Genomic DNA, 256,917 nt, shown 5'->3' with positions numbered 1-256,917 from the left:
TTTTTACAGCACCTTGTGCTTCTTGGGGCCCTATTAAGACGTGTTAACAGACGATTCACGCCAGTAAAGCGTCTGACAACTATACGCCCTACGGAACAATGGGGGGTCCAAAGTTGACCGAGTGCCCTCTCTCCTATTCGGCAAACTAGCTCTTCCTTTTTTTACCTTTGGTATGCTGATGTGGTCGACATGTCAGGCTGGCTTTATTGATTGTTCCTGGTAAAGAAGACTTCCTTGAGTTATGCACTGGTTTGTTTCAAAATGTCCCATAGTTGTCCTCAACTACTGTAAATCCTTTGTCTGCGACAGGCCTGAGACATTGATCTGTCGCCACTTTTTCGGTTCTCTATTCTGAGCATGAACTTATTCCTGCTGAAGGCAAACACGGGCCCCTAGTCAAGTGTAAATGAGGTCGTAATACAATAAGACATGGGGCCTCTGTAATGGGATGCCTGTAGTCTGGGAGAATTTGTAACATAGTCTGTGAATCTAACAGGTTACACTTAACTGTGTGTGTACAGTACTATTATCTATGATATTGAGAAAAGAAAATTACATATGTGAGTTTGTGTGAGTTAAAGAAACGGGAGCAGCCTGGCACACCTACAGTACATGAACATAGCACATCATTTCAAAAGCCCACAGCTGATGCTGTTTTTCATTTAGTCTTTAATTTAACATGTGATAGTGCAGCTAACATTGTAACTAACATGCATACACATTATAGTTACATTCTATTTTTTTGTTGGGTTTATAATCCTGTTCTCGCTCCTTTTAGGGCAATTGTGACGGACTATAATAATAATGATAATAATGTAATAATGTGAAACCGTGATATATTCAGAGATAACCTTGAACATCTCACCATTACAACTCCGTAAGTAAGTGTTGTGGAATGTGGAATTAATAACTTGAAAGCTGCCCTACATGGCACATTAAAATGATTTATTATTAACTAAAAGTAGGTAACAATTATGAAAAAATAATGTGTGTCTTTAAATGAAATACAATAGAATACATTACATCAATAACGTCACTTAAGTCACAACACTAACTCTTGTGCAAATGAACCCTATCGCTTCCTGGTTTATAACGAGGGAGACCGCAGGGTTTGAATGGGACACACGGATGTATGTATTCCAGCCCAGTCCGTCCTCCTGCGTTTCTTCTCATGTCTCCCCGCTTTTGAGCGCAGCTGACGGCGTTCGGCCAATGATATGAGTCCACATGCAGCGAAAGAGGGGCAGCAGTGAGGCGCTTTGATAAAAAGACAGACCGGCAGCACCGTGCGGAGCCACTCGAGAGCTGCGCCACGGTGAGACACGGTAACATCGGCGGACCTCGACCGGGTGAATGCAGTCCTCAACGCAACGCACACTGCTGCTGACACTCGCACACTCCATTCTCTGGAGATAAGAGGACGCTGAGGGAAATCTTCCCCCGCACAGAGAAAACAGGAGTTTGGCTCACCGCAACATTTTTCTTTTCTTTCTTCGTAAATTCGCGTGAAGAAAATCGTAAGTGGACGGGAGACACGTTAGACCGCGGTGAATAGCTGACGATAGCTATCCCGAGTGTGACTGCACAGCTCTGCTGATTAATTAGGAAGCACCGACAGATTTAAAAGAGGAAACGTTCAGGCAGCGTGTGTTTTTTGTGTGGGAAGGAGCCGTCTGTCCGCAATGGAGAACGCTCACACGAAGAGTGTGGAAGAAGTTTACAGTCATTTCTGCGTCAATGAGAGCACAGGACTTTCCCTGGACGAGGTGAAGCGACTGAAGGAGAAATGGGGCCTAAACGGTACGACACATTTACACTTCAGTGAATGAGACTTATGTTTTTTTTTTTTTTTTAAAAGAGGAAAAAAAACGTCTTGTCATTGTAACGTGGATCCAGGATATGGGGTAAAAGTCACCACCGGCATCGTGCTGGTGTTACCCGGCTCCATAAAGTCACCGGGCTGACGTCACCACCTGTGACCTCGAGGGTTTCCTACGAATGAGCAGATGAATCATTGCTTATAGGACGTATTGTAACATTGTTGGGTATTGTAACAACACTGTGGGTTGATTCCGTGTGATCGTGATTCAACTTAAACCTCACTGTGACATTGTGGACTGGCTGTGAAATACGGAGACATTGTTGGCCACAGTGACCTTTATTTTGCTGGCCAGCGGACCACTGTAGTAACGTTATCCATCAAGTTAATCTCTCTTGTTCCAGGCTTAAACAGCTGTTTTTATATTAATATCACCCTGGGAGGTCATGGAGGGTGTACCTCCCTCCCTTTAAATCACTTTGACCTTTACATTGATTGGACTTTTCCTGTTTTCTTTTGTTCCTATTGTGTAATAAAGGTTAAGGGAGTGGACTCTTAGTACTGTAAACTGAATATAGGAATCCTGGAAAGAAACATTTGATGTTGCTTATTCATTTTAGTGAATTAACATATTGTTTAACGGTCAAAAGGATCCACACACTCACTACTTTATTATATGGGTTCGATACAAAATCCGCCGTCTTTTAACAATAATAATAATAATACATTTTATTTATATATCGCTTTAAAAGGTAGTCAAAGACACTTTACGTGGTAGAAACGGAAACAATAGAAGTAATTACAATAAGAACAAAATAGATGACATAACAGTAAAGAACACGAAAAAGAAAAACATACATAACTGACTTTACAGGTTAAAAGCGGATTTAATTCGATGAGTTTTAAGTGCATGTAGAGTCTGTTTGACGACTATATTATCAAAATGTGAAGAATCTGGAAACATTGTGTTTTGAGCTCAGAGCCCGGCATCTACTGGTCTACTGTCTGAGATTTAGCTCTTCAAGCTAGCACTCTTCTAGCGGAATAAGTTCCCCATCATGAAACAGGAACTGCATGTCTCCAAATGTCAATTATTTAGTTATTAAAAGAAAAGAAAAGTATTCATACATTCTTACTGTCTTTTTCTTTTCTTTCTGGTCTGTTTCCTGCGCGGTCCCTGGTTTGACTCTCACATATCCACACGCACAGAGTTACCAGCGGAGGAAGGTAAGCACTACCGTCACCGATATCCTTACTGTCGTCTTGTGATAACACGGTCCTGTGATGGATTATTATTTGAACTCTCTTTTCCGCAGGGAAATCTTTGTTGGACCTTGTCCTTGAACAATTTGAAGATTTACTTGTTCGTATTCTTCTGCTGGCTGCATGTATATCTTTTGTAAGTATTTCACCACATTTTCTTGCGCTGTTTGATGAAATGCTATTTTATTATTTTGTTATTCCCAGTATTGCTCCCGTCTCTTACTCTACAACCTGTTGAGAGAGAATCAAACAAGTTGAGGGATTCTCAGGACAAGGCAACGCTTCCTACAAATAGCGTTCCCGCGCCACCTCCAGTGCGTTCATGTGAAGTCAAAAGTGTAGACGGAATTATTATTAAGCCCTGCGTGTTGACTGGCAGGGGGGGTGATTTATGCCGCGCATGGTGCCGAAGTGTGAACGTCTTCAGTTTGTTTGACCCGGCTGGGGTTACACTCGCACATTAGAAGGCTAAACAGCTGAGAAGGCTTTAGCGACCCATCTGAGGAATGGTGACAACAGCAGTAGCGGCATTGAGTTGCCATCACCATGTGCCAAGTAAGACATTTGAGTCGTCAAGCATGACTGCTGTGTAATGACTTACCCCGGCCTCCCTCGGGCCTCTGACTTTGAGTGCTAGACAGATAAAAGTTTAACGGCCATTATGAAATGGCATCATCAGCCTGCGTCAAAGCGCTTTCTGAAGCTAAGTCAAACGTACATTTCCACGTAGTAGTAACACTGTTTATTGTTGTGATGTCATGTGGAAAGACGAGGTTTTATGTACAACAAATATTTATTTTTGCAAAGTTTGGTTTCTCCAAATTAAGTTGAAAAACACAAATTTTTATGGGAAAATACAACCCTCAAATAGCATGTTTTACACCTTCTTTGACTCGCCAGCACAGTAGATTAACAGATAGCTGAAGGGTGTGTGTGTGTGTGTGTGTGTGTGTGTGTGTGTGTGTGTGTGTGTGTGTGTGTGTGTGTGTGTGTGTGTGTGTGTGTGTGTGTGTGTGTGTGTGTGTGTGTGTGTGTGTGTGTGTGTGTGTGTGTGTGTGTGTGTGTGTGTGTGTGTGTGTGTGTGTGTGTGTGTGTGTGTGTGTGTGTGTGTGTGTGTGTGTGTGTGTGTGTGAGTGAGAGAGCTGATATGTAGCATGCAGAGTCCGGTCAGGTGATACAGAGGTGTCAGTGGCTGCTGTCTGACGGGGGAACAGAGCACCACTCAAGACCAAATTTGGGCCCTCACCCCTCAGTGGGAGGGCTCTTATCAGACCAATGCTCACACCACCCTCAGCAGCGGATGAATCCCACCCATACTTTGATGGCTAATTCAAATCAGAACCGTTTGCTAACTGTTGAAGTTGTTCGTCAAACTTAATCTCTGAACGAGTCGACATGTTCAGTTTACGTGACTCAAGTTGGTGTTTAGGGCAAAAAAAAAGTCTGAATAGAAGTCTATGAGAAAATGACCCCAATTCTCTCTTGATTTATTCCCTCAGTAAACATTGTAAGCATGAGTTTATGGTCTCAATCGCTAGTTTCAGGTTTTCTTCTCTACAGCATGATGTTCATTTAGTGACTGATGGCCCCATTCAGAGTAAAATAGACGATAAAGCAGAGTATGCTTCAGAGTGCGGCTACCTTGTGATTGACAGGTTGTTACCACGGCGATGTCCGGTCTGGGAGTTGTCTGTGTTGTCGTCTTACAACTTTTACTCTTTCAGTTCGTGACGATTCATTTTAACCTTTTTGGTGACCTACAAATGTCTTAGTCAGCATTTTGTTGTACTTCGCTCCACCCTCTCGTGTTTAAAAAGCAAACAAGATGAAGACGGACAAAATGACGAACTCGAGTCTTTAGAACCGTCGTCCACAAACCAGTGGGTGACGTTACACACTGTCCACGTCCACTTAATAGTCTATGGTTGTTGTAAAATCATTATTTTGGGGTTTTGGACTGTTGGTAAGTCAATTATTAGGACTGCCTCATCTCAGTCAGTTCGTAGACTAATTGATCGAAGTTGTTTTTCATGCTATTTTCAATAGACCTCTGATTAAATCAACTAATTGATCAGTCTACAAAATCATACGAGCATTAGTTGACGAAGGATTTCTTTGGTTGATGACGCATTGATTATTTGAAAATGATCGATAGAATCTCTTGGCGGTGTTATGACGTACAGTAGAGCCCTACTGAGCGGTGTGCTTCTGTATTAAACTGCTATTAAGAGTTACACTTGTCATTCCAGGTCTGCCATTTAATGTCTTTGGCATCTCCCACAGCCAGATACTTAGGTCTTACTGAGGCCGACTGCTTTATTACATTATGTTACATTAACTCCTTCCATATGACGCACAGAGTCATTTCAGTGCGGCTTTCTCAGGAACAACAAGCGAAATGAGACTCCAGCTCAGAATATAGTTTATGTTCTGGCAGTAAGAGGTTCTAATATAGAGGATAGATGTCCAAGTGTGTTAATCAGAGTTGCTACAGTCTTCTCGATGGCTGACATGTTTTCATTTTTTAATCAAATGCCTGTCGAGAAGTTTGAATTCCAATTCAAAAGGGCTGAGCAGTATCGTCAGTTAAGAAACTAGAACATAATTGAATTGAAACAATGAATAGAATAAATGCACTTAAATGCAAACAGAAGGTTCTTATATTCAAAATGTTTTGCTTGATCACAAGCAATTCTGAAGTGTGTTTAGGTGCGGTTCTATTAACAATCTCTGTGTTTGATGCCAAGCTTCTGGCTACGGACAAATAGTGAAACCGTATTGTCATTATTATCATTGGAATGAAACACTGCCGTCACCATCTCTCTTTCACAGATTTAAAAACCAGTCCAGTTCATTTAATTTAAACAACTACTCTGTGATGTATCCACCCATCAGAGAGGAGACTCTTCAGTATTTATTCTGTCATGAACAGTTTAGTTCGTTCTGTTTACAGTTGTGTCCTTTACTCTGATCGTTGTTATCTAATTCCTCTTCTGTGAAATGACTTTTTATACAAATAATGACGTGTTTCTCAAACTGTTTTCAGGTCCTGGCCTGGTTCGAGGAGGGAGAGGAAACTATCACAGCCTTCGTGGAGCCTTTTGTCATTTTACTCATTCTTATAGCCAACGCCATCGTCGGCGTGTGGCAGGTGAGACACTTTAAGCATCCGGGGAAGTCGCTGTATTTATATCGCACTCCATCTCCTTTGTATCTAGGGAATAGGTCTAGAAATTATTGAAATGAATATTCTAGTTTCATTGTCTGAATCTAATCGAATGTGTTTTTGTTCAAGTGAATCACATTTCATCCTGCAGCAGAATGATGACTTTACTGTCAAATAGTTGCACATGTTACCAGCTTTTCTAAATGGATTGAAACCTAGCTTTCAAGACAGAAAACATTGTGATTTATGTTCCCATTTTCAAACGCTTCACAACCTAAATGTCTCCAGCCAAAACCTGATGAAAATACACATCCAGCATATAAAATCCAGTGCCTGCTCAAAGGGAAATGCTCTCGTAGCGTGTAGTCCAGCAGAGCCAAGAGCATGCATGTCTGCGCTAAGAGAAACTCAGAAACCTTTGGCACCGACTCTCCTTTTCTCCCCGACAGGAACGTAATGCAGAGGATGCCATCGAGGCGCTAAAGGAGTACGAGCCTGAGATGGGGAAAGTGTACCGGCAGGACAGGAAAACCGTGCAGAGGATCAAGGCCAGAGACATCGTGCCCGGTGACGTTGTGGAGATTGCCGGTAGGTTGAGCTGCTCTCGCCCTCGTGCGTATTTAAACGCACGCGGCTTTGTTGCTATGATTGTTGTCGTTGTATGCGTTGCTTAGACTAGAGCATCAGATATCCAGCCAGGAGGCAACATCGCATGAACCTTGAAAGTCACAGAAAATTGGCAATTTAACGCCTCTGCAGCTTCCATCAATATATATTTCTTTGTTTCCCCGTGAAAGAGACTTTTTTTTTTTTTCCCACATGTTGCTTTTTAAAGATTAAAGAAAAGATCTGGTGTTTTTAATATGATGCTGCTGTCCGGCTCTGCCTTCGGGTGAAGCCTACTGATCGAATCAGTCCACCTATGGTCATGGATCACATTTAGCACAAGCTTGAGTTGAACCCCCCCCTCCCCCCCCCCCCCCATCCCCCCCCCCCCCCCCCCCCATCCCCATGTGCCACTGCAGAGGTGACTCACCCTGCAAGAGTGATGTATTTTGAGATGCTCTTATTAACCCATTGTCTCAAAGGGCTGGGCACGTATGCTATCAAGGCCCACTTTTATCGCACACACATTTTGAGCTCGCTCTCGTAACACCGTCCTGTGCATCCTCACCGCTCGTCCCAAACTCAACAGATCCCCTCCATGCAGCATGAAGTGATCCACGCTGCATGAAGTGATCCACGCTGCATGAAGTGATCCACGCTGCATGAAGTGATCCACGCTGCATGAAGTGATCCACGCGGCATGAAGTGATCCACGCGGCATGAAGTGATCCACGCGGCATGAAGTGATCCACGCTGCATGAAGTGATCCACGCTGCATGAAGTGATCCACGCGGCATGAAGTGATCCACGCGGCATGAAGTGATCCACGCGGCATGAAGTGATCCACGCGGCATGAAGTGATCCACGCTGCATGAAGTGATCCACGCTGCATGAAGTGATCCACGCTGCATGAAGTGATCCACGCGGCATGAAGTGATCCACGCGGCATGAAGTGATTCACGCGGCATGAAGTGATCCACGCGGCATGAAGTGATCCACGCTGCATGAAGTGATCCACGCGGCATGAAGTGATTCACGCGGCATGAAGTGATCCACGCGGCATGAAGTGATCCACGCTGCATGAAGTGATCCACGCTGCATGAAGTGATCCACGCGGCATGAAGTGATTCACGCGGCATGAAGTGATCCACGCGGCATGAAGTGATCCACGCGGCATGAAGTGATCCACGCTGCATGAAGTGATCCACGCTGCATGAAGTGATCCACGCGGCATGAAGTGATCCACGCTGCATGAAGTGATTCATGCTGCTGGGTTCCAGTCAGCATATTTCAGCAGCAGAAATCCTTAAGGATGTAAAGCTTTGAGTGCTGTTTCCCCCCCGCGGCGGCACACACACACACACACACACACAGTTCTGCAGAGGGATGATCAGACGGATGTGTTGAGGAATGCTGATGTCCTTAAAGCGCGAGTCTTATCTTGATACTCTCTTTAACCCGTAGCGTTTTCTGAGCGGTAGGTTTTATTTTTAGCCGTCATAGGCCGTTTAGATTTGGGAATGCTGTATTTATAGAGGCAGTGACAGTCGTGAGGATGAGAGGTGTCTGGTCCCACCCTGTGAGCGGCGCCCCACCCGTCCGGCTCTGGGCAGCATTGCTACAGCGGGTGACGCGGTACAGTGTTCAGCGGGACTCCTGGGTAACCTTGACAAAGGACGAATGGAGAAGGAGCGTCCTGGGATTTTAAATGTATCATGTATCTGGTGTCATACGGCGTGCTGTGTATAATTTGGTTTAGGTTGACGGTGCTAATTATGCCATTTTTGATTCTGTGAAGCAGAGTGTGGAAAGCTTAATTATTTGGCCACGGTTTAAAAGGGTAATCTGTGAGTCAGATGGCTCCCTCTTGCATATAAGAGACCTGGTTACTGAACACTCTCGATGAAGGAAGCTGCAGGCTTTGTTGTCAGCAGCTTGGGACTTTCTCAAAAAAATGCAGCCCAGCAGGCAGCAAAACCGGATGTTTTATCCTGCAGTCAGAAGAAGCTCATCAGCTTAGCTTACTACCCAAATCTGCCATATATCTTTTACAAAGGTTCCTGTCAGGCTTTCTTTTTTTTTCTTCCTGCATAATATCTCGCTGGAGCCCCAAAGTGACCGCTGCCATGCAGAGGAGGAGCGGGATGACGCACGCAGATGCCGGCTGCATGTCTTCTGGGGCCGAGGTAGAGGACACGGAGACGAGCCCTCTGTGAGGAGAACAGGCGGCAGCCAATCTGTGCGGCTCTCTGTCGGGGTGCTGCTGTGGGTTTTAAACGCTGCCTCCTACTCGCACCTCATCGCTTATCAGTCACACACCGACTGAAATGAGTTTAATGGTGTGTGTGTCATGCGTTTCTTGGACTTTTCTCTGAGCTAGATTAATTGCTGGTCTTCCCTGTCCAGTCTGCTGTCCTGTTGATGATGAAAGACTTGTTCACATCAATGTTTGGCTCAACCGAATGATGCCGTGGTACATAGATAGAAAACTAACCCCTGACTTGTTCCAGAAATTTTTTATTATAATGTAGATTTGCAGTCATTTTAGGATGATAAATGAAGTGGCAGTAGCTCAAATCTGATTCCCATGCCCCACGTCACTAACGTCAGCTGATGGTAACACGTGGAGTTCACTTGCTCCTTCCTGTGTATTTAAGTCCTCTTCATAACACAGCGCACACCGTTTGTTGCCAGTTTGCAGTTTGGTGTCGAGGGCTTGTGAATTTGGACGTTGGTCTTTTCCTCGGAGCAGCAGAACTCAGCTGGTTTGTTCTCTGCTGCCTGTGGAGTCTGGTAGAGACGGGGGCTCATGTGAGCAGCAGTATGGGGGGGGGTCTTTCATCTGCTCCTATTGTGCTTGAGAGAGAGATGACCTTATAGGGAAGCACGCTTCGCCAGATAGCGGTCCCACCCCCACCGTGCTCGACGCACAGCGACCCTGCCCGTCAGCACCCGCACACTGCACACAGATTCCAGACACCATGGATATAGTGATGTGGCATTTAATGTGGTCTGGCAAGCATCCATTGTCACAGAGGGACGTTTTTGGCAAATGTTCCAGACTTGTCAGCGAGACTGAAAGAACACGGTCTCATCTTGCCGACCAGGAGGGCTGGCTTTAGAAACGCCAAAAGAACCCTCATGTGTGGTGAAGTCCTGCAGAAGGGCACAGAGGTTTTTTCTGGAGCCAAACCAGGGAAATCGGCAGGCGCAGAGCTTAGTTGGAGAGTACTCATGTGAGGTTCTGCGTAAACTATATGTGTGACCACGCTGATCAAAACGTTTTGGTGTTATCCATGAATCTAAAGTATCGCCTTTTGCACCAGTAATTCTCCGTTATTAAAGCTGGCTTCGAGTCTTTTTAAACGATTGTATTAACCGTGAGTCATCCTGTACTGACTGCTGGGACTCCATGCTCTGCTGTGTGGTTAAAGATGGGACAGTGAGAGGTCAGACTTTAACCCTGTGAGGCTTTAATGAGGGGCGACGACTGAAAGTGTTGACTTCAGGACACGAGGAGAATTTACCTTTTTGACCTGTTGTCAAAGAAAATGGTCTGTCCTTAAACTGATGCCAGGTTTTCACATTGACATGTTGGTGTCTTACAAGTTGTGTTGTTTGATGTTTAAATGACATTCAGTCTGCTCGTAGATGTTCTGCTCTCTCGATACCTTTTAAACATTCGTGTAGCAGTTGATCTTGACATGGATTTGACTTCAGATTTCATTTTGTCCCGGGTAATAGACATGTCATTCCTGCCAGGCTCCATTTAAAAACCATGATTTTATTTTTGTTTAACCGGAGGGAAGCACTAAAATGTTCCCAGTGCTGGGATGAGCTTTGTCACTATGGCAACGGAAGCAGTTGCCCCGCTGCTGCTTAACATTCATAACAAACGGCCGGAGTGAAGCAGAGAAAGTGTCGAGATGATGCTTACGTAACTGAGGTCCGAGGTGAGGATCAACTCCAAAGTCACCTGACGCGTGACGACGGGAAAATAATATTGGTTTGTGTCTCGTATCGGCCACTGCTCACTAAACATCACTTACTCCGCTCTTGTTTGATGATAAAATAGTTGAACTCGTGATGTTTACCAAGTGCAAACGGAGGGCAAGACATTGTTATTTTACTGTAGCGGCCACCTTTACATGCACACCATAGTGCACTACAGTGTGGTTTAAGGTAGCGCCCGTGTAAACAATGCATTTGCAACAAGATTATCAGTTTTATTTCCTTCCAATGCATTTCCTTCCTGTGCTGAGTCATGGTTACACAGTCTCCCTAGTGCACCTGACTGCCAAAGGTGAGAAAGGAGAATCTCCATTGAGCAGATAAAGAGTGAAACGTTATAATTATAAACTGTTTATTTGATAACGCATCCAGCTGGATAAAGTATTTGCATAATTGTGCACATGTAAATGTGGCTGGTGAGAGCTGTGATGGAAAGTCGCCGGACGCTTCGCCTGTTGACGGTTCTGAAATGGCTCCACTCAACCAGACATGCGGTCACCCTTTTGTTCAGCTGCCATCGGCACATGCGGCCCCCCGGCTGGCCCTGAAGACAGTCGGCCATCCGAACCACGCGCTGGCAGAGGCAGGTGCCAGTCACAGCGAACCACTTCGGCTCAGCCACTGCCCCGCCCTGCTGTTGAAAGGTCTGTTTTTTTCAAAAGGCACCTCGAGGAGTCCCGCCGGGTGCAATGCATCACCGACGAGTCTCAGCTTTTGTCACTCTGACATTTGTGGATTCTGGGACCTGTTGGTAAGCACAAAGGTGAAAATGCGGGCATGCCTGAGGAGCTACTTGGACTGCAACCAAGTAGGATGTTGACACTAGATGACAGCTGATATACACACACACTTCATCAGAGCAGGTCTGCAGTTTTTATGTTTTTATATATATTTTTTCGTCGCTGGTTTCTTTCAAGGATAATTGTTGTCATGCTACATATTTCATGGGAACTACCGGCTGCAGCATGCGCTAGTGCCACTGATAGAAGCCCATCATCCTAGCCATGCTTCTTGGCTCAGCACTCTCTCTTAGAATTGTCAGACGATGACACAGGAAGTGTTGCACAACCGTGTGATTTTAAAGCTTTTTGTCTTCTATGGAAAAGTTTGTTGGGAATCCCTTTAATCTCTTCCAGGAAGATGGGATCATTTCTCTTCAGAAAGTAAAGTGCAGCTATGAAAAGGGTTCCTCTATTCAACATGCATTAAGGTTATTGGTGTTTGCCATCAGGAAGTTAACTGCAGTCTCGGTTTGTAGGGTGAACTCACCGCTAGCCGGCAGAGCAACGCCTATGAGCCCGGTTGTGTGACCTTTACTCTGTCGATCCAGGTTCAGGTGGTTTAAAGATGCATTTTAGTCCTCAGAAAAGCTGTCGCTGACGGATCAGAGTTCCTGGCTCCGCTGTCGGGACATCTAATCAGTTGACCATCGTCCAGCTTCAGCTGCCATTATATGGCCACATGTAAACCTGATCAGCACATGTTCTTTTCTTTATTTATTTAAAAGGGACCATGTACAGTTTAAACATAAATGTCACCATTTGATGCACTGTACCAGATTGTAGCTTAAGCTAATTAGCATATGCAGTCCCTTGGCACGTCAACAAGGACAAGACATTGGGGAACATATATAAATGCTTTTTCCATTTTTGGCCGCACGCATTGTTGTCCCGTTGCTATTCCCCCCCCCCCCCCCCCCCCCTCCCTCCCTAAAGGTCATGAGGGGTTTTGGATTACGATACGTGTCTCCCTCAGATGGTAATCTGGATTTTGGTGCATTTAGTGAAATCTCTTTACTGTGCAACAGTTTTGGTTTTCACTTTAACTTAGTCTTATTCTGTGTCTATTGTCTTGGCTCTAACATTACTGTTTTTAATTGTATTGGCATGTATTTTGAGACTGTTTCATATAAAGCTGTGTACTGGGCCTCATTGATGGACCGCCTACTCGACTGCCGTCCTCTAGTGAGCAGAATTACGTCTCATTCGCCGGTGGAGATATATTACGAGTGCGTCAAACATCTTGGCCGATTGGGTTTGCCTGCAACGCGCCGATGAATTGACCGAGTCTATTTGTTTTGATTTCTTCTTCTTCTTTTAATGTGCACGTGGAGAAGCATTTTCATGCCTGGTGGGAACTGAAGAACACCCAAGACGCATGTCAATGCCAGCTCTGAACAGGACCGTAGATATTTGGCAGGCTTGTGTGGGCTCCTGGTTTCTAACTATAATAAGACATGGAGTCTTTTGTAACAATCTGACATAATTAGCATTTTTAACTTAGTAGGGCCTATATGTAGACTACGCCCACAGAACTGTGCCGTAGCCTGAGCCATTGCCCTAGTTTCCATTGCCTTTATGTACCATTAGGAAGTTGAACTGGGTCACCGCAATTCCAATGTACCCAAATTGGCCTTTTCCTTTGAGACGGGCCTTTTATGGCTCACAGGTCTTTCATTTCCTCCTCTTTCTTCGGCTCTCCGTCTCTTTCCCTGCAGCGATGGCAACACTGCTCTGCTGCTTGGTGGCACAGCAACCTGCCTGTAATGAGCATCAGTTTAGTTTACGCTAATGCTGAGCTACTGCCTGCAGAAAATAGACAACAGCTCATCTGTTGAATCTTCGTTCAGCGAGTACACACACACACACACACACACACACACACACACCGCATTGGACCAGGAGTGTATGGGTGCTTTAGTGGAGCTATCATATCTGATGTCATTACAATTTCATATGAGCCTTCAGATGCAGACTTAATTTAAAAATATTTATCTGCCTGCTTATGCTCCTCATGCTTTTGTATTTTTGTTTGTGCATTTTCTGTAATCGAGGATCTTTTTGGTTATAGTTGGAGACAAGGTGCCCGCTGACATCCGTATATGTTCAATCAAATCAACTACTCTGAGGGTGGACCAGTCCATTCTGACCGGTAAGACGTGTTTGCTGATAATATCGCAGCCATCAAATTATTTTCCTTCAGCCGTTTCTATCAATTAAGTTCTCAGTCTCTCCTGATTACATGGGTATTATTAAATCTAAATCTGCTACAAATGTTATTGATTTGAATACATATTGTATATCATTTTGCTCTCTTTTTAATTGCTGTCCTGTATGTGTTCTTATGTTTACTGTTTTTCTAATTGCACACTAATATTTTTAGCACAGCATCAAGCCTATGCTATCCTGCATTTCACTGCACACATTTAAACTAGGGCTGGGCGATATGGCCTAAAAAAAAAATCTCCGATTTTTTTACAAAAAATCCGATTCACGATTTAAATCGATTTTTTTCCCCCAAAATTTTTTGCAGATGACAGAAGCTGTTGAAAACAATTTTTTCTTTTATTTTGTGATGATTTTCCCAAGTAGGTTGATAAAAATAAAGTGCAAACAAAACCTGAACATTGTAGAAAGGTGCCTGTAGTATACAAAAAGTATTTGGTCACTCTTTTGTTTGCCTGAATCATTTAAATATAAAATTAAATTAAACATAACATTAAATGGCATTAAATAGTAGCCTTCCATTGTAAACAACTGTGCAAATGTAACTTTTTACAGTAAGCTTTTCTAACTGAATACACTGATACAAACACAGCATGAAATAAAATGTATATGACCCTTTAACATTCACATTTTCAAAAGTGCAACATCTGATCTAACATCAACATAACATATTTTGCACAGTAAATAAGTGCATGTAAACAAAATCAAGTGCATTCACAACATAACCAACAGTATTAAACAGTAGTGCATGTTTTTTCTAAATATTTTTTGCCAGGAAGACAAGCCTGTCTACTACCTCTGGCTTCAGGCATGCACGGTGGCATGTAACAATGCCCCCCCCACACACTGAAAAGCCTCTCAGAGGGGGCACTTGTAGCTGGCACAGAGAGGTATTTCTTTGCTAAAGTACTTAGCCTTGGAAAGTTAAGTTGGTGACGCTTCCACCAGTCAAGTGGATCGGTGTCTGGGTCAACCTGCTGGACCACAGGTCAGTTGTTGCGGAGTAGAATGACATCCCCTCCAGCTCCGCAGAGATCCTTTGGCGTGTACTATTGTACAGCCGAGGCAAGGCAACGTCAGAAAAATGTTTACGGCTTGGTAGCACGTACCTGGGGTCCAAAGCTTTGAGACGGTGAATAAACCCCGGCTTTTCCACGGTGTATATGGGCACCATATCTTTTGCGATATACATCGCGACTGCATCCGTGATGGCTTTCCACCGGGCACTCTTCTTCTCATGCGGAGTACAGTTGGTGAATGTCTCCAAAATGCTGGGTTGTTGTTGTGAGGTGGCGGCGGCGGCGGCCAGCAGTGAAGCTGCTGGCCGCCATTGTTTTAGTTTGTAAACAATGCGCGCGCACTCTACTACGGGAACCCAACGGGGGGGAGGGGTGGGGGCGATTTTCTCGATTTTCAATAAAACACATCGCCTTAAAGCACACATTCGAATTAATCGATTAAATCGATTTATCGCCCAGCCCTAATTTAAACCTTTGAGTAATAAATACAAAGTCACATTTTCATACAAAGGCTTAATTATTACCACCCAGCGCTTTAAGTAGTGTATACTTTATTAGTGAATTTGTTTTGATAGAGTTCAGTCAGCTGTTTCATTCTAGGCTACAGTCGGGTTTCATTTTGTAGTTCTGTTTTAGCTACACTGACACTCCTTTATTTCAAAATAAGAGTGCAAAGATAACCTCATCCAAGATAAATCGCTCCATCCTACACTTTCCTTTGAAGAGAATATAAATCATTTGAGCTGGCTGCAGAATGAGCCCAGAGATGTATCATGACATGGTTTACAATAAACATGTTTGCTTCTGAACTGAAACATTCATGAGCATGTAAAAGATCAGTGAGGCAACATGAATGAGCTCTCTGTCTAGACAATTGGCTGCTTTTGTTTCTTAGATCATTTGCGAGACAAACTGATCTTTCTGTTGTTTTTGTAGGTGAATCCATCTCCGTCATCAAACACACCGACCCTGTGCCTGACCCTCGTGCTGTCAATCAGGACAAGAAGAACATGCTCTTCTCTGTAAACTCAACTCTTCACCAGTTATCACACTTCCTGTTGATGTGCTTCGACTTTGTGTTTGTTTAGTTTCTGTTAACTTCCTGTAAAGAAAAACTTGCGTCAAGATGTCCGAGATGATATCAGAGGTACTCGAGCCAACGTGTCGTACTTGTTGTCATTTCAGGGCACTAACATTGCAGCTGGGAAGGCGGTGGGAGTGGTCGTGGCCACTGGCATCAACACGGAGATCGGTAAGATCCGCGACGAGATGGCGGCCACCGAGCAGGAGAAGACGCCCCTGCAGCAGAAGCTGGACGAGTTCGGCGAGCAGCTGTCCAAGGTCATCTCCCTCATCTGCATCGCCGTGTGGATCATCAACATCGGCCACTTCAGCGACCCCGTCCACGGAGGCTCCTGGATCCGCGGGGCCGTCTACTACTTCAAGATCGCTGTGGCGCTGGCCGTGGCCGCCATCCCCGAGGGTCTCCCGGCCGTCATCACCACCTGCCTGGCCCTGGGCACCCGCCGCATGGCCAAGAAGAACGCCATCGTCCGCAGCCTGCCGTCCGTGGAGACCCTGGGCTGCACCTCTGTCATCTGCTCGGACAAGACGGGAACCCTGACCACCAACCAGATGTCCGTCTGCAGAGTGAGTCCCACACACGCACACTGCTGGCAGGTTTATTCAGTTCGGTGCTTTGTCGTCTTTGTTGGTTGCCTGGTGTTTGATTGAGGTGACTGCAGTTCGAGGAGCAGTGACCGCATACGTTTGTCAGCTAAAATGCTAATTGTCGCGGTGCAAACAGAGAGAGTGAAGTGTTCCTTTTGATCGGGTATCCGGCTCTGAAACGAGAAGGCAACATGCTGTCAGCCGCTCCTCTAATCTACATTGAGCCGTTGGATGACTTGCAGCGCTCCTGTTGCATAACTGACGTTGCGTCACCACGCTGCCGGTAGTTCCTTTCGCTCTCTGTGTCTGTGAGTGGCACCCCAGCACTACTTGCCCCACATTAAGACATTTCGTTATTTATTGAAGTTGAATCCTCTTTCGTTGCCTGTTCAGTGATTACTCAGAACTTTTGGCACAGCCCTGAAATTAAACTTTGGCGTTAATTTACAGTTATTTATCAAACCGTTGTTTAGCCCTCTGTATTGTTTGGGCCACATGTTTTACTGGTCATGATTAAGTAGCCTTTTTATTCTTATTTCATCGTGTACACACCGACCTTTCAGAGAATTAGTTTGCACGGGCCATGATCAATCTTGAAAGCAATACTTGTTTCTTTCAGTACACACTGCAGCTGCTCCTATAAAGTACATTCTGTTGCATTAAATTGGGACATACTACTTCGTCATGACATTGGACCTTGAACTTTGACCCTCTTGCTTATATATCTGCTGTGCAGAGGATTGTAGCCAGAAAAGCATGCTGTGCTTGTGTTCTGCAAAATGTTTCGGGAAGGCGGTAGGCCATCTGGCATGCTGTATTTGACATACTATGTATTGGGACATTCACCTTTTTTTTTCTGGCATCGGTAGTAGTATCGGTATTGGAACGCTAAGTCTTTACCTATTTGTCAAATCATCAGACGGCAGCAGACGTTTGAGGAGGGCTTGACTGATTGTCATTGGCACTGTTATGATATAACCTGTGTGTGTGTGTGTGTGTGTGTGTGTGGAGATGAAAGCGTCTTGCAGGAGGAGGCCTGGCACTGCGGTTTCTTCCTTTTGGGCACAGCGTCTGTCTTTACTGGCTCCCTGGCGATCTCTTCTGTTTACTTTATGGAGAGAAACCAAACACCCTTTTCTCACATTAGTCAGCGGGCCAGCTAGCCTGGCCCTCACACAAACGCACTCTGTAACACTGCAGGCTAATCTACTGTCTAAAAAAAGAGATCTCACTCCTCGGTCCGCCTGAGAGTTCTGTGGTTTCTGCTGCCACCTGCTGCGTCAGTCGATTAAAACACTGGCCGAATTAAATGGAGTCTGTTTGAAAAAACTCATATTTGCTGTTGTCCCACCTGCTCTCTTGTCCTCCAGATGTTCGTTGTCAACAAAGCCGATGGCGACAGCTGTGATCTGTCAGAGTTCACCATCACAGGTTCTACCTACGCACCCGAGGGAGAAGTGTGAGTCCTTTACAGCTGACTCCATAACAAAAGATCTCGGGGGAAATATCTCATTGATTGACTTTAGTTGTAGGTTAAATGGAGTTCAAGTTGGGTGTTTAAAAATATTGAATGTTCTTGTTGTTGTATGAGCTGTAATGCACAGGTTAATACTCTACTTTACCCTCAGGTACCAGGATGATAAACAGGTGAAATCCTCCCAGTATGATGCCCTGGTTGAACTGGCTACCATCTGTGCCCTGTGTAACGACTCCTCTCTGGACTTCAACGAGGTCTGAACCCTGCCTGCGTCGAACACAAAACCTACATCTCCACACATACTAACATATACTTATGTACATGTCTACATACACTCATAGACCGATATGCATCTAAATGCACATTCTCCATGTGCAGGGAGGGGTCAGTGGATTAATCTGAGGAGCAGGTGTTACACCCAAAGAGCGCAGGCTGCCTCAAGGAAGTGATAATAATATTCACGGGTGTTAAAGTGACATTTACCCACCTGAAGATAGACGGGCATGAACAGATCATATTTGTAAACTGTCGATTTCATTGTTTTCCTTCTTTATCTCTGGGTTGGAGGGAAATGACCTCCATGTGCGAACTTAAAATCTCTACACCGGTGTGAAATTGAACATGAATGTTTGTGATGTGTCAGGGGAAGGGTGTGTACGAGAAGGTCGGTGAAGCCACGGAGACCGCGCTCACCTGTTTGGTGGAGAAGATGAACGTTTTCGACACCGACGTTAACGACCTGTCCAAGATTGACCGAGCCAACGCCTGCAACTCTGTGAGTGACGCCGGCTCCCTCACCTGCACACGCTGCAGACTTCCACTGCTGCCACTCGGCAGGGTTTCTTTTCCTCACTCGTTCTGTCCCGTTTGCCTGAGCAGGTGATCAAGCAGCTGATGAAGAAGGAGTTCACCCTGGAGTTCTCCAGAGACAGGAAGTCCATGTCCGTCTACTGCACCCCCAACAAGTCTCGCTCCTCCATTGGCAAGATGTTTATCAAGGTACACTGAAAGCAAGCATGAGCGGAGGACCTTTGGATGGTTTCGCTTTTGATGTCTTTGATGTGAATGTTTTATTCCTCTGCTCTACCAACAGGGGGCCCCGGAGGGAGTTATTGATCGGTGCACTCACGTCAGAGTTGGTAACAGCAAAGTTCCCCTCACCAAAAGCATCAAGGAAAAGATCCTGTCTGTGATCCGTGAGTACGGGACAGGTCGGGACACCCTTAGGTGCCTGGCTCTGGCCACACGAGACAGCCCGCCCAAGAAGGAGAACATGATACTGTCGGACTGCACCAAATTTGTGACGTACGAGGTGAGTTCCTTTCACCGATCTTCTTGTACAGTTGTTTTGGATGTTTTAATAGACTTGGCCGTATTCGGTGTGCACTTCTTCAGAAGCATTCACTCTCGTCTCTCCGCGTCCAGTGCGACCTGACCTTCGTCGGCTGCGTCGGCATGCTGGACCCTCCCAGGCAGGAGGTGGCCGCCTCCATCAAGCTGTGCCGCCAGGCCGGCATCCGCGTCATCATGATCACGGGAGACAACAAGGGCACAGCCGTGGCCATCTGCCGCCGCATCGGCATCCTGGGCGAGGACGACGACATTGAGCGCATGGCCTTCACCGGGCGAGAGTTTGACGAGCTGTCGCTCCACGATCAGCGCGAGGCCGTGACTCACGGTCGCTGCTTCGCCCGCGTCGAGCCGTCCCACAAGTCCAAGATTATTGAGATCCTGCAAGGATTCAACGAGATCACCGCTATGGTGTGAATTCTGAAATGTTTCTTACTGATCATCAGTGTTTCACAAGTGTTTTGTTTCTTTAATTTGGTTGTGAAGTTGGTCTTGATTCCATCTCTGGAAAAGATGGCAACATGGTCCGATCCGTCTTTGTGGGCTTTGGAAATGTCATTTCCAAAAGCTTGATTTGCTTGTGTTGCTAATTACTCCTCCGAATCATTTCTCCACAGACGGGCGATGGAGTGAACGATGCCCCGGCCTTGAAGAAGGCAGAGATTGGCATCGCCATGGGCTCTGGCACTGCCGTGGCTAAGTCGGCCTCTGAGATGGTCCTCGCCGATGACAACTTTTCCTCCATCGTGGCCGCCGTTGAAGAAGGAAGAGCCATTTACAACAACATGAAGCAGTTCATCAGATACCTCATCTCATCCAACGTTGGGGAGGTCGTCTGGTGAGTCCTCAGGAGCAGATTGTATTTACGTTCAGACGTAACTCCAGCATGTCGGTGGAGTTCTCTAACTGGAGTTGTTTCTCCTGACAGCATCTTCCTCACTGCGGCGCTGGGCTTCCCCGAGGCTCTGATCCCGGTCCAGCTGCTCTGGGTCAACCTGGTGACCGATGGCCTCCCAGCCACCGCGCTGGGCTTCAACCCCCCCGACCTGGACATCATGGAGAAGCCTCCTCGTAATGCCAAGGAGCCCCTCATCTCTGGCTGGCTCTTCTTCAGATACCTGGCCATCGGATGTAGGGATAATGTTTTTTTCCCATGTTATCAGAAGAATGTTTGATTTCTCCTCATGCAGTGTAGTCATTTGTGTTTGGTGTGTTTGCTCTTAGGCTATGTGGGTGCAGCCACAGTGGGAGCTGCTGCCTGGTGGTTTACGGTCTCTGAAGATGGACCTCAGATCACTCTGTACCAACTGGTAAGTCCGCCTGTCTGAGTGCTCAGCCTTCAGCTCCCCTCCGCTCGTTTCCTCCCCCCCTCACTCATCTGTCTCTTCCTCCCCACAGAGCCACTTCCTCCAGTGCGCCCCAGAGAACCCAGACTTTGACGGCCTGGACTGCCACGTGTTTGAGTCGCCCTACCCGATGACCATGGCCCTGTCCGTGCTCGTCACCATTGAGATGTGCAATGCTCTCAACAGGTAAAGAAGTTTCTCTCACAAAGACTGAAGCTCATCTGAGGACCATTTGCACTCTGGGAAGGAAGGGAGGAAGGAAGGAAGGAAGGAAGGAAGGAAGATTAATGAATGACTCTGTGTGTTCTCTTCTGCCCAGTCTGTCGGAGAACCAGTCTCTCCTGCGGATGCCTCCCTGGGAAAATGTTTGGCTCTTGGGGGCCATCTGCCTCTCCATGTCCCTCCACTTCCTCATCCTCTATGTGGAACCTCTGCCTGTGAGTGTTACAAAGCCAGTTCTTTCAATGATGACTTGATGGCGCTGCCATTTAAAAGCAAAACTCAGAAAAGAGCTTCTTGATGGTCCAGTCAGCCACTGCAGGACACAGGTTGAGTTTCAGGAGTTATGTGGCTGTAAGGCTTTCATTACAGACATGCAATGGAAGCTGATACATTAGATGGTTGCAAATGCAGTGTTTTGCTGTGATGTAACATGATGAATGTTGTGGCGTTCTCTCTCAGGTCATCTTCCAGATCACCCCTCTGGATTTGACCCAGTGGATGATGGTGCTGAAGATCTCCCTGCCCGTCATCCTGCTGGACGAGGTGCTAAAGTTCGTGGCCAGGAACTACTTGGACTTTGGTAATCAGCTGGAGAAGCCGGCCAGCAAAGGCTGCTCTCTGTCTGCATGTGCCGAGGGCATCTCCTGGCCCTTCGTGGCCGTCTCCCTGCCCCTGGTGCTGTGGATCTACAGCACAGACACTAACGTGTCCGCCATGTTGTGGCCCTGACTGACTTCACTACACTACCCTCCCTGTGCACCAGTGTGAAGTGGACATTAACACACATCTAACGCAGTTACTTTAACCCAGAACAACTTACAGTCAACACTTGAGGGGGGGGGGGGGGGGGGTTAGTCATATTTGAATGACTTTGTCCGTGTGTTTTCTTTTACCATCACGCGTTTCCTCTCTTTTGATCTCGTTTTGAACAGTTAGGGATGCCCACTGGGTCGGAGCTGTGTTTGAGCTGTACAGAGAATTTACACTATTTTATGATAATTAATATTTTCTAATTTTTGGGAGGGGTTGCGGGCACGAGAATGTTGGGTGTGAATGGATGTAATTCTAAGGACCGTATAGTAAAATACAAATTTTTGGAGCAAAGAGTTGAATATATTTGCCCTGGCATGAACCTCTGTGGTCACTTTTGAGCTCTATGCGGCGTCATTCATCATTGTTTCTGCGTTAGGCAGAGCACAGCTACCTCAATGCTGTTAATATGATTATTACTACCCATTTGTCGTAACAACCATTTCATAGATTATCAGTTGAAGTGTTGAGGTAAGCATCAATTTGTTTTGCAGTAGACCCGAAGCCCTCACACACACATGTTAATGCTGTTTTTTTTTTTAGTACGGTATATTTTTCTTTTCTCTGTTGTTGGAGGGAAGCGAGGACAGAGATATGTTACCAGTTTGATTCAGAGCTATTTTTTTTGATAAAGTGTTAAATTTGTTGACTTGAAAAAACAACATTTTTCTTGATTTTATAAGGGTGTTTTTTTTGAGATTCTGTCTCAACTTTCAGTCTTAATTTTGCATCTTAATTACAGTTATCTTTATAATGTATGTATAATGTGCACATACTGTACTTGAACATGTAAAAAGGCACCAAGAAGCTGTTAGTCTTATCAACTGAGCACAATGTGGATGACTGGTCATTGGAAGAGTCTGTATATCTGTACATACCACACAAAGTAGAATCTCTGTATAGATTATTCTTGTTGTTGTTGTTGTTGTTGCTGTCAAAATGCTCCATACATTTACACTAGTTTACTTAAGCCTGGTCTAAGCCTTTCTGCATGCCTGCTCCAATAATACCAGGCCACTGTGTGCTTTTGAGTATTTTTTTAGCTTTACAGCTAACTGTTGTTTCTTCCAATGCCTTCCACCTGTTTACCTGCAGAGTGAGTACACCTTGACCTGCATGCCAACTGGCGCTCTCTCATCTTCTCTGTGGTTGAACTCGCAGCTTTGCCGTCTGTCGTTGCTCGTGTGAAAGACGGCAACGACGGCTCCTCATATCTTTTGATAGCATTATCAGTTTTATACTTTTAAATGGTACAAAAGGAGGAACAATTTTTTGTTTGAAAAAAAAAAAAAATGCCTTCAATGTCACCAAGTGCCAGGAGCTTTTTGCATTTTGAAGTCAGATGGCGTCGCTGGTGCAGGTTAGTTTTTGACTGGCAGCAGCATGTTTTGGCAACTGGCAAAGACGCTGACATTTAAGTGCCCCAACACCATTACAGGATATGGTGGTGTTGTTTTTTTTATTTATACATGTCTTTTTATTTGCGTTTGTCTTGTGATCTAATCTTCTGCTTGCCCATAGCATGGCCTTAATATATTTGCTCTTTTTATTAAAATAAGTATTGTTTGATTTAAATTATTTGCTGCTCGGATGTTTTTTTTACTTTGGCCTGTGATTCTTTGTGTCCACTGATTTGATTCTTCTTCTCTCTCTGCTTCTTCTTCTTTTCTTTGCAGCAAAGGCCGAGTAAGCCCACCTCTACTCTAGATTCCTTGCAGAAACTTTGGTTTTATTTTTGTGTTGTGCATGTGTGTTCTGGGCAGCATCTCTTTCAAGAGCTGCATGCCAGTTAAATAATATGAAGACAGAGGCTCATAAAGTTCATACATCACTTTTAGACTGGCCATAAATAAATGTCTGATTAAAAACTAGCCAATCCAACATCTCAGACCCCCCCCCCCCCATCCTCCTGCATGAAGAGCCTTAGATGATACAATTCTCATGCCATCTTTTTAGACAGATCTGCGTACCGTGTACAGTAAATTGTACAATATTCCATTGTGCGTGTCCAACGAATCGGCCATCTGTTTTACCAGACTTGTGTAATAGACAATGTATAGTATTGGTAAATAGAATAGACATTTGTTAGATGGTACAAATAGCTAAAAAAAAACAGTTCATCTTTCCTAAGGAAATACTTTTATGGAATATTTAAAAACCAAACAGCCTTTTTGCTTTGCACCGAGACGTGCGTCATGTTTGGAGCAGATGTTGCCATGTCTGGGACGGTGGCCGTGCAGCTGTGCAGCGATGCACGCGTTCTACCATGAGAACGACAGGCAGTCCCTACACTGGCATTTTTTATTTATTTTTGCCAAACTGCTGTTCTTTATTTTCCAAGATGAATGTACACATGAACTGGTTTTAGGTAAATAAAAGTGTCATACATGAAGAGTTTACACACTGTGGGTCCTGGTGTCATTAGGATTCATTTCAACAACAAGTGTAATGAGAAATACTACTCCATTCAGGCCAGGTGAGGATTTCATTCTTTTATTATACACTTTAAAAATATGTACAAAATACTATAGACATTTATATTGAAGTAGTTACGAAACACTTTAGTCAGTTGTAGGGTTATTTGTTTTTTTTGACACAGAGGCAGACTCAGACACACACGAAAATAATAAAGCCTGTACATTACATGACACATTCTTGTGACAAAATTCAAATGTAGATTATATATTTTAAAGAGCAGCAGGAAATATGATACATAGTCACTTTTTATCACAGACCTGTTTGCCCGTCAGAGATGTAGAGTTGTGGCAAACTCACAACCTTCAGTATGTTCTGCAGCAAACAAGTGTCCGTTAGGCTCAAACTAAACAATGAATTACTGTCTTACAGTCTCTCCTGTAAGACACGTGAAGGATAACTCCAGCCAAAATCTCCCATCACACCAATTGACTGACAATTACTTCTGTCTAAATGTCCCAGTACTACCCGGAAACAGTCCTCCAGTATACTGAACTCAACCCCAAATCCAATGCAGGTCTTTTTTTTTCTTCTTTTTTTTTTAAACACCGATGCTCACTTGAGTATATTTAACTTGAAGTTGTACTTTGCACTATTTGGGACGGTATTGCATTTATGCAGACTGCCAGCAAAGAAGTGCTGAAGAAATAGCCTGAAGTAGAGTCAGCGATAGGACTTCATATTTTACAAATGTTGAGAAATCAAGGTGTTGAACAGCAGATCTCTATGTTCTCTGGGGTCCAGTGTCTGCTGCTGCAAGGCTGAATTGGTATCTGTATGGACGAGCTAACGAGGCTCGCATAGCTCCAGGGTGACGTGATTAATAAGGTTGTCAGAATGTTGGGGGAAAATAGCATCAGTGGCCACGGTGTGCTGTTTGACGACCTTCGATGGCCAAAAGCTTCCGGCGGACTGCAGTGTGTGTGTGTGTGTGTGTGTGTGTGTGTGTGTGTGTGTGGGGGGCTGTGTGTCCTCCGGTGGCCGAGGTCACTGCATCCCAAACCACTGTTCCTGATCAGCCCACTGGGCCGCTTCGCTGTCGCTGCCCTCCAGATCCCCGTCCTCTCCGCTGCCCTCCATGTCGTCACCGTCAAGCTCCACCGTGGCATCGGTGGGACTCTCCTCCTTCTCCATCTTCTGCATGCCTTCTAAAGACTTCTGGTCATTGGGATCCAGGCTATGGAAAGAAAGAAAAAAATAAATATGTAAAACGCACAAAAGAACAATTATGCTTGGATTGGCAATTTATTCTCCGAGATTAGAAGTAGCAATCAGTGGTTACCTTAGCGCTATGCTGTACTGATCCATGGCTTCTTGGTAATCGTTGACGGCCACTAGGAAATCTCCCAGCATTCTGTGCAGGACGCAATCGCTCTGATTGGCCAGGGCGTTCCTGAGGAGAGCGATCCCTTCTTCATATTTCTGTTCCCGACCTTCACAAGAAAACAGGACACCGTCATTTCTACACAAACTACTTAAGAGGACATGTTCATGTGAAAAGTAATCGTATAGTAGAAACTGTTTTATGTACTGAGCAGTTCAGCCTTCTTGACCACAGCCTTGGTGTAGTCGGGTCTCTGGGCCAGAGCTTTGTCCAGCAGGGTTTTGGCTTTCTCCTGAGTCACCGGGTCTTCCAGGCACACCGTGGCGAGGATGGTCAGAGTTTGTGCGTTGGCCCCCAGAGTCTTATAGATGTTATTGGCCATCCCCATAGCCTCTCGGATCCCATTGGATGCCAGGTAACAGTCGATCAGACCTGTGAATGGACAAGTCACTGATGGTTAAAAAGGTCAATGCATATGGGAACAGAAATGTAATCTGGGAAGAACATAGAGACAGTACAAACATGCCTTCATAGCAGTCGAGTCTGCAGGGAGCCAAGCGCATGGCCTCCCTGAAGTGGATGATGGCTTCCTGAACGCGGCCCATGTTTCTCAGCGCCGCCCCCTTCAGGAGGAGAGCCTGCACGCTGTTGCTGTTCAGCTGGATGGCCTTCGCTCCCAGGTACAGGGCTCTGGAGTAACGCTTGCTATAAAAGCTGTGACAACTGAACAACAGAGACGGATTCAAAAGGAATGCAAAAACCACGACAATGATATTTCATGAAGCAGGATGAAAAAAAAGAGAGTAACCGTTACTACTTAGAGACTCACCCAGAGATCACCCAGGGTTCTGCGTGCTGGTCTGAGATATTAAATAACCTTCCTCCCAGGACTTCAACATCCTCCAAGTGTCCTTCACGGGCCATCAGGTAGCCATAAACATCCATTCCTGCAAATAAAAACAACATAACTGACTTTTTAACAAGACAGCAAAACGTCTCATGTCTTGTTTAGGGTTATCGTTAAGCTGGTGCAAGCGTCCCGAGCTTTTTATTACAGATAATAACTGTGAAGATAAATTAGGCTTTACTGAAATAAACATTTGAGCAGTTTGGGACAGTTTGCTAGGTCAATCAATCAATAAATAAAACCTGCAGCACACCTTTGATGAGGTATGGGTCCAGCATCTGGGCTTGTTCAAATTTGAGGATGGCGTTCTTGGTGTCCCCTGCCCTGAAGTAGACATCTGCCAGGCTCACCAGGAGATCCACGTTGTCCCGCAACAGAGACTTCTTCTCCAGAGAGCTGAGACGAGACGAGTCAAATAAAACAAGTCTGTCGCAATAAAAAAAAAACAGGAACAGTAAGATTCAAAACATTACTGCTCTGCTCACCAAATAGTGTTGATGGCTCTTTGATTGTCCCCCGCATGTATGAAGGCATACGCTTTGATCCACACAGAGAGCCAGTCCAGGTTGGGGATACTCTGGATCACATCCATAGTCATGGACGCCACTTCAGCTCCTTTGACTGATAAAGAGAGAAGACCTATGAGGGAAAAATAAAGTAGAAAAGATTATTCAAAGAGCAGCAGGAGCAAGTGATTCATTAAGTCCAAGCTGAGATATTGTGTGTGTGCGCGTGTGTATGTGTGTAAGCATATAAGAGCTACATGTGTGAAGAGTGCAGATAGACTTGAGCAGGAGAGTCTCAGCAGGTTAACATTTGGCTGAAGGAGTCTCTGCGATCATGCCTACCAATGATTGCATCCAGGGCGACGGGACACTGTCTGAGGACCTCTTTGTAGCTCGTCACTGCAGAGCGCTCCTGACCGGCTTTCCTGTACAGGTTAGCCAGCATCATGTTGATCTGAGACGAGAAACAACAGCAACATCCATCATAATCAATTGTTGTGCTTCACATTGTGGTCATGAGAATTTCTCGGATTATTGTCCTTTCAACAGTTTTGATGAATTTGATGAAACAGCCTTGATGAATTGTGCAGCACCTGTGAGTTAACAGATATAAGGCCTGTGTAATTGAAAAAGGAACATAAAGCATGTAGGAAACCGCTTATTACAATAACTATGAGACCAGCAGCCTACCTTTGGAGTCCTCTGTCTGGAGGGGATCCCATCGAGCACGGCAATGGCATCTTTGTCCAGCTTCAAGATGGTGTAGCATTCAGCGATCTTGTACTTTACCTCAATTTCTGAGGGCAAACTCTGAAAGACAACATTATGTATAATTGTCATTTTTTTCTATTTTCATTCATGCCAATTGACCAAGTCAGTAGTGCACAATATTGTATGACACTATAATGGTGCAGTCTGTAATGAATCTGGTCGGACACACCGAGTTGTGTTGCAGCATCAGACAAAACTTAAAGTGTTATTGAACACACCTGTGCCTGTAGGTTAGATGCAGCTCCACCAGCAGAAGTACGAACTTTAGATGTTTTGCTGAGCACCTTCTTCTGTTGCAGTGCCATGCTGTACTTGCAGGCAGCATTACGGTACTCCTTATCATGGAAGATGGCATCGGCGTGGTAAACCAACAGCTGGTACTTCTGGGCCGGTGAGAAAAGCTCTCTGGAATCAAAGCGATATAAAAAAATGTTTAAGTAATTATAAAGAGTATGGACACACCATAGAAAACATGTCTCTTTTGCACACATAACACAATGTGTTCAATGAAATGCTCATAGCACAAAGACACAAAATGTCTCATTAAATGCGCAACAATACAAAGACGAAATATAAGGAAATTTGTAGAAAATCAAGTTGATAAAACCAAACTGATGACAAATATTCTCAAATTTGAAAAAAAACAACACTGACGCTCCTATAACTTCAAAAGCACATAGCCACTGTATTTAAATCAATCACTATATTTTCAACACAGTGAATGGGAAATATGCATGTTATCAACAATATATGTGACAAGTCCTCCTATTCACAACTCGCTGATCGGCTGAACTCACAAGCTAACGGCTAATAACTGCAGGCACAATTAACTGTAGGAGACTCTTCATATGACTATTTCTTGGAAAATAATAAAATTGTAGTCGTATTGACGTGGTTACGTGGTGTGCGTATCTTGCGGGTATCTGGTGCTGCTTTACGGCTACGATCAATGATGTTTCCTGTTGTTGGCCAGTTAGCTTTCGGGCGGCCAAAACACAATACGATGATGTAGAAAAAGGCACTCTCCAGGAAATAGACGCACCCCGCTCGGACATTACTTACGGGTTGTTATTACTCATCGTCAGCAACAAACTGCTCAATATCCGGACATTAGAGTGAAGGCCGGCGGCGGCCATGTCCCGTACATGATCTATTACATTCATTTTACGATTACGTTGAGGGCTGGCTTTAGGTTTCCGTCTCAAGTTAAAAGTTTGGGCTTGTAAACAGCTAATGCTAGCTAGCTTGTGACGTGTTAAATATGGCGCCGATCAACCTTCCGTCCGCATAATGCTGCCTTTAGGGACTCTTCACAAACTCGTACTTTTAATAACACAAGTAAATATCATATTGCGTCTTTAGCGAGCAAACGCAGTTTTATTAATATTATTTAATTTTTTTAAACAATAAGTGAAAACGTGTAGAGTGGAAATCAAAGTTTTACATATTATTGTAGTTTTTCGTATTAAATCTCCTCCTCATTAAGTCGGGTTGGTGATGCAGACATATCTCCGATAGTTTTGAACGCAGCTTGTGTATTTGCTGCAGCAATATATTTTTATTCAGTAAATTCATGCAAAGCTACATAATAGCAGCCGTAAATAACAGTGTAAGTATTTTGATCTAAAAGATGAATATTGTAAAATAAATGATGTGCAAAGGTACAATACCATTTGGAGTGGTACATTTACAATGGCAAAATGCTTATTGTTAGTAGTATTCCTTGTGCTACAGTTCCTAATAAAACCATAATGTTTCTCTGTTTTACACCACAAATCAATCAAGGATTGTTTTAACAGGTGTCAGCAAAAATAATTATCATCAATAAACTTGCCAAATCAATAACAATGCAATACTAAGACCATTCTTTATATATTTTTTTTCTTGTTTATTGTAAATTTGTGTATGTACATTGAGAGCGGAGTGGAAACCAGAGACAAATTCCATGCCAAATTCCAGCCAATAAAGCTGATTCTGATTATGATTCAGATTTTACAAACTCAAACAATAAGATTAGTTCTTCTCACCTCTGCATGTATGAGATAATAAGACAGGTAGAGGCCCAAACTAAAACACTTTCTAGGCCAGACATTTTTACAAAACAAATAACAATAACCACAATAAAAGTCCATGTAGTAAACAACAACAAATGAATCGGCAAGTCAGTATCATCATCATCATACACACCAATTGTTCTGGATTTCTCAAAAGACAACAAAGCATTGATTTCAGGTGACGTTCTAGCTGCGACTTATAGGACAGTATTTTTATGATGCAGATAGGTTGCCTTGAACACAGGCAAAGTGTAGACGCGCATGCGCACAGCTAAAGCCAGCAGCTGAACCGTGTGTCAAAACACAGAGGGAAATCAGCAGCAGGCAGCGCAAGATCTCACCTCGATTTCGGCTTTAGCTCTATATTTTGGGGGAAAGTATTTGTCGACACAAAGTGATTTCCATTTACGTCTGCGTACCATGACCGAACAATCAGCATTACTTCTTCGAAAACAACTGGCAGGTAATATGAATATAAAACACTGTAAACACATACAGCCGCTATAGAAGCTACCTACATAGCAGCTAACGTTAGCTACGCAAAGCTATGTTTACGGCATAGGAGTGAGCTGAGGAAAGCTAACCCAAGCAACACAATGGGCTCCTTTTATCACTGCAGTTCAGTGTGTGGCTAAGCTACCTTGATTAGCTTATCTCTGGTGGGGGAAATAAAGATACATATTTACACGTTTGCGTGGCTCAATAACACCAACACTTAACGGCAACCTTGCTAACGGGCTAGCAAGTTGGGCATTAGTTAGCGGACGGAACAAAGGAATAATCAATCCAGGGACTAATCTGCTCTGATGACTTTCGTATTGCTAATGCTAGCTGTGTGTATTCTCAGCCTTTTAAAGACCCATATGCTGCTATTTAGATTAGAATTACAAACTGGCCACCGAGCTCTTATTAGATCAATATCTAACGTTTCTGATGTCAAATCTGGCTCCTTTAGTGAGGACACGCATCTCAGTGTTACAGCCCTCAGTAATGAGTTCTCCTGTTGGGTTCATTGGGGAAATATCAATATTAATACTGGCTGTTCTTTCCTCGTTAATGCCAGATACAAGGACTGTACAAAACACTGAGATACTAATACCTCTTATGTGCAGCTGACCTGACAGTCCAGCGCAGTGTGTGTGTCACAGATACAAATGTCAATATTAATTTTGCCCAACTGCAAAAATCAAATAAGGTCATAAAACTGTAATGCAGCATTCAATATTATAAATATATATATATTAAGCTGAACAATTGTATGAGGGTCAACATCCCAGACTATGGAGACTAGATCTTGTCATTTTGTGCCCGGGGAGCAGTTAGGGGTTCAGTGTCTTGCTCAGGGACACTTCGACACAGGACACGTAGCAGCCAAGGATCGAACCTTGCGGTTACCGGACGACCCTCTCTACCCAGTGAGCCACAGTCATAACATTTATATTATGTTCCCAGTTGTACATGGCCAAAGTCACCTACTTTTATATCGTTGGAACTACTGTGATAACGTACTGTAGAGTCAGGGTGTACAGTCTGTGGCCCTGAATAACAGCATCCATCCATCCAGCACCGCATCCACTGATTTATTATCCCAGCCATGACTGATTTACTTTGGTTTCTCTGCGTGTGCGGTTGTGAATCACTGACTTGACGGTGGTTGACTCAATTCACTTCTTCTAGTCGGTGATTCACTTCAACGGGGATAATTATTTTTGGAAACCACGATTTGATTCAGCGAACATTAGCCCAAACTGTTGACTTATTGAATCAACTTGCAATGGTGTGAGACTGCGACTTATTCTCTCCACTCTTAAATGGAGAGACACGAAAAGTAACATTTCTATTACTTCACTAAATATTCTGATACGATGCCAAACTCTGTAAAACTAAATATCTCCGATACAGATTAAATCAAAGTCATAATAGAGGGATGTTTTAAACAAATGAATCACTGTCAGTGCTGGGAATTCTGTGTCAGAAAGTAATGGTGTTAATCAAAGGGGTTAATACAGCACTTACTACGTATTCACGCTGATCAGCAGCTGCTAACCTACTTCGTATCATCAATACAAACTCAACCTCTCCTGCAGCTGCTTCACAGTTAACAAAAGGGAATAAACCAAACATGCAGCTCAGCGTAGATGTATTTGTTCCTTCCATCAGAGGAGGCTCGTCATTGTCGACGCACATTCATTACGGCTGTTCCGCATCGTCATTGTTCTCTCAAGGTGTTCACTGTGTACTGTTTCTTGTGGTGTTGAGGGTTATTACAAAATCAATTCATGTCCCAGTTCTGTGGTAAAAAGAAAAGTAATCGTTTTTATTGCATTACGAGTTAAATATCAGGCATTTGTGTTTCACTTCACCATGTAAAGAGTTTTGGTTCCAAAGCTTTGTTCTGATATTCACCAAATTCTTGATTACTGTTACGATACGTTTAACACTCTTTATAAAGAGGTTGTAATGTAATATTGTGTGCTAATTTGTCAAATTATACCAATTGTCTTATTAAATGATTATCTATTTCTTCGTTGTATTAAAAAGACCGGCTGCCTCTTTTGTTTCCCAGAGCTCAACAAGAACCCCGTAGAGGGCTTTTCAGCTGGTCTGATAGATGATGATGACATCTATAAATGGGAAGTTGTGATCATTGGTCCACAAGACACCCTTTTGTAAGTGACAACATATTTGGACGATCATGTCTGTGGTTGAGAAATCTATAAATTACTTTTTTAAATCCATCATTTCTCATCTGTTCACGCTCTGTTCTTTGTATTGCAGCGAGGGAGGGTTTTTCAAAGCGTACCTAACGTTTCCCTATGATTATCCTCTACGGCCTCCAAAGATGAAGTTCATCACTGAAATCTGGCACCCAAACGGTAAATATGTTCGGCAGATTCTCTAAAGTTTTCATTGGATCATTTTAAAGGTTTTTGTGATTCAAGCTTTGAGTTCAATTTTAATGAAGGCTGTCGTCACATCGTTTTTCGCTGCATTTAAATCCGTGCTCCCCGGTCTTCACAGTGGCAAAGAACGGAGACGTTTGCATCTCAATTCTGCACGAGCCAGGAGAAGATAAGTTTGGTTATGAGAAGCCCGAGGAGCGCTGGCTTCCGATCCACACGGTAGAGACAATCATGATTAGTGTTATCTCCATGCTGGCGGACCCCAACAGCGACTCACCAGCTAATGTGGATGCGGCGGTGAGTTACACTACTCATGCCCGTCCCCCGACACTAAAATAAACCTCTCTTTTCCTTAATGTTATCACGGCAACTACAAGTCGATTGAGGATGTGTGTCACTGAAAGAAAATCTACTGTTGCTCCAACAGAAAGAGTGGAGGGAGGACCCGAACGGTGAGTTCAAGAGGAAGGTGGCTCGCTGTGTAAGAAAAAGTCAAGAGATGGCTTTTGATTAGGAGTCAGTTATAAATTCCAGGGTAAGTAAATCGAGTTTCAGCTGAGTAAGAGTCATTTGTGGACCCTTGTACTAGAAGTAATTATGATGTTCTTTTGTTTCTTTTGTTTGTTTTGCAGTTAAAGGAAATGCCTTCAGAGGGAAAATTTCAACAAAAGGCTTTTGCACCCCTTGTTTTGCCAGTCAAAGGAATCGGTTGAGCTTCAACCACGTTTCTGTGAACGGTTGTCGTTTTCCACAAGATGAGCCAATTTGAGAATCCTACCAGCGAAATTAACCCCGTTTCCTACCTGGAGTTGTATATTTAATTTTATTTATTTTGAACAAAAAATTAATGATGTAAGATATGTCACGACTGTAAATTAACTTGCTTTTTTTATCTGCTGCTGAACAGTTTCTACTTTATACCAGGTTTCTTATGCAATTTAGTGAGTCAAGATTGTGTAAAACAAAACACCTGTCACCATTAGGTCGTCACTCGTCCTCCCTGCTGAATACTTGGCACCAGATTAATGTCGGCCCAAACAACTCTCTGTCCATAGATGTGATTATTGTCAACACACTCATTGAATCACTGCTGCCTTTAGTGGGCTTCACTTCCTCACAGTCTGCTTGTTGTTTAGAGGGACCGCTTGAGAACTTTTAGAGTGTTTTTCCGTACCGTCTTTATTTCCTGAGAAACGGCTTCCTGCTAGCATTTTCTTCTCGCGCTAGCGCACGTCTAAGAGGTATAAAACCACGACTCTCAAATCTGCATGATCCCCCCCCCCCCTCAAACAGCTCCGTCATGTCTTGTCGCTCGATGTAAATGGAATGGCTTACTCTGTGATTTAAGAGTCGTGGTTTTACAATATGTTGACTTGCACAAGCATAGCTAATGGTAACAGAAGGTTTGTGCCAACTTCTCAGGATTAAACTAGACGACTAAATTAGGCTCTCGATGAGCAAACCTCTCATATTCCTGAGCCGTTCCTTTTTTTTAACAAGTGGCCCTCCCGGTCAACGACCATATCTATTCACTATCACGCAGTCTGATGTCTCTTCGCAACGTTATTATAAATCACGGACAACCAAATACAGTCCACGCGTGTACTGGTTAACTGGCATCTGAGCGTACCTCAATTTGAAAGGTTCATATATTTGACGAGGATTATGGTCGTTTGAGTTCTTAATCTACAAAGAAGGCTGATTTTAGGGGCTCCATGGTAGACTTAGGCGTTCTTACTTTTGCTGCGGCACATTTTGGCTTTCGATCAGCGTGTGGGTGAAGGATGGTGTGTGCAAGTCACAGGACTTCGGGTAGATTGTCGAGCTCTTTAATTCTATCAACGTCTTGAGTTGTGATTGTTTCATACCTAGATAATATTTATCACCTTTTACTTAATCACTGAATTTGGGTTGGAATTCTTGATAGACTTGAAGTGAACTCACCACTTAGCAGAGAGTATAAATAAAAGTGTTCTGATGGGGGAAAATGAACACAAATCCTGCATCTAGCTTTTATTTTTTTGAAGAATATACACAGTCGTGTTCGGGTGGAGTCTGGAAACCATCGGCTTAATTTGTTGACTTTCATCGATGGTGTTGCCGACCGTTGAGCCATTATGGCATCTATTCTGAATTATGTTATACATGATTATGGTCTGTGACTGACATTGGGGGAAAAAAAATCTTTTGGCGCATGCAATCAGGTTTGAAGGAGTTTGGTATGTCAAGATATGACACCGTTTGTTAGTACATTCTGGGTGAATGTGATGTGCACAGTTAGTAGACTTCTGTAGACTTTATGATCACATAACTGCTGTTGACATTACCTTTTGAAGTCAGAATTTTCTAACCTACCATGACCTCCTCTGACCGGTGTTCACTGTATTTGCACAGATTCGGTGCGTTTGAAATGTCATTAAGCAATACGCTCTGAAAATGGTGTGTCCAGGTAATCCACCCTAACGCCATTATTAGTTGTTTTTTGTTTTGTTTTTTTCATTTTGTGTCAATGCAATGTATATTGGACTTGATGCTCAATAAAGTGTGTCAACAGATTGGCCTGTATCTTTGTTTGTGTTCTACATTTTAGATGAGAACACACTGGGTTCAAGTATATTAGACCCCTGCTCTGTAATTGGAACCCAGGGAATGGTGTCAGATTTCAGAGCCGGCTTCATTTCAGGATCTTCTGGCTGCAACACCTGCTGAGCTGATAAAAAGATGCTCGCAACCTCTCCGACTTATCTACGGGAAATATCAGGCTTGTAAGTAACGATGAGAAAGCGGGTTACATTTGTTGAGCAGCTGAAAAAAGAAAACCTGTTAAACAATGGAAGTGGTCACAACTCAATGAGGTAAGACCACAATGTGAGTTTTAGATTTTAATGGATGAATTCAGAGGATGCATTTATTGCTTTATTCCATTTTTTAGGTCTGCAGAGTCTAACCAGAGATGCCCACAGGGTGAGTCATATATTCCCTTTAAATGCTTGCTTGTCGTGAAAAAATTGTTTTCATGATGTAATTACAAAATTGATTATATGAATGCAAATGATGTCTAAAATATAAAGTAGATGTTTGCTGTCAAGTTGGTGACTCATCTAAACCACACTGTCTCAGTCGTGATCTGCTTTCGTTACTTCTGGCGGCCTTTCAATAAAAGTATAAAGGAACTATGAGCAAATTTAAAAGTAATTGTTTTGCAGATTGGCCCCTTTTTTATATTACTGTACATATATAACTACTTTATACAGTTGTACATGTTGGGTAGTTTATAACAAATCATATTTTAGAGGCCTAGACAATTTGTAGGTGGAATATTCTGAAAAATAACTCGTAACTGTCTGAAATAGCTCTGAAGTAATGCAGTAGCAGCATAAGAAGTATACGAACCTCAAAATGTTAGAGTATATATGTGCTATGTTGCTCAATGGTAATTGTTTTGTAAATTCACATCCCAGAAACAAAGGGCTCATGTGGATGCACAACCGAGAAACTTGCTTTAAAAGTATAAAATGTGCTGCTTCAGTAACACCACAGATCTGTGATAAAGCGTTGTTTTGCTGCATGTTGCCGTCGGCAGGCTTTGAAAGTCGACCTAGTCAGCAAGTGAGAGAGATGTGCAGAGGAACACACGGGAACGCTTCTGCAGGCGGCCAGCACATGAAGACGATACTCATTCCCAAATCCATGATGTCTGCACCCTTCTTACAGGTAACCACATAACACTGAAACATATGCTGAAGTTAGTCTTTTTGGTATTTTTTTTCTGTCACAGGCATTTAGATGGTTTGAATTAAAGTGATTGTAATATCACTAACTTAGTAACAAGGTTACTGTCATTCTGCCACATATAATCAGATCAGGTCTTGTTTCCGTCTCAGCATCCAGCCCTCACATCTGGACAGAGACGCTACCTTTGCAGTATAGCAAACGTGTACAGTACAGCGCACATGAGGCAGCAGATGAAGCAGCGCTATCTCAACGTGCTGCACACGTGCGTGCAACCAGGTGTGTATCTAAATGTCTCTCAAACGCAGCCTTTGACCACAACCGCTCATCTCATGTTGTGTTTTGTATTTTTCCAGGTCAGAATCCGTCCTGCAGAAGGAATTTTGGGATTCACCAGCACAGAGAAGATAGTACGCTCTCAAAGGGTGCAGAGAAGGACGTGGCGAGGGCGAAGCCTCAAGGGCAGAGGAAAAGCAGAAGCAGCAGCGCAGCTAATTCTGATGTCTTACTTCCAAAAATAGTCAACAGATGACCGAAATGGTTCCACTATTTTGAGTGCACGAATGACCTTTGAGCCTTTATGTTAATCTCAGCATCAATACCTGGTGTGTTATTTCACACATTTTCAAACATGACATTAAGCGTCCCTAACCAAGAACCGTGTGCAGTCTTATTTACTTAGATATAAACATATTATAGACCCCACTGCATATAGAGCTATAGTTTCATATTGTTCAGTTAGTTGAATCTCTATTTGTCATTGATCATTAAGTGTACTTGTAAGAACACATGAATAAATATTGTATGGGATATTCTGTTACCCCCGAGTTTCGACTTTATATACGTTTTTTTTTTTTTAATGATCTATCTTTTATTTATCAAATTCAAAAAAAACATCACTTCTTATAGAACTTAAGACTTGTGTATTTTCATTTAGGAAGTATTTTCCATTATTTAGTGAGGCCAGTTGGAAGCTGAGATCAATATGATTAGGGATTTGTATTATTTTGCACCTGACAATATAACATTATTATTTTTATAATTTTATGTTAAATATGTTTTTTAGCTGTCTCTGTGAAATAAAGCAATAAACAAACCTTATAGTAACTAAGTATCTTAAGGACATTTTCTTTTAGCGTAAAAATTAAATCTTAATTGTTGTGGAGGAACCTCTTGAAGCCAATTTTGCCCTTATATGGTCACTACGGTACTGTCTTTTAGCTTAACTAATTAACATACTTCATGTTAGCATTGACCGCTCGCGCTGTTAGTCTCGTGACGAACTCGAACCAGCTCGTTAGCTGTTAACGTGACATCAGCGAATATGAACTGTGTTCTCGAAGGACGTGGTGTAAAAGGTAATAGTAAACAAGGCTAGCGATATATTTAATTTGTGTTGAAGAATTAAAAAAATATAAGTCGTAGCAGCTCAAGTTATGACGAAAGACATATGCTAGCTTGAATGTAGCTTCTAACAAACTAGCTAACTTAGCAGCTATTTCCGGGTTGACCCACTTTTATATTGAAAGAAAAAGCTAAGTTAGTTTGTAATATTTAACGTTATGTTGTTAGCCTTATTAAACTCTGGTGACGCTTTGTTGTGTTGCAGCATTTGGAAAGGCGGTTCATGCCCTGTCACGGATTGGAGATGAGCTGTGGTTGGACCCCATGACCAGAGGGGTGAGCAGCACACAGTCCTGTTTACTTTATGGTATCAATCCCATATTCATGACCTACCAGGAGAGTAGCAAGGATTACTGACTCTCTAGTGTTGTTGCTTTTCCCTCCTCTCTTAATTTTTCAATTAAATGAATGTTTTCTTTACAGGAGGCCTCTGTTTTGGTCTCCTTTCTCCCTTCAGGCAATGGCAGCATATTCATCTAATATATTCTCTCTCTCTTTTTTTTAAAGCTGTCTCTGATATCAGTGAATTCTGCTCATTCTGCATATGGCTGCTTCCTCTTCTCGCCGCTGTTCTTCCAGCACTACAGCCTGGGATCAGAGCAGGGCCGGAAAACAATTAATTGCAAACTGATCATGAAGGTAAATCAGGGATGTTGATTGTGGAGACATCACAGCTCTCACTGCACAGGACACATTTTCAGGATATAGGAGACAGTAGTGGAAGCCTAAAACATGTCTTTTTGTTTTTAAGTCAGTTCTACCTCTTTTCCGCTGTTTGACTTCCATTGAGCGTAATGTGGAGCGATGCCGGATATCAATCGGCACTCCAGATGACCGAGTGGTGATCCAGTTTTTCTGCAGGCATGGTAAACATTCAGGATTTGTTCAAAATGACCTCATTCAAGGTGCTGCAGACGCTGAATTGCATATTGTCAGCACTAGGTGGCAGTGTGCTCCAAAGATCTCGTTTCTGCTTTTTGTGATAGGCATCACTAAGACCCACAACCTATGTTTCCAGGAAAGTGAAGCTCTGCAGGCAGTGTTTGTCTCACACCTCTGTCCCAATGTGCTCAAAGCTCCTTCCAGGTTAGCAGCTCAGTATCCTGTTATAAAGTCAGAACCTCAGCTTTCTATTACATACAACAAATACAACTTCAGGAGTGTTTTTATACTTTTAATGCAAACTAAATCTTAGTTATCTTAACGCATAGAAATCCATTTTTTTTAGGCTCTCTCTCATGATTTACTGTAAACATGAATTAGGTTTACGGTAGCTGCAAGTCTATTTTAATTGGAAAGAGAATGGGTGTTAACAATGTTTTTACTCTCAGCTGGCTCTGGGCAAACACACACAACCCGATTGGCACAGACGCGATCATTAATACCCAAAGTATCATCCATCAGCAGCACGGTGTGGACACGAGGCTCTCTGCTCAATGCTGAGGTTGATTTGTTTTGCTCTACGCCTGCAGGCTTCTTGGTGATATGGTGATGCATTTCCCAGTGTCCCAGGAGGAAATCACTCTCTCCATGACTCCTCTGAGAGTCAGTCTGAGAAATCACTACGAGGGAGGAGACGGTGAGCTGTTACGCTGTGATTTGGCTCAGGCCCACGACAACACTGTGTGTGAGAGATGCCGCATGTGTTCAAAAGTCTGCAGACGTAATTCTTCAACAAACACTAAAAATGTTACGCAGATGCTATTTGACTTGGATCTACGTCCGTCACAGATCACATGAAGAATATGTACACCGAGATGTCCTTACACCCAGACGAGTTTGACTACTTTCAGATCGGAGTGGAGTCGGATATAACCTTCTGTCTGAAGGAGTTGAGGGTAACAAAATGTATTTTTGGAGGCTCCTTTTATCCTGTCACAGCAGAACATTGTGTGTATCTTTGTGTGTGTGTGTGCAAATAGTAAGTGTGTGTAACTGGCTCCAGGAGTGTTTCATGTCCTAGAGAGGTCACGTTTCTGGTCATAAAAAGCGACTGTACCTGGCTCTCTGCATCGTCACCGTGTGAACTTTCCCCTCAGTGTTGCATCTCATCTTTATAGCAAAAGTAGTGTGACCTAAGTATTATATACACAGCTACATAGAGACAATAATTGAAATTATAGGCCACACATTGCTTGGTTTGTTGTGAAATGTGTAACTTTTAAGCCAAGGAGGAATGTGTTTGTATTTTGAGGGCTGGCTCAACTTGTGTCGATCTTAATCTGGTTTATATTTTCAGTCACAACATTGGATCGGAGAGAACTGTAATGTAATTTTCCAGAGTAGCGTGCTCAGTAATCCGAAGTGATTTGTTACAGCTGAACGAACACGCCCCAATTTCATTTGCTTTCTTCTGTAGTGGCTTGAAAACAAAGTAAATGGACTTAACAGTCCTTGTGTTGGTCCGGTTAATGAGACTTGACCTGCATTAACACCCACAGCTCTTGTCCCCAATGTCTTGGAATGTGTCTCGGACTCCCCGCTGTGAAGCGCCTCATTAGCCAGCCTAGTCTCCTTGTTCCTGTCGCTTTTGAAAAATCTGGTTTTGGATGGATTAAAGGCCAGGCTCTTGAGTTTTAGTCGGCCTCAGTTTACTCGAGCGTTTATAGTTTTTATTCAGCCTGATCATTGTACACATGCCGTAACGCTATTCTCCAAACGATTAGCTGTTAAAATGCCAGTATTGACACGGATGCACACAAGCGCATATCCGTTTCTGACAGTGAATTGCTGCTGTTCTGTTTTCTTTTTTTTTAGGGTTTACTGTCCTTTGCAGAGTCACATTGCCTTCCGGTGTCTGTCCACTCCGGCGCTGCAGGAAAGTAAGTCTGTTGGCCATCGTGATCAGTCGTATCTCAAGTTTCAAAGACCAATGTCAGCGTGTGTGCTGCTGCACCGCAGACACTCTGTACTGAGCGTGTCACTAACACCAGATACTCTCACAATGCACTCAACTATTTAGTCAGTGGCTTGTGAGCCATTTGTACCATGTGACCAGTTATGGTGAGTTCTTCTAGTGAAACAGTGAATTATACTGGTGCTTTTGAAAGCGGAGATTATGCAGTTGGATTTCTGTCACTGTTTGATGTCTGTCAGTGTGTCCTGGGTGTTGTTGGCAGGCCTGTGTGCTTCTCTGTGAAGGACTTGGTGCTGGAGGCCAATGTGGTGCTGGCTACTGTGATGGGCTCTGAAAACAGGGGCCCCTCTCAGCCGACGGAGACGCCGGCCCCTACTACACCCAGGTAACAAAACCACTTTGCCCTCATTGGCTGTTTTTAGCTTCCTAAGAGAGCATCGTATTACAGCAGACGGCCTTGTGTCTGTAGCGGAGATGAACGGGGCAAGTGCAGGACATGTGGGGTTAGAGGCCTGTCAGTCGGACAGTCTGTAATCCTCTCAGCTCCTCTATGCTAGCCTAGCTCTCTCTGTTGCTCTGTGTTCTGGGTGGATCCGGTCTGTTGAACATCTGGGTCATGTGTGGCTTGGTTTGCTTGTGTGCACTGCCGGGAGTCTGCAGCGACATCGCTAACCTAATGAGCAGGCAGCTCTGCAGTGCTCAGGAATTCAACGACAACCTGCACTCAAGCTTTATTTTTTATATGAATCACTCAGGCTACAATTTTAAAACTCATATTTGTGGCATGCTCGTAACAAAACGTGCTTGTCTGCTACCTCGGGCCTTTTCGAAGTAGAACTAAAAGAGCCCGAGGGTGTCTGGAGACTCGTCTTCCTGCAGTGCTCCTCTTTGCACTTTTGGTCTGGCTGCTTCTCTGAGGTTGACGACATGTGCTGTGGTCACATGCAAAGGGTTTTGTTACCGGGCATAAAGCCACATTCAGTAACTACAGACAGAGCTACACACCCTGTTCACGAATGTCTTGGTAAAGAGGAATACACACAATGTTCCCGAACATTCAAACCCCTTAAGGTGATAATGATGGCATGTTTGTGATCCTCGTTATTCTATTTCACTGTTTGTGTCAAAGAATAACCGAATATCTTAGTTGTTGAATATGTTTTACGGTGACTTCACGTCTGCACAGGGACGTAATTGTTACTTTGCTGCTATAAAACATGGCGCTGTACACCGCAATAACAACAGCGTCAACTATTTTTGCCCGCATAGGAAGTGATTATGAGGTTGGACTGCTGGCCACAGAGATCAGTGTGCCGTGTGTGTTTTCCTCAGGTGTGCTGGTGGTCTACCTGTGGGTTCACGTGAGGCCGACAGCAGGAAGCCTCAGGGTACTCCTGCTGTGATGGAGCTGATAGCCTCCAGCCAGGGCAGCCCCATCACCAACCCATCGGCTCTGATGCTGCTTCTGCATCAGACAGACGACTCCAACAAGCTGGTAGCTGATGAGGCCTGTGTCAGTGCCACCACGACGCCGGCTTCCTCCACGGTAACAAGAGCTTCCTGTTGGGTCGTCATGTTGACTTAGCACTGGAGCTTGTTCTGAGGCTGGTTGGCTTTACACTTGACAGGATGGGTGTCGTTATGAAGTGCCTCAAGTGTTTTACTTCAACCTCGATTGGAAGTGTGCCCAGAGTGCCTTACCATACATTTCCAGTTTCCAGAGATCTGATGCAGCACTCATTTCGTTTTATATTGCATTAAGCGCATTTACATTAACTCAAGTTACAAGAAATAGAAATGTGACGCACTGAAATATTGTTTGAAGAAGACTGTACATCAAGGAGGGGTACTCACTCAAGTTGCACTCACGCAGAGACTTGAACTTCAAAAAAAATGACTGAGCATCTCTGGGTTTGAGAGCTTACGCTACGGAATAATGAGATGTACCAGTAACTATTTGGAGAACCAGTGTAATTATACGATACGGTTACACTGTTGAAAGATAGGTTAGTTCTTATTGCAGGCCTAATGTAGCAATATCTTCCTGTTACCCTGAGAATTATTTGTCTATATCCATTTTTATGGGTGAAATACTTAACTAAATATTGCAATAGCCTGTTGACAGTGATCATATACCAAACAACTAATCAAGGCTGATGCTGTATGCTACTAGATAAGACACTTGTTGTCTCTATTGCCTCTAGATCTGCTCCCTCCTGTTCAGAGCCTTGTCGTCTGAGCAGGACGATGACAACAGACTGCCTGTTCTAGCATGTTACAGTGACGAAGAGGAGACGAGGAGCCCTACACTCTGAGAACAGCTGTTACTCACGACTACGTTGCTCACCTCATGTTTGGTCTTACCTGTTAAAGGTAGGCCGCAACATTCAGCTGCACGCAGAATGAAAGGATCTAAATTTGTATTGTATCTACTTTGAATGAGAGCGATTTATAGCGCAGACAAGTTGCTTCGCTTGTTTGCAAAGTGTTACGGTTCCCCACAAGAGAATGTTTATAATTATTTATTGAAATACATAAATTTATTTATTTTGGCATCTTCAGCGTGTGAAATATGTTTCTCCTAACATGTAAGGAAAAAAGACTATTTGGTCTTCTGTCGGTTGATGGTACCTGGTAGTATGCCCGACATCTGAGGAATGTGGGGGTTCACACACAGTAAGTACAAGGCGTCCTTAAGATTAATATTTTCTGGCTTGCACAACAGTCTAGAAGAGAAAATAGAACCCTGGAGGCCTCTGCAGCATGTGGTTTAGATAGAGTCCTGTTCTAAAACTAACAGCAAGTCCATGCTCATATCAAGGCCAGCAAACACAACAGGATAATAATAAATACTACTCTTTATTTAAATATTGTACAGGTTTTCCCACAGAGCTTAGATATTCATTGAACTGTACACCCAAAATATATACAGACACACTCTCTGGTTGTAACAAAGGGTTTGTAGGAGGAGGGGGGAGGGGGCGTGTACAAGTCAGGAAGTACCAGCTGATTGGGAGAATTGCTTTGTAATGTTAAGGCTGCTTGGATTGTCCTCGGTGCTAGAAAACTAACATTTTGACCACTCACCAATGGCACCTGACACTGCAGTCAGTCCTCCAGCGGGAACTTGTCAGATTAAGTAACGAAACAGCCCATTAGTGCCGATTGTAAACGGGGATCTGAAGATCCACAGGGAGGTTTTCTAAGCGTGCAATGGCTTCATCACTATGGAGTGGTCTCGTGTGACGTCACAGTTTAGCTGTCGGCCATGTTGGAGTACACACAAAGCCACTGGCATGCACGGCTGAGTCGCATAAGCTATCGATCATGGTGAACTTTTGTGCTGTCTTTGGTTGTGGCAGCAGAGCTGATAGACAAGAAATCATTCTTTCGTTTGCCAGCGGTCATTACACATCAAGGAAATGACACGAAGGAGCTATCCAAGCGACGTCGCGAGAAATGGCTGTCATGCATCTCTCGAGATATAAAGGAATGGAATTTGGCGTACACTAGAGTATGTGCGGATCACTTTATAAGTGGTCAGTGATTTTATTTACAAATTCGTTTGTGAACAGTATTTAATAAAGGAAATATAAATTAAACTTTTACATGAGAAGGTTACCGAAGCTTCATCGGCCCGTGACAGCAGTCGGTGGCAGAGACGTGTCGAGCGTGTACAACAGGCGAAACACAGATATGCAGCCTCAGCATTGCTTGATATGAGTTTAACGTCAGATCATATATATATATATGTATATATATATATATATATATATATATATATATATATATATATATATATATGTGTGTGGGGGGGGGGGATGAAGTTAGGAGTTAGTTGAAAGTGAATTCCTACACACACGCACACAATGACATGCATGTACAATGTAAACAAACACACGTGTCTGTTTGCGCTGAGTAAACATTGAATATTGCTAAATATCGGACCAGATCTGTATATATTTACCCTCCCACTGACGAGATGAGAATTCTCGACGACCGTTGCTTTGACGTCTCGGATCCATCCACTGACAAACTGATTATAAGCGTCGAGCCCTTTGTAGCACGCCAACTCGTCTTTCGTGTAAGGACTGGGGGTGTTCACGAGATACGCGTAGATGTTGGCGTAGTTTACCGATGGAAGATAAGTAGGATCGGCACTGAAACCATCTGCACTCATCGTATAGGGATCCAAGTTACCAATAACCTTCAATTTGGCCAGGTAGCGAACCTTTGATGCACTATCCAGTGATTCAAAGTTTGGTATTTTCGCCGCACTTCCTTGTTTACGCGCCGCCATGTAGGATCTGTCTGTACTCCAACATGGCCGACCGACCTCGTAACTAAGGAGATCGTGACGTCGGTGAGACCACTCCATACCTGAAGTCCCGACTGAGTGCAGAGGAGCACATTCAGGAGATAAAAGGAAACGTCTAAGTGTTAAGACAGCAGGGCGTGATGGGGAAGCCGCTTGGACTCTTATGGCTACGCAACGCTCAACACCTGGCACATCGAGGAGTTATGGACCTTTATCCAGTATCAACGACACCCGATACAAGGCACATCATTAGAACATTACACAAAGTTGGTAGTAGATGCAGAGTGCAAATCTGTAGTGATGTAATGGAAACATGAAACCTGCAGTGACCGACTTCTGAACGTGCCACCGGAGCGCTACAGCAGGAGGGAGACAAGAAGAAAAGGAAACTGATTGTGAACAGTCTCTTGAGCTACTCTGATGCGGCGATCAGTCCAAAAATATTTAAACAATCCCACCGAACAATGAAGTTACAAAAATACATTTGGTCACCTGAACAACCTCCACTTGTGTTGATCGTTCTCAGATATGCTTATTAAGATTTGTGCGTTTAAGGCCGCGACACCGATCAGCCCAGACGCTAGTAATTACGTCATATCGGCAGACTCACTGACGAGCATTCATCTCACACATTCACATCACATGTGATCAAGACTTCAGTGGCAGCTGTGAGATTAAAGGGAGGGCATCAGTTTGACACAATAGAGCTCAACTATGAAATCCTTTTAACAGCCACGCAGTAACAAAGACTTGAATTGGTTTAGAAAAGACGGCCGCTGCTCTTCTTCATGAAACCTTATTGGATCAACCTGCCAAGAAACTAACCACAGACGTGTATAAATGTCATACACTTTTTTTTTGCAAATATTTATCTAAACATCCCACCGGTGATTCCCTACTACCAAACACAAGGTTCCAGGCCCTTTGACGGAGGTTTCCTTCTACCAACATTAGGAATGTCTTCTTGCACAAAGCAGTCCATTTATTGAGCCCAAATGCTGCCATCTCGACACTCACTACTCATGGACTGAATCTTCCTCTTCCAGGTGCTCAGCATGGGGCTGCTTTAACAGTCTTAACACCTCCCGTCTCCCCCCCCCCCCCCGGATCAGAGAAAGATGACTTATCCTTGTCCGACATAGTCACCAATGACTGCTTATCCCTGTAAATGGGATTATCCGGTGAACACTGGAACGCTGCAAAGATGCCAACACTGCAGCCCGGCCAGGATGACGCGTCAGCCCTCCAGTCCCCTTCATTCAGCCGCTCTCTAGTGCACACAACCACAGAGAAGTGGGCATGTAGGCCTTTTTTTGGGGGGGGGGGGGGGGGGGGTGAGGCAGAGTAGAGCATCCCACATCAGTCCTTCATCCTGGCCAGCAGGAATCAAAGCAGTCCACCACCTGCAGAGTCACAACCCCACACCTAGTCTGTGTATTCGGCCACTATAGACAGCAGCACTGTGATGTCATCTGGCTTTCCTCCTGCACCAAAAAAAAGAAGGAAAAAAAGAGAACAATATCCTGTTAGGATGGAGCTAAGAGATTGTATTGTTTTCAACATTTCACCCTAGAAAATCTTCACATCATGTCCCACTTAAAGCATCTTCACATTCTAGTCGGTCCGAGTCGAGCGAGACACGAACCTCTAACATTCAGTCCGTTGTCACAGGCAAACTGGGCAAAAGGCGACATGTAGTTGGGGTCGTACGCCAGGACGTGGGCCTGCTCTGCGATGCTCCGGGCCGTCTGCTGGATGCTCTCGTAGTTTGAGTTCTACGACGCAAAAACAAAAGGGGGCACGGAGGTCGTAATCCAGACATACTGTACGTGTGATTCCATCAAGCCTGTCCGGGCCTCAGTGGGACTCACCTTGAGTTTCTTCAGCTCCTGCAGGATCATGCAGTCGGGCATGTTGTCGAAGAGCCCGTCGGTGGCGGTGAGGATGATGTCGCCCAGCTGGACGTCGAAGGAGGAGCTGTCTGCTGCGTCGGGGCTGCCGGCACCAACACAGTTAAGTCAGGCAGAGAACACCGACCGCAATGATCCGCTCGGTCATTTAAGCGATACGGGATTTAAAATGAGTTTCCTCTCACAGCGAAAAACAAAAAATACGAAACTTAACGCAAGATTGTGACCGCATTAATTCAGCCACTTTAAGCTTCTTCCATCCCTTTTACACACGTCTCTTCCAGAAGTACACGGCGTCAGTCTCCTTTGGCATGTCAACATGCTCCAAATCCTCTTTTAATGAACCTTTTTTTTTATTTTGCCGTCAAAGGAATATTGTTAGAGATCTTCAGTTTTGACTCTTGCACCCTTTTCAGTTAGTTGCCATGTTAGTGATCTAGCGTTGGAAAGCTTAATCTGCTGCTGCACTCAGTGTTAATCCCGCCGAGGAAATCCTTCAACTAAATGACTAAAAACGCACAAATTTAAACAGGAAGCGTCATTTTAAGAACCGCATTGAATGCAAAACAACTAGAAACGACGAGACTGTATTAAGGTTTAAAACTAAGTCAAATAAAACACTAATTGACGTGCGTTTCAGGTTCATTTGACTTCCGTTCTTTCAGAAATGCTTTTTAAGAGGCTCAATGTAATCCGAGTTCTAGACGGAATGAGTGAAACGGTGGCTGAGCTGCTGCTGCAGGATTGGCTGTGGACTCTTCGCTCGGCAAACACCCAGCGCTCGCCCCTCACTCTACCGACGTGGCCCCCCGACGGCCCCTCCGAGCGTCTCACCTGTCATTGAGGACGGCTCCCTCGGCTCCCGGCGGGGCGATGGACAGCTGGAAGGGCGTGTTGAAGTAGTGCTGCTGCTCGTCGGAGCGGTGGACCACCTCCCCGCCGCGGACCACCAGGAAGCCAGAGTCGCCCAAGTTGGCCGTGTGCAGCCGGTGGCTCTGCCGGTCCAGAACCACAATGCAGGCCGTGCTGCTGCCTGCAGACACACATTTATTTTTAATATAAATGCAAATGCTTAGCAAAGAAAAACGCAAATACGGTCTGCACCTTCAGCTGGGTCGAGGTAAATGCAACTACACCACAGAGCATTCATAACAAAACCAAATAGTATTGCGTGGGTATTTTGAAGTTGCTGAAATAAATAAATAAATAATTTTCTTAATGCCTAAATGAAAGCTAAGCTGCACCCACCCTAAAAACAACCTCTTCCTTCCTCCTGACTTTACTCAGCTACACCGCTTAGGAGATCCTCTCCCTTTATGGAAAGACACCGTCTGAAGTGTGTTTTTAAGAGACTGATTAATGAGGCCAGCCCGACGACACAAACGTGATGTAACACAATCAGCGTAGAGCTTTTAAGAACTCTTTGGACTTCCACCAACTGGGAGAAGGGGAAACATGAGCTGCGGGAGCGGGAGGACAGCCACACCCTGCTGGTGATTCATCCGGCACACCGAAAATATGCAGCAAGGATCAACCTTGAAAAACCCCTCGCGCACTGTGACTCACTCACTCCTTACCCCACCCACCCACCCACACCCACACACACACACCCACCCACACCCACACACACAAACACACACACACACACACGAAGAACATTCCCTCTTCCGTGAAGGAACAGCACAATGCGGTGTTGTTTTCCCTGCTGCACATGTGATAAAAGGGTGGAAAAGTACTGACACTCGCAGAGATCAAAACATCCATTCAGTGACATCAGTGATTCAGTTTCACATTTGTGCTTTGTTGTCTGGAAGCGGTGCAGAGGAGGACAAAGACTGTGGAAGTAAGCGGGTCGGGACTCAGGACATTCCAGCGACTTTCTAGATGGGATCTGGCTGCTCTGACTCATGATTTCCATCCAGCCACCAGGCAGAAACAAACAGCCTAACCCTAAACAGTGTACTCGCATCCAAACCACATGGAAAATGTGGTTTGCCTTTACTCTCTCTATCCAGCGGCTTTACTGCGCTCACCCAGCAGCGGCACTTTGTTCTGCAGCAGCTCGTAGTAGCTGTTCGTGAGGACTCCCACTGGGTTGCTGGGGACAAAGCGTCCTTCCTTCACCAGCCTCTCGCACGTCTTCATCAGCGTCCCTGAAAACTGAGACGGGTCTACTCCGTAGTCCCTCCAGCCACCTACTCCATCTGCTACACCTAGAACAAACAAATTCACAACATTCACCTTCGCATTAGTTCAACGACTCACACTTCCATCACTAATGTACGTGTTCTGTATCGGTGCATAATGCTGCTTTTTTAAACCCTCGAAAGGGAACTATTTTTCTAAATAAACAAGTTAAGAAACATGGTAATCAATCCTGATGTGGCTCAGACTCGTTCCACAAGTGAGGATAAGCTAGAACGATGCCGTGCAGTTGCACAATAAAAGAAACACAATGGGTACTTTCACCAAGATGCAGAAAAGGGACAAGTGTGCACACAGTGTTCAAGAAATCAAGGAAACGTCACAGAATGTACAAAGTCACAAGTTCATCTTTGAACCGTCACTGTTTCAGTTATTGCCGATTATGCAAAACGGGTCCATCTGATCGTCTACAGCAGTTAAATAACTATTTTGAACAATTAAACATAGATAGATGTTATATATACACTGTTCAGTGGATTTTAGACCCACTGATGGTATATTGTGGCTCTCATAACATAAAAACATTTTGTCTTTCTATGGAAACATGATCTCTTTTGTAGGTTCAGAAGAGCACTTGTTCCCTGAGGAGCATTTGGTAAGGCCACAGACTTTCCTCGACAGGAAACTTTAGTCCTCCGAGGACTGACCATACAAGGATGGCCCTCGGGTCTCCTCTGTGCCAGAACAGAGAGGACCAGGCCCGCTGAACGCAAACAACTTTACAACCAATCAAATATAAAACAATAACTTGGGAGGGTGAAAAGATGTCCTGAGTTTACTTTGCGTGTCTTTGTTTGACTGACACAGCTCCACAGGTGTTAAATAACAGGTTTGTTTATATAGGATCCAAGGTCTTTGTGCTGAAGAGCCGTTTTAAAGAATGAATTCTCCACACAATATGAACCCAGTGGAGGTTCAAGTAGAGTAAATAAAGATGCAGCAGTGCGTCGCAGGTAATCAATACAGAACACAGCAGATAAAGTGATGGGATGTTAGCAGCGGAAAAGCCTTTCGTGAGAACACCCAATGGTATCCCTGTGTGCACTTTAAGCAGTTTAATATAGTTATTGTTCGCACGTGCAAGCCAATCCGTAGCCTTCCGATAAAGCGGATAACCTCTGACCTCCCAATTCACCTCACAGACAATACGATGGTTGGATGTTTTTCGACGGGAAAACAAAAGCAGACGGCTCACCCAAAACATCTGCGGATCTGTGCCGGGCGATGAAGCACGCGTCGTCCCCGTAACACATCCCTTTCTTCAGGATGCCTTTGCAGAAGTCCTTGCCGAAGCCGCAGCTCGCAGTCACCAGGCTGTAGTCGCGGCCGTCCGTCTGAGAGAGTCCGCCGATGACAGCTCTGGCAACCAGTCTACCGTAAGACAGCACGGACAACATCACCTACACACGCTGCAGCTCCCAGCTGGAGAAACCACGGCCAAGCTAGCTCCCCCCCCCCTTAGCTATCTTACCGGCGGTGTGAGCGCACAGTGTAGACTTGCTAACGAGGCTGGCGATGTGGCGATAACTGCGGGGATCCAAGCGCGCGCACACCCGGGGGGAGTCTTTGTGTTGTTGTTTTTACAGAAAACAGACGCTTCTTCTGCTCCAGAAGACCCGCAAGTGTTGGTTCTCCGCGGCCATGGTGTCAGTGTTGTGCCTCTGTAGATGCTACATAACAGAGTGAGGACCAGCCGTCCTGTGTCCTCACTCACTCCGCAAGCGAGGTCTTGTGACTGCTCTGACGTCAGACAGCGTTACGCAATCTGCGTTTCCTAATAAGGAAATGTCACTTTCAGACAGCTTCTATCTCATTCATACGTAATACAACTGTTTTATGGATAGATTGAAAAATAAAAATGAACCTACAATGGCTGTTTCAAGCATAAGAATAACGCAGCATGATAATACATAGAAAAATAATCAGCAAAAAAGCCAATTTATTATTTTTTTTAAATAAATGCTGACACTTCACGTATGCAATATTTCACACATTTTGGACAACGTGCCCAGCTCCCTCACCAAATTGGATTTTGCACTATATTCTGTCACCCCCTTGTGGGTGTTGTCCGGTTATTTATGAGGTGTCCTAAATTAATAACATGCATTGAAATGTGCAGTTGTATTTCAGTTTGTATTGTCATGATTAATCAGCAAAAACGCTCAAGGAACAAATGACATCCAGATACCAATTCCTCCTTAAAATACACTCAAAGTTTATTAGAAAGGTTTAGATGTTACAAGAGTGCTTCCTTATTCATTTATTTTAGCACAAGACTTGTTTAAAAATGTGATGATGCAGTGTAAGTCAATACCTCATGATACCGACCGTGAATTAACTGTAAATATAGTTTTACAGAAGTAAACAGGTGTTTGTGACTCATCCCCATTGCTTTTTATAGCCATTAATACTCATTACTGAAATGAATAGGACAATAAAGAAACTGGAAAAATTGTGCACAGCTTCAAAACAAGGCATTCCTGTGCATAAGTAGCCGTATTGTTACATTTTTCCTGATTGAACAGTCATATGTGGCAAAGACTAGCTGCAAAATGGAGTGCAAAACACCTGAGGTTTTCATGGTGACACATCAATTTACCCCTGTGGACAAAATAACGAAACATTTTGCTTTCATCAGGTAGGAGTGAGCATCTTTTCATTATTGGCAGCATGAAGGACGACCCTTCATATGCAGAAGACGAAAGCAGAACAGAGAAGCGAGAGTCCGGCCGTTTGTGTCCCCCCCCACACAGACTCATTTCTTGGCTTGCTTGGTGACCATGTTGCGGGGGGGAGTCACGGGACGGCTGCCGTTGGGCTTCTTCTTCTCAGCTGGCTTCAAAATCTATAAAAACAATATATAGATGGCTGTCACACAAACTCCTTCTGCAGGTGATGTTCACCCAGCACAATTTCAGATTAAAAGAAACATTTGGGGATTTTTGTGATGGCTGTTTTTCATTATTTTTACATTTTCAATTCATTAAAATCAATAAATAATAGATTTTTGAAAAGAAGAAAAAAATAGAATACTATTAGGCACCATTTCTACTTCTTTACGATTAAGTACCTACACATTAAACACTTGGTACTAACAAACTATTTGTGTGTAGTTAATTGTTGTTCAATTGAGCAGTATGTTCAGTGTGTCAAAGTTAAGTGCAAATCATATCGTCCTAAAATATTTAACGCACAAGCTGACTTTCGTTTGAACCTTACCTGGAAAGAGCACATGAGGGTCTCGTCCACACTCATCATGGCACCAGCATTGTCAAACTCTCCACAATAGTTGGGCGCTGAGAACAAAGTGACAAGCTGCCTCTTTGCGAAGAATTCATAGCCATCCTCAACAACCTGCAAGTGGGATAATAATAATAACACTAATAGACACTTGAAAAAAAGAATAAAAAAGTGTTATGAAGAGTGTTAGACAGTCTTGTGCACTGGTTCCTGATGGGTCGGGCCTAAATCTTTTTCAAAGAAAACAGAATCTTCAGTTGAACTGTTTGACAACCACGAGACAGACGTATGCAACCAGAGATCAGGGGTCACAATAAGACATTGGGAATCATTGTGCCCATTCTGTGTACAGCACATGCTGTACTGCACTCCTTGTGTATCAAGTGTATTCAGCATACCTGCCAATATACAGTGACGTCACATTGCTGTTGATAATGACGGGAGGTCTGTGTGATTACCTGATGGGCCCGACAGATGAGATCCAGGTCGTGCTTGTGCAGGAACTTGGCCACCACCTCTGAGCCGAAGGTAAATGACACCCCTCTGTCATTCTCCCCCCAGCCCAAAACGTCCTTGTCTGGATCTGACCACAGCAAATCACACAGCAGACCCTGGTCGGGCACGTCAGTGGGGCGCATGATGCGTCTGATCTGCTCCATGGACTGAAGGTCAGGTGACAGTCCTAGACAGAGCGGTAAAAGCACAAATAAACACACTAATAGAGAGGTCAACACAAGGACGGTCCACCCCAGTTGACAAACAGCATTGCTTCAGGACAAATGAGCGTGGCTGACATACTTTGGGCATTCTGCAAAGCTAAAACCAAAGTGAGGATTAAGGAAACTATACGAGACAAACAATATTGGTTTTAGTTCAAATTCAGAAATAACACCCACCTCCGTGGCAACAAAAGATCTTCTCATCAACAATGGCGGCGATAGGGAGGCAGTTAAAACAATCTGTGAAGGTCTTCCAGAGTTTGATGTTGTACCTTCTTTTACCTAAAATGTTCAGGAAGAAAAGATTTCAATATCAAAGCAATAGCAACACTTCTGTTGCTGCAACAGTTGCAAAACTCCACCAAAGACATCAACCACTTACACCATGTGACAAGACTAAAAAGAAATAATGAAGTATAATTGTTACTGGGCACGGAGGTACGATACTCACACTCATCGTAGAAACCATATATTCTGTTGATTGAAGCACACTCGTGGTTTCCCCTCAGCAGGAAGAAGTTCTCTGGGTATTTGATTTTGTAGGCCAGCAGAAGGCAGATGGTCTCCAGAGACTGCTTCCCTCGGTCCACATAGTCGCCCAGAAACAGATAGTTGCTTTCTGGAGGGAAGCCTCCGTACTCAAACAGCCTCAGCAGATCATAGTATTGCCCGTGGATATCACCTGCAGGACAGCGGTGCAACCAAGGTGAAATTAGAAAATGATGCTATTCATGAGACCAATCTGATCGATACACATTCAAATCTTACTCACCACAAATCTTGAGAGGGGCCTCCAGCTCCAGAAGAATGGGTTGACTGAGAAAAATCTCCCTAGACTTCAGGCATAATCCACGAATCTCGATCTCCTGCAGCTGCACGTTCTTGCCAGGCTTTGCCCCTCTGACTGCAACAAGAAAACATAAACAAAAAGGTCAGCAAAAAACAATGGATGGTAACGGTTTCACACACGAGCTGGTCACGCCTGTTATGGTATATCTATACTCCGGTTGTGTGGGACAAAAGGGTGACCATATGTGTGACAACGTGTAGTGTTTGTGTGAGAGATACAGTGTGTGGGACCAAGTACCGGTAACGTGAACGTTACATGTAGTTTCGTGCCCTCCATACAGTAACATTCTCAACGCAGACACAAATGAGGTAATACCTGAAGTTTAGCCGCACAGAGTGACTAATAACCGGTAGCTAATCTTAGCTAGTACGGCTAGTTATTGTTCAAGATGTTGAAAAACATCTGCTAAAGCTAGCCGCGTTTCTAGCTAACGTTACTCTCATCGTTCGTCACATCATGCGGATAACTGAAGTAGCTAGGTTAGCTAATGATGTATAGGTCGTATTTTCAGCCTTTCCTTACCTTCTAAAAGACGCTGGATGATACTGTCTATGTTGAGCTTGTCAACATCAGCCATTGTAGCGTTGGTGTTAATAAAAACCGATTCAGTCAAATGTAATTATTGGCGTTTACACGCTCGAAAGCTAGCCCGCTAGCTATCCTAGCATTAGCTACCTAACGTTAGCTTCGCTTATTTTCCGACTAAATATGTTGGTGTGACCCTGTTTCTGTTGAGCTGCTCGTTGACACCTTTGACAATCTATTACGCTAATCCCACGTGGCAGTTTAAAAAAAAGAAAAATATCGACATCTAACGGTTGGCTTTTTGGTATGAAACAGGGACTAAAAAAAATAAACGTCAACCGCACTAGCTGCGATGGTGCCCCGTCTCTGTTTTCCTCTGCCGCACCTTGTACTGCTAGCCAGCTGCTTCGAGGAGGCTGCTGCTGCTCGCTGCTGTGCTGCTGCTGCCCCCTAGTGGGCGGGATGAGAACGAGCCTTTAACCCAGATACAGCTGGGCTTTTTGGAGGGTAAAAATACAGGGAAATAACACATCAACTTGATTATCAAGTAGATATTATGAGCAGGGTTCACTTTGAAGACAGAAACGTAGAGTGAAAAATTCATTTGCACTATCACCGTATCGGTTTATGTTCAGATAAATATATACTTTGGGATTTATATTGTATATCGTCGTTAAATGTTTATGCTTACATCTGTTCTACTTTTTTTGCTGTCCTTGTTTTTTATTTTTTGTATTTTTCCTGTTTATTTGTAAATTCTGTGTATGTACGTGGAGAGCAAATGAAAAACTGGAGTCAAATTCCTTTACATGGCCAATAAAGCTGATTCTCTCTCATATATAAACAAAGATAGGTAGGATATTGTTTGTATAGTTAATCCATGGCCCTTAATAAGATTTGTCAGAATAATAGCCAACTAGGACATCAATGTTTTAAAGCAACATAATTGCATAGTATTGTTTTTTAAAATTATAATTAGCATATTTGAGAAAAAACGCTATTATTTGTTACTACAGCATAATGTTAGGTGCAGTGATTCTCTCAAATGTATTCGTAAAGCATTTAAAATCAATCTAAGTCTAGTTAAGGTACCAACAACAACATATTTGTAGCTCATTGCTGTTCAATTGAGTACTATTTTTAAATTACACAATATGTTAAATTAAAGTGAAAATCATGTTGTCCTAAAATACTTGATGCACAGATGGAAGCCACTCACCTGGGAATAGCGCGAGTAGTTTAGTATTTCACAGTGAGTTAGTGCCATTAGAAGATCGACAGCAGCTTGTTACAGGGTAATTATACGGCAGCTCAATCACTGCTAAGTCCTAAGCAATCATATAGTTGCATTGGTAATAACATAGTGCTGGAAAGTATTTACCAGGTAATTATGCAGCAATTTGGGGAACAAAGGGATAATGAGCAGTGATGGATGCGGTAATTATTATTCAGCAGCATGTATATGCCAATTTTGTTGAAAAAATTAAAACACAGGTTTATATTTTGACAGTGTGGTTGCTAAAAATCAGATGAGAACGAGCCATTCTGACCTCTCGGGTGTTTTGATGATACATTGACAGGGAACACATTCATACAATTCCTGCTGTTATTGAGAGACACTGCTCAAACAGACAGATATCGTAAAACACTGCTGCAAGATAACTATATCCAGCTAATTAATAAATATCACGACTGGAACAGCTTCTCTGCTGCAACAATGGGAAGCAAAGCTGCAACACAAATCTATCTCCCTTCAGCCAAATGGAAAAGAATAATAGTTGTTTCTCACACTGGGATTATAGCTGACGTCCTCACGGGCCTGCATGTTTAACCTTCTGACCACACACACACACACACACACACACACACACACACACACACACACACACACACACACACACACACACACACACACACACACACACACACACACACACACACACACCATCAGTGGATCTTTGCAACATGTCTTCTTCAGCAAAAACATCTCATAGCATGTGATGTCAACACACAGTAAACACTTCCTTTCTGTGGTCACTTTTAATTTGACCGATTACATACAGGAGATCACATGTACATAGCAGCAGTAATACAACTATACACACTAACTTATAATGCTTGATACATTCATGCAAAATGATGTGATTCATGTAAATGAATGTTTATTTTGTATTTCTGCTGTGTTATATTTCAGCACAGGGGGAGGCACCTCAGGCTAAAACATCGTTTTTCATGCACTTGTCAATTTTGAGATTTCGGGCTATTTTCTCGTCCTTCAGACAAGTGGAAAGAAAACATCCAAAATACACATTTAGGTGTTTATTTTACTACTTTGTCTATTTGCGTCTGTAGATTTCTCCTAAATTCACCAAAAGTTAGCATAAGATAATGCCTCATATGCATATTTAAACATTTCAGAAAACTTTGGCTTTAATGTAAGTAATCAACTGGGAAAGTTGCATGGTGATATCTATTAGTTCAATGTTTTGACGCTATTTGACGCAATTCCAGAGTGAGATCTCAGGAATCCTCTACTCTTGGTCTTTCTCTTCACCGTGTGTGATGACGTAGACCAGGTTGTTGTAGTCCAGGTTTCCTGCTACATCTGGTGGGAAAGCGGCAAACATCTCTTCCATCTATGGGGGGGAAAAAAACAACGAGATTAATATTTGGAGTGAAGAATTTCTTGAATGAAAACCCAACAATGTCATATATACTTTTCCGGGGTGGAGCTCTCACCTCTTCAGGGGAGAACCTGTCGGCCTGAGTCGTCAACATGTCGGTCACACTGTAAAGAGAAGCAGCTGTGATGAGCAGACTGGGACGTTCACACCTCGTTCAGCAACAGAGCACCTTGTTACTCACAAATCTTTCTTTAACGTTCCTGTCCCCTCAGGATCAAAGACTTTGAAAGCGTTGAGGATGGTCTCCTCCGGGTCAGCACCTGGAGATGAACAGTGGCAGTTGATGAAAAGTTAAGGAAACATCGTTTTCTTTCTTCTTTTTTTTTTTTTTACCAAGAATTGCCATGCATACATTTCTATTGTTGCAATCAGCCCCCCCCCTTCACCTTTTAGTTTCTCTCCAAACATGGTGAGAAAGACTGTGAAATTAATCGGTCCTGCTGCCTCCTTCAGCATCTCATCAATCTCTTCTTGCTTGACATTTAAACGGCCTAGAGAGAGACAGACAGCGGATGAGGGTGGAATCAGGTTTAGAGCTTGATCAATCTGACTATTGTTTTCTCGATTGATTGATTGATGAATCCTCTGGTCAACAAAGTGAAAAATGCCTGTCGTACTATTACAGCTTCACTTCACCACATTGCTTGTTTTGTCTGAGCAACAGTCCAAAGACACAGATATTCAGTTTACATCACATAAGACAAAGACATTCTAACATTTGAGAAGCAGGAGAGTGTTTGGGCATTTTTTGTTTAAAAAAAACTACGTAAAAATGTTTTTCTCGACATATCGCTTCAGCTCCAACAATGCTGACAACTGGGTATACTTCTATAGAATGTAACAACTTGGAATAACACAACAGACACACAGGTGGTCCATACCTAAAGCGGCGAAAGTGTCTCTCAGGTCATTCTTGTCAATGAAACCGTCTCTGTTTTGATCCATGATGGTAAAAGCCTGCAGAAGCGTTATGGTTACACGCAGTGTCAGAGTGAAAGTGCTGAGATTCAATGTGAAATGAAACATTTCGGCAGAGCACTGACCTCTTTGAACTCCTGGATCTGGGCCTGTTCAAACATGGCGAACACGTTGGAGCCGCCTCCATCTGACCTCTTCTTCGCTTTCTTGGGTGCCTGCAGGGTTGTTGTTGTTGTTTTGACAATGACACTCGAATTAGATTCAACACTAATGGCGCGATCATCACCTGGCTTTCTCACTCATTATCGGTTTTTACTGTGACACGTGCGCTTATGATAACGAGCCAAAACCAAGTGTGGGGGCATTAATTGTACACCAGGTTATAGGTTCGTGTTACTGGCGCGCGCATTTCATTATAGGACGGATTACAAACACCGACAGTTTGTTAAATATTTACTCATGCCTCCCGATTCTGCGAGAATGCAGAGGGGGGGGGGGTTATGCTATAGGGCCTGGGTGATGACAGGATGGTACACTGAGCCCTGTTTGATCAGAAATCCCTGTGAGGCAAGGATTATGTCGAGCTATTTACACGACTGCCAAGGGGAAAAAAAGAGTGTGAGGGAATGCAGCGCGATGACATCATACTGCTCGGATTCACGGGCCTCTCGACAGCTGCTGTCTAACCCTTGTTGTGGATTAACTCGAGCATTTATATCTCTCTGGTGGACGGGACCTCTGGCGCTCAGCTTATTTCTTTCTTTTTTTTGTTTTTAAGAGGATTCTTGCTCATATGGGACGCGAGGCGGAATGTGCGGATTCTTGTCGCAGGAACGTGATTGAACGAAATGATACGTTTAATTGTTCTTGACCCCTTTGTGTCCTGCACCTGCTGCTCTTCTCCTTTCCTTTCCTCCTTTCTCATCACCTCTCCTCCCCTGTGAACTATACTTTTCCCTCATCTCCTCCGTTTTGCTCTCCGCTCCTTGTTTGTCCACTCCTTTCCTCTCCTCTTGTCTCCTCTCCTCCTCGTTTCTCTCTTCCCCTTTTGACAGAGTCCGTTAGAGGAAAAAGGACGCAACATTTACTCTCATCTCATTCCCCCCACCTCTCTGTATATACTTTTTACAAAAATCAATTAAAAAAATAGATAAAAATAATCAACAAATCATCAATAGGACAGCACTCTGGTTTTCCTATTGATGATTTATTGATTATTTGTATCTATTTTTTTAAAGTATATAGATCTTTTTTGTTGATCTATTCAGTGCCCATGCTCATATTGACATGGGCTCTATTGATTCATCATCACTGGTGTGAGCAGAAGAAGATGTATAATTCATCACATGACAGTATATGATATAAATACACAATATAATATAATATAAAACACATGCAGCATGAAACAGAATGTCTCCTCACAGTCCGGTGGTACTTTAAACAAGATTGACTGCAATGACAATGAAATCTGTGTCCACTCACCATGTTCCGGTGGTAGCTGATGAGGAGCAGTGTCCTTTATGATCGGGCGGCACACAAGACAATGGGTAGATATACTGACCCCTCTCCCCTACATAATGGGCCACGCTGGGCTATAAATACTCCACGCCTTCTTTAGTCAGAGGCCCAGGTAAAGAAGACCAGTCCCTCGCCGCCGCCAACCCATTGTCAGAGTTCATGAGATTTAGGGATAACAGCCAAACGCACATGCCCCATTACCGAGACCCCAGAATAACAATAGGACATAACTTTGGCTCAGGAAGGACAGTTGTTTGTGACAGTTGCACTTGATGGGATCTATCATCCAGCTGTCCCGTCAGAGCTCCACGGGGACCACAACCAAGTTATGATGAGAGCGGTTTCTTGGCAGCACAATACAGGGAACTGTTAGCCGAAGCGTCCTGAGCCCCAATAAGACTTGCTCATAAAGAGCATGTCATGCTGTGGAAAACATTAGCAGGACGCCTTGTTTATACCATGTGTTGCATGAACAACATTGTTGTTCTCTTACAACAATGTTGGGCAGTGATCCATTGTTACACTGCTCTGTGTCCTTGAACAGTTGTGATACAATGTCTCATACATTAGTTGTAAGGTGGGTAAAATGTATCCTTTTGTGTGATGATAGAGTGCAAGTTAAGTGGATTTTAAGTGGAAAGACAAAACGCAGAGAAGGTAAATATGAATGTATTGTTATTTACTTATTTATAGTGCAGCATCAATCATCGCACACTCACAGTGAACACTTTAAAGACCTCCTCGCTGTGTGTGTGCAGTGTTTGACACCAGAAGGCTGTTTTTCCATTCGTCTGCTGAAGGAGGAAAGGTTCTCTGTGCCTTCCTTAAATCACATGTTTAACAGCAGGATTGTGTGACATCACAACTAGTTTGGAAACCAAAGTTGGTCCAGAATGCAACTTAAACAAGAGTGTGATGTGGAAACATGAGACCTCCAGTGCACCAACACTGAGAGTGGACTTTGCAGGGAAGTCAGAGACGTCTTGTGTCCAGCAGGTAAACCTCGGAAATGAACAATATTTGCATATTCACAGATTCGAGACGTTTTAATCAGAACGATGGAACCGATTTTAAGAATTTTTAACAATACCTTTTTTTGACAAGCCGCATCAGACAGGAATTATTATTCAAATCACAGTATTTTATATGTCTTAAGACCTGCTGGAGGAGATCTTTAAGTGTCACAAGGATACGTTTAATGACTTCTCCCAACATTAAGACGTCATGTGTTTTGAATTCTTAATTCTTTGAACTATGAACTGATACAATGGTAGTTGTTTGAGGACTGCAGACCTGGATTCCGTATCGTCTGAATTGAAAAGTGCTTGGAAGAGAGTTTCATGGAAGGTCTGTAGTGTTTGATATAAGGGTTGAATTAAAGGGTTGGTTCACCCAAATTACAGAACTTAATATAATCTTTAATTTTGGATGAACTGACCCTTTGAGCATTTACTGCAGACTAAAACTACACAGGCTCATTTGGATGTAAAATAGTTGAATAGCTTTCATGGAGATCATTAGAATTTAGTTTTATTCAAGTTTTTAAAATGTGCTGTTTTCAAATCATTTCTTGAAAGTTACATGTTCATTCACGTTCTTGTGGCTGAAATACGTCTTTTTCAAAGCAGATATTTTGACATCACTGCATGAAAAGCACAGTTGTAATTCGTAAAGTCAAGGCTGCATAGCAGTTAGATGTTCCTGTTATTGTACATAATGGATCTCAGGCATGACAAAGGTCTCGAGGCTGACCTGCAGAAATAAAGACAAATGCTTGAAATGCTCAGTGACGGTTTCTAAGCTTGTACTAAAGCATGAAAACAGTGACTGGGGATAAAGTTGAACCCTACGACGATCATTTCGGACAGTTTGAGTGGAGATGATGTCTTCCAACTGCAGACTCCTTTATTTCTTTGACCAGTCACTTCCCTCTCTTGTCCAGTGGGTAGTGCTAGCAACCCACAGCATTCAGCATCGAAACCACACAAATCTGATCCTAAGTCAGCTGCACTGAGTCAACTCACTGTTGTGCATCTGATTTGAACCTTTATAGCCCTAGCCCTATTATTGTATGCGTACAAATACTCGACGCATACAATGTAGTTTTAGCTCCAATAAAATCACTTTCATTAAATTGCGTCATGCACCAAATGAGGTATTTCATTATGTTGATTATGATTTCTATTCATAAAAATTGCAAGACATTATCACATTTTCTAATGAATATTTAAATAAACCTTCATCTGGTCCACTAATCACCCACCCAGTAAAAAAAAAAAAAAGTCCTTTTAATACAGTCAAAGTGCAGATGCATACAGCCTTCATCAATACAGGCAAGACCAATCGAGCATTGATCGGTTCACGTATGGATGGATGGTGGGTGTTGTGAACTGTGAGCAGCTCTGCAGCCCTTCAGGAGAGGTGCAGACTCCACTCTCGTTGTTTTTTAGGGGGAAAAACAGGTTTAAAGCTCAATAATAGACGACTGGAACGCATATCATTATAGTTTCAACGCTCCTGCTAAGAATCATAATAGCATACTGTTGCTCTCGTGAACCGGCTCAGTCAAAGCAGAGACCTCTCACATGTTTTTGGCAGACCGTCACTCTCTTTCTCTTTGATCCCCCCCTTGTTTGGTTCAATAAAGGTTGCTATGGTAGCCAAGGAAATAATTGCTGAAGAAGTAACAAAACATTGTGAACATTAACACACACAAGGTAGAATAATCCCACCATAGTGGCTGATGAGCACAGCGTGTAATGGTTTAGGTGCTGCAAGCTCAAAGGAACTTCCGTCACTCAGAGATAGTTTGTCTTTTCATTAACTGTCATCATGTCCGCACTGATGTCCGGCCATTCTTCCCGGGAAACACAGTCGTTTTAAGTCCCTCGTCCACTGACCTCATCAAAACAATGGTTTTCTAGCTCTTGGATGATTTCCCTTCTGTGCACACAGTCCTCATTTTAAGTAAGTGTGCATTACTTTTTAGATTAGCCTTAAGAGGCCCGTGGTGCTTTGTTGATGACAGCGGTGAATGTGAGGTCAAGATTATGTTCAGAACTAATTGAGGTTATGAGTTTTCAGGTATATTTTTAAATGTGGAATCAGGGAGCCCTACGGACAAAGCATCAGCCTCTGGAGGGGGGGGGGGGGGGGGTTGTGGGTTTTGGTCCCACCCGGGTCCCCACAGAGCCGTGGGTGCTCGACAGTCCCGTTGAGCCATGAGAGCACAGCGTTCCTATCTCGACATGTCTGTGTGATTACAAACACTTTAGCTTGACCTGCTGGTGACACAGAGTTTTTGTGAGCAGGGTGTGCTGCTGTCGGGCACGGAGACAAATGTCACCTGAGAAAACAGTATAGGTGTATATACGTGTCCTGACCCGGAGCTTCAGCCGGTTTCGCCCAGCTGACCCTCTGCTGAAGTGTGTCTGGGAGAGAAATAGTTCATTACAAAATGTGTTGTCTACTGATCAGATCCTCCAATGTCAAGTTGCATGAATGCTTCATTTTAAACAATGGATGTTTCAAAAATGAATTCAGGAAATCACAAGATTTCAGACAAATTAGCTTTTTCTTCAATGTACTCAAATTCTCGTTCACATTTCATAATTTGTTAGAATTAGAAGCTGTCTTCCGCAGCTCGATAGTGAATACTGGTTTTCTTATACAGCACTATCCTCATTATTTATGAATCTTGCATTTCAGCCTCACCCCTAGAGCCACAAATAAAGTGCAATAAGCAAAACTTTTAATAATCTTCCCTCTCCTTCCCCCCGCAGGTGTTTGTCTATGGCAGAGGAATATGTCATTGTCCCCCGCGGTGCTAAAAATATGACCCATGAGGATATTATTTTCTATTTGAGACTGATTTTCATATCGGCTGGAAGCTACTGCACACTGCGAGGCTGCTGCACGGTGACCAGGAGGTGGAACGTGGACTAAAACCATTGGTTTTGATGGATACCTTCGCTCAGTGATAAAAGGTATAATTAATGGAGGAAATCACAAAGTGCTCATCTGCACACAACCCGGCTCCTATAACACTGTGGTGTCAGCAGGGGGAGCACCTGGCACCAGTGCTGGAGCTCTACAGCAGCCTGACCAGAGGAATGACTCCCTTTTGTAGACAAAGAGCACCCTCATGCTTTATTAAGTTAGACAAAGTAAAACACCTGACAGTTTATATCTGTTCAGAATGCTGCTGTCATCACAATTATTAAGATAATTGTCGATTTCATAAAGACAATCTGTTTTTATTCCAATGTAAAAGCACATGTTTATTCTCTGACTGCATGCACGCATACTTGTACATTCTCATTATTTTTTATGAATATGAATGCAGAATTGAACAACAATGATGAATGTAGGCACACAGATTTTGACAATCTATGCAAAATCACTCACATAAATAGTAAAAAAACCCATAATCACAACATATAAAATGTTAAATATTAATAAATGTGGGCTTAAACTATTACTAAGATATTTTTTCACAGGGAGTAATGTCTAACTATAGGAAAAATGGGTTTTAAAGAAAAAAATACGATAACAACCCAACCCATACCTCAAGAATAAAGATATGCGTGCAATGTCAATGCATCACTCTAAAATATTGATTTAAAAGTGCAGCTCATTAACAGTATATGTGTTAAGTTGTCTCTTAAAATACGGACGTAGAGATACACTGATATATTTTGTGTGATTTGCATGATGAGAATGTGACATTCTAATAATATTTGGACTACATATGTCAATAATGTAGCTTCATTTCCAACACTGCCTCTAATTGTAGGCTACACTGTCCCGTATGCTCCAGTAATAAACACTGTAAAAAAAAAAAAAGTGGGCTTGGCTAAATTCCCTGAACTCTACTAATCGACACATCATCTCCTTCCCTTTTCCAGACGGTATTGATCAACCACGGGCTGTACGTCAGTATTGATAACTTTGCCAAAGCAAAATCAAGAGCAATTGTCCAGTTAATGTCGGGAACGGAGGCGCGGACACACTTTGCTCTTTACTTTTCAAAGACCCGGGCAGAAAAAAAAAGAAGAAATCCTCTACTTTTCTTTTTTCTCTCCTCACTGTTACTTCCACAAAAAACATGTTGGCACACTTGTCAAACATATCGGCGGAGTCTCGTGTTAAGTCAGTGGGCTGTTTTTTTCTAAAAGTGGGACCGGTGACCGTAAACGTTGTTTAACGAGTGGGGAATCCAGCCCACATATTTATTGCAGCCGCTGAAAAAAAATCTCCTCAATATCCCCCAAGATGGCCGCCGATGTAGGATCGATGTTTCAATATTGGAAGAAATTTGATCTACGGCGGCTTCAGGTTAGTGCTATTCTCACCTTTCTCTGCTTATTTTTCCAGCGGTATGTCTCGTGACTGTTCTCCGGGGTGTGTTGTCTCGTTTTGGGGCGAGCGCGCGGCGAAAGCCGGCGGTGTTTGCATTGATAGTTATTAGAAATTGATCTCTCTTCTGCCTTTGTTCAGTTCAATCATTGATCCGCGGTGGAGCGACCGTGGAGCAGCACAGCCTCTGTTAGCCACACCGATCTGGGATCAGCACCGCGGACAGCACTGATGTTTACATGCATTAGCTTTTTTCTGCCTTTTTTTTTTACTCTTTATTGTCCGCGACAAGCACCACCGGCGTACTTACGTGCACGGAAACTTTTAATGCGCCCCTGAGTCTCTGTTCGTGGACATAGGCTGTAACTTTTTCACCCAGCTTTAATGTTTTATGCGGTTTGTGTCGACGGCCGTTGCGTTGCTGCTGCATCTTTCAGTAGGCTAATAGTACTATTCTTGTGATTTTACATATTTTTATTTTTATGTGTGTCTTGAAGAATTTGCATGTTTGGGGAAGTTTCATTTGTGATTGTGGGAAAGTTTATTTTGTGCACATTAGACATTTAATGCAAAAAAAAAAAAAAAAAAAAAATGTTCCGTTTTTTTTGTGGACTGTACATTTTGGAAACGTTATCTGTCAGCGACAGTGCAACAAAAAACCGGTTAGTTGTTGGGAAAAAAGACGAGCTTTTTTTTTTTAAAGACGCCGGACCGTTATGTCGCCGGCACAAATGTTTGTAATTACTCGCGGGGAGAATGTGTCAGGTGAGCGGTTTGTTTGTGTCACAGCTCCGTAACGCTCCCTGCACGGTCCAATTTCAAGAGCATGTCAGCTCCGTGTAGCCTATCGCTTAACCCGCTGAGCTCAAAGTTGCATTTATAAGCTACAATGCTGACCGGCTTATGCGTTTAGTATTTCTGCAAGCAAAACGTTGCATTTTTAGGATGTGAAAGCTAAACGCTGTTTGCAGTGTCCACTCCCCCCCCCCCCCCACCACCACCACCACCCCTCTTCCTCCCACCACCACCACCACCACCCCTCTTCCTCCCACCACCACCACCACCACCACCACCCCTCTTCCTCCCACCACCACCACCACCACCACCACCCCTCCTCTCCTCTCTCCTGAAGCCGCATAGGGCTGCTCGGCCAGGGGGGCTGTGTAATTGTATTCCCCGCTAATGTTTGGAAATCAGCCTCGGCTCCTGCGCAAGGGCAGCGTTCTCTGTGCCGTTTGACTGATGTTCTGTAACATGAGGACTGACAGGAGCGCGGTGGAGACCGTGTGCCTCTGAAAAAAAAAGCCTACCGAGGAGGAGAAATCAGATCTGGTGGCTCTCGGTTGTCTGGTGTTTGGCCCGAGTGTTGTTCCAGCTCCCGGTCGCTGGACCTCTCTCTCTCTCTCTCTCTCATCCAGGCTCGGATCCAGAGGGGCAGAAGGGAGCTATTGTTGCTGCGGCTTCACGTATAGCGCCTCTCTCTCTCTCTCTCGCCCTCTCTCTCTCTCTCTCTCTCTCTCTCTCTCTCTCTCTCTCTCTCTCTCTCGCCCTCTCTCTCTCTCTCTCTCTCTCTCTCTCTCTCTCTCTCTCTCTCTCTCTCTCTCTCTCGCCCTCTCTCTCTCTCTCTCTCTCTCTCTCTCTCTCTCTCTCTGCGGGCTCTCATGCTGATTCACCCCGGCTCCAGAGGACCGTGCAAGCATTTATGATAGATGTATACATTCAAGGTTTTTTCATTAAATATGACTGAGTTGCCTAGGAGCTAAATCTGAACTGCCCCTTAAGGATGCCCGAGCCATTACCTAGTGTCATGAGCAGTGATGTAGTGGTATATAATAAAAAGGGTATAGCCTCCAGTCTGTGACCATCATCATAAGGCACACAGCCATTTATATATATATAAAAAGAATGATACCTGGCAGAAAAGTATTAGTTCATGCTTGTGTTCCCTCATGGAAATTAACTTTGATGTGGAGCAGTAGGCCTGTATGCCTGCAGATGGGTTATTGGCAGTTTATAAAGGTGGCAAAGTCAATAATGAGGAACTGGTGGAAGGTGGATGGAATGAATTTACATCTGCACCATCCCTGGTTTTAGGCTTTTTGGATTATATTCCCATAGTCCAGGTGATATTGGGAAGAAAACACTGTTAAGTACATGGATAATTGTGCAAAGAGGTTATTTTATGTGTTAGTCCACATCGTCTCAGTCGTCATGATTAAATAAGATAAAATGCACATATTGGCTTGAATTATAGCATCTATGAATAGCACGCATTGACTTTATCTTTAATGTCTGGAAAACGGCCCTTTGTATGATGCTTCTCAACCGCTATGTTCACCAGGTGAAGTTCAGGTGTTGGTAACGATCATGTGACAGTTGACAAAGAGCCAAACGCATGCATGTGCTGAAAGTGTGCGGTTTCATTCTCCACGGAAATGATGTTCCTCGCACGCCGAAACATTTCACGTTTCACAGGACCTGATCACATTATCTTATCGTCAGCAGCTCCGGTAAATATTCTCACAAGCCTCTCTGCTCGCGAGCATGCCCGTAGCTTAAATGTGACATCCTCTGCAACATATGTCAGAAATCAATTAATTCACTTATTTCTGATTCAGTCATGGTTGGAGCCGGTCCTGGCAGTGTAAAGTCATTACAGCAGTTTCCCCCAGCTAACCCCATATGGTAGTCTCGCTACACATCCGAGGACATCTACGAGCTATTTATGTGAGCAGTTCACGCTGGAACATTTCATTTCTCATTCCGATGTTATTATATCCGTAAACTGAGTGTGCATTTTTCTTTCTCTCTCTCCCCGGTGTTAGTGCGGTAGCTTCGTGCCTCCGAGTTGTACAGGATGAATAATTCACCTGCAGGCTGATGAAAGGAGGGCAGGGAAAGTGCGAAGCGCTGAGGTGGAGTGACCTTGGTTCCTGCTGGCTGCAGGTCACCCGGCCGTTGCTGTGGTAATCATTCACACCAGCCAGATGGCATTTCCGTGGGCGAGCATGAAAAGGACGGGTCAGGGTCTGTCCTGCCAGGTCCTGCCAGGCCCAAAAACAACTCTGGGCCAACACAGTACCTGGAGAGGGAGAGGGAGAGAGAGAGAGAGAGAGAGCATTGGGCCGGTAGGAAGACTTTGCACAGGTGATGAGAATGTGTGATCAAACCATGAAGAAAATATACAGTATCCTCTCAGCTGAAATGTTGCATTAATGTATTACACCTTTAATTGTCCCCGAAGCGCTCAGAGAAAGGATATCATCAAAGCAGACAAAAAACAGACGTGTATTTGATTTAACTTTAGAAGACTTTGGCTCCACGCCGAAGCCTTTTACTCCCAGTTACTTTTATCCCTCTGTTGTTGTTTTTTAACGATATGTCGCAATGCTGCGCTCATACGGCGAAATAACGCTCCGCTTATTTGTTACCGTTTTCAGAGCCTTGTTTCCATTCTCTCTTCCATCAATCTAAGAGGCAGTGGGGTTTTAGATCAGGAACAAAAGCTTGTGATTGTACTACATTTAGCATGACTCAGTTGCTCTGGTGTCAGCTCTAATCCGCACACAGAGACAACAGCATTGCCAAACAGTGAAATTGCTTTGCAGCCTGCGAGCCTGGCTGCCTCCGCTGCCAGCCTGCTCTGTGTGCTGTTTGCCAGTAGCTCACACACACACACACATGGACACACACACACACACACACACACACACACACACACACACACACACACACACACATGGACACACACACACACGCACCAACCCAGCAATCTTAAATTGGCTGTGAAAATCGGTCTCTGTCTCCATTTCATTCATGCTTTCATATATTTGTTTGCTGATATTGTTAATGTCACATGCATCGGTATAATCTCATTGTGGTGGAGAATAAGTGAGTCCAAAGTGTCTCAGATCTTGTATTATTTATCATAATGACTGCATCATTCCATTCATACGCTGTGATAGACTTTTGTTGTCAGGTCTTTCAAATCTTCAGCAGATTAAGTGCTGCGTTTGAATGCAAAAAGCTGCCCCATCATCATCATCATCATCATCATCATCATCATCATCAGCAGTGGTTTGAGCATGCCTCACGTATAAACATTCCTTAAAACACGCTTTCATGATTACCACTTCTGCAAGCGGATGGGTGGGGCATGTCTGTCACGGTCCCGCATCCTTCGGGTTGCCCCCTCGCTTCCTTTTTGACAGTGACAACAAAGCAAATGAAGAAAGAGAGCAGCTTTGTACGCGACTATCTGGGGCAAATTGAGATGTGAAATCCAGGAGCCATAACCCCGGTACATAAAACGCAGGGAACATTAGAGAGCGAGAGGAGTGGAACAGACTTCAGCATTAAGCTGTTTAACCTCTCTGTGTAGCATTAGTGGTAGAGACTTCAAAGCAGATGCTTCAGCTTTGGAAGCTGGAATGACAAATGGGTTTAGAGACAGCTCCGATGAGCATTCTCACAGGAAGAGGCCCGTCATTAATGTCAGCTTAATCACTTTGACCTTCCTTCAAGTAGATTTCCATACCTATCCAATCATTTTGCCTTGCTTGTGCTCCTGTCTGCACACGGCTGTATGTGCTGGCGCTGGATAAGCCCGGCTGTGATGACGTTACTGCCTGTATCAGCAATTGTATACTTGAAATGTCCCGAAAGCTCTGGTGTTAAAAGGATTGCTTCACGCAAAATACACACATTTCTTTCTCACTTTGCTTTAGCCATGCAATTAGCTTTGGTTTTATTTTCCCCCAGCTATTTGACACGTACGTCTCTGAGATCCCAGATGCGATGGTGGTGAATGTAATTTCCTCTCCGTATAGTTCACAGCTTTCACGAAACTACAGCTGCGGCTCGTGTCTTTCAAGACAGCGCCATGCTACGTATCTCTGCATCAGCATCTCGCTAAATCCGACGTTTCAGTCCCCGATTGGCTCGTAAGATGAGTTACGGGAAGAATTCTAGTGAAATGTAACATAAATATGACATTAGCTGGGTCCAGAGTAACACCAATAAAACATGAGAGGTCTTCCATACGAACCTTGTACAATCAAAGATAGAAGCTATGTAAACAAAGCGCAGGATGCCTTGAAGGTCGACGATTCCGAACCAAAAACACGTCTCGTGATGGTTAAGGTTGAGGCAACAAAACTACTTGGTTAAGGTCAGAAAAAACATGGTTTATGTTGAAATAATGACGTAACAAGGTAGCTAGCTAAATAAATAACTGGCCTCAGCGGACATTCTACGTAACAAGCGCAAATTCACTTTTAATTTACTTTTGGTCTCACATGGGACATGAACAGCGACATCCTGTGTTTGTAACCTCGCCCCCCCCCCCCCCCCCCCCCATGTGATAGGTTGCTAAGAAGATTGCTTACCGCCAGCTGAGCTTTCAAACATTTCATCCCGTAAACAACCTTTGTGAGCGGCTCTGTGACTGAAATGTCTGAAATCTAGGAGATGGAGACGCAGGACCGTGATACGTAGGAAGGTTGTGGATCGGGGCTGGAATCCACAGAACGGTTCTCATTTCAACCAGTTTCTACCGAAGCATTCGTCTCTACAAAAACTGCTGACAGCATGTCCTGTTGGATTTGTATCGAGAAACAGGGACATTGTTGAGGAAAGAGATGTTACGATGAAATGTTGGCAACGCTGTGAGCACCTCAAGCGCAATTTTATTCTTTATTATTATTATTTAAAAACTCACAGACTCAAAACCTTCTTGACTAGATACCACTGTGACTCAATGTTTTTTGTAATTCGGCTAACGTGACCTTTTAAACTTCCGTCTGGATCAGAGCAGCTACACTTATGGTGATCAGGGCTGGGCGACATTACATATCTCGATAATGATACACATCACAATATAGCATTGTTTTCTGGTAATTCAACAAATAGCCGATATGAAATAACCACACGGTAAAGCCTTTACTCCTGTGTGAAGTATTTCCTCATTTAACTCAGAACTTTAATGCAAAAATCATTAGTTTCAAGTGAAATTATGAAAATAAACAGATATCTCCAGCTATGTTTGTGTATCACGACATTTCGGTTTATGATTTCATCACGATCTGATTCCACTGAAAGACAAAGATGTATCATATTGAATCATCACCCAGCCCTACTGTGCACATGCAAACTCTCAGTATTGATCACTAATTGCTGTGGCTAATGAGCGCATTAGAGTTAATGTCACATTTTGCCCGAATATCTCCGTTTTTGGAGGCTTGCTGCTGTCTCTTACGAAGCGCTGTGTGCCAAGAAAAGCAATGCCCCCCCCCCAATGTTTCAGCAGGAACGCCCCCTTGGGTAGTTGACGGTGCTTCACAGTGAGAGACGCCAGATTCTTCATAGCAGCGCGTTCTCCGTTTCTGCTGCCCCGAGGCTGCAGCAATTGCTTTGCAGGAGTAAATAACCAGCTTTAACAAAACTTCAGGGACACATTAGTCTGCTGGCGGACGGCCGCATGGCGGTGGGGCAGCCTCTTCCTCCCTCACAGCGAGCCGGGCGGAGGCGTCCGGAGGGGGGGAGGTAATGGCTTTTGGGTATAAAGCTGTGTGACAGTCCCATGCCAGGCAAGATCACATTGAGCAGCGCCTCGTGCTTTATTTGTTTTGAGTGTCTGACGCCACAGCAGACGTATCGAGCACCGGTCCTTTCTTGTTCATGTCACTGGGCTCCCACTGCCTGTCTCTCCCTGTCTCTCCCTGTCTCTCCCTGTCCCTCCCTGTCTCTCCCTGTCTCTCCCTGTCTCTCCCTGTCTCTCACTGTCTCTCCCTGTCTCTCCCTCTCTACCGAGCAAGCCTCAGCTGTATTTGGCAGACTTCCACTTGCTCTATTTCATTCCTCGGTTGTCCATTTCGTCCCTCATGACCAAAACAGAAAAAGACGCCTTTGTTTCTTCTTCTTCCAAATGTGCAAGTGCCAAGCGTCTGTACTGTGTGTGTTCTGATGTCGGGTTGTCATGTAGCGTGGTGTGAAGGGTGCTCCTGCAGGCCCAGAGCGCTCATGAGATCAATGCTTCACTTACCTTCTCCAGGTTGTCTTCGGGGATCTCAGCCTCTCTCATGATGTGCCACTGCTGAGTGTGTGTTTACCAGACTGGAGGAATACTAGTCCTGTGCATGCCACCCATTCGTAAAGCCCATTTGTCCTCATTTAAGTGGGAAGGGAGGAGACCCGGGGAAAGACGGCCTCTTGTTGGCCTTTTGAGTATTAAACCGGCGTTTGTTATTACTAAGCAGACGCGCTGTTATTTATCAAAATAATACAAAAGGTGTGTTGTAGCAAAAGCAGATGGATCAGGCTTGTTGTGTAAGCCGTTCTTGTCTTTGTGCAGCTGCTACCCCCACACAGTTAATTACTCTCTTATTCATCCCCAACAATGGGAGGCGATAGAATAAATCTGAGCCGCGCGCTCTCGCTTCTTCACCGGGAAGGTGCAGACTGGGACCCTAAAGCGAGCGAGTGGCTTCAAGAGGTACAGTTTATCATTTTTAATGGAGAGGAACAGGAAGTGGAGACGTGAAGCTGGGCTCCGTGATTTATACACCACCTCAGTCGTTGGGGGGAGAGAAGAGCAAGTCTATCTCCCTGTCCACACCTCTGGTTCGCGGTCGCTCCTGCTTGACTCATACCGCCCTTTGGCGTTCTCCTCTTCAACACCACCAACATCCGGGGAAATAACAGAACTGGAGAATTTTTGCCGACCTAACCGTGAGATTTTGTAAAAAAAGAAAGAAAGAAACATAAGTATTGCCCTCTTCATTTATTATCCATTATTAATGTCAGCAATTATAGATGTTAACACGTGTGGTCTAATTAGTTATTGCTGGTGTGGGGTACAGTGTCATCCCAAAATCCTGCCTCTCTTCATCTGGTGCTGTTGTTCCCTGAAAATCCCAGTGATGTCATGCCTCCATTGTCACCTGTTCATTTGCTTTGGTAGTGGAGGGCATCGGGGTATTGATTGGGTTTGCAACTGTGTTAGCGGCTCTGCCGGTGTGTAATATAGGCCTTGAGGCGATTCTGCCTCTCCGTTCAGTCTCACGAGTGCTTTCCAGACCTTGTAATCTTAATTAAATATGCAACTTTTGATCGCAACAGGGTCACTATTTATTTATTTTTTGCATTGAAATGTGGTCACAGACTCACTCAACAAATGAGAGAAAAAGCTGACATTTTGAATCGTAATGCAAAACAAGGGAGAAAAGAACAAAGAACTGAATTGAGTCGCTCCTTTTTCAATTTCCCTTGTTAGCCTCCTGCTGCATTCCCCCTATAGTTTTTATTTTTTCCAGAAGAATTTTATGATATTTTTTCCTTCCCCTCCCCACCTCTCTCCCTCTTCCTCTCCTCCCTCTCACTCCTTGGCAGTTTTCCCCAGACAGGTTCCACAGTGTTTTAGAGGGGATGGATTTAATTGCTCTGTGGGGATTGGTTGGCTGTGCCGGGCTCGGCTGTTTAATTAGTGTACCCTGCCGGGATTGGTTTAATGCTTCACGATCTTGAAATTGTCTGATTGTTCAGCCCCCTGGGGAGTCGCTCTGCCTACGTAGGCCAGCAGGTTTAGCTAAACATTGCTCCAGGCTCCCGCTGTATGCGAGAGGAGGAAGAGTACGCCTGAGGAACAAAAATTTGGTCGAGGTTGTGTGTGTGTGTGTGTGTGTGTGTGTTGGGGGGGTGGGGGGGGGGGTCAACTTCTACGACAAACCAGAGGACGTGCTTGTGAAGTGGACAGGCTTCTGGGTCCTCCTGAGTACTCGACTGCAGGAGGGAATGTTCATCGTCACAATGTCCCAACTCAGCTTGATGCTGTGTGGAAACGATCCAATCGACTATTAATGCAGTACCAATATTTAGTGTTTCTTTATGATAAGCGAGCACGTGAGAGCAAAGAATAACCGGTGACGCATGTGGTTCTCCGCTTGGCCCGCACACATTCTCGCTTGGATGTCTGAATATTTCTGAATCAAGCTTTTTTTTCTCCTGCTGACCCTGTTTTGCATGTGGGAGAATCTCCGCTGCGATGAGGCCACCAGGATCATTCCGGCGTGGATCTCTGAGTGATGCGCTTGGTCACCTTGAGTGAGAGGAGCTGGGGAAATTACTTTTGTGTAAATGGGCGGAGGGTGTGTCTGTGTCCCTCCTGTAGCCCTGCACGGGACGCCCTTGGTTTGGTTCAATCATGGCAGCGGTGTTGACCTCAACAGTAAATGTGCTTGGCATCAGATCCCCGGATAAGGGAAGAGCGTGATGTTGTGGCGGCGGCGGCGGCGCAGTCCGGCACAGATACCCATTGAAGGCTAAACTCATTCCGCTTCATCAGACGTATCGAGCCCACTCACTCAAAGAACTCAACCTTCAAGTGCATAAATCTCCAGTGGATGATAATGGGAAATACCTTCCTCTGCCTCTCTGCCTGGACTTTATAATGCGTTTGTCCTCACAGTGAATGATGACTGAGTGTTCTGGTGCAACAATGATTACTTTTAGTCTGAGAGCCGTCAGTAGAAGGAATCCTCCTGATAGATGCCACACAGATCACGCATTCTGCTTTTTTCTTGACTGCATCGTCTGCGCTGCACCTCATGCTTGTCCTTACGCCTCTGTACCCGCTGCTGTGTTTACAGATGCACAATCACCAAGGTGATAGACCACATGGCAACCAAAAGCGAGTCCCACATGAGAGTCGCACCCTGGGCTTCATCCCCTTTCTCTATGGGGGAGATGCCCTGATTACTGAGTGACTTTGTGCTGGCGTTGAGGGCCCTCTCCAGTTGTTGGGATTGTTTGTGCAGTGATGATGAGGGGTTGTGAGTAATCACAGACGGGTTGTGTAGACAATCTGTTAATCTCTCCAACGTTTCAGCTATGTTGGGAACAATTTTATTCATTTGTGATAAATGTTACTTCCTGCGCGTCCTCCTAAAATAATAGATGTACTGCTGGAATATAACACGCTGTGGTCGTATCGGTGGATCGGAGATATTCATTGTGTTATTTTTAAGGGGTCAATTGTGGATCATGGTCAAAGTCAACAATGCTGCTCTTTCATAAATGCACCCCAAGATTTAATATGGCAGAGCTCGTTCTCTTTCAAAGATACAAAATATTATTGCATCCCAACGCCATCCCCCACTGCCTTTTGGGCGGGGTGTGAGTCCGGCGTTCGTCTAGACGTGCGGCATCATTAACCTGCCACGACCTCGGCCCCTGATGAATTCACTCTCACATCCCCTGCAGCCTGGCGTTAGCAGCCCTTTCCTGCAGTCCACTGGGAACTGGGGCTCCTCTGGACCGGCCATTAGAGCCACATAGCCTCCACTGGCAGGCATTAATAGGCCAAGTGGCCGGAGCCTCTCTCAGACTGCTGAATAATTCAGACCGTCTGGGCCGTGTCTAGTCCCGGGGCGCAGGGGGGGGGGGGGGGAGGATGTGAACTGGGGAAGCAAGGTGCAGGGGGGGGTCTGCATGGAGGTGCAGGGGTTAATAACAGGTCTGCCTCTCTGTGTCAGCAGCTGCTCAACCCCCTCAACCCCCAACCCCACCCCATGTATGAAAGAATCCTATCCAGTTGATTAGATTTTTTTCAAAATGGATCAATTTTTAATCAGCGGAGCATCTGACTACGGTCAATACCATTGTCGCTGGGAAGACAGTTGTTGGACAGCCGTCTTTATTTACAGGAATGTTTGTTTTTTACTGTATGCAGATGGAGAGGCAGGAAATGGCTCAGATCACTGCACCACTGCAGTCCCTGGCCTGTCCAGGCAGGGGTCTGGCCTCATCATGCATGTCTGCAACAACAACAACACCACCACCACCACCACCAAGGCTGCAGCAAATCCAGCGCTCCCTGATCCTGCCCTTTTGGATGTTTAGTCGTGAATATTTATTCACATCAGAGCAGGAAAGGTGGATTAGTCTAATGTCTTTTCCTGTGCGAATGTGGGTCTGTCCGGAGAGACTTCTCTTACCATTTTGCATCTCCATAAGTAGTGAGTAGGAGTGAGGAGCCAACAAACTAGCTGTAATACCGCCATCAAAATTTCATTGGGCTGTGGGGAGACCCTAACATGTTAAATAATGAGGAGCGCATAAACTTAATGTTCAGAACCTCTCCGCAACTGCTGACGACGTCTGGTTATGACTCGATACGTAGGCAGAATTATGAGGAGATAATCCTTCAGACTGCTCCTCATTTTTTGCACATCTGGTTCTTAAACACCACAATCCCCCCCCCCCCCCCTACATGTTATTTGTGTGATCACTCTGAGGAGCCTTCAGTGTGTAAAGATCAGAGGGAAGTACGTTTTATGAAATCTAAATACTGTCCTGTACGTCTATTTCAATGACATATAGTAGAAGTAAGGCCACCATTGTACAGGTAAACATGAATAAATAATTTAATTTATTAATAAAATAGCATATATATATATATATATATATATGTATATATATATATATGTATATATATATATGTATATATATATATATATACATTGAAATAGACGCCTTCACAGTCTCCTTATTAAACAGTGAAATGTTTCAGTAATCAAGGTCAGATGGTGCGATGTGCTGTAGAATCAATAATGTTCTGTCCTGATGGGGTTACATCAATATATTCAAGTCAAAAAGATCAATCGATAATGTCACCAACATGGACACACTTAAAAGTGCAAATAAATGATTTCGCATTCACTCCACGCTGTCGCTAGGAAATATGATCATGTAGGCTCACCCAAATAATTAAGAAAAGATATCAGTGAAAGAAGAGCACTAAAAATGACAATTAGCCGAGCTGTAGAATGCCAGACGTCATCCCGCTGTGCCTGTGACAATGTCTCACCTCATAAACTGTCACGAAAAAGTGACTTTAATCACCCGAACACAAAACTAAGCAGAGGCAATAGTGTTTTGTTCTACTGTTCCAACTAATCGTATTCACTTCAATTGAAATAATGCAGATATTAAAAAGCAGCTCCCATAAAAGGAACAATTAAAACTGCATGGTTGACAGTAAAAGCCACACGCAGTCAAAAGGGTAGGTAGTCCCAAAACACCGTCGATAACGCTGAGGCGACGGAGCATAAAGATGATGCATGCCTCAGTGATTTAGGAAGGTGACGGCAAAAAGTAGGTTCTTCTGGAAATTGCTACAATTACTATAACAATGCAAATTAGTTTGCTTCTGTAAACTTAGAAATCTTGTTGAAAATGAGGAGAAAAATGTAGAAGTGTTGGTTGGACTGATCCAGACACATTGAGGAGGCAGACGACCGACAATGACGCAAAACACAACGCCTGTGCATGGATCCCCGATAATAACCGTAATTACGGTTTGATATTGTATGTATGTAGCTTTCTTGTTATTCAAAACAAGCTCCGGAGCACTTCATAGTGATGAGAGATAAAAGAGTGAGCAGATGAAAGACATCAATACGACAGAAGGACACCGAGGCAGTGATGGAAAACTTGAAATAAGATAAAGGAAAGGTTTCAGCTACAAGGATATTAAGACAATATGCTGTAGTCAGGAGGAATACATATAAACGAAGATCACAGGAGGACATGGCAGTCTTGATATTTAGTATATATGCACAGTGTCAAACAACACGGGACACTATACAACAGGAGCAGTATTTGACTGTATCTGCTAACGGAACTGGCATATTGAGTGTAGTGTGCGACATCACGACGTCTTGAATGATACATTTGCATATTGACATAATAACAAATTGGCAAATGACACCGGCGTGAATTCTGACCCTGCGATATAGCAACATGTTTGCATATAAACAAGATGGCGTTAGCGTAGCATAATGGCATGCGGGCATATTGACACATAAATAACGTCGGCACGTTGCAGACCGCCGCTTATTACCAGCGTAATTACTTTCCCCGGTTTCCTCTGTTCAAGCGCGCTCCTATGAACTTTTTGAGTAGACTGGTAGATATTTATTAACCTCAGTGGAAAGATGTTGTGAGTTTATATTACAGATGCACCGATCCGATTCTTTGAGTACCGATACGGATACCTGGGCTCCAGTCATCGGCTGATACAGAGTACCAAACCGATACCAGTGTATCATTTATGAGATGCCTCACTGTGTGGAAGTCTATAAAATGTCCATCCCAGTTTCTCAAAGTCCAAAGTCCCTTGAATCGAGACTACAGCAATCTGAAAAATGTCTCATTAATAAAAATGACCATATTTTCAGGAATGAAGCAAATCAGAAATTACAATTATCTATTGTAGCTTTATTCATGCTTCATATGTCTGGTGCTCCGGTTTCTGACTGACAATGGAACAACAAGAATACAAATGAGCCGGTGTAACGAGTAAGACAGTTCAGCCTGAACATAAAACCCCCTGTCTGTCCTCCATCCAATCTTCCTTCTTAAACATCAAACTTATGCAAAAAGAAGCGATGCCTTCACTAAGGACTCCTTCTTTTTCGCTCACTAATGAAAATGTTTTGAATCTCTCTGCTGCGGCGCCAATGGCGTTTGTTTCCTTCTTTGCTCTCTGATTATAGAACTGTATAAACTGGGCGAGATTTTGAATTCTTAGCTGATTGCACGCCTGTAGCCCTGCGCTCTCTCTGCTTTCCTTTCCAGACCTCTTTCTCCTGATCGCCTCCTTTCTTCTTCTTTTTTTCTGGCACAGAGAGATGCAGTGCACTTTATATGCAGTTATGCTGAATAGGTGCTGATGTATGTTGAAAACAGTTTTGCAGGTGCCTTGTCAAAATTTGCAGTGGATCGGCAGCAACACAATTCTGTTTAATATGCTATCAATCAGCCAGTGGGTTCCCATTTGTACATACGGTATTATGAGTCTACTGTTCCCCCGACTATCGCGGCGCTGCTGGTGTTTAGCTGCTTCTTGTGTCCTCCAACAGTGTGTCCCTATTGTCAGTTTGTCTGTTTAATATGCAAAGGCGGTCATTCGGGGAGTCATTTTGGACCAGTGTAAACGAATCGGCAACAATGATGAGCTGGTGCTGCAGAGGAAGTGCCCATCATTGTGTTAGTGCATTTGGAGACCGTCGCTCCTCCCTCAGGTCATCTCGCCACTGCTCTCTCAGCCTCGCGGAGGGAGGACGCTCTCCGAGAAACACCCCAACAAGCTCCACAGTAAATACACTGTAAGTGGAGGTACTTAATGGGAGATTTTGCATGCTTAATTGCAAGTATGGATTGAAGGTCCATTAAAAGACATCAGTGTCTTGCAGTCCGGCATACAGTTTGAATATACTTGAAATGGATTGATCCATTGACTTCCTGGCTTTTGTATTTGAGAGAAGTAATTAGAAACAACGAGGGCCAAAGCCATCTGAAAAACAAGAAATAAAAAAACATTGTACAGCATCCAGACGGTCCTTGCTTCGGATGCTGGACATTTTGTTGTTTGTTCAGTGTATGCAAGCATGCTTCAGGGTGGCACCGTGGACGTCCGGAGGGAAATATCAGGCTTATTTATTGGAGCCTTTTTAGCCCCACCTCAATAGCAGCAGTCTGATGGCCGGGTTACAGAGGGACTATCTGGCAGGGGAGGAGGTGGAGGAGGAGCTCAGCCCCATTGACAAGCTCTTATTTACCGTCCAGATCTATGACTCATTTTATGTACCTAATCGTAAAGCACTGAGATTTATGTGAGGTAACGGGACAGTAGGGAATACCCCAGGATCCAGCCCCCCCCCGCCCTCTGGCCCCTGCTCCCCTCACTGGGCTTCAGGTTCACTCTACCTGGACAGGAACGCCAACACCTTCCAGGAGGAAGAGTGTTTGAGCCCAGATGAGGGAGTCCATATTTCTGCCAGATATGGACAGCTGATAGCACATCTAATAAAGAAGAAGGTCGTAAAAATTGGATGGGCTAATGGATGACTCTGTAAGGATTAATAACAGCTTATTGGTCAGGTGCAGTGACCTCTTGCGGAGCTAACAATGCAGCGGCCAACTGGGCAGCTAGATGACCAGACCAATAAACAGTGTCCGGGGGGGCAGGGAAATTAAAAGCGCTCTTATCATTTTTGAGTTCTACTGTACGGTTTGTTATGTGTAGTTGCATTTTGTTGGTTTATAAATAATGTATTAACTTCAGGGAGGAAAAGAAAATCTAAAGGTTGACATCCTCACTTACTATCATTTCTTTCTCATGTCTGCCACTCCAGCAATGGCAAAGGGGGAAGTCAAAACAAGAAGGTATTGTAAAACTGCCTTTGTTCTGACAGCAGCGCTCTCAGGGCCTGTTTTATGCCGAAAATTAAAATTAAACTTTCATTGTTGTGCATGCTGTTTAATCCAATAACGATCTGATGTAACAAAGTGGCGTAATATCGCTCAGCATACTTAATCGGAGCGGACTTAGCCCTGTCACTTTATATTAACCTCTGCTGCAACAGGAGAAGGGCTTCACTAATCTGCCATTGTTGGGTTTGGCAGTCTGTAGCTGCTGCAAAACAGATTTGGCAGTCAGCGCGAAAGTAAAGGCTTTATAATGACAGCGGGGCCTCTCTGCTATTTCAGCTAATAATGTCAAAATCTAATAATGCTGTGGCCCTCGGAATTAGATGGGAGGTGAATGGGTGGCAACAGTGGCGGTGTGGAAAAGGATTTATTTTGGAGGGGGGGATAGGCTCAGCTATCCCACCTCTTCTCATTATGTCACCCACGTTTTAGGCTGCAAATTGGCAAACAATTTAATCCCGAATGACCTTTTAAATTATCTGTGTGTGTGAATGGTTGCTTTGTATTCTGTTAAATCTGTGTAGTCCAGAGGAAGTCGTGTGAAATAGTGGACCGTCCTGACATCTGACATCATAGTTAGATCGCCATTGTGTTAACAGGATATTAGGTTCGCCGGGAAGCATCTGAGCGAGGGACCTGACGAGTCTCTGCTGACAGAGTGACCTCACACAACTCAGCTCAGCAGCATCTGCAGCGTCATCGAAGCACTTGACTCGTGTGCCCCCGCCTCCCCCATCCCCTCCCCCGCCTGAACGCAGCCTTGTAACTTAAAACAAAAAGCTGATTGGCTGCTCTCTCAGCCTCCCCTCATCCCCTCCTCTGTGGAAGAGGTCTCAGCCCGGGAGATCAAATAGTAGTTATTTCTCATGTGCTCTGCCATTTTGTCAGTTTGACTGTTCCACTTATTCAGTGTTTTTTGACTTGTGTGAGCTTGAGGGGATGCGAGTGCCATTTCGCAGCCAGATCTGAGTTGTGTTGATTGAATTAGACAAAGTCTGAAGATAATTAAGAACCGCAAGGCGCTGCAAAACTGTCTGCTTCCAAACTGGTGAAAATGAGACGCTGCCACATCAATGAGCTAGCTGGCTCTGCTTGATGTCAGTGGTGGGTTATATCAGTTGACACCCTTACCTCCTAGTGCTGGAGCCAGTTTCCCCCTTTCCCTTTAATGTTTCTCCAAATATGATTAATCACAAGCCGTAAAACCGTTGCTTCTGACAGTGCACCACGCTTGCACAGCTTTGTTTGTTTCTTTCACGGTAGTAATATGATCCTCAGCTGCCAAGTGTAGTTTATGGCATAAACATAACCCCAAAGAGGTGTGTCTGGGAGTCAAATGGGAATTGCAGCTTGGCCCAGAACGTCTCTAATGCTTAACTCGTGATTTAGTATGTCTGCAGTGTTGTTCCATCTATGTTTTTTTTAACATCACAGTATTTTGTCTAAAACACAGTATGATCTGCACTACATTTAAATCCCTTCCAACTTTCCTGTACTGTTAAGCCAGAAGGTGAGGCACAGTGAACTACTTTCCGAAAACAAAACAAAAAACATTGAATGTATGTAAAGTATTTGGAGAGACATCATTTCTTCCCCAGAAAGTCATTCATGGATTGTGAGACGGAGGGCTCAGGCAGTTGACTCTGTCTGATAATGTGCTGCCAGCTCATGTGCATTCAGGCACTTTCTCAGCCTCTCTCTTTCTACCTCACCCATTTTATTTTGGTACCCTATTTTATGGATGTTGGCCATGTTGGTGCTTCTGTTTCTTCATTGCTGGATAGGTAATGTAGCCGTGAGGTTAATGTTGAGAATCGTATAGCTCTGGCACAATAAAATTGACAACGTGAGACCTAGAGAGGTATGATTATGGTATAGCGCCAACTATGTGTGCGTGCCTTTTTGTGTTTGTGTGAGCCTGAATGTGAAGGGGGTTTCGAAGCCCCAAAGGAGCTGGACTGTAGGCTGGGGAGGTGGGAGCGCAGAGGAACACGGGGTGTCAAAGGCTAATTTTCAAAGCCACTCACGGGCGCTCATCTCTCACCGTGAAGTGGCAAGCGTGGCAAGTGGCTTGCACGTTGTCATGGATACTAAAGCATGGGACCCCAGAGATGGGGGAGCGGGGGACGAATGGCTGCCCCGTCTATAGGATTCCTGTCAGCTGTGGCCTGATAGATGGCATTGACGGATCATTTGTCATACTGTAATTGTTCGCAGCAAACACAGAATACCCACTAGTATAAACAGCAGTGTGTGCCGCTGGGCTAATAAAGCAGGAAAATGGAAAGGGATTCACTGATCCACTGCCTCTTTCACTTAAAGAGACAATGGCTCTGTTGTCCGGCACAAGGCGGCCTGATTAGAGCCGTGAGGGCTGAGAAAAAGCTTCGGCCGAGAGAATAAAACAGGGCAATCATAAAGCAAACGGCAGTCACTTCTCTGTATCGATGTGGCTAGGCGGGGGTGAAGTCTGTGAGAAGTGTTGACAGCTGAGGGAACAACGGGAGTAGGTCTAGGGAGTGATTCGTTTTCTCCCCCTTCTCTATTTGGCCACTGAAACGGTGACGGAGAATGCTTGTCCAAGATAACAAATACAGCACAAGTGCAGATGCATGGCTGGGACTCGGAGCTCTATCTGCCACAGGGCTCTGAGATAGCCAGATGCCTGAGTTGGGTACAAATGACTCTGGGTACAAAGGTACTATTTGTTCTCCCTTGTTTTGGTATGGGCTCTGTGTCTTTGCTATTACTGTTGGGATTGACCTAGCGCCATCTCTCTGCTTGGAATGCTCTCTCTTTGTCTGGGTATAGAGGCGCTCAGACAGGCGTGACTGTCGAGGTATGTACGATACATGACCCGGGGTTTCTAATGTGAACTGGAATTGGCTGAAAACCACTTTCATCAGTTGGGATTCTGGGGGAAAAAAGTTCCAGATTAATGGTGACGGTGGAGTGTCAGGGCACCAGCCGGACACGATACTTCACAATACTCACCACAAGTTCAACATTAGTCATCCAATCCGGGAGGTGATCAGGATTGTGTCGTATGCTGACGTATGTTTGCTCACTCTTCTGCTCACGTCATACTTATCCAGGGAGCGTGTTTCTCTGCTGCCACATGCTCTGTTGTCTGTAAGCATTTTTAGAGATGCACCGATCGATCGACCATTAACGTTGACCCGCTGGCCAGTTTCATATTTTTGAATTTTGATATCGATATATATTTTAACATAAGCTGTGGAAGAACAACCTTAGAAAACGTAGTCAGACACTTATATTGTAGTTCAACAGCTAACAGCTAACAGCTAACGTTTACGGGGTTGCATTGACTTGCATGATGATGCGTTCAAGCTCTACACAGTAAAAATATATAGAGTATAGAGAAGGCCATTTATAATGATTTCATGATGTGTAAATATAATCTCGTAAAAAAAAGAAGTTTTTGGCAAGAAACTTGAATAAATGTAGGTGTTTGATGGAAATGTTTTCACAGCCATATAAAGTAGATATTAGAGCGGGAATATGGGTCCGTGCATGAAGTATAATTCATCTGCCATTGTTCACGTTGTGTAATGAAGAAAGTCAGATTTGGGGTGTTGCCTAATTTCTTTTGCCTTCTTGTGCTCAAGCAAATGTATTCTGATGCGTGTGAGTTCGTTCTTCGATAGCCGATGCTGCCTAAACGCGGTTAACGCTTTGCCTGTTTCACTTTTCAATTCGCTTGACTTTTAAAAAATGAAAAATGTTTTTTTTCATGTGCCTGCAGCTCGTTGGTATTATGGTGACATGAATTTCAGGCCAACCAATCAGCTCCTTCCCATCTTAAAACTTAATTTTTACTCTTTTGTCATCTATTATTAAGTTGTACGAATCATTATTATTGACGCTTCCTTGTTAAATAGAAAGAGACATCGACTCTTTCTACAGTCAGACTCATCACACGTCTCAACACTATAGCCGGCATCAATTACCCAAATAGTCGAAGAAGCCTTAATTCAATTTATACATTTACACACACAAAATAATTGAAGGAATCATTATATACAGATAATTCCAGTGTTTGTGCCCATTGGCGAATTCAAAATTGGAAGAAATATGACTCTATAACTGTTTGTTTATTTAATGAATTTAGCGCCCCTCAAATTGCTCGCTGGAGCAAAAACATTCAAAAATTGGCAACTTTTACTTTGTCTGTCTCTGTTTCCGGCTCTTGACTTCCTTCACTCAATTTCCACTGATAATGTTAAATTCTTAAAACGGCCAAGAAAATTGCTATCGGCGCTTCTCTAATTTTGAATGCAGGAGGCAGCTGGTAGTTGCATGATGTGTTGACTGAATGTGTGTGTTGGGGGGAGGCCCGTGTCCTGCTGCCTGCCAATGTAGTGTGCCGAAGCGAGCGCTGCTGGCACTCCTCGTGGAGCACTTCACCCCTCCGACTGTACCCTGACAAACTGTGACGCCTGGAGCACTTTAGGCTGACCCGGCTCCTCACCTCCTGCCTGATGGACAGATTAAAGGACCATTAAGCATAATTACTGTTTTAGTTGGAGAGGCCAACTCATCCTGTCAGAAATAGTTACAAATTGCTGCACCTCTGGCCCCTGTACGGTTCTTAAATACTGAATTTTATTACATTTGTCTACTTTCTTATCATCAACAAGTTTGGGCTTTGACAATAAGAAAAGATCGGAAAAGCAAAACGGCGACTAATGGAAATAAGCATCATGTATATTTTTGACGTTCTGCCATTGCGATAGGTCTTTCAGTTTTTGTGAATACGTGGCTCCGAGCCAACCGGAGTGAGTCTGGTGGCAGCGGAGAGGAACGTGACAGGTAGTTGATGTGATCTGGAGTGGAGCGGTGCGAGTGTGTGGTCTGATGCGCTGTCGGTCTGATTATGTAAAATGCGGTGAGATGGTGTAACATTGGCTGGCTGTTGCAGTGGTTTGCCAGCTCCAGAGGGCCTGTTGCCAGTTTTACACGAGACTATGCAGCGGCGCCTCGTAATGTTTTCCTCTCTGTATCCATAAGAAAACCCACACTGCCGCCCAAGGGAAATTGGTCGATACCATCAACCCAGCTGGAGGCCCAGGCGGCAGTCGGGAGTTTTCCCATTTTTTACATCAGCTCTGATGTTTATTATGAGATCTCCCTTCACTGTAACCTGCCCCTCTTGCGCCCCTTCTCTTCCTCATTTGGCCGATTATTACACCCATGGTGAGAACAAACAGTTTCCCTACTTAATAATTCACATCACTTTCATCTGATACTCAGTTACCATGGGCAATTTAGTAGTTGAATAATTTTGTGAAAAATTAATTTATTATCGCTGTGCGTTATGAATCTGGAGTGGTGGAGGATTTTAAATTGCGTCTGTGGAGCGAGGGATCCAAGGGTAGGTAATGTGTTCTAATGTTCTCAGCCATATGCATTGTTTTCAGGGCTCATCGGTTTTACATCGATTCCCACTGAAGTGTTTAATTGCATCATGAATATGATCTAATTCTGTCCTTTTCACTGGAACTGGAGCACTCTCTGTAAATGATGTACGGCCTTGACAGCACCACATCAGGATGTATTTTATATGGAATGTAAATTGTAGTGTTAAATTAGCCTGGAAAGATAACTAGCTGGCACGGGGGAATGGACTCAACAGTTTAATTTAGTGTCAAAAGGCCGTGAAGGGATAAATCACCTCTCTCTCCCCTCTCCACTATGCCATATTAGGCTTTAATCATTCTCCTTTTCTTGTAATATCACTCGTTTCTCACTGCTGCCTAAGGAATTCTTGAGAACTACACTGCATTTCCCACAGCGTCAGTTGGTTACTTGTAAATGCTTCAATTTCCGCACATGGAAGACAGTGTTGGCCTCTTTTTTAATTTTACCCTTTTTTCTCTTTTTTAATGCTGTACACTTTCTCCGGCGATCCAAAATCCTCTTGAAGATCTGGAATTCACTTTTTTTGTTTTTTCCGAGTTCCGAGCTCCGAGTTAAGTACAAAAGCAGGTGAAGAGGTGCTAGGCTTCAAGCCGTGAGGTTTGGTTTATAAGAAGGACCTGTCCTCAATGCCATTATCTGAACTTACCCTCCTTGACTCCAATAGGCCACTGTGCCTGGGAGCAGGCCTGTCTCAGCCTGGTCTGTCTGCTGCCATTGTGTTCTCGACAACAACTAGAAGAAACCACCTGGCCAAGATCTGGGCTTTAACGTGAGAACTCACTTGCATTTGTGTTCCCAGAGTCATTGCATGGGAAGTGACTTTCACTTTGATTCAGGCAGAGAGAGAGAGAGAGAGAGAGAGAGAGAGAGAGAGAGAGAGAGAGAGAGAGAGAGAGAGAGAGAGAGAGAGAGAGAGAGAGAGAGAGAGAGAGAGAGAGAGAGAGAGAGAGAGAGAGAGAGAGAGAGAGAGAGAGAGAGAGAGAGAGAGAGAGAGGCCGGATGACACCCTCCGGGTGACGTAAACACCTTAGCACCTTCATGAGTGTACTACCTGGTTAGTAGTAGTTTTACGAACATGGATATCTGAACCCGACTACTCACCGCTAGACAACCAGGGCACCTCCCGCTGCACTGCCAATTTTGACAGCTCTCTGGAGAGAAGGGCCCTTAAATTAAGTGGGGCTGTAGTTGTTTTCCTTGTTGTTTTCATCCCTTAGGAGGGGGCAGGGGGGGCTTTGGGGAGAAATTGGTATGTTAAATGAGCTATGGGAGGTCTGCTGAGGCTTTTTTCTTTTTTTTTGACGAGAATTGCTGCGTTGGGCGTTTGCGGCAGCTGTGTGAAGTCATTTTCCGGGAGTGCAAGCGGGAGAGAGGTGCGGATTAGGCAGCGCCTCTGAGCCGGAACAAGTCTGTCTGGGAAGGGATGAAGGCTACAAACCATAGATCTAATTCCCGCTCACGCTGCTAGACAGCAGAGACACTCACACACAGCCAGTGTGAATTAGGCCCATTTGCTCCCCTCAGTCTGAAGCGAGCGAACACAGGAGCAGACAGGGAGAAGTTGACAGACTCCTCACATCCTGCCCTCTCTCCGACTCCCCGCGCTGCTTCCAGCCCACCTCCAAAAGCTGTCTCCAGCTCACTCTCCTTTTTTTATTTTTTTTATTGTTTCTTGTGCTGCAGGTCTTTATTATTGCTGACATTAACATGAACAACAGTGCAAAAACAGGTTCCACTCTAATCCTGGGAGGGGTTAAAAAAAGAAAAAAGAAAAAGAAGGGCATTCCACTGGCAGTGCAGAAAATGTTTGCACCTGTGGACCCATTGATTGCGTGCTTGAAGCTGCAATGCTCAGAAGCCCATGTCTTTTTAATGTGTGTAATGCTTCGCCTCGGGTCATGCATTTGCCCCGAGGTTAAGAAAGGTTCACGAGGCCGTGTGCAGCGGTGGATGAGCCCGATTCGCCGATCCTTCTTCTCCTCCTCCGCTCTGCCCTCACATGCACCCGAACCAAACCTTTGGCGCCCTCTCGTCCGAACCTGACCCCAGAGCCGTGCAGTGGAGGGCCGGGATCAATGGGGCTGACCCAGATACACTGTTCCCCCTGCCTCTGTGTGATTGGACACAGTTTTGCTTGTGGGTCAACCCCAGTTTTGGAGCGGCAGGAGGGGAAGTTACGATGTAGACCTGAATTAACCTCTGAATGCTATCCATCATGTAACTAGTGATGGTCCACAGGCCCGCGGGCTCTGTGGCAATCTCGCTAAAAGTGTTAACAGCAGTCCTGCTTTCCCCCCTCAATTCCACCAGACTTATTTCAGAAGAACCTCCAAAAATCAATCGGATTGCTTTCGTTATTTAAGGCTGGTTTTAGAGCTGTTAGTGGTGAGGAAAGATGGAGATGTTGGTGTGAGGGCTTCCCCCCCGCTCTCTCCCCACTGCATGCCCAGTAATGAGTTGTATTACATGCTCTGTGGTGAGCATGTCTTGTGTTAGGAGGCTGCATTCAATCTTTGTACCGTGAATGGAGGGGAAGGCTCTTTGTGTGTCTTTGACGGGCACTGAATTGAAACGGTGTGCACCGAGTGAAGCTGATGAGGAGCGAGCGAGTCCTGAGAGCAGCATGCGGACGGCTGGCAGGCAGCAAAACATTGTAGCATGTGTGCGTGCGCTTGTGCGTAGACATGCATCTAACATTGTGTCTGCCAGTGCTCTCTGTGTGTTCACTGCAGAGCCAGGCGGCTTTTCCAAGGAAAACGTGCCGCCGAGCTGGACGTAAGTCGAATTAGCCGTAGTTCCACGGTTTACTTATCCCACATTCTCAAGCCTGCCAAGAGGTAGCGTATATCGCGTGAATGAAAATCTACCCCAGTCGACTCATTCATCACTTGAGCCTCTCATTGTGACCCTTTTACAAGGACTGGCGAGGGGCCTCGCTGTGGGCTAAGTGATTTTATGAGGCGACATCATCGGGCTTCGGCCTTTTTCCTTTTTGTAGGAATGCATTTCCTACTTAGATGGCAACAAACTGCATTTGCACTTAAAACATATTCTGTAATCTTCTGTTATTTTACATACAAATTGCATCCCGGGCGATGCATTCATCATTGCTCATATCCAGCCCACTCCTAAATGAAAAATGTATCCGAGATGAATAATGGATCCCTCCATAGTATAATTTTGTGTTTCTTGAATATAGGCGAGAGTTCCTCCTCTGCGTTATCCTCAACATTTTGCCACCTTGCCTTGGATGAAGTTTTAGAGGGAGATATGAAGAAAAATGACTTATTTACTGCGGTTATTGTTTACCTGAGAATTTTTACAATATGAAGCTTCCTCCACACACATAATATGTGGAAGATGCCGTCCCAAAAAAAATAAATAAAAGCACACGGCCCTTGCAATTCACGGTGTAGCGACTTCAGGACACATTCTAACGCCAATCAATCACGCTCATGTGCCGTGCAGTATCCTATGTGTTCAGTCTGTGGAACAGTTGGTTGCGAGATGATAGGGTTTGCAGCTATAGCGAGCGTACACACAGGTGCCGCTGTAGTGCCAGTGTTGAGGGGTTCCTCTGGGGGCTATGGGTGGGCAGCCTTGTGTGAAGCCGGGAGAATTGAGGTTGAGTAGCTGAGCCCTCTGTCTTTATCTCTAATTACATGGTGAAGCTCGGGGAGATTGGGCAGAACTGTAAAGCCCCCACAGATAGCTCGGTACACCCCCTCCTCTTCCTGTAACACAGCAGGGTCTGGGAATGTGAAGCAGAACCAGGTCTGTTGGGGCTCTAATCCCACCACAGACGTTCTCCCCGGGGAGTCCCCGCTGTTCTTTCCTCTCCACAGTCTGCCACATTGCAACCCGCCACTGGCGGAGAAGCACGCCGAGGCTCCGGCAGCCCACTCTGTCGTGCTCTACTTGCTCCTGTCGTTTTTTTGTCGTCCCCAAAGTTTCCCAGCCCGTCCTGGGAGACATCCTGACACCGAGTTGCAGATGGGAAGCGGTGGACCGAGGCAGCTGGTGTCACAACGTGGATTGGAATTCACAGTTGGGATAAAATATGAAACAAATATGTCATTGTACATCTGTTTTCCACAGTTTGTTCATCCAGCTGTTTCCTCGCTCAGTCCCCCCCCTCGCTCCCCTTTGCCTCGCCATGCCGTGATACTAATCCATTATTTATCCCCTTGTGCCCAGTTCTTCTCAAGAGCGGGTCCAGCCACTTTTAAGCGTTTTCCTCTGTAGCTGATCACGCTGCTGGATCACTCGTAAGAACTCTGTCTTCTGGATTTGAATGTTTTCACTTTGTTGTTTTGATGATATGAGGCAGAACTATCACAGGAGAGCGCAGAACATACTTCAGTACAAATGAGAAAAAGCAGAATTATTCCCAGGCAGTTAAGTGTCCTTTGATTCCTTTGCAAGTTTAATCTGCGGAAATCGATAAATGGATGCATGTTGGGCTTGGGAGTCAACAGCAGCCGTGTTTGATGGGTAAACGGACAACCAGATGGATGATGTGGGGGAGCATTCATCTTTCTTTAGGCAAATTGGGCCGCTAGGTCCTGACTAATTGATTGATTGCATGACTTGCTGATACAATCAAAGCCTGGCCTGATTTATGGCGATAAATCGATTGATTAATACGCTTTCCTGTGCAGAGGTGGATCCGTGATGGTGGTGAGAAGTGTGTGTGTGTGTGTGTGTGTGTGGGTGGAAGACACCTCCAAGTCACACATCCGTCTTGGAGCCGTCAGCCTTGTTGGTTTAGTGTGGTAATAAGGAAGGCCCGGATCTCCCAGCTGACATTTACAAAGAGCCGGTCGGCTGTGACCCGCTCCCTAGATTAACCTCCACTTGTTCTCATAAGCACCACTGATATTAAAGGATGGGCAGCAGCAGCAGCAGCAGCAGCAGCCGGGGGGAAAAAAAATGAAGTGTGACTTTTTTTTTCAGTGCACCGTTTGCATACATCATTAGGAGGGGAACAACGGAAATCAATTGCACATTCCAGAATAAATAAAAACAAATATCTGGAGCAGCGTAATGCGAGGGCCTCTTGTTGACTCTTTCCAGATTACATTTAGCCGGGTGTTTAAACGCTGATTTACAGCAAGATGGAGTCCATTCCCCTGCACTCGCCTGCCTGTCTGCCTGGCCTGCTCAGAATATGAAATGGAAGTTAAACACTGAATCTCCAGTGTGGGGAGGAGGGATCTGGACGTGTGGGCAGTGTAGCATCAAATAGATTGTGTTTCCTCCCGTGTAAACGCCTAATGTGTGCCGAGTGCTCTGACACAGATGAATGTAAGGAATTTGCTGTAAAGACTTTACGGCCCTTTTGAGAGACGTGGCTGGGAACCGGCAGTGTGGAACCTGCTCCACGCCCCCCCCCCCCCCCCCCCCCCCCCCCCGATGCACGTACACACTCGTGCGCTTGCACAAGTGCTTACACATGCACACATGTCAAGGCGCACAGCCCTCCGAGGAGAGCAGCTACATCAAACTGCTACGGCTGGCGCGGACATCGGGGATGCTTTTTTATTTGCTTTGGGTCAGAAATGGCGGCCCTGATGGTGTGATGCGAATCGCTCTCACGGACCTGCTGCACACTTTGTGCTCTGCTATGGCGAGAAAGTAATCCCGGCGTTTCTCCTGCTATGTACGGGAGCTACCTCCTGCTGCAGAACAGGGCGAATTATAAAGTCATTCATGTATAAACTGCCCTTTCAAGTGACTGCTCCCATTCTGCGGCAACGGAAACTCGTCTGCCAGATCTCGGAGCCTTTGTGACGGCGCTCAAAGCTCCCGGCTGCTTGTTGTCAGCGCCGGTTTTATTCCCACTCTCACCGCTCTATTTAGATCCATTTATTTTTGGTTCAAATGCTGTGAAAATGAAAGTGCGTCGGAGAGAAGGAGGGTAAAGGAGCGTTCCCGCGCTCTCAGACAGGTGGCCCCGGTTTATGTCGCCAGGCCCCAGGGGCCCCCGCTAACCGCGTCTGAGCGAGAGGAGGGACCGTCTCTCAGCGCTACACAGGTGGTGTGAAACGCAGCCCTCTCCTCCACACCTGAAATATTCAGATTCTTCCAGCGGCGTCGCTTTGATCTCGCTGCAATCGACAAGGGAACACGGAGGGAGTAGGGGGGGAGAAAACAACAAAAACAAGAGGAAGAGCAGCACACCTGAGAGCGAACAGACTGACTTTTCTTAAGAGAGAATAAACGCAGGTTAGCAGCGTTGCATCGCTCAGGCTCGTCGTTTCAGGTGAAAAGTGGGGCATCGCGGTGATGGCTGCATCTTCGGGAGCCTTCCTCCTCTCCCACTAACTGACCTCGATGGTGAAGCTTCACAGAGACAAATCCCCCGCAGTGCACTCCTCTTCCCCACTTTGACAGAAGCAGGAAAGCAAACCTTGTTTAAGTTCGTACCAATCTCTGCTCTGCTCCTTTTTTAAATGCGTCCCTGTTAAAAAAAAGAACAAAAAACTTCAATGGCTGTTTTTCTTGTTCTTGTCTGTGGTGGAACCTCCCCGTCGCTCTTCCACATTCACGTCTCCATTCGTGCCGATCGTTTGGCCGACTGAGGTTATCATGTCTTCGCTCAGGTTTCAGCCCACTAGTCTGCTAATGAATCATAGGACTGTGCAATTAGTCACCCTGCATGTACCACACAATGACAATAGACACCCTGATTGTAACCACAGAGTTGGAAAGGAGCAGAACAATGGTCGCCCTTAATGATGATACATAAGGTGTTGTAATTGGCCTTCGTTTGGATCAGTCAGTCATGGATTGTAATTTGAAGTTTCTAATTGGAGAACATTTAAAGTTATTCATTGGATTCGGAGTGGATACAAGGTCGTTTTGAGAGGGCTGTATTGAGATGTTTCCATGGTACCTCTTGATACTATTTTTAATAAGACTTTGCAATAAATGGAAATAGAGCCTCCCTGATCGTACTAAGATGTGTTACCAGTATATCAGTGAAAAATAAGAGATATATGTGTGTGTGTGTGTGTGTATTTAAGTGTGCATGTTGGAATTAAAGAGAGCGAAGTGTTGACAAGTAGGCTGTGCTCTGCTGCATCAGGCGCCAAAAACTCTCGAAATGAAGCAGGGTATGACGAATAATGGCTGACAACACCAGTCACACCTCTTGCTGATGGTTGTAACGCTCACAGGCTTCTCCTTCCGGTGTAAGATTTAGCATATGCTGTTTGAAGACAGCCTGACTGACTGGGGATTAATTATTTTGGATGATTTATCAGATTTACCAGTCCAGAGTTTAGAGAGGTGTCAAAATTAAATGTGATTTTCCTCGTTGGAAAGTCCTCACAATCTATACGCTCCCTCCATATTTCTGCACTGTGCCGTCAGTGTGGCTGCTGCCGAGTGGACAGTTGCAGAATGTGCAGGTAATTCGTTGGGCAGGGATTTCCAACCTGGGGTTTGGGACCCCACAAGGGGGTCGTACGATCTGCCTGAGGGGTCACGAGACAATCATCATGATAGGAAACCAGAATAAAAACATTTGCTATAAAGTATTGTATGTTTTTACGTATTATTTACTTAACGACTGACAATGTTGTTATTGGCTTTGCTTAATGGCAAAGGAAATATTGGACATTTTGGGAAATACGCTTCATTGCTGTGTGGCCGAGAGTTAAAATTGACAAAAAGATATATCTGTTAAATTTGCATAAAGTGCCACGCAACAGTTAGCTTAGCATTAGCTTAGCAGAGAGACTGGAAATAAGGGAAAACAGCTGCCCGTTGTGTTAACGCCCGCAACTTTGTTTTTCCTTGGACGGCGAAGGCGTGACCCGCCCTACTCTGCTTTTGATTGGCTAGTACTTGTTGCCTTCGTTGTTGGAGCGGTTAGGTTTAGGCGTGAGGAGTGAGATTGGTCAGGGTCAATTAGGGCTGGGCGATATGGCCTAAAAAAAAAATCTCCGATTTTTTTACAAAAAATCCGATTCACGATTTAAATCGATTTTTTTCCCCCAAAATTTTTTGCAGATGACAGAAGCTGTTGAAAACAATTTTTTCTTTTATTTTGTGATGATTTTCCCAAGTAGGTTGATAAAAATAAAGTGCAAACAAAACCTGAACATTGTAGAAAGGTGCCTGTAGTATACAAAAAGTATTTGGTCACTCTTTTGTTTGCCTGAATCATTTAAATATAAAATTAAATTAAACATAACATTAAATGGCATTAAATAGTAGCCTTCCATTGTAAACAACTGTGCAAATGTAACTTTTTACAGTAAGCTTTTCTAACTGAATACACTGATACAAACACAGCATGAAATAAAATGTATATGACCCTTTAACATTCACATTTTCAAAAGTGCAACATCTGATCTAACATCAACATAACATATTTTGCACAGTAAATAAGTGCATGTAAACAAAATCAAGTGCATTCACAACATAACCAACAGTATTAAACAGTAGTGCATGTTTTTTCTAAATATTTTTTGCCAGGAAGACAAGCCTGTCTACTACCTCTGGCTTCAGGCATGCACGGTGGCATGTAACAATGCCCCCCCCACACACTGAAAAGCCTCTCAGAGGGGGCACTTGTAGCTGGCACAGAGAGGTATTTCTTTGCTAAAGTACTTAGCCTTGGAAAGTTAAGTTGGTGACGCTTCCACCAGTCAAGTGGATCGGTGTCTGGGTCAACCTGCTGGACCACAGGTCAGTTGTTGCGGAGTAGAATGACATCCCCTCCAGCTCCGCAGAGATCCTTTGGCGTGTACTATTGTACAGCCGAGGCAAGGCAACGTCAGAAAAATGTTTACGGCTTGGTAGCACGTACCTGGGGTCCAAAGCTTTGAGACGGTGAATAAACCCCGGCTTTTCCACGGTGTATATGGGCACCATATCTTTTGCGATATACATCGCGACTGCATCCGTGATGGCTTTCCACCGGGCACTCTTCTTCTCATGCGGAGTACAGTTGGTGAATGTCTCCAAAATGCTGGGTTGTTGTTGTGAGGTGGCGGCGGCGGCGGCCAGCAGTGAAGCTGCTGGCCGCCATTGTTTTAGTTTGTAAACAATGCGCGCGCACTCTACTACGGGAACCCAACGGGGGGGAGGGGTGGGGGCGATTTTCTCGATTTTCAATAAAACACATCGCCTTAAAGCACACATTCGAATTAATCGATTAAATCGATTTATCGCCCAGCCCTAGGGTCAATCATAGGCAGAGTAGGGCGGGTCATGGCCATAGCTTCATAGCTAGCAGACGGACGTGAGAGTGGTATCAATCTAACCATGTTTGGGTGTCAGTTCCTTTGCGATTGATAGCAGACCTTTTCTGAATCATAATAGGGTCAAGTCCACCTGTCACCTCGCAGCAGGTTATCACAAACTCTCAGGATTATATGCAAATAGTATTTGACCCATGTTTGATTTGGCGATGGCGGTGTGGATCGGAGCAGCTCTAGTTAAGCTGACGGAGAGTAAAAGTGAAGGAGCAGCAGTCGGTGGTAAACAGATGGAGGGAGATGCCAGGTGATAGCGCCCCCCCAGTGTCTCCCTGTCAGAGGCCGCGAGCTCAGCTCACGTTCCTGGCACCGGGTCACAGAGGTTAGAGGCTCCTCCCGCCCAGCTCCTTCTGTCTGGACGGTCCAGCGACACACACACACACACACACACACACACACACACACACACACACACACACACACACACACACACACACACACACACACACACACACACACACACACACACACACACACTGCTCAAGGAGGCCAGATAAGAGTTCATTTTGGATCTTTCATATGGACAGGCGCCAATGTGCGCTCCTCCATCCCCCCCACCATACGGCTCCCTCCTCCCTCAGTGACTGGGGGTTGGTGGGGGTGGGGGGGGGGGGTTGCCAGTAATAATGTTGAGGCCAGACTAGACTGCAGTGATTGGGGCCATTGATTGTGGTGATTTGATTTATTGATCAGTCCCCCCCCCCCCCCCCTCTCAAATGTGGCGTCTGAGATGCGGGGCTAATCTGAGGCAGCTATGGACGATCTTTTGCCTCACAGGCGAAAAGCAATGCATGAAAGGAAACTACACTTATCTTAATCACACACTGGTCCCTGCTCTGCCTTTGCTGCAGCCTCTTGTGTGCGGATGTCAGCGCACATGTGCCTCCGTGCACGCATGTGCGCCCACCCGCTCTTTTGTGCCGAGACCTTGCGTGCGAGCGTGTGTGTGTGTGTGTGTGTGTGTTTGCGTCGGTGTGCGTATGCGGTGGGGGGTTGTGAGGCAGTACAGTCACCAGGCAGAACAGAGTGGATCTATAAATTGATGGAATTCAAAGCCTCCAGCATCGATTACCATTATAACAAACAGCAGCACACAGAATGTCTGATTATTTTTAGACAAAGATTCTGTGCTCTCAGCAGCTATTCTGCTGATGCTGTCACACTTTCAGACATCTGCCTATGATTGCAATTAGATGGCATACAAAAAGAAAAATAATACCCCATCTGCATTTCCCCCTCTCTCCTCCTCCCCATTTGTTTCCTCTTTAATTTGTGCTGCCCGAGCCCAGTGCACACAATAGTGATTTTAACTCAGTCTACCTCATTGCGGCACCTTGGTAGTTTTTTTCCCAGTTGTCAACATTTTCCACCATGGGCTGTCTTTGTGAAAGGCAAGAAAATAGCTTACGACTACAGATGTAATCAAGACGAGCTGGCTTTAATGAATCAATGTCAAATCTACTCCAACATAATACATTAGTGAGTCCCACATTTTACCTAAAACATTCGCACTTGGACAGATTGTTACTGTACATCTCTCTCTGCTCCCGTTTTCGTCAAGAGCTATTGTCTTTGCCGGATTGGGTTATTAGACTTTTTTACTCTCTGTTCGTTGCCTACAATCGGCGTAACTTCGTTCCCATCTTTTAAATAAAGCATAACACACTTGACAACCAGCTTACGTTATGATCCTCAGTGCTTTGTCTTTGCATAGATTTGTTGCCACCGCTGGCCTCCATTCTTCTTGCTTGGTTTATCTCTCACCCAATAGAGTCTGAAGGGACCACTCCCTGCAGTCTTTGCTGCAACACACTTGCATAAACCTGAGACCTCTTAACGCAGTGTGAACAGTTGCCTGTCAGATCATGTGAGGGCTCCGCCACAGACGCGACAGCATCCATCTTTGGTCAGTGTCAGAGGGGCCGAGCCCACATTGGTAAGCTAAAGGACATGTGAGGCTTCCCCCCCCCCCCTGTTGTTCAGCAGTTCATTGAGCTTCAAGTCCATTTACCGACTGCCAACACGCTGCAGGTCTATCCTGTTAAAGCCAATAAGCTTCTTGTTTCTTGGTCTTTGCTTTTAAGTCAGAAGTCACCAATTGCTTTCCCCCTCGCAGATTGACTTGAACACGCCAGGACCGGGTCCTGGCTACAAAATCCCTCCTTCTCGTCCCTCCAGCCCCAATGACAGCTCCGCCCTCCCCAGGGGAAACTCATCAATTATAGCTGGATGTTTGACTGGCAGAAGCTTAATGACAGGAGCTCTGTATTGACCCAGACTGCCATACGCTGAACATTTTTGTCCCAATCGTCCTTTTCAAAACCTGTCAAATGATTACAGAGAAACTCCTTGAGTTGAACTCGGCTTTTCCCCTTTTTAAGACATCGGAGGTATCTGCGTGTTCATGCAAATGATTCAGATAAGTGAATTTTTATCGGGGATCTCAAAGGTGCCCTGGTTGTAGGTTGAATCGGATCACATCTGATTAGGAAGCAGAGGAAAAATCTTCTTTGGTGTCTCTTGTCTCCCAAGATAGCATTGCGAAACACTACATCGTGGAGTTCCTCCCATCATCAATCTGAGCAAGACGACCAAAGTAGCAAACAGTCTGTTCTGCTTCACTTCCTTCCAGTGGGATTCATTTGATGGGCTGTTGCCCAGGCTCCCCGCCCTCGTAATGGTCTAGAAACTGTGGGGGTGCTTTCAAAATAACCATGCCATTATGGTACCACTGTTCGGCTTGCATACAGGATGAGTATTCACCATTCTCATCAGCTGAGCGGCAATAAAAAGTGAATCCAGCTCTACAGCGACGGAGAATCACCACACTGTTATGTCTTAAGTACTTATAAAATCCACTCAAAGTCACTTCTCGAGGAATTTTCTCTTGGCAAGATTAGCCGGTCTGGGGCCATTTGAATCTGTTGGAGGTTGGCCGGCTTCAGAACGCTCTCTAATCTCCAGGAAGGCTCATCCCAATGGACTGTAAGGACTAACAGGAATTTACAAAGTCCTGTCGCCTTATGCTTTACAGCCACGGCATTTTTTCAGTGACAGTATGTTTTACCTGGAATGACACATTTCCCACTAACCAAATGCATCCTAAATATTTGGATACTTTCTGAAGTGGAGACCATTTATTTTATATTTGTTCTGCACATATTAGTGCACCATGAAGGACAATTCAAAAAGATTCACAATCAGAACACAACTATTTCCACAATCCATGACCGAAAGGAAGAGGGAGAAGAAGAACATGTTATTTTGCCTGCCTCTAACTCAAAATAAAACGAGATGGTTTGTCAATTTGTTCCTTAACAACAACTTAATACATGAGAAAAAGAAAAATCCAGCCATACACATTCATTTAAACAACTAAGGACACAAGTTACGTGGTGCGTCGTATTGTCTCGTTATTCTTTCTTGATACATTTTCTGGAACTTAATAATATTCATATATCCCTTTAAGTCATTGTGTAGAGAGAATTCCACAGTTTGACACAGACTACGGAACTACTGACTACCGCGCAGTCTCTTGGGCTTGGTGAGACTATCCACTCTAGAGAAACGGTAGCGTTGGTAAATTAGGATTCTGTAACAAGGTCACTGTGACTGTTGACAGGAGGAGCTGGGGATCGAACTGCCGACCCTGTGATCCCTGGACAAATCCCATTAAAAGACCAAAACCAACAATAGATTGATTCTAATAACAAGTATTAGCTGTGGGGCCAAAGCCTCATACGGCTTATTTCTCACTTCTGGAGACTTTTTGTTGTCACAGAGAGTTTAGGAGGCAATCAGTGGAGAAAGTCACTGCACTCGGCTGAGAAATAGTTCAAGCATGTTACTCTCTAAAACAACAATGTGTTGTTTTTACTCTTTAGTTGTTCGAATTAAAAGCCTAAAATTAGCTTTAAAGGTGTTTGGTAGCTAAGTTTCCCACTGCCTCTAGTCTTTATGCTAAGCTAAGCTAATTGCCTGTTAGCTGTAGATTTAGTGTACAAGAGCGGTATCAATCTTCTCATCAAACTGTCGGTAAGAAAGTACAATAACAACAGTATTTCCCAAAATGTCAAATTATCCCGGTTGGCGTGTTCCATCATTAAGATGAACACAGACATTTATTTTGAATTAATTGCATGTACACCGTCCTGGTGCCATAAATAAGCACTATTGCACCAACTGTGTATCGATCAGTGGTTGAAAATAGTTTCCATCAAATGCAATATTTATTGATGTTTTGTAAAAACTACAGTGTCCCTCCATTGTTGTCAGTAGAATTGTATTACTGTTAATGAATTGTCCACAGCAGCACGGTGTCACTGTTCCTGCCCAGGTGATATAAGCCTCGCTCACAGACACACGTTGTGGTGTTGTAGTCTAGCATCTCAGCTTATTGCGTTTCCTCTAAGCTCAGTCCAACTTTAACCACTCTCTGACTCGTCAATCCAGGGACTTGAACCAGCAGCCCTTCAATTAACGGCCTACTTCTCTGACCGACGGGCTGCCATCGTCCCGCGTGGCCGCCGCATCCTTCCATTTTCCCTCTTTTTTCTTTTTTCCTTGTGTGATGATTTATTAAATTGCCTTTAAGTAAGACTGCAGATTAATTAAAACACAGTCAATTTCATTTCCCGGCGTCATATATAAATTCACAGTGGTAATTGAATCCCCCCCCACTTCACTTTTTACACTGTAACGCAGAAGTTACAAGAGAAGATCCTCATCAATTACTGACAATCGCAGTCAGTATGAAGAGGAGGTGAATATACAGTTACCGGCTGCTCAGTTCAGGAGAGTAGAGTTTGAATCTGCCCCCCCCCCTCCCTCCTGTTTGCTGAAAGAGCCGGGAATTGGATGACTGATCGATAATATCGGATTTGTGGATGGCATGTGGTGCAGCTGAGTCCAGCATGAATGCAAGGATCTGATGAAATGCTTGCTGCACAGACGGCTTTGAATAGTGGATCAGACATGTTGTCGGGGTGGAGCTCTCATTTTCGCACATCAGAGACATGCAGAGAGGAAGAAGATGTGCATGGACATGAATGGAATAGCCATCAAGGCTGTTGTTGCAGCAAAAGGGTAATTTGGTTAAAGCTATGGAGGCTGCTGTCATGCATTGAAAATCGGTGCCGGATCAATATAAAGACCGGTGCAGGTGATGGGAGACGGATTGAATGGAGGGTGAACATAGATCTGACCTGTGGTAATTACGACAACAAGCGAGGCGTTTGTATGTTTGAATCGGGTCTTGGCCGGGCTTAAGAAACAGCCCTTCATTTCAGGAGGAAGCTCTATTTGTTTGCAAGAGTGTATGTCAGGTTATTGGGTCTCTACACGTGACTCCACCCCCCCCCCCCACCACCCCTCCGCTGTCTCTCTCTCTCTCACTCTCACTCTCTCCCCTCCCTCTCGCCCCGCTCCCTCACTGGCGCTCTATAGCTGTTGCAAGCGTATTGATTATTTCAAATACTGATTATCTAAAAGGCCTTCTGCTACTGTAGGCATTGGATTTATTTTGGCTTAATTATTTATGGGCCAGGGCTAGCTGTAAGTATTACTGCTGTGAGATCATGAAGGATTACATTGTTAATATTCAGCAGTGTATTTTTATTTATGTACACTCTAAGCTTTACTGGATGAGCGTTGGCAGGCTCCCTAAAGTGCCGTCTCTCTCTACTCTCCCCCCCTCTCACTGTTCCCCTCTCTCTTTTGTGTGTTTTGTAGAGGGAGCTAAACTCTGTAGCGTCTGAGCTGGCTGGTCGACAAGAGGAGAGCGAACATTCCCACAAGCACCTGGTAGAGCTGAGCAGGGAGTTCAAGAGAAATGTCCCCGAGGTGAGTCTAGCCTCCCCCATTCTCTTAACTCCATGTGTTTTTCCTCATCTTCACTTCAGCAGCAGCTGACACCGGCTGTGTCACTGCCGCTACTCGAGCCCCCGCATACACCTTTGTGCAGGGAATTATTTATTTATTTAGTAAAATCTGCATTAGTGTATATTATCGACGCACAGCACTTGAGATGTCAGGGTTAGCCCACTCGTCCTCTTCCAGTAGCTCCGATAATATTTAAATGCTGCGGCCTTGCAGTAGTGCCGGCCTCTGGCTGGGTGTGATGAGGGGCCACGGGGCTCATTAACTAAAGGTAAGCACAACTTCGCTGCTTACCTTCAACCCTCGAAGCGAAAGCGGCAGCTGATATTGACATGTCTAACACAAACTGTATCTGCTGCTTTTTAAAAAATATATATTTTATTGAAGACAAATCCACAGAAGAAAATGAGTAAAAAGAGAAGAAACATTTTAAGGGATAGGTTGATATTTTTGACATTTTTTTATTCCAATGAAAGAGATGAGGCACAACATCCACACTCCTCGCTCTTTGCAAACATACATTCTAAAGTTCAGCCCAAGCTAATTTGAGGCTTCAGCTGTCTGAGTTGGTCAAATTAAGTGGAGGTCTCTTTAGTAAAAAACGTGTTATTTCCCTCTGCTCCAGCTTAGAAAAGAAACCTTGTTTCACTCCGAATCTTTTCTTCAGCTGAACTCTATATTAGCACAGAATGCGTTCTGTGGATTTTGTCTCTTTCTGTCTCTTTGTGACCAGTATGAACAGGACAATTACAGCAACCTTCAACTCTATCAGCGTACATATGGGCATGTGAATACTGTACTTTAATATTCTCCACTACCTTTTTTTACACACCCCTGAATCTGATCAGCAATGCACATGTTTAAATATTACAAAAACATAGATTTGTCCAACATAAATGGCAGATTGAACTGATAACAACAACTAGACATGCAACTGGTGCTGCTTCGGTCACTATCCTTCTGTACTCGACCTCCCTGAGCAGGACTCATCACCAAAGTTTATACTGAACTTCAAGGTTCAGCTGGAAACTTGTATAAAAAATAACTTTTTGTCGTATTTACTGAAACTGTCACTTTATCCTGATAGTAGTGCATGAGACAGATAATCTGTGAAAACATCAGGTTCCTCTGCCTCACCTTAGGCATTTGCAAGATGTCACGGCGCCTGAAAGGAAAACAACAAATCAGAGCCGAGGAGCCTCGAACGCGGCTGTCAATCACTGCTCGTGAGGCTCGTGAACTCTGATCAAACTGTAAAACCAGGCAGCGCTGATCAAATATGAGTCAAGGTTCTGTGACTGTGTTGACTATTTCTCACCTCAAATGTTTTCAGAAACAGATTTCAAGAGGACCGTAAATCTGTCAAATGGGAAACGTTTGCTGCGGCCGGTGGGCGGTGCTTGGTTTTGTGTCGACTGTTTTCAACATGGCGGCCGGGTCACAAACTTAAACATTTTACAATAAAACAGTAATATATGTTTCTGAAAACATTTGCGGCGAGAAATAGGCCATGCAGTGATATAATCAGAATTTATATTTGATCAGCGCTGCCTAGTTTGACAGAATCCACGAAAATTCTGATCAACCTAGATCAGAGACGGCTCTGATTGGTTGTTTTGGAATTTTGGAATCTTGCAAATGCCATTAGGAGCACTAAGAGGAGGCAGAGGAACCTGATTTTTGCCACAGATGATCCGTCTCATGCACTATTGTCGGGATATAGGGACAGTTTGAGCAAAGATGACAAAGTTCACATTTTTATCTTTACTACATCAGTGATAATACAATGCTACTAAACTACAGTTTGCCAAATTGTATCTGTCATTATTAATTATTTGATGTACCTCAAAGGGAATTGTATTTTATGTTTGATGCTTTTTTTTCCGTTTTCTTGTGCATTACATTTAAAATGAGACTTCATTCCACTTTACTTTTGTAAGGCAAAATGGCAATTTAAGGTGGATTGTACTGAATACACGAAAAGCTAAATCTATGAATGATACAGATGTCATTTGTGTCCTTTTTAAAAATTAAAATATCATCTTCTTTGAGATGATCATCCATTGACATGTAAGCTGAAGTGAAAGAGAATATTTTTATATTTCAGGCTATTTGCTGTGGCTATGCTGCCCGTCTGCCTCAGCCTGAGTATGTAGTGTGGTGCTGTGATCTTGTCAGTATAATACAGGCGTTTAAGACAGGATCAGGCTGTCACCACTGGCAGCACAATCCCCTTACCTTAGGCTGTGGGAGCTCGCACAAGTCTGGATCTCTGAGCTCTAACGCAAGCTCCTGGAAAGCCCCACTTTTCAAACATGCCCGCTCAAACCCTTTAGGTTTAACCATAATACCCACACCCCATAGCAACATACCTCACTCACACACACACACACACACATGCCGTGTTAAAAGCAGCTATCGAGAGAATCCATTTACATTAAAGCTCTTCAGTCCTCTTTCTTCTGGAGCTCACTGGGGCCAATCTGATTCCGAAACAGGTGGCGCATCTGCACTCCAGAAAATGCTGAGACTGAGTTTGCTTTTTTTGGTCTGTGCACAGGAAGTCCGGGAGATGGTGGCACCTGTTCTCAAGAGTTTCCAGGCCCAGGTGAGTCACATGGCCCTTTACAGATGCAAGGAACATTTACAGGTTCTGCAGAATGAAACATAGAATGTCTAGAAACCACTAAGTCACATTTTTATTGATGATTTCCTCAGCTTCCCCCTCCCCCCTCCTGCTTCACATTCTAATTTACTGACACAAGAGATACCCCTGCTGGATATTATATGCACACTGACCAGTGCAGGTCAGCGTGCCTCTGGAATGAATGATTCGATCAGGGCGAGGAATCCATGACATGCTTTCCGTGTTGCTGCTCATCTGGTGCTTATTGACTGATGCCTTTTCTGTCAAAGTGAAGTAGCATCTATCTGCCATTAGATGATCAGATATCTGGCTTCTCGTATTTTCTTGGCTGAGACAAGCCCTCATTTCCTGTTGTGATGGTGCATTCACCGTGCCCCCTCTGACGTCGCCATATTGAAAAAGTCATCTGATACCTACCAAGACTCTGCTCCACGCCATTAAACCAAGGCCATAAATCACATTTGTGAGCTGCGTTATGGTCCGCAAAGCAAAGGCTTATGGAAATGATACCACAAATATGTTTTCAGTCTCGCTCTTCCCTCTAAACTCCCGCTCAGCGCTAACCTGAAAGCCCCATCGTCGGTAAACACGAGAACACTCAGCATGGATTGTTCATTTCTCTTGGAAGTGATTATTGGCAGATTCTTTTTAATGCTTTATAATTGACTATGCCCATGCAACCGTGTTCCCTGGCAGGAGCTATCACATTCTTCAACACTACACTCCGCACGACTACTGTGGTTGATTTGTGTGCTAATTCAATTACTCGAACTGTAGAGTCGCACAAATATCAGAAGCACCCTTCCATGTCTTTATTGTGCAACAGGAACCCACAGGATTCATTTAAGCACCATTGATGTCTGACAACTGGGAGTCTGGAGATGTTTCATAGTAGATAAAATAGATGGCTGATAATGAGCGATGCTTTTTTTTCTTGCTAGCTGCAGGCCTGTCTGGGTTCCTCTCGGTCTCTCTTGTGTACCTTTCACAAGCTTATGTTCTGCACGTTGATAAGTAAGCTTCCTGCGAAAAGAAAAAAAGAAGCCTCAGCTATTTTTTTTTTGATCTCGAGGTGCAGCGAGCAACTCGGCACACCATAATAATATAATCCTCTGGTGTTTTCTGATACACTTTGACCTTATTGGTAATGTCAAACAGCTTGCGGAGGCTTGTGAACTTTACCCAGCGGTAGTCTGCGCGACCTCGGTGTAAGCTGTGGGACCTGGACCTGCTGCTGCAGGGGGAGAATGTGACGAGAAGGTGGAGTTGGATGTGCTTGTTTGGCTGTGTGGTTTGGGAGAGACTAAAGCTTCCCTGCAGCTGCACTGTACAGGTGGTGAACGATAGTCCTGGTGTGTGTGTGTGTGTGTGTGTGTGTAAGGGTGCATACATGTGAGAAAGAAATGGGTCCTTACTTCCACACCCCCCCTCCTCCTCCTCCTCCTCCCAGTATGGAGGCCCAGAGGAGTGCCTCATGGTATTTGGACCCTCATCCTGCCACTTCTAAAGGAGAAGTCGGCTCCTTTGAAGTGTTTGCGACATGACAGGTTCTCTTTCTTTTCTTTTTCATTTCAATGTTCTCCACCCACTTTCTCTCTCATCTCCCGTCCAATCTCGCCTACTAATTATCGCTAACCAGGCGACTGATTAGAAACACGTTGCCGACCTAGTTTTTTTTTCCGAGGAGCTGGAGGAGGAGAAAGGGTTAATCCCAGAGCTGGTGGCTGTCATTGGTCGCTTCCCTCCTTCTTCTCCTCTTTTTCGTTCTGCTCTCCTCTTTCTTTCCCTGGAAGTTTGCTAATGAGGTCCCGTCAGAGCTGAGGAGAGGTGTTAATTTGGCCTTGTGAAGTAGGAAGGAGATTAAGGACAGTGAGGAGCTGAGTTTACGGCTTAAAATACACCGCTGTCCTTATTAATCCACAGGGCCCTGGGAGACCGGCGTTTTTGGTTTTATAATGAACACTGTCTTATGATGAAGGTAATTTTAATAAAAATTTACGGAGGAGAAGAAGAGGAGATGGTACATGTCTCCGTGGTCTCAGGCACACCTTTGGGGCTGAGGGATATGACAGTTATTTCTCAAATAACTGCTCGCTGGAGAGAGACGGGCCCCGTTGGACCACACTGTTCACACAACCTTCACACGCGCTGCCGTCTGAACGTTCAGAACGCAGTCTGCTCCAAGTCTCACCAAGACTACGAGCTTCTACATACAATTTACACCTCCCTCTCACTTTAGAGTGTAAACTCCCCTCGGGGTAAACCTTTGTGAGGCGGAAAGAAGAAGAACAGTGACAGATTTCTCGTTTGTATTTGTCTTTTTTTTAATGTTCTTCGGGAGAGGCGGATTCCTCCTCACATCCGGCCTGCACCAATGTGACTATCAGGCCAAAATGAACCAGTCATTCTATTTTCCTCCTCTCCTCTTGATGTCGTTTGGTGCTCTCCGAAAAAGAAAACAGCAGTACGGGTCCCTAATTACTGAAACTTGCTTTTCAATGATAATCCGTGGAGTAATTTAGCGTGCACAATGAGTTGTGGTGCTTGCGCAGATGGAGATTCTGATAAATAGTTTGTAACGTGTAATTAGCAGCTCTGCTGGTTACATACCATTAAACCCTCGAGCTCAGGAATCATTATTGGCCCTCATTATCAAGCAGCAAGGTACGATCGAGCTGACTAGACATCAAAAACATCAAACAGCTATTAAAGTGCTGCCAACTGGGGGCCGGTGGACACCTGTTTGAGTCTAACTGTGCCATTTCTTCCCCTGAGGTTGGGAAGTGATGATGTGGGGGAAGACAATGTTTTTGTGTGCGTTGTTGTTGCGTGTTTTCCACGAGAGCACGGGAGGTATTCTGACTGTACAGCAGCTTTTCAACTCCATGAAACTTGAGTAAAGAAATCCCAAAATGGCTGCTGCTTCTCACCTATATGACTCACTTTTCACATTCAGGAAGTCAAGACATTTTGTGAGCTTTTATGTTACTTCGGGTTTTATCATCGCCGTCGTCAGAACGTCCATCTGCCTCTCATTGATCAGAAACATCTGCAGCTGTGTTTTCGAACCTAAACCCGGTCGTGTAAAGCATCTTGCAGATGATTTGACCAGCGTCGTGGAGGAGCAGAGCGTTGCAGAGTCTTGCCCTGAGCTCGCCCGCCTTGCAGCGAGGTAGGCAAACACCGCCTTTGATCATCCATCGAGACACGACCAGTTCTTCCTCCTTTTGATTAATTCCTGAAGGAAATGATAATTTCTCTTGAATGTATGAATATGTTATGAATAGTGGAATGAATCAAAGAGTAAAAGATGATAATTAATTACAGCGCTATGATAAAAGGCTGTGGGTGTTATGACGCAAGCTTCCTCCGTGTCATTATGAGAGGCTCCGTAATTACCTTTCTGCACGAGCCAGCGCTCCTGGCGGCGCTGGCGGTGAGAGTGCCGCTCACTGAGTGAGTCTAACGGTCATAAAGCTTTTCCCTGCCTAATTGTCTGAGGGGCTCTATGGCACTTTCATAGATGAGGGACTGCGCCGTTAAGAAAAATGCTCGGCGACGCTACAGCTTTTCCAGCTCAATGAAGACAGATCTTCATCACGGGCTAAACCTTGCGGTTATTAGGTACAGATTGCTTGAGTGGATGGCTAACTTGGGAAGATGGGGTCGGAACAAGCGAGCGGCAGAGTCACATGGCGTGATATGAAAGCCGCTTCTACACCACACACCGTTTTAAAAACAAGCTGGTGTTGATTTCTGTGTGTATTGTACATTATAGGCCCATATTCCTGCCAATAAAGTGAGATCCTGCCTCACAGTTACCTCTGAATATTCCCTTTGTGTTATTATTCATGCCCTACCTTATGTAAGGGGCATTTACGACACCCTGCTACCGCTCTCACTCAATCCCGCTCTCCCATCCTCCCCCCCGGCTATGGCCAGACTGCTCCATTCTGGGCTGACGAGGTATCTCTAATGCCTGTCTCCTGCCCGGTTGTCTGAGGCTCATTGAGCAGCAGGCCATGCCCAGGATCTCCAGGCCATTACCTATTCACAGCACGTCCAGGCCTCCAGCCTATTGTGGGGAACATAATGGGCTCCAGGGCCATGTAAACCACCGGCTCTCTGCCCCTGGTTTATCACTTGTGTCCTCTTCATACTAAGGAGAGGGAAGGAAGGTGGGAGGCAAGACGAGGGAGAGGAGATGGAGACAGAGCACAGGGGAAGGGATGTGGGGGTGGGGGGGGTGTAATTGGACATTAGATAGTACCTTCCTTGAGTCTTTTACGTTCTTTGCATCTCCAGAGGGTGAATGTCCTCGTCTGAAAAGCCGCTTTGACCCAAGCTCAATACACTTCTGTTTGCTTACTGTTTCGGTCTTTATTACTTTAAAGTTGACTGTAATTAATTATGATTAGTCAAAGACAAACAAGCTTACGTGTGGATATTGGATCACATATTGTACGGCTGTCCGTCTTACCTCTGATACTTCTTCTCATCTCATGCCAAATGAACAAATAGCCCGTCAAAGGCTTTATTTCCCGGCTTATTTCGAAGGCAGTGCTGCTTTTTGGGAGGCAGGCTCATTTTATTTCATAGATCCATTTCAGAAACCCATTGACAATTAGCTCCTTTTTTGTGTTCAGTTAGTTACTTGTCATAGCAACTGTTCATTGGCCTAGTTTGTTGTACACTTTTGAAGTGAGCCAATGCAACGTTTGGTTGAACAGTGGCCACTGTGGCCACAAAATGACAATTACAGAATAATAATGAATGCTAAAACGTAGCGCAGACTGAACACAAAGTGAATCTTAAAGGTGGTGAGATTGCCTATAAATGAAATGCACACGAGCAAAGTTGCTCTGCGCAGGACAAATTGAGACAAAGATGCTTTAGCAGTGATTGCACATTATCTCGAAGCTGTATGACTCTGAATGCACAAAGAAAAACAGAAAAAGAGGGAAACTGGACTAAATAAGAGAAGTAATAATTTGAGAGTGTTTTTGGACACAGCTTGGACACAATAGTCAGCACGTATGTTGCTAGCTAGCTACTGTACAGCTTAAAGATGAAAAGTTGGTGCATTGCCTGTTTTCGATGAGTAACAGTTGTCAAATTTATAATTTGTCAGCAAACATAATATCAGCCATTGACGATTTTTAAGAAGCGGATGTAGTCATTACGGTATCACCCAGTGGTTGGTCGACTGCTGTTTTGAAGCCTTGAGTTCAGCATTTTTGCCGTCGCCATCTTGGTTTTTCGCCATCTCGTGTCACTTCCGGTTGCGTTTTCTGCAACCAGAAGTAACACAAGACCAAAACGTTACAATTAACTTTCATGAACTGAAAACACACAACCGTGAAACGGTTCAAATTCTAACACGAAAACACGCACAACACCCAGACCGCACAGCGCCGTGGTAGTGACCTGTCAACCACAAAGTAGCCACGCCCTAAAGCGTACCCTGCTTTATTGTCTATTTCACTCAAATGGGACCGCAGTTCACTAAATCAGTATCATGCTGTTTCGAAGAAGCCTTGAAACAAGCGAGACCATAAACTCATGTTTGCAATGAAACCTTTTCAGAACTGGAGGTTGCTGCCTGGTCATAGCAAATAAATCTGTAGCAGTAAAACCCGACAACGTGTTGAATTGAGCAAAAAATGTTCTCATGAATTTGACTTTTATTATGTAAGAGGAGGAATGTGCTGTTCTTTTCTTTCAAAAGTGACATGCAGTAATCTCGCTTTAAAGCTGTACATGTAGATGATATCTATGACAATACAATAACGACGAGCATTTCTGAACAAGAAATACCTTTTTTTGTCTCCAGCGCATGCAAACATCATGCAATTTCAGACTGTCTCTCAGAAGCTCAGAGAGTAACTTTTAAAACGAAACGTCATCAATTCAAGTCAATGGCAACATTTGAAAAAAACTGAATTTGGGTGGCAGTGTTTCAGCCGTGGTGCGCCATATTTCAGCTCCAGATTGGGCCTTTTGAAGAAGTTTAATATATCTGACTGCCCCTGTTTGTTTCCTTTGTGGTGACTGATTGCTGTGATTCTGCTGGGTGTTTTTATGCTGAGACGCCTCAACCTTTCCATCAGCCTTCCCAGTGTCAGTCTTATCCCTCCTCTGCTGATCTGATGGCGTGTGTGTGTGTTGGCGTGTTTGTTTTCCTGTCCTGACTGATGCCCTGTCGGAGCATCCCAGTTGGGTGTATTCATCATTATGGATGCGTGTTTAGAGCCAGGGATGCACACCAGGTAAAGAAGAGAGAGAGAGGGGGGGGGGGTATGTTATAAATAGGCACTTGGCTCTCGAGCCATGTGGAATTGATGAGTTTCAGCACATTCTGCTCTGCAGTGCCAGGTTTAATTTCTACCGTCCTGACAGCACAAACCTCAGAGCCCGGAGACGTCACGCCTGACTGCCGCTGCTGTGCAAATGTTAGCCGTGTTTGAGGATGGACGCACGCACAGCGCCGACTGCACCGCTCCTATTGGGCGTCTGACTGGGTGTACATCCGCTCCTCTAAACCCCTGTCACCTTAAGAGACAGGCAATCACATTCCCCTGCTGACCCCTCACCAAACAGACACTCACCGGCAGCAGACAGTAACTAATCTAAGAGGCGGTTTCTTAGATAGATGGCCTCAGTCTAACATGGTCAACTACTTGTTATGAGACAGGTGAGAGCCTCCCCCCCCCTGTCCGCTCCCTGCAGGCATCCTAAGTCAGAGAGCAGCAACAGCAGCAGTAGGTCTGTCTCCGGGATTCTCCGACTCCTGGCTCACGCTCAGCTGCTGGCAAGAGCACAGTCAAATTAGCCAATACAAATGTGTGAAATCGGTGGCTCAGCGCCGGTGAGGACATGCCAGGAGAAATAAACATCAGCGCTCGTACAACCAGGAAAAGCTCATGCGAGGAGGAAGAGGCGGAACGGGAGAGCTGCTCCGCCAATTCTACGGCGAGACTCTCTGATTTCAGGCAGAGAATCAGAGCTGCACGGACACAGTCAGACAGCAAAGTTGTTTCTCCGCTCCATTGAGCGCCGAGGCCCAGCCTCAGATCAAGCCAGTGGCAGCACAAGTCAAAAGAGCATGAGCTTCTGTCAGAGGATACACAGCCCGCATGTTGCCGAAGTGATTGAATGGCCTCTGTTCATCTGAGGTGTTTCCTGAAGGAATACCAGTCTTTATTTCACATGATGCTCGGCTGTGAAGTTTAATTTCAGCGCAATCTAAACACGCTAATTAAATATAACTTTCTGAAGAAGGTTCTTGTTAAGGCACCTGAAATTTTAATTTAGACTTCAAAAGAGCAAAGACTTTAAAGCAAATCTATTGTTTTTCATTTAGACTGGCAATTTTCTTTTCTCTGCAGTGCTGCAGGACGTAGTTATGATTGATCTGGTAATTAAAATATGCAGAGAGGGAAAAATATTAACTGCTCCTTTTTCACTTTTCTTTTTTTTTTGTTTTAGAAAACAGCCGACACATTTTCCGTCTCTTTCCAGCACAGATAATTAAATTTTGCACATTGATGTTCTTTACACAGCATTCATCGGCCTCATTATTTTTCCATTTTCATCTTTCTGGTGAGAGATCGATAGATTGATAAAATGATGCAGCCTATCTTAAATAATGCAAGCGGAGAAAAGTTACACTTACTTTGCTGCTGTTTGAAGTGTTTGAACTTTTATTCTTCTTTCAAATTGTATTTAATATCCCATGAAGGTAGATCTCACTGTATTACCTGATGCTGTGAATCATTTATTCACATTTTTGCTGTCGTTCTGCAAAAAAGAAAGAAAGATGCCGCTCCTCTCCACATTTAGTGGGCCGATATGGGATGATGCTTGTCATGGCGAATATCCTAAATGATACAGAAACTGGCAATTCAAAGAAAGACAGCGTAAAGTAGGCCAATTAGTACCTAGGGAACATTTTGCTAGGAGAGATAGCAGCTCCAAATGTCACATGCGCGAACATTAGGACCAATTGTTTATAATATGACCTGACAGTTTGGGTCTCTGTAATATGGGATTAACTACAATACTAATTAACATGTGGCTCTATTAAAAAACAAGCAGCTGCAAGTGAAATAACTCTCTAACCAGGGAGGGGCTCATCCCTTCTGAGGTACACGCCACATTAAAGAGTTGCCTCTCCACAACAAATCAAATGTGTTTTTACACTTAAGAGATCTGCTTGTTTTATTCTTATTTTACACTGGAAGTACGGCGTCCTACATCAGACCCACACGCCCTTAAATATATATGAGCCCACACATCAGAGGGGTCTTTGCCTTTGTCACAAACAGATATATGTTTTAAAGTCCCACTGCAGGGCTCTCTGTTTCATTTGAGACATTAAGTGGCCACAGTGGCCGGAGGAGAGCATTAAACACGTCCTCAATTAAAGCAAAGTAACTTTGCATCTCCATGCGATTCCTCCTGCAGTCCCTGTAATTGGGTCTCGGTGGATTTTAGAGCTCCAGCTCTTCTTCTGGAGGGAAGGACCCAGCCTGGAGCGAGTGGGGCCGAGGAGACGGCCAAAGGGAAAAAAGCTGCTGGTCACCAGGGCCTGGGCGCCAGCAGTTGGCAGAAAGCAGCAAGAGTCAGCTGCAGCCATGTGGAGTCGGGGAGCTCGAGCATGCTTCAGTCCGGACAGAGAGGCACTGTTAGTTCGTTACAGGAGACATGGAGCTCCAAGAACTCTCCGGGGGGAAACTAACATGCAGGATTTTGTCGCACTGAGTTAGAAGCGGTGGGAAGTAACCAAGTACCGTTTTGAGGTGCATCCTACTTTAGACTTCAGTACTCCACAACCTGTCAGAGGGATTGTGTTGTTACTTCACTACGTTTATCTGACTGCATATAGGTGCTAACTACATTTCATATTAAGATTTTACATTAAAACATATAATAAGCTTGTATAGTACAACAGATTGGTAGAGATTAAATCAGTGGTTTCCAACCTCTTTGGCTTCGAGTTGTTAGCATTTCCGCTAAAGTGCGATTGTCCCTTCAAAATTCTCAGACGTTTTCTCTGAAACACATGATTAAAGGTAATCAGTACGTTTTTAGACTTTTTATAATATCAATTCATGTAAATTCCTGAGAAAGAAGCAGGTGAAGATAACAGAAGCAGACAAGGGTTTTGGACTTAATTTATATTGAATAATAATAATAAACTTTATTTATACAGCACTTTTTAAAACAAAGTTCTGATAAGTGCTTTAGTACAATACAATCGGACAATGTGTATGTTAAATTCACGTGCAGTTAAGTCTCGTTAAAATAAACTGAAAAAGCAATATTTGTTTCAAGGTCTTCTTCAAAATAGCAAACCTTGGTGACTTCCTTGGGTTGCCTGTGTGTGTGTGTGTGTGTGTGTGGGCGTGTGTCTTCTTCTAGCGAGACATGTGAAGGACAGCCGAAGGTGCGGTGATGGGCTCGTTTTATTACATCTCATATTGAGACCAATCTCTGTCCGTTCACCTGAAGGACAGCCAGCTATTCCCTCACTAAATTAGCCAGCCGCTGTGGTGTGAGAGGCCCTCCACAGGCACACTCTGACCAACACACCCAATCACTTTTACACACACACACACACCCACACAACCACACACACACGCACGCACACACACACACACACACAATCACTGATGCTGGTTCAGGCAGTCACGCAATTGTGTGTCATTCTTTCTCCCCCCTTCTCTCTCGTGTAAGAAGTCACACGTACATGCATAATCGCATGTCCCGTCCCTCACAGCCCCCCTCTCACACTTGCACACTGTCCCCTGTTGTGGATGTGCTGTAGTTGCAGTTATTGTGGCAGGTTTACGTGTTTGTGCCCTGCAGACCTCCTCCCTGTGGGACCGTGTGACACATCTATAGGCACTGTCTCATACTTGGTCACGTGTGTGTGTGTGTGTGTGTGTGTGTGTCACGATGCATCTACCTTTCAATGCAGCAATGCATGGAGTTTTAGCCCATGAACGCACCGGTGGCTGGGAGGGTGAACATGAATAGAACGTTCATGCTCTCTCCTCCCTGATGAAATGTCTTTTGTAAAGTCAGTTTTTTCTTTTTCTTTTTTTTGTTCTCTCACGGCGGATGTTCTAATGAGGCAGAGCCTGAAATAGCAGTGGGGCTAGCACTGCAGAACTATGACATCCCATGTGAGAACTTGCCCGAATCACTGTGGCTGCAGCCGTGCGTCAGGTTTCTTTATTTATAACCCGGACGGAATTGTCCTACACTCTGAGCATATGGAGGGTTATGTAACGCTCAGCATCCAATGGATAACCACTAAAGTCAGGTCCTTTACATATAAAGCTTGCTGAAGAGTTGTTTCTGAGGCTGCTTGCGATTGAGTTGGCATGTCTGCATTTCAACGATATCACAACAAGAGTGGTTATTGTGAGGCAAACATGTCAAATGACACGTGTATCTCTCACTACTCTAGTGGAGTCCAACTATGGTATTAGTTGTGTTGTATTTTCTCAGGAGATTTCTGTCTCCACCTCAATACAAGGAATGTGAAATGAATTTTGGCAGTGGTGCTCACATCAGTGAAAAATACATTTATTTGTTTAAAATTCAGAAACAGCATGTGTCTCAAGAATCAATAAAACACATTTTTATTATCTGGCTTTTAACTCACCATGAGAGTTGCTTCTCTATGAAGTATTTCAGGAATGAGTCCCAAAATCCAAAGATTACTTTGCATTTTTGCACTTCCAGTTAACTCGTCTTGAGTTCAAAGTGAATGTGTTTGTGGTCAGACGGCTGAAGTCAAGTCAGCGGTGAACACGCGCTGAAGAGATTTTTCATGTTTTTTTTCTGTGATATAAAATACATCAGTAAATACCCCTTTTGTTCATTTTGAAATACGTCGTAAGTCATTTTGTCTTTCATCTTTTAAACATGTCTTTTGTTTTGTTTACGGTGTTTTTATAGTTTACGTTACATGTGGTCATCTGTTGTTGTTTTTAGATGTGCTTCATGAATAAACTTGGATTTGAATTAATGGCCTCTAAAAGATACTCAAATGAATCAGTCTTTGAAATAACTCTCGGATAGATCTGCTCACAGCTATTGAGACATAACAATATCTCAAAACCTGCACAAAATAGAAGCAAAACTGAATACCATGAAAGGTATCAACATTGTTATGTCATTTTGCTAAACTGAGCCGTTACGAAATGTTGACAGAGACACTTTCACTGCTGTCATTTTAACAGCAGTTGCTCAGATGTGCATTTGAGAACAACATCAGCTCTTTTTGTCACAGGAATCTCATCAGATTAGCCTTCGTTCACTCAAATTGAAATACCACCTCGCGCCTGCCACATTGTATACGAGTCATCAGGCAGGAAAGCCGGTCATTACAATCATGACATCAAATGCCTGGCAGCAGAGGTCAATCAGTGTACATTAACCAAACAGAGCTCATTTGTTTTACAGCTTTTAGTGGCGTGTTGGCACCAGCGGACATGAGCTTTAGGCTGGCATCCAGCGGGCACAGAGGGCCTCCCAGCAGAGCGGGAGCGAGATGGGCCTCGGCCAGCCCGCTAACGGACGAATATAGTTACAGAGTCTCCAGGCCTGGTACCTGGGCTTTGGTTATTGATTAAAATAATGGTGTACAATACCAGATCGGCCTGTTGTTACACATGCCTATACAGCTATTCATGTCAGTGTCGGACCGATCTCATTGTCGGTATTGATGCATCCCAAAATCATGTGTCCCCTCCCCCCAGTGGTCAACCACTCAGCTGGTTTAAGCAGCCAAAATTAATTTCTTTACACTGGACATTCATGAAAACCTCAATTTTATTTTAATGATGGTCAGGTCACTGCCAGAAAGACACTATGCTGTATTGTTTGTGTAAAAATGATTTGGGGGAAAACCCTTGGTCTCCGGTCCAGTCTCCTCTTTCCTCTCTCTGTTTGGCCACTACACTTTTTAAACTCCGGGTGCCGGCACGTCATCACACTGATGCATTAGTGTGTGAGTTGGTGTGCATAGACACACATTGCCAAAGATCACTCTTCGCCCTCACCTGGTGCTAATTATAGCAGGTGAAGGCACACTTCGGTGGCAGTCTGGTGATCCGTCATCGACAGGCCCTCTCTAGTCTTCCTGGGAGTGATATCTCTCTGTAAAATATGTATGACATCAAAAAGCCTTAAAGGTTATTACAAATGAATAATGAGTAGTGGGCCGAGAGCAGTAAAAAATAGCCTTCCCTTGGTGTCGTGTTTAAATGTTTAATTCAACGTGCTCCAGTGTAGATGTGGACTGCCTCCCAGCGACATGTGGCGGGCCACGAGGCCTCGCCACACTGCCAAAGGTCTGGAGCAGACAGACCCAGACCACCAGGCTCACATGTATTGAGATCGACATTCAGATTAGAATGATTCATGCAGACGCGAATGATCATCCGTCTGGAGCCGTCGACTGTTATCTTGAAAAGTGCCGTGCTCAAACGGCATACGGAATTATAAAAACACTAAAGGAAGCAGTTTCACTCGCATCGAGCGCAAATTCTCTGTAGACTCAGAAAAGCTCTTTCTGAGTGTTTCTCTGAAGCAAGTCGAGTCAGTGGCCCTGAACCCCCCTCACAGTAATGTCTGAAGACACTGTACAAAATTGCCTTATTTATGCCTGTAATGTAAGCTGTCTGTTCTGGTGTCGCTCATTCTCTGTGGAACCGATGACGGTGGCAGCCGAGTCTGGAGTGAATTTGCCGGGCGACTACCTGGGAAACATCAACAGTCATTAATTATGTAAAACTCTTCTCACAGTGGGAGCAGGGAGAGCTGCATACAACTGCAGCGCCCGCTCCTATTAGACTCAATGTACTCTACAATGAGCCCCCACTGCCTGGGGGGGGGGGGGGGGGGGGGGGATTATCAGCCTACTGCCACGACCCCCCGTAGAAAGACACACGCTGTACAGTGCACACACACACACACACTTACACACACCGAATGTGACGTTCTATTAAGTTCTGCACCAATGTGTGCTTGTGTTTAGCCGAAGAGAATAACAGGAATCTCTGTGCTGTCTCTCCTCCCTAGTCACCCCATCATTCACTTCTCTCCTCCGCGGGTCCCGTTAGGTCTTTTTTCTCTCTCCCCGCCAATTGTCTTGCTTTCCGGCTTTCTCGCTAAAATGAATGAAATCGGCAAATCTGACAGGACAAATGATATGCCATGTTCGTAAGGAACGCCGGGGTAAGGGGGCTGTATCATTGTTGATAGTGCTGCCACCAACGCGGCGCTGGTCTCTGCAACTTGAAACCAAATTACCTACAGAGCCGCCCAACGCGGGCCCTATACCTGAGCTCTTCCTCCGAGCCACTGCCATTGACAACGGCAGATTTATCAAGCAAATAATGGACCTAATTTCCGCACCATGTGTTTGCTATCCATCTTCTGTGGGCAACAGACGCAGGCTTGTTTGGCAGACTTCAAGTCGTCTGCACAGCGCGCCGCTCCTCCATCAGCTGCACGCTTCTCGCCGCTCGTTCATCAGTGCTGCTCCTTTTAGCGGATGCGGCTTTGGCATGATGTTCCTCCATGCTGAAACAAAGGCAGCGCTGACACCTGTAATTAATTAGGCTATTATGCATTCCGCAATGATAATTGCCTCACTGGAAAGTCACCAGCCTTCTAAGAGGGAGAGAGAGGAGAGGTGGATGGAGAGCGCTATCCATCATAGTGGAGGGCTCTCTCTCTCTTTCTCCCTCCCTCCCTCTCGCTCTCTCTCTCTCTCTCTCTCCCCTCATGTCATGGTGTCTCACCTTGACTAGTGTATGCAGGGCTAGAGAAACATTGTCAACATGTGTCTGAGGGCGAGATATGCAGCTGTGCTTCCCCCTTGCCAGCGCTGCTCCACCAGCGGCCTGCCAGGGTCCATCCACTCCAGGGCTTTGGCTCGCATCGGCACAGTTACCCATGACACCCCATCTGTTGTAGCTTTGTTCACTAGGGCAGTGCAGCACCAGGATAATGGGGGCACTTTATTTTTATAATTAGCCCTTACCTACACTTCTCCTCTCTCCTCTGCTCTTAACAGTTCTCCCAGCTCTGAAATAATTTAGTCCAGGTGCACTCATTGCTACTTTTCACAGCCCTCTCAGCACATCAACCGGTGCCTTCATCTTAGCCTCAGCACGCCCCCGCCCCCCCCCCCCCCCCTCCCATCGCGCCGCGATGGCTACGTTTTCAGCAGACACACTTTCCTCAAGGTTTAGGTCATTCGCTGCATCAAACGTTTGAAAGCGCGAGCTCAAAGAAAATGACAACTCCTGTCTTTTGAACTACAAAGACATTCAAAAAAGATTTGTTTTTTTGCCCCCGTTTTTTCTCTCAGCGGCTCTTGACTTTGCCGTGACTTTGAGGTGTTGGCGGCGAGGCTGGTGCTTTTGAGTTTTGTCGAGAGGGCGGGCAACACGGCGCTTCTGCCGCCTGTTGATGGCGAGGAGGACCCAGAAGGCACCTGCTGTGTGCTGGAGACAGCCGGTCCTTTGATCTGGGTTTAATGTCGTGCCATGTTTTGTCTCTGATGCGGCTCTGTGTGCCACGTCCGCCGGGATTACGTCAGCTACACCTTGATCTATGGAGATCTGCTCTCCTCTCAGCCTGGGTCATTGTCATTGTTGATGGATTGCCATGAAATGACGTACAGACATTCATGGTCCCCAGAGGATGAATCTTCATGACTTTGGTGTCTTGCTTGTCATATAGCATCACCATAAGGTTGGCATTTGCAGATTTCTGCACATTCATGACCCCTCAGGATGAATTGTAACAAATTTGGTGATTCTTTTCATCTTGCCCGTTTCCAATATTTGCAAATACCTGCATAATCTCATGCCATCCCAGCAGCCTCAGTTGTGCTTTGTGTTTAGTGCTAATGTGCTAACACACTTAACTAAAATGGTGAAGATGGTGAACATTATATACCTGCTAAATATTAGCATGTTAGCATTTGTTACTGTGAGTTTATTGCCATGCTGACATTAGCGTTTAGCTCAAAGCACCACAGCAGATACAGCCTCACAATGCAGCTAGCATGGCTGTAGACTCATGTTCATGTGTGTTGGCTGCTAATGCAATATGAAAATCCTTCCTTTAAAGCCTATGTCGCTTTACTTTACACTGTACAATGTCCTACTCTACTTCCATTTAAATTCCGATGAGCCTCTCCCACAAGGCTTCCATATGTCAAGCTGTGTTTTCACTCTCGTTTTTGTCACTGCATCGTTTACATTAGGACTGGTTAAGTGCTACAAAAGAATACTGGTCAGCTTGGGCCAGTGATTTGGCTGAGACGGCAGCTCTGCAGTGGCGGTGGTGTCAGTCCGTTGTCGGCGCAGCGCGTTGACTGACAGCCACCACTGATTGGAATTGACGTGGCGACGAGATGTGTGTCAGTGCTCTGACTGCTCATCTCGCCGGGCAGCCAGACACGACCACAGCCACCGCCATGCTGCTACCACTACTCTGAGATGGGTGTCACCATGATTAAATCTGCCTTCAAACCAAGTCTGTGTGTAGTGTGCATCTGCGTGAGTACGACTTGATGTGTGTGTGTGTGTTTGCATGTGTCCAAGTTCAAATGCGTGTGTGTGTGTGTGTTGCGTGGGAGTGCTTGTGTGGGTGTACATGGTTCTCTCACCGTCCAGACTGTATTGCAACAGTGTTTACCTCTGCCCCTCTCCTCCGCCCACTCATCAGTCACTCCGCACCAACTCATCTCTCTCCTCTGAACTCAACGCAAAACAAACGTCAGCAGTGACAGCTGCAAAAGTGCTGGGTGGCGCCGCTAAAATATGATCTTTTCTGTGCTTCTGAAGGGAAAATGATGGTTTTCATCTGCTTCAATAAAAAAAACAGAAACATACAGATCACATTTAAAGGAGAGTGAAAGCACGTACCTTTCGGATTGTAAGTTTCTTCCTCAAATTGTTTATACAATGTTAAATTCACCAAATATTGTTGTCATCAATGATTAATGCATGAATTCCTGTGGCCAGTCAGCCATTTAAAATGATTTATTTTGATTTGCTTCAAAATTGTATTCCAATGCAGGTCAGTTTTAAATGTTAAACTTTTAAGAGCTCTTCATGAAGACATTAGAAGACTATGTTGGGCGAGATATGGGATCATGAAACGTGAGTTTGAAGAGAACCAATATTTTCTTATCATTTTGAAAATCGAAACACTGGTTTTTACAGGAAGTAAAGGCACTTCCACCTGACCATTGGCTTAGCTTGAGCTTTTCATTATCAGACCTATTAAAGAAATATTATTTATGGTGATTTCATGAACACATATATTTGTGGACCTGCAAGGCTCAAAATGGCGACACTGAAAATGGAAGGACGTTTGAAGTAGAAACCGGATGTTGTACCAATAAAGATTAGATTGGAAAAAAAAAACACTCCCAGCTGAAGAAGTGCACATTAACACAGCACAATAGTAGAACTTTGACCATATTTTGCCTCATTTTCTTATATTAACAACAAGGACCGGACGTTTGTTCGGGAATCCGGTGGACTCTTCTGGAAGCTGTTGTGACAAGTGGTGTTGCAGTGGCGGTGGACTTCCCACTGTTTTGTTCTAATAAGCATGGAGCGGGACCGGGGTTGTTGTGACATCCTGTCAGCCTGTGGGCCGGACTGGCGCTCAGTGAGCAGCACAGTAGGATGGACTCCCTATGATTGTGCACTGACCTTTGCATCATGGGGAAGATGACAGGTAATTTAGAGGCCTCAGGGACTGTGGAACCATACATTTTGCCGTCCCCATACCACCCACAGCACCAACCACATTCACCTTGAGATGGGAACAGTGTATCCATGAACACTGCATGTACACACACACACACACAAATATGCCAACAAATCTCAACAGAGAATTCAATCACATGTTGTGTACACTCTGGCACAGTTGCATATGCAGACATGCTCCAAGCATTCACACACTTATTTGCACACACACACACACACACACACACACACACACAGACACACACAGTCCAAGATCTGCCTTTACACCCGCCCCGACACCCCCATCATCGTCACACACTCTAATCACCTGCATCATCACAACCCCTCCTCAAACAACCAAATCACAGGGGGTGGCAAACTGGTAAGGCAGAGGGGGAAAACGATGATTTAGAGTGATAATTGCATAATCACCAGTTGTGATAATTGTAATTGATGACTGCATAATTGCTAATTGCGCTCTTTATGGGAACCCCTCTTTTCCGTTGTCTCTCTGTCTCTCTCTGTGCGTCGCTCAGTTGCCCTTCACTCTGCTTCCTCTGCTTCTTTCTACGTTTGTTCTCTCCCTCTTCATTTACTCCTCATGCTAGCTTGTTCTCACACACTCTCAGCAGCACACAGTAGCGGGCACTGTACGTAGTCTCACAGGCTTATCGGTAAGTATTTCCCAGCAGCCTTGTCCCAGAGGCTGTGTTCTGCCCACTCGGTTGCTGCTTGAAGAGTTATGGAGGAGCGCTAACAGGTTTCCTTTGTCTCTTGCTACTCTTGCCCCAGGCTTTACTCCCTGCTTGTAAAAGCAACCTGTGGCCGAACCCATTCCCTCGGTAGCCGTATCCTTTATCACAAATCGGGTGAAAACAAAGAATGCGCTGTGAGTCGGAGCCCGGACCAGAGCCATACCTCGCATCCAAAAAAGAGAAAGAGGAGATTCTCCAGTTGTAGTCCTTCCTCGAGTTGTACCTCTCTGTACAAGCACCCTCTCTGCTCGTCTCTGTCAGCATGAGACTTCAGGCTCTGAAATCCCATGTGCTTGGCTGGAGGTGGATTACCATGGAGATGATACGATCAGCCCGTATTATGCACGACACCTCAGAGTGCTTTGATGATAGCAAGGGTTGTGGTTGGGAGGGGGGGGGGGGTGTATCTGTACGCATAGCGGGGCGCTAACGTGAGAAGGCATCAGGCAGGCGTGTGATTGATGTCTCTGCTGGTGTCTGTAGGCAGGTTAATGGTGTGATTGTGGAGGTAATCTCCGTGTTCTCTCGTTAAAGGATGATGGAGGGCCAGGAGACCCCCGCGCGTCTCTGGAAGATGGAGCCCTATAGCTGTTGCCTTCACAGGATCTCAGGCTTTTTACTCGTGCAGTTGGGAGCCTCGTTTGATGTATATGCGTCAGAGGAAGCCGGGGCCAGCCAAGCAGACTGTCAGTGAAAAGTAGATGACTAGCAGTGGGTTCAGCCACCCTGCTCTAGTGGCCATGTAGTTCAGTTGTAAACTAAAGGTTGTTAAAAGTTTGTCTGGATGTCACAAAGCGCAGTTGGAGCTTTGCTCATTGTCACCTTGAAGAGCGGAGGGTTGTTATTGGCTAGTGGGGGTCGCAAAATTGCTCCTGCTCATAGAGAAAACGAAGCAAACATAAAAACCGACTCTCATCAGTGGGGTTCAAGCAAACCTTAGCCGAGCCAACACCAGTTGTCGATGGACTCAGAACACCACATATGAAGCTGGAAACAGTGTTTATGGGGCCAGCGTGCTTCACACATTCTCACAGTTTGTGAACCGCCATGCCAACATTAACGTCATGTCCTGGAAGGAGAGGGGAGATGAGTGGGGGGCAGATGGAGGTTGGTGTATCGGTGTGTGTGTGTGTGTGTGTGTGTGTGGGGGGGGGGGGGGGGTAAATTGGGGCATAGCTGAGTGAAACAACAGCATAGTGTAGCAGGGAGCTGGCTGAGAGCTCCAGACTATTGCATCTGTATTGATTCGGCTCCAGCCTTTTCCATTTTCCATGAACTCCTCTGAGCTGCTCCAAGTGGGAGTGATGGGGGAGATTTGCTTGATCTTTATGATATTTTCTTTAAACATGATGCTGTCGTTATGCCTCCCCAGGGAAGACGCCAGCCATTTCCAGCAAATCAAAGGCTTTCCGTCCCTCACTGTGTTCCACACACCTTATTTATAACCCCACTAAACAGCCCCAACACACCAGCGCCATACTCATAAGGGTTGTCAGCCTCAGCAAAATGAACGGCTTTTCAAGTGTGGTCTTACCGATGATGAGCAGCCTGGCTCAGCCATACCGCGCACTTGACCCTCTCGATGTGGAGTCCATTGAGCGGATCCGACAAATGCTGTAATCAACAGTGACAGAAATGACATAGACAATAGATGACAATAATTTGAAGTCCGTCTGCTTATGGAGTGGGGGGGGTGGGCCTGATCTGATTTAGTGTTGCGGAGCAGAGGACGTCGAGAGGCAGCCACAGCGCGTCCTCTGACTCACAAACAGGGCCGAGGTCTTACTGGGAGCTGGGAGCAGGGTAACCCACATAGCCACTAGTGCAGGTGCCCTCTCCATGGGGCCAGGTGGTGGCTAATTTGCTTTCTTTGTCCCTCCTAATGAATCGTTAATTGGTTTGCATCACCCGCCGAGCCGAGGATAGCAGGTGCCGAGTGCTGCTGCTGATGGAGGCCACCGTCGTCACTGGCGAGCCTTCTCGTGTACGCGGACACCTTTGTTTAACAGGCCAAATGTCACCTCGTAACATGCAGCAGAGCTTGGCAGTTAAACAGGCCGGACATCGTCATAGTTTACGTCTTGTTTCTCTAGCTGCCAGTGCTTATGTTAAAAAAACTGCCTATGAGTTGGTCAATCTTTGCACAACTTCAATGAAATGAACTGCACAGTATTCCTCCGTTATATGTTCTGAAGATGCAATACATATAGGCATGCAGGACTGTTTGTTTCATTTATTGGAAGGATGCTGTGAGGCTGACCTTTGCTCTCGTCACCAATGAAGGGTTTTCTGCTCTCTGTAAAAATCAATGAAATGCCTGAAATGTAAATATTCTGTGCAGTGTGAGCCAGACATGTGCCAGGATATAATCAGTTGATGTTTACCTTAATGGCATCTTCTCTGCTGCAGGTGGTTGCTCTGAACAAGCGCAGCAAGGAGGCCGAGTCTGCGTTCCTGGGAGTCTACAAACAGCTTATCGAGGCCCCAGGTGAGTCTCCCACTAAGACCAGAGATGTGCATCTTCGCAAACAGCAGCAGCAGCAATATAAACATCACACTCGCACACATTACTCCTGGAATTATCTTTCAAAGATCGCTTCCCGGAGATCAACCCATCAAACCTCTATCACTGGACCAGCCCTATAAGTACACACACAGTGACATATCATGTTTATATGAATACACCCAAACCCAAAAGTCATTTTCTTGCCACAGATAGATATGGTGCAACAGCACATGGATATAAGATACATAAAACCCTCTACCCTGTGGCTCTTATCTATTTTTCAAAGTCTGTGCTCTCAGAGTGGTTTCCAAAACGCTGCGTGAGGCCACTTCAAAACCCAGCACTGGTCCTCGAGTGTAGCCTGGCTGAGGAGCGAACACATCCTTGAGGAGCTCTGCTGTTGATTGTGGAGGGCCAATTAAAATCCCTACTGAAGTCTGGCTTCATGTGGAATGCAGGCCCGATGAGGCCAATGGGGGAAAAGTGAGAGAGGGGCAAAGACAGTATGTTAGAGCCAAGGAAAGACCAATGTTTATTCAGTTGTTATTTCAGTGCCGTATTGCTCTTTGTTGCAGGAGACGGCGGCAAAACGCAGCCCAATCTCAGTCTAGATCAGAGAAACACTTGTGGCAGGAGTAGAGAATGCTGTTTACAGATTCAATGAATACAAGATAAAAGTCTGCGTCACAGACATAGCGAGCAAGTGACTTTTAAAGGTCTCCGCTTTTCCTTGAAGTCCCCTGCTTGATATTGCACCACCACCACGCACACAAGCACAGACACACACACACACTTTGAATGGAGTTATTTTCTTGATAAGAAATACCGTTCTTTGAAGATATATTCAGTTTGATTTTTTGACCTATACCTTTTATATGGAGGCCTTAATTCAAGCCCAGGGGCGTCTTGCGGGATATATTTAGTCATAAACCCCCCTCAAGTAGAGAACAGTCAACTAAGAGTTGTTGTGTGCAAGAACAAAGACTTTAACTTCAGAAGAAAGGCCCCTGTCACCATGAACTCTTATGTGTAAATAAAAAACTAAAGTAGTGTTTTCAAGGTACCTAATATTTTGTCCTTTCTGTCTCTTTATATACAGCGTGTATGTGTGGTCATTCTTTTGAGTATACAGTAGTGGACCTTCCTGTGTCAGGTTGCATCAGGTGACGTAACACAACGAGCCTCCTACCTCCATCTAACCTTACCTTTACAAAGGGAGTCTGTTTCACCGCATCACTGGGAAGAAAAGGAAGCCGGTTGTTTTCTTTCTCAGTCAGAGATTGCTAAACAGTGCTGGGCAACAGAATAAATGAATCTTTACTCAAAGAAAGGGATCGTTTTACTTTGATAATGAACTTCATCATAATTACTCAATGCTATTTGGTATTTGGTTTAACAATGACTCAACAGCAGATGTAGTTACATTAGTTGTAGCCTACATTACTTTTCTCGTATATTGGATTACCATTTGCAAACCTGCATGCGAAGAAGACACAACATGTGAACGGTGTATTCTTCCCTTTTGGAAGTGCCTTAAACCTGCTTTCTTTCTGACGGCCATCAGGGGGCCACTCTTTGGTTGAAAAAATAAGTTTAATTGTATAGAAGTCGATGAGAAAATGACGCTCCTTCTCACTTGATTTATTACCTCAGTAATTATTATAAACACGAGTTTATGGCCTCAATCACTTGTTTCAAGTATTCATCAAAATGATGACCCATTCAGAGTAAAATTGACGATAAAGCAGGCAAGCTTCAGGGCTGGCTACCTGACGGCGTCGTGCGGTCTGGGAGTTGTCTTTGTTTTCGTTGTACAACTTTAACCCTTTCACATTGTGTTATCAATCCGTGAAAGTTAATTGTAAATTTGTAAAAATGTCTTATTCAGTAATACGCTGCTATGTGTCGTATGTCTTCTCTGTGCTCTGGACTAATTGGGAACGTGATGGTAACAGGGTAAATTCACGCCGTGTGGAGTGGAGGAGGTCAGTCGGGGCCCAAGTGCAATGTTTTGCTCCCCTCCTTTCAATGTCAAAGTAGCTTCAGTGGCCCAATAAAGGCTCAACGGGACATCTCACTATTTCCCGACAAAAAGACTGTCGTGTCAGATTCCTCTTGCCTCCTCTCGGCTAGTTTCCACACTTCTACAACACGTCCTGTGACGTTGACCCAAAGCGGCACTTTTCGTCGTGAAAAGATGACAAGCTACTATTGGCCAGGGTCCAACTCGTGGTCCTTGTCTTCCAGCCAAGTCACAGCAACAATTCAATGTTGATTGCCTAATCTGACACAGATTGCATCACGAAAGGCATAACTATAGCATTGGCCGATCCCGACATTTGTTTCTTTCATAGCCCCCCCCCCCCCTCTTCTCTGGCTGCAGCCAAACCGAGGTCAGACCACTGAGAGTATTTCTGTGTCCGGCCCAAGCAGCCTCTGCCATCTGTGAGGAGGGCCTACAGTACCCTGTGCCTGTTTGTCACTGTACATCTTGCCGCTGGTGTCCAAGGTCACAACTCCCCCCCCTCTCCTGCCCACCCCTCGCTAGAATGATGACTCCAGGTACACCGGAGGACAGTCATTTGGCTGTGGCCCCACTTCATTTCTCTCTGCCCCTCAAAACACAACAGCCAGCGTTCCCAGCGTTCCCCCCCAACAAATGCTACAGCTCATGTATTTTTAATCTTTTGACAGATGCAATTATTGTTTACACGCCGTGCTCGTTAATCTTAATGCAGTTATTACTATTCATTGCAGGACGTTTTTCCCCTCGTATTATTTCATTTGAAAGTGCCTCTCTCTCTGCGCGTGTGTGTGCGTGCTCGTTTGTGTGCCGACGTTGAGGCCTTCGGTCCAATCAGAGCGGGCCAACAGCGGAGTTAATGAATGCAAGAGGCGAACAAGGAAAGAGGCTCAATATGTGACCTGTTGTATCTGGCTATCATTAACATCTGGTCACATATCAGTCATCCACTTTGCCGTGCCCACTATTGAATACAAATAACGTATCCGATACATTTGTGAGATTCCAGCACGATAATGTTCCCCTTTGTGAATGCAAGATAACGCTGCTGTTCAATGGCAACTCCAACGCAACAGTAAACTCGGAACAGAAATAACTTCTTGATGCAAGTGATTGAAGTGATTTCTTGCCTTTTATGAGGCCCCTAAGCCGAGATGTCAATCCACTGGAGTGTTTCATTAGCGCTGTATATTTTGATTTACACGTGACATCTCCCCATGCTGTGCGCTGTAACTCCGACCCAGTCTGGGGCTTGAAAGAGGCCCGTTAACAGAGTTTCCCTAACAATGTTTACATCACCTCCGCACGGTTTTGATCAGTGCAGATAAACAAGTCCTGATCACTGAACACCGAAAAACAGTGGCAGCTTCTGCCCGAATTCATCGGTTTCCCAGAGATGCACCGAGCTCCCTCCCTCTCTCTCTCTCTTTCTTCCTCTCCTCCTCGCCGTCTCGCTCTGCTCTTCTCTGCTGGAGTGTGCGAGTGTGTGCGTGGCGTTTGAACGTCTGCGTTTGTCCCCACCTCTGTGAGAGCAGCGAGGCCCCGTCGCCAGGGGCGTAGCCTTGAGACTGACGCTCCAGGTGTTTGCTCTTCCTCGCCTCCTCTCAGTGCACACACACTCATCCCTTAGGATCCACCTCACTCCCTCTCTCCTTTAGAACACAGCTCCTTTTATCTGAGCGGGGAGCTCACTGAGAGTTTGTGAAGATTCCGATCTGAATACACCCCTCTAAGTATGCGTGCGTGTGTGTGTGTGTGTGCCAGGGCCCAAGGCATGTCTGCCGTGTTTGAGTCTTTATGTATGTATGTGTGTGTGTGCGTGCGAAATGTTATGACAACAGTGCTTGCTAGTGGTGACCACCGGTACTGCGGAGCACAGCACAAGTGCAAGCAGCCTTTTGTCACATTAGGTCGCACGTCTTGTTGTGAAATGAGATGGTTATAAGTGCCTTACATATTCACATCAGATGTTTCCCTCGGCTATGAGATTATCAGCGCAGAACTCACTGACCTTAGTAATTCAGAGTCATTCAAATGCACAAAGAATAGTTGTCCCTCCTCAACCTTTCATGTACATAAGCAAGCACCAGCGAGAGAGGCCTGCAAGGCACAGCAAGCTGCTTTTATTGTAATTTTGCAGCTGAGTACCTACAGTCAGGATGAGAGGGAAGAGGGAGCGCAGAGTGTGGCAGTCTGTCGGAGAATAAGGACGTATAAAAGCTGATGGAAAATGAAAGCTCTCTGGGCGGGACGAGATTATGCACAAGTGATTAATAAGAGCAGTAATAAACAAAGGCCCAGGAGATGTTTGAGGTGCTTAATAATGCATTATGTTCATAAAAGAGCTGGGCCTCTCCAACTGATCCCTGTGGAGTAGGAGACCCCAGAGGGACCAGGAGAGTGTGCTCTTAAAAGAAAGCAACTGTGTGTGTGTGTGTGCAGGAATGTCTGTGTGTGTGTGTGTGTGTGTGTGTGTGTGTGTGTGTGTGTGTGTGTGTGTGTGTGTGTGTGTGTGTGTGTGTGTGTGTGTGTGTGTGTGTGTGTGTGTGTGCCTGGGAGCAGATAAGATGTAACCTTGGGATTCAAAAATGTAAAGACTATAGACTGGTGTATTTCTGAGGTTAATATATTGTGATTTGTCTTACTTTTCTCATAAATAAGAGACGTTTTATTAAAGAAAAAACATCGACTGAAGTTTGGTTCGCATGTCATCGGCACTTATTTTTTCACGGCGGCATCTGGTGTTCATTTTAAATGCTACCGAGCTCTGACGCCGCTCTTTGTTCCGAGCTTTAAAAAATGTCTCTGTATTGATCTCATTCCTTCTCCGTCCTTCAGTCTGTCAAACAAAGACATGGAACAGCAGCTGAAGAGAACAGGTTAAAAAGTTTCTCTTTCAGCTTTGTTTTGTTCACACACAAAAGCCGCCGCTTCCCGCAATCATTTCCTTCTTTCCACCTATCTTCTTATTTTTGTATATTCCCACTCCTCCTCCCACATCAAGGTAAAGCGGCACTTCACTTTGCTATCTGAATATCAAATGTTCGTTGGTTTAAAATGCACCGCAAACAGTAAAGTCATGTTTATGAATTTGTTCCAAGCATTTTCTTTTCTCTAATCGAAACGAATCCTTGACAGGCAGCAAAAAGAGGCAGCAATTTATCATACACACCTTGTATCGCTTTACATTGTCTGTGAAGGTGAAAATAAAGACTTAGTGTTCTCTCAGCCTAGGTTTGGTTCTTGACAACAATATTACAGCAGTGTTACTGTTTGTTGCAGCAGCGGCAGAGCGTGTTTATGGACCTTGAAGTCCACTCAGAGGGGAAAAAAAGACTGTTTTGAATGAAAAGAAAAAACCTTGGAGCACAGCCTTGTAAATTAATTTGTTCGTGTTGTATGATGGGAACACAGCTGGCCTCATTAACATGCGCACAACAAATAATTATAGCGTTTTTTCTCTCTCTCTTCAGCCAGCCAATGCTTGGCTAATGGGCTTGCTGGGTTAATTATGTCAGAGCGTAATTACACAGGGCCCAGGGAGACATAATGGTGCACCCTGCTGCGCCCACACCGCCTAATGATGGTGTATCGCTGACAGGGCCAAGACGGACCGCCCCGACACACCTGCTTGTCTTGGCGCACACCACCCTGGTCCACCCCCACCCACCGAGAAACACATCCTGAACCTGTGCACCGTCCTCTCCGGTGCCACCTGCAGTCCGCTGAGCCGTCCGGCTTCTGACAGGCTTTGGCTCCTGCTCGCTCTGGACTGAAGGCTCATCCAGAGACAGTAACTACCTCCCGCTTGGAGAAGTGCAATAGCGTGGCAACGCAGTGACCACAAGGAAGCAGCTACAGGGTGGCAGCCTCATTATAGCTCAGTCGAAGTGATGAAACTCAATATGAATGCGGCTGAGAATGTGCAAAAACAATTAAAAAACTCATGTTGTTGGCTCTTAGAAAGTCAGGGTTTATCACAACTTGGCTCTTATTTTGTACTTCTCTTGATACTTATAACATTATCATTTCTAACTTTGAGGACACACACACACAGCAAGCTGCAGACCAGTATGCGAATAACAAAACACCTCCAGTACACCATGCTTACATCGTACTTTATAACTTTGTAAATTGCTCGTTAGCACATATATTATTTTTTTCTCAACCCTTCAATGGGTAAGAAGGTTGAATCTCAAGCAACTCTACACTACAAAGGTTATTGTTCAAACTATTTTTTTAAATCACAGTCTAGTCCGTCTTCTAACTCTTGATTATCGACGTACTGGGACTGAAATTCAGCACTGGACTTTCAGATGAAGAGGCCTGCGGTGTGAGCAAAATGTTGGCAGCAATTTAAACAGTAATGCAGTTTTATTGTGGTACAAAGAGATTCTAATGATGCTGAAGACCTTCAACATATTTTTCCAATGTCCTGCCTCCTCATTCTGTATCAGCACGCCACCACTGCACTGAGTCTAAACAAGACCAGCCAGGCAAAGCAACATGAGTCACAGTTTGTCATGTTCACCATGAAGATGACTGAGCCAAATCAGACTTCAACAAAAACGTTGATCGGTCCAGTTTGGGAGGGGCCGCTCGTCTCCCCGCTCATTATTGCAAGTAGTAGCTTGGCCCAGGCTGGCAGGCAGCGTTCTGCCCTGTGATGTCTGCGGCTGCGAGGGCCAGGCCGGGCAATGCCACATACATTAACTACTGACATCAGAAAATAATAAAAACTCTATGAAGACCGGCCAGTTCGGCCTGGAATGGATCGGCCTTTCGGGAGTCTTCCTGAACTTTCCGATGGCCGGTCCACCGCTGTGGATAACTTAAACTCATTTCAGTCAATGGTGTATCTCAACCCATCCACCCTATTTCCTGATTTGTACGTCCATTTAAAATCTTCTTGTAAATTTAAATGAGCAGTCAGACGATCAGACAGACGATTATTTGGAGTAAATAAAGGTGAACAGCAAAATCATTCCATAAACTGCCTGTTTTTAGACTGTTGGTTTCTTTTTTCATTCCTTATGTACAGTATGGACCATAGTTGCAATGAGGGATTTGAGTGTGCATACTTTCCAACAACACGTCTGATTGAGTGACTGCTTGAGTCTCTTGCCCCAATTGGACTTCGCTTCAGCATCGTCACCGTGTTCCCAGATCTCAGACGCTACTATGAGCGAGTGCGATGTTGTTATAACTTGATAGACGTGAAGGTCAGAAGTACAATAAATATGACTCAAGTTGTAACAAACCAGAAACATCCTTTAGTCTCAGGCTCATTGTTGAACCTCACCATGCCATTCTGCTCTTCTCAGTGGCTTCTTCCTTGTGTTCGCCAGAGAACATGATGTACGAAATGTCCCGTGATTTACGAGTTAAAACGAGCTGCTGTTGCCCGATCAGTTATCATGACCTCGGAGCAGACATCCAATCATCTATAATTAAGATAAGGGATGAATTCAAAATTGATCCGTTTATTTTGCCGCAAGAGGGATGTGACTGACCTGATGTAGGCAATGCCTTCGTCAGCTGTGCTGTGTGTCTCTTGATGAACAGGAATGTGAGCGGTTGGGTTAATGCTGAATTCCTCTTCCATTCTCGGGTTTATTTGGTGGATTTACCATCAGAGCTGCTCTAAAAAGTGCTTCTTATTAGCCACATCAATTATCTCTACTTTCCAAAGTTATCAGCAGTCTTTCTGGACTCCTTCAGTAACTGTAGATCCCGGGCCCTCAGAGAGAGTATCCCTGCTGCTCTTCTTTGACGGGGGTTAATTTTGTATACAGACTTAAGTTCTATCCCTTCACTTTACTTTACTCCCCTGCCACTGATTGATAATCCCGGCTTGTCCATGTGTGAGAGATCCCTTCCTATAATCTCTGTCCTTTGATCATTAGAAGTTGAAAGGATATATGGGAAAGAGGCTGATAAAGTGATTTCTGTGACAGTGGGTCGATGGAATAGCAGTGCTTTAAGTCATCCTGTTTGTCTTAGAAGATCGCTGCTCTTAATAGTGATGTCCCTTGTGACTGATGCAATATCTCCACGGCTGGTGTAACAATGAATGCAGACAATGTTTGACTGTAAACGGTCCTGGGAAAAATAGCTTGATCAATTAAATGGCCCAACATGTTTGTCTGATGAAAATGTAGATATGACGAGTTGCAATGTACGGCCAGGATTTCAACAAATTGCACATTTTGTTTTGGCTCTCTCTGATGAGCATTCTTTTTTTTTTTTGTGCCCTGCCGCCTCAGAGTTTGCATTCTCTCTGTGGCATCTGGCAAAGTTTAAACGTCTGTGGCTCCAACTTCTTATGAAAAGTCACTTCAGTCAGTGCCCAAACTGAAGAAGGGATCCAATTGGGTTCCACACAGAAGTCTAAGATGAGTGGATGAAAGCTGTGGCAGAAAAGTTTGTGCAGCAAAGCAGCGATTTTCCTCCTCTTTTAGAGTTTTGAAGGGCTCCGGTGTGTGTGTGTGTGTGTGTGTGCACGCGCTTGGCTCTACATCTTGCCTCCCCCCTTGTCAAGGAGCTCCCCTGAGCTTCCCTCTCTGTGCTTTGGCACTAGAAGTCACCTCCTTTGGTGTTCGGCAGGCAGGTACACAACAGGAGCAGCTCTCTCTCTCTGAGCTGTTGAACTTTTCGGGAGGGGAAGAAAGGGAAGGGGAAGATTAAAAACAGCCCTGTGATGTGGAGTGCCGAGCTGCCTCCTGAGAATTCCTGGCATAATAATTTAAATGATCAAATGATACAGAGGAGACTTGTTAGCTGAGAAACAGCCTCCTAGTTGGCCCCATGGGCCCGGTGCTGCCACGCATGCATTGCAAAACAGCTCCTCTGTTGTGCTGAAGAATCCCGCTTTTTTTTCTGCCCCCTTTTCAGGAGCAGACTTTTTCTACACTTTGCCTAGGTGTGTACTTGGGACTTGAGACTCCTTCACATATTCATGGCAATCTTTTTTGTCTTCTTTTCCATTCATCAGCACATGAGAAGACTCATTAGAGTTGATTCCTGTACATGTGAAGGGTTGGAACGACACTTGTGTCATTAGGTCCAGCCTGTGAAATTTTCAAAGGCGACTGAGTGGGGAAAGTGTAAGAGTCACTCTTTGGAAACAAGTCTCAGTGGAATAGTGTGTCTCTGTTGAAACTGCGATGCAGGAAAGCTCTGTAAAGTGCTTTACACGCAGCGCACACAGTAAAACAGCTCTTTTTCTTCTTCTTTTTTAAAAGATCGTGTATAGATATCACGTGAATCTTGGGAGCTGTTTCTGCAGAGATTTGTTTGTGTCTGTTCTCACAGATCCAGCACCTGTGCTGGAGGCCTCACACACCCTGGAGGAAAGGCTGCAGCACCTTCACAGTTCGGCCCCAGACAGCGAGGCCCTGGTACGAGAGATCAGCGGGCACTGGAAGAAACACCTGGAGTGCCTTGAAAAGACAGGTCAGGCCAAAATGATCTACATCAAGGAGCAGTCCCACTTGAATGCAATTTCTATGACTGCAGCACTGAAGTGGCTGCTACTGTACAGAAAGTGCTGGGAAGTTAATTTAAATGTACCAGATCTTAGGAAGGCTGCAAATTGCACCAGCATATCTTGGAGAAATGTGAAAAATGGTCTGAAGCTGTGAGCAGTTTCATGTAGGCACTTTAAATAAAATAATAAAATAAAATAGTCCCGATAAATAAACTGCTCACAACAAGGTCTGAGGATTATCCTGAGTAAGCGGATCATGATGTCTAATAAGAGATATGGCTGTAGAGTTTTTCAAATCTATTGTTTTGTTGCTTTGAGCACCACAAGCCGAGTACCATTCTAGAGGCATCGCGACGGCCAATATCTCCAAAACTAGACAACTCACACCAAAACAGTCTAAATAGATAAACAGCCCTACAGGTAAGAGGAAACATGTGTATTTTTGATTTGTAAGGCGACTATTTCAAATTTCACATTTACCCGTTAGTGTCAGATCACGCAGCTGATGTTGGAGAACTAATGCCGGCCTTTCTCCTCCACACAGAGCCGTCAGAAGACAGTCCAGCAGTCTCAGGGGCAGCAGTGACAGAGGGGGCCCCAGAATCCAGCTCTCCAGCCTCCCTGATGACGCCCAACAGCACACCGGCCCCCGGGGCCACAGGCTCCCCGCAGCAGAACTACCAGGACCGAGCTGAGAACCGAGGGTGAGAACCAGAATCACTCCCTGCCTTTTCACTGACAATCATTAGTGATTTATATTAGGCTTATACATCCAAAATCTAACGACACGAGTGAACCCCCTTAAAGGTTCAGTAGGTAACTTTAGTCACTATATCCTATTCTATTCAAGATACCTACTGAACCTTTAATGCCTAAACAATCCCTACAGCACAGAGCACTGACATTTGATTCAGATATTATTTTTCGTTGAATATGAAAGATTGCCAAGGATAACCTTCGTTCCAAACCTCTCAATGCAGAGACGTTGTCAATCCATGTCAGTGCTGTTTAAGGCAAAAATACTCCATTTTTAATGATGTAAGAAAAATTACGAGGATAATTTGTCTTCTATCTGTAACCCTGTACAAACATGCATCAATGTCCCCCATTCAGCTGGTCCTGGGGACATGTTGGCTTGTAGCAACATTGAAAGGTTTTTAAAATCTGTCTTTGTGAACTTTGTCACACTTGCTGTTTCTAGCTGGTAGAAGGGTGGGATTAATACGGTGTTTTCTGTCTCATGGCATTAAGGTGCATGTTCTGGCTTTAAATACGTGGCCGTGATGTAGAGAAACTAGAAAATGCATTTCCTGCTGAAAATGCGCTGGAATGCTGAAAGCTGAAATTAATTGTGAAAAAATTGCTGAAAATTAAGAAATGGGAGACGACCTGTCTAAAAATGTTGAAGCCCGAAAGCATTTAAACTGCACTGCTGAAAACCCTTCTCGTTGAAATGTCTAACTATGGTGTCTGTAGCTGAAAGTATGAGAAGAAGAAGGCTTTGAAAGTTGAAGAAGTTTAACAGGATTTGAAGATTTTCTCCATAGAGATCCCATTCAAAAATAAATTGCAAAAAGCTTAATTCAAAAAGTTTAAAGATTAAAAATATGAAAAGTCAAAGCACCCCTCTCCTGAAAGAGCTGAACATTTTGATATTTGAACAATTTCTGTAGCTTAAACAAATTTCAGAAGTAGTGATATTTGTTGTAATAGTAGTAGAAGTTGTAGTTGTAGTAGAAGTATTAGTAGCAGTAGTGATATTTGTAATAGTAGTGGTAGAAGTTGTAGAAGTATCATTAGTCGTCGAAGTATTAGTAATTAGAAGAAGTAGTAGTAGCAGTAGTGATATTTGTAATAGTAGTGGTAGAAGTTGTAGAAGTATCATTAGTCGTCGAAGTATTAGTAATTAGAAGAAGAAGTAGTAGAAGTAGTAGTATCAGTAGTCGTAGTAATAGCTGTATTAGTGGTCATAGTATATAATATAACAGTAGTAGTAGTAGAATAAGTAGTAGTAGTAGTAGTAATAGTAATGTCAGTTTTTGAAGTAGCAGTAGCAGTAGTAGTAGTAGCAGTCATACTAATAGCTGTAGTAGTATTAGTACTGTTAGTAGCAGGAATAGCAGTAGTAGCAGTTGTGGTATAAATAATAATAGTAGTGGTAGTGGTAGTAATAGGCACGTGCACAGATAGACCCCTAGTGGTGCTCAAGCACCTGCCCTTTTGCCCTGGATGAGAAAAGTGCCCTTTCTGCTGGTGCCCAATTTTTTATACATATAATAAAATAAAAATGACTTTTTCTGTCATCAATTCCCCCCAAATGTGTTTCGATATCTGACGGGGCATTTATTTGAGTTCTTGTGAGAATTTCGCCCCGACATGCACCGCGGCGCCCACAAGCGTCCCACGCGCCCCTCCCTCCTCCTCCTTCACTTACTGCCTACTGCGCGTGCAGTGCTGAGCGTCAGGCTAAACGGCTGAAGCCAACTTCTTCTCTGACCCGGAGCATCAGACAGACAGGTAATGACAGTGCAATACCCCGACGTTGTTTGGTGATAAATTAACAACAACAATTAGCGCCGCTGAAAACATTACGTCGCAACTGGTCCGACGTTTGCTAAAAAACAAACAAAAAAAACCCTCACGAAATCCATGATTTAAAAGCCTTGCCCAGTTGTTTTACTGACGTTTGTCATGTTTAATGAAGAGAGAGGGGAGAGAGGCAGGCAGACATTAATTATTTTAATTATTAAAAAGAAAGGTAGGTCTTAAGTTGAGCTACATGACAGTCTGGTGAGGTATTGTGGTAGGCTATAGGCTATTATTAGTGTAATGCTGCTTATGCTTCAACTGTCAGAAAACAGTAAAAACATGGGTGTGTACTGTGTTGTCAGCTTTAGAGAGATATGTAATGTCTTGATTATTATGCACAACATTGATTTATGTCATTTAAAAAAAATTGCAGCATAATGCCAAGAAAAGAGAGACTACAAAATCAGAAGGACAGGGAAAAGCAGCAAGCAGAGAAATCTGGAAGCTATAATGATGCTCCTCAATGAGATCTGCGAAAGACATCCACCTGACCTGGCCCTAGGGGATGCAAAAATGTACAAAAATGCGATTAACTTCGCATTCATTCTCTGCATGGAAATCACCACCCCAGCATTTGAAGTCACTGCTCTTGCATCAAATGCCATCAGCCCGTCTTTGTTTTGTCTTTGTTTTTGTCTGGCCTTGTTTTTGCCTATTATTCATTTATTTATTCAATTTGATAATTTGAGTTAGTATTGGTTGCGTTAACAAAAATAAATATATACGTTGAAAATATCCGACTGTGTTATTTATTTATTTATCATTATTTTAATTTCATGTATAATTTTGGCGATGGGTGCCCTTTTTTTTGCTTGAGCACCTGCCCCCCAAAATGTCTGTGCACGTGCCTGGTAATAGCAGTAGTGGTAGTAATAATATTTATGGTAGCAGTAGTAGTAATAGTAGCAACAGCAAAAGTTGAAGTAGTAGTAGTAGTAATACTAGAAATATTAGCAGTAGTAGTAGTAGTAGCAGTATTAGTAAAAGCATTCATTATTTCAACAAAAAAGCCTAATTTTGAGCTTAATGTTTAAATACAGTTAATCCATGCCCTCTAAAGATTCCTAAGACTGTATGAGAGACACACAGAGAGATAGAGGGAGAGGAGTGTATGTGCGCGTGAGTCTGTGTGTTTATCAACATCACTAATTGGCTCAATCGCGAACACCTGTGTCCTTGCAGCCTTTTCATGGAGATTAAACAGGGAAACACCTCTCAAACAAATCATCAAAACTCCCATAACCGTAGCTCCTATTGCTCCGATATTAATAAATGAGAGGAAGGCTGAGTTTACAGATCCTGTAAAAATTGTGTCTGTAGTGTAAAAAATGTGGCTTAACTGGCGATCTAGAAATGGGGTACCGTGTTCTGTGGAAGATGTTTTTGAAGCTAAATTTAACATTGGTCTCTATGGAGCAGAACGTTGGTTTTCCTCTCAATTAACGGCTTCTGTGTCAAATGTGGAAATCTGTGGGATTCTGTGGGATTGTTGGAATGCTTAACATTGTTGGAATGCTTAACAGCATTCCAACAATAACAGTTTTTGTTTTTCTCCCAGGGAGGAGGAGAGCGCCAATGTTGGTTTGTCTGACAGACTATCAGAGGCCGAGGAGAAGATCAAGGTTCTGCATTCATGTAAGTGGTTTAAACACTGACACGTGCTGTAGCTGTTACATTTAATTTCGACCTCAGCCAGTATGTGTGCGCTTACTGTGAACTGAAACGCAGAAGCACTCGCTGCTTTGTTGACAAAGGTTCAAACTGACACATCTATGAATTCAATTTTGTTTTCATCATGTGCAACAGTTTAACATCCTCTTTCAATGAATTCTTTGACTGTTCATGGTGACCCACGTCGGCAGTGTTTGAAGTAAGATTGACTTGTATTTTGAAAAGACTGGAGCGCGTTCAATACGCAATGTGCTCATTGCTTGGCCTTCGATATGGCTGCTTGCAGTTGTTTTTTAAAACGACTCATCCAAACAACTTCAAACACAAGACTGCACTTCCTTGGGTCATCAGCAATACACCCGCCAAGTGTGAAGTCAATCCGATGAACGGTTATCAAGACAATTCGGAGGACAGCCAACAATTATATCGGCGAATGTATTCAGTAATGTAGCTTTAAGGTCATGGTTCATGTGTTTTCTGTCAGTTAATATCTCACGTTTCCTGCTGTCTGCCTCTCACCAGCTTTGGACACTGCACAGACAGAGCTGCTGGACCTGCGGTGTAAATACAACCAGGAGATGACGAACAAGTAAGAGTCTGCCTCCGATGTTACATTACCGGTATGCGTCGACGTGACCGTACCACATGTTTCTGACAAACTTTTATACACGTCTTCGCCCCTCCCTCATGTCGTCGTGGGCACTGCCATCCTCTGTGGCCTTCCTCGCTGGCGCTCGTTGTAGCATTTCAAGTCTTCTTTGTTTTGCCGACATGAACTCATGTCCAGTGTAGAGCTGAGGAATGCCATTGTAAAGGCAGAGAGTGACTCAGCCACTAGTGCAGGTCGATGAGAGAGTTCTTGTGTTTGCCTTCACTGGCAGCTGGGCCATGACAGGCCTCAAGAAGAATTGCTCCATTTAAAGATTGCTTCAGAAAACACTCTACCTTGTCCTGGTCTTTGAGCGCAATGTATCCACCGCACACCTGAAATGAATCTGAGCTTGTATGAAGGATGTCGATAGACATTCAAAGTAAACACTCCTTTGTTTGGGTTGTGCTCCAGAGCACAGTCAGCCGCTGCTAATGGATTTTCTCCCAGGCTTAATCCATGGCGCAATTGAACTGATGTTTCTAGACCCACTGCCATCCATTTTGTTGGATTGGACACATTTTCAGTTTGGGCTTACCTTTTCGTGTGCCGCCGCAGTTTGAAAGACCATCTCTGTTACGTTGTGTGTCATACAGTGTGTGTGTGTGTGTGTGTGTTTGCGTTGTCCTGGTAAATTTCCTCCGTGCCCGACCCCTGAGCCTCTGAACGCCGGGCCGCCCTTTATTACTCTCACTGACTGTTTCCTCAATGTTGATAAGAAAGACAATTTGTCTGCTTCGGCTTGAGTAGCTGAGCAGGTAATCAATACAAAACATTTTCCGTACTGCACAAGTTCATTAAACGTGGAGCTGACACCTGTTAGTGCTTGCTGTCAGCGGGGCGCCATCTCTTCTGGCCTTATTGATGGGACCGGGGCAGCGCCGAGACCCTCTGAAACCAGGGCTGCTCCACACAACACTGAGAATCATTAATGCGAGCAGGTTTGGCTTGAGACTGATTGCACATGTCGCTGTAGATATAGTATTGTCTTTTTCTTTTTTGATCGCAATGATTCCATTGGATCACTAATACTCCAGGTAATTATGCAGCCTGATGTGAGACAATAAGAGCAGTCAAGTGCAAACATGAAGGATGATGAAGGTCCGGCTGAATGTGGGTTCTTTAATGTGGATTTAAAAAAGTCGAATATGTTCTTTGAACACATTTTTCTTTTGGTGAAAAGGACTACTGTGTCCCGAATCTCGAGAAAAACATATGTACATATATTTAAATCAATCACAGCATCGTCGTTAATTCATCCCGATCTACCTTTTGAAAAGCTGGTCCCACGTGTGCACAATGAAACTGTTGAACTTCAAACAAACCTCATGAATAATCCTGCTGAGCTTCTGTTTAAATTAGACGATGGTTGTGGGATGTACGAGTTCTGAGGATATGAATCATACGTACTGTACATCTATGGAGAGACATATGATGAAGGACACGGGTCATTTCATCTGTGCTGTTCCTAAGTATCTGTGATTTCCAGTGACCTGTAGGACTTTATAATCAACCATTACACACAAATTACATGATATTTGTTATACTCAATATCTTAATGTGATTTTAGTTTTTGTGTTTAATATTTCTTTACCAGAGTTTTCCTAATATTTTGTACAAAGCTTTGAAATCCTGTAGGGTGATAAGTACAATTGAACAGTTCAATGAACTGTTTTAAATATACACTTTTTTTGGAGGCTGGTAAAATGTTTCCCATGGAGGTGTGTGTGGTTGCACTGCAGGAATTTGGACTTATGACCTCATTATTTCTTAAGTCCTGGCTACAGTTCCGCTGTATGTTACTGAAGTGTCAACAAAGGGGCAGTGATATTATTATTTGCCACTTTATTAGGTACACCTAAAACTAATGCAACAGTCCCACACTGAATATTTTAGTTTTGGTTTAAAATAACAGAGGTGTTGATTCAACTGTTTGGCCACTTTGGAGGCTGTGTAACTGTACACTGTTATACTGTGAGGTTTTTATTTACCCTCGTTGATATAAATGTGGTGGATAAAATATTAGAAACACCTCTGAGTTTAACATTTGCATATGTCTGAGATTATGGTGAGTGGTGTAAGATGACCTGTTTAACAAGAAGAAGAAAAAGTCTTTTATCAACAAAAGTTGTGATAATATAATAGCTGTGAACATGGCTCAGTAATCCCGCGGCTATCTGACCGGCTGTGTTTGTTCCAGGGCGGAGGAGGTCGACGCCATCATGGCAAATCTTGAGAAAGCAAACCAGGTGAGTACAGTCTTCCTCTGCACTTCTCTGATTGAGATGCTCCTTCGTTAAGTAATCACTCCTGTAATCAAGCCTCGGCTTTAATTAGACACCCTCCGTCCTGTGTCCCCCTCCCTCCTCTTCTTCCTCCCACCTACACCTCCCCTCCCATGAGTGTGTGATTAGCGAGTGTAAACCTGAGCCCCTGTCGGTGGGCGCTATGGCAGCACGGCTCCACTCAGCAGAGAACAGCAGACTGCCGAGCGCGATTGATGCCGGAGCGCCAAACGCCAGGGTTCTTAGTTATCTCACTGCCTTGATTGCTTCCTTTCCTGGTGATACCGCTTTTCTTCTGCTCCTTTCTTCTCCCCTCTGCTTTCCTCTCGTGCTCTTTTTCTCCGTCTGCTGTTCTTTGCCAGCAGCTCCTAGATAAATGTTCTCAAAATGAATCATTAATTAGCAGGCCGGGTGTGACAGAGCAGGTAAACAGTTTGGGGAATAAAGTGGGCTGACTAAACAGCCCCCTCAGCAGAATAAACCGAGTGGCTGCACTCGTCTGCGCGGGCCCCTGTACTCGGGTTTTTCACTCGGCTCTAAAATCTCAGAGCAAGGACGCCCTCTTTGATCTATGTGCACGCTCTCACCTTGATCATCTCATTGGCCAATTGATGCGGCCGGTCTACGAAAACGGTAACGCTGTGATGCCATGTCTGTGCACAGAGGGCAGAAAAGGCCCAGAGGGAAGTGGAGAGGCTAAAGGAGCAGATAGCCAGTGGCCAGAGAGCCACGACAGGAAGCTGCCGTCCAGCAGAGGGCACTAGCAGGGTAAGAACCACCTGACTCCATTATTGATGTTTGACCACATGTATTCTATGGTGGAATGTAACTGAACCTACTCAAGTACTGCAGCTTCGTACAGTTATAGGATACTTTACTTTGCTTTATTACTTCCATCTTATGCTACTTTGTGATTCTACTTCTCTACGTTTCAGAGACATCATTGAACTTTTACTCCACTATATTTATCTGACATCTGAGTTACTTGTTACTTTTCAGATTTTACAATAACACGACCAGCTGCAACGTTAAAATTCTGCTTACATGTTAATGCATCGCTGATGATAATACCATATATATATTGTATCATAATATAATCTTTCATAACATAATACAAACAAGGGCCATTTTCCTGCATTATGTGTACTTTTGATACTTTAAGGACATTTGGATAATAATACTTCATACCTTTACGTCACACACTTCTGCACATAATGGAGTGTTTATAAATTGTGATGATGCTACTTTTACTTAAGTAGAGGATCTAAGATGCTTGTTTTCATGCCTCCGTGCCGGCAACAGCCGTGGCCAGAGGTTGTGTTTTTTCGGGTTGTCCCTCCGTCTGCCGTGAATGCGATATCTCAGGAACACCTGGAGGGAATATCGTCATATTGGCACAAGCATCCACTTGGACTCAAGGATGAACTGACTAGATTTAGTCAGTGTGAACTCACACAAGACATTTTTTGGCAATAACTCAAAAATTAAAATGCTAATTATGACAATTTCAGTGTCAAAGTGTCTAATAGGATAAAATGATGACATTTTGAGACGGACTTGGCTGACGGAGGCAGAGAACCGCAAGGCTGTTGTTCTAGATTCTTATTTTTGACAGCTTTTAGGACACTACACATCATTGTTTCTGCCACTTTGTAGTTTACTTCCTCAGTCAACACTATGCATGTCCCCTCAGGTTATATTTTGAAGTTTAAGGTGTTGCTGTTATTGAAAATATAGATTTAGTTTTAGACTGAGACTTCGAGTTTATTCGACAATGACTCCTCAAGGACCAATATAGACATGGATTCACATGTGCAAAAGTAAATAACAGCAACACCCACTGCCCAGTACAGGACAAATACAACACAAGAAAAAAATATATAAACGAAAAATCTGTCAGATTTTGAATAGCGTCATGAACCTAGTCATTATAATTTTTAAGAAACTGAACAAGATTGGTGAACTTAACTGATATTAAACATATAGTTTAAGGTCTTAAAACATCATAAATATCTCCTCTTTGAAATTGACAAACTACGACTAACACACCTAAACGTAGACAGATTTCTTGTGTACAACTCATGGGATTAAAATGTCAGCGGTATAAACATGTTGCATCGACCACCCTTCAGGTACAGTCACGATAGAAAAATTGAAATGCAGTATTAATGGTTACTTGAAGTGAAATTCTCTCACTTTCCAACTGCCGGAATTATATCAACACTGCAGAGGTTTTGATTCACCGGCTGGCCCTCTCACCTTTTCTCCCACCTACACTCCTTTTATCACTTTGTTTCCCCTCCCTCGCTCACGCTTTGTCTCCTTCTCACCCTGTCAGGAGAAGAGCGAGAACGGCGAGGTGTTGCCCTCCCAGCTGGAGGCTGCCTTGCTGGCTAAAGACCGCGAAATCCTCCGACTTCTAGAAAACATTCAGCGGCTGCAGTTCACGCTACAGGAAGTCCAAGAGACCTCGGCCAATCAGATCCTAGAGCTGGAGCGCCAGCTTGCCTATAAGACGGAAGCTATCGAGGTGAGTGGCTGCGACACGTGAGAGGTGACAGAACACGGCCAACACCTTCCACAGTCCTCTGATAACTAATGAGACCCTCATTAACATGAATTAAAACACGCTGCTTCTGTTTTCCCATTTCAGAGATTAGAAGCTAAACTGCAATCCCAGATGGACTATGAAGAGATTAAAACTGAACTCAGGTGATCATTTTAGGCTGAATGTGTTTAAGTCATTCACAATAATGTGACATTTAGTCCCAAAAAAATGACTTTCTCTGCACGTTTGCTTCTGTCCGTAGCATCCTAAAGGTCATGAAGATGGCTTCAGCAAATGGCAGCTCGTCCCAGGTATATATTTATATATATATATATATATATGCTCCTGCACCATTTCAGTTTTAACCAGACTAGTCTCTCTCTTAGACCTTTGGTTTCTTCTTAATGTTCTCTTGGTGTCGGGGAAGAAAAACTACAGCAGTGCCATTGAATGCTCCACTGATCGCCATCCATTATAAGGATATCTACAGCTGCTGCAATTGATTAATCGAAAATTAATAGCTTTTGTTCTTGTGTGTGTTTTTGTGTGTGTATAGGATTCTTCCAAGGCTGTAGAGGCAATTTTGCTGCATAAAGAGGCCTTTCTTCCGTCTCACAAATACCTGGTGGATAAGGCCCGCATTTTGCACAGAATTGGTAAACTAAATGGCTCTCTAAATGGTTTTGATTTTTAAATGTAGTTTAAATAGATAACCCAACAATTCTTAACGAAAAAGAAGCAAGTTTTCTAAAAACCATAATTCAATGACTGCTTGGTTCTCATTGGTCAGTCTCAATCAATTCTGGACTCAATGCTTAAATGTCTTTGCATGAACTGAGCCTGCAAGATGTACTACGGTAGTTTGCGCTTGCAAGGATAGAAAGCAAGTGAGTCAATTAATGAAACATCTTGGAGCGCCTTAGTAGCCGAGTGGTTACAGTGCATGCCATATAACAGCAATGTCCCGGGTCAGATCCCAGCATTGGGACGTATGTTGCATGTTATACCCTTCTCTCCCCTAAAATCTACTGAATTAATGAAATATCTGCTATCAGCTGATTACTAGGTTTGTTTACACTTGTACTAACCAGCATGTGTTATACTTGTTTTCTGTCACCAGATGACGACCATTCTGAGGATGCAGGTAGGGAGACTGGCAGGCCGCCCGGCTCCCACTCGTCCTCCTCTCATGCGGATGACCGTCCCTCCCCCAGCCCCGTTCTCCCCACGCTGGACGGCTCCTCCTCCAGCCACGATCTGCCCCGTCCATTTTCCGTGTCGCCGTGCTCCGGGGACAGACTGTCAGGAGACCACATCCTTCACAAGCAGCTCCTCTCCCCACACTTTAAAAAGGAGGGCCTCGTGGCTTTTCCCACCGCCCTCTATGCAGCCAAAGTCATGTCAGCCACCCAAGGCTCCGTGGGGTCGGGCAGCGTCGACGCCGGCCTGCCCAGCGACCAGTCAGAAAGTGGCAGCTCAACTGCGGGAGACGATGACCAAGTGGACACGGCAGAGATCGCCTTCCAGGTGAAGGAGCAGCTGCTGAAGCATAACATCGGCCAGCGTGTGTTTGGCCACTACGTGCTGGGCCTCTCCCAGGGCTCGGTCAGCGAGATCCTGGCAAGGCCCAAACCCTGGAGGAAGCTGACTGTGAAAGGCAAAGAACCTTTCATTAAGATGAAGCAGTTCATCTCCGATGAACAGAACATCCTGGCACTTAGGACCATCCAGGTCCGACAGAGAGGTGAGTGGAAAAGACAGTGACAGAAAATGTATGCAGGTTCAGGTGAGAATGAAAACGCTCTATTTGCATTGGTAGCCTGAGCAATAAAGATTTTAAACATTTCTAAACCATTGTTTTGGAAGTGTGAATGAAATGTCATTCATATTCACCCACTGCATTTACAATGACAGTTAAAGGATGAGGCTGGTGATATTCTATATATTTCTTAATGCCAACAAATCCATGAAGAGACTAAAACCAACAATGAATTTATCTGACTAAGAAGTATTGTGTGTGTGTAGCCAAAGCCTGATAAATCTCCTTCCTCTGTGCTCCATTGTTGTCCACAAACACATCCCTGAGCCACACTGCTGCACTGGATGACAGGTTCCTTCATTGTCAAACACATGGGCTCTGTAGTTTATTTTGAGTCAATCCCACATACAGAGTCCTGCTGCTGGAAATACTCACGAGAACAACAAATATGCATTCATCCGCAGCTGAATATAGTCCCCAACAAATAAAATATTTACTCTTGTTTGAGCAACGTTTGCTAAAATCTATAGTGCCCAGCTGTTGGAAGATAGCCTTTTCTGAGAAATGAAAGTATATACTTGTGACCCTTTAAAAAAATGAACATCTTGAGAGAATGTATGTACTTGGCTTTGGTCGTGTCATGGCATTTGTTGGCAATAAGAAAAATGTAGACTCATGCTTTATACTTTAGGTGGAGTTAAAGTCAACAATTAGATTAACATTTACTCTCACTCTTGTTCTGTCTTGAAAATAAAAGCTTTAGATGAAACAGGTGGCCAAAGCTACCAAAATAAGATGTACAAAAAAAAAAGTTACTGTGAGATTTTTCAAGGGACGTACCAACATGTTTTTAGAGCAGATGTAATTATGCCATCTTGTTTTGGTGGCTCAGCTTCTGGACCTGTGTACGTTTAAACCCTCTAATCTACTTGGACCTCATCCTTGACTTCATCGCGGCTTCCTCTGCCATGTTTGTAGTGTTACTTTTAAACTTTGTTTTCTCCCTAGATTCACAGCGTTTGAAAGTTGAGCTTCCCGTATACTGCAACCTCAGACAGCACGCGCTCAAAGGCAGCCATTGATCTACCAGTCAAAAGCAAAGCCTTGGAACTGCTCTCTGATCAACCATCCCACTCATCCCCCTCCTCTCTCCTCTATCTCTTTCTGTTACCCTCTGTGGCAGGGAGCATCACTCCGCGCATCCGAACTCCTGAAACTGGGTCAGACGACGCCATCAGGAATATCCTGGAGCAGGCCAAGAAGGAGATCCAGTCCCAGAGGGGAGGTGAGGATGGAGCTGCGAGTCATACGTCACAGTTAAAAGCCATATTGATTGATTTTCTTTTTTTTATCAAATACGATGAATTTTCTCTGCATGTAAATTGGAGAGGCGAGTTGAGAATGCGTCAGTGTCAGAGTGTGGGTCTTTCTTGTTTAGGTGAAGGCAAGTCGTCTCTGAACAGCTCATCAGGCAGAAGCAGTAACGGGCCGGGCAGCAGCTCTGACGAAACCATAAAGAACATCCTAGATCAGGCCAGGAGGGAGATGGAGGCCCAGCAGCACGCCCTGATGGAGATGGAGGCCTGCGGGAGGGCCCCGACTGCCAGCTCAGGACCTCAAGTAGAGCGTCTGGGGCCCCCAGAGCGCTCCAGGGGCCTGCCTCTACCCATCTCCATCAAACAGGAGGAGGGAGGCTGCGTTACAGTCTGCATGGCCAACCCCATCCGCAGCCCCCAGACGCCCCTCAGTGTCCTCTCCCCGGCCGCCTTTGTCCAGAACATCATCCGCAAAGTCAAATCAGAGATCGGTGAAGTGGGCTCCTACTTCGACCAGCACTGGTCTCATGAGCGAGGGTCAATGGTGATCAGTGGCGTAGGTAGCTCCCTGCCCTTCAATTCAGTCTCTCCCTCCTTGTCTTCCTCCTCTTCCGGGCCCTCCGCTTTGCCCCGGCCCTGGCCCCGTCTGGAGAACGGCGAGTGTTGTCCCCCCAACAGCGAGGAGGCCTCCGCTGCTGAGGACGAGCTGGTGCTGGGCCGGCCGGTGGAGGTGAAAGTGGAGTCAGACACATCGGTGAGTGGAGAGTCCCCTGGGCCCGGAAGGCTTTCCTACTACCCGGGGTACATCCCCCGAGCCCTCAAGCCCACCGTGCCACCGCTGACTCCAGAGCAGTATGAGATGTACATGTACCGAGAGGTGGACACCCTTGAGCTGACCAGGCAGGTGAAGGAGAAGCTGGCAAAGAACGGCATCTGTCAGAGGATCTTTGGTGAAAAGGTCAGATGTTGCTCTTTATCATTTAAAAAAAAAACTCATGCATGCGGCAACACAAGCAGCCTGCTAATGCTCTGCAGAATCTGTTCATGGAAGGCATGAGAGCAATCACGTTGTAATGAGATACAAGAAACATTTTGGTATATTGAATTGACTAAATTATTTGTTATAGTAATAATGACAATTATCTCTAAGATAATATTAATTTGTCTGTAATGATTTGCAATTTGCAACCCAAATTGTAAAGTCAGTTTTGCTTTAAGTACCTTCCCCCTTGATCAAGGTTTCACAAACCGGAGCATCTCCACGGACAGGCTTGTTTTTTGTCACAGATACAGAGTCGGGTTTTCACTCACACACAGTGGAAGAATCGAACCTGGTCTTTATGCAGAAAGACATGTTAAAAGTGAAGCACGCTGCAAAACTTGTTGTGTTTTTTCAGCGTCTCCGATCTGTTTTTGCAGTTTGGATCATTGTCTCGTGCTATAAGAGTTCGGCACTGGGCAGAGTTCATGCTTCCCTTAATAATAACATCATGTTTGACTGCTGGTATGATGATCATGCCACAGTGGCTTCAGGTACAGCTCTGCGTATCTCAGCCCTATTGGATTATTTGTTATACCAGGTGTGCTAGAACCTGCGTTGTCTGAAAAGTTCCACTTTTTACGAGTCTTACAGGCCATTATCCTAAAAGCCTTCCAGGCTTTTCTGCATGTGAGAGAGCAACGCTTTCCACTTTGCTACTCTCCTTTGAATCCTATTTTTTCCATCCCTCTCTTATTGTGGAGCCATCAACTGTCCTTGGCTGAGAGTTCTGCATTTCTTTGGATGTTCTGCTGAGATCTTTTGTGACTTCCTGGATGAGTGTCGTGAATAGCTCTCACTGTGGTTAGAGATAGAGTAAACTTTATAGTCCCAGAGGGGAGGGGGGGGGGGGGTTCTTAGAACATAAGAGACATTTCACATTGACAGCACGGCAGCTTAAAAAAAGAACCTGTAAGAATAAAGTGTTAAAGCACTTGTGTATTTGTCTTTCCAGTCTTTCAGATTTTCATCTCTCATGAAATTTCCTTTGTGGCACAGTGTGCTTGTAAGAGTTTTGTGGTGATTAATCGACTCTGATGGTCAGATTTATTATAAGTATTCAACTGTCTGTCTGCAATTCAATCATCTAAATCTAGTTGTTAGTCGAATGTGGTTGATTCAGCAACAAAAGCGAAATGCTTTTTTAAATGGCTGATATCAGTGTTGGATAAGTTTGTTCCTTAAAATGAAGGAAATCATAATGAAAAAATGTGTTTTACATTAGTCAGATGTTAAAATCGATCTAAAATATTATAACCATCCACTGTAACAAATATGCACAAAGCTGTCTTTTATAAGCATTGTTCCTGAATTGAGCTTCTCTGTGTTGATACAAGTATCAGATTTTTTTTGTTCCGCTCCAGAAAATGTCTTTATTTCCAGAAAATCCCATCGGGTGTTTTCCTCCACGCCTTTGATATTTATCACATCCTCTGTGGAGTAGATCAACACATTTAGCTTTCATGGTGCAGATTTTATTTTGATGATATTAAGGGTTCGAGTCTTGATTCTCCAGCTTGGGACTTTTCCGTGAGAGGTATTCATATTTGTAAAGACTTGACTGTTGACCAATTTTTCTGGCACATTCAGGTGTGTGTTGGGATTTTATCCATGTATCGAAAGGAAAACATAGAAGAAGAAAAAATAACATGAACAAAACATTTTTTGTTGGTTCATGTCTCGACATATTCTCTTGGTGAATTAATGTATGATCATACTCACAGAAACTATCAGCACTCTACTTCATCATGGATTTTTTTCATCTCTATGAACTGCATCTGACAGTATTTGAATCGACTCAACCTAAACGTTTGTGATGTGCTGCTTCCCTCTAGCGGTTGTTTGCTGAAAGTGTATCACTGAGGCGAACATATTTTTCTTGTGTGATAATAATTTGCGAAATCAACTATTATTTACACAAGTGTTGTTAGCAGCACGTGTAGGTACGACACATTAACCCGTGTTGTATTACACAGGTGCTGGGGCTTTCTCAGGGCAGCGTGAGCGACATGCTGTCTCGGCCCAAACCCTGGAGCAAGCTGACCCAGAAAGGCAGGGAGCCCTTCATCCGCATGCAGCTGTGGCTACTGGACCAGCTAGGCCAGAGCCTCAGCCAGCCCCCGAACCACGTCCACGCTCTGGGTGAGACTGCAGTTAACACACACACTCACATCAAGCGTGAATCTCACTTAAGATGCTTTGGTACCAAAACAAATGAATTAAAAAACAAAAATGGATGCAGTATTTAACCCTACATAGTGGGACTTTGGTTACATGTAGGCTATAGACTTACAGTTTTTTTTGTGATGCCTCCGTTCTCCAGATATAAGCCCAGTGACGGCCCATTCCTCGCCCTCGCCGCCTCCTAGTCCAGCAGAGAGCCACCCAAGTCCTCTGGTTGAGCCTGTCAGCCTCTCCCTGGAGAGTAGCAAGGAGAACCAGCAGCCTGAGAGCCTGGGCATGGGATTGCCCCCCCACCCAGAGGGAGGGAAATCCACCCCTGGCCTAATGGCCCTGCATCAGCCCACAAACCCACTGGGTATCCAAGAGATAGTGGCCATGTCTTCGGAGCTAGACACCTACGCCATCACCAAGAAGGTCAAGGAGGTGCTGACAGACAACAACCTAGGTGGGTCGACGTTCACACTGCGGGGTTGAGCCGACACTGCTTATGAATTCAGACGCAAGTCTGACATTTGCTGTATGTGTTTTGTTTCCCACAGGCCAGCGTCTTTTCGGGGAGACCATCCTGGGCCTGACTCAAGGCTCGGTGTCTGACCTGCTCTCCAGGCCCAAACCCTGGCACAAACTCAGCCTGAAAGGCAGGGAGCCGTTTGTCCGCATGCAGCTGTGGCTCAATGATCCACACAACATAGACAAGCTGAGGGCCATGAAGAAGATGGAGAAGAAAGGTGGGGACCCAGAGTGTACACTGTAATATCTTTCAGTGCAAGTTTGAGAACTTGCTGGTGTTTTGTAATCCCCTTACACGTCGTGATCTCACTGTCTTCCCTTCAGCCTATCTAAAAAGACGATACGGGCTGCTGACCACCGGCTCGGACAGCGACTCGCCTAGCACTCCTTCCGAGTGTGTGAGTCCGGCCTTGTCCTCGCTGGACCTGTGCCCCTACAGCCAGGCCAAGAAGCCTCGGGTGGTGCTAGGAGCTGAGGAGAAAGAAGCCCTGAGGAAGGCCTACCTCCTGGAGCCCTACCCCTCTCAAAACACCATCGAGATACTGGCCTCCCAGCTCAAACTCAAAACAAACACCGTCATCAACTGGTTCCACAACTACAGGCCAGTCCAATGACCTTGTTATAGTCTGCTAATGGCTGCCTCTTTTGTTTTCATCACTACTTCATTTACTTCCAGCTGCAACTACACACCTGAAATATATATTTAAAACTTGAATATACTGACACTTGAGTGTTTGTCTGTCTAACAGTCTGTCTGTGTGCAGGTCCAGGATGCGACGGGAGGTGCTGATGCAGGGTCTGCTTGACAATGACACAGATGCCGAGCACCACAGCTACTCCCCCTCAGTGACGTGGAGCCCCCAGTCTGACGGAGAGGAGAGGAGGCTGCAGCAGCTCTCAGGACACATCCACTCCAGCATTCCTCTTGGCGCCAACACTGCACTGCCTCATGTCAAACAGGAGGAAGACGAGAGGGAGGAGGGCTCCATGAAACAGTCGAGAGTCCAGTGTTTCTCCACAGCGGTACAGTTCCCACAGTTGAAAAGCGAGCACGAGGATTCCATCGCTGGCTACCGCGAGCCCCATTCGGCTGGCCAGAGCCTGAGGCAGGAAGAGGGGATGAGCAGCCAGGCTCAGGGGCTCTACCCTGGCACAGTCTCCATAGACGGCCCCCAGAGAACCATCCAGTCCAGGCACGAGGGAGAAGACTCCGGGAAGTCACCTGTTGACCCCGTCAGCTTCAAGGCTTCGTCAGAGCCCTGCCGCAGCAGCCTGGAGGTTTCCCTCAACTCCCCCTCTGCTGCATCTTCACCCGGCCTGATGATGTCAGTGTCCCCCGTCCCCTCCTCCTCTGCTCCCATATCGCCCTCGCTGCCCAATCCGCCCTCAACGAGCACCAATCACAGCCTGGACCCTAACCAGCTCCCTCCCTTCCAAAGCCCCAAACTCAACAGAAGCACTCAGAGACGCAATGAGAAAATGGCCAACCTCAATAACATCATCCACAGGCTAGAGAGAGCAGCCAATCGAGAAGAAACACTGGAATGGGAGTTTTAAGTCCCCTTTTACTGTATTTAGTGCTGAAGACCCTCGCGGCACATAGGAGAGTCTCCAATAGAAGCCTGAACGGAGCCTGGCTCCTGAAGGCCTGTCCTCTCAGACTGATAACTCATCGGGAACGCAGAACATAACATATGGCTGAATTCCCTACAAGAACTTGAAGAGTTGAAAAAAAATTTATAATTGTGTATTTGTTTTCTTTGTTTTATTTGAGTTGTTTTTGATAATGCATACTACTTTGAAATATATGTGACAGCACTAGCTGTTGTTTTACCGATTGGACTTGACATGAAGACTTTTGCAGCTATGGTGTCATAAAATGTACACTGAAGTTCTGTTGATTGCCACTGGGTGAGATTAAAAAAAGACCCCTGTCTTAAGCCATTAAAAGCACTATAACTATTTGAAAAGAGACATTGACCAAATTTGCTACTTTTTGAATAGCAATTTTTCAGATTTTGTCTGTAAGACTGGACAGTTTAAGTCAAGTAACATGAAATCCTAATACTGACTGAGGGATAGTCCTTTAAGACTCTAAATATTCAACATCTTGTATGTACTTAGTTTCTTGGTGATATGTTTTGAAATATTTGTAACTCACGTATAAAATGTGGTTGTACATGTTGTAGAATTGTCTGCAATAGCCTTCTCTAAACCTGATGTAGCATGGTACTCACCTGACCCTGTTACCCTCTGTAGTTAGTCACCTGTGATTATACTTGAGCGAAAACAACTGGAAAAAAAAGAGTTGAAAACCCTGCAAAAAATATGAAAAAATGGAAACGTTAAATCTAAGGAGTAGAGTACTTTTAGTGTTTTCTTTTCTTTTTTTTCGTTGTATAATCCTTGAGGTTTACAGTTTAGGGCCCTTGTGCTTTTGGTAGTAAGTGAAACATTCACTACACACGAGCACAGTTTACATGATTTATTTCAGACTTACCTCTCCGACCCTCGAAGGCATTGGTTCTCAGACTGTAACAGGCCAAGACACACCTGGTTTACCTCAGATTATGTTGATGCACATCATGCTATGACCATGCGTTTCATTCTTATACATAAACATGACCCACACTTATTTGAATCAATGGAGGGACAGTACTCTGTATCATGCCTCGGACGTGCAGAAGTGGCCAGTTTTAATGAGCAAAATCTGTCTTTTACAAAGAATATGCTGCTGTTTGAAGAGATAGGGAGCTAATAATTTCGTGATATGTGTGTGTATTATGATCCCCCTCACAGGTAACACCTGATTGAGTGCACTTTCTCAAAATGGGTCATTTATTGTAGTTCGAATATACGTACTTGATCAAACACCTCAACCGCTGAGCACTGAGCTGATGTTTAGCTGGGCAGTTTGATATGAAAGGTTGCCTGCTGTGAATTGATCTCCCTGTGGGCGAAATCTATCTGAGAGCATGATGCAGTATGACCTCTGATCAACATGAAAGCATCCGATCTGTAAGTAGACTATATTCAAGGACACAAAAGGTTACAGGTATCCCCTCATATTATCTTTGACCACTTGTGTATCGTGTCTGTAGAAGTTTCTTTGTCATGCTTGCAAGATGTTCTTTATGTATTTTGTCTCTATTTTATACTCCGAACAGTTAACTAGATATTCAATACCTCGTGTATGAACTACTTACAGCACTTAGATTTTGATAATTGTGAGGACTCAAGAAAATTTCAAATATCAACATTATCCTAACTTAGTGTCCACAAGTCTTTGCCTTTACTGTATCGTTGAAGTTGGTAGTAAAACACTTGCACATGTCTACATAGTTCAGAGGACTTGGATTGTATTATGTAGAGATATATATTACACGATTACTAAAAAAAATAATAATATCTTACATTCTTGGAACAAAATGTGCTGATTATATTGAAATAGAGTGTACAGATTTAATAAACCAAACCCATTCAAGCCAGTTCTGGTCTGGCAAGCTTGCCCACGTTTTAGACCTTCTCTCAGGGTAGTCTTGCTTTTTAAAGCTTTACTGAAACGGTTGCGCTCATCAGTGGTGGTGGTGACTACGATAAACATTATGTGGTGTAGAGAACGACTCCGTTAAACATTTAATGGATCTATGGAAGTTGTGTGTATACAGGAAATGCAACTTTCACAGCAAGTGGTGGATTGTTGGGAGAGCTGTTGCTGTTTTGTAATTCATTACACAGATGTGTCAAAGTACAGTGCAGATTGGAGCTATCAGGATGAGGCTAATGGGTTGCATTTTTGAGATCAGTAGACTTTGCTCTCTAAAATACTGTTTTGGTTTTCTCTTGGAGCCACAGAAGATTTTTCTCTGGTTTTCGTACCACCATTTTTTTGTGTGCATAATATACTGTGTGATTAGCGGTGGCATTTCTAATGTGGAGATTTCATTGTCTTTCATGGTAACATGGACATATGACTGAAAAAGAAATGTATTTAAATGCATTATCTCTTCATGTAAATGATCATCTCATTGTTTTGCATGCGAATCCATTCTGGTCTCATTACAAGGGATAGGACTGTGTTTTGTGTTGTTGTTCTTGCACAGGGACATTGAATCAGCACTTAAAGTCTTTTTACATTAGTGAAGTCCATGCATGGTGCAGCTGATAAATCTGACTCTCACAAAGTCACAATGAATTCAGTCAAATCCGAACCCAATAACTTACCTTCAGGTAAATACTTAAATCAAGATTATTTTGTGCCATATCATATGCCTCATGCATTATCCTCACAGGAGTAATGCCTTGTGGTAAAGCAGTTTTTAAGAGGGGTGTAGGGCTTTTTGTTACCCAGTAACAACAGCCCTACACATTAGATGTTTTTATTTTGTAATTGACATTAGTCACTAAATAATGAGGCAATTGGTTATAGCAACATTTGAATGATTGTATTCAGAGTTGTCAATATATAAACAATATTTACAACTATGACACTTGGGGTTTGTCACAAAGAAAATGTTTTATTTGAAAGTCAGCTGTGAGTTAATAAAGAGAAATTTGCATATGTAAGCCATCATTCAATACATAATTGTTTAAGATCCTGCTGTGTTGTGTTGTTATTTCTTTATAGCGAGGAACACCCACACTACAGATAAATGCAATTAAATGAATGCCAAAGCCCACTATAAAACCTCACTGTCCTCTAATACATACTATGTTCATCTAAAACATGATATATCCTTGTATATTTAGAGCAGTTAGTCTTTTCCACATTGTTTGCTTCATTAGCAGTCACTAGATTTACAAAACACTGCATCACGTCCATTGTATTCACAGTCGAGGCCAGTGTTTACATGATCGTACCGCATGCGTGTCTGTGGCCCCTCCCCCTTCGCCCAGAGGGTTGACTCTGACGCGATGGCGTCACTCGCTCACGTAGGGTTCTTGGGCTGGAAGTATTCGCGGCGATGGCGACGACTGCTCGGTGCTGGAGAGGGACGCAGTGAAGCTGGCCTCGGCTCGGATATGACTAATGCTTATTTCGATCGAGGTTTATTTGCTGCGTTAGTAATTGCACGGGCTTCGGGTGAATCTGTGGCTTTTTAACTTCTTCATCACTCCTTTTTCGCTGGTGAGTCCGCCGGTTGTGCTCGGTCTCCTCGGGTGTGTTTTGACAGAGGCCTCCGTGTTGGGTTCCGCCCTCCATCTCATGACAACAAAAACAGTTTGCAGAGAGCTGCGCTAGCAAAACCTGCTAAGGTTAGCTAGCTAGCCAGCTTACTGCCTTGGTCTATGCCACAAAGATACAAATGGGAAATACCAAAGTACGATGAGATAGCAACACAACACCACACTGTTTACTAGTAAACGTTAATGTCGGCTGCTTTCAATCCACATAAGTGTTGGCTAGCAGTAATTTAGCTATTTAACGTTAGCTAACTATTGACGTTAGCTGCAGACAATCGAGCTTAATGGTATCATTAACTTACTCTTAAAAAAAAGGAAGGGCATCAGTGATGTTATGCTTTTGTGTAAGTTAACGTTAATCATTTTTAGTGCCTATCTTAATGTAATTCAGTGAAGCTAACTTTTTACAGTTAGCAAAGTCAACGCAGTTTATCGCCTCGGTCAGTCTTTATTTTTTGCAGATTGGGGCTATTTTGCTTGCGCATGCAGCAGCCTGTGATGCGTGGTGGCCTGTCACGGGACAGGAGTACCGTTAAGGCTCTGAGGGGTTTAGCCTGAACTCAGGACCACACTGAGCTGTGTGTGTGGCAGATATGCTTTATCAGGTAGCACCAGCAGTCAGAGCTGGACCCGTCAGTCAGTGACTTAATGACACACCCCCATTGCTACTTCACAACACTCTCACGAGCAGACGCAAAGTCCTGGTCTGACTTCTCTGCAGTGGGAATTTTGTCAAATTTTTCTGCCCTTTGGCATCGTAAATCTTCCCCAAAAGGTGTGCTGAGGTGCTCATTCACCGACAGTCTCAGATCAGATTTAAGTATCTGTAAGGGTAGCTGACCTTTACAACTATTTGTGGGCCTGTATGCTGAGAGATCTCTAACAGGTTACGTGATTCAAAAAGAGATGTTAGGCGATATCACTTTAAGGACATTCTGTCATGATATCAACATAATTTGGCCTGCACACATAATGTTTATTTTAAGCTAGTACATCTACCATGTCTCCCATTAGCATGTGTTGACCTAGCAGCAGGGGTTTGAAATGTATTTTATGCATGGATGTGTTCTTGTTTCTTTTTGAAGGTAAACATTAAATAGCCGGTTAGCATGACTGAACCATGCCTGCATGTTGGCTAGACCGTCGATTTCCTTTGCTTCTATACCCCATTGGCCTTTTTCCATTCCACAACTGAGTTTAAGTGGTATCTCTGAGCTTGCATGCGAACCACTCTGACCACCAGTACAGCTATATTTGCAAGGGAATCAAACGAGCCTCTGTAGCTTGAGAAAGTCTGCTGTTTGTAAGGAAAACCATTTGCTTTATTATTCAGTTGCATATCTGCCTTCATTTTCACAGATTTCCATGTCTTACTTGTGAGAGTCTCCAAACAGGATCATCAGGACTACTCATTGTCCGTTACTGATTGTCTGTGGTAAGTCTAAAAGTTAAATCACATAACCAACATAACATTTCCAGCCATCTGTTCCTTTTTAAATGTGTCCTCCGGTACATTTGTCCCTCTTTACTATAACTGATGCAACTGAGTATAACAAGACAGAATAGCCAATGTAGTATTTTGATAATGAATTTTATTTATTAAATTGTGATCAGACCACATATAAGAGGATGATGGCTTTGTGCCCCATATATGATTGACATCTCTCAATATTCTGTGTTCCTCCCGTACAGACTGGTCCAGGCAGGAGTTCCTCGTTGGGTGACCCACACTCCTTCACAGGGGCCATGGTAAAGTACCTTTCAGCTCATGCATGCTTCGGACAGTAACTGCTGTGGGTCCCGTGGACCTGGGTGCATTCTGCAGAATCGGGAACTCTCCATTGATTTCCCCTTTCAATCAGCTCTGTTTACCAGGGAGCAGACAGTCAAATCAGCTGCAACAGTGTCAAAGGTCCTTCAAGGCTGCTGTCTGAGCAGGGCAGCTTTTCGTGTTGTATCGCCGCATCATGATACAACCACTGGATCGGGTGTGTTGCCTGTTGAACTGTGTGTGTGTGTTCTTGGCATGCTGCTGTGTGACTGCTGACCCCTGGCTGGCCTCAGCTGGCTGCTCCTCCAGCAATGACCACTTCGTGTATCAGCTCGGCTCATGCCGAGTCAGCATGAGCTGCCGCTGTCAGTTATCTGCCATCTCTTTCGACCACCTTAATCTTTCTTTGCAGACCGTTCGGACTAAACTCTTCTCCTGGCCAAACAGCCCCATAGATTCTTGTTGATGTCTGTCAGCACAAGGCCATTCCACCCTCCCCCCCCACCCCACCCTCCCACCAGTTTGCCTTTGAGGAAGAATCCCTGACGCTGCTCGTATATCCAGGCCTCACATTCCCCACCGATGGGCACCCTCTGTGAAATATGTTGCATAAGACTACCGTGACCTTGAACATTCTGGCCACCATGAAAGCCTGTCGATGAAAACTGCCTTTAAATGAAAAAAATGTCCCGAATTTGGTTTTGCCAACCAGACATTTGATTTAGGCTCTTCTGTCATTTCCAGGGTCTTGTGTAAATGAGTGACTATGTCAATTGCTAGATTTAGAGCGACTCTGGCATCTGTTATATCGTGGCTTGTTGCACAAGGGGTGATTATAGTCAATTGGCCTGGGTTGCACGTTACAGTGTGGGCGGGGAGTAGAAGACATCCATGCAAAGCAGCATGAATGCAGTCCTGTCACGTTGGCTTTAAATCAACTCCCTGTTACAACACGGGTTGTGACACTTCTGACATTAATGTAGAAGCCAATTCAAGCTGTGACAATCTAGACAAAATGGAGAAGTAGCACTTCATTTCCCCCCCAAAATGACGACTGAGACGTCTTTTGTGAAATGTTAACTACCCAAACAATTCCTACAGGGCAGCTTAGTTGTCAAAGCTGTGAATGTGGAGCAGGGTGATGAACAGGAAAATACTCAGCCGGTCCTGGACAGATGTATTAAAAGCCATATTAAAACTAAACAATCTGCCTGAAAGAAGGTTGTGGTTGTTAAAGTGGATACTAGTTCAGCAAAGAGTTATTTGACCTTCTTTCTCTGCAGGAGGAGGAGGTGCAGCAGAGCTTGGAGTGCATCCAGGCCAATCAGATCTTCCCCAAGAAGTCCCCCGTTCTGGAGGAAGAAGACATGCAGGTGAGGAAGTCGCCGCTTATCTTGTGCTGTAAAAAACCAGTTAACCTGTCAGTCATGTGTTTGTACGTGGGTGAGTCGCTCCTCTGTAATCAGTCACATAATCACGGTGACAACATGTGACTTAAGCTCACTTTCAGTTTGACCGGTCTCAGAAGTCAAGTGATATCTGAAGCTCTGTAATCTAAAAATAAGAAGAGACTTACGGTATTTTAATGTCTGTGTTGCTCAGTACTGCAGACGCTAATGCTTTTCAGCCTAAATGGCCATGAGTCCCCCCCCCCCCTCTTTTCTTTTTGTTTTTTTAAAGAGAAGCTGCTGGGTTCTATAAAAAGTTCACTAGTTTGTTCTGGAAAAAGTTTTTGCAGTGGTAAATAAGGGTACATTCTGTACTTTTAAAACCATAGCTGTACCTATAATATATAATATATATAATATATATATATATATATATATAATATATATATATATATATATATATATATATATATATATATATATAATATGAGATAGATCCGGTGATCTGTGTTTGTATGACATGTTGTATCCCCTGCTGTTGCCAGGTTCCCTTTCCTCAGCTGCATGGGGAGTTCACAGAGTATGTGGGGAGAGCAGAGGACGCCATCATCGCAACATCCAACTACCGTCTACACATCAAGTTCAAAGAGTCCGTTGTCAACGTAAGTTATCTTTTGAAAAGTGAGCGACGAGCTTCAAGGTCAGATCTCTAAATAACCGAAGAATGAAATACTTTGTCTCCACTCGAGGCCGGGTGAGAGTGTGTGTGTTAATGCTGTGTGAATGGACAGAGTCAGGGGCCATTGTGCCAGCGCTGTGGTGACCAGACCATTCAAAGCTGATCTGCACTGGCAGCACATGTGACTCCTCACCTCCTCTCCTCTGTTGTTACACTCGCTGCCCGCTCTGCTTTCTCTCCACACTTACCGTTGCCTTGGTTGCAGTGGTTCCACAGGGGATTCATAACAGTCACGCCTTCTCTCGCTCTCTCGCGCTCTCGCTGTCTCGCTATCATGACAAATCATGAGCTACGGGGAAAGCTTCTGGCTGTTTCACTTCCTTCCGTCTGGTGATATTCTAAAGTGTTCTTATTGTCAACAAATCCCATGAAAAGACCAAAAACAGCAATGAAAATATCCTTACCAAGTTTTGGCTGTGTTGTTCCAAAGCGACTAAAACAGTGAGACACTGCGCTGGGTTACATTTTACTTTACATTACAACACGACTGTCGTTTATTTGTTCCACATACGGCATCCTGCAGCTGTAAATGCCCAATAGTGCACACAATCTGGGGCTCTAAATAGTCTCGGGAAGTGCACAGAACTTCCTCCTGCTTTAGTTACAATTGCTACAGTCCCCATCTATTCTACTGAATTATATATTTGTGACCAGGTTTTAAGGATTTGTGTCAGTAAGAATGAATGGGGCTAAGAGCTATAGACAAACTTCCCAGAGCCAGAAAGTATTGACAGATGGCCCAACATGTTGGTTTTAGTCTTTTCATGGGATTTGTTGACCATAAGAAAAGTAAAGCTATAATGTAAAAGTAATGTTTATCAATCTTCAATCTCTTGTTGGTACTGACTGAAATGTGTCTTTAGCTGTAAAGTATCAAAACTGTCAAGTACCAACATTTTCCATTAGGGTTTGGTTAGATTTCAAAACTGTTCTTAGATCAGATCTGGATCCAGCCCCGGGTTTAAATCAAAACGTTGACAGTTTTAGGATCACAAACCATGTTTTAATTGAACCCTAACGCGGTTCGATTGCAGTGGGAACACAATCGGACACAACTGCAGGAAGTGAACCAAAATGCAGGTGATTGAGGGCAAGACTGAGCAGGTGTTTGTTAAGATTGAAACAGGTAAAAACCAAGTGGGAGAGGTCCGACCTAGACTTCTTCAGAAGTCTGATGTTTTACCTCCCATCTGGGCCAAAGAGAGCATGCAGAATATGCTTAATGTTGTCCTCAAAAGTAGTGATGTTTATAGCTGCATTGAGATAAACTGGAGGAGGAGTTTGTCCGAGTTCTAGGGAGAAAACAACTTTGGCCCTGCTGTTATATTATTTGGTCGGCTTTAACTTGTGCACTGTGAAGCCGAACCAGACTAAATAGAACGCAGACTAAAATACTTTTACCCTGATTCATTAAAGCAAAGTTATTGTGCAGCTGTTTGAGTTTAACATGTAACATCTGAGTCTTTTGTTTTGTATATATCCCTTCAGGTAAGGTATGAAAAAGATTTTCGTTTCCATATTGAAAACAGGAACAAGTACCAAATCCCAAATTTTGTCATTTCCTCAAACTGATCCATATGATTACATGTAATTGTTAAGTTAATCAAACCGCCATATGTCTAGGATTTATCCAGTGGTTCTGGTGGTTGCATGCATCTGACTGCTTCCTGCTGTCTTCTGGCTGCCCGTCAGGTTCTGCAGAGGTTAATTGGACCTTAATGAGCCCCGTGGTTCTTGGCTCGCGCACAGCCTCTCTGTGCTCACACGAGCACAGCCAACTTCACACATATTTGGACGGCTTGACGAGGCATCTGCATGCATGACATGGCAGAGTTGTCAGAGCTCGCACATATGGGGTGGGAGGTGCCGCCAGAGAGCGAGAGGCTGCTAACAAGCAGCAGAGGAACTGTGATGTAGATTAGAGGGCAGGAATTAAGTTGTGGCAGCAGGACCCTCGAAACATCCGGAAGGGCTGCTAGTGCGGCCCCTCACGGACCGAAGATAGTTCCAAACCAACGTGCACCTCTTACATTGAACTTCTCTCTGTTTTGTTTTGGATAGAGTTGTTGTTGTTGTGAGGTGTCAGTAAGTACTCTGCAGAGCTGCACGACGTGGAGTGGTTGACTTGTGTGTGTGTGTGTAACTTGTGTGTGTGCCTGTGTGTTAACCGGCTGGAGGAGTAGAATCCTGATCATTCACCCTGTTTAAACACCGGGTGCTAAAATACGTGTGGGCAAAATGTATCCACACAAGCATCGAAGGTGCCAATCTTGAGCGACTGACCTGCTAATTGACTGGCTGCCGATGGTGCACGGCTCTGGACTGTGTGTGAACGGCAGCTTGAGCCTTTTTATGAAACCCCGCTGCGCTGCTGAACACCGCTCTTTTGCTAATTAACGGAGCTTAGTGAAAAGCAGCATAGGTATTTCCCTGCAGTGTTCAAAGTATGCTCTTAAGTCATAAGCACATGACAGTTTTGTACTTTTGGATAATATTTGCCGAGTAAAGATAAGACTAGCTCTGGGCCGAACGGGAACTACAGATGCAGGCTCCTCTGGATCTAGTGTTGAGTGTTTTTTGTTAAGAAGATAATGTACATTAACAGAGCTCAGGAGATGTGACGGGAAAGATTAATGGGATGCACCTGGACAAGTAATCTGTGTGACTTGTATAGTTTTAGCAGCATGTGTCTGAAAGGTGTTTTTTTTTTTTTTTTCATACAATTACATATTTTAATTAAAACGTGAAATTGCTGATTATTTCCGTGAAGGAGTTTCTCCGTAGACCACCACTAATTTACTAATTGGATTGTCAGTTGCAATCTGCCGCACTACTTGTACTGACTGCATGCGTTTAGGTCCGTAATGTATTCATTGTGCTGTTTAAAGTCTGACTGGGTGTAGAGTTGATGTTCCTGCTCTCTCTCTCTCTCTCCACAGGTTCCTCTTCAGCTCATAGAGAGCGCGGAGTGTCGGGATATGTTCCAGCTCCACGTCACCTGTAAGGACTGTAAAGTCGTCAGGTATGACCAGTGATACCCTCCTCAACCTAAAGTCACTCCTACTATAACATCCTCTTTGTTAAAGGTACAGGGAATGTGGTAAGAAAACGCCAAATAACTTTAAATCACCAGCATTTATTCTGACATTTCTCACAGCAGTCCAGACGCAGGATGGTTTAGGTGTTATAATTAGGACGAGTAGGTTGCTATGGTTACCACTTAAACATTACACACACTGCAAAGGTAACGGAGGAATCCTCCAGCTATAAACTGTGTGTTTGACCAAGATGGGCCCAGAATTACCCGAAACCAACAGAGCAGCTTCACCAAGAAACAGAATGAGGTTTGTTTGTTACCGTCAGCAGCACGGTGGAAAGATCCATCAACTGTACTGGTTCATATCCGAGCAGTCCGTCTCCCCTCAACGCTTTGGGAGAAGTGCCCTTCTGTCAACGCTAATTACAGTTGACTAATTAGTGTTATTCACACATTAAAGTGTGAGAGCAGTGATCCAATGTGGATGAAAACTGCCAAACCTTTTTAAAACCCAGCGCCTGAACCAGAAAATAAGAACGGTACAATGTAGGTGAATAAATAACTGGAGCTCAACTGAATGTCTTCTTTTTTTATTTTTATTTTCTTCTATACAGGTTTTCAAGTGAAGCTTTGAATGTCTGCCGTCATATGACATCATCACCCGTAAAAAACTCGTAACGAAATCCTCAATTTGGATTTAAAGGAGTTTTCTTATTAAATCAATCTTCTCACATGAAAATATAGCTTCCTTCGCAGCCACGACTGGAATCTAATTCTACAAATAGTAAAATACTGCTCCCTACCGAGCCTGTTGGTAACCGGTAGCGCTATCCTCACTTCACCCGTCTTTTCAGAAGTAGATGTCATTTTTGAAGTAGCAGCCTTGCGCTTTGATAATATGTTGTAGCTTGATCCAGGTGTAATGATGGCTTTTGCGTTTGATCCACAGGTGTCAGTTCTCCACCTTTGAGCAGTGTCAGGAATGGTTGAAACGCCTGAATGCAGTAGTGCGCCCTCCCTCCCACCTGGAGAACCTCTTCTCCTTCGCCTTCCACGCCTGGTGCATGGAGGTGTACGCTGGCGAGAAGGAGCAGCCCGGCGAGCTGTGCAGACCAGGTACCCGACTATCGCTCGCACGTCCTCGCGTAACCCCCGGTAGAACCTCTGCTCCCCGCTCCGGCCTTATCAGACTTCTCCGCTCTCTGTAGGAGAACACGTGACTTCCTGGTTCAAGAACGAGGTTGAGAGGATGGGCTTTGACACACAGAACGCCTGGAGGATATCTGACATCAACAGCAAGTTCAGGTAATAGTAGCTCTCATTCAGGATGCCTGCTGCTGTTTTGATTTCCCATCACTCCCAGCGAGAAGATGGATCCGTTCTTTGCTTTCATTGGCAAACGGCACAAGTCGGTGTGTGTGTGTGTGTGTTAGACAGTGGGTGTTTGTGTTATTGTACTCCACTGGTGCTGCACCCTGGGCTGATAAGAGCCCGGCCCAGGATTAGGTGTCTGTAGACGGAGACTTTCGTTGAGCCACCACAGCCCTTTGGTGCTCCCACTTTGTCTTTGTTGAATATTTTTGCTCTCCCATCTGCTCTGCCAGGCTTTGCCCCAGCTATCCTCAGCAGCTCCTGGTGCCAGCCTGGATCACAGACAAGGAGCTGGAGAATGTGGCAGCCTTCCGCTCCTGGAAGAGGTTTCCTGCTGTGGTTTATAGGTCGGTGTGTTTCAATCGAGGTAGAAGGTCAAACTTGTGAACAGCCACGCGGCAATAAAAAGCCTTCTTTCTTTTGGATTTTGTTTGTGAAAGGAATTAAACCATCTTCAGATAGCATCTTTATGGCTTTATAGCCGTGTCACTGTGGACAGAGTTTACTTTTGTTTTAAAAACCCTCAGCATACAGCTGATTAACTAATGGATTCTTCCCTCCAGGCTACATTTGTCAATTTGGCTCTATTCAGAGTTTGTCAACATGGACAACACCACTGACTTAACCTGTGAAACACACTGCGTCACGGCAACAGTGAATTATTATTATTATGGTGAATTAAACGGCGCTCGAGAACCTTTGATTTTTTTGGAAACTACTCAAACCAGAAATACGAGACAAAGTTTGGCCACCTATTTGTCTTTGTTAAGAAAATGAAAGAAAAGTCAAAAAATAAAAAAGACTGTTGTGCAAGAGAAATGGATAGATGGTAAATGATGTCATAACCCACATACTGTAGCAGCAAATAGTATTTTCTTCCTGTAAATAAGATTAGATCCCAGATGAAATAAACCACCATAGTCTTCATTTCTCTTGTGTTTTGGCTAACTTCTCCCCGGTCCCCTCCACACACAGGCACCAGACCACCGGAGCTGTGATCGCCCGCTGCGGTCAGCCAGAGGTCAGCTGGTGGGGCTGGAGGAACGCTGATGACGAGCACCTGGTTCAGTCCATCGCCAAGGCCTGCGCCGTGGACGGAAGCTCCCGCAAACACCTGTCCAACGGCGGCTACACCAACGGCACTGACCTGCCCGACACCGACTTTGGTGAGAGGCTCACACTCAGTCAGCCTCACTCGCCCTCTCACTGACTGACATTCAGTACACACACAGATGGATGTTTCCACAATATCTTGCTGTCTGCATGAACAGCAGACGCCGTTGTGCAATGCGGCCCGTTAGGGCTTGTCTGAAGCAGCCAACGGAAACAAACTCACACTTAACTGTTTCGATTCTGATGGTTGTGCCTGGATGAGACTTATTCATGTCTTCTGCACTTCTTGATTGTGATAATGAAGCCCTGCACTCATACAACCTGTACTGAGAGATCATTTTGCTGTGCTTGATGTCCGCATCAGAATCCTCCATGACCAACAGCTCAGAGGTGGAGACTTTGGCCACACAGCCCCACAAGTTACTGATCCTGGACGCCAGGTCCTATGCTGCTGCCGTAGCTAACCGGGCCAAAGGGGGAGGCTGTGAATGCCCAGGTAGGTCTCCTCGGCTCAGTCCCCGGTTACAAGCAGACGTAGGTCAATGGATGCTGTGGATTCAGGAGCTCAGTTAACAGCAAATGTGATTTGTTCCGTGTGCTGAAATGAAAAGCTCCTCCAGCTTTTCTTTCTTTCTTTTCTTTAACCATTTTTTTCCTCCAGAGTACTATCCCAACTGTGAGGTGGTGTTCATGGGCATGGCCAACATCCACTCCATCCGCAAGAGTTTCCAGTCTCTGCGTTTCCTCTGCACTCAGATACCTGATCCAGCCAAGTACGTTTCTTTCCGCCTCCAGGAGTGCATCTGACTTCCTATAGTCGCAACTTTAAAGCTCTGCAGGCTAAAACTATTAAACTCCAAACTTTGCTGTAACTGTCAGTAATCACAGCTGGCCTTGGCGATACATCTGGGCCTGATTTAGAAAGCCGGGCCCAACCCCAAGTGGAGGATCTCTTTCTGCCTGCACTCCCAGACTCAATGCTACATGTAACTGAATCACTCTGGCTTAAGAGGACGTTGTTGAAAGTGATTTAAGAGATCCAATCAGAGGACAAAAATCCCCCCAACTCTAGATCCTAATCCAGCGTTTTTTACACAAACATACAGTACATGTACATACACCTTTGTACTTTCTTTATTTGAGTATTACTCGTAGTGCCTTTTGCACATTTAATGGTGTTTATGCATAAAAACAGCAGGTTACACAAGTTTTTCTTATTGGTGTATCAGTTTACAAAGCATCCATCCATCACAACCAGATTATCCTCCGTCGTGTAAAGATACATCCATTTGGATTTATTGGGCTGTGTCCGGCCAAGCCCCATGTGAGACGCCCCACCAGGCTGGTTTACAAAGCGTGATAGAACTAAGTTGTAGACTTACAGGCTTATCTGTCTCTTTTACATACGCTCTGTTTATGGACGATACAAAACACACATAATGATTTAGATAATGACCCCGATAAGATAAGGCAAGTTTACTCATTTACTCATAATGTAAGTAGGTCAAGGTGTATACATGTCGCCCGCTGGTCATGCAATATTTTGGAATATGACTGTCTGTCGTTTGGTGCTGAGCAGGAAGTGTACAGTGACTTTAGCAGCTAGCTGGTGAACACAGTTGAGCACTTAGCAGACGTGTCGGATAGATTATATGAATGTTTGCTTACACGTGTGACCTTTCAACTTAATAGGTGTCAATATGTTGTTTGTTCGCAGCTTGTTTCTGCTTCCCCCAAGTGGCCAAAAAAAGTTATTGCAGATTTTAAAACAATAAATGCTTATGTACGCATTATGTAAATACAGGCTTACATCAGGACCATTTTACTTATCAGTTCACACTTTGTTTTCTCAGATGGAAAATATTAAGAAACAATAATTACCGAACACATTTACATCATGGTTGTGCTCTCAGCTGTACAAAGTCAGAGACGTTGCTGCTAACTCGATGTAGCTGTAAATGCTGTGGTGTGTGGCACGAGCCCATGCTATGTACTCGTCCTTATCACACACGTGTCTGAGGCGGATGAGGTCCTCTGATGTGCTTGCTTGTTTGATGTCTGTGTGCCTGCAGCTGGCTTTCTGCACTGGAGAGCACCAAGTGGCTGCAGCACCTGTCGCTGCTGCTGAAGGCGGCGCTGCTGGTGGTCAACGCTGTGGACCGAGACCACCGGCCCGTTCTGGTGCACTGCTCTGACGGCTGGGACCGCACCCCTCAGATCGTTGCTTTGTCCAAAGTGCTGCTGGACCCTTACTACCGCACTATTGAGGTACTGAAGTTCCGTCACGGCCCCTTGTGACCTTTGTTAGCATTCTTTATTTTAGTTTTGGGGGTATGTTCCCATGTACACTCTCCTAACATTGACATAGGATATGTAATAAATGTGAGATTTCCACTTCAATATGAGCATTTGTTGTTTCTATGTGAAAAAGAATACGGTGTGTGTGATTGGTCTAAAAGTGTCACACTACCGTTTCTTGTGACGACTTTGTGCAGGGCTTCCAGGTTTTGGTGGAGACTGATTGGCTTGACTTCGGCCACAAGTTTGCCGACCGCTGTGGCCATGGGGAAAACTCTGAGGACCTGAACGAGCGCTGCCCTGTCTTCCTGCAGTGGCTGGACTGTGTTCACCAGCTGCAGAGGCAGTTCCCATGCTCCTTTGAGTTTAACGAGGCCTTCCTGGTGCGTAAAAGTTTGGTGTCTGATGTCAAACAGAACCAGTGAAGTCTGACAGAATCCTGAGGTTAGATGCTTCAGAATGCAGCAGTGCCTCTGTTTCAAGTGTATTCATGTCACTTTCTGATTGTGAGCGACTGATGCAGTTCCAGTCTGGTGTGTTCTTAAGTCGTATTAGGAAGCTCCCGGCATCTCGGCTCTTATTATCATACCTGAAGTGTGTATACAAGCCTCTACGTGTCTGTGTGTGTGTGTGTGTGTGTGTGCATGCAGGTGAAAATGGTGCAGCACACCTACTCCTGTCTGTTCGGCACCTTCCTGTGTAACAGCGGTAAGGAGAGGGAGGACCGCCACGTTCAGGAGCGGACCTGCTCCGTCTGGTCCCTGCTGAGACCGGCGAACCGCACACTGAGGAACATGCTGTACTCCTCCCACTCCGAGACAGTACGTCCTCTGTCTATCACCAAGTGTTGAGCCTTGAGTCCTTTAGGAAGTGGCTACTGCTAGTTCTGGTTTGAAGACAAACGAGGAACTTAAGTTTATGACGTTAAAGAAAATGTCTCAGTGGAATTGAAAACAAAGGGGCTTTTCCAAATCCTACAGGTTCAGACGGCAAGGTCTTCTAATGCATTGTGGGAAAGATGAGCCCCAGAGCTATGCATGTCATAATGTCTTTGGATTTCTCACTAATTGTTTTGGCCTGTGAGATTTTGATTCTTATGGTTACTGTTGTTTATGTGCTGTTTTGCTATTATTTGTCATTTCCCTTCTCTCTTCTGATGACACCGAGCTAAGTTTGCAGCTGTTGTTGCAGGTTCTCCACCCAGTGTGTCACGTACGCAACCTGATGCTGTGGACGGTGGTCTACCTGCCCAGCTCCTCCCCCACCACCCCCTCAGATGACTCCTGCGCCCCCTACCCGGTGCCTGGTGGCAACCCTGAGGATGCGCCCCTGGGCAGGTGAGCCTGGCGCGCTGGCACCCGGCCCCCCCCTCTCTTCCTCCCTCATGTAAGATAAACACAGGTCGAGGACTCCCACAGCCAGACGGGCCGGCCGTTTCAACTCCACTGCTCAGATACTTTGCTCTGCTCGGGCCCTCCCAGTCACAGATACAGTTTTACGCTGTACTTATCTTGTGTCTCATGACAGTCATACCATCGAGGAAGAGCAGCAGGAAGTTGATTTATTTCAATGATGGCATGATTTATGCTAGCTCTAAGTTAAAGATACTAGGTCTGAATGCATTTTTCTTGTTTTAATGAGACTGACGTGATTTATTTGTCGACTAAACATTTTGTAATGGTTGTGTGTGCAGCGGCAGGTTCGTCATAGACACACTGACTCATTATTATGTAATGACATGTTGTTTCCTGAGCATAATTCTTCTTTTGTTTGCCCTTCAGACGTACGAAGACTCGTTCGTTCGACAACTTGCCCAGTGCATGTGAGCTGGGAAGCTCTCTGGCTCCTAACCGCCGCTCCAGTGACCCGAGCCTCAATGAGAAGTGGCAAGACCACCGGCGATCTCTGGAGCTCAACATGGCAGTGGGGCCCGAGGGAGGGGGCAACCCGGACCAGGAGGTGCGGCCTAACGGGGTGGGGCCTTACCCAGACGGAGTGGACTCTGAACTGGAGGACAGCCCGCAGCCCCGGGGCTCGCACGCTGAGCTCGGACAGGAAGCCTCTGTGAGCAGAGCAGCAACGGGAGAGGAAGCAAAGGAGGCGGAGCTCTCTGTGGCGGTGGGCGTGGCGGAGGGCCAAATGGAGAACATCCTTCAGGAAGCCACTAAGGAGGAGGCGGGAGCAGATGTTCAGAGAGAGGGAAGTGCCGCTGTCACCCAGGTCACTGACACCGTTAACACGGAGTCAGAGGAAGTAGCAAAAGTTGAAGAGGAGGATCAGTGTGCTGAGGTCAACGGGACTGAGATACAGAGAGCAGCGCTTGCTAATGGTCACCATCCAGTAAATGGCGTAATGGAGGCTGATGAGGAGGGTGTGTCTCCCCCTCTGCCCACACAGATGGCAGAGGAGCTCGATCAACAAGCAGCTGAGGTGACTCGGGCCCCGGAGGATCTGGAGAAGCAGGATGTAGAGAACTCTTCTATGCAAGAGGAGCTTGCACATGGACCCAGTGAGTCCGGCTCAGATGAGCCAGAGGAGCCTGCAGCCCATAGAACTATAACTAACGGCTTTGTGGACCGGTCGCCTGAAGAGCCAGAGCCTGATGTGGATGAGGAGACCTGCCCTGACCACGGTGACTCGGGGTCAGTGGAGCAGGTGGATAAGAGGGCCTCCCTGATGGAAAGCTCCACAGAGACTTTAACTGAAGAGGCCTGCAGCAGGATGGAGCCACCAGCACAGCCACCCGTCTGTCCGGCCCGTCAGCCCTGCAATGACGGCAGGAACCAACCGCCCTGCTCCAGGAAGGAGAAAGCATTGGAGGCAGGCGAGCATGGCTTTATCAGAACTTTAAACGGGGGCTGCAAGCGACCCTCGGTCAGTGCCTTTCAGTCTGTGAGTGCTGACCCCAGCAGGGAGGGGATTTGTAACGGCGACAGCTCCGACGGGGAGCCCTGCGGAGGACATCACTGGGCCAAATGGAACGGGGAGAGGGTTCCTCTGAGTCGACAGGTGTCCCTAGCGAGCTGCAACTCCCTGATCCTCCATCCACGCGGAAGCTGCTCCCAGCACCGCTGGTGCCACGCCCTGCTGGGCCGGGCCGCCATCAGCCCGGAGCAGCCGTCCCGCAGCCACCTCGACGACGACGGGCTGACCATGCACACGGACGTCATCCAGCAGAGGCTGAGGCAGATCGAGGCGGGACACCAGATGGAGGTGGAGACTCTGAAGAAGCAGGTGCAGGAACTGTGGAGCCGCCTGGAGAATCAGCAGCACGCCGGCTCCCACCGGATCAACGGCGACATGGGAGACGAAGTGGTAAGATGCTGACAGGCCGACCATGAAACTGACCGACCAGCCGATCTGTTTTGCCTCCTGGATGGTTACATTTTAAGTTGTAACTTCAGCATGATGCACTCCTTCACACTCCTTCTGATTGTCTGTGTCTCCCTCCATGCAGACCTCAATGACAGACTCTGAGTACAACCTGGACCCCAACTGTTTGTCTCGCTGCAGCACAGAGCTGTTCTCCGAGGCCAGCTGGGAGCAGGTGGACAAGCAGAACAATGAGGTGAGCAGCCAGGCCAAGATCATTTCAGGGAGGGAAGTAGCTCGCATGTATGGACTTCAGATCTCTTAGAAATGACAGTTGATGATGGTCGATGGCAGCTGAGAACTGAGATTAGTCTGTACATTACAGGTGACTCGCTGGTACCCCGACCATTTGGCAGCCCAGTGTTACGGCTGTGAGAGCAGGTTCTGGCTCGCCGCCAGGCGGCATCACTGCAGGTATGTACTGAGGGTTATCAAGCTGCAGAAGCTCAAACCTTCAGTCACTATCCCTGTCATTGACCTCTCCTGTCTGTCCCGTTGAGGCTTAAAGAGACGTTTCCTCTGTTTAAGATCGCCCCTCTTCGGTTCAGACTGACTTTATGTGTCCCGATACATCCAGACTAGTCTAGATTAGGCTGAGGCAGCTTTCAGTTCACATTCTGCATCTTGATACGTCTTAAATTCATCGTGAGTGACCTTTTCTGGTGGGATTTTACTTCCTCTCCACATACATGTCACAGATTGTGTTTCAGTTTGTTGTCCAGCCTGCTCTGTAATAATTACTTGTTACAGTAAATATGGTTAAGACAATCAAACGTGTCCTTCATGTTTTAAAGGTCCAAGACGCATTTTTAGTAACAAGTGTGTCCTTTCTGCTCTCTCATTAACGGGCCACAGCAGTGATTTAGTATTGCATTTCCACAAAGTTGTGAGAAATGTGAGCGAGAAACTTAAAAAATTGTCCAAATCTAAGCAGCAGAAGTTGAGATATTCTGACTTTTAGGCACTGGTATGAGTCTAAAAACGCTGAGTTCTACATCCCCCATAATGCAACTTGATTATCTTTACTACACCCTCCCTGCCTGGTAAACACCCATAGCTTTCCAACTCCACACCTGCCGTTTGAAATGCAGGTGTTCTATTTTAAATTGAAAACTGAACAACTTTGACCATTCAAAGTACTTCAAAGTATCCGGATATAGTTTGGTGATTTGAGGTGTGCAGAACGAGATCATTCTGGAATGATCTTTTGTTTCATGACCACATTTTCCCCCACTGCTGATCGGACTGAGAGATGAACGGTGGAATCAGGCTCCTTGGATTGAGTACTCGACTATTCGGGGTCAACCCTAATCAATTTAATCACTGAGAGGATTCAATTGGACGTCCAGTTGCTCATCCAGTGTGGTCTGGACTGCAGACAAAGCTGTGTTCAATAATCTGTACTATATTTATCTTATTATACAAATCTCATTTCAGCCATGGATTCAAAACACAGAAGTCTGGAATCACCAGTGTAGCAATGCAGCCATCTCACCATTGTAGCAATCTTAGATTTTAGACGCACATCTTCAGCAGGAAGTGTGTTTTAGTGTGTGACGTGTTCTCCACTGCTCAGGCAGTTCTTATCCATTGTCTGCCCCTCTCTACAGTGGCAGGGAGCCTGTCCAGGAGGTCTGGTGAGATCCGGCTCCCCTGTCCCCTTTGCCACCCCCCACCCTCCACCCTTTTAACCTGGCATCGCTGCACCTACCTCCTACCAATCCCCCCCCCCCCCCATCCTTGCTGCTCCACCCCCTCCTCACCTGTTGCATCTGGTTTCCCTCTCATTCTGTCGTAGTTGTCAGAAAATCTTCAGGGAAGTCTCTCATCTTGTCTGAGATGTATTGACTTGAGTGTGCGTCCTGCTGAGCCAATGTGTTTACATTCAGCGATTTTTAAATTGGCTGTGTGTGAGCAAGGTGCTGTCAGCGGGAGGGAGGGCTGTGATTGGTCGAGGGGCTGATTGTTATTCCACCTGAAAAAAACATTCCAATCTAAAAAAAACAAAAAACTGTGGACTTCCTCAACACTCCTCCTGCCATAGCACCACATCCGCATCCTGCCCCCCCCCCCCCCCCCCCAACACACAACATGGCAGCATGCTGCCCCGAAACCAGCCGTCTGCATCTCACCTCTCAGCAGCTCAGCATGGTACTGGAGACCACTCGGCCCACTTGGTGGTGTAAAAGACCGGAGACTCCGAGTGAATTCGATCTTTTTCTTTAATGATAACTTTTGCTCAGGGTGAGTTCAGGCAGATAGAAGGGGCGGCTGTGTGTGTCAGTGTGTGAGCATGGCCTTACATCCTAATCTGAGCATGGGTATCTGAAGCCTCCAGTGTGACCTGCCTTCCTGTCTAGTGATCTTAGCGTGTTTTTAATGGGCTGAATTATCAAGCTAGCACCACTGAGTGTCGGAGCGCCTCTGCTAACCCGGCACGTAGTGCGGCATCACCGCAGAGTGGAACTGAAAACAGGATGAGGATCATTTCGTCCTTCCACCTGTTTTATCATGCATCCAAAGTGATCGGACTGTGATCAGACGGAGCAACAACAACAAAAAGATCGTGTTTTGTAAATCAGTTTGTTGACGGGAGACCCATTTGTTCGTTAAATGTGGCTTAAACAATCCCGTTAATTCTCATTCAGCTAACTTGGTCCTTGGATCCAAAAATTGATGCGCTCTTATTTTGAAATATAGACAGCATGATGAACAGCAGTTAAAGGATTAGTCTGTCAAATCACATGAAAAGACTACAACCAGCACTGAATTGATCCCAGTATATCACCAGTGTGTCTTATTCCATTGGCCAAAACTATTGAAAACACATCAAAGTGTTGCACTGGGTAACATTTGACACTCTACTCTCACATACTGTCCACCATCCTGCTGATGTAAATACTCACAAGTGCTCCAAATATATACATATATCTATCAATCCGTGGCCGAAAATAGTCCTCACTACATTCACTTCTTTTACTCGTGTTCAACATTTGTTAAAAACAACGGTGCCCATCCTCATCCTAACTATCAATGAGCCTGCCCTTTGGCAGGTTTGAGCTCCAGATAAACCTTAAGCCAGCTTTGAATTCATAAGCGATCTAGACTTGTATCACATGTTTGACAATCAAATCAAGCTAACTCTGTTTTCCATGCATGAAGAACGGGGCCGAGTTCAAATCTAGCGGCTCGTATGCAGAGGAGACTCGTGGTAACTGTAGGTGTGGAGAGGCAGTGACCCGTCTGTGCTTCCCTGCAGGAACTGCGGTAACGTGTTCTGTGCCAGCTGTTGCGACCAGAAGATCCCAGTGCCAAGCCAGCAGCTGTTCGAGCCCAGCCGCGTCTGCAAGACCTGCTACGGCAGCCTCAAGCTGTGCCCGGCTCCCCTGGACCTGGACCTGGAGAAACCCATCACAGCCAGCTCCAACTGAGCTTCAGAGCAGCGGGACAGGATGAGCAGCCGGCCGCCGACACCGGTGCGCCGCTGAAGAAGAGCACAGGAGCCACACAGAATGTCCCATGTACTTTGTGTGTGTGCCTGTGCGTGTGCCGCAGAGATGGAATTTAATGTGTATATACGGCGGAGGAGCTGAATGACGTGTTGGTGAGATGCCGAGCGCTCTGAAAGGTGTGTGTGTGTGTGTGTGTACGTGTACGCTGTGTGTGTGTGTGTGTGTGTGTGTACGCGGTGTGAGTGAGAGAGTGTAATGCACACATTTGCCACACAGATGGTTTGTGGCAGTGACGGGACGCCACTCCGAGGAGTGAGACTGGACATGCTGGTGCCTTGGAGCAGGCAGAGGAGGTGGTCTCACTGTGTTTGCTGAAGTCTCTCGGAGGACTTTGGTCCGTTGAATCATTTAGCAGCTCGTCGGACTGTTACGCATCATCATCTCAAAGCTTGGACTCGTTACTTTGGAGGACGTAGGATCAGTAGCCACGTGGAACATCTCCAGAGACGGTCCCTCAGCTTTGGAAATGTCTGGATAGCTGATGTTTCACAGATGTTGTTTAGGCAACGCTTTAAGGGTCAGTTCACCCAAATTGCAACACTATGTTACCTCACTTGGCTCTCGTGGTATCGAACCGTGACGCAAATCTCATTTCAGGTCGTTTTGGGATCTCATTTCTGAGATTTCTGCTGCCACCCGGAGACAGTGGAGCTGCACCTGTTGTTTTCAATTGTTAATAAGTCATCAGATCATTTTACCAGTCAATCAATTCATATTTTCGTTCTGTAATATATCAGAATATAGTGAAATATGACCATTATATTGTCTAAGAGGCCACATATTCATATTGCTTGATTTGTCCGACTAACGGTCCAAAACTAAAAGATATTCAATTGTATAACAAATACATTTCGTTACATTTGAGAACCTGGAACCAGAGGGTGTTTTCTACAGTTTGACTATTCGATTATAAAATAACTAATTGTTGTTTGTGGCTCACAGTGCTGAAGAATTTCAGAAGCAGTACGCCACCGATTTAGTATTGAACCTCCGATATATCTTGACTTTTAGTCCCCTAGTGTGGTTCAGGGTCCAAAAATGCAACTCAGTCGTGTCTTTAAACTCGATACTTCCTTCCTACCCTGATGACATCATCAGGGTTATATTAGTTTATAATTTTTAGACTTGATCAAGACCCTCCTGAGCCACAGAAGACATTATACAACTTGTTGTCAGTTGTCTGCCTCATGATAAGTGAGCTGACTTTATGTGAAGAATTGATGAAGTGCTCCTTTACAAAATTCATTGGACTCGTTACTGGATCGGCCACAATTTAGTCATTTTGGTGAACTGACCCTTTAAAATGCTCCGAGCTGAATCTCAACTTGCATATTTGGAAAGGAAATATATATTGCCGTGTTTGTGTTACTGTGTTCAGCCCAGAGGACGTTAGAATCCTCAAAGTTAAGCTTTTTGAGGATTTTTTTATTCTCTCAAAGTACTTTACTTCTTTTGAATACTTATCTCGTTCACAGCGAGGAGAGTTTATTATCTTTGAACAGAATCACCCACGTGAGTCTTAAAACGGGACTAGTTAAAAACATGTGACCCTTTAACAGCTGACGGCCGCTCAGCTCTTCCTGCTGACTGACTGTTACTACGCTGACGTGTTGGGGCGTCGTCACTGTGTGTCAGACACAGACTGACCAGCGGAGTAATCTCTCCTGTTAGCCATACCATCACGCCCTTCACTCACAGCAGCCCTGTTGTTTTTATTATTTTTACCCAGCAGGCACTGGGAGCTGAGCGGCACTTTTCAGTCGCTCAGTGGAAATCACTAGCACAGCTGTGAATTTGACACATTTAATTTCCATGTTCAAATTTCCGAAGGAAACACATTCTCATTTTTATTTCATGTAATTATTTTCTCGAGGCTGCCGTAGACCGTGACCTCACTTGTGATCTCCGCTGCGATTGGCTGAGAAATCGAGGAGAGCAGCGGCAACAGAAAGGGCTCTTGTTTTTAAAAGTCTGTAACTCCCTCATGAAATATGTTAGAGAAGCTTCACCGAGACACCCGCTCTGCCTAACACCATTCAATGACTTCCTTACACATACACACACACACACACACACACACTGTTTTGTAAAATAAATTAATAAAATAATATATTCAGATACCTATATAGCATTTAAGAAAAATGTATAGAATCCTTGATTAGTGGCTCACTTAATTAGTCACCAAAAAGTTATTTTATTTTTATTTCTTGTTTCTTTGTTTTCTTGTTATTAATTGCAGAAAAAAAGTATATTTTGCGACCTGTTGAAGATAACGTGTGCGTGTTTTTTTAATAGCGACGCAGGGTGTCCTGTTTTGATGCTGCAGTGGTTTTCCCTCTGAAATGCGATCGTTATTTTTGATTTAATTTATTCAAGGTTTGTTGCTGTTTGAAATCCAGACAATTCAAATGCCACAGGATAATCGGTGTGCGTTGAGAGTGAGAGGTGGTTCTGATCCGGGGCTACGGCGACACTCGATGTCGTTTCTGTTTTGTATCAGCCAATGGCAGAAGGATTCGTGGCTCTAACCATTTCCATATTAGGAGGGGAAGGGGTTAAGTCAGAGCGTCACGTGACCTCCGATCACGTGCGAGACTGAGAATGAAACGAGTGCGTCTGTAGCCAATGAGAAGTCGATGCACTGAGAGAACGGTGGTCCAAAACAAACAGCCTAAACCCAAAATAAACCCCCCCCTCCACTCACCCACACACACTGCTCCATACAAAGTCATCTACAAACACTACCTCTACTTTGTGTGCACACAGATTCCCACTGAGCTTCTAGTAGCTGAGTGACTTTACACATCTACATCATTGGGAATGGCCTTTGTTGTTGTCATTGAATTATTATTTTTTCCCTTAGTCAGCTGTAGAATTAAAGGTACAGCACAAAGTCACAGATGTTCATTTTAATCGTCATCTTATTGTTGAGACTGACAATCTTTTCATCTTTCTGCCTCCATCAGCTTGTCGGGTCAGCAGAGAACGGCCCACTTGTGCTTCGGGATGATAAAGTTTTGACTGTCGGAGGAAATGCATAACTGTGATTGACAGCATGATATTGAATCGTACTCGAGCTTATATCACCGATCATATCTCCTGTTGGATTCAAATCAGCAGATGATTGAAGTGTGCAGTGGCGCTGATGTTGAAAGGTGGTCAGAACAACAGCAGGTTTGAAGTGTTTTTCTCACTGTCCTCCTGTGGAAGTGGTGTTTAAAAGCTGGACCTCCATCTCTCAAACAGAGCGGAAAGTAGGAATTAGTTTGGCCCTTATTCCTGTAAATGTAATATTTACTTACGATGAGCAACAAGAGTGGCATTAACTGTTCAAACACTCATTTCTTTGAGACGGTACGACTGCATTAAACGTGCAGGAAATTCAAATTTTGCTTCGACACAGACCAGCCTCTCTAATCTGATCTGTGTTTTGATATCTGAAGAAATTTAGATAAACTGATCTTTAACCAAGATATTGACTTAACATCCAACGACTATAATGTTGATGTGAAGCTGTCTTGTTATTCTAGAGCAGCGCTCCTATTAACGGATGATTTGTTCCAAGTGTATGTCGTAAATGTTGACAGATGACGTTTGCCATCACTTCATGATCTCTTAAATATAGACGATGAAATGGTACCAAAAGACTAAATTTGGCTGCAATGAGATGCGTAATGTCCCTTGAAGGCCAAAGCTTTCTCCCTCTCCCTGTAAACACATCGGCCGGCGGCAGCATGCCTCCTTACTCTATCGGCACCACCATCACAGGCATGTGGGCCACCACGCTGGTCTTGTTCAACAACCCATGAATGTGAATTCTCTAAAAGATAGGAAAAAAAAGGCTTTTTTTTTTTTTTGCACGTCATTAAGACGACACTGCCTCAGAGTGCATCAAAATAAAGCTGAAACTGAACGTGTGCTGTGCTTTTCAGTATTGTAACGAGCGTCGTGGTTGTATGTGCGTGGGAGGGTCGGGGTCACGTGGTGAACAGGTCATCAGTATGATCCCTTGCTGTGCTTTCTTTTTCCCCTCTCCTGGTCTGCATGCGTTTTATTTCTCTTCACTCACGCTGACGTGCTCCATCAGACGCGTCACAGCAACAGCCCAGTAATTGTGAGTGTGTGTGTGTGTGTGTGTGTGTGTCCTGGTGGAGACTGGTGCCAAGCAGCTTTATTACCCCCCCCCCCCCTTCTGTTTGATAAGCACTTTGAACCTTCTCACGTCTGTCAGAGGAGTGTGTAGCTGTACATAGCGATTTACTTTAAAGAGCATTACATTGTTGTAGAATTAAAGGAAAAATAAACGAGATAAACCGACTGTGGTCTGCTAGCAGCACCTGATATCTGCTCCCACTGATTAACGCTGAACACACACAAAGAAGGAAGACACTTCAATCATGTTTAATGCATGTAGTAGTATACAGCTCTAAAAATCAAGAAAATCTTAAGTTACAGTCTAACATCAACGTCTACTTATTGAATGTAAATTCAAGTGAATACGTAACAGAAAACAACTTGAGAATCCAGATCGGAAAGCGACAAGTGCTGCTTTAAGTTAGTCATGCTCACTGTTGTGGCGGATGGATGTGGTCCTGCCGGCTCTTAAGGAACGATACTAGAAAGTGACGACCCCCGACGGTTACTAGACTTTAAATCACTGCACAGAAACGGGACATCTGTAGCAGCAGCAGCAGCAGCAGCAGCAGCAGCGGACTCGGAGCAAGCGGAGGCAGCGACGGCCAGCCAGACGGCAGGACGTCCGGCGTCGGAGGCAGAGCTGCACGTTTCTTGATCTTACGTTTGCTCAAAACAACACGAGGAACACTTGGAGCAGAACATTGCTGAATAATTGTTTCACAAAGTATGGCCGGACGACGACTGTCAAAGCAATTATATATTATTAAAAAGGCTGATCCAAAGAAAGAAGATGTAACAAGAACAAGCGTTTAACTCCTGTTCAAATCCAGTCTCATGTGCAACGTCTTGCCTCCTCAGACCTCTTTATCATCATGAACTTCAGATTCGAATGAAATATTGATATATTTCGTAACCAACGACAATCTCCCTGTGACGTCTTTAGAAACTCATTTAAAAAAAAAATAGACATGGCTTCACCAGCCGACTATTCCCTTTTCTCTATAAAAACTCAGACAGCAATATTTACAACTTTGAGTACATATCATAAAGTAGATTATCTCAGTCTGTAGATCAGCGTTGGCTCCCTGCCACCAAATCTGCTGTGGGATTTCTCCCACGATAGCACGCGTCAGAAAAAGAGGATTGTCGCAGGAGACGTCTCCCAGTGCAGGTTTATGGGCTGTTGGACGAGGAACTGAGACTGCACTATGTACAGGCAATGGGGCCGACGTTCAGCCTGAGTGACGTGTGTTTGTGTTCATGTATGTGTGCTTGCACTCAGGGGTGGATCAAGACTTTCCCATAGGTTCTCTTCAACCTCCAGTCAGGAGCAGCGTGGACCTGGATTCACACCGATGACTGATCCCACACCTGCAAGGCAACAACAGGGACACAATGTTCAACTTTCAGTTCTGACGCTTTCAAATGATGAGATCGACGTACTGTGTGAATATCTACAAATGTCTCGAGGGGACTATTGTCACAGTATAACATATAAAAATATTTATTTGTTTAAAAAGTCATATGAGATGTCAAGAAAACTGTGAAATAGTATTTGGGGAAAAGTCATAGTATAGCATATCTAACAAAGTTTTTAAAAACATCAGTATAGAATGTCAAAAAAGTCATAGTATAGCATTTAAAAAGTATAGTATAAAAGTAAAAATTCATAGTAGAGCCAAAAAGTAATGAAATAGTTTGTCGAAAAAAAGGTCATGAAAAGTCATGGTACATAAAGTAGCCTATGTCGACATAATTCATGAATTCATCATCGTATAGCTTATCTGAAAAAGGCATAGTACAGTATGTAGAAAAAAATCATAGTATGGCAAAAGAAAAATAGTTAAAAATTCACAGTACAGAATGGTTAAATGAGTCACAGTACAGTATGTTGATTAAAGTCATGAAAAAAGTCGGAGTATAGTATGTCAAAGTAGAGTATAGTATGTCAAATAAGTCATAAACCAGTCATAGTACAGCATGAAAAAAAGAAAAATGTTGAAGAAAAAGTCATAGTATAGTTGGTATATCAAAGAAATTCATAAAAAAGACTGTCGAAAAAAGTAATGAAAAATAGTCGTAAATCAGTTATAGTATAGCATGAAACGGTCATAGTTTACTATCTCATATACAAGTCAGTCAAAGTTTGCCATAACCACACATACAAGTGCATGCAAATGTGTAGTAATGGAACCTTTGTGTGTTGCGTGTTGCAGGACATTGGTATTTGCTGCAGTTGATAGTTGAGAGAGACATGAAGCAAGGGATGAAAGAGGGACATGACCGCACCAAGGATATTCAGTTATATGCTCTCCAGCTCAGTTACCTTGTTAACAGGGGCGAGCTGTGTTCGGACAGACCCAGCATGAAGTCGGCTGCTGTCTCCGAACCTCCCAGGTGACCTCTCCCTGCGACTGTCGAGCACTCTGCCCGGCGACTTTTCCCTGTCCAGCGGTCGGGCGGGAGACTTGTCCCGTCTGAACTCGGTGCGGCCCTCCCGGTACCGATGTGGAGTGCTGGGCTCCCGATGCAGGCCGTCATGGCTGCCAGGGCCCGAGGTCAAACGCTTGGTGATGTGCTCAGTGTAGGTGGGTGGGCCACGCTTACTGGGACTGCTGTGGAAACAAAGCAAAGAGCAGCGTCTCGCAACAGTGTTTGACAATGTTATTGGGGAAAACCAGCTGTCGGTATGAAACAAGAAGATTTGATATTTTTACAGCAGATGGCACTGTTGGCCTATCCAATAAAAACAATGGGGTTTTCTACCTGTGAAGTGTTGTGAGGCAACATGTTTTTTGTTTGTGTTTTGTTTGTGTTTAAGTGTTTTTAATCCACCCACACACATAAATAGTGTCTCTCTCTTTGGTTGTGTTTATTTGTTGCTCAAACGAAGGAAGGGAGCTGACCCTCTGCTGGAGCCGGTCCTCTGCAGCTCTCCAGTTTCTCTGATCAGACTTCCCTTACAGCAGATGACCCGCAGTTTGTTCTGGTAGGAGGAGGCCAGGTAAATGGCCCCGGAGGAGATGGCTGGGCCAAGGTAGCGTGGGTTGGGGATGTCCAGGTGAGCCAACACTGTAGGACTGGAAGTATCGACAGTGATGTGAGAAATACAGCTCGCACCCAAAAGCTTAACTTTGTCAAATTTAGTCCGAGGAAGCCGAGTCCGTCTCACCCCAGAGAAGCATGTCCCTGAACCTCAATGACGTCCAATGAGTTGAAGTAGGTGAGAAACAGGTAGGGCTCTCTGTAGGCTGCACCAGGGGAAACAAATATAACAATGTGATGCCATATTGCTGATTTCTGATTGATCAAAAAGCAGTAGAAGTTAAAAAGTGTATTTACCAAAGGACAGAGGCAGACGACTCCACTTAATGTCCTCTGTGCGGCTTCTTCGTCCGTACGTGTCCACAAACACTCCAAACTCTGTCGCATACATAAAGCTTACTATACACTCCTCTGTGTGCCGCGTGATGTGTCACAACTCAAGACAGTACAGTGGCCATTAAAAGATACACAAAAGATAAGGGCCACCCTCCTTTACAAAGTAAGATTTTATGACTTGCATTTTTAGTGTAGGTAAGAAACTAGTGGTTAAAGTGTGTGGAGTAGTTGTGCATTCAAACACACCGTGAAAACACAGCAGGTATTCCTCCTTCTGCATGCTGCTGGCCACCTGCATAATGGCGATGGGGAAACTGTGGGACGAGGCTGCAAACACTGCTGAGGCGAGAGACACGTCGTTCTTGTCCAGGAACTCTGCGGTGGATCAAAACACTACGTTGAGATGATACATCTTGTGAGGCTTATTGACATATTAAGTCAAACGATTCTTAAATTGTATCCTGTGATTGTCTGGTACCTTATTATATTACATTATTGTCTTGTATATGTTTTTCAAGCAGGTAAATCACAAAAAAGAGCAAACTTTTGCACACCAGTAGGTCAACAGGTAAATAGGAGAAACTTGCATTCAGAGATATTTAGTGACAAAATATCTCTGAATGCAAGTGAAGCAAACAGTTTGAGGGTGTTTTTTGTTTTATATAAGCAGATAAATCATAAAGTAAAGCAATCGCTTCCACATAATCTGATCACGGTCTGTGTCACGCTCCTGCAAGAAATAGCAGAAAACTTTGGGATTTTTTTTAGCTGAAGGTTTTCCCATGTTTTGCTGTTATGTTTATGTTGTGATATTCTACTCGTGTCGTCCTCACCATCGAGCACAAACTGCTTCATCTCAATCTCGTAGAACTTGTTGGTGCCGATGAGGATGCTGTAGCTGGTCAGATGGATGCAGCTGCAGGGCTCCAGAGTTTCAATCTCCTGTGAGATGAAGCATGGAGACATGAGTGACCGACAACACTTTGGGCTATTTAGAAACCTGTATCATGACACTAGGTCTCCACTATTTAGTACTTTGTATTCTCTATTTATTAACATAGGAATAAATGAATGTGATCCTCACACGTTTTAACGAAGAAGAACATGCAAGTGATCTGCCGCTCTTCTGATTGGGAGCGTATCTATGTTCCAAGGGTCCCATGTTCCCCATTTAATATTCTGTGAACACATATTAACACTCCTCCTTATGTTGGGTATGATCTATGAAACTACCCAGAATGTTTTATTGCTGCATGCCATACTATTAAAAAACGCTGTTCTCTGTTGATGAGATTTTACCCTATTTGTTATGACATTTTCAACAGCAGGTAAATGTGGCAGTTTTATGTTGTGAGGGACTCATTTTCCCAGGGCCCAATATTCAACTCTACGCTATGTTACTTTGTACGAGGTCCCACAACAGCCATTGTCATATTAAGCCAATACAGACCTTGGAAAAATGTCTTTCAGGTTCTAATTATGTGCTGTATGGAGCTGGGGAACATAGGACCCTGGGAACATAGGACCACGGGAACATAGGACCCTGGGAACATAGGACCATGGGAACATAGGACCCTGGGAACATAGGACCATGGGAACATAGGACCATGGGAACATAGGACCCTGGGAACATCAGACCCTGGGAACATAGGACCCTGGGAACATAGGACCATGGGAACATAGGACCCTGGGAACATAGGACCATGGGAACATAGGACCCTGGGAACATAGGACCCTGGGAGAGCACATATGCAGAACTGGGGAACATCTTTTTCAGGTTCCAGTTATGTGCTGTATAGCTGGGGAACATAGGACCCTTGGAACATAGGACCCTTGGAACATAGGACCCTGGGAACATAGGACCCTGGGAACATAGGACCCTGGGAACATAAGACCCTGGGAACATAGGAACCTTGGAACATAGGACCCTGGGAACATAGGAACCTTGGAACATAGGACCCTGGGAACATAGGACCCTGGGAACATAGGACCCTGGGAACATAAGACCCTGGGAACATAGGAACCTTGGAACATAGGACCCTGGGAACATAGGAACCTTGGAACATAGGACCCTGGGAACATAGGACCCTGGGAGAGACTAAATGTAGAACTGGGGAACATACAGTAGGTAGCTGGGAATGACCCATTCTGTTTTGGAGTAAAAGTTCACCTTTTTTTTCTCATTCTCAAAACTCAGGTATCAACATTATTTTCTAGTTCTTCTTAACCTGATTACATCCTTTGTATTGTGTTGGTTGCTGTTTCAGTATTGTGTTTTCTGCCACTGTATGTGATGTGAACAAATGGAACTAACGGGTCATACTCACCTTACGAATGCAGTACTTGTTGAGATTGTCGTTGTAGCGCAGAATGGTTATCTTGTTGGGCATAGCAGCACATATACAAGGTCCGTTGTCTATCTGTAAACAGAACGCAGATCTCAGTTTCTAAAGTCGCATTTTTCCACCAACAAAAAAAGAAAGCGCTTTAAAGTCAGGAAGCTTGATCTCAAGTCTCAAAGAGGAGATGAAGACCTACTCTCCCTGCAGCAAACAGATGGCAGCCCTTCACCGTCTCGAAGATGTAGGGAGCCAGTTCAGACTGGCTGGGCAGGTGGGACTGGGCCAGAGACTGCTTCACTCTCTTAATCTCCACCAGACACAACGCCCTCTCGTCCCCTGCAGCGCACACAGACAGCCGTTACACTGTAGCTCATGCTCCAGCAGGACAAGAACAATTCCCACATCAGTCACCATGCTGTCCTGTGTGACAAGATGAATCACGTCTACAAGTTCCACCGGAATTATTCCACGGCAGTGTTGATTCTCAAAGTTTTTAATGATGAATAATAATTGTAGAGCCCTCAATTATGCCAGTTACTTTAAATGGCAGGGGATATTGGCTTTTTGATTCATGAACAACACTCACTCCCTGAATTTAATGAATTAAAAGTCTCGACTCAGATCCTGCTGCTCAGTAGACAGTTATCATCTATTGACAATAACAAAGCTGGACATCTCACCGACAATCATCAGCAGTTTCTCCTGCTCTTTGATGATGTGGATCTGAAAGACTGATCCCAGGCCAGGGATGTGAGTTAGAGAGTTCTTGATAACATTCAGGGCATACAGACCCTCTTCAGAGCCCACCATAACTATCTGCAGCACAGCAAGAAAACATCATTAACACAAGCATCATTATTTCGGTGAACATGGTGCAATTTCAGACAGGAGCCACATGTGGCAAACCTTGGCAGTGAGCCTCGAGCATCTGCTCTGTGCTCCACGCCCCTTCATAAATTAAGATCATTCCACGTTTGAAAATAACTGCTGCTGTGGATCAAATGTGTTTTCTAAATGATCAACATGACAAAATGTCTAAAATCAGCAGATTTGTTATTTAGGAAATACACAAAAAACATGTTTACTGTATGTGCACACTAAACTCCAGTACATGTGTTTCAATGAAATGTCATCTATGCCTGTACCTGATCTGTGAGGGGGAGGGTGCAGTTGATGTCCAGCCTATCATCTCCCTCCAGCTTCAGGAGAGAGTTTCCGAGCAGCTTCTGTAAGAGCAGAGAGGGGTGAGGGGTCAGCAGGGTCACAACCTCAACGCAACAGAGGGGGCCGGACGGTGAGCAGGTTAACCGTGTCAGAGGTGGGACCAAGTCACAAGTCAGTCTCCGGGTTTAAGTCCCAGTGAAGTTATTGCATTGTTAAGTCTTGAACCGCCTTTAAATTATTGTCACTTCACGATGTCAGCGAATTTCCTGTTTTGAAATGAACCTCATTAGTGAAAAGGGGTTGTTTGGGGTCTAACATACTTCTGCTGGAGATGATTAATCCAGCTGGGTTGGAGGCACAACGAGTACAATTTGTGGTTGCCATTTGTAAACACAACATTCAAAGTCGGCCCCTCCTTCCCGGCTCAATGAGGGTCGGGGTGCTCGCCAGCGGGTGAAAGCCAACCCCAGATGCACTCTCCTTTTGGAACAAGCTTTGTCTGCTTGGTGTTTGGCCTTGCTATATTTGCAATTTTTCCGCGCTTTGTTTGCCATTTTCATAGCTTCCTCTGGGATGTGTGCGTACCATCTGGCACCTGGTCGCTACGTTTTCATGGAGGTTGACGCCCAGAAACGTCCCAAACAGCAATATCAAAATGAGGCAACTCACTCTAACCTGACTGGCTAAGCTCAATTCATATTGTGTATATAATAGCAGCATGGGAAATGAATCAAGTCACATGTTAAAAGTTGACGATAAATATTCGTTTCAAGTCATTCTGATACATGCCAAAGTCAACTCCAAATACTCCAAACTCAAGTCAAGTTAATTGAAAGTCGAAATTTATATTTCCCAGTTCGTCACTTGTGTGTCACAGATGAGTCGGTCCCGTGTCTTGAGTCCCAGTCTCTAAAGAGGGCGCAGAGGGGCAGCAGGGTAAAAACACAGACGAGTACACCAGCAGGTAAAACCCGGTCTGATCCCTGGTCCTCTGGCAAGGACGGCTGAAGAGGATCAACCCAAAGATGATCAAACATCTTGGTGAGAAGTTGTGTACTGTGGTTATCAAACAAAACACCGAAGACTTGTTTCAGCTACATCGAAACGATTACATGAACGCAGAGTTTGCACAGGACATGACAGTGCAGCAGAGAATAGTGAGAGTGAGGAGTGGTCACAGCAGGTGAGGTGAGAGCAGGGGGGGGGGGGTGACCAACCAACACAATGACAGGCACATGCACGACTGCGTGCCTCGTGAAGGATCTGCAGGTGTGCGTGTCAGTCAGTCGTATGTCTATATCTTTGTAACTTTTTACCTGCACCAGAGGAGACAGAACCATTTGTCTTTTGGACACAGCAGCCTATGTTTGCAATGAAACCCAATGGAATGGGTAGAATAGAGCAAATCAACAAAACATGCCCATATACCGGACATACAATGGGGCATGATGAAAACGCAACAAACAGTGAGAAAGACAAAGAGAGAGAGGAGGGAAAGAAAAGAGGAGAGAAGAAGGTGACAATTAACGACACATATAAGTGAACTGGGGGTCTTTTAGTTGAAACTCTAAACCTAAAGCCTATGTCTATAAATTCATTTTGAATTCATGAATAGCCCCCACACAGATAAACAGTGAGATTACGACCACAGCCAGAGACAAGACAGCTGTCTGTGACTGTGATCATAATGGTTGATGATTAGCATCGGCAGGACATCAAGGACACAGAGAACCAACTGCCCGGTCGCCCCTCGCCTGCTCCAGAGATACTCACTGCGTCGGCCTCGGCCTTCTCCCGTGAGGCTCGGCCCCCGGCCACCACTGACTCCATGACAGCCACCCAGCGCTGTTTATCTGGGAAACTGGGAGCCATGAAGTACATTAACTGTCCAGGCCAGCAGGGGGTGTGACAACGGGACTCCAGCTTCAGGACGTAGGAAACATCTGACACATAGGTAAGGTATGCCTTCAGAATTTACACTCGTACATATTTTCATGGTTTCTAGTCAATTAGTAACACTCTGGAAAGCTGTAAAAGCCAGACTTGGGAAAGAATAACTTCAGAATACATTTCTAAAAAAGTATCGAATATCACAAAGTTTTGTACAAACAATACAATAACTTGAAACAAAACTGCTGAGGAGAATTCTGAAAGATGAAGGGGAGGAAATAGGATAAAGAGATGTTTTTTTAGCTTGTAAATCAGTGTTGGGAGGATGATTCCAACATACAGAGAACAGCAGACTTTGCATATTGTACCTGACTTGGCGGTGTTGGGCAGTTCCGATGCCCCCACTGCTCCATGAACAACCACCTCTCCGTCAGACAAACACAGGTCAAACTCTTCCAGTGGCTTCACTGAATCTGGATAATACACACAGAAACATTTATTTTGAACTGATCCGCTCTGGTAGATCTGTGGAATGCTGCTGTGTGTTGTTGTGTTGCACAGGTAAAAGAAAGAAACCTTCTCTGGGCTCGGTCTCGTAGATGGACACTTTTGTCCCATCCAGGACCATGTATGTTCTCTCCCAGCCCTGGCCTCGCTTCCCATTCCTGCAAACACAATAAGCAACTGCATCAGTGCAGAGCATAGATCATCAAATGGATCCAGCTGTTTTTGGCGGAAACGAAACAAATGCCTTTGTTTAAACTGGTTTTAGTACCAGATGGGTGGACTTTGCCAGACAGAACATAACTAAGAGTGCCTGAGAGAACTTGATCAGTAAGGGATGACACAGCACAAAAGAGAATTACTGTGTATCGCACAAATGACAGATTTACAACATGACGTGCATGTACCGAAATAGTAAAAGTGAATGGCACAGATCAGTGGGAGAAAAGCTTAAACAATGACATTATTGTGCCCAAAGCGAACCTGGGCTGTTTCATCCAGCCCTCCAGGTGCATGTGTCCGCTGGCCTCTTTCAGCTGCTGGCCGGGGGAGCTGCCTTTGTCCCGACACAGACCCTCAGACAGATGCAGGGAGCAGTCGCTGGACATGCCACACGTGGCTGAGAGGCAGGGGGAGCATTTTGGGTGGCATAGTGTGTGACATTCTGAGGAGAGAAACAACAACAGTGTTATAGAGAGCAATCTCCAACATATGAACAGTGAGAATGTAGTATTTAGTAGCGGGAACTACCAGAGGCGGTTTTGAGTGCTTTGCTAGATGGTTCTGTTTCTGTCTGTGGACAGATTCTGTCACCGCGTTAGCGTCACAACAGAGCAAAGTGAAGTCATGAAACCTTCCAGGTGTGTAGTTGAGATCAAAATGAAGGTCGTGTTTATTTATGAAGATTATCTTGATGAACAAATTGTATAAGTATCAGAAACTTGGTGTGATCCTACTGCAAATACAGCCATTTCAAGACAATTACAAAATCAGCCTACTATCACCTGAAGAATATATCAAGGATTAGAGGACTTATGTCTCAACAGGATTTGGAAAAACTTGTCCACGCATTTATCTTCAGCAGACTGGACTACTGTAATGGTGTGTTTACAGGTCTCTGTAAAAAGTCCGTCAGAAAGCTGCAGCTGATTCAGAACGCTGCAGCTCGAGTCCTCACTAAGACCAGGAGGGTGGATCACATCACTCCAGTTCTGAGGTCTTTGCACTGGCTTCCTGTCCAACAAAGAATTGACTTTAAAATCCTACTGTTGGTTTACAAAGCACTGAATGGTTTGGGGCCAAAATACATCTCTGATCTGCTGCTACCTTACGAACCATCCCGACCCCTCAGGTCGTCTGGGACCGGTCTACTTTCTGTTCCCAGAGTCAGAACTAAACGTGGAGAAGCAGCGTTCAGTTTTTCTGCTCCACATATCTGGAACAAAGTCCCAGAAAACTGCAGGTCTGCTGAGACCCTCAGCTCATTTAAATCAGTATTGAAGACCTTTCTGTTTGCTGCTGCCTTTAATTGAACCACATTCAATGAATATATTAATCAATTTCCTGCATTTCTGCATTTTACTACTGCATTTTATTTCTTACACTGTTCTTAATTGCTGTTGAATTTCCTTTTATTTTGCCTTATGTTTTGATGCTTTTAATGGTTTTAAAAGGACTGCACAATATGTCGCCATTTCCTCCGGGACCGAGTTCGTGCAAGGCGTACACTATAAAACGCAGATCGGCAGAGATCTTTTCCAGACGTGGTTTGTGTGCGAGTAATTGCAGAATTGCGGCAGTGTATGGTTGATTGCGTGCAGCGCAATGTCTCAGAAATTATTGTTTCAATGTATGTTTTAAATCTCCTTTACTTTTGCCTTAATGCTTTTAATGGTTTCATGTGAAGCACTTTGAATTACCTTGTTGTTGAAATGTGCTGTACAAATAAACTTGCCTTGCCTTGCAAATGGTCTCTAGTTTGAATTTGTCATCAGTTCCTTTATGGATACAACTGACATCTTGTTTTAATTGGCTTTTTTTCTTCAAGTTTTGAAAAATGAAAGACTCAAATCCTGGTCTTAGACACAAAAATCCAATGTTATTAAAAGGTTAGACAGAACAATGGGAATGAGCGGCACCAGCCGTAGTTACTATCCCCATAGTTACACACATCAAACCGTCACAGTAGAAAATACATAAAAACAAGAATTTGGCAGGCTAAAGTTTCTAAAAGTTTTTTTTTTACATAAAATCTGAAACTCACCGAGACAGGTAGCAGCCTGGCGACCAAAGTGCACAGTATCCAGGCACACCGTACACTTGGCAGCTCTCATGTTGAGTCCCACTGTGAAGCGGTGAGGGGTGTTGTGGTGCACCACCCTCTCTCGCTCCCTGTCTCTGTCTCTCTGACTGTCCTTCAGACGACGGCTAAACTCTGAATACAGTCAGGGGAACACAGTGAGGGCAGGCAGCTGTGTGTCAGGTACATCAACATCACTTGAAAACCTCAGTGCACCATGCCACACCCGCTATGAAATCAGTCCAACAAAAGAAGGCTTCCAAAAGAACTTGAAGCTGTTCAGCAAAAAAATGCATAAGCAAGTACAGTCTGGAGACAAAGATGGTTGAAAAGGAATATTGGTTTGATCAATCCCTTGTGCTTGTGCCCTCTCACTGTTGCATTTTAAAAGGCATTATCCAGTCAGTATAATTATCTAAGATCCATGTTTTGCATTGAAAAATAAAGCAAACAACTCAGACGAGAATTTATTTCTCATTTTATTTCTTTATTCTATTGCCCAGGCTTAACTTGTTGTACGACTTGTTGTAACTTTGAAACTTTTAAATACGTTGACTGAATAATCCTTTCGTTTTTTTTTCACAGTGTGGGTGCAAACAGCGTTTTGTGCATTGCAGAGTTCATCATATGGTACATCTCTGTTTGTGTATGACGTGAAGTTCAGGTGGGATTGCAGTGAGTTAAAGAGCAGAGCAGAGTTCTGCAAATCAGATCGGCTAAAACAAAATGCTTCAGATTTCTAAAGCTGTGCACTCTCTCAGCTTCACTTGACCAGCATGGTGGGATCTCACATTTTTATAAAAGTGCAGAGCTTTTAAAATCTGGCCTTTCAAGGATGTGGATGAGGCAAAAGGAGAAGAGAGATAAGAGACCAAACTGAGGAAACCATAAGTTTGGACAACTTACTTTCAAAAGTGACCCTCCTTCTCTCTGAAAGGTGTGTGGAAGAAAAAGGATAGTAAGAGTTTCATAAATGATCCTTTCGCGAGTGACATTATATGTGTGTGTATCTATGCGTGTGCAGGTGAGGGCCAGTACATGTCAAGTATGACGCTATAAACCTGCATGTGTGTGTTCGAGAGAAAAGGCTGCTCGGTAAACACCGTCCCTTCACTCACCCTCAGGTGTTGCGGTCGCCTTCCTGCGTTCCGAGTTGGAGGGTGCCAGGTTGGTCGGACCCTGCTGGTGCTCAGGAGACTTCACCATGGCAGACATAACCATCTGCTGCCGTGCTGAGGCCGGGTTTGCAGAGTTACCATGATCCTTATACTGGAGTCCTGGGGTTGGAATAATTGATTCATTGAGCTTATATCATTTTTTTTTTTTTTTTAAATCTATGTGTATGATATGTTGTTTTATCATGCTGAATAAACTTTCTTTAATTTCTGTTTTTCAAAGAAGATACTGTCAGAAGCCATCTCACCTTCCTCTCTCAGAGATCGCAGCTCCGCTCTCATTTTCTGCAGGGCCTCCTCCAGGTCAGAGCTACGGGAGCGCTCTTTGTCCAGAGCTATTTTAATGTCGCTGTAATGCAGAGGCACCGGCTGGATGGAGGGCACAGGGGAGACCTGGCCTTGACTTTGACCCTGAGCCTGAGCCTGAGCAGCCATGGCGGCCAACAGGTCCTCTCGACGACGTCCAAACAGACCCTGAGACACAGGAACCACAGTTGTGTAAAACCGTTACTTCGCTCCTTACTTTCCCATTGGTTCTGACGCTAATTCAGTTTCTATTTGGTGATCATCTACAACTCTTTCTAAATGTGCACAGAGGCTGCTAGAAGTCGTAAATGACAGTTTATGAATAAATTGACTAAAACATGGATGTCCTAGATCTAAGGAATTATCAAACTTGTCATATTAATTAAAAGCCCCAAATTTAGATTTGTTTTGAACACGTAAAAATAATTATCAATCACCTAATCTGTCGTCACTTTGTCTGTTTGCTATCTCAGATATCCCAACTTGCAATCAGTCTACTTCATTGTCTAATCATCCTGACTTTTTGATTTAATAATACTTTAGGGGTTTTCAAAAACATCCAGACTTCTGTAGGAAGACAGACAAATGATACTCAATCCAATTAGATACATCATTGTATCTGACCTTCTTCTTCTTGGAGCCCCCATGAGCCTGGGCCTGGAGGAAGTCTATGAGCTTGGTCTGCTGGGTGATGGTCCCCTCCATTTTCACCTTCTCATGGGAGTACACAGCCTGCAGGTGGAGCTAAATGAACATCACTACTGCCATGAATTTCTCCTCAAGTACTTCACTTCACACAGAGAGGGTGACAGGGGAACGGGGGACGGATTTGTTTATGTGTCTTCAACAGTGAGGGAGAAACAAGACAAATGACAGAAAGTCCAGCAGGTCGACATGCACCTCATAGACTCATATGTGTTTTTAGTGAGTATATGTGTACGTGTGTGTACGTGTGTGTGTGTTTAGCAGCACCTGGATGTTCTCCAGCTGGTATTCCAGGTCAGTCCTTTCAGTCTTCAGCAGGTCAGTCTGGTCCAGAGCGTCCTGCAGCCCCTGGGTCAGACGGAAGATGTGGGTCTTCTGAGCGTCCATCTGCTGCTGCAGTTTCTCTTGCTGTGGACGTCAACCAGCTGTTGCATCACAAGCTGGACGAGGCAACTTTGCCTCTTGCGCTTCCTACTACTAATTTGTACGTAATACATAAAAGAAAACAACAGCGCTCGTGGCATAAAGACATTATGTACCTCCTCCAGCAGACTCTGTTTCAGATCCCTCTCACTCTCCAGCTTTTGCTGCAAACCGAGGGCGTTCATCTCCAGCATGGCATGCTTCTTCTCCAGATCATTGAACTGACAACAGAACGTTTGCTGTAACTTGTTGAAGAAAAATACGGTAAATTAAAATACTTATTTAATATGGTAATGCTTACAGTGTCGACAAGGCCCTCAGCTTTAAGTTTCTGGTCTTTGAGGGCCTGTTGTAGGGCCAGGATCTCAGCTTTGTGCTCCTTAACTGCCTTCTCCGCAGCTTGGCGAGACTCAGAGTTGCGCTGCTCTGAACGAAGCCTGGAGCACACACAGCAAAGCATTGTTGACAGTGTTTTCATATGCTTCCGTGTACCCAGTTCTCATCATACACCATGCACTCATGAGTGATGTGTGCAAGGAGTTTACTGTCACCTGTTCTGTTTCTCTGTGTCCAGCAGTCTCTGGATGTCCCTGGTCCTCCTCTCAGCCTGGTTCTTCTCGTCCTCCAGTGTTGACCTCCAGGCTTCCCACTGTCTCTCCTTCTCCAGCAGCTCGTCGTTCAGGGTCTCCAGCTCCAGAACCTGCTCCTCCAGCATGGTGCACGTGGTCTTCAGTGTCTCCAGGTTCTGATATAAAAACAGGATTTAGATGAGAAACACTGTTGATATCCGAATGGTGCCAAGGACACAATTCAACATCTCAAGTTGTTATTCTATATATATATATATGTATATATATATATATATATATATATTTATATTTATATATAATATATAATATATAATATATAATATATAATATAATATATAATATATAATATATAATATATAATATATAATATATAATATATAATATATAATATATAATATATAATATATAATATATAATATATAATATAATATATAATATATAATACATAATATATATATAATATATATATATAATATAGATGTATATATATATATATATATATATATATATATATATCTATATATATATATATATATATATATATATATATATATATATATTCTTATAAACTAAAAAGAGGCCGTTTTACAATGAAGAGATAAAGACAGAAATGTAGTTCAACAGCTTCAAAGGTAATGAAGGACTTCTGTTGTCGAGAGATTATCGCATAGCCTCAAACACTATAACTGCTCATTGACTAATTAAGAGATGAATGTTTCCCCCTGCATTGGCCTTGTTGTAAAATAAGGATCTCGTGGTGGTGATGTATTTTCCCTCTGCTTGGTTTGGGAAATCCCTTGGTAGCCACTTCCCCTCGGGAGGGTTGGAAGGACACTTCTTTGGGAGGCAGTGACAAAGTGCTATTCAACCCACAGCTTGGGGGGCTCTGTCCCCTGACCACCACTTAGTAGTAGAAGTATCCAGATCCTTATAAGTAAAAGTAGCAATACAACAATTTCTAAATAAAATTACTACAGAATAGCTATCAAAATAACTTGAGTGTTTACAAAGTAATATTACTAATATTGCAGGAAAATGACTCGTTTTACTATATTTTATATCATTTTATTCAGTACGGTGCATCATCACAAAGGCAGAGTTTTAGTGTTGTAGCAGGTAGCACATTTTAACTACGTTACATTCTGTTGGGTAGTTCCTCTATGACCTTTCACCTGCTGTAGCAATGAAAGGAAGACCTGGCGAGGCAAGTTCTATAGCATGGCGTATAAAAAATGGCATTACACAAACACGAGATGTCCACTCCCTGGTCTTTCTCCCACCAGAACCTGCTGGTCACAGGCCATCATGCAGAAAGGTGAGCGGGGTTAAAAAGCTGTATTTACAGTAACTTCTTCATTCACATGTCAGACATTCAGTCAGCCATAGCGCCATAACATCGCACCGTACCGAAAGTAAATCACAACCCCAGACACGGGGGCTTATGGGGAGAATTTGATGGCAGCTTAAACAACATAGTTTGCCAACTAACTTACCATGTAAATGACTGTGTGTACCTTCAGTTTTAATTCATATCTCCTCAACTGTTTGACATGTTTGGCCACGGAACGTTTTGTTATTCACAGGGCGTACACAAAGTGCTGTGTGTTATGTCTCACAACGCACTGCTTCAGACAAAGCATTGGGAGACAAATATAGCCTGTGCTGGTGCTGCAGCAAAACCACGGCCCTCTGAAGTCCAACGCTTCCACGGCTGACACGACCTGGGAGTGATGGGATGACACATCCCTCCCACACACCACCCTAACCCTCGTCTATGACTTCCATTGCTGGTTACACAACCAGCAGGACGGGAGGGCGCTACTGGACACCCACACACGGATCCTCCCACAGGGGCAGCACACGCATCACACAGCCTCCTCGCTGCATCCAGAATACTGCACATAACAATGCTGAATTATTCCCAGGGTTTCTGCTGCCTGATTTACACTTAACACTGTCAGAGCTGAGAGACATGTCTAGGTCACCTGTCAAAGGTAGTGCGGAGATATCACATAATGTGAGTAAGTGGGAACCTGGTGTCTGACTGGCTGCGAGTGGGAAGTGGGCAAGGGGAAGGAACCTGAACTGAAGGAAGGAGCACAACTGTCTCAGACAACAGACAACTGTGGGTTGTCTCTAATGGCAGCTGATATTTTGTGGCAATTTTCATGCAGAAATAAAGAAAAAACTATTTGACTATAGTGGTTAAAAAAACTGGCTCAAAAGTTTGATTGTTTGTGTTTCATTTTGAGCCATTTTAGGGCACAAACTCCTCTGAAACCGCTCTGAAATACATCAGTATCAGCCAATTCTCTCAACAGATCAACACAACCCACCAATTTTGGATAATTGAGCATTGCATGTCCACCCAAAATTCCTTTCTTTGGACTGTTGAAGAAAACCAACATGAGAAGAGAAGGAACACACACATAAACCAATAACCAGAACATGACCACCAGCAGCCCCGGTACCTGTTTCTGGTTGTTCAGGTGCATTTCACGGTCGGCCACCTCCCGGCGCAGCCTGTCCACGTCCTGGCTGAGATGCAGCCGGTCCTCTCTCTCGTCGGAGGCCTCATCCAGCTGCTTGGACAGGTAGAAGTTCTGGCGGTTCAGCTCGGCGTTCTCCTGAGTCAGTGTGGTCAGCTGCTCCTCCAGATCTGTGATTACCTGCAGGAAGTCAACAGGACTCTTGACCAGGAGACCAACGACGAAAACAAAATCAGGATTTTCTGAAATAATTTCTGCCCTTTAAAGTTTTTTTGTCTTTGTTTTGTCTCTATAGACAATAACAAATATAATATTTCTGTCTGAAACAGATATGACTGAATCAACATGAATTATACATTCGTTTGTTTACATTTAAAAGAGGCTACATTCATTTCACAGGTCTCGCTTACATTGTGCATATAGGCACAGCATTGAGCATATTGTTATTGTTCTACACAAAACATGTGTACCACGCACAACTTCCAGGTGGCGGAGGGGGGGGGGGGAGGCAAAGCTTTTAAGTCCATAAATTAGCTGCCTGTTCTGTACTGACTCAGTGCTTCTGCTCCCCCGAGGCAGGGGACTGACAGCAGCAACTAAATACTTAAGGCGGGGCGAGGAAGTCAAAGCTGCAATGGACAGTGGTGATCCGGCAAGCCTCTATATTTACTTTACTTGTCTGTCATCCCGATCTACAGAGCAACTTGCAGACTTAAAGTAAATCACATCCGCAGCTTTGCATCCTCAGCACAGCTGAATACAAATTGCTCAACACTCTTTGTGAAGGCCGTGGGCGTAAAGCAAAGAAAAGGCCCAGCGCTTAAGAGGCTGTTAATCAATCTTGGAATTTCCTTGACTGGAATGAATGTTACATTTACTGTACACTGCTAGTACAACATCTGCTCTGTCTGTGAAACAGACTGAGCAGCAGAGGTGCTGTGGAGAGTGAATGCACCTAAAGTTGGTTTTCTCACAATTTATGAATGTAACCACTTTTACAAAAAGCATTGCTGCTGAGATATATGGGTGACTGATATGGATACAACTGCAATATATAGAGATAAAGTCAATTTGCAGTTCATTTTATTGAGAACATATTCATAGAACTAGATGGAAATGTCTTTCGGTTGATCCAGTCTAAAAGGAGTCCTCTTTGATTTAAACATGGCTCACAACAGTCTCATACAACTGAAGTATGAAAGGATGGCTACGTTAGTAGAGACAGTACAACAAAATCTCTGACGGTTGAAAAATGTCTGTAGTCCCAGACTATTACATTGTCTTATTGCTGACTCTAATAACTCTAATAGTAAGCTATCTTCACATAAACCAGATAGAACGGGGACTTATAAAAGTCTAAGAGTGCCTCGCTGAAATATCATTATTACACAGTAAACCGTTTGTTTTGCCTAATATTAGCCCGGTATATTTAGAGTTAGGCAAGATACCGAAAATGAATCGGGACTAACTGGCCCTCTGAGGCTACACTTCTCCCATATTACAAAATCAAACCCATAATACAAAATAATTGGACACAGCAAAGACATACTGACAGTGTGAGTATTTCTGCAGTCTTAGTCGTGTGGCTAAAAATAAAATGCATGCGCTCAGCAAATTTCATTGCAGGCGGCTGATTATGGGATGTCTTGTGTGCAAAGTTGACATTTTGGCCTGAAGATAGCACAAGAGGAAAGTTCATGGTATGTCCAAAATGGAGTTATCCTTTGAAGGGGTGGAACGTGTTCAGAATATTTAAAGGAAAATGGCTCTTTGGTTTTGACAAGTCTGTCTGTGCAAATGGAAACAATAGCGTGACGTACAGCCGGTGCTGAGGTAGATCGGGCACTAAAACTGTCAAGGAGTGGCAACAATGCTTACGATTGAACATATTTAAAATACTGGTACTGGAATCATTTCGTTTATGTAAAAAGGACTATTGGATCTTAAAACATACTCAATTTTGTATATTAAAACTAAATGGAAGAAGAACAGAGTGAAGTGTACCAGATCACATAATTGGAGGGAGTTTGGGAAATTTGTGTCATGCTGGGAGAACTGGGTTGACAATGTGATGCCCTATATGCCAGATTTCCGAGGTAGGGCAATGGAATAAAGGAAGACCATAATGGTCTTGGTGATTATTCCGGGTAAATGAGTTTGTAGGCACTCAGATCAATGACAACATCATTTCCTCAAGGTTAGCGGGACACCAGGGCTGCACAACAACACCACCTCTTATTGTCCAACAATATAACAGCCTTGGGATTGTAACAGGCTTTACCAAAGCCCTCATCGTCTGTAAAATAGACACAGCTGTTGAATAGCTACAGTCACTGAAAAAGATCTTTCGACAGTTGATGATGTATCTTGCTATGTGAAGCATCAGGTTGACTTCACATGATGCCTTATTATCAAAAGCTCTGGTGACAAGATAGTGTGGTTTTGTAAAAGAGGGGAAATAAATATCTCTGCAGACATGGAAACGGAAATAATCAAACAATGACACATTTAAAACTCTTCTTGCTAATTGAGCCTGTATGTGTGGACTGTGAGATGCTGTGTTGGCTGAGTAAATCACAGTGTTTCCTGGTAACGTTTATCACAAGACACCATGACGCACGAAAAAACAAACCAGAATGTTCAGGAGCCAAACAACCTTGATAACAGGATAACAGCCATTATCTTCCTGTTACTGTTCCTACCGGCTGGTTTTGGTAATGGTAGCTCACTTAGCTGTTAATGTGCACAAATGCCATCGTGGAAACAAACAACTCAATTGAGGATGAATCTCCCACTGCCAACAGAAATCCTTACTTTGGCCACAGACACAATGTTTTGGGACGTCTCTGAAAACAGTGTGGAACTATGGTCATGTGTCCACCAACCGAGAGCAGTTAGTGCTATATTCCCAACAACACGGACCAACAGGAAGATGACGGTGATGAAATGGATGATGTGGTTAAGTCACAGAGAAAGTACGAGAGAAAGTATGGTGAGCGGCTTACGGCACAGCTGTCTCTCAGGGCATCAAACTTGCGTTGTATCTCATCTCTGTGTGCCTAGCAGGTATGACAAGAGAGACACAGGGACAGATTTCAGGTGCCTGAGTTACGTAACATCACAGGAGACGTGATCTCGTGTACCCTTTTACTTTCTCTCTCTTACTCGGAGTACAGTGATCTCCTCCTCAGCCTCTGCAGTGGTCTCCTCCAGCTCGGTCTTGGCCTGCCGTAGTTGGTTCTCCAGAGCGTGGCGAGCTGCCTGCAGGTTGCTGATCTGGGATTCACGCTCCTGCAGCGACAGGGTCAGATCTGAAACCTGACGTTTAATCTCCAGCTTCTGTTCCTCGTTCTCCAGCCCGATCTACAAAGGGAGACAGAAAAGGGCCATCCAAGGTGAGTGGAGGAGGACGTGCCTGTGTGCAGAGGGGCAGACTCTGACTATTCACCTCGACTCTGTAATCCACATATTGAGATTTATAGCCTATAAAACTCACTTTCTGATGTTTCAAAATAAAAGTCCTCTTCAAGATCCCTGCACTGATCACATTATAGTACACTTCACAACTCGATCCCAACAATGCCATGTCATATGTCACATTTATGTATTGTACATAACGGTTTTTTTCACCTTTTTTATTCCTTTTCTTAAATGGCTATTTTAATTCCTTCTTATATTTTGTTATTATATTTTTTACGTCCATCTATTTTTCTTTCATGGAGCCTCCCAGCGAAAGCATTAACTGGAGTTACAATAAACATCTTGCATCTTGGCCAAACCCTCCATAATAATAATTTTAAAACATTTTATACGTTGTATCTGGTTTAACCTGCGTGTCTATCAACACATGAATCCCACTTCACAACCAGCTTTCTGCTCCAGCTCCCTCTAATACCTCCTCACCTCTCGGAGCCGGGTTTCCTGCTCCAGCACACGACTCTTATTGCTTTGTTCCTGCTGACTCATTTTCTCTAGATGCTCCTCCAGTTTGGCATTCTGGGCCTCCAACTTCCCAGCCTGAGACTCCAGGTAGAACTTCTGCTGTCGAAGCTCTGAGATCATCTCCTCCTGAGCTTTCCTGCCAAGACCACACATACTTGTGTGCAAAAAGTTCAATAGGAGGCAATACAACCTGGTATTGTGCAATAATGTGTACATATACTCCAAGGACAAAAAAAAACAAGGTACTTTCCAGGTATCATTTTATACAAGCAATGTCTTTAACCAATCTCTTTTCCATGATCTTATATTCTGCCATTATGACCGAAGCTTATATTTTACTTGAGAGAATCAATACATCTTTAATTCAGACATTACTTCATGGATAGAATATCAAGAGAAAAGCTTTCGTACTGCTTCTAATGTTTATTGTCGCACAGAAGTATTGCGCATCAGTACTTACATGTTTTTCTGTGTGTAGACACTGCTGTTGGCTGCCAGTTTGTTGGCCTCTGACAGCTCAGCAATTCTCTGCTCCAGGCTGTTCGTCTTAGAGTCCATAGCATTTATGGTCTGAACAGAAATCACATCTTTACATCACCGGCTTTGATCGGTTTCAGATTAAGGGTCATTATTTTGTGCTCGACAATAACCAACCCAAGATTATTCCAAACAGCAGAAATCTATGTCAGTGTGATAAATGTTAAAATACCCCTGAGATAGTGTCGCCGCCAAGCCGGTCAGTTCTTACCGCCTTCTGTTCACCGATGATGCCGCACTTCTCCCGCACCTCCTCCTCATATCTGCTCTGACTGGACTCCAGCATCTCCTTATCAGCCATGTCCGCCTTCATCTGGGCCTCCAACACCTGCTCAATGCCAGGCAGCCCACAGAACCATAACCAGGATATCACTTAACAGGACAGAGAATGGCGTGAAGATGACGTACTGTAGATCTCCCAAGCATAGAGTCCACCCACAACTCAACCAGCTAAAGTAGGGGCTCCAAACATAGCACAGAGCCATTCCTGCAAGTGCAGTACTACAGGATACACCTGCCTGCTGCTTTACGTCTGCATATGAGTATTTTACCTTTATCTTGTCTTCATAAAGCTTCTCCTTCTGCTTCAGATGAGTCTCAAACCGCTGCGCCGTGGCTTGCGTCTCTCGCAGATTCTCCTCCAGCGCCTACGCCAACATACACATATGTTATGCATATGACTAAAAGTGGAAAGAAGTACTTATAACCTGCTTTATTTTTTTTAAAGGGTAATGTACTGTACAAACCTTTTCTGCCACAACAACAAAAAATCAGTGAGGCGAGTAACGATGACCGTAGAACAAATATTTAACACTAAAATATTGACTCATTTGAATTAGTCTCAAAGTAATACTGTATAATATCACATTGAGTGAAAGAGGTAATATTGATTTAAATGTGGGATAAATGGTTTCCATTCAACTGGAACGGACCGGTAACGTTTTGATTGATACAGTCATGTGATGCAGAGCAGACGAACTGCCTGAGTTTACTTCAATGTGAACATTGGTAATGGCATACTTATGATGCAGTGCAAACCATAGTCATCCACATCAACAAGGTCAATCTGACTCTTTCTCGACGTTTTTCACTTGTTGTAGCAGGAAAACACAACTAATACACAATATTCAAGCTTTTATAACTATCTCCCCCGTTGAAGTTGGGCATATTCAGGGCAGTAAGATGATGTGATCAATCTCTGTGAACTAGAAATGATCTTAATTTGCATAATTATATATATGTTAGGGTTAATTATATTCTATGTCTCACCCTTACATATGCAACGAAACTAACAGAAGAGTGAGAGAAGATGTTGATCAAACACAGTCAGTGTACGCCCACACTAACTGAAAGCCCTTGTGTGGACAATATTATGGAAAACTACAGATTATTATCATATATTGATAAACATGAGGTTTTACATATTATGTAAAATAGCACTTCCTCTGCAAAGATGACAGTGAGCTATGTTTATCTCACACCTCCTCTGATTATTTTAGCTCCACACAAGTGGTGAAAGGTGGGTTACCAGAATCTTATCTGCCATGTGCTGAATGTGCTGGGCCTTGCTCTGGATCTCCTCCTTCAGTTTAGTCTCCCGACGCTCGACAATCTCCAGCCTTTTCACCTGGTTCTCAAGAGTCTTCCTTCCATCCTGCACAAAACGGGCACAGGTAACACATTCAAGTGTAAACTGACTTATTGAATAGTTCTTTTAGTTTTAAAAATGCAACCTTAGGTTTAAAAGATCCATAGTCTGAAATAATGTTTTTTTTGGTATGTGGGCCTCAATGCACATTTTCAAAAAAATGCGAATAAGACTTAAGATTACCACTTAAAGGAAGAATTGATGATGTTATGTAGCAGCCGCAGCCATTCGGCTTGTTAGTGATGCACCTCTCCAATGTTTATATCTCATTTTTCCAGGTTCCTCACAATGGTTCCAAAGATTCCATTAGCATTCATGTGAGATGATGTGAGAGGTCTTCGGAGCTGTTTAAACTTGATGTGAGTATTGTCTCTCGTCCAAATAAACCAACGCTAATTACCAAATGTACATGTCTAGTGCTTGATGTGAAGTGCTGTTTAAGAAGAACTCATAACAACCCCCCTCAAAAATAAAGTGATATGTAACTTCATCAAAAACCTGATTGGTTCATTGCTTTCACAAAAATTAGATGGACGTACGGTCACATTGCGCTTGACTTTTGACAACCAAATTTGAATCAATTCATCATTGAGTCTAAATGGACGTTTGTGCCAAATTTGAAGAAATTCAATGAAGGTGTTCCTCAGATATCTCGTTCATGGGGCAGGCGCACGGACAACCCGAAATACTAACTTAAAGGCCCGTTGGTTTCGTTTTACTGTGTGAGCCTTACAAACATGTGAAAGCAAGATAGCTTCACAAAAACCACATGAACACAGACATTTACTCTTAAACTCTGATTAACTGCGTCAAACATTCAGGCCATCTGACATGCTATCATGCCATCACAGCACAAGTGTTCCTCAGAAGGTGCAAAAACAACATGTTTACAAGACACCATATGGATTCTTTGTGCTTCGCAGACAGCCAAGCCAGATTTATTCATGCAACACTTTAAACAATCCAGTCCGTGATGCTGCAAAGAAAAAGACTGACAAGATACACAGAATAACGAGAAGAAACAGGTAGGGGGCCAGAACACACACACACATACATATATATATAAATATATATATGCTAAGCTGTGTGTATGTGCACTACGTGCATGATAACAGAGATTTGTGTGTGTGTGTGTGTGTGTACCTCAGTCTCACGTAGGCGTCTACGCAGGCTGTCACTGGAGTCTTCTTTGTGCTGTAGCCTCTCCAGATCTCGCTCCATGCGATCTTTGGCCACTCTCATACTCTGAAGGAGATCTGTAGCCTCAGCACTGGCCTTTAACGACTACATGTCAGAGGAAAAATATCACTCAAACAGCACATGCTAGTAACACAAAGTCAAATGTAATAGAAGGTTTATATTAACCTTGTCTAATTTACAAACTCTCATGTCCAATCTCTGATGTAACATGCCACTGTAGAATGATTATTAACAATTTAATTATCAATTAAGTCAACCTAAAAAAACAACGTTTGAACATGTACCAGTATAATAAGTGTGTACAATGTGTACAATAATGCAATATATTGCTTGTATGAAATCAAACTACATTGAGTTATTATTTCATAGACTAGTTTGCATTGAGTCAGAAGTAGATCCGTTCCTAATATCAGCCCGGAATATCAGCACCACAACCTCGTGTGCTCTTTGCAGGAAGGATGGCACTTTTAAATGTTCATTTCTAGGAAAAGACAATTAAGACTAAATTATCTTTTGATTGCTGACAATTAAGCAGTAACTCCAGTTTTAAATAGACAGCTTAATAGTTCCCGGGCCAAAGACCAAATCTGACTGTAGACCACAGTTTAAGAGAGAGAGACAGAGAGAGAGAAAGAATGAGGTCAGGGAGGGTGAAGAAGACGTTAATACACTCATCTGAAAGGGTAAAATGCTGTTACATCTCTTGCATTTGGGAGCACAGGCTCATATAAATGATGCATTCATCTTCCCAGCACAGCTATTCTATACCTTGGCAAGCTTCTCTTGAAGATCCTGGATCTTGGTCTGCTGCTCAGCACTGGTCTAAAGAAGAACACATGTAGTCATTGTGATATGTACAGACAGCAAGATATTCAAGCTTATCATCCTTTGTCAATGTCACTTGAACTTGTCAGTGTCCTTATCGAGACATATTTCGCCATCCTCGCCAATGACAGAATCTAATTACGATGAAATGAACTTCCTACCTTCTCTAGCTTGGAGATCGTCTCCTCTGTATCTGCTTTTCCTTGCTCTTTGACCTGTGAAGATAAACGTAACTCTGAGATCTCTCCTGGTAATGATCATGCAAGTCGACAGTAACGTGGAACATAATGCCTACAGGTGAGTTAAATATGATTGTATCATATTGTGACATTGAGTTACACCGTGATAACCTCTTTCTAAGCAAATGTCAGCATAATTAACGGCGTAGACCTTCTGCATCCTGTGCTGGTAGTCCGCAGCCTTCCTCTTCAATTCCTCGCTGTTCTGCCGAGAATCTTTCAGCTCAGACTCATACAGGTCGCTGCGGCGTCGGGCAGCAGACAGGTCCTCCTCCAGCTGTCGTATGGACACTTGCATCTCCTCCAGTTGGGCATGATATTCCTGCACAAAAAGAAAATACACAGAACCCCCCAAATAAGAGGAGAGAGGACAAAGAGGCCAGGAGAGGGAAGAGGAGAGGAGATGAGAAGAGTGAGGATGAGAGGACTGGACAGGAAAGGAGAAGAGAGGAGCAATAGTTCCACACACACACACACACACACACACACACACACACACACACGCACACACACACACACACACACACACACACACACACACACACATACACACACACACACACACACACACACACACACACACACACACACAAAATGAGCAATAACATGAAGAAAGGATATTTCAAAGTAAATTCCACTTAGTAGAGACCCCTGCCTTTTCAAATTCGGCCTATACTTGTATGCACTTTATTCATAATTAACATTGAACTTTTTCTTTAGCAGCCATTAAAAGTGCCCCTCTGCCAGTGCATCAAATTTAGAGAAAGTGACTTTTTGGAAGTGAAAAATAACTTCTCCATCAGACCCCATGTTGTTCGACCTAAGAAGAAAATGTTCGAGTTAGAAGCCACTGCATCATTTATGTATGGAAGCCCGTTTCCGCCACTGTGAGGAAAAAATAAAGGTCCTGTTATCTCGAAATTTCGACTTACTATCTTGAAATTTCGACTTACTAAGTCAAAATTTCAAGATAGTAAGTCGAAATTTCGAGATAACAGGACCTTTATTTTTTCCTCACAGTGGCGGAAACGGGCTTCCATATTTATGAGAACAAACTAATGCATAACAGATGTATTTTAAATGTGCTGCTTGTACAGAAGCACTTTAAAACTCCACACGATGATGAGGTTCGATGCATGTTATTAAAAAGCTTGTATGAGAGCCATTATATGTCACATATTGTCTCTCAGGGAGTACAGAGACACTCTAAAAATGGTATCAAGTAATATAAAAAGGCAATGAACAAAGAAAGGAAAGTGTAGAGAAAAAATGAATCAGTCAGAGTCACTTAAAGTCTGTTTAAGAGTATTTAGTCACAGCCTAACAGATCCAATTTCACCCTCCTCATCAGTGTGCCAGGGTAATAAAAAGTAACATCCTTCCAAGAAACTGATGCTCAACCGACACAGATTAGGATGAGTGAACAACATCCGACATGATGAAAACAAAAATAGTTTAGCTGAAGTGAAACGGGAGGTTGAATAAATAACCGTGAATGAATCTCTGAAGTAAACTGTCTCCCATGTTGGCCTTCCTTATGAATGGGAACTGACTTCTGAGGGTCAGGTCAGAAAAAACACAGATTATTTTGGTTGATACATTTAGGGGCCGTTAAAGTGCTATTACCTTCTAACATTTTTGTAGTTTTAGTTATTATTTGTGAAATTGTCTCTTTGCATATATTTGCAGGTCTTATCAGCTTTGGCACAGATTGCATTTCTTGAAAAATGAATCCATCTCAAATCTCTCCTGTTTGTTGATCCAACACTGCAAGCTTTCTGCATGGAAATAATAAACACTGCAGTCATATGACAAGGCGTAGGAGACAGATGCTTTTCAAGATGAAATGCTGGATTTAGCTTTAGTAAATAAATAGCCAGCTGAGAGGCACCGATGGGAACACAGAGCCACATAATATGCATTAGCAGCAAACTATGCTAATAAATTTGAGTCTTTTTCTTTTAATCATAATTTATCGATCGATGGTTTGCTTTGCTTTTTTGACTGCGGTCAGTTCTGCACATCCAGTTATGAGGTGCTAGGATTAAACACAGTCTGATGAGGTGTGTTGTGAATATCTCTCTGACAGTGTTCAACTTTAACTTGTGCCTGAAGACAGTTCACTGGCAAACAAGGTCTTGACATACGGTATATTTGAAGAACCCCTGGACAGGAGACATAAACTGACTGTCGCTTTCAATGCATGTCAAAAATGTCAAACCAGCAATCGAATAAGTCTGTAGACATTGTTGCTGTGCGAGGCCGTAAGCAGCGTGAAAGAAAAGTCATACTCAGCTTATCAGGCTCTGCTCTACACAGTAACATGCTCAAATTAAAATAGCAGTATTGCTGAAGACAAGTATGCGACGCCTGAACACCTCTTTCCCCAGACACTTCCTGCAGCTCCTCCCGAGGGATCCCCAAAGGCCTCAGTATGCTTAAAATGAGCAGCAAGGCGGATAGTCTAACAGGGTCTGACACCCCTGTCGCACAAACTTGGGGGGGGGGGGGGGGGGGTCTAACAATTTTCGTGTCTTTCCAAAAACGACAATCCGACAATCATGCAGCAACTGGCCAGGTGTGTGGAGGTGACAAAGAAGACAGGACTTGACGTTCTCAGTCGAGCTCTCTTTTTTTCATTTTTCACACAACTATTTCTGTCAGTGCAACACCATCGAGGCATTCGAGGACAGACTGTCTGAAAGTGTTCCTCCTTATCCCCATTTGAACAATTGATTTGATTACATCAAGACAGTGAAGACATGCAGCCACAGAGGAGCGAGTTCAGGGCGGCAGTGGGAAGTATAGGCAGGCGTTTTTACCCAACCCAATAAACACATTTGTCTTCAAACCGTAGTTTTTTTCAGGCATAACCTGTATAGGTTCCCAATTTGTTTAGCCTTAAAACAATAGTCAGGTGCTCATATGAACGTTGAAATTGAGGTTTTTGCTTGCTGTAATCATTCCTCCGGTGCGTACTGGCCATTAAAACCCCTTCATACTGTGATCCCAGTGTCAGTCTAAATTAATAGTAAGAATGAAAAATAGAAAGTACCTGTTTCAACGTTCAAATGGACGCCCAACTACACCTCTAAAGGGGGGCAGCAAGGGGGCTTCTGCCTGGACTCCTTCAACTGCCTTCTCTTGCCAAGGAGCAAAGCCAAGGTCCTTTTGGATTGCATGCAACACCCTCCTTTTAATAAAGTATTGTATACATGCAATGCATAACAATTTGAACTGAGTTAAGATCAATTGGTGCTGGTAAATTGCGTTTTCTACGATGGAAAGTAAAGTGCGTGCACAGTATGTTATTAAATGCAGATTTTCTTCCTCAGCAGAGGAGTTTATTAATAGAAGAGATGAATACAAGTTCTCCTCGGGGACAGGGTGCATTCCCTTCACATAGATACATCATTTAATTATTGAGGTATATTAGGTGATGTTCTGTTTCTTAAACAATGCGAGGCCCCAGCACCTCATCACGACAGCCTGCCCACTGCATCAGTGCTCTCAACACTCGTAGGTATATGGCTCTCATCACCATAGCAACCACTGCACAATGTATTCAGTGCTTAGTAACCGGCACTAGTGTAGGCTGAGCAAAACAGGTTGCTTTTCTATTACCTTTAAAAAAAAATAAAAACAACGAAACCGGTGCATAATGCCAGGAAGATGATTCTTCATGCTCGCTATCTGTTCTGTCCTAAACTGTCAATCTTGTCAATCTTAATTCTCACAGTTGGCAACACTCGGTCATATGGTGCTGCCACACACGCAGTCATATACGTAGACACACGGACACTCGTACTCATACACACTCATCACATCTGATTTCAGGAATTACGGGCTGTGTGTAGCTCCCCTGTCTCTTTCTCCATTATTAGCATTCCTGATTCCGGAGGGATTCACACTGAGTTGACCCAGCAGACGCAGTCTTTACACGTTATACAGACGACTACTGATTGTTTAATTAACTAGTGCACGCCTTTCTTCTTGCAAATAACTGAATAAACAATACATTTAAAGTAAAAGTTCATTCATCAATGAATTGTAAAGTCAATATTTCCCCTTCAAACTCCTCAAATATTTTAAATGTTCACAACCACATGATATACAAACCACTTTCAACGAAACACTGGCGATGACCTGCATCATTATGTTGTTGTAAAAAGGATCGGCAAGAATCACAACAACAACTTACCTAACTCGTACTGTCATATGAGGCATTTATGAACATGTTGAGGTGTTATACTGCCTGCACTCATGTGTCTGTCTAATCAACACTCGCACCCCACACACTCAGCCTCGGTGACTTGACCTGCTCCATCTGACTTTCATTATGAAATACTCCTAACCTGCTTCTTCACTGACAGATCATTCTTTTGGCTTTTCTGCTTCATGCATTACATACACTCTAGTAAACCCGTCACTGCAGATAGTGAAGAAGGACTGAGTTCAAACCACTAAACGGAGGTAGTTTCATTTGTTTCAAGAATAGCACAGTGAACAAAACTTGAATGAGATCTTAAGTGACTGATGTTAGATAGTTGAGTGATTTCAGTTGTGAGCCCACATTGGAGTAAATAGTATACATTTCAACCCACTGATTCAATGACACCCGAGATGCCGTCTTACCTGCTCTTTGATCTCTTGAAGCTTGTTACTCTGCTCCCGGATGTCATGCAGGAGCTGCAGAGCTTTATCGTCCTCCTGTGACACCTCCATACGAGCCTGCTCCAAACTGCGCTTCAGACTCTGAAGCCAAGACACACAAATGTTCAGTGGGTGGATCGTTTGTTGGGTACACCCAGCCAAAACTCAATGAAATGTAAAATGCAGCGTATAACTCTGCAATGGCTATCATGAGAAGTTTTGGTTGAAATACTTCTAAATGGGTGTTGATTCTACTTTATGGTATTTTTGTGGTAAAGTGAAAAGTTTGATCCCCAAAAAAGGCACCGTTGCCTCAGCAACCTCAAACAAAACACTGTCCGCTCTTCAGTTTTTCTAAAGTCTGTGGCAACGAAGAACTGTTCTATCTCTTCCAGGTTTCCAAACAGAGGCATGCAGCCGAGTGAGAGAAGTGTGTGGCACTGTGAGTTGCACACAATGGCAGCAGCCCTAAAACAGCAGGTAACATCAGCATTTTCTCATAGTTTCCCAAATGAGAAGAATGTGAGCGCCAATTAAACATTATTCTTTGGGATACAATAAATGTACTTCTCAACCAGCATCTTTTTTTGTTTTTTATAAATCAACACCTTCACCACTGTATTGCATTTATCTTTCAACAAGCATCTTTTATCTATTTTAAGTTTAAAGTTTAGTGAAAGTTAACAAATGCTTTGGGTTTTGTAGGCCTAGTTCATTTTTAAGAAAACGAGATGTGATGTGTTTTTTTAGGCAACATCTCCCAGCACTGCTATCCTTGTATGCACACAGACATGTAAAGAAACACACACACACACGCACACACACACACACACACACACACACACACACACACACACACACACACACACACACACACACACACACACACACACACACACACACACCTACACACACACACACACACACACACACACACACACACACACACACACACACACTTGGCACACGTACAACAGTCCATGTGTGTCCCCTGTAGCCCTGTAGGGCGACTCACAGTGCATTCTGTGATGTAAGTTGCCAGGTCCTGTTCCAGGATGGTCCTCTGGCTCTCTGAGGCCTTCAACTCTACGTCCTTCTGCTGCAGCACCGACTCAAGGTCAGACATCTTCCTCTGGACAAGTGAAATCTCCTGCTCAACCTGGAAACAAGGACGTAGCATGGACCGGACTTTTCTCTGACAGTTTAGTATCATTTCATGAATCTGGGGCCCATGGATGTAAGAAGGTAAATGTGTCTTTTTTCAGCGTCCCTTGACAGTGTAGCTTTAAGGATGTCGTCTGTTTAAAATATAAACAATATTAGTAACAATGTACTTGTAATATTTGTTTGTGTGTGAGTGTGTGTGTGCAAGTTCATAAGACTGCACTTGCATGGTGGCACATGTCATTGGTAGCGATTGATGATACAATTAGATATGCCATTACAGCGTTCCAGGGCCTGAGGAGCATTGGAAACCAGGAAAACAGCATTGCTGGCAGCACAGCCACAGATACGCAGACACAGCACTTCGTGTATGGTAGAATAACACACAGTCAGTACGCAGACACAAGCTCACAACAGTACAATACATGGTAACATTGTACTGGAATCCAACCTTCCGAAGAAACAAGATTTCCAATTTCCAACACATTAAGAGACAGATGTAGAGATATATGTTAATAACACAGGTCAATGATGGATTACAAGATAGATGGAAGTAACAAAGGACTGTATTCTCTAACTCTAAGCCTGTACAAATGAAACAGATCCATGCCACAAGGACGGCCCTATTTTCACAAAAAGTCAGAGAGTGATGTGGACTACTATAATAAGTAAACACACACACACACACACTCCAGCTCAGCTACAGTGTAGAGGCAAACTGACAAACAAATGGCTGATTTTAGCTTGTTCTGGAAACAAACTCTCACCATGTGAAGAGTAATACCTGTAACATGTGTCCAGCAAGTCTGGCTGTTTTGTGTTTTTAATGAGGCTTTTCCAGTCTTATCTAGAGAGTTGATGGATGTGTAGCCACTAGTCTGTAGGAGAGGAGAGCGTGGAGAGAGGATGGGAGATGGGGAACAGGGAGAGAAACATGATGGCAAACAGTCTTTATGCACAAGCTCTTGTGAAATGTGAAGGGCTCACTCAATGCTCTTATGTAAAACACTTTACAGTAATCATACTGTGTAGATTAGACTTTTTCAATCAATTGGAATTTGAAACCAAGAAGAGCAATTAGCAATCAAGTACTGAATACTTAGACTTGAAGACTTGTATACAGCAACGTGATCCCACAGATAACAAGCAGATACAATATATTGTTTACAGGAGATCCATAATGCGCTGACCAAATATGGACTCATATTGTAGCTGAACAGAGTCTATGAATAGCCTGCTTGTGTTCACACAACAGCCTCTTTTACCACCGCTGGATATATTTGGCAGCTTTTGTGATGAAGAGGTAGGCAGAAGAATGAGCGACAGAGGGAGAATGTCTATTAAAAGCAGAGGCTCACCACCCACTCCTCCCTACAGTAACACGCTCAACTAACACGAGGATTCTAGTGGATTGCTTCGTGGTTTTACTTTTGCATGATTGTAAATTGTCATATTGTCTGTTGTAACATTGCCTGTTTCCGTGCTCTATTGTGTATTCTATCTGTCTCTAGAACCATCACATTGCTGCCCGGAAGATCACATGCAGTAGCATTGGTGTCAAAAAAAAACAAAGCTAAGCAGACATTGCAGATGAACAACGGATATTGTGAGTCTCTGGTGCTTGCTAATATTTGCCCAGAAATGTCACTGATGTAATCATTGTGCTTCAAGGGTCATTTGAGGGGTGAGTTGTTCAGTAACACAGCAGGCCACACAGAATGTGACCGAGCTGCATCAGAATCCTGCTGCCTGGTACTCCAGTTTCATCGACATGACATGAGGCAGGAGCAGGTGGTTTGTCATGAGTGACGATGGCATGAGCAAAGTGTTAGCTGAGGTTAGTTTCCTCAAGCAACTGGCTGCTCTTCAGCCTGTAGGCACATTGCATCAATGGCTGTCTGGTTTAGAGGAGATGTGGAAATGTCCTGTTCGTATTTGATGCTCTGAAACCAGGTGGCAAGGTAGTTGGAGTACGTATGGCGTCTGAGGAGCGGACCTTGATACGATCACCGCCCACAGCCCAACACTTAGACCGGACCTGCTGGACCAAACGCCACCAGAAGCGAAAGTCGGCTGCCAAAGAAGAAGAGGGAGGAGAGCAGAGATGGAAGCTAAGCTAACCCGGCTAGGACCTAAGGCTATTCCATCACCCAGTCTGCTCCTGACTAATGTTCACTCGCAGGAATATTCAGGCTAACCCAGCAACGGGAGGTCAGTGAATTCTTTGGCCACATCTTTACAGAGACCCGGCTCCATCGGGGCATCCCGGATCAAGCTGCAGGACAGAGCACAGGACCGCGGCGGGACAAGAGGAGACGGACTCTGTGTTTACATCAATGATGTTTGGTGCTCAAAGATAGTCAAAGTCGATGAACAATTTTTCCCTGATGTCACATTTTTAATGTTAAGATGTAGGCCACAGGTTTTGTTGTTACATTCCTCCTGACGCAAATTTAAAAATTCCAGAATGCACTACTGTTTTGTGTTGTCTGTCATGTTTTTCTTGTGTAGCAAATAGGCTACAACTGTATTTATTGTGCAACCCCATGTTGCTTAATGGCAATAAATGATCCTTGAATCATTGAAATGGTTTTAACCTTGCTGGTGGGATCTCCCAAAGATTTTCACGGAAGCCTTTTTTCCCCTGGTTAATGTTTGCTGGTTGCTCCTCTGAGCTCCAACCCCACTAATGAATCTCATCCATCTATATGTGCTGAGGCACAAACAACACTGCATGATTTAGTGTTGTATACTTAACAACACTTTCCACAGCAGCCAGCCACTGGTAAAGTTGGTGGTAACATGGTGCCATCCTAGCGTCAGAGGCACCAGATGGGACTCAGATCTGGCTGTCTTCCTCTCAGACTCAAGTGCTTGCTGACTGCCCATAATGAGCTGAGCTAACAGACCGTGCAGCTGGGCCCCTCCTCTGCAATAGTTATCTCCCTGAAAGCAATTACGAATAACTATACTTTTAAAAGCTCATTACAACTACAGGAAGGCCAGTTTCACCACTGAGCTGGCCTGTGTGTGTTTGTTGAACATTTCCATATTGATGTTATTGAAATATGACGTATGCATGTTTCATTCCAGGAAGCAATATAATTACCTGCAATCAGAAATGTTCCATGTTTAGGAGAGCTCATCAGCAACAGAACAGTAACATTTAGAGCAACACTGGCTTCCACGTCAGTCGAGGAGCTCGTTTCTGTTGGTTGAATAATGTGTGCTGGTCTGTGAGTCAGAGTAGTTGAAGAGGAGAGTGGAGAGAAGTTGCATCCCAGTCATGGTGTTGCTCTACATCTGTATGGGCTCTACAGCTGTATGGGCTCTACATCGGTATGGGCTCTACATCTGTATGGGCTGTACATCTGTATGGGCTCTACATCTGTATGGGCTCTACATCTGTATGGGCTCTACATCTGTATGGGCTCTACATCGGTATGGGCTCTACATCTGTATGGGCTCTACATCTGTATGGGCTCTACATATGTATGGGCTGTACATCTGTATGGGCTCTACATATGTATGGGCTGTACATCTGTATGGGCTGTACATCTGTATGGGCTCTACATCTGTATGGGCTGTACATCTGTATGGGCTGTACATCTGTATGGGCTCTACATCTGTATGGGCTGTACATCTGTATGGGCTGTACATCTGTATGGGCTCTACATCTGTATGGGCTGTACATATGTATGGGCTCTACATCTGTATGGGCTGGACATCTGTATGGGCTCTACATCTGTATGGGCTCTACATCTGTATGGGCTGTACATCTGTATGGGCTCTACATCTGTATGGGCTCTCTACATCTGTATGGGCTGTACATCTGTATGGGCTCTACATCTGTATGGGCTCTACATCTGTATGGGCTGTACATCTGTATGGGCTCTACATCTGTATGGGCTCTAAATCTGTATGGGCTGTACATCTGTATGGCCTCTACATCTGTATGGGCTGTACATCTGTATGGCCTCTACATCTGTATGGGCTCTACATCTGTATGGGCTGTACATCTGTATGGGCTCTACATCTGTATGGGCTCTAAATCTGTATGGGCTGTACATCTGTATGGCCTCTACATCGGTATGGGCTGTACATCTGTATGGGCTGTAGGCAGCAGTCAACCACAGACCTGTAGTGGCACAGATTCTTCTCTAAAAACAAGCTCACAGTCCTTTTACCATCTGCTCTAGTTTAATCTTTCATCCCATCCTCTCATGAGATATTTTGTGCCTATTGTCATGACAACAATAAATGAATAATACCTCAGTCATGCAAACATGGTTTTCCAGCAACTTGGTTTCCTGTTAACCGCCACAGCATTAAAGATTAGGGAAAGTTAACCTTAGCCAATCCGTAAATGCAACCTCATCCAAATAATCTGTGCTTGATTTTAAAGAGCTATACATTTCTGGGAGACACATTATAGGTATAGTGGGGGAAAAAATTGTTTAAAAAATGGTATTGACAATCGCACTCCTCTGCAGTTCCCCAGTATCCAGTGGAATGTGTTACAATAGAAGGGGTGTTAACCCAAACTAAAGCCACAATTAGCCTTTAATCACTAATTGGCTGGTATTATTCCTCAACTCTCCAAAGACAATGCTGATGCACAGAAGGTGTCCCACATAACAAGGTGGGTTAAATATGACACTATAAACACTTTGGCCAGCAAAGCCACAGACCTGCACCTGAATGCTCCGGCGCTGATGCATTAATAACTGTCTGTAGTGGTCGTGTTGACGGAATATCACAATCTAAAGTGTGCTGAGCACTTCAAAAACCCAGTCCATCATCATATCACAAATCCAAATGACAAAGAGGATCAGTGTGGGCTTCTAAAGGAGGCTTTTGGGAAAATGACACTTGAGGATATGGAGCAGTAGAGCTCTCTCTCTCATCACAACTCACATTAGCATTGACAGCTCTGCTCTGCAGAGAGTTCATTTCTTTTTGACTTTGCACAGGTGTCTCTCATTTCCTCTCTTCCATCTACCACCAATTTGGTCGGCCTCCACAAACAGGTAAACACAGATTAAAATAAACACCAACCGATGTGACTACACACTCCTCCTGGCAAACCTTTAATTATACTACGAATACAGTCCTCATATTCTAAGCCACTTATAAAGCATGCACCTCGTCAAGCATGAATCTCATTATCCATTCTGTGTACACATTATATACCATCATCTGTCGATGTATCTATCAGTCTCTCTGTCTCGCCCGCAATCTCTTCATTAATATTCTGTCCCGCCAGTCATGTAATTTGTGATCCAACTGAATAGGCACCAGAAAGAAGCAGCAAGCTTCCTTCACCTCTCCTCCTCCCTTGGCAAAACCTGCTGTTACCATAGAGATACTTTCCTCCAACCACAGTCTTCATCTTGTCGTACTTTTTTCCCCAATCGACTTTGAATTTCCAGCTTTCTTTCTGTACTAGATTTCAACCTCAACCGCACCTTTGGAAAGTACCTGCATAATAGACATTCAAAAAAAACTTTGTCTCAAAACTTCCTCAGTCTTGGTATAGATTAACCAGATTTCTTGGGGGGGGGGGGGGGGAGCATGCAGAGGTCTCATCATATAAATATACAAACAGTGCCGAGTTCGAACGCCACCCCAGGGAGTGATAGCCATCTGTACGAGTGTATGTGCTACAGTAAGCACAGCGGTGAAGAGAGATGTGCAGACAGAGACAGCATTTCAGTGTCGTGACCGAGAACAGGGCTCATTCCTGATAGACCAGATACAGCTGCTGCATAAGCTCGCTGCTACCAATGCTACCTCATCACTCCATACATTCTCAGCTGTACTGTCAGTCAATCAATCAGTCAGGTAATAGGTTCAACATGCTGACATCAAAATAACAATGCACTGTAGCAGTTCAGAGCTGTAAAACAAAGATACTGGTTTCATTCTTCCCCCGACCAAGTCGTCACCCTCACCCCCTTCTTCATCTTTGACGGGAACAGCACTAGAAGTAAAATAGTACAGCACTTACTCAGAGGCTGTTACAGCTGACAGCTTTTCCACAAAGCTCTTTAGACGCGGCACCTCCTTGTCCAGTAAGACCGTTCATGTGGGGGTCTCCCTCGGAAGCCACCAGCCAGAATGAGAGCTTCGCTGGTTCATCAAATTCGGGGATGTCATCCTCACTGGGGAGAGAGTGGAGCCGAGGGGAGAGAGAGAGATGCGCTGTGGCAGGGCAGAGAGCTGTGAGGCAGTGAGAGGAGAGACTGGAGGCTACTGCTGCTTACAGAGAGAGATAGAGGAGAGGAGAGGGGAAGGGAGTGGAGGACTCCGGAAAAATAGCATTGTAGAGTAATGCAGCAGACCGGTGATCACATACTGTAGCGAGAGGAGCTCCCACCCTCTCTATCTCTCTCTTCTCTGTCACCCGCTCACCCTTACCACCCCCAAACGCGTTCTTCCTCTCCCAGTACTGCAGCAGCTGTCACTAATCACACTAATGTATGCTGCTTGACACACTGCGCTAACATTCAGCTCCCAGCAGTTGAAAACTACTGTATGTTCATGTCAGTTACTAACGACTCCTTAAATTGCAGCTCATTTGTGATTAAACACAATCAGCCCTGCTCAGCCGCATCTAATGAGCAATGCAGTCTAATAACTGGCAGGGCAAGGATGTACTACAGTAATATTACACTTTAACCTGCAAGTAAACAAGAACAATTAAAGAGAGATGCAGATTCTTGCATGAATAAAGAAGACAGTATAAATCTAACATGTGGAATATGTCATAGCACCGTATTCCCCTGTGCTCAAGAAGTCAATTTGCTGCAATCTTTCAGCAAAAGGAGCACAATTCAGAAAAGTTGCAGCAGATTCTAATAAACATTTTCTCAAATAAAGGCTAGAGTTATGAACATTTGATTCAGTCAAACTTTTCACTTATATTTTCCCTTCAATTTAGATTTATGGTTACAAACGTGTTCTTTTTGCTTTTAGATTACCGGTAAGCTCAGCAAGACTTAACAGGAGCTTTCTAACGCCCTTCTGTAATTGATTACAATAAAATAACCAAACAGTGTTTTGCTTACAAACGACATGCACTGGACACTAGAATGAACACTACTGTAACAGAGAGTACAGTAATACAGTCCATGCCGTGTCACAACCTAACAAGGTCCCCAGTGTCTGACACACTCCTTCAGGCTCACCTCAATGTTCATGCTAATGTGAGCCAAGTGACACGTCACAGTGATACTGACTTGTAAACTGCACATATACTCACAGAGACAGATTACACACACAGTAACAGATGGCAGAACCTAACCTGGCAAGCAGGACCACATCAGCGCAGCAGAAGGGACAAAATGCTCAGAAGGTGAAAGCACAGCACTGAGTGTTACAGTGATCAGTGGCAGACGGAGAACAAGGGCACTACTCACTTATACTGCTTACTGGTTGTTAATTAGACTTTTATGACCGTACTGACAACAGCGAGTGAAGACCTTGGCTGAGTTGTATGAAAAAAAATAATGTTGTACCTGTGCTGGCCTGAAATCTACTCACACCTCCATGTCTACACAGCCTCCCTATTTTGACTGCATTTGTCTATTTGCTCCCTGAATCCAATGCATTCATGCCATATCTTGTTAGCTCAGCTAGATTCAGACAAACAGATCTGTTCCTGTAATCTGAAGAGAAAACTGTGTCTGGACAAGCACACATCCAGGAAGAGCCCTAACTTAAAAAATGTCCCCACATAGGCCCAGGATTAGGACAAGGTGACACCTATGCAGCACAATATCTGTCCAGGAAAGAAGGCCCGTGTTCAGAGAGAAGTTTTTTTATCGATCCTTAAATATCCTCGAGAAAAAAATGTGTAATGATTTATAAATAGAGCCTGCTTTTAGCGTATGCCATTACATAATGCAGTGTGTTGCTGGTATGTGACTTCTTTCAGCCTGACAAACCTTCACATCTTTTTGTATCTATATGCCACATTAAGGATACTCAACAATGATGAGTCACACGTGCAAGCGATAATGTAAAACTATTAAAAACACTTTATATCATGCAGTATCTTCGTGATTATGATTTACTGACATCAGTATGACGAGGACTTGTTTTTTCTCTGCGATCACAGTGATTCGGAGTATTGGGTTGAGGCATCACACTGATGTTGCCTAGCAACAAGATATTGTATGTGTATAAAGCAAACCCCAACTTAATACTGAAAGTGAAGACGGAAAGATGGATGTTTTCATGTGTATTTCACTGTTACGCAATGAACTGTGAATCATTATTACCCACTCACTTCAAATTCTGTTGACAATTCAAATCTGTCCACAGTGTGCAAAGACAACACTGTCCATTAGGACGTTTTTGTGTCCCTGCTAAATAATGGTACATACTGAAAAAAAGAAGTATACATCACACAATATAGCATTGGCCGAAACTATCATCAGGAACTTAAATGATCAGACAGAGCAGTACTTCTACAGCAGGTGAAACAATCTTTCCAAGTTATCTAGAAGAAGCATCAGTACAAAAACACTGCCATCCACTGGCAAAACAGTGACATAGCGCCATTCTTCACATTATGTGGGTATGAGGTTAGGGCTATCAGAGAGAAATGCTGCAATCTAGAGCTTAGAAGAGCCTGGTTTTGTTATGTAATGCACAGTCAAACCTCAGGCCAGGCCAGTATGACTAAGGGTTGGTGTTACATAAGCACAGAACAATAAGTACGAGGAACACGCTGCTCTAGATACTCATGTAAACTGCCACCATTAAAAGAGCGATATACACTGAGGGAATTTATTGTTGCCTACTCATTTGGCAAATCACACGGCTCCCACGAGACAGTGTGGAAAGGGGATGGATAGTCACTCGCAGATTTACAGACAAAGCTTACGATGTTGTTGACAATCCATCACAGACAGAAGGCTATTTATGCTCTCTGAGGGAAAACATGTGAAGAAAAGACAACATTTTTATTTACAAATCCTTACCATGTTTATATAATCATTGAGAAGCATTGATCGTTATAAGACAGCAACCACAAAATACTTTTCAGATGAGATCTGTGCAGTTCTCTAAAGCTGGGCAGTGCAAGTAGGCTACCGATTGTTTACCCATCACTTTGGGGAATGTGAATGTAATATCATTTTGTTTCCACAGAGGGAGCCATAGTCTATAATAAAGAGCAATGAAGGCGAGTTTATGTGTATCTCCATCCAAAGAGGCAAGGCAATGTGGTAGACTGACTTCTATTCATTAACGCTCATGGCAATAAGCTTCTTGCAATCTTATTTTCTTCATCGACTAAAAAAGCCTCCAGCAACGGTACATATTGCTGTCCTCATTATTTCGCAATGTTTTTACACTAAACATTATTTATTTGTAGGCTCTCTAATGACATGTGTTTTTGAATATTTGATTGTGGTTCAATCTTGTTTATTTCTGCTGTGTTGTAACAGCAATCGAATAGAAATGTTATAACTGTAAAAGCAACTCACTGCACTGACTGATACAGTATGTCGACAAAAGTTTTTTTTTTTTTTGCAATCAAGTCAACACCAGCACTATTACACTAATAAGGATAATGTGGGCTGCTAAATTAATTCAGCTTAGCGGTTCATCAAAGCAGTGAGGTTTTGATGTGCTCAGAGGAAATCACCCATTATCTCGTGTACGGCCCCCTCGGCCCCCTGAAGCTCGGCGACGGTGGACCAGCAGGCTGTGACCCACTTCTTTTGTGCCTTCACTTTATCAGCTCAAGAGGCTTTGTTTGTAATCATTGCTCACCAATGCCCCACCCCCAACATCATGACCTCATCTCTACCCCCTCACCATCCACTCAGACACACAGATTGCTGTATCTGTGAGTGCCTTTACGGAGCATGCTTATTCCTTGACCTTTAACTCGACTCACACTAACTGAAAACAAATCCATAAATCACAACCCTGAATTTGTGCCTTGGCCCTTAATTAGCCTCTTACAGTAGTTAACAAGCATTTCTCAATTTGGGATAGCTCCCTCGGTGGAAAATGATGATACCCAAACACTCAATTGGCAACATTTTAACACCCAATATATTTGATTTGTATAACTTATATTGTATTCACTTGATCCTGTAACATTCCATGAGTGAGGTCCAGCTTGCTGATGGGTAATTTTGATCAGAGGTCTTAATTTAATATCTTAGCTTCTTAGCGACTACATACCGCCTCCATCGAGGGAAATAAACAACTTGAAGAAAATACTAGTCACAGGGCTTTTTCAAATTAGCCTGGAGCAGTAGAATTTGAACCTGATGGCCTATGAGGCATAACTAACTGTTGAGGACAGTGAGACATTCCTCATGTCATACGTACAGCTGTCATGGATGCAAACCGATTCCCATTACACTTGTTTAGCAATTACATATCAATCAACAGCAAACTTTTGTCATTAAATATCTGCAGAACTTGACAAAAATGCACAATGCACGTTATTTAATATAACGTTGGTAATGTTTTTAAATGCAATATATTTTATTAAACACATGTAAATCCAGGGAGTTCAAACATCACAGATTGTTCTTCTGACGACAGCTGGAGCATCATCACTTTAGGCAACAGTTCATATTATCCCTTCACGTGCTCATTTACTGGATGCCACAGATGTGTGCGAGAAGCACCAAAATATGGCGCTATCATTTTCAGCCAATGGGTGGGCCGTTTGTAACAGGTTTCAGGCTGGCGTCACTACCGTGTCGGGGGCGTGCATTCAAGACGGGAAAGCGGTAGGAGAGGCGTCGGGAACGCGCTCATCTGTTTGGCTGGCAAATGCCTCGGGTGTAACAGGCCGATCATTATGGGGGACCCAGCACCCCGAGGCGGGATGGACCCTGATCGACCGACCGATGCGCACAGCTCATCGAGGCGGTTTATACCGGGATAAAAACATTTTTTGACCAATAACAAACAGCCAGTTAGTGAGCTTCGCAGAGGAGGCGGTGTTTGCTGGGATTCAATCAGAGCCAGAGTCGCGGCTTGTAGCTTAACTCGGAGAGAGGGACGTGAGGAAACGGGGAAGACGGCAGTTTATAATCTAACTGGATCCTGCTCGAAATTGCGTGAATGATGGATGAAATGTCGATTACACGACGGTCCGGTCAGCCCAACCCTGTCAGAGCAGGGTGGGTTCATCCGGAGTGATATCAGTCGGCTGTTATCTGTTGGCTTCTCCTCCGCCGGGCGGCGATGTCCACTTTCTGTTTAGATCTGCAGACGTCTGCCGTGGTTTCAGCACCACTGGAGCTGGACAGCGACTGCATGGAGCCCCGGTCCAGCGCTGCCGCTCAGGCGCCCGGCGGCTTTCAGGGTCAGCCGCTGCGGCACGCCGGCTCCGGAGGCCTCGGCATGGCCTTGGAGGAGGAACTGGCCATGCTTACCGGGGAGCGGGACGACGAGGAGGCGCTGCCCGAACTGGAGACGCCCGCGGTGGGGCATAACGCAGACTTGCTGTCGCGCTTCCGTCAAAAGGAAAAAGACTTGGTTTTAGCTGCTAAACTCGGCAAAGCATTGCTGGAGAGAAACCAAGACTTGACTAAGCAATATGAGAAAATGCACAAAGACCTCAACGACAAATTAGAGGTAAAGTAAGGATAGAACATATAAATTTGAATGCTGCCCAAAGCCTCGTTCTGATTTGTACTTAAAAATAATCCTTAAATCAATGAGCCTTTACGCTGTAAACAAACTCAATAGGAACATAACAAATGCTACCTGTAGAGTCCCACATTCAGTTTCACCGAGCATGATTCCCTTTTTATAGGGAACTCGTTAAAAATGATGAAGCCTGCTGTTCATTCTGATCTAAAGACTACTCTGTCTCTGTCAGAGACCAACAGCCAAGCTAAAAAAAAACTAAAAACGGTGTTGCAGTCTGTGAGTTATTCACATATGATGTTGTTTATGAATGATGTGCAGTTGTGCTTTTGTTCTTGTTGTTTTCAAAAATCCTTCACACAAGCCAACACGTGGCCTGAGAAAACCCCCAAAGACTAATCCTGTGGCTGTGCAGGGCCGACTGCATCTACTGTACATCTGTTCAGCCCTTTGATCCATATTCATCCTCACCGTTGCAGCTCAGAGGAATAAGCTGTTACGTGATTTCTGGGGGGTGACCCCTCACGACTTTTTGATTCGATAATAAAAAATTGAAAAATTAATTAATTAATTAATTTTTTTTTTATTATTTCTATTTGGGTTATTAAAACTATATTCCTTATGTAAATCTTTTCAATTCATCTGGAAATAATTAGTAATAAGCAAATAGGAGGCCTTTTATGTGAAACGCATAAAAGAGTGAGCCGACGGATCTCCGTATCTATCATTGATGCACAGATCGACAGGGGGCCAGCTGGTGATACATCAACCCTTGCGATGCACCAGAGGGACCCAGACTCCACGTGACGCGTGCCCGGTGGATCTGGGACCTCCCTGTGTGAACCCCTTACTGCCGTGAGAGTTGGCGAGAAGGGGGGGTGGGATTTTTACTCCTTTCCCTATATGATCTTCACATCTGACCGGGCGGGAGATATGGGGATGAGAGAATTCTCCCCAATCCTCCCTGGTTTTGCCTCGAGCACTGCTGTACCCTAAGATTGATCCTTACCGGGTTATAATATTGTACCGAATATTTTTTAATTATCTGACCACCAGCCTGGTCCAAAGCTGGATTTCTGTCTAATCTGACGTGACCCGCAGCCACTCATATAGACAATGTAGTCTGTCGCTCGGACGATTATTTGGTTTTTCATAAGAGTCCAGTATTTATTCTGTCTCTTTTATTTATTTTGGTTTTAGATTTTTCTTAATCCTTTCGTAATTGATAAGATCCGGCTTGAGAACCCAAACAGATATAAAGCTCTTTCAAACGCAAGCTGGTCTCTCCCGGAGGACTTCTCTTAGTTTAAAGCGAAAATAATTTGAATAAGTATTAGGATGTTTGGCGCATGTCAGGAATGCTTATCAGTAGTGTACCGAGCTGGATCAAACACAACTTACCTCAGGGTCTGAGGGGGATCATCTGAGGTGTGACCCCTCTCCAGGGCTGACTTCTCAAGAAAATATGAAGAAAAGGGCTTGGTCGAAGCAACTAATTTGTTATTTATTTATTTGCATTTACATCAAAGTATAATCTCTTTGTCCAAAATGCAGAGGAAAATCGTTAACTGAAAAATATAAGAAAAAATCACCTAAGTATTCAAAAACCCCTTCAGAGCAGTTTACAGACAAAGGATCTGTAAAAAGCTGACTCAGCCTGCAGACGGGCTGGCTGTGTAGCTTACGGAGGAAAAAGTTAATGATTCACCCAGCGCAGGACTGGACAGAGTGAGCCTTCTCTCCTGACTAGACTTCAAAAAACCTTCTAAGTTTTCTTAAAAACCTCCGACAGTCAAAGTCCGGAGATTCTGTAAAAAGTTAAAGTTTTCCTCCGTGCAGGCCGGAGCCCGCACGGGATTAGAGACTCCTTCTCCAAAAGCGTCTTCCAGGTCCTGCTCCAAGTGTGTTCTAGCTGTTTCAAAACTGCTGGTATTTATACTAATACGGGCTTCAGATGTCTGACTTCACACGGATTCCTACCCTTCACATCACTTGATTGATGACACAAAAACCCTTACATCAGCGTATTTTTCAGAAAGCCGGGTCTGCCTTCGTGGTCCATATGAGCTCCTCAGCATTTTTCACTTTGTCTGGGAATTTCCCTTCTGTCTTCTCTAGACTAATGACCTATATTCTCATGGATCACACTGCCTCCGGCTTCCCGGACTCCACGGGGGTGCGATGGCTGCCCCCCCCCCCCTCCTTCTCCCCTAGACTAGGTGGCGTCTCAGTAATTTGCTGGCTCAGCGCTTGGACTTCCCCTGAACTGAGGAGCCCGCCTGAGAGGGTGGGGGTGTGTGTGTGTGTGTGTGTGTATGGGTGTATGTGTTCCCTTCGTACCCTTCAGGGCAACGGAAGGTTTCTTGGCAACAGACGCAGGTCTGTCTAACCGGTTCAAACTTAGTGCGACTTGTCATATCTCCTGATAACCAGGGCTACACTGTTTAGAGGCATCGCGATTTCGCATAATCTCCCCCGTGTTCAACACCCTCTCTTGCGAATCGCGACTTGTCTCTACCTCCGTTCTTGTATCACACAAAAGGTAGCTACCATGATTAATTGAGGCTACAACCTTTGACAATGTCTATCTCAGTGAACGGAAGATCAACCATTTTCTATGCGATCTGGGCCAATTCGCCACATCTCCTAACACCCTCTCTCGAATGGCACCAGATACACGAAAAATAGAACATCTCATACTCTCACAGTAGAGGTCCATCATAACTTCTGTATCGTCAAAAATGCACAAAAGCAGGTATTCCCAGAAAAACAATGGGAATCTGAATCATATTGAAACACAACACATGAAATGATATCATTGAAATAAAGACAGGAAAAAGAAAATGAATCCTATCTGAAAACATAGGTTAAAAAGAAGAAAAAGCAACGCTAAAAAGTAAAACACTCCTCATCCCCAAAAACAAAAGCCACCTCTCAAAGATATCATAAAAGTACAGGATACAAAACGTTGAACATATCAGAAAATACAAAATACAGCCACAACCTCTTTGTTTTTGTGTTTTTTCCTTTCTCCTCTCTCCCAGAGCAGAAAAGTCAATGTCCAGAGTCACATGCGAGCCACGCCAGCAGACGTCACTGTTGATAGTTCAGCATCTCCCGTCCAAGACGCCACCTGTCTCAGCCCGCTCTCTGTCCCAGAGGACATATTCCTCTACCCCCTGGTCGTTAGAGTCGATTGAAGGCCCCCGGGCCCACGGAAAGTCCAGTTTCAGTATTTGGATACTGATAAGGACCCAGGTCAGCGTAGGCCGGTTCTCCCCCGATGGGCTGATGGTCCATCAGGTCCGTTGCATCACGTAAGGGCCCGTACACGTTTCGGGGATCGATTTCTTCGTCCACAGAGTGGACAGAGGTCAGGGTCATGTTGACGTTGGGAGACAGAGAGGGAGAGATAGCAGTGGGTGATTCTGGCGAGTCCGACAGTGGTACAACCCGCCGGTCCAACTGGACCTGCCCCGATCTTGGAGATTCGGTGTGGTTAACCTGGAGACCTCAGGGATGAGAGGTTAAACCCAATATATCCAGGGGATGAGGATAAAAGTATTCAACAAAAATAGCAGTAAAGTATCAAAGAAAGAGAAAACCTTAAATGACTACCTGTTTCAACCTGTCCTTTCTAGACTGAGGCGTGCTATCTCGCAGCCGATTAAGTTTTATACAATCGTGAAGGATATTGTTAGCTGCTGTTGCCCTCGCCCTTCTGTATGCCATATGAAAGCACAGATCAGGATCATAGATCGTTGGGCTGGGCCAGTCATCTGGTCCAAGATTCATTTTCACATAATGACCAGGGTAGAAATCGTGTAGAAATCAAAACATAAAAATCTGAAAAGGCTCTCTCCTTCCTTAACTAGAATATTCAACTTAAAAGTTTGAAAAAGTTTTAAAACTAAAAATAAATGCTCAGTCCGTAACAACTGCATAAAACACTCAAACGATGTGTATATAATCCCTACTTAATATAAAGGATAAGATCGTCAAAAATATAAAATAAGAAATGAACAAAATGTCCTCGCAGGAGAAACTGAAAAATCTGAAAAGCTCGTGTAAAATATACGGCTGATAAGAATTGAACTGGTAAAGTAACAAACAAAAAATGATATACTTTTAAAGGATTAAAGACCCTAACTATATTTAGAGCAACTCGGAAAAGAAACAGAGCCGCTCCTATATAGTTCAAGTGTAAGGTGATTTTGGAGTTCCCCTGAATGCCAATAGATGGCTGTCCAGGCTCATTCTAGGCAAAATCATGTCCCCTGAGGCGTTGAGGATCCAGCCGGCTTGTGGAATGTAACGTGTGAGGTCACAGAAGTCAACGTGAGGCTCATGCTTGCCTTTTTCCTTTTTTCCTGGTGTAGCTGTCTTGAAGCCATCAACCATCGTTCACTGTTGACCCGTGACCTCACTTTGTGTTGGATGTGTTCTAAGGTTAGGAAGAGGAACTAGATTCTGTTTCAAAAAACCTATTGACCTTGTCGTGTCCCTCATTTCGTAATCCCTTATGCACATTGGTCCTTATTGGAGAGGCTTGCTCAATCAGGACCTCAGTGAGTGCATCTTTCCCTCTCCATTCCGGTGGAAGGAGTTAGGGAAAGTTTAGCCGTTTTTCGGCCTGGCTTTGGGCCATTTAGTCCACTTGTCGTGGGCGAGCGGTTCTAGCTCATTCTGAGCGGCCTTGAAAGAAGGAAAGCAAGGGGAGGGGGCCGCCCCTCCTCCCCTGCTCGCTCTCTCTCCTCTGAGCAAAAAGGAGGGGGCCGCCCCTCCTTTGCCTGCTCGCTCTGCTCGGAGCAAGGAGGGGGGGAACTGCCTCCCCTCCTCTGCCTGCTTTCTCTGCTAGGAGCAAGGGGGGGGGGCTTTTTAAATTTTGCACTTATCAATATTAACCAAAATCAACACTGTAATACTACCCCACACTGCAAATTTATAAATCGTTTTTAGTGTTTTAAACACGGATGTTCTAAACCGATATCTTGTATTCATGGTATATACTGTGCATTCCTGATTATATGGTGGCGGAGCACTGGGCTCCAGGGCTTTCCTTAATTCCCTGCAATAACTACCCGGATCAGCGTATTTACGGGGATCTGGACATAATGTCCTCCGCGGTTGCTCAAAGTGGGGGGGAGATAACCTCCCATGAGGAGGGTCCTCACTATCTGAACCCCATTCCGTTCCTTCCTCCTCCATTTTTCGAAATACTATTATTTTAATATATAACAGCAATAAAATCCAACGTGTTGCGATACCACTGCGGTAATATCATACACCCCGATTCTATCCTGAGAGAAATCAATCAGTTCCCCTGTTCCACACGTCTTGGCGTTTCAGAGCCTCATTCTCTCAGGTCTCTGCTAAATGCTAGAATCATATACTGATAATACCATTAAGCCCTGCAATAATATTACTGTAATATTACTACGAACAATACATTGAATTTCTCTACGTTATATAACTATGATATAATCTTCCAATATATTGACTCGGGAAGGATTTTGCCCTTTTTCATCTCTTCAGTGCCTGAGTCGTTAATTGCATTGAGTGATCAGCCCAACTAGACCTTCTCTGTGTTACAGCGGTGTGCTAAAAAGGGCACCCTGTTTTTAGACGGGGGAGGATACTATACTATTTTATTTAAAATCGTATGCTCTCGCCGGGCCTCTGTGTCGACAAGCTAGGTATCCTTTAAACCTATGCGCAGCGATCAATATCTCTGTCCACTAAATCTCTTAAATGCCCTCCCGTGAAGTACTTTTAATTTAAGGGTTTCCTCTCTACTTGGTTCTAAGTTTTTTAACACTAAGGATCTGTCTATTTGTCCCGTTTTAACTGAACGACTCCTTCTCCTGTGAGAAGGACGGTCAAGTTTTTTAGAGGATTTATTGACTGCCTCGATCCCTGGTACCGATTCCTAATAGAGAGAGCAGAGTGATAAAATCTTTTCCTTGACTGCCGGTACTGACGGACGAGTGTTGCGAACGTCGGTCGAGGATTGTCGATTTTTTTACCACTTCTGGCAGAGTTCAATATATCACCTCAGCTTGATTTCGCTGGTTGAATTCACATCACTTTTCTGTTTCTCCTTGGGAGGGTCCGTGTATTTTAACCCGAGAGGGAACCTCTGTTCTTCCCAGAATACACGTTCTAGTGTCTCTAGGATCTAATCCCTCTCGAGCCCCACGTTGGGCGCCATGTTACGTGATTTCTGGGGGGTGACCCCTCACGACTTTTTGATTCGATAATAAAAAATTGAAAAATTAATTAATTAATTAATTTTTTTTTTATTATTTCTATTTGGGTTATTAAAACTATATTCCTTATGTAAATCTTTTCAATTCATCTGGAAATAATTAGTAATAAGCAAATAGGAGGCCTTTTATGTGAAACGCATAAAAGAGTGAGCCGACGGATCTCCGTATCTATCATTGATGCACAGATCGACAGGGGGCCAGCTGGTGATACATCAACCCTTGCGATGCACCAGAGGGACCCAGACTCCACGTGACGCGTGCCCGGTGGATCTGGGACCTCCCTGTGTGAACCCCTTACTGCCGTGAGAGTTGGCGAGAAGGGGGGGTGGGATTTTTACTCCTTTCCCTATATGATCTTCACATCTGACCGGGCGGGAGATATGGGGATGAGAGAATTCTCCCCAATCCTCCCTGGTTTTGCCTCGAGCACTGCTGTACCCTAAGATTGATCCTTACCGGGTTATAATATTGTACCGAATATTTTTTAATTATCTGACCACCAGCCTGGTCCAAAGCTGGATTTCTGTCTAATCTGACGTGACCCGCAGCCACTCATATAGACAATGTAGTCTGTCGCTCGGACGATTATTTGGTTTTTCATAAGAGTCCAGTATTTATTCTGTCTCTTTTATTTATTTTGGTTTTAGATTTTTCTTAATCCTTTCGTAATTGATAAGATCCGGCTTGAGAACCCAAACAGATATAAAGCTCTTTCAAACGCAAGCTGGTCTCTCCCGGAGGACTTCTCTTAGTTTAAAGCGAAAATAATTTGAATAAGTATTAGGATGTTTGGCGCATGTCAGGAATGCTTATCAGTAGTGTACCGAGCTGGATCAAACACAACTTACCTCAGGGTCTGAGGGGGATCATCTGAGGTGTGACCCCTCTCCAGGGCTGACTTCTCAAGAAAATATGAAGAAAAGGGCTTGGTCGAAGCAACTAATTTGTTATTTATTTATTTGCATTTACATCAAAGTATAATCTCTTTGTCCAAAATGCAGAGGAAAATCGTTAACTGAAAAATATAAGAAAAAATCACCTAAGTATTCAAAAACCCCTTCAGAGCAGTTTACAGACAAAGGATCTGTAAAAAGCTGACTCAGCCTGCAGACGGGCTGGCTGTGTAGCTTACGGAGGAAAAAGTTAATGATTCACCCAGCGCAGGACTGGACAGAGTGAGCCTTCTCTCCTGACTAGACTTCAAAAAACCTTCTAAGTTTTCTTAAAAACCTCCGACAGTCAAAGTCCGGAGATTCTGTAAAAAGTTAAAGTTTTCCTCCGTGCAGGCCGGAGCCCGCACGGGATTAGAGACTCCTTCTCCAAAAGCGTCTTCCAGGTCCTGCTCCAAGTGTGTTCTAGCTGTTTCAAAACTGCTGGTATTTATACTAATACGGGCTTCAGATGTCTGACTTCACACGGATTCCTACCCTTCACATCACTTGATTGATGACACAAAAACCCTTACATCAGCGTATTTTTCAGAAAGCCGGGTCTGCCTTCGTGGTCCATATGAGCTCCTCAGCATTTTTCACTTTGTCTGGGAATTTCCCTTCTGTCTTCTCTAGACTAATGACCTATATTCTCATGGATCACACTGCCTCCGGCTTCCCGGACTCCACGGGGGTGCGATGGCTGCCCCCCCCCCCCTCCTTCTCCCCTAGACTAGGTGGCGTCTCAGTAATTTGCTGGCTCAGCGCTTGGACTTCCCCTGAACTGAGGAGCCCGCCTGAGAGGGTGGGGGTGTGTGTGTGTGTGTGTGTGTATGGGTGTATGTGTTCCCTTCGTACCCTTCAGGGCAACGGAAGGTTTCTTGGCAACAGACGCAGGTCTGTCTAACCGGTTCAAACTTAGTGCGACTTGTCATATCTCCTGATAACCAGGGCTACACTGTTTAGAGGCATCGCGATTTCGCATAATCTCCCCCGTGTTCAACAAAGCTGCCTCTTAGTATCAACCTCTTCTGTTCATTGATGTTGTTACAGCACCTGGTATCCTATTCTAACGGTCTGTGTGTTGTTTTGTGAGGTTGTTTTGATTCTCTCGGATCCCTCTTTTTGTTCGGACACATACACCCTCATAAAAATAGTGGCCACACAGATGCCAGCTGCTTCAGCCTTGAACTTAACCATAACAACAATAACCACCCCCCCCTCTCTTTTGTATAGAAGGAAAAAAAGATAAGAATGGCAATTTTAGCCCTTGAAAAAAACAAAACCATGACTGCGCCTTCATTGTTGTACAATAACATTCAGCAATGGTTATCTTAAACTTTTTTTACTTTCAGTACCATGAAATATTTTTGAGTGAAAGCTCTTAGTGTTTTGCAACACCAGCATCTGCGTGAACTCTCTGACTTTGTCACTAACTCAATGATTTCATATGTTGTGTAAAATTGGGGCAAATACTGGAGATCAAATCCAAGCAAATTAACATTTAACCACATGTACCTCTCTCCCCTCCGTCCACATGCAGCACTTGGAGCAGGAGAAGCATGAGTTGCGTCGGCGTCTGGAAAGTCGAGAGGGGGAGTGGGAAGGCCGCGTGGCCGAGCTGGAGACGGACGTCCAGCAGGTGCAGGGTGAGCTGGAGCTCCATCAGTTCCAGCTGAGGGAGACCGACAGAGACAAGACCAAGGCAATCGGCGAGCTCTCCGAACAGAACCACAGATTGCTGGAGCAACTCAGTAGGGTGAGAAGCAGTGTTCATGTGTCTGTGCGTATGCATGTGCTTCAGATGTACTGCTTCAGGCGGGCTGGGCAAATCTGCAATTAAGATTTAATTAGTTTGGGCTCTGAGTCACTGGTCTTAATGCTACTTTAAACAACCTCCCCCCCCCCCCCCCCCCCCCCCCCAGTGTGTGTGTGTGTGTGTGGTATGTGGTCTCCCTGGCTTTAGACCTCGGGGCCACTCAGTCCACTTCCATGCTGCCTGGCTGACCTGACACAAGATGCTCAGCCAAGTGAGGTTTCATCATCCCTCGGGGGTTATCTATTCAGCCCGGCTCTCCCTAACTTCACCTGAATTGTGCTAACTCATCAATACAAAAAGTGGCGCTTATGTTGAATAATTTAGAGTGATTGGACTGCACACTTATGCAATGCACTCTGCATATTGGCAGGTCATTTAAGCGCAGTTATTATGACAGGCGGAGTAGAAAATGTCGTATAAAATGTATGATGTTCAGATTGATTGGCAGACAGATGGATACAATCATACATACCACTGTGCTCCAGGTTGGCATGAGGACTTGAGGGTATATTGTTGTAGATGCGATGCACTGTTCACACATCCGGGGAAACTGAGATTGGCAGCAGATGCAGATTGATGGAGCGGACAGCGCTAGCTTTTGTAGCAACATGTGATTAATCCCTGCGAAGGCGCTCCTGCAGTCTGCTCCGTCTACTCCCAAACAGAGACACCTTAACCATACAGAGTGGTCGCTGAGGTGTAACAATACGACAGCTCTGCAATGCAACTGTATCTTTGTGAAGCCTTCAATGTGTAACTCTAATGAGACATGCTGTGCGTCCCAACACCCATACTACCATACTGTTAAGTATGCCAGGAAAAATACATAGTATGTGAAATGAAGTATCCCCAAAGTACCACGATGTTCTACTACATCCCGTCGCACTTTGCCGTATGTAAGCCAGTAAAGCCTGTCTGGCTATTCTGACCCTCAATGCCTCAGTGAGAAAGAGGGTCAACGAGAAAGAGGGTCAACGTTCAAGGTGCAATGTTATGAGGAAGTAGCATGTCCCAATTGAATGCATAGTGCATGCTACAGTACTTACTTTGTAGGGGCAGGTACTAAAAGTGTTTTTTGTTTTTTTAAGTATATGATGCGATTTGGAACGCAGCTAATGTGTCTGGATTAAACCCTTGGTGTTCTTGTTAAATTGTCCAAGTTCTGTCCCTTCAATTGTGGCTAAATTTACAAACTCTGAAAAATGACATGCTTTGTTTTGTCATTACATATTATGTTTAAACTATGTAGTTGAAAAGCTACATATCACGCCAACACACTTTACAACTGATATGTCACAGGGATGAGCTTGGTGGACTACGTCATGCTGCCTATACACTGTAAACACCTGTATGGCCATTATACAAATGTAAGTGACGTAAACAGGCATGAGTGTCTTCAGCTGCCACGTAGGCTACATTTCAGGATGCCCCAGAGCTGTGCGTACAAAGGCTGACACGTCTGTACAGGTGCCTTGATAACCACGTCAGCGGTTGCGTCTATGGTGACGCTCTCCTTCCTGGAGATCGGCTCCCAGGCACCCGCTGTTCAGAAGGCTCTGTGCGGTTGATTTTAACCCCCAGCTCGCTGCTGTGCAGCTTTCCTTCTCATCTGGAGCAGATTAAAATCAGCGTCGTGCCCCGCATTGCCCCAACGCCATCATCACATCGCAATCAAGGACTGCTCTCGACTGGTCAGTCGCTGTAGATCTAAGCAAGAGCGGGCAATCAGCATAATTAAACTGCCATTTATTTAATTAAAACCTGGGTGTGGGAATATAAAGAGATATTCCCTGAAAGAGGTATATTGTGTTCTGGGGGGGGGGGGGGGGTCTTTGTGACTTAGTGAAATGTATGAGACTTAATTGACTGCATCGATCCAGATCCATGATTCAGTGAGTTGGACAGCGGAGACCTGCTGGGTAATAGAATAAATGAGGTCAACTACAGTGCTTGCTTTCGCTCTCCTTTTATCCTTCTTCCTTTCTTCTCTTTCTCTCTGTCAGTGCTCATTATTAAGCACTGGGCTGTGACTAAGTAATGTTCACTGTTTACAACTCTGAGTGAATGGAGGCGATAGAAGAGTACCCTGAGGAAACTCTGGAGTCCTGCTATTTTCATCTGCCCTCCATGTTTCTCGTAATAGTTAACTCTTTAACAGACTTCTAATGATCTAGACTGGTCCGTATGTAAAGAACTAGCCTTGTGGGATAGAACGTGTTCCTGTGCACAGCCAAAGGGATTATGAGCGTGTTATTTTAGTCCTTTGTCACCTCGGCTGCAAATCACATTTCAGTGAGTGATGAGTGGACAATAGACACACCTACTGAGGACAAGGCTCCTAACAGAACAGCTGTATCCTCAGCCAAAGGGTTTACGATGACAAACAAACAGGGAGAGCACAATATTGTGTTCATCACGACTGTGGAGCACTTAATTATCAATGAGCAAACAAATGTCAAAATTCAGAAATACTGTATATAAAAGTATACAAGAAACTGAAGACATTTCTTTTTTTTACCAACATGTAAACTATTCATTTATTTCAGCATTTATGTATGAAAGTATTTAAGTTTTTGTCCTCCATATTCAACTGCCAGGGATTTCTGAAGCAAATCTTGCAGCCAAAGATGAGATTCATAAAAACAGTGCACCGCCTCACGAACAACTCAAGAATCCGTTCTGAACAGAACCTTAAATTGGCTGCAGTGGGATGACCTTGATGATGAGGGCACTCCATGTGATGTCAGTTACAGGGTAAGATTCAGCGCTGAGGGGATTAGGCTATAATCCCTGCTAATAGCCTCGCCATATGCATTCAGTCAGGAACCAAAACAACGCCAGTCCATACTTTACTTAATTAATAACAGCAGGTGAACAAAGAAGATCTAAAATTCTTATCCGGGGATGACACAAATACCCCCTGTGGTTATTCCTCTTTGGGTGTGTGCATGTGTGAGTGAATCTTCCAATACTGCGTGATGAAAATGCACATTATGTTCAATACACACAGAGAAAATAGATCCTGGAGTAGAGCCTGGGAGGTGTGTGCTGGTCTGTGTGGATCTTCAGTGTGAGAACAGTCAATCTCCTCAAGCCTAATCTGATCAGAGTGAACCAGCCGGAAGAGGACCTTTCTCTAATTACATTAGCACATATGCTCAGGAAAGGCTGGGGATTCACAAGTGTGCATGTTTTATGAACACAGTCAATTCTAATTCCCTCAACCTCTACTTACTCAATGACAGCAGCCCCCCAGTGACTCAAAATTGTTTCGTTGAGGCTATAGAGGAGGAGTAATTACATTTTCCTGACAACAATTCAAGAGGCAAGGTGTTACTGGAATGACAAAAGCAGAAAGTTGGCAACCTATGTTGTGTCTGGCCTCATCAGTACAGTATATCCACATCACGCTTTGCACCGGATTTCTTTTTACAACATCTAGCCAGCGTTGGACACGCTCCCTGAGCATCTGTCCAGCCATCAGCTTCATTCACATCTAGTCACCGGAGCTGTTGCTCTCAGGATCAGCTCTCTGATTGGCCCGTACCGTCACTCTCGGTATTTGTTGTACAACCGTTTGAACGCGGTGTTGCCCATCCTCCATCATCGGTCTAGACAAGGCAGCGCGCTCTGTGAACGTGACTAAAGGAAAATACCAGAAGCAAGGAGACCACTTGTCGCAGCTCTAACCGATCCCACTTCACCCCTGGTTGCCGTGACAACCAGAGTGACAAGCAAATTGAAACTCCGTGTGGTGTTACCATGGGAATGCGCTCTACATAAGTGGCACAAGGAAACGGATAGTTTGATGTTCCACAGCCTGAATCAACAGGACCGATGTCTACTTTCCAAGTTTCCGGCCCTCCTCCGGAAAGTTAATTTACAGTATTTAGTATTTCGGGGACGTAAAGAAACACGTCTCTCTGCTGAGCCCTACTTTGTTGCCCTGGATTCTATCACAGCAGTCTGATTTGCCCCCGTTCGTCCTGTAATGCCTGATCTGGGATCTGAGGAATGCATGAGCAGATTAAGAGACAAATCAGGCAGTCTGAGATCATGATGAAAAACCACAGCGCTGACCGCAATCTCTCAGCATCTTGGGTCAGTCGGTCAGATGTCACGAAACCGCTGTGACCCGTTTCCCACATACAGAGACAGGATCATGCAGCTGTCACATAGAACCGCACATCTGGCTACCAGACAGTAAATCACTGTCGAGTTATTTGAGCTCTTTCGCTTCAATGTCTGCTTAACTCGTAAAAAATGGCTTCGAGAACAACAGACGACGCACTGGACATCTCAACTCCTATTTGAGAGCTCTTTTCTTTTTATAAAAGTTTTCCATGTTTAAGTCCACAGTGGTTGTTTTTTTTGATAGAAAGAAAGTTCGTTGGGGTGAAGTTTTAAGTTGAAAAAACACAATAAATTCTCAAATGCATATATGCAAATGATACTGATCATACACCTACAGAAACATGAAACATGCAATACCAACTCCATCAAATATCACACACAGCGTAATCAAGCAGCTACGGGCACATATGAATAGTAGTAAACTGTGCACCGCTATAATTCACATAAGTTGCATTTCTATCGCAGGTAGTTGACAATCCAGAGGAAAACAAATAAAGTGTGCATAGGCTACCAATATAATCTCTATGTTGATGCAAAGCCTTTTATATGTGGACGTAAGTTCTGATACTCAGACATGCAGTGTTCAGCATCCCGTGTCATGTAAATTATCCACTTTACCTAATTTCTTTTTAACTCTCAAAAGATAACTCGGTCAACTTTTTCATCAGGTAATTTCCTGAACAATATCAAGCCATTGCTTTTTTCCTGGAGGATCAGCCTTATAGTAATGTCTTCTTTTTGAGTATCCGTCTCTTCCTTGTGTGAAATCTTCTGTGTTTCCATAGTAGGTCGTAGGTTAACTGTCACAGTTCTGTGAATGGCAAGTTTAGACACAAACGCAGATGAAAAGATGGGATTGGAAATAATCCAACCAAGTTATTTTGTTATTATGTTGTGTCAATATACGGCTTTAGTGCCGTGTATCTTTTGGATACATAACATTCTTTTCTGGAATGAACACTGGGAGGTGATGAATTCCTTTATTGTAATTAAAAACAGCAACCTCTACCATTGTATTTGAAACATTTTATGTGAGGAGAACATTTTGACCTTTTGGCACACATATTTGGCGTTCCTTGAAATCACACGGAGTGCTGCATTATTAGTAACTGTTCAGATGGGAGCCTCAGAAAACACACACCGACTACAACCCCCACGGCCAGCTGGTGAGCCTCCTCACATCGCTTCCCCGAGCTTCTTGAGGAGAGGCAGCAGTGTGTAGTGACACCTAGAGGCTGTACTTCAGACAAACATTAGTCATCTGCTGATGATTTGCTTAGAGTTGAGCACTGCTTGCCACATCAATGAAACATAATTTGGATTCAGTGTGCAGATCAACTGTTCCCTTTCATAGTGTTTTTTGACACATTTACAATATGTCTCTTCAGTGAGCCGTAAAAAGTGAGTGGTTTTAAAGATGTTGCTGTTGCCATGGCAGTGATGACACGAGAACTGAAGCTTCCTGAGTGCAGCTCTATGCTAATGAAGCTCAGTCAGGCTCTGTGTGGCCTGATCCCACCTGTCCAATAAGCTCCACTGATGCACCGAGTCTGCTGCTGGGCTGGATTGCACAAATACTGAGCGTTCAAGGTTTTTGAGGGCGATGACGTGGGTAAAAATGGCCTTTCAGAGGAACAGCAATCACATGCGCCATTTACAGGAACATATTTGGGAGGGCTGATTTACAAATAACTGATTTACAAATGCCACTGAGTACATGATGAACGTTAGTGGGTTTAGGCCTGTTTACGTGTGTGTGTGTGTGTGTGTGTGTGTGCGTACACATCAGACTCCAATAAATCACCTCAGTCTCTTCGGGACAGGGACACAGACTAAAGCTATGCAATCTTTTTATTGAACTGAGCAGTAAATATAACACTATAATATAACAATGTGCTGTTATGTCAACGTCACCGTGAACAATAATTAAATGTAAAATCACGTGATTTTACAGGTCTCCTGCATAAGTACTGTATGAAGCCTTTAGTGTCTCAAGTGTCTGTGTGAAGTCTGATGAATGTCCTCACGTGATGTCACTTGAGTCAGTGTCGGTTGGCTCTGAGGACTTTAAGTTTGAAAATGAAAGAAGACGCTACAATAGCTACTTTAACTGAACTGTTGGGGGTCGAGTTAAATTGTGTCAATTTCGACAACCCATCGCCACTGCAGTGCTAAATGTTTAAGTGTTAAGAGTAGACACATGTAAGGCAAATATTGACCCTATTTTCCTCTGTCTGTTTGTCTCCATCCAGGCTGCAGAGGTGGAGAGGCAGCTGTCCACTCAGGTCCATTCATTACGGGACGACTTCAGGGAGAAGAGTATGTCTACAAGCCAGCACGTGACTCGACTAGAGACTCTACAGGCTGAGGTGAGCAGCTATCAGCACCATTTTTTAGTACAAATGATTGAATTGTACTTGTCAGAGTGCACTCAGCTTGAGCAGTCGCCGCCAAAAGATAAACAAAAACTGTGGAAAATTGCAGCTGGGTACTTTTGATTTGCACTTTTTCAATGTTTGCAATTATTGGTACTCAGCAAGAAGCCCGAGTGCTTAAGGTGACAGCAGATCCCAAAGAAAGTGAGACTAATGTTTGAGAGAAGTATTATTCACACATTTTCCTTTGTGCAAATTAACAGATTATTTCATTGGCAAGAAAATGCCGCCCCGTTCAATTCAATACACTCAGGAGTTTTGCTTCTACAGTGGTACTTGGACCAATAGCTGATGGTGACTAGTGTTAGCTAACATTAGCAAACGTTTGATAGATATTGACATGCAACTGACTTTATGTGGCTTTTCTACTTGTGTTGCTGTTGTATTGTATTCAAACATGTTACAGTTAATCATCTTAAAGGTAAAGCAAGATGTAAACATGCATCGTACCACACCATGTTTGTTGTTTCCTGTTTTTGGTGCCATTGTATCTCCTCTCAGTCTGGTCGCCGGATGACGGCGTCTTCAAAACAGTCGACTCTGAAATGAAGAAAAATTCTGTGTCCCATTAATGTGCAATTACCAGTTGCGGTCACAAGGGCTGCTTTTCAGCAAAAGTTACATAACCTCGCTTCAAAGTTGAAGTTTCTGGTAAAAGATAGGTGGAATCAAATTCCACTAAAGGGAAACGCTGCTTTTAACCAATTCCCTTTTTTTCAGAAGATGGTGTTCACCTTTCATCCACTGCGCAGGGTTTGAATCTGTCGGGGAAGTTGTGGGATTACTCTCAAACTACTTTTCCTCTCTTTCTGTAATCTTTTTCTTTATCTCTCTCCTCACCCATTCCTCCTTCCCTCTTGGTTGGAGCAGCAAGGGCTAGAAGTGAGTTGTTACCGAACGCTGTCTGTCGGTCAGATTGCATGCTGCACGTGACGTCTTGTAAAACAACAATTTAGGATTGCACCATTATGTTCTTTTGAATTGGAAATTACACCGCTCCCAATGAAAAGATTTGATGATAAACCAAAGTACTGTTATTTCTTAGGGTAGATGCTGAATGAAATATTTGACTCTTTTGACCTCATATAACTTTAAAGGTGATACATTTGATAATCAGAGCATTAATATAGCATCAAACAACTATTTGCAGTGTAGAGATAAAGGAGAGTAATGTCCACCTGAGCAGAGAATGAAGTCGCGCTCCCTCTGTGTTGTAATCAAAGCTTCTCTGTGCACGTAGCCGGTCCGGCCGCACGTGCATGTTAGTGCATGTGTGTCCCAGTGTGTGTGCCCCACTGGCTGATCGCGGGAGAGTAACGGTCCCACCATCCAGGTCAACGCTGTTAACTCTGTTGCCGTTAGCATCGTTAGCTGCGAGCTGCCGGCTCAGTCGTCGCCATGTTGAGAGCTGTGTGGAGGCAATCCCTCAATCATAGATAGAATAGACTCGGAAATTTTGCTCCTCCAACACCTAAGAATTTTACTTTTAATGTCATTTAATATTAAAGAAACTCAGCTCTGTCGTCACCCAAAGTAAATCCCTATTCGACTTTTCCACATCCTTTGGCAATCCCTGTTTCATGACATCGAACATAAACAACATGCTTGGTTATCGCAGCATGATGTGTTGTGATGTCAGCTGTGTCATGTATGATATCAGTAGTGTAGTGTTAGAGCATAACAACAAATCAGAATTCCCTGTAGCGTCTCTTCAAAGCCACACAGAAAACACCCAGAGCCTGCGCTATAATTGGGAGAAAAGGCTACCGCTCTATATTTAGCTGAGATACTGCAATGTCTGGGTGCTCCCACTTTTCCAATGCTTTGCCTTTATACGACGTGTGCTGATGACTCATGGCTTTTTGACCTATTTGTGTGAAGCAAGAGATAGCAGCCCAAAAATATCCAGAGTCTGGCAATGGGGATGCTCATATAATGAAAACAACTGATCCAAACGTAAGCTCCTGCACTGTGAAGTAGGTTACCAGATGTAGGTCAAAAGCAGGAGGGATAAAAATGAACGAGAGCTGGTGTTTGTTTGATGGGGAAAGCTACTCAGGCAGCTACACGGGAAAACAATTCATGAGGAATTCCGTTGGAGGCCGTTAGACATGGATGGTGAGGAGTAAGCTGATATCAAGCTTTGTGGGGACGCCAACATATCACTAAGGCATTCCTGAAGACGAGGGTGGCAACTGACGCCTACGCCCGTGCTAGGCAACAAACATTCTTTAGGCCAGTGGGAGTACTTTTTAATCTTGTGCAAGAGCCCAGCTTGCCTCAGAGTAAGGGAAACAACAACATTTAGCCTTTAATCAGATCCATAGCTGCCCATCTGTTTGCTATCGACCAGGAAATGGAAACAGTCCTCTGGTTTTCCAATCAATGCCTATTTCCCGTGGCGCAGTGTCTGACTGGTGCCGTTTGACACGTTAGATTAAGATGCTGTCAGAGAGGAAGATGGAGCTGGAGCGTCAGGCGCACGCCATGCTGGAGGAGAACGAGCTGCTGCAGAACACAGTGGACGACCTCCGAGAGAGGACGCTGGTGTTGGAGAGGCAGTCTCACCAGAAGGACCTACAGGTACGGACACATGAACAAACGTAGTGGTCAAATCTTTGAGGCATTCCGCCTCTCTAGATATTGTGAGTCAATTACCTTCTTCAATGCTGATCTTGAATTAGTCCTTAAAGTAGTCAACTGACCCATCAGGGGCTTACTTTTTACTTTGCACGGTTAAGTCACAGTTTTCCCTCCTCTGTTGTGTCCAGTTACGACAGAGCCAGCTGGAGCTTCAGGAGGTTCAGGTGTCCCACAGGCAGCTGACTGCTCGGCTGGAGGAGTTGACGGAGGAGCACAGCCTCCATAGTTTCACCCCGCACCCGTCCAGCCTGCTGTGTGAGATAGAACAGAGCATGGAGCAGGAGGAGCAGGAGCAGGAGAGAGAGCAGGTAGTTACAGTAGAAAGTCACTGTCAAATACTTTGCTGTGCTTTTCTAAACACTCTTCCCCCTCCCGGCTCGTCCGTTTAGCTGCGTCTTCAGCTGTGGGAGGCCTACTGTGAAGTTCGCTCGCTCTGCTCTCATCTCCGGGGAAACGACGTGACAGATTCGGCGCTGTCCACCGACTCTTCCATGGACGAGTCCTCGGAGACGTCCTCAGCCAAGGATGTGCCTACAGGGAGCTTCCACACCAGCTTGCTAGAGCTACGGAGGCTCACACAGAATCTGCTGGATGGCAACGAGTCCACGGTAATGAAGAACTCACTGGTAACCAGGAAAAAACATGAGGGAAATAATCACTTCTTTACTAAGACTTGCACAGTATCTGTGCTTGTGCCACGTTGTCTCTCTTCCATCCAAACATTGCCAGACGGCTGACATCTTTTTTATTTTTAGGCAGCAGCACCACTCTGGCATTCACACTTTCATCTGCACTCTCTTTTCACACTTTCCTCCTCAAACCACTCAGAGTAGTATGGCAGCGCTAGTCTAAAAAAAGTCACCCGCATGTGTAAAGATTAAGACCAATCAGACAATAGCTAACGGTGATCTCTCCTTCTGATTGGCCAGAGATAACAGAATGGCGAGTATCAGATAAAAAAAAAAAAATGCTTGTAGAATTATGATAAAAATAAAGATTAAAAACAGAAGGCATTAAAAAGGAAACTTGTAAAAATTAAAAGAAAATGTCAATTGCTGTCTTAAAAGATATTAGGAACCTCTGGGACCCATAAAATAAATTATTACCAAAAGAGATACCCAATGTTACGAAAGTTGGTGATGACAAAGATGCTTCAAAGACAGCTGACTTAATAATACTCCGACAGGATGGAGCCTCAGTGGGCCTATTTACATTAATAACCTGTGGGCGGTAACAGCACATAAAGTGAGTGTGTGTTGTGTGCTTTAAAGGGCTCGCGGCGCAGTGATGAGGAGGCTCTGGAGGAGCAGGTGAGGAAGCTGGGAGAGGAGCTGAGGGAAGTCAGAGAGCTGTACGAAACTGAGCAGGACAAAACACGCAGCAACGGAGATGATGCGCTACAGCTGCACAATCAGGTACCGAACATGCAGATGCTATGTGACGAACAAAAAAGGATCAGGTGATACATTAAGAGGTTAAGCACGAGCAGAAGGAAGACATCTGAATAGAATTGCATTAAGCAGGGCTCATGTCTGAGAATAACATTTAGTCAAGATAGTGCTGCAGATGTAGTCCTCACCAGTTTGTGTGGCAGTGGGAATTTGACGCGTGTTGAGTGGGAAATTACTTCAACCGTGTCCTCTTTCTGTCTCTCGCTCTCTCTCCTGTGGGCTTAAAGTGCCATCTAACACGATTTACACAAAATATGCTCCACCCACACGGGTCAGTTGATGCTCCTGTTAAAGTGGGTCGATTAAACATCAGTCTCACACATGAGCACCCCTTGGTATAACGTGGACTCACGCTATCTTGAATTTGTGAGGCCAGCGTCTTACACGCCCGCATCATCCTCCCATGTGAATGCAGATGGCGCTGCTCTCGGTAGAGATGTGTTCTCTCCGGGAGGACAACGAGCGGATGAGGACGATGGCTGAAGTCCGAGAACCCAGTGAGCAGCTCCAGACTGCCATCAGAGACAGAGATGACGCCATCACCAAGTAGGTTCACGTCACATCACTTTCCTCATCAATTGAATGTAAAGTGTAAGGGATAATCCATTCTATCACAATTTGGGTCTTCTATTTATAGTTTGGCTGTTGTTGCTATTAGTAACATTATATTTAATCATGTCTTGCTGAGATCTGGGGATATGACTCTTAAAAGGTTTAAAGTTTGTTTTTTGGCAGAAGCAAACTTCTCTCACGTGTGTTGAAGTTCTTTAACCAGTGAAGCATGAAAACACGGTGGAAAAAAACAAGATAGCTCATCAATTAACTAAACATCCGCTAAATTATTCAAAAAAATACAGATTATAGATCGGGAAATATGCTTCTTTGTTACACATGAAATATGAAGCTAGCAGCCGGTTACCTTAGCTTAGCATGAAGACAGGAAGCTCTGCACAAAACACCAATAACAGCTCACTCTTAAGCAATACACAACATTCAGATCATTCACTGTGTCGCTCTGCCTCCAGTCTTTATGCTAAGCTAAACTAACGGCCTGCTCCCTGCAAGAAATTGAATACGCGTATTAACCAAAATGTTGAACTATTGCTTTAAAGAGTTGTTCTACATTCATGGCCGTGTTAGTTTCTGTAGGGCCTTCGTGCTAGTGGGATGTCATGTCTGTGTGTCCTGCAGGAAGAAAGCGGTGGAGATGGAGCTGGCCAAGTGTAAAATAGACATCATGTCTCTGAACAGCCAGCTCCTGGACGCCATCCAGCAGAAGCTCAACCTGTCGCAGCAGCTGGAGGCTTGGCAGGTGGGTCAAACGTCACGAGCGGTACATCAGTAAAAGCCTAATAGTCCTTTTGTAGTACTTTGTAACAGATATTTTAAGGTTGTCACATAAATAAAGCTATTTTGTAAATGTAGTTTCTGGATCAATTTTGAGATTAGTCAGTCTTTTTTAACACATACACTAAACCACTAACTTCTGAGGGTGCATGTCAGTTGCTCGTCCTTAAGGTGTCCATAAGGAAACATATCACATAGCCTGAGGACACAGGAGTGTGTGTGTGTGTGTGTTTCCTCCCTCCCCTCCCTCATCTGTAACTAGCAGCTCTTTCCTCTCTCTTCTCCCTGCCCACAGTTTGCCTCCTCAGGGCTCTTTACTGTTTGGCTCTTGTGGTTTCTGATCTAGTGGCCTTTCTCAGCTTCCGTACCACCCTTACTTCCTCTGTGGTACCCCTCCCCCTCCTGCCTTAGAGGTGAGCCCGAGCTGCGCCAATCTCGCCGTTTCACCCTGCACTAACCCACCTATACGCCATGCTGAGCCATTCCATGCCACTGTGAACTGACTCAGGAGAAACGCCCATTCCAGCTTCCTCTCTCTCTGAAACCATTAAACCACCAAAGAGAACCATCGAAACCCACCACCCGCCTCTGTCTCCTCTCTCCAGACACCTGTATCCCCTAAAGATTATTTTGGAGATTGGTCCCACTGGTCATCTTACCTGTTGAGAGATGATCACACAGACACCAAAAACACTCCAGTATACCCAATAGATCATAAAGCGTGGGTGGTGTCTAGTTATTAGGTGACACCCAAAGTAAAAAGGACGAATAAAAAGTGTGTATTCATATAAAAAGGTCAGATTTTTAGTCTCCAAACAATAGTTGCCAGTTTAATTGAGCAGCTTGTCAGAGCCCCCTGGTGGCTTCATCTCTCTAACAACCAGCATGGCAACTTTTTTCATCCATGAAATAAATCTATTTGTATTTGGAGCAATTTAGAAGAGTGGTTCCTCCTCCACAGAGGCAAACGGTAAATCACAAGATCATTAACAGGATAGGGAAGAGAAAAATAGATATTTCTTGAACACATCTTTTTTTTCAGACTTAGCTCTAATGTTTGCATTTTCTTTTGAATTACTGAACTATTTTTTACCTCCTTTAGGCCTCTAAAAGCTATTCAAATCAAGTCATCCGAGAGGAAAAATGACTTTTTAAATTTGCTTCATTTTCGCTGAGTTACAAGCCGACTGTGCCTCAACTGGTTTGTGTTCATGTAATTGAATTGGTTGGATGTCCAGTCTACGAGTCCTCGAGCAAAACAATAATGGTCGGGCTAGCAGGCCGGCACAGTGTGAAGTGACATCATATATCTATTTCTTAGATTTACATTGTTTTAGTTTTGTGCTTTTTGGCACATGTTCCTCAATAAAAAAACGTTTTAATCAAGGCCAGGTAGTATTACGTAAACAACAAATGATCTGACAGGGATGAAAAGCGGTTGTGGTGTCTCTGTAATCAATGCCCAACAGGTCATTTGATCAATAGGTTCGATCTCCCCAGAACTTCCTGTACCACTCCACCATTGACCCTCTCTGCATGACATTGCTCTCCTGTATTTCTCTCATTCACCTCTTTGTCCGTGGCTTTAGGATGATATGCACAGAGTGATTGACCAGCAGTTGATGGACAAGTACCAGGACGAGTGGCGCTCGGCCCCTACCTCCCTGTCGGGCTCGTCAAGGGCACACGGCGGGCAGTCCTCCAGACGAGCTCACCGCATCTCCGACCGGGACAAGAGACTTTTCTCTTTTTTCAAAAAGAAATGAGCCCCATTGGACCGGTCCTGAGCACAGCAGACAGACAGAGACAGACGAGGCGAGGGAGAAGGAGGGCGTGACATCACAGTATAAGGGTAACAACACAGCCAAAGACGGGCAGTGGCACACACTGAAGTTTGGGGAGGGTGGGGTGGGGGGGGGGGGGGGGGGTCATTTGCACTTTATCTGTCCCATTACTCTTCTCTTCGCTGATTAAATGGTGACGGCTGACAATGAGAGATATAAATATAAGAATAGGAGTTCCCCAAAGGCTTTGGTTTCAGCCCCTCTCATAGAGAGTCTCGGTCTTACACAACAGGAACACGGTCACAAAGTTTACCTCCAAAGAGGAAGGTTTCCTTTTAGTGCCTACGACCATCTCTACTAGCCCACTGCCAACTCTGTAGAGAGGGAACACTATGTATACATTGTTACTGTATGCATCCCAGTTATCAGGGCCAGGGAGTCTGGGGAAAGACGGGTGGATGTATGGGACACTGCAGGGTTGTGGAGAAAGAAGAGGGTAGCGGGGCAGAGCTCTTTGTCAGAATACGACGCCGCAGCCAGCCCACATGTGATCTCTCAGGTTTATTCATTTGTTCAGGGGATTTTCACAACATGAGGCAACAGCTTGATGTATCAGCACCATAGTGTGCTGCACATCTGACAGGACAAATTATATAAAAAGAATGCTTATTTTTTTACTGACAGCTGTGCAGGTGAATTCCACAGTGAGGATTTACCGCGGTGCAATGCCCCAAACCGCCAAACAAAGTGAGAAAAAAAAACTACTTTCTGCACTTGTTCTTGCACTTTCATAAAGCTGCACGAATCAATATTTTTTTACGTCGACCATGTGTAATGTGAAAGGGTTAACTCATAGTCAAACCCACAGAATTATCACCATCAGCTCCACGAGTGTTTTATCTCTTTTTTAGCTCATTGTTTTGGCTTCTATGGCCTGTTTTGGTTGAACAGCAGTAGGCAGCTGTTTTCTGCAAAAAGCTGTGATAAACTGGTTGACCATCGTCTACTCAGCATCAAACGGCAGACAGTTAGCAGCTACCCGGTGAGCTAAAGAGGCATAATCCAGCTCGAGGATCCTTAAACTGAGTGAGTGTTTCAAAACCAGCACTTTGTAGTCAGGCCTGTGGGTCCGCGGTGAAGTCTATGAGGCCTTCATGCTCATCTCCAACATCTGAATAAACCTTTGGGTGACTGAAGTTAGTGATATCGTCATGTCCAGGTTTCCACAGTTCACTTTATACTTAACATTTAAAGTATTTATCATTTTTCAAAGAAAAAACTGTCCAACATTGTCAATCATCTCCCTAGTTGACCAAATTTAAAAAAATGTTTACATCAGCTTGAGAAGGAGGAAGAACTATGTAGAATGCTCATCAACTCTCAATCAATCCAGCTCAACAATAGCCTGTTGAATTTCTGATCATTCGGCATGTTGTTGTACAGAAACTTCACTAAACTTCCTCTGCAGCGTTCCAGGTCTGAGCTGCTTTGGTTCACTGCTCATAGAAAAGGTCAACCTCAATTCTCATTGCTTCAATACTTCATGGGCACTTTGATTTCCTATCTGTCGGGCTTCCATTTTCGGCGACATATCTGTGAGTCCATCAGTAATACAGTATGTGTTGACCTGAAATCTCCGAGCATGAATGACTGAGTGTGGCACAGTGATGTCTCATGTCCGTCTGTGTTTGTACTCGTGTCTAATGCAGCTGTGCAAACCTATATGCAGATGTCTTCTCGTCATCTCAGCTGGATGTTGGGAAGGATCAACCCAAAGAATGATTTTTTTATAAAAAAGTTGAATAGGTTTGGACAAAATCGTTATATTTATAAGAAAAAAATGCATACCTTTTTGAATGAAAATCTTTTTTTAGGGGAAATATACCTGTGTTGTTATTTCTAGGCTGATATTTTCATGTGTGTCCTAACGGTGAGCAGGAATTCCACGGATGAGGTGGAACTTATCACCCATACGTATGTCTGTCCGGATGTGGCATGCAGTAGAGCTGGAGAGAGATTCATGAGTACCTCTAAGTTTCACCCAAATTAGTCACCAAGATGATGCGTAACTAACCAGAAAGACCACAAGAAGCCTCATGAATCTTGATTATTAATCCAAGAGTGCCCCAAATAATGGAAATTCTGTTCTTGGTACCACTTCCTGATAATAACTCACCCTTTACGTTAAGTCTACATAAATAAATCTCTATTAAGGAGTCAAGAGTTTCTCACTTTCTAATAAACAAACGGCAACATTTAGAACATCATCTCTAAATATAACTGTTGAAAAAGTTAGACAGGCTCGACAAAGGTCTGCATTACCGTTAATAAATACATTTTTTAGGAGATCAGAGGTCATGTGATTAATAAGTCTTCCCGATGAGTTAAAGAGCTAAACAGATTTTTATATGTAACCGAGGAAGCCTCATTCTGGTGATCCATTTTCTAAATCAGTTAACTCCTGTTTATGAACTAAGAACTGGTGAAAACATGGGTTTGCAGGACAATCTTTCTAAATTCCTTAAAAAAAGTCATATGTGAAACAGGCGGGAAACATTTTTTGATAATTTTTCTAAGTTAGTTTTTTTTATTCATCTGTGAAAACAGTGTTTACTCATTCCGCCGCAAGAGAAACTTCCAAGTGATCATCTATTGTGAATCTGAAATATGGGCTTGATAAAGAAAAAGAACATTGTATATGGACTTATGGTGTTTTTACACAAGAGGCTGAGATGCACTACCCCATGTTCTAAATAGGAATAAAAGCATTCATGTTCTTCCAGGTGAGTTTAAACTGACATAACAGGATAACACACTCTATGCACTTTGTGTTTAGAGTGCATGAAAAAAGTCAAAACATTTAGTCCTGTTGAGAAGATTGGGTTGTAGCGCACTGCAACTGCTTGTGACCTGAAATTAGTATTACAACAACAAATAAAAACTCATCTTAAAAAAACAAAAATTCACCAGCCAAAACTTTTTCTCCACCGGTTTTACAGGTGAACATTTATTCTTAAGTCATGAACACAGGAGAGAAAACTATTAAGATCAGATTTAGAAAACTGATTTTCTTTTCCTCACTCATGGCTTCCATACAACAATAACATAAAAGAATAGATATTTTTAAAGAATGTCTTGGCCAAGGTAGGCAGCACTAACAATGAGTAACAGATTAACAATACAAGATACCACAATTAAAAATAGAGTTAAACAGATATGTATTCAGATTTTTTCCTAAAATCAATTTAAATGGAATCTAAAACAACCCAAAAGATCATTTAAACCATAAAATAACCAAGACCAATCCAAACAGTAATATAATGAGAATATCAAGATGTTTGCAATTCTAAGTCTAACTTCACAAGCTTCCATGAATCAGATCATGCTTTATTTATTGTTCATACTCTGTATAAATGGTTCCTTATTAGAACGTTCCATCAGCGCTCCGGTCTGAAGGGAAAGTGTTAAAGTGGGTGAATTAGAAACACTGACCCTTCACATCCAGCTGTTTGTAGGTTGGGATTCCTCTCCATTGGCTGATTGGCAGCTGAATGGAAACTTGGATTAAACACCAGTCGCTGCTGCCATAACCGGACTGTTAATCGTCTCACTTCATGTCACGTTTTGTTAGAAAAATAATAAGTTGTAACATTTTTGGTTCGGTCCACATTGTGTCATGATGACTGTTTGTTTCTCGTTTGATTGTTTTAAGACACTGCACTGATTCATTTCTGAATTTGAAAGCATTCTCTGGAGTCCGTCTGCAGCTGCGTGTTAGTGTGGTAAACATCCCGATGCTGCCGCAGTGTGTGTGTGTGTGTGTGTGTGTGTTGCAGTGACAGACGGACATGCCATCGAGTGTGTTCTCCGTTGCTTGTCTCCACTTGATCGGATGTTGTTTTGGAATGCAGTGCTTTCGGTGGGCTCATTGTGCTCCGTGTGAGTGCTTCCATTCACCACTGACTAATGGCACTGTTTCAGTTACAGAACGCTTCTAAATATTTATCATGCAATTTTCTTAGCATTTTGGGGATTTCTTTTGTACAAATAAATACTTTGCAATCTGCTCGTCTCCCCTGACTTGGCCTTGAAATGCAGACACTTTCCTTCTGGGGTTCTCGTAGTCGGGCGCGTTGAAGAGAAGCTGCTCGTGCGTCTAACGTTCTGCTGAAATAGAAGAAACCACACAAAGAATAAAATTATATCAGACAGAAGGCAAGGCAAGTTTATTTGTATAGCACATTTCAACAACAAGGTAATTCAAAATGCGTCACATAAAACCATTAAAAGCATCAAAACACAAGGCAAAAGAAAAGGAGATTTCAAAAACAGTGTAAGAAATAAAATGCAGTAGTAAAATGCAGAAATGCAGGAAATTGATTGATATATGAATTGACTGTGGTTCAATTAAAGGCAGCAGCAAACAGAAAAGTCTTCAATCTCGATTTAAATGAGCTGAGGGTCTCAGCAGACCTGCAGCTTTCTGGGACTTTGTTCCAGATATGTGGAGCAGAAAAACTGAACGCTGCTTCTCCATGTTTAGTTCTGACTCTGGGAACAGAAAGTAGACCGGTCCCAGACGACCTGAGGGGTCGGGATGGTTCATAAGGTCGTAGCAGATCAGAGATGTATTTTGGCCCGAAACCATTCAGTGCTTTGTAAACCAACAGCAGGATTTTAAAGTCAATTCTTTGTTGGACAGGAAGCCAGTGCAAAGACCTCAGAACTGGAGTGATGTGATCCACCCTCCTGGTCTTAGTGAGGACTCGAGCTGCAGCGTTCTGAATCAGCTGCAGCTTTCTGACGGACTTTTTACAGAGACCTGTAAACACACCGTTACAGTAGTCCAGTCTGCTGAAGGGCCCCAACAAACGCTGCATGACATGTCATTTGTACAAAAGGTTTATATGTCACTGACCGCATGATGAAGGCAAACAACAAACTAATTCAATGAGCAGTAAGAAGCTCAAACCAATAATATCACAACATGAACACATCTATCAGGATGTCTCATTGGCATCTCAGCTGGTTATTCAATGGATCAACACAAAGAAGGATTTCTAAAGAAAAATTCAAAAAAAGTTTGGATGAATTCAATATGCTTACCTTTGAATGAGGAGCTATGAGCAGACATGCTAGCAGTGTGGCTCCAATGGTGCACATGGTGACCGATGAACTTTGTTGATTCCCTGACTTTCCCTGCAGTGCCACCACCAGGTGAGAGTTTTCACTTATTCTGTGAATTATCTCAACATGGACTGGTTGGACTGGGACAAATCGAACTGAGATGTTTAATGGTTCGCAGGTGATGAGGCCTACTGACATTTACGATCCCCTGACTTTACCTCTAGCGCCACAGGGAGGTTGATATTTGTGGTTGAGGAGTGAAATTGCTGATTTGCCATTAAATTACGAACAAAAAACGAAATGTCAGCCCCAGGATGAATTGTAATGCCTTTAGTTATTTTCTGACAGTCATGCAGCACCACCATCAGGTCAGTTTCAGTTTACTGCACCATATGTGTCTGACCGCTTCAGATTGATTTATTATTTATCATTATTAACACAAAAAATAAACCAACCAATACATCGATATGTTATCATGGATAAAGAGCAGTTTATGTAATGAGCTCCTCCATTACCAGCTGCAACATAAATTAACACATTAATGCATTAAATATATTATTCTGAAATGAGCCATTCTGCATTATGAGTACTTTTACTTTTAGTATAATCTGAAGCTAGTACTTTTACTTGTAACAAAGCATTTTTAACTCTGTATTGGTACTTTTACATAAGTAAAAGATCTGAATACTTCCACCACTGATGATACTTTGTGTGTCCCGACTGAAATGATTTAGTTTCAAGCATATAAATATTTTAAGTTTGCTTTAGTCGTATTCATACACGTGTTCTAAAGACGGAAATGAAAGCAGCGTGTCAAAATATCAAATATTGCCAAAAGGAGCCAAGTGCATTAACATTATACAGGAACATGAACTTCTGACATTCTGTCACTGGAGGAGAATCATAGATGGAGCTACCGCCATTGATGACAGCGAGTAATGTTATCACCGTAGTAACACCTGTGTTTGACAGGTCAAAGTGTCTACTGTGAAAAAGCTCTGGTCAACTTTAGTATCCCCAGCATGCTCATATTCACCAAACTAAATATTAAAAATATATGTTTCAGTATCAAAAATGTTCAGATGAGACTTGACGTTAAATTCCTGCCTTTCCATCAACCAACGAACCAGGTATGAGGTTACTCGTGATGTGAACATCTAAGACCTGATGGACAAATGAAAGACAAAGACAGACCACGATTGATACGTTTCTTTTTAAAACTTGTTGCAGCTACGGATGAAAACTGGAACTCCTCTCATTGGACATGATGAACTCTCGACGTAACACCAAAGACAGCCAGTAGCACGCTTCCAAAGACAAGTACACACTTCCTCCCGTACTATTTTATTCACAGAAAGCAAAAAATAAAGACACAGGTTTAAAATTATGTTAAGACAAAGCCTCAAAATCACTGACACATGAGATCAGTCATTATGTGTCAAATATTTATTCCTTTAAAACGTTTATTACTGATTAAATTCATGTTGGGAAAAATGAATAGTACATCTCTTCTTCTCCAGTGTACAGCAAACCACAGCTGACGAGTGTGTTTCAACCACACGGGGCATGTTTTACACATGCACAGTTTGGTGTGCTAATTATGTGTGTATGTTCTATACTGAATATAAACACAAATATATTTATATATACATACACGTAATGAATAGAAATGTGGGATTTGATATCATTCCTAGGCCCCGGAGGTGACAGGATCCCAAAGTGGCTGCCAGAGTCTGCCCAGAGGACGAAAACTAAACTCATCCAAAGAGAAGCTGAGCTCTCTCCGTTCACTACTCTCCCAAATTCAACATAAAGAAAACAAAAATAAATGTGTCAGTAACAGACGCTTCGGCCTCTGACAAACCCTGGCGGTGCACAGAAAGAGCGCTCAGGCCCCAACACACTGGGATCCCGAGCTGCAGTCCATCTCCATCTGTTCTCACATTAACAGCCCCACTCACCGCGGAGGAGGCCTGAAACACTGAGGTAACACTTCAATTGAACAGGTAGAGGGGGGGGGGGGGGGTGTGACGTGTTCAAAAAAGCAAAGAAAAAAAACAACACCAGACTTTAACATTAGTCAACTGTTTAGAATAATCTGCAAGCTGAGAAAATACAGTAGATCCTGGACAGTGTAAGATGCATGTCAGGCACAACCTTTCACAGACCCCTTCAAACTAAGTGTTACATGCTCAAACAGTCGGCTATGGATTGGACGACCACGAGAACAGCTTCCAGAGCAGGAGCCTCCTCGCGCTCCCTTGATGAACCAAATGCAGCAGGTGAGTCCGTCGCTGTGAGAGGGGCTGGTGTGTGTGTGTGTGTGGGGGGGGGGGGGCAGCCCTGAGCACTTCCTGAGGACTCAACCGGTTCCCATCAGATCCTGATTCACTCTGATTCACTCTGCCTCATGGCCAACCAGGCTCCTATGGCAACAGTCCAAATGAGGGGCAGCACTGAGCTGCTATTTTGTTTTTTCTAGAATATTGGCAGTATCAGTGTTGTTTTTTTGTTTGTTTTGTTTTTTTAAAGGTGGACGTAAAGGTTTAAAAGCAATGAGTAGTAAGACTGCAGTGAACGGTGCTTTCAGAGAGGGTTCAACTGCTCTGTCGCACTTTAAAAAAAAAGAAAGAAAGAAAAGGAGACAAAAAATAAAATCAATTCTTGTTGGCTCAGCACTATTGGAGGTTAAAGGATGGGAAGTTTGGCAAATATAGACAAAGGTGAAAGGTCACCAGTTCTGTCCATCGGATTAGTTGCTAAGGGTCGTCTACCAATCGTCATCATCAGTGCGTTTTCTCCCCCATAAGTCAAATAAAACAAAATCTAACAGTTCATGATCTCTCGGCCTGAGTTGTGGGGACAAAGGTGTCTGAAATGTTTTAACTGTAGAGAGGTGGTGCGACCGCCACTCTCACTCAGACGCCCAGTCCAAAAACACCTCCCCCCATCCAAAACAAATTAAACTAGAAACAAACAAATAAATCCAGAAAAAGGTGACCCCTCCTCCTCCTCAGGCGCAGAGTCAGACTCGCCTCTGAATGTCCCGTGTGCAGTGGAATGAGAAGGAGAGATGAGACACTGAGTGGGGGGGTTATGTGGAGATAAATCAGAGCATTGTGGCGATCGGTTGTCGGCTCGCAGATCCTTTAAGGAAGGAGGACCTCAGGTCAATCGTGCCCATCTGCTCAATTCCAAATAAAACTTTATTTGACCTCTAATAAAATCTGTACACTGTTTTTTTTGGAAGTCTTCATGATTAGTTTGTCCAAACGGGACACTTTTTCCCCATTTATTTTAAATCTTTCCCCATATATTTATTAAATCTTTATCTGCTCTTTTAATTTAGATGCTCTGAGTCCTTGTGTGTAAATGCATGTGTGAAGAAAAGACGGCGCCGGCCTTTTCGTGGATGGCTTCCGAGTTTGCTAGCAGCACTTCTTCTTTCGTTTACTGTTCCGGGTGAGTTTCACCACGTCGTTCTGTTGCTGCTGCTGCTGCTTGGCGAGCACCTCCTTCTTGGCTCTTAGCACTAGCTCTGTGATGCAGTTGAACATCTGCAGGAGAAGAACACAGACCGACATCGTGTGGTGAGTACGGCAACGAGACCGCTTCAGTGCTCAACAACCACTGGCTGAAATCTGCGTGTGAAACTAATCGGTCGCTTTTGTCAACAGAGTCATTTTTTAATGTTGAATGACTTCTCTGGTAAACACAAGATTCATAGCGGTGCGTTAGTGAGATTCTTCGTGGAGGAACTCTGTTTTACAGATCTGTTGATTAAATCAACTAATCGATTAGTTTATAAAATCGTACGAGCATTAGTCGACAAAGAAGTTCTGTGATCGAGGAGGTCGCCGCCACTTTCTGTCCGTTCATGACGCTCCAGCTAACGGCTAGTTAGCTTAGCTTAGGACAAAGTCTGGGGAAAAGGTGAAAAGAGCTGGCTCCATCCAAAAAGGTATAAAAAACAAAGCAACTCTGCTTATTATTACATTACATCTTTAAAAAGGTCCAGTGTGTCGGCTATAGGGGGGATTTATTGGCAGAAATGGAATATAATGCACACAAGACATTCTTGAGTTCTCTCTACTACGAGCAGTGATTATTGATGTTTCCATAGCGCTGTAGGACTCAGTGAGTAGGATGCACTGGAACTGTTTGGGGTTCAGAAGGAAGCCACTGAATCCTGAACACTGGTCCTTTAATATGTTTAAAAACAAAAGTCATCACAATATGTGGTTTTACAAGAGTTATGTGCTGGACTTTCTCAAGTCTCCGCTGGTAAAAAAAAAAATCTTTAGTTGATGCCAGAAAGTGTAGTTCCCAAAAAGGATTCCTTGAAGGATCGGTCTGTACGATAAGTCACGCTGAGCAGCAGGTACTACGGAGCATTGAGGCACGCCGGCTGGTTCACGCCTTCCGCTGCACACGGAACCCGGCGTCAGTCTGAGACAACAGAAAGAACGAGTTACCTCTTCAACGTTGATGTTCTCTTTTGCACTCGTCTCAAACAAGTTGATTCCCATCTGCTCGGCGAACTTCTGCGCGTCAGTCGTCTCGACCACCTTGGAGTTGGGGTCGTCGTTTTTGTTTCCCACTGAAAATAGAAAATAGTGCCACGGTGATGTAGCAGGAGCTAAGTTGGGAACGATTATACGATGCCTGCAAATAAAACAAATACAAAGAAAAAACGTGTGCACTAGATTCAAGGTGTATTTTTAGGCGACGGGTGCCGAGATGACAGCAGCGTCTGGACTTTTTTTCTGAACGCTGACATGCGCACGCTCACCTAATATTCGGCACACGTCGTCACAGTTCTGGTTGATTTCATGAAGCCATCGTTTGACGTTGACGAAGGACTCTGCACTTGTGACGTCATAGACCACTATGACCCCATGCGTTCCCCTGTAGTATCTGAACATGCAGAGGAGAGAGAGACACGGTCAGCCTTTGACATTAGGTAACCCTGAACGCCTGAACACCGCATGTTATGAACTAAGTGCATGACAAAGAGTTGGCAAGTCACCAGAGAAGTTTAAAACAGTTCTGGCCTTAGACCAGCATCTATGTGGCTAGAGAACCATTAACTACCAAACACACACAGCAGGCCCCAACCTGCAGTCGCCTTTACTGCAGTAAAACTCTGCACAAACAGGGTAATAGAATGTTAATGAACTGGACTTTTCCTTCACAAACCACCATAAGAGGCGTCCTTATGGCCTCGGGGTTTCAGGTGCTGACCATGTGACCACCTTGCCAGTCACTGGGTATTTCTTTTTTCCATTCGATTTTGGATTATTGCAGAAAATAGGATCTGTGGCAAATATACGTTTAGGATGCTTGCATGTTTAGCAAGATATTCTTCACAAATGGACACAACTTTTGTGATTTTTTTTAGCTGTAAATGCAATCGCCACAGGTAAAAAGCCAATGCTAGGCAATAAATGAACACTATGGTCACATGACTTCACCACCAGTAACATCGTAAAACAAAACGTTAAAATCTCTTCAGCTTGTGTTAACCACAGACCTTATTTCAGGCATCGAACCAAAAACCCATTGACTTTGATTCTCTTTCATTTTAAGTACTGTAATCAACATTATACAAAACAAATGTCACGTCTCTTTCATTGGACATTTTTTAATTCAATTGTATGTTGATAATAAAACCGTTCGGTCTTACAGGTGGTTCCTCTACGGTTTACTTTGGACTAACAGGTTTTACAAATTGGGAACTTCATGTCATCGTCACTCACGCTGAAGAACTTCCACACAGATGTGTGTGTGTGTGTGTGTGTGTGTGTGTGTGTGTGTGTGTGTGTGTGTGTGTGTAAGCAACGTAAAACCATCATGTGGCACGTGTGTAAAATTTACATGATTGTGTGTTTTTGTCTGAAAACAGTGAATACTTGTGGTAAACGTGATACAGTACAAAAGGTGGAGAAGCATCAGCATTCAAAACCAGCTTTGCTAAATATCTTTTCAGAATAAAACTAATTTAATTTGGGCCTCAGGCTAATGGCAGCTGTGTGTCAGCCACATCTGACATAGAGCCGTCACCTCAGGCCATTCCGCCCGAGTGGTCGGAGCTGGATTCTGCTTACGATCCAGCTTCACAGTGAAAACTGTTGAGGAGGTAATGAGGCACCACGCCGCTCTGCTTCAGCACAGTGAACAGTCAGACAAAATAGGCCGCCTGCTTGGTGGAGGGATTCCTGCAGAACTAGGACGGCCGTACTCCTCAGGGGCCGGAGCGTCAGCAGCACTGCAGAGGATTTCAAGCTTTCTGGCTTGTTTTGGTGTTTAAACAGCATTACTGCAGCGGTGCTAGTGCGTTATGTCAACTATCTAACACGCCCTGCTGGCCTTGTTCACGACAACGCTCACATGGCGTGGACAGTGGGTGTAATAGGTTTTAATTCAAGTGAGAGTGGATAAGATGACATCAGAGCAGAGCGATACGGTGAGACACTAAAGCACGACTGTTATTTAGAATCATTCCTCTCAGTTCTACTGAGCTTCATGGCGTCTTTCAGCTCATTGTTTTGGTTTTATGGCCTACAAGCCCACTGTTTTGATTCACTCTCACTACTCTCACCTGGGTTTTCACAAGCAACAGTCAGTCTAAAGCCAAACTGTTCACTACCTGCTCAGCACCAAACAGACACAGTTAGTGGCTAGCAGGTGGCAATTTGATTCTTCGAATTTGCAACTTGTGGCAGTGACCATGCAGATCGTTTTGATTTTTAGTTATCTATCTGTTTGTGTTGACACAGCATTGGTAAATGACATACCGATTGTCTTTCCAGAAAATAATGTCCCTGTTGGTCTTAATAATCAACAGATCTGGCAGTTAAAAGCTGAACTACTTTCCTCCAAAGAAATAGTCCCAATGTAAACTTTTTTTATCCGGAGTAACAGGGACAACGGTCTGTACAGAGTTGGTGCTGTTGAATTATTACAACACTTTTATTACTACTACTTTTACCAAAAAATCAATAGAGAATATAAAGAAGCTCTAACTTCCGATTCACTGGGACTTTAAAGCTTCAAAACGTTATAACACGGATCTAAAACCAGTCACCTGCAGGCTAACGACTACTTCGTCCTCCCTAATAAAGTAATCCAGTTTTATTCATTTGCACTGTGCTGTGAGCCGCAGGAGTCACGGCAAAAGATGCGGTGTGTTTCCAAAGCTCGCCCAACAGGGAACGTGTTTCCATTCAAGAGTAATGAGCAGCTGTGATGTGACAAAAATGTTTGGAGTTAGAGTAGCTGAAGGGGCTCGTGTTGGACATGTGTACTTCTACGAGCCGGAACTCCTGCCCTCTTATGTCGGGAAATAATACAACAATAAAAATAATGTGGGTTCAACATTAACGGGTACGGACCAGAACTAGTACAGCAGTGTCTCTCTCACACACGAAGCATGAGAGCAGCCCCTTGCCGTCATGTAGCACCACAGTAGACGAAGAGCCTCCCTCTCACATCTGTAATTAAGACGTGTGGGGAATTCCACCCAGTTTCATAGCGCAGCACCGACTCATTCTAGTTGTCTACAAATGGTTTCCTCAAATAAAACCCTATTCTGAGGACCGCAAATATCTTTTCTTGGTTTCAAATTTGAAAATATCTCGCTTCACCGGACAACCCCTGATGAATGTGCTTGTGTGTGTGGATCTACTTACGTGGAGGTGATGGTGCGGAAGCGCTCCTGCCCCGCCGTATCCCAGATCTGTAGCTTCACCTTCTCCCCGTTGATCTCCACCGTCCGGATCTTAAAGTCCACACCGATCGTGGTGATATAACTACCTGCAAACCGACAAAAAAATCAACGCTATGACCTCCAACAGCAAAGTAGAAAAGTCGTGAAATGACGCCACAGTGGCTGAGGCACAACCACACACACCTGAAAACGTGTTGTCTGCAAATCGCAGGAGGAGACTGCTCTTCCCCACTCCTGTGGAGGAAACAAGCACAGGATGAGGTTAAGAGTAAAGCAGGTTTCCAAAAACACATAAAAACGAGTGCATTCTTTATATTTGACTTCAAACTAAATACTACAGTTGTCCCGAGGACAAACAGCTGCAAACCGAAAACAAGATGTCAACCGTTGCTGTAATCACTGAGCAACTAAAAATTGAGTTCTTTAAAATGTACACAAAGTAATACCTGTGTCACTGTGTACAAAGTTAAGGATTAAGGTAAGCAAGGTTACACCAACACGTTCATTTAAGGCGTTTTGATGATGCTTTTACCTACAGAAGCTTAATCAATGCAACAGAGGAGCAAGCAGCTGCAGTTCAGAAGGCTTGCATCAAAGCCACAATGACAAGTCAACAAACGGAACAGATTTATCCATCTGGGTTCCTAA

At 44.2% G+C, this 256,917-nt stretch overlaps 12 protein-coding genes across 16 annotated transcripts in view; 6 read left to right on the top strand and 6 right to left on the bottom strand.

The window, feature by feature from the left end:
- The first annotated feature begins 1,215 nt into the window (after positions 1 to 1,215).
- LOC306778518 (sarcoplasmic/endoplasmic reticulum calcium ATPase 2-like) lies at positions 1,216 to 21,776 on the top strand. Its single transcript, XM_079270032.1, has 20 exons — positions 1,216 to 1,800; positions 3,029 to 3,046; positions 3,136 to 3,218; positions 6,129 to 6,233; positions 6,698 to 6,836; positions 13,716 to 13,796; positions 15,826 to 15,911; positions 16,075 to 16,539; positions 17,931 to 18,019; positions 18,189 to 18,291; positions 18,681 to 18,812; positions 18,917 to 19,036; positions 19,131 to 19,349; positions 19,463 to 19,798; positions 20,005 to 20,225; positions 20,316 to 20,518; positions 20,612 to 20,697; positions 20,786 to 20,919; positions 21,053 to 21,170; positions 21,415 to 21,776. Exons 1-20 carry the CDS (start codon positions 1,683 to 1,685, stop codon positions 21,682 to 21,684), a joined length of 3,126 nt encoding a protein of 1,041 aa, XP_079126158.1. The 5' UTR covers positions 1,216 to 1,682; the 3' UTR covers positions 21,685 to 21,776.
- A 2,473-nt stretch (positions 21,777 to 24,249) lies between these two features.
- Positions 24,250 to 28,983, bottom strand: anapc7 (anaphase promoting complex subunit 7). The gene is made up of 11 exons (XM_079269750.1): positions 28,811 to 28,983; positions 27,967 to 28,153; positions 27,668 to 27,787; positions 27,320 to 27,431; positions 26,957 to 27,110; positions 26,725 to 26,867; positions 26,394 to 26,511; positions 26,091 to 26,287; positions 25,772 to 25,996; positions 25,523 to 25,673; positions 24,250 to 25,417 (listed from the first exon to the last, which is right to left on the bottom strand). The coding sequence occupies exons 1-11, from the start codon at positions 28,909 to 28,911 to the stop codon at positions 25,228 to 25,230; spliced, it is 1,698 nt and encodes a 565-aa protein (XP_079125876.1). The 5' UTR covers positions 28,912 to 28,983; the 3' UTR covers positions 24,250 to 25,227.
- Positions 28,984 to 30,121: 1,138 nt separating this feature from the next.
- On the top strand, positions 30,122 to 35,260 carry LOC306778212 (ubiquitin-conjugating enzyme E2 G1-like). The gene is made up of 6 exons (XM_079269648.1): positions 30,122 to 30,265; positions 32,369 to 32,471; positions 32,581 to 32,678; positions 32,824 to 33,002; positions 33,133 to 33,240; positions 33,338 to 35,260. The coding sequence occupies exons 1-5, from the start codon at positions 30,223 to 30,225 to the stop codon at positions 33,217 to 33,219; spliced, it is 510 nt and encodes a 169-aa protein (XP_079125774.1). The 5' UTR covers positions 30,122 to 30,222; the 3' UTR covers positions 33,220 to 33,240; positions 33,338 to 35,260.
- Positions 35,261 to 37,761: 2,501 nt separating this feature from the next.
- Positions 37,762 to 43,013, top strand: rad9b (RAD9 checkpoint clamp component B; the record flags this gene model as incomplete). Its single annotated transcript, XM_079271170.1, has 11 exons — positions 37,762 to 37,795; positions 38,047 to 38,117; positions 38,349 to 38,480; positions 38,593 to 38,707; positions 38,828 to 38,927; positions 39,314 to 39,420; positions 39,573 to 39,679; positions 40,599 to 40,663; positions 40,961 to 41,083; positions 42,031 to 42,244; positions 42,903 to 43,013. The coding sequence occupies 11 exons, from the start codon at positions 37,762 to 37,764 to the stop codon at positions 43,011 to 43,013; spliced, it is 1,179 nt and encodes a 392-aa protein (XP_079127296.1).
- Positions 43,014 to 44,539: 1,526 nt separating this feature from the next.
- On the bottom strand, positions 44,540 to 50,797 carry pptc7a (protein phosphatase targeting COQ7 a). The gene is made up of 6 exons (XM_079270230.1): positions 50,327 to 50,797; positions 48,960 to 49,139; positions 47,761 to 47,959; positions 46,888 to 47,011; positions 46,662 to 46,791; positions 44,540 to 46,500 (listed from the first exon to the last, which is right to left on the bottom strand). The coding sequence occupies exons 1-6, from the start codon at positions 50,526 to 50,528 to the stop codon at positions 46,442 to 46,444; spliced, it is 894 nt and encodes a 297-aa protein (XP_079126356.1). The 5' UTR covers positions 50,529 to 50,797; the 3' UTR covers positions 44,540 to 46,441.
- Positions 50,798 to 51,322: 525 nt separating this feature from the next.
- Positions 51,323 to 54,835, bottom strand: ppp1cc (protein phosphatase 1, catalytic subunit, gamma isozyme). The gene is made up of 7 exons (XM_079271071.1): positions 54,463 to 54,835; positions 53,863 to 53,994; positions 53,542 to 53,772; positions 53,268 to 53,372; positions 52,830 to 53,053; positions 52,351 to 52,485; positions 51,323 to 51,976 (listed from the first exon to the last, which is right to left on the bottom strand). The coding sequence occupies exons 1-7, from the start codon at positions 54,515 to 54,517 to the stop codon at positions 51,887 to 51,889; spliced, it is 972 nt and encodes a 323-aa protein (XP_079127197.1). The 5' UTR covers positions 54,518 to 54,835; the 3' UTR covers positions 51,323 to 51,886.
- Positions 54,836 to 56,463: 1,628 nt separating this feature from the next.
- myl2b (myosin, light chain 2b, regulatory, cardiac, slow) lies at positions 56,464 to 59,618 on the bottom strand. The gene is made up of 7 exons (XM_079270206.1): positions 59,550 to 59,618; positions 58,193 to 58,282; positions 58,031 to 58,106; positions 57,536 to 57,640; positions 57,331 to 57,409; positions 57,205 to 57,253; positions 56,464 to 57,101 (listed from the first exon to the last, which is right to left on the bottom strand). Exons 1-7 carry the CDS (start codon positions 59,550 to 59,552, stop codon positions 56,997 to 56,999), a joined length of 507 nt encoding a protein of 168 aa, XP_079126332.1. The 5' UTR covers positions 59,553 to 59,618; the 3' UTR covers positions 56,464 to 56,996.
- Positions 59,619 to 64,859: 5,241 nt separating this feature from the next.
- On the top strand, positions 64,860 to 151,127 carry cux2b (cut-like homeobox 2b; the record flags this gene model as incomplete). Its single annotated transcript, XM_079270834.1, has 22 exons — positions 64,860 to 64,922; positions 100,658 to 100,768; positions 103,365 to 103,412; positions 123,412 to 123,490; positions 132,846 to 132,986; positions 133,565 to 133,724; positions 137,168 to 137,244; positions 137,803 to 137,869; positions 140,130 to 140,178; positions 140,878 to 140,982; positions 142,553 to 142,744; positions 142,868 to 142,926; positions 143,025 to 143,073; positions 143,319 to 143,418; positions 143,883 to 144,506; positions 145,705 to 145,806; positions 145,960 to 146,795; positions 148,853 to 149,018; positions 149,200 to 149,505; positions 149,600 to 149,788; positions 149,895 to 150,171; positions 150,335 to 151,127. The coding sequence occupies 22 exons, from the start codon at positions 64,860 to 64,862 to the stop codon at positions 151,125 to 151,127; spliced, it is 4,593 nt and encodes a 1,530-aa protein (XP_079126960.1).
- Positions 151,128 to 154,565: 3,438 nt separating this feature from the next.
- Positions 154,566 to 177,643, top strand: mtmr3 (myotubularin related protein 3). 5 transcript variants are annotated; one of them, XM_079270312.1, is made up of 22 exons: positions 154,566 to 154,698; positions 156,114 to 156,189; positions 156,447 to 156,503; positions 157,809 to 157,898; positions 158,459 to 158,575; positions 160,714 to 160,737; positions 161,592 to 161,674; positions 162,639 to 162,805; positions 162,898 to 162,994; positions 163,294 to 163,407; positions 164,036 to 164,226; positions 164,538 to 164,669; positions 164,835 to 164,946; positions 166,246 to 166,441; positions 166,669 to 166,854; positions 167,122 to 167,292; positions 167,663 to 167,808; positions 168,253 to 169,786; positions 169,929 to 170,039; positions 170,169 to 170,257; positions 171,454 to 171,480; positions 173,103 to 177,643. In XM_079270312.1, the coding sequence occupies exons 3-22, from the start codon at positions 156,501 to 156,503 to the stop codon at positions 173,272 to 173,274; spliced, it is 3,762 nt and encodes a 1,253-aa protein (XP_079126438.1). In that variant the 5' UTR covers positions 154,566 to 154,698; positions 156,114 to 156,189; positions 156,447 to 156,500; the 3' UTR covers positions 173,275 to 177,643. The 5 variants fall into 5 exon arrangements, with proteins under 5 accessions (XP_079126438.1, XP_079126439.1, XP_079126440.1 ...); XM_079270313.1 differs by lacking the exon at positions 160,714 to 160,737; XM_079270314.1 differs by lacking the exon at positions 171,454 to 171,480.
- A 791-nt stretch (positions 177,644 to 178,434) lies between these two features.
- On the bottom strand, positions 178,435 to 211,224 carry citb (citron rho-interacting serine/threonine kinase b; the record flags this gene model as incomplete). Its single annotated transcript, XM_079270743.1, has 41 exons — positions 178,435 to 178,863; positions 179,819 to 180,107; positions 180,399 to 180,572; positions 180,665 to 180,743; positions 180,835 to 180,915; positions 181,120 to 181,248; positions 181,707 to 181,815; positions 183,201 to 183,293; positions 183,412 to 183,551; positions 183,896 to 184,031; positions 184,361 to 184,441; positions 185,696 to 185,740; positions 186,153 to 186,322; positions 186,638 to 186,742; positions 186,846 to 186,934; positions 187,257 to 187,437; positions 189,037 to 189,207; positions 189,979 to 190,002; positions 190,191 to 190,349; positions 190,496 to 190,721; positions 191,178 to 191,297; positions 191,526 to 191,666; positions 191,798 to 191,902; positions 191,983 to 192,118; positions 192,233 to 192,426; positions 194,743 to 194,940; positions 197,766 to 197,819; positions 197,926 to 198,123; positions 198,664 to 198,838; positions 199,163 to 199,272; positions 199,451 to 199,567; positions 199,791 to 199,886; positions 200,768 to 200,893; positions 202,031 to 202,171; positions 202,856 to 202,909; positions 203,074 to 203,127; positions 203,303 to 203,473; positions 207,787 to 207,906; positions 208,820 to 208,963; positions 210,965 to 211,041; positions 211,167 to 211,224. The coding sequence occupies 41 exons, from the start codon at positions 211,222 to 211,224 to the stop codon at positions 178,840 to 178,842; spliced, it is 5,094 nt and encodes a 1,697-aa protein (XP_079126869.1). The 3' UTR covers positions 178,435 to 178,839.
- An 8,970-nt stretch (positions 211,225 to 220,194) lies between these two features.
- On the top strand, positions 220,195 to 241,975 carry bicdl1 (BICD family like cargo adaptor 1; the record flags this gene model as incomplete). The annotated part of the gene is made up of 11 exons (XM_079270246.1): positions 220,195 to 220,587; positions 229,344 to 229,559; positions 236,006 to 236,122; positions 237,059 to 237,070; positions 238,625 to 238,771; positions 238,960 to 239,139; positions 239,221 to 239,439; positions 240,103 to 240,246; positions 240,698 to 240,828; positions 241,474 to 241,594; positions 241,925 to 241,975. The coding sequence occupies 11 exons, from the start codon at positions 220,195 to 220,197 to the stop codon at positions 241,973 to 241,975; spliced, it is 1,731 nt and encodes a 576-aa protein (XP_079126372.1).
- Positions 241,976 to 249,769: 7,794 nt separating this feature from the next.
- rab35b (RAB35, member RAS oncogene family b) overlaps positions 249,770 to 256,917 on the bottom strand; it is a 9,165-nt gene continuing 2,017 nt past the window's right edge. Inside the window, exons 2-6 of the mRNA XM_079269827.1 lie at positions 256,453 to 256,503; positions 256,232 to 256,355; positions 253,333 to 253,457; positions 253,016 to 253,140; positions 249,770 to 252,097 (exon numbers count right to left, since the gene is read on the bottom strand). Coding sequence (XP_079125953.1) covers positions 251,969 to 252,097; positions 253,016 to 253,140; positions 253,333 to 253,457; positions 256,232 to 256,355; positions 256,453 to 256,503 — 554 coding nt within the window. The 3' untranslated portion in view covers positions 249,770 to 251,968. The remainder of the gene's footprint in view (positions 252,098 to 253,015; positions 253,141 to 253,332; positions 253,458 to 256,231; positions 256,356 to 256,452; positions 256,504 to 256,917) is intronic.

This window comes from Melanostigma gelatinosum (genome assembly GCF_949748355.1).
Source record: "Melanostigma gelatinosum genome assembly, chromosome: 6".
NCBI lineage: Eukaryota > Metazoa > Chordata > Actinopteri > Perciformes > Zoarcidae > Melanostigma > Melanostigma gelatinosum.
This window is presented reverse-complemented; position numbering and strand designations above follow the sequence as displayed.

What these genes read in the sequence shown, in the direction of transcription:
- LOC306778518 (XM_079270032.1), top strand. Translation starts at nt 1,683, where the DNA reads ATGGAGAACGCTCACACGAAGAGTGTGGAAGAAGTTTACAGTCATTTC. An exon ending in TGACGTTGTGGAGATTGCCG is followed by an intron (nt 6,837 to 13,715) that starts GTAGGTTGAGCT and finishes TTTTGGTTATAG; the next exon opens with TTGGAGACAAGGTGCCCGCT. An exon ending in AGAAGAACATGCTCTTCTCT is followed by an intron (nt 15,912 to 16,074) that starts GTAAACTCAACT and finishes TTGTCATTTCAG; the next exon opens with GGCACTAACATTGCAGCTGG.
- anapc7 (XM_079269750.1), bottom strand. Translation starts at nt 28,911, where the DNA reads ATGAATGTAATAGATCATGTACGGGACATGGCCGCCGCCGGCCTTCAC. An exon ending in GGACCCATACCTCATCAAAG is followed by an intron (nt 26,512 to 26,724) that starts GTGTGCTGCAGG and finishes TTTTATTTGCAG; the next exon opens with GAATGGATGTTTATGGCTAC. An exon ending in GAACCCTGGGTGATCTCTGG is followed by an intron (nt 26,288 to 26,393) that starts GTGAGTCTCTAA and finishes TCTGTTGTTCAG; the next exon opens with TTGTCACAGCTTTTATAGCA.
- LOC306778212 (XM_079269648.1), top strand. Translation starts at nt 30,223, where the DNA reads ATGACCGAACAATCAGCATTACTTCTTCGAAAACAACTGGCAG. An exon ending in TGAAATCTGGCACCCAAACG is followed by an intron (nt 32,679 to 32,823) that starts GTAAATATGTTC and finishes CGGTCTTCACAG; the next exon opens with TGGCAAAGAACGGAGACGTT. An exon ending in CAGCTAATGTGGATGCGGCG is followed by an intron (nt 33,003 to 33,132) that starts GTGAGTTACACT and finishes TTGCTCCAACAG; the next exon opens with AAAGAGTGGAGGGAGGACCC.
- pptc7a (XM_079270230.1), bottom strand. Translation starts at nt 50,528, where the DNA reads ATGTTGTCCGTGCTGTCTTACGGTAGACTGGTTGCCAGAGCTGTCATC. An exon ending in GAACAAAGTGCCGCTGCTGG is followed by an intron (nt 47,960 to 48,959) that starts GTGAGCGCAGTA and finishes GTGTGTCTGCAG; the next exon opens with GCAGCAGCACGGCCTGCATT. An exon ending in CAACGGACTGAATGTTAGAG is followed by an intron (nt 46,501 to 46,661) that starts GTTCGTGTCTCG and finishes TTTTTGGTGCAG; the next exon opens with GAGGAAAGCCAGATGACATC.
- ppp1cc (XM_079271071.1), bottom strand. Translation starts at nt 54,517, where the DNA reads ATGGCTGATGTTGACAAGCTCAACATAGACAGTATCATCCAGCGTCTT. An exon ending in GATCTTTTGTTGCCACGGAG is followed by an intron (nt 53,054 to 53,267) that starts GTGGGTGTTATT and finishes CGCTCTGTCTAG; the next exon opens with GACTGTCACCTGACCTTCAG. An exon ending in TCATCTGTCGGGCCCATCAG is followed by an intron (nt 52,486 to 52,829) that starts GTAATCACACAG and finishes TCCCACTTGCAG; the next exon opens with GTTGTTGAGGATGGCTATGA.
- myl2b (XM_079270206.1), bottom strand. An exon ending in GTTTGGAGAGAAACTAAAAG is followed by an intron (nt 57,410 to 57,535) that starts GTGAAGGGGGGG and finishes GTTCATCTCCAG; the next exon opens with GTGCTGACCCGGAGGAGACC. An exon ending in ACAGGTTCTCCCCTGAAGAG is followed by an intron (nt 57,102 to 57,204) that starts GTGAGAGCTCCA and finishes TCCCCCCCATAG; the next exon opens with ATGGAAGAGATGTTTGCCGC.
- mtmr3 (XM_079270312.1), top strand. An exon ending in CTTACTACCGCACTATTGAG is followed by an intron (nt 166,442 to 166,668) that starts GTACTGAAGTTC and finishes GACTTTGTGCAG; the next exon opens with GGCTTCCAGGTTTTGGTGGA. An exon ending in GAGGATGCGCCCCTGGGCAG is followed by an intron (nt 167,809 to 168,252) that starts GTGAGCCTGGCG and finishes TTTGCCCTTCAG; the next exon opens with ACGTACGAAGACTCGTTCGT.